Genomic DNA, 268,596 nt, shown 5'->3' with positions numbered 1-268,596 from the left:
GACATTCGTGGTGGTCCCGCCTTGGGACTGCTCCTGGCGTGGAGTGGGTAGAGGCCAGGAATGCTGCCCAGCGTGCCGCAGTGCCCAGGATGAGCCTCCCTAGATGTCCTCACCTCCAGGGATGCTGCCCAGCACGCCGCAGTGCCCAGGATGAGCCTCCCCAGATGTCCTCACCTCCAGGGATGCTGCCCAGCGTGCCGCAGTGCCCAGGATGAGCCTCCCCAGATGTCCTCACCGCAGTAGGCAGAGGTGGGAGGCAGATCCTGCACTCCCCCAGGTCACTGGTCACCTCCCAGCCCCGGCCTCTAACAGGATCCCAGGAGTCTCTGGCACACGGCTTGGGAACTGGCCAGGGAAATGCATCTGATCAGAGTCCCCTCTCCACACTGCAGACCCTGACCCGCCTGCTCCAGAATCCCAAATCGCACTGCAGCACACACGGCACCGCCATCCCCGGCCTAGCCTTTAGCAGTCATCACAAGCCGACGGCAGATGGCCAGAGCCATCTTAGAATCCTCTGGGCAGCCTCTTGCGTGGGTCCCTGGCCAGCTCCACCGCCGATCAGGACAGGCTGCTGGGAGCAGGGCTGAGTCCCGGCTGGACTCGGGAGGCACTTTTTCTTCTTTTGAGGCAGGCTGGAGTGCAGTGGCGTGATCGCAGCTCTCTACATCCTCAACACTACAAGGCACTTTTGAGCCCAGAGTGGTGTTTGAGACAGGCTGGGTTCTGTAGTCACAGCCCAGGTTGTGTGTGCGTGGTTGGGGCAGTCCAGCCAGTACTGGGCCTAACCCAGACCTCACACCAGCAATATGTGACAGTATTTACTTCCATTTGGCTGCTCGGGAAACTGAGGCCCACAAAAGTCCACGTTTTCGAGCCCAGAAAGTGGCAGAGCCAGTATTAGAAGCTGGGTTTCTCTACCTTGGAGAATGCCAATCCCAGACCACTACCCTTGTCCCTGCCTCAGTTTCCCCACCCTCTCCTGCAGAGGTCCCCCCAGCCCCAACATCCTGCTCCCTCCTCGTCGCGTGCCCTTTGCACCCTAAGGGAGATGGCTGTTATCTAACTGGCAAGGCATATGATTTGCCAGAGGCCTCCCAGGGCAGGGGGCACACAGGGCTCAGGCTAAGCTAAGGAGCCTGGGGGAGCAGGGCACCAGGGAGCTACGGAGGGCACGTGAGCCGGGGAGGGCCTCCGAGCTGGGTGTCAGGGAGATCCTGTAGGTAGACTGGAGGTGGGGGCCGGGGTAGGCTCTGCATACCCCCACCCCATCTGCCCCATGACTCCCAACCCTGGCCCCAGGTTCACCCGGTGTCCTGGAAGCTGCCCCGCCCCCACCCCAACTTCCTGACTTTAGCTGTGTCCAGAGCTAAGAATAGAAGCTCCCTGCCTGGTCCTTGCCGGAAACCGCAGCCACGGGGGGCACATCCTGAGCCTGGCCTCTGTTCCCACCATCTGCCCCCCCAGCCCCTCACAACTCCTCCCACCAGAGCCTCCTGTGCTCCCATTGAACTCGAGGTGCCTGTGGGGGGCGGGCCAAGACCAGGAGACCTCCAGCAACCAGCCCCAGATGACTGGGAAGCCCAGCGCTCATGTTCCAATCCCACACGTGGGCGCGGCATCGTTCCTCATTCATGCCTCAGTTTCCCCATCTCTAAAATTTAGAGTATCTTTACCCCCTGCCTTGCAGAGATGTGGTGAGACTTAAGCTAAATGCAAGTGTCATTCTCTGAACCCTGCCCAGGCTGTTTCCCCAAAGAGACATTGTCCTTGTTATCTCAGGGCCAGGGACGGAGGAAGTGGGGACGGGACAGCCTTCCTCCACCTCTCACTGCCCCCTCTTCTGGAACCCCAGCCCCACATCCTCCTCCCCCCGACATCTGCCCTCCTTGCAGTTAGTGTAGCAAGGGCCTCGTGCTCTCTTTTGCCTCCAAAGCTTTATATATGCATTTCCTGTCACTGCCATGTATCCCAGACCTGGAGAGCTCCTATTCATCCCACAAAACCCCACTTCCCATGCCCTCTCCTCACAAGATGGCTTCCTAGCTCACCTCTGGGCTTCCCTAGGCCCTGTCACTTCCTTTGGCCCAGCCCTGACTCCAGTCTGTGTCCAGTTCTTTCTCCAGTCTAGGGCATCCTGAAGGGCAGGCCTGGTTTCAGGTCTCACTTGGAGCTCATAATTGTCCCACTGTATAGGCTAGAACAAAGAGAGGCATTGGGGAGAGTAAGACTTGGAGATTCAGGTCGGCTTCACGGAAGAGCAGCCTTGGAGCCCGGGTTTTGCCAGATCCATAGGAGTTGGACAGGCTCCTTGCCAGGGAAGACAGAAGTTGTGTTAAATGGCTGGTGACTCAGTGGGATAGAGCTTCGGGAGGGAGACTGGGTGTGGCTGAAGGCCAGGAGGAGGAAGGATAGTGGGCGGGGTAGCCGGGGAAGGGGCTTCCGGACTGGGCTGACGAGAGGACCGGGCCAGGGTGGGAATCCCCCTCACTCAGCCTGGACTTGCAGCCCTCCCAGGCCCAGGGGACCGGGTGGGGTGGAGTCAGGGCCAGGCCAACTTGTCCGGTCCCTAACTCAAGGTCGTGTCTGGCTCTGGTGTGCAAATAAGGCCAAGGAGGCCAAAGGACCCCCCTCTGCAAAGAGATGGTCCCAGGCCCTGCGTCCCGCACCTTCTCAGTCATTCCTGTCCCGCTCCATCCCTCCTTCCCCAGCCTGAGCTGGGGGGTGGGCAGGAAAGAGTACCCATCCCCCACTGCAGCCGCCCGCTCCAGACCGTCACTCCTCTGGCTCCAAAGCCACCTCCCAGCCTCCTCCTCAAGAGACTCTCCCATGCAATGCCATCACCCCAGCCCTCCCGGCTCACCTGCTCTGGGACCACCTTTCTCAGTCTGGCTGTGGAGTCTGGTGCAACCCCCATTCCTCTGTCCTCCCACCCCACTCCTGGAAGGGGCCTCAAACATGTCCTGCATGTATTAAGCAGGGCATAACACTACCGTGTGCCGGGCTTCGGCGCACCCAGTGAATTTGGAGCCCTGGAGTCTGGGCGCCCCCGGGGTGCCAATCCGCCTGGACCTGCCCCGCCCCCTCCAGGCCTTGGGTGCTGCCCAGATGGTGAATAATGCGGGCCTGGCGGCGGGAGCGCCGGGAAGAGGCCTGGCAGGGAGCTGGGCGGCTGGAGGGGCTGAGACTCCCGAGGAGGGGCCCCTGCCACCCCCACCGCAGCCACTGCATCCCTGCTACCTGCAGCCTGGGAGTCCCAAGGGGGCCGCCTTTCCCAGCCGGGAAGTCCCGGTGTGCTGGGGGCACCCACTGACCCCAAGTCAGCCAGGCCTAGGCCCGAGGGGCGTGGCCAGCGCAGGGTGGGCGGGGCTGATGAGAGACAGCGAGAGACAGAGACAGGACGAAGAGAGACAGGACGGAGAGAGAGAGCCGCGGGCTGCCAGCGGCCCCTACCCGTCCCAGCTCGGCTTAGCCCCCGCGGACTCCTCCAGGCCGCGCCCCCGGGGCATCCTGTGCCGCCACGCCCTCCATCTGTGTCCCGCGGTGACCGGGCAGCGCCAGGGTCCTCTGCTGGGCCCGCCCCTGGCCACAGCCAGACTGACTCAGTTTCCCTGGGAGGCCCCACTGGATCCCGTCCTTCCCCTCCCTGTGCCTGCCCCGAGCCCGAGCCCCAGCCTCGGCGCCCGCACATCTGCCTGCCCAGCTCCAGACGGCCCCCGGACCCCCTGGCGCAGGATCTAGCCAGGTGGGAGCCCCGCAGATGAGGTCTCTGAAGGTGAGGTCGCCCTGCCGGCTCAGGGCGGGATGCACTGCTCTGGCTTGAGCCCGGGCTGCTGGGCTCATCTGGCGCTGGCCCTGCCCTGGTGTGGGTGTGTCCAAAAGCCCGCGGTGACAGCGGCCAGGTGCCAGGTGTCCCCTGTGTGGCCCGGGAGTGGCATGGGTGCCCTGAGGCCTGCACTGGGCACCCAGGCAGCTGGGTCTGGGTGTGGCCCAGGCTGATTCTGTTGGAGGCGCTCTCTGGTCTCTGTGGGGCCACATGGCTGTGAACGGGGGTCCCAGATTCAGGTGGCTGCAGCCGGGGAGGGGGCCCTGGCCCTGGATGTGGCAGGGATCGAGTGTGGTTGTGTGGCTGTGTGTGTGTGATTTTGTCTCTGGGAGTGAACCATGCCTGGCTCTGGTTGTGTGTGTGTGTCTGTGTGTGTGGTGGTTGTGTGTGTGTCTGTGTGTGGTGGTTGTGTGTCTGTGTCTGTGTGTGTGGTGGTTGTGTGTGTGTGTCTGTGTGTGTGGTGGTTGTGTGTCTGTGTGTGTGGTGGTTGTGTGTCTGTGTCTGTGTGTGTGGTGGTTGTGTGTGTGTGTGTCTGTGTGTGTGGTGGCTGTGTGTGTCTGTGTCTGTGTGTGTGGTGGTTGTGTGTCTGTGTCTGTGTGTGTGGTTGTGTGTGTGTGTGTGGTGGTTGTGTGTCTGTGTGTGTGGTGGTTGTGTGTGTGTGTGTGTGGTGGTTGTGTGTGTGTCTGTGTGTGTGGTGGTTGTGTGTGTGTCTGTGTGTGTGGTGGTTGTGTGTGTGTGTGTGGTGGTTGTGTGTCTGTGTGTGTGGTGGTTGTGTCTGTGTGTGTGGTGGTTGTGTGTGTGTGTGTGTGTGTGATCGTGTGTTTGTTTCTGCCGAGCGTCTGGGACTGTTAAACATTATGTGTTCATCTGTGCATCTTTCTGTGTGTGTGTGTTTGTGTGTATCTATGCACCTGCTGTGTTTCTGCCTGCGTGTCTATGTGTGTCTCTGTGTCTGTGTCTATTATGTTTCTGCCTGTGTGTGTCTGCCTGTGTGTGTCTGTGTGTCGTGTTTCTGTGTGTGTCTATCTCGGTGTGTCTGTGTGTCTGCCATGTTTCTGTGTGTATGTCTGTGCATGCCTGTGCATCTGCTGTGTGTCTGTCGCCTTTCTGTCTGTGTGTCTGTGTGTGTCTGTGTGTCTGTAGTGTTCCTGCCTGTGTGTGTCTGCCTGTGTGTGTCAGTGTGTCGTGTTTCTGTGTGTGTCTATCTCGGTGTGTCTGTGTGTCTGCCATGTTTCTGTGTGTATGTCTGTGCATGCCTGTGCATCTGCTGTGTGTCTGTCGCCTTTCTGTCTGTGTGTCTGTGTGTGTCTGTGTGTCTGTAGTGTTCCTGCCTGTGTGTGTCTGCCTGTGTGTGTCAGTGTGTCGTGTTTCTGTGTGTGTCTATCTCGGTGTGTCTGTGTGTCTGCCATGTTTCTGTGTGTATGTCTGTGCATGCCTGTGCATCTGCTGTGTGTCTGTCGCCTTTCTGTCTGTGTGTCTGTGTGTGTCTGTGTGTCTGTAGTGTTCCTGCCTGTGTGTGTCTGCCTGTGTGTGTCAGTGTGTCGTGTTTCTGTGTGTGTCTATCTCGGTGTGTCTGTGTGTCTGCCATGTTTCTGTGTGTATGTCTGTGCATGCCTGTGCATCTGCTGTGTTTCTGTCGCCTTTCTGCCTGTGTGTCTGTGTGTGTCTGTGTGTCTGTAGTGTTTCTGTGTGTGTCTGCCATGTTTCTGTGTGTGTGTCTATACATGTCTGTGCGTCTACCTGCTGTTTCCGTTTGTCACATTTCTGCCTGTGTCTGCTGTGTTTCTGCCTGTGTGTGTGTCTGGCTATGTGTGTGTGTCTCGAGAGTGCACACACGGCGGTGGCCTGAGGTGTATGTTGGTGGAATCACTGTAACTCGTGATCCACCGTTAACCACCAGCCACACCGCCTGGGTCCCGCCCCCTGGTCCCCTGCCGGCCCCTGTGTGAAGAAGGCTCCCTGTGTGCTCCCTGGGGGAGCCCCCACTAGAGAGATGGGGAAACCGAGGCTCACAGGGGCCACGTGACTCAGGGCCCAAACAAGGCTGGTGGGAGTCTGGCTGGCTGGGGGAGTCCCCGCCCTGCACCCTATGGGCTGGGGACTCTGTTGGTGTCACAAACAGGAAATGTTCCCGGAAATGGAGCTTTGCGGTGAGGGGAGGTGGGCCCATTAGGGTGTGGAATGTGTCTGCCTCCACATCCATGCAGGGGTCCGCGCCCATGAGCATTCGCGTCTGCAGCAGGCATGGGAGGATCTGGCCTGGTCCCTGAAGTTTCAGGCCTAAAAGAGCCCTGTGGGTCCAAGGTCCAAGGTCGACCGGGGTGACACGGAGCCTCAGGGCTCCCCCCTGGCTGCCCAGGCACCTCGCAGGGAGCTGAGCTGTGAGTACAGCCAGGAGCCCTGGAGAGGTGAGAGCCAGGGATGCCTGGGCTGAGCACCCGCAGGCATGGAGATCAGCATCTCACCCCCATGGCACACAGCGGGGAAAGCCAAGGCTCGGCAAGGTGGAGCCCCACCCTGGCAGTGGCAGATCGGGGACTACAGCCTCCAAGCCTGTCTGGGAGAGGCGGGATGGGCTCAGGCCATGACAGGCAGGCGGGGCGGGCAGGGTGGGATGCTGAAGACAGGGGACTTGTTGAGAAACAGATGGATGATGAGAGGCCGCGCTCCAGGGAGGAGGAGGAGAAGGAGGGACGGGGCATGAGGATGGAACATGGAGTGGAGGAGAGGCCTGCTGTTTGGGAACCGAGGATCACATTCCACTGGCAACCAGGCTTGGGGGAGCCAGGCCTTTTGCCCACGCCCAGCCCAGCGCCCAGGCCTCTGGAAACAGCGCCGGACAGAGCCCTCCAAGTCACATGACCCGCAAGCCGGGTCCCCTGTCAGGGGTGGCGTCGGATGAGGAGGAAGTCACTGTCCGCCTTCCAGAAAGAAGCCAGGAATTAAGACAGAGATTTCTGGAACCCGAGACCCAGGCAAATTCCCATCCAAGTTGCAGGACGTCAGCCTCCTGGGATTCTAGAATGGTGAGGCATTCTGCATCCCAGGACTGAAGGAAGCGTGTTAGAATTCCAGAGCCCTGGACCCACTAAGGGCAAACGTCTGCTCTCAGGCTGCAAAATTCTGGAAATATTCAGCATGATAAAGGGATCTGGGGTCCACACCTCTCCCCAGACACAGGGAACGACAGTATTTTTCCCAAGAGCCGCACGGTGCTGCTCTGCTCCCCCACTGGGTGGGGGCCCCCGCTACCCCTCCTGGCCAATGCAGGAGGGAAGGGAGGCCCTGCCTGGTCCCCCCACTGGCCTCCTTGCCTGGAGAACTTGAGACGGCTGCCATCACCTGAACCCAGGGTGGGGAGTGGAGGTGGCGGGGGGACTGGAAACAGCCAGCTGTGGCCAGAAGGACTCAGTTCCAGTTTCCAGGCTCCCCTGGGCCAAGGGCTCTGGGCCATGCACTTGCTCCCAGCCACGGGAGGTGTGAGGGAGTTCTGGGTGTGTGACCCCCAGTGAGTGGAGTGTGGTCGAGGAGACCCTGAGACCCAGGAGGGACTGGAAGTTGCTACAGGCAGAGGTCGGGGCAGTGGCCACAGGGACGGCCAAGTCCCAAGGAATGTTCAGAAACAGCACATACCAGCTCTCGAGGGAGGAACGCCCTGTCCCAGGGGAAATCCAAGTGCAGGAATCCAAATCCCAGGCGTCAAAGCAGCCCGGGGTGGAGGGCAATGATTGCCAGAGGCCGCGAGGAGCCCCCACCGCATCTGCTCTGCAGGCCTCAGTTTCTCCTCTGGAAGCCCCACCTCCCATCACAGCGGCAATGGCCTTCGCTGCCTGCCCAGGAAGGGAGCTCAATGCCGCTGTCGGGAGCTGGATAATTTTTGAGGCTGGATAAAGTGTAGCCAAGCCCAGCAGCCGGGCCAAAGAGCCACAAATGAGATGGGGAGTGAGGGCCACAGTCACCCATTTGACTGCCCTGGAACGCATTAGCTGCTGCAACCCCACAGCCCAGGCACTGCCTCAGGGCCAGCAAGCATTGAGTGCTAGGTGCTGCACGTGGATCAGTTCACTCCCGTCACCAGCCCCCACCCCCACTTTTTTTTTTTTTTTTTTTGAGACGGACTTTTGCTCTTGTTGCTCAACCTGGTTCAGTGGCACGATCTTGGCTCTGAGGCCCTGTTTCTGGCCCAAAAACATCACCTCCCCTCCTGGTGGTTCAAGCGATTCTCCTGCCTCAGCCTCCCGAGTAGCTGGGATTACAGACATGCGCCACCACGCCCGGCTAATTTTGGATTTTTAGTAGAGACGGGGTTTCTCCATGCTGGTCAGGCTGGTTTTGAACTCTTGACCTCAGGTGATCCTCCCGGCTCGGCTTCCCAAAGTGCTGGGGTTACAGGCGTCAGCCACATCAGTCCCATTTTATAGGAAGGGAAACTGAGGCTCACAGCAGAAACGTGCCAATTCCAAGGTCAATGAGAGGGCACACAGCGAAGCCAGGGTTCCAGTCTAGTCTGGCCAACTTTTAAGAAAATGCTAGGCCGGGCGCGGTGGCTCAAGCCTGTAATCCCAACACTTTGGGAGGCCGAGACGGGTGGATCACGAGGTCAGGAGATCGAGACCATCCTGGCTAACACAGTGAAACCCCGTCTCTACTAAAAAATACAAAAAAACTAGCCGGGCGAGGTGGCGGGCGCCTGTAGTCCCAGCTACTCGGGAGGCTGAGGCAGGAGAATGGCGTGAACCCGGGACGCGGAGTTTGCAGTGAGCTGAGATCCGACCACTGCACTCCAGCCTGGGTGATAGAGTGAGACTCCGTCTCAAAAAAAAAAAAAAGAAAAAAAAAAAGAAAATGCTAGGCCAGGCATGGTGGCTCACACCCGTAGTTTTAGCACTGTGGAGGCCAAGGCAGGAGCCCGGGAGGTCGAGGCTGCAGTGAACTAAGATTGTGCCACTGCTCTCCAGCCTGGGCCACAGAGCCAGTCTCCACCTCTGAAAAATAAAAAATAAATAAAACCTCACATCCACTCCAGCCAGGTGCTGTGACCTTAGACAAGTGACTTAATCTCTCTGTGCCTCAGTTTCACCATCTGCAAAATGAGGATCCTAATAGGACCTTTTAGTTTTGTTGTTGTTATTTATGTATTTATTTATTTTTGAGATGGAGTCTCACTCTTGTCGCCCAGGCTGGAGTGCAATGGTTTGATCTTGGCTCACTGCAACCTGTGCCTCCTGGGTTCAAGCGATTCTCCTGCCACAGCTTCCCGAGTAGCTGGGATTACAGGTGTGCACCACCACACCTGGCTAATTTTTGTGTTTTTTTTTTCTTTCTTTTTTTTTTTTTTTGAGGTGAAGTCTCACTCTGTCGCCCAGGCTGGAGTGCAGTGGTGCGATCTCAGCTCACTGCAAGCTCCACCTCCCGGGTTCACGCCATTCTCCTGCCTCAGCCTCCTGAGTAGCTGGGACTACAGGCGCCTGCCACCACGTCTGGCTATTTTTTTGTGTTTTTAGTAGAGACGGGGTTTCACTGTGTTAGCCAGGATGGTCTCGATCTCCTGACCTTGTGATCTGCCCGTCTCGGCCTCCCAAAGTGCTGGGATTACAGGCGTGAGCCACTGCGCCTGGCCAGAAGCCGGTTTTTGAACCATCTCATTTTATTTTTACTTCACTCGTCACACCTGGCCCCATTTTTTGTTTTTGGGTTTTTTTTTTAGCGTTGTTTTTGTTTCGAGACAGGGTCTCACTGTTGCCCAGGCTGGAGTGCAGTGGCGCAATTGTAGCTCACTGCAGCCTCGACATCTGGTGCTCAAGCAATCCTCCAACCTCAGCCTTCTGAGGAGCAGGGATTACAGGTGCATGCCACTACACCCAGATGTATTTTTTTAAGAGATAGGGTCTTGCTGTGTTGGCCAGGCTGGTCTCGAACTCCTGACCTCAAGTGATCTGCCCACTTTGACCTCCCAAAGTGCTGGGATAAGAGGCGTGAGCCGCCGCGCCCGGCTTGGCTCTGATGTTGCTGTGCAGTGTGGCTGAGCATTAGCCCCACACATGGTAACGGGTCCCCGCCTGCTGCTCTCTACCAGCCGTCCCTGGGGAACCTGCCATTCCGAAGAAGTTGTGTTTTTTGTTCCCAAAATAGAACTGGATTTCAGGGTTTATTTATTATAAAAGCAACACCATGAAAATGGAGAAAAAGGCCAGGCGCGGTGGCTTACGCCTGTAATCCCAGCACTTTGGGAGGCAGAGGCGGGAGGATCACTCGAGGTCAGGAGTTCAAGACCAGCCTGACCAACGCAGTGAAAACCCGTCTCTACTAAAAATACCAGCATTAGCCGGGCGTGGTGGCTCACGCCTGTAATCCCAGCACTCTGGGAGGCCAAGGCAGGAGGATCAGGAGGTCAGGAGATCGAGACCATCCTGGCTAACACGGTGAAACCCCGTCTCTACTAAAAATGCAAAAAATTAGCTGGACGCGGTGGCGGGTACCTGTAGTCCCTGCTACTCAGGGACTGAGGCTGAGGCAGGAGAATGGCGTGAACCCGGGAGGTGGAGCTTGCAGTGAGCCGAGATTGCACCACTGCACTCCAGCCTGGGCAACAGAGCAAGACTCCGTCTCAAAAAAAATAAAAAAGAGAAAGAAAAAAGAATATGGAGAAAAAGGAATCCAGACAATTCTAATGTGTGGGGACAAAAGACCCCCTGGTTCCCCCTAAAATATCAACGAGGTTGGAACACTCACACCTAACGTTCAAAACAAATTGTGACCCAAAGTTGACCTCAGAACCAGTGTGAGAACCAGAGACTCCTGACCAACTGCTGGTCCCACTCCCTCCCTCCCGACACTGGACAGGGTCTCACTCTGTCACCCAGGCTGGAGTGCAGCGGCACAATCATGGCTCACTGCAGCCTCTACCTCCCAGGCTCAAGCAATCCTCCCACCTCAGCCTCTCGAGTAGCTGGGACTACAGGCACATACCACCACGCCAGGCTAATTTTTGTATTATTTGTAGAGATGGAGTCCTGCTATGTTGCCCAGGCTGGTCTCGAACTCCTAGGCTCAAACGATCCTCCTGCCTTGGCTTCCCAAAGTGTTAGGGATACAGGCCAGAGCCACTGCACCTAGCCTGTGTCAGAATTTCTGTTTCACAATGGCTGAAATGTGTTCTGGTGTCTGCGGTCTGCCAAGGACTTGGATGGATAACCAATGGGGAAACTGAGGCAGGGAGAGTAGAAATCACTTACCTGGCCGGGTGTAGTGGCTCACGCCTGTAATCTCAGCACTTTGGGAGGCTGAGGCGGGCGGATCACGAGGTCAGGAGTTAGAGACCAGCCTGACCAACATGGTGAAACCACGTCTCTACTAAAAATACAAAAATTAGCCGGGCATGGTGGTGCATGCCTGTAATCCCAGCTACTCAGAGGCTGAGGCAGGAGAATTGCTTGAACCCAGAAGGCAGAAGGTGCAGTGAGCCGAGATCGTGTCATTGCACTCCAGCCTGGGCGACAGAGCAAGACCGTGTCTAGAAGAAGAAGAAGAAATCACTTACCTGAGGTCACATAATGAGCAGCAGGGCTAGACTTCCAATCTAGGGCTCCTCAGCCCATCTCTGGGACCCACACATACTTCCTGGTGTCCTCCAGGGATTCTGAAGCAGATGGCCGTGGTCTTTACCCTTGACAAGGCCAGAGGTAGTAATACTAGCAATGGTGGTACTCATCGTAGGAACAGTGAGAACACTCTCTGGGTGGAGATGGAGCTAAGTCGGGAAAGGCTTCCTCAAGGAAGAGATATTTGGGGCCAGGAGTTCAAGACCAGCCTGGGCAACATAGTGAGACCCTGTCTCTACAAAAAATAAAAATATTAATTCAGCCAAGCATGGTGGTGCAGCGCATATATAATCCCAACACTTTGGGAGGTCGAGGAGGGAGGATCACTTGAGCTCAGCAGTTTGAGACCAGCCTGGGCAATATAGGGAGACCCGCCCCACCGTTTCTCCCAAAAAAAATGAAAATAATAAATTAGCCAGGGATAGTGGTATGTGCCTATAGTCCCAGCTATCTGGGAGGCTGAGATGGGAGGATTACTTGGGTCCAGAAGGTTGAAGCTGCAGTGAGCCTTGATGGCACCACTGCACTCCAGCCTGGGTGACAGAGCAAGACTCTGTCTCAAAAAAAAAAAGAAAAGAAAAGAAAAAAGAAAGGCCGGGCGCAGTGGCTCATGCCTGTAATCCCAGCACTTTGGGAGGCTGAGGCGGGCGGATCACGAGGTCAGGAGATCAAGACCATCCTGGCAAACACGGTGAAACCCCGTCTCTACTGAAAATACAAAAAAAAAAAAAATTTAGCTGGGCATGGTGGCGGGCGCCTGTAGTCCCAGTTACTTGGGAGGCTGAGGCAGGAGAATGGTGTTAACCTGGGAGGCTGCAGAGCTTGCAGTGAGTGGAGATCACGCTACTGCACTCCAGCCTGGGCGACAGAGTGAGACTCCGTCTCAAAAAAAAAAAAAAGAAAGAAAAAAGAAAGAAAGAAAGAAAGAAAGAAAGAAACGGAGGGAGGGAGGGAGGGAAGGAGGGAGGGAGGAGGAAGGAAGGAAGGAAGGAAGGAAGGAAGGAAGGAAGGAAGGAAGGAAGGAAGGAAGGAAGGAAGGAAGGAAGGAAGGAAGGAGAGAGAGAGAGAGAGAGAGAGAGAGAGAGAGAGAGAGAGAGAGAGAAAACCAGGAGAGGATATTTGAGCTGGGGCATTGAAGGTTGTGTAGGAGTTCACCAGAGCTACTTACACTGAAATGCAGAATTAATCACAAGCAAATCTTCTCTTGCCTCCCAGGTGTGCCTGAACCAGTGCCAGCCTGCCCTGTCTGCAGCATCGGCCTGATGGGGTGGTGACTGATCCCGCAGGGCTCCGGAGCCATGTGGCCCAACGGCAGCTCCCTGGGGCCCTGTTTCCGGCCCACAAACATTACCCTGGAGGAGAGGCGGCTGATCGCCTCGCCCTGGTTCGCGGCCTCCTTTTGCGTGGTGGGCCTGGCCTCCAACCTGCTGGCCCTGAGCGTGCTGGCGGGCGCGCGGCAGGGGGGTTCACACACGCGCTCCTCCTTCCTCACCTTCCTCTGCGGCCTCGTCCTCACCGACTTCCTGGGGCTGCTGGTGACCGGTGCCATCGTGGTGTCCCAGCACGCCGCGCTCTTCGAGTGGCACGCCGTGGACCCCGGCTGCCGCCTCTGCCGCTTCATGGGCGTCGTCATGGTCTTCTTCGGCCTGTCCCCGCTGCTGCTGGGGGCCACCATGGCTTCGGAGCGTTTCCTAGGCATCACCCGGCCCTTCTCGCGCCCGGCGGTCACCTCGCAGCGCCGCGCCTGGGCCACCGTGGGGCTGGTGTGGGCGGCCGCGCTGGCGCTGGGCCTGCTGCCCCTGCTGGGCCTGGGTCGCTACACCGTGCAGTACCCGGGGTCCTGGTGCTTCCTGACGCTGGGCGCCGAGTCCGGGGACGTGGCCTTTGGGCTGCTCTTCTCCATGCTGGGCGGCCTCTCGGTGGGGCTGTCCTTCCTGCTGAACACGGTCAGCGTGGCCACCCTGTGCCACGTCTACCACGGGCAGGAGGCGGCCCAGCAGCGTCCCCGGGACTCCGAGGTGGAGATGATGGCTCAGCTCCTGGGGATCATGCTGGTGGCCAGCGTGTGTTGGTTGCCCCTGCTGGTGAGTGGGGGCTCTGTGGGGTCCTGCTACCCTCCTGACTGGACCTCTGGTCACCCAGCGTGGATTTAAATCCTGATGGTGACAGCCGGGCGCGGTGGCTCACGCCTGTAATCCCAGCACTCTGGGAGGCCGAGGTGGGCGGATCACGAGGTCAGGAGATCGAGACCATCCTGGCTAACACGGTGAAACCTCGTCTGTACTAATAATACAAAAAAATTAGCCGGGCGAGGTGGCGGGCGCCTGTAGTCACAGCTACTCGGGAGGCTGAGGCAGGAGAATAGCGTGAACCCGGGAGGCGGAGCTTGCAGTGAGCCGAGATCGAGCCACTGCACTCCAGCCTGGGGGACAGAGTGAGACCCTGTCTCAATATAATAGTAGTACTAATAATAGCAACAATTATATATATGCATACATAGTTTTCTTTCTTTTTTTTTTTTGAGATGGAGCCTTGCTCTGTTGTCCAGGCTGGAGTGCAGTGGCCGGATCTCAGCTCACTGTAACCTCCGCCGCCCGGGTTCAAGCGATCCTCCTGCCTCAGTTTCCTGAGGAGCTGGGATTACAGGCACCTGCCACCATGCCCAGCTAATATTTTGTATTTTTAGTAGAGATAGGGTTTCACCATGTTGGCCAGGGTGGCCAGGCTGGTCTCGAATGCCTGGCCTCAAGTGATCCACCTGTCTCACCCTCCGAAAGTGCTGGGATTACAGGCATGAGCCACTGAGCCCGGGCAAAATAATTTATATTATATTATATTAGAATGCACTACTATATTAAAAGCATTTCCTGGGCCGGGCGCAGTGGCTCACGCCTGTAATCCCAGCACTTTGGGAGGCCGAGGTGGGCAGATCACAAAGTCAGGAGTTCAAGACCAGCTTGGTCAACATAGTGAAACCCTGTCTCTACTAAAAATACAAAAAAATTAGCTGGGTGCCTGTAATCCCAGCTACTTGGGAGGCTGAGGCAGGAGAATCGCTTGAACCTGGGAGGCAGAGGTTGCAGTGAGCTGAGATCATACCACTGCACTCCAGCCTGGGCAACAGTAGGAGACCCTATCTCCAAATAAATCAAATAAATAAACAAATAAATAAAGAAATAAGTAAAATAATTTCCTAAGCACCTACTGTAGGCTGGATGTAGCAGCAACAGCAGCCAAGAAACAGCCAGAGCACACCCTCATAGGCTCATATCTCTCGTTGGGAGACGGACACTGGACCCGGGGGGTTATGGCATGGGCTGGGCAAAGCTGTGATGAGGAAGCGATGTCAGATCCCAGAAGAGGTGCCTGACCTGGCCTAGGGAAGTCACTGAAGGGCAAATGGGAGTGGGCCATTTTTATTATTTAAAAATTATATTGGCCGGGCGCGGTGGCTCAAGCCTGTAATCCCAGCACTTTGGGAGGCCGAGACGGGTGGATCGCGAGGTCAGGAGATCGAGACCATCCTGGCTAACACGGCGAAACTCCGTCTCTACTAAAAAATACAAAAAACTAGCCGGGCGAGTTGGCGGGTGCCTGTAGTCCCAGCTACTTGGGAGGCTGAGGCAGGAGAATGGCGTAAACCCGGGAGGCGGAGCTTGCAGTGAGCTGAGATCCGGCCACTGCACTCCAGCCTGGGCGACAGAGCGAGACTCCGTCTCAAAAAAAAAAAAAAAAAAAAAATTATATTTATTTATTTATTTTGAGACAGGATCTTGCTCGGTCACCCAGACTGGAGTGCAACCATGCCCGGGTAACTTTTTAATTGATTTTTACTTTTTGTAGACATGAGGTCTCACTATGTTCCCCAGGCTGGTCTTGAACTCCTGGGTTCGAATGATTCTCTCCTATTGGCCTCCCAGAGTGCTGAGATTACAGGCATGAGCCACTGTCTGGCTAACAGTGCTCTAATTTATGGACGCATGAGAAGGAGCTCAGAAAGGTTAGTCAACTCGCCTGAGGTCACCCAGCAATGCAGTAACAGAGTGGACACCGGCCAGGCGCGGTGGCTCACGCCTGTAATTCCAGCACTCTAGGAGGCTGAGGTGGGCAGATCACTTGAGGTCAGGAGTTCGAGACTAGCCTGGCCAACATGGCGAAACCCCCTCATTACTAAAAATACAAAAATTAGCCGGGTGTAGAGGCGGGCACCTGTAATCCCAGCTACTCAGGAGGCTGAGGGAGGAGAATCGCTTGAACCGGGGAGGCAGAGGTTGCAATGAGCTGAGATCGCACCACTGCACTCCAGCCTGGGCGACAGAACGAGACTGTGTCTCAAAAATAAAAATAAAAAACGGAGTGGACCCTGGATCTCAGGGGACCCGGGGCAGGGACCGGGGCCGGCGGGGCTGGAGGCAGGGCCCAGGCTGACCGCTGTCCCCTCTGCAGGTGTTCATCGCCCAGACAGTGCTGCGGGACCCGCCTGCCATGAGCCCCTCCGGGCAGCTGTCCCGCGCCACGGAGCAAGAGCTGCTCATCTACTTGCGTGTGGCCACGTGGAACCAGATCCTGGATCCCTGGGTGTACATCCTGTTCCGCCGCGCCGTGCTCCGGCGCCTCCAGCCTCGCCTCAGCACACGGTCCAGGTCGCTGTCCCTCCAGCCGCAGCTCACGCAGCGCTCCGGGCTGCAGTAGGAAGTGGACAGAGCACCCCTCCCGCGTGTTTCCGCGGAGCCCTGGGCCCCCTCGGACAGCCCATCTGCCTGTTCTGAGGATTCGGGAGCTGGGGTGCTGGAAGGACAGTGGGCGTCAGCAGCAAGGTTTTGGGGTTGACCCCAATCCAACCCGGGGACCCCCAACTTCTCCCTGATCCTTTTACCAAGACCTCTCCCTTCCTAGGCTCCCTTTTCCCATCCAGAGTTCCTAGCACTTCTCTGCACCCCTCCCAACCCCAGGAAGGGCGTGGGGACGTTGGAAAAGGGTCTTGCATAGCTTTTTTTTTTTTTGATGGAGTCTTGCTCTGTCCCCCAGGCTGCAGTGCAGTGGCACCATCTCAGCTCACTGCAACCTCTACCTCCCCGGTTCAAGCAATTCTCCTGCCTCAGCCTCCCTAGTAGCTGGGCCTATAGGCGCATGCCACCATGCCCAGCTAATTTTTGTATTTTTGGTAGAGACAGGTTTCACCATGTTGGGCAGCCTGGTCTTGAACTCCTGACCTCAGGTGATCCATCCGCCTCGGCCTCCCAGAGTGCTGGGATTATAAGCATGAACCACTGCACCTGCCTTTTTTTTTTTTTTTTTTTTTTTTTTTTTTGAGACGGAGTCTCACTCTGTGGCCCAGGCTGGAGTGCAGTGGCACGATCTCAACTCACTACAAGCTCCACCTCCTGGATTCAAGCGATTCTCGTGCCTCAGCCTCCTGAGCAGCTGGGACTACAGGCGTAAGCCACTGCGCCCAGTCTTCCATTGCTCTTTCACCCTGATTTGACCTACTTCTGGGGTACTGTTGCATCCTTTTGAACCACCAACAGAGAAGGTTCTGTCCAGAAAAGATTGAATGTGAACGGGGGCACCCCCTTTTTCTTGCCAAAATATATCTCTGCCTTTGGTTTTATTTTCCTTTGGGTCCAGAAGTTGTCAGTCTCTGGGGTTTTGTGCACTGGACCTGACCCGGGGCAGACAAGGGCAAGGCTGGGGAGGATGGGGAGGGAAGAGAGGATTCGGTTCCTCCCACACTTGTTTCTTGTTTCCTAATCACTTCATGGGTGGTACCGCCTAGAATTCTCCCAGCAGCCTGTAATGGGAAGGCTTCAGGTTAGCCCTGGGACCTACATTGAAACCACCTTTGAATCTGCATGTTATTAAAAGTAGGTATAAATGGGCCAGGTGTGATTGTTCATGCCTGTAATCCCAGCACTTTGAGAGGCTGAGGACGGTGGATCACCTGAAGTCAGGAGTTCGAGACCAGCCTGGCCAACATGGTGAACCCCTGTCTCTACTAAAAATACAAAAATGGCTGGGTGTGGTGGCTCATGCCTGTAGTCCTAGCACTTTGGGAGGCCGAGAGGGGCAGATCACCTGAGGTCGGGAGTTCGAGCCCAGCCTGACCAACATGGAGAAACCATACTCTATCAAAAATACAAAAAAAAAAAAAAAAAGAAAAAAAAATTAGCCAGGCGTGATGGCGCATGTCTGTAATCTCAGCTACTCGGGAGGCTGAGGCAAGAGAATCGCTTGAACCAAGGAGGTGGAGGTTGTGGTGACCTGAGATCACATCATTGCATTCCAGCCTGGGCAACAAGAGCAAAACTCCGTCTCTAAAGACAAACAAACAAACAAAAAATTAGCCAGGCATGGTGGCAGGTGCCTGTAATCCCAACTATGCAGGAGGCTGAGGCAGGAGAATTGGTTGAACCTGGGAGGCAGAGGTTGCCATGAGCTGAGATCGCGCTGCTGCACTCCAGCCTGGGCGACAGAGCGAGACTCTATTTCAGGAAAAAAAAAAAAAAAAGGACCAATGGCTGGGTCTTCGTGGATCACCTGTCCCATGCAGGCAGGTAAGCTCATCCCCATGTGGTGCTTAATGAAGTGCTTGGTACACAGTAGGTGCTCGAGAGGTTGCCGTAGTTTCAGCCAACCCCTCAGCCCCACATCTCGGCATTCCCCTGAACTCCCTGCAAAATGACACACCAGGCTGCAGAGATGGAAGGTGCCTTTATTCACCATGAGCCCTCAGGGTACATGCGGTGCAACCTGTCTCCTGCCCTCCTTTTCCCTCCAAGAACCTGGATCTGAGCCAGGGCGGGTGAAACCAAAGCCCCTGTTTTCACCACCCCCCTCCACCACCACCTGCTGGGGAAATAAGGTCACTTGCTGCTTCTGGGGGGCCCAGGCTGGCAGGGACAGGAGAGGGTGAGAACCACATGAGTCAGGGCTAGGTCACAGCCAAACTACGACCCCTCGCGGTAAGGGTGGGGCCCTGGCTCCTCCAGAGTTGGGGAAGGGGCAGGCGCCAGAGCTGGGGACTCAGACAGCTGGGAACTCAGGAGGCCTCTGGGGGCAGGACTAAGAGTGACAGATATGGTGCGTGGGGTGGATTTCTGGGGTCCCACCTGGGGCTTGGGAGAGACGGCTGGCTTCTGGGGGGTTGAGGAGACCTGTGGCTGAGGGGCCAGGTAGGAGACTGGGGATAAGCCTGGGATGGGGCCAAGGCTGGCCTGGGTGCCACGCACCTGCTCTTGGGGCTGAGGCAGAGGCTGGGGGTCTTTGCTAGGGGCTGGGGTGGGGTCTCTGCGGGGTGGGCCTGGGGGCTGAGGTTGGGTTGCGGCAGGGGCCTCAAGCTGGATTCTAGGGTCAAGGCCAGGGGTCTGTGGGGAGAGCCCATTTCTAGGGCTCAGCCAGATTCTTGAACTGATGTGAGTTCTGGAACTGGACTGGGTTCCAGAACTAAGGTGGGCTCCAGGGCTGGGCTGAATTCTTGAGCCAGTCTGGGTTTCAGAGCTGAGCCCAGTCTCGGAGCTGGACTGGGTTCTGGACTTTAAGGAGTCGGGCTGAATTCTTGAGCTGACCTGGGTTTCAGAGCTGAACTGAATCCCAGAGCTGATCTGGGTTCCAGAGCTGGGCTGAACCTCAGAGCTGAGCCCGGTCTCAGGACTGGACTGGGTTCTGGAGCTAAGATGCGCTCCAAGGCTGAGCTGAATTCTTGCACGGGCCTGGGTCCCAGAGCTGAGCTGGTTTCCAGAACCGGTCTGAGTTCTGGAGCTGGGATGGACTCCAATAATCAGCTGCGTTCCAAAACTAAGCTGACTTCCAGAGCTGGCTTGAATTCTTGAGCTTATCTGGGTCCCAGAGCTGGGCTGAGTGCCAAAGCTAGGCTGACTTCCAGAGTTGATCTGCTTCCCAAAGTCTAGTTGAATACCAGAGCTGTCTGGGGCTGTGGTCTGGAGCTGGTATCTAGAACCTGGAAGGGTTTTAGAGGCGAATTGAGTCCCAGAGGCTGGTCGAGCTCCTGGGCAGCGCTGGGTCCTGGAGCTGGGCCTGCTGTCAGAACTAGACAGGGCTGTGGAGCTTAACTCTGTTGCTGTGATGGCCTGGGTCCCAGGACTAGGTAGGACTCCAGAGCTTAGTTGGATTCTGGAACTTGGCTGGGTCTCAGCCACTGTCTGTGTTTTGGAGCTGGCTGGGATTTCAGAACCAGCCTGTGCTCCAGAACTGAGCAGAGTACTAGAGTTGAGTGCAGTGCCTGGCCTGGATTGAGCTTTGGAGCTTGGCCAGGCCTTGAAATTGGTCTGCATTCTAGAGCTGGCCTGCATTCTGTAGGGAGAGTGGGGCTTGGCACCAAGCTGTGTGCTGGAGCTGGGCCTTGCTTCCAAGATGGATGGGGTTCCAGAGCTGGTCTGAATCCTGGAGTTGGGCCTGGTTGTAGCACTAGGTGAGGTTCTAGAGCTGGGCTCAGTCTCAGAGCTGGAATCATCACTGGCACTGGACTGGGCTGCAGGATGGGGATGGGTACTTGGATGCAACTGGGCTTGGGATCTGGACTGGGCAGTTGTGTGGACCTGGGTTTCTGAGCTGGTCTGAGTTCTTGAATAGGATTTGGTTTGGGAGCTGTCTCTGAATCCTGAGCTGGCTGGGGTTCCAGAGCTGGGCTGCTTCATGAATCTCACATGGGTTCCAAAATTAACTGGGGTTCTGGAGCCAGACCGAGTGTCCAGGTGTGGCTGCATTGTGGAGCTGTCCAGAGTTCCAGAGTCAGCTCGAGTTTTCCAGCAGGGCTTGGTCTCCGAACTAGCCTGGATTCTGGAACTGGGATTGGTCTCCAAGCTGGTCTGGGTCTTAAAATTTGTCTGGGTTCCAGAGCTTGGCTTGTTGTCAGGGCTCAGTTGGATTCTAGAGATGAGCTTCATCTCAGAACTGGCCTGGGCTTCAGAGCAGGGCTTGGTCTCAGATCTCATCTGGGTTCTAGAGCTGGGCTTGGTCTCAGAGGTGGCCTGAGTTCTAGAACAGGGCTTGGTCTCAGTGCTGGGTTTGGTCTCAGAGCTTATCTGGGTTCTAGAGCTGGGCTTGGTCTCAGGGCTGGCCTGAGTTCTAGAGCTGGGCTTGGCCTCAGAGCTGACCTGAGTTCTAGAGCTGGGCTTGGCCTCAGAGGTGGCCTGAGTTCTAGAACAGGGCTTGTTCTCAATGCTGGGCTTGGTCTCAGAATTTATCTGGGTTCTAGAGCTGGGCTTGGTCTCAGAGCTCATCTGGTTTCTAGAACTGGGCTTGGTCTCAGAGCTGGCCTGGGCTCTAGAACAGGGCTTAGTCTCAATACTGGGCTTGGTCTCAGAGTTCATCTGAGTTCCAGAGCTGAGCTTAGTCTCAGAGCCCATCTGAGTTCTAGAGCTGGGCTTGGCCTCAGAGGTGGCCTGAGTTCTAGAACAGGGCTTGGTCTCTATGCTGGGCCTGGTCTCAGAGCTCATCTGGGTTCTAGGGTTGGGCTTGGTCTCAGAGCTGGCCTGAGTTCTAGAACAGGGCTTGGTCTCAATGCTGGGCTCAGTCTCAGAACCCATCTGGGTTCTAGAGCTGGGCTTGGTCTCAGAGCTGGCCTGAGTTCTAGAACAGGGCTTGGTCTCAATGCTGGGCTCATTCTCAGAGCCCATCTGGGTTCTAGAGCTGGGCATGGTCTCAGAGTCCATCTGGGTTCTAGAGCTGAGTTTGGCCTCAGGGTTGGCCTGGGCTCTAGAACAGAGCTTGGTCTCAATACTGGGCTTGGTCTCAGAGTTCATCTGAGTTCTAGAGCTGAGCTTAGTCTCGGAGCCCATCTGGGTTCTACAGCTGAGTTTAGCCTCAGAGGTGGCCTGAGTTCTAGAACAGGGCTTGGTCTCTATGCTGGGCTCGGTCTCAGAGCCCATCTGGGTTCTCAAGCTGGGCATGGTCTCAGAGCCCATCTGGGTTCTAGAGCTGGGCATGGTCTCAAAGCTCATCTGGGTTCTAGAGCTGGGCTTGGTCTCAGGGCTGGCCTGAGTTTTAGAACACAGCTTGTTCTCAATGCTGGGCTTGGTCTCAGAGCTGGCCTGGGCTCTAGCACAAAGCTTGGCCTCAGACCTGGGCTGGATTCTAGAGAAGGGCTGGGTTCTGGAGCTGGGCTGGGGCTCCAAATTGGATTGGGCTCTAGAGAGGAACTTGGCCTCCGATCTGGGCTGGGTTCTGGAGCAGGGCTGGGGCAGGGGGCGGGGCTCCAGGCTGGGGCTGTGCTGGGCTCCCCCAGGGCAGACTAGCCACAGGCCTCCCTGGCCTCGCTGATGGCGGCCCACACCTCCACCACAAACTCGTCGGGGAAGGCGAACTCGCCCAAGACGGAGTCTAAACGGCGCGCAAACTCCTGGACGCTCACTGTCTTCTTGGACGTCTCCACCATGGTGGACGCTGTGGGCCATGCCGGAGGGGTTGTCAGTGAGGGCACTCCCCACTCCAAACTTCCCGCTGGGACCCCTGCCTCCTCCCATAGGCTGCCCTCCCCCCAGGGCCCCCCAGCTTACCCTGGCCCCTTACCCAGCTCGGGGTCCCGAATGCCCATGTAGCTTTCCAGCAGGTCATCAACCTTCTGGGATGCCTCCTCCTCAAACTCACTGGGCTGAGGGCACAGGAGAAGGAAGTCAGGGGTGAAAAGCCTTGAAGCCCCCCAGCCCCTCCAGACCCCCACCCCTAAGGTTAGAGTGGACTGGACCCTCGCATGAGTCAGTAGTGCTGGTACCAACATCATTGCCCCACCTTTCAACGAGGACCCATTTTTCAGGCAGAGAAACCGAGGCTCCGAGAAGTTCTTGCCCAAGGCCACACTGACTCAGTGGCAGAACTGCAGGTGCAGAAGCCTGGGAAGAACCCCTCCCCTTCACTCACCGCTTCCTCCACTGTGGCAGCCCCCCCAGAACGAAGCCGCAGGGTCTCCCTCCCACTGGTCACTTTCGCCTCTACGGGGCATTTGCTGGATCGACTTCTCTGGCCAATCATATCTGGAGGGAACAGAGTGAGGGATGGCCATGGGTTCTGGGTGGAGCCACATCTTTGTAAGCCCTGGGAGGCCACCAGCCGAGCCTTTCTAGAATCTTCCTCCCCTTCAAAGACCTCCTTTGCGGTGAATCTCCAGAGACCCATTCGAGATTCCACACTTCCCGTCCCCAGCAAACTAAATGACAAGTCCAGAATGAAGCGTAATGGAGCAAGTTTAGAACTAACGTCCCAGTTCCACGCCTTCACTCTCCCTCTTCTAGGGACTGCTTGGGACCCTCCTTGTGGCAGGAGCCTCAATCTAGGTATGTTCTTGTCTAGGTTCCAGAACCCAGCTTAGTGTCAGGGCTGAGATGTAGAAACACTTAGTTTCAAAGCTGGCCTGGGCTCTAGAGCTGGGTTTAGTCTCAGACTAAGCTTGATTTTTTTTTCTTTCTTTTTTTTTTCTGAGATGAAGTCTTGCTCTGTCGCCCAGGCTGGAGTGCAATGGCACGATCTTGGTTCACTACAGTCTCCACCTCCCAGGTTCAAGCGATTCTTCTGCCTCAGCCTCCTGAATAGCTGGGACTACAGGCGCCTGCCACCACATCTGGCTAATTTTTGTATTTTTAGTAGAGACGGGGGTTTCACCATATTGGCCAGGCTGGTCTTGAACTCCTGACCTCGTGATCTGCCAGCCTCGGCCTCCCAAAGTGCTGGGGTTACAGGTGTGAGCCACCATGCCCAGCCAGGTTTTGTTTGTTTGTTTGTTTTGTTGTTGTTGTTGAGACTAAGTCTCGCTCTGTCACCCAGGCTAGAGTGCATTGGTGTGATCTTGGTTCACTGCAACCTCCGCCTCCCAGGTTCAAGTGATTCTCGCATCTCAGCCTCTGAGTAGCTGGGACTACAGGCACGCACCACCACATCCCACTAATTTTTTTGTATTTTTAGTAGAGATGGGGTTTCACCATGTTTGCCAGGCTGGTCTCAAACTCCTGACCTCAGCTGATTCACCTACCTCGGCCTCCCAAAGTGCTGGGATTACAGGTGTGAGCCACCACGCCCGGCCTAAACTCTATTTTTAGGCGTGGCTTTTGGAGTTCACAGCCACAGCAGGGCAGATTCTAGAACCCCATACAGCTCAGTCTCCCCGGGACCTCTCTCCATGTGTGCCAGGGCACTTCTAGAAGCTCTCGCTCTGTTCTATAGAACAATGCTATCCAAAGGGCCAACCCATGGCTAGATGAGGAGAATGTGCTAGTATGTAAATCAATACACTGCTTTCTTCATTGAGAAAGTTTAGTTATGGAAAAAAAATGGGCAGGGTGCAGTGGCTCACGCCTATAATTCCAGCACTTTGGGAGGCCAAGGCGGGCAGATCACCTGAGGTCGGGAGTTCGAGACCAGCCTGACCAACATGGAGAAATCCCATCTCTACTAAAAACACAAAATTAGCCAGGCGTGGTGGCACATGCCTGTAATCCCAGCTACTCGGGAGGCTGAGGCAGGAGAATCACTGGAACCTGGGAGGCAGAGGTTGCGGTGAGCTGAGATTGTGCTACTGCACTCCAGCCTGGACAAGAGTGAAACTCCATCTCAAAAAGAGAAAAAAATTAAAAATTAGCTGGCACGGCCAGGCGCGGTGGCTCACGCCTGTAATCCCAGCATTTTGGGAGGCCAAGATGGGTGGATCACCTGAGCTCAGGAGTTTGAGACCAGTCTGGCCAACATAATGAAACCCCGTCTCTACTAAAAATACAAAAATTATCCTGGCATGGTGGTACACGCCTGTAATCCCAGCTTCTCCTGAGGCTGAGGCAGGAGAACCTCTTGAACCTGGGAGGCAGAGGTTGCAGCGAGCTGAGATTGCACCCCTGCGCTCCTGCCTGGGTGACATATTGAGACTCTGCCTCAAAAAAAAAAAAAAAGGAAGAAAGAAAACTTTTCTCATATTCTCATTCTCTAGAATCCACCATGACCTCAAAGCACTACTTTAAAAGTTCCCAGGCTGAGCGCAGAGTGGTTCACGCCTATAATCCTAGCACTTTGGGAGGCCAAGGCGGGTGGATCACCTGAGGTCAGGAGTTCAAGACCAGACTGGTCAAGATGGTGAAACCCCGTCTCTACTAAAAATACAAAAATTAGCCAGGCGCAAAGGCGGGTGCCTGTAATCCCAGCTACTGGGGAGGCTGAGGCAGGAGAATCGCTTGAACTCGGGAGGCCGAGGTTGCAGTGAGCTGAGATTCAAAATCGTGCCATTGCACTCCAGCCAAGGCCACAGAGTGAGACTCTCTCTCAAAAAAAAAAAAAAAAAAAAAGCTCCCAGCCTGGCTACAAAGTGGTTCTGGAGGCCGCCTCCTCCCACTCCACTTTACCCAGTCTCTACCCCACCCCTCCCGCACAGACTGGTTCCATAACAATCTATTAATAGAAACTACCTACCAGTTTCTGTTACCCTGCCAGGAGCTCCTTGCCATGCAGCGGGTGCACCTAGAACCTTCCAGCCCGTGCCATCCCCAACCCTCCTCCACCCCAGGCATCCCTAGAACCCACTTTGGGAAGAGCTCCCGCCAGTCCGCCCGCCTTACCGAAGGCCCTCTTGGGCTGCACCAGGCGCAGGGTGAAGGGCTGGGACTTGGGCAGCTCCCGGAGCATCTTGGCCACCTCGTAGTGGCGGCAGCCCACAATGGAGTGGTCGTTGATGGCTTCGATGCTGTCACCCACGCACACTGCCTCGATCCGGTTGATGATACTGCCTTCCTTGATTCTCTGCAGGGATCCAGCGTCGCTGGCAGGGCAACCCCAGCCACCCGCCTCCAATCCCCAGAACCCACGTCGACCCGGAGTGAGGGGGCAGTTGCTGGACCCCAGGAAGTCACCCGCCCACCCCCTCCCGGGCACCTTGATGAAGGCGTAGCCGGCCCCGTTGTCCGTGATGGTCAGCCCCAGAGCGTCCTCTGTCTTAGTGACCTCCACCTCCTTGGTCTCGCCTCGCACGTGGGCAAAGATGAAATCCTCCAGGCCTATCTGGCCCCCTAGGAGCTTCTGCATGTCCACTTTGTGGCTGTTGAGGGTGCAGAATAAAATCTTCCCGGGGGAGAAGGAACGCAGAGGTAGCCAGGGCACGCATCCTCCCACGCAGCCGCCCTGTCTGCGCAGGCCCCTGCCCCCAGCGACCAGGATCCCAGCCCATGGGAAAGGGCAGGGCGTGGGGCCTCCCGAGAATGGAGAGAGGAGGGAGAAGGAGGCTTCCGGCAGGTGGAGACCCCTCTCCATACCCCCAGGACCTCCAGCCCCCAGACCTCCAGGTTTACTCTGCTGGCGCCCCCTAGGGGCTGCAGACCAAACGGACCCGGATTGGAAAAATGCCCAGGAACCCCGCAACCGCACCACGGCCTCAGACTTCCCACCTCCAAGGGGCCCATCTGGAACCCCAGACGCCAGCTACTCCCAGGAAGCACAGAGGAGCTTCCCCGAGGGCTGGGGTCCGCTCCAAGCGAGGTCTGCGCAGAGGATTTTCTGGAATATCTAGGGGTCCGCTAGACCTAAGACCTCCCCATCTTTTGCGCAGAGAGTGCAAAGGGGAACCCTGGAATGTGGCACCCCGTTCTCTGAGGGCTGCGTCTCTGAGATCCGGCGATTAGGCAGCCACCCCGACGTCTGGGATCCGGGGATCTGGGGTCTCCCGTCCAGCGTCCAAGCTCCCCACCCCTCACCACATCAGGCGGATGGTCTCGGGTGCGGGTGTCCGGGGTCCTTACCTCCGTGGGCGCGATCCCGAAGGCCTCGGCGATCTTGGCGTACAGCTCGCGGACGTTGGTGAAGCCCTCGATCTTGCCCGTGGGGCTCCCGTGCGCCAGCTGCGTGCGGAAGACGAGGCGCGGGCGGGCGCGGGGCGCAGCCGGGGGCTCCGAGGGCGCGGGCGGGGGCGCAGACGCGCGCGGGGCCTCGGCCCCCCGGGCCTCCCGGGCTGCTGCGCCCTCCATGGCGGGAGAAGTTCGGTCACCCACCCGGGCCCTCGCCGCCGCCGCCGCCGCCGCCGGATCCGCCGCTTCCTGAAGCCTCCCCTCCCCCGGCCCAGGGCGCGACAGCCGAGAAGCCTGGGTAAGGGGATCCGGGAACCCGAGCCGCCCGGGAAGGCGACACCGCGGGGTGCGCAGGGGTGGGTTGGGCCCCAGGTGTCCGGGCCCTGCCAGGGCCAGCTGCGCCCTCCCCGGAGATACCCGCAGTCCGGGGGTCCTGAGCTCAGGACCCTGGAAGAACAGGGACCACAAATAAGGACAGGGACAGGCCCGGAGCGGTGGCTTACGTCTGTAATCCCAGCCCTTTGGGAGGACAGGGACGGCTGAGGGTGCTGGGGCACTTACTCTCTGCTAGGCGAGGTCATTGTTTTATTTTATTTTATTTTTAATTTTATTATTATTATTATTATTATTATTTTTTTTTTTTTTTTTTTTTTGAGGCGGAGTCTCGCTCTGTCGCCTGGACTGGAGTGCAGTGGCCGGATCTCAGCTCACTGCAAGCTCCGCCTCCCGGGTTTACGCCATTCTCCTGCCTCAGCCTCCCGAGTAGCTGGAACTACAGGCACCCGCCACCTCGCCCGGCTAGTTTTTGTATTTTTTTTAGTAGAGACGGGGTTTCACCGTGTTAGCCAGGATGGTCTCGATCTCCTGACCTCGTGATCCGCCCGTCTCAGCCTCCCAAAGTGCTGGGATTACAGGCTTGAGCCACCGCACCCGGCCTTAATTTTATTATTATTATTTTTTGAGCCAGTGTCTCGCTCTGTCACCCAGTTTGGAGTTCAGTGGCACGATCTCAGCTCACTGCAACCTCTGCCCACCAGGTTCAAGCAATTCTAATGCCTCAGCCTCCCCAGTAGCTGGGATTACAGGCAGACACCACCACGCCCAGCTAATTTTTCTTTTTTGTATTTTTGATAGAGATGAGGTTTAACCATGTTGGCCCGGCTGGTCTTGAACTCCTGACCTCAGGTAATATGACTGCCTCGGCCTCCCAAAGTACTGGGATTACAGGCGTGAGCCACCGCGCCCAGCCTAGATGGGGTCTTTTGATCCTTGCAACAACCTCAGGAGGTGGGGAGGGAAGACTGTGCTGATACAGCCTGAGCCACATCCCACCCTTCCCCTGCTCACAGCCCTCCATAGCTCCCACCTCACTCAGGGTCAAAGCTGAAGTTCTCCTTGCAGCCCTCAAGGCCTGGCAAAATCTGTCCGTCTTCTCTTTGCCCTCCCCTCCTCCCTGTGTTCCCCCAGCTCACTTGGCTCCAGCCACACGGGCCTCCTCACTGTTCCTCCAATTGGCCAGGCATAGTCCTGCCCCAGGGACTTTGCAGGGGCTGTGTACTCTGCCCGGAGCACCTTTCCCCAACCTGTGTATAGTTCAGTCCTCACCTCCCTCAGGTCCTTACTCTAATGTAGCCCCCTGTCACTATCTCCTAGACTCCCTCCCTGACCTTTTCTCTCAAGCATTTATTTATTTATTTTTTAACAGAGTCTTGCTCTTGTCGCCCAGGCTGGAGTGCAGTGGCGCAATCTCAGCTCACTGCAACCTCCGCCTCCCAAGTTCAAATGATCCTCCTGCCTCAGTGTCCCTAGTAGCTGGGATTATAGGCGTGTGCCACCGTGCCTGGCTAATTTTTGTATTTTTAGTAGAGACCAAGTTTCACCATGTAGGCCTGGCTGGTCTTGAACTCCTGACCTCAGGAATCCACCCACCTTAGCCTCCGAAAGTGCTGGGATTACAGTCATGAGCCACCGTGCCCAGCCTTTTGTTTGTTTTCGGAGATGGAGTCTCGCTCTGTCGCCCAGGCTGGAGTGTGATGGTGCGATCTTGGCTCACTGCAAGCTCGACCTCCTGGGTTCAAGAGATTCTCCTGCCTCAGCTCCCCTGGTAGCTGGGATTATAGGCGCGCACCACCACGCCTGGCTAATTTTTGTATTTTTTAGTAGAGACAGGGTTTCCCCATGTTGGTTAGGCTTATCTCGAACTCCTGACCTCAGGTGATCCACACGCCTCGGCCTCCCAGAATGCTGGGATTACAGGCGTGAACCACTGTGCCCAGTCACATTTAATTTTTTTTAATTTAGAAACATGATTAATTTTTTGTACATTTGGGATCTCACTGTGTTGCCCAAGCTGGTCTCAAACTCAAGACCAGGAGGCTCAAGCCATCCTTCAGCCTTGGCTTCCCAAAGTGCTGGGATTACAGATGTGAGCCACTGTGCCCAGCCTCTCTCCAGCATTTAAAGCTACCATCTGACGTATCAGATATTTTATTTTATTTTAGTTTATTTTTTGAGACAGAGTCTCTCTCTCTCTTGCCCAGGCTGGAGTGCAGTGGCACAATCTTGGCTCACTGCAACCTCTGTCTCCCGGGTTCAAGTGATTCTCCTGCCTCAGACTCCCGATTAGCTGGGATTACAGGTGCCTGCCACCATGCCTACCTTTTTTTTTTTTTTTTTTTTTTTTTTTGGATTTTTAGTAGAGACGGGGTTTCACCGTGTTGGCCAGGATGGTCTCGAACTCCTGACCTCAAGGGATCCTCCCACCTCAGCCTCCTAAAGTGTTGGGATTACAGGCATGAGCCCCAGTGCCTGGCTGCTATTTTATTTAATCTGGTGTCTTGTTTGTCTCCAGGACTGGAGGAATGTCAGCTCCAGGAGGGTGGGAGCTGTTCCCTGCTCTGTCCCCATGCCCAGTGCCCAGGGCACAGTGCCTGGCATACAGCGGGTACTCAGTGATCTTTGGTGAGGAGTGAATGGATGTCCAGGTCACAGATGAAGGAGGAGACCCCAGGCACCAGGAGGCATTGGTAAAAATCCACTGGAATGCAATGCCGGAAACACCTATGTATCCATCAGATTCCTACCCAGGAATGTTGGCTCAATAAACAGCCATCCTGCCTGCAGTGGCGGGCCCTACAGAAGAGCCAGACACAGCCTCCACCCGGGAGGAGCCTCACGGACTGAACATGGGGAGAGGAAAGAAAGTAGCAGAAGGGTTTGGATGAGGTAAGAAAGTTTATGTAAGGCCTGGCGTGGTGACTCACGCCTGTAATCCAGCATTTTGGGAGGCTGAGGCAGGCGGATCGCTTGAGATCAGGAGTTCGAGACCAGCCTGGACAATATGGTGAAACCCCATCTGTACTTGGGAGGCTGAAGCAGAATTGCTTGAATCTGGGAGGCGGAGGTTGCAGTGAGCCGAGATTGCACCACTGCACTCCAGCCTGGGACAGACAGCACGACTCTGACTCAAAAAAAAAAAAAAAAAAAGAGCACGCGCGCGAGAGAGGGGGATTCACCTGCCTCAGCTCCCAAGTAACTGGAATTACAGGCATGTGCCACCATACCCACCTATTTTCGTATTTTTAGTAGAGACCAGGTTTCACTATGTTGGCCAGGCTGGTCTGGAACTCCCAGTCTCAAGTGATCTGCCTGCCTTGGCCTCCGAAAGTTCTGGAATTACAGGTGTGAGCCACTGTGCCCAGCCCACACAGCTTTTTGAATGTACCAAAACCTACTGAATTGTATGCTGAAATTTTTTTTTTTAAATGAAAAACTGATGCAAAATGGTATTTTCCAGACCTGCCTAGAAATGAGAAACTCTAAATTTGAGGTGGTGGTACCTGTGCCAGGAAAGGGTGAAACCGACGTGGGGAGTGAGGGGGGTTGGCAGTATCGGGTTGTGTGAGTCTCCCATGGCAGCCGTAACAAAGCACCACAAACTGGGTGGGGTGAGGTGGCTCTTGCCTGCGATCCCGGCATTTTGGGATCCACTTTGGGAGGATCACTTGAGCCCAGGAGTTTGAGACCAGCCTGAGGAACCAGGTGAGACCCCATCTCTACAAAAAATACAAAATTAGCTGGGTGTGGTGGCACGCACCTGTAGTCCCAGGTACTTGGGATGCTGAGGTGGGAAGATGGCTTGAACCCAGGAGGTGCAGGCTGCAGTGAGCTGTGATGGCATCTCTGCACTCCAGCCTGGGTGACAGACCAAGATCCTGTCTGAACCACAAAGAAACAGCTGGGCGCAGTAGCTTATGCCTGTAATCCTAGCACTTTGAGAGGCTGATTGCTTGAACCCAGTAGTTCAAGACCCCCATCTCACAAATACAAACAAATTGGCCGGGCACAGTGGCTCACGCCTGCAATTCCAGCACCTTGAGGGCCAAGGCGGGTGGATCACCTGAGGTCAGGAGTTTGAGATCAGCCTGGGCAACATGGTGAAACCCTGTCTCTACTCAAAATACAAAAATCAACTGGGCGTGATGGTGAGTGCCTGTAATCCCAGCTACTCAGGAGGCTGAGATGGGAGAATCGCTTGAACCTGGGAGGTGGAGGTTGCAGTAAGCTGAGATCAAGCCATTGCACTCCAGCCTGGGCTGTAATAGAGCGAGACTCCGTCTCAAAAAGAAAAAAAAAATTAGACAAGAGTGATGGCAGGCACTTGTGGTCCCAGCTACTCACGAGAACCAGGTGGGAGGATAGCCTGAGCCCAGGGAGGTGGACGCTGCAGTGAGCTATGATTGTGACACTGTACTCCAGCCTAGGCAATATAGTGGGACCCTGTCTCAAAGAAAAAAGCTGTCGGGGACGGTGGCTCACGCCTGTAATCCCAGCACTTTGGGAGGCTGGGGCAGGTGGATCACCTGAGGTCAGGAGTTCAAGGCCAACATGGTGAAACCACATCTCTACTAAAATACAAAAAATTAGCCAGACATGGTGGCGGGCGCCTGTAATCCCAGCTACTCAGGAGGCTGGGGCAGGAGAATTGCTTGAACCTGGGTGGTGGAGGTTGCAGTGAGCTGAGATCGTGCCGTTGCACTCCAGCCTGGGTGACATGAGCGAAACTCTGTCTGAAAAAAAAAAAAAGCAGCAGCAACAGCAGTGTGGGATGGGGGTGGGCACAATGGCTCACAGCTGTAATCCCAGCACTTTGGGAGGCTAAGGCAGGAGGACACTTGAACCAGGAGTTCAAGATCAGCCTGGGCAACATAGTGAGACCCCCCCTAAAAAATAAAAAATAAACAAAAACAAAGAACCACAAATGGGGGGACATAAAACAGCAGAAACTGATCCTCTCACAACTCCAGAGGCCAGAACTCCACAACGAAGGTCCTGGCAGGGCCCTCAGAGTCCCGGGGTAGAATCCTGGCTGGTGTCCACAGCTTCTGGCTGTGGGTGGCCTTCCTTGACGTTCCTTGGCTTCTAGATGTAAAACTCCAGTCTTGGCCTCTGTTGTCACTTGGCTGTCTCTTCTCTGTGTCTGTGTCCAAATTTTATCTTCTTATAAGGAGAGCGGTCATGTTGGACTTAGGACCCACGCTACTCCAGTAATGACTTCATCTTAACTAATTATATCTGCAGTGACCCTATTTCCAAATAAGGTCACATTCAGAGGTTCTGGGGTTCAGATTATTCTCCGAATTTTTTTTTTTTTTTTGAGACGGAGTCTCGCTCTGTCGCCCAGGCTGGAGTGCAGTGGCGCAATCTTGGCTCACTGTAAGCTCTGCCTCCCGGGTTCACCCCATTCTCCTGCCTCAGCCTCCCGAGTAGCTGGGACTACAGGCACCCGACACCACGCCCAGCTAATTTTTTGTATTTTTTTAAGTAGAGACAGGGTTTCACCTTGTTAGCCAGGATGGGTTTTCTCTGAATTTTTTAGGATGTCTTATGTATGCCATTAAATGCAGACGTCTCTGGAAAGGTTTGTCAATAAGCAACACACACATACGTACACAAAATAAACCAAACGCAGAACTCCCAGCAATCTGTATCTCCAAAAGAATGGAAAATGGTCATTCCAACAAAAGCATGTACAATGAATGTTCATAGCAGCATCACTCACAAGTAAATGGTAGAAACAGCCAAGTGTCCTTTGACAGATAGATGGGTCCATACAGCGGATTCATTCACACACTGGACCATGACAGCCACCAAAAGGAATGAGGCTCTGATACAGGCCACAGCGTGGATGACCTTTGAGGACAATCACACTCAGTGAGAGAAGCCAGATACAAAAGGATACATAGGCCGGGCACGGTGGCTCATACCTGTAATCCCAGCACTTTAGGAGGTCCAGGCAGGCAGATAACCTGAGGTCAGGAGTTCGAGACCAGCCTGGCTAACACGGTGAAACCCCATCTCTACTAAAAATACAGGTGTGGTGGCACACACCTGTAGTCCCAGCTACTCGGGAGGCTTGAGGCAGGAGAATCGCTTGAACCGGGGAGGCGGAGGTTGCAGTGAGCCGAGATCGCACCACTGCACTCCAGCCTGGGCGACAGAGTGAGACTCGTCTAAAAAAAAAGGTCACACTGTGTGTGGTCCCATATCCAGGACAGGTCAATCCACAGAGGCAGGAAGAGGATTTGTGGGTGCCAGGAGCTGGGGAGGGGATGAGAGTGACTGTTGATGAGGATGGGACTTCCTTTGGGGGTGATTAGAATGTGCTGACATTAGATAAAGGTGATGTTTGCACAAAATTGTGAATGTACTAAACGCCTGAATTGTGGATTTTAAAATGGCTAAAATGGCCAGGCACCGTGGCTCAAGCCTGTATCCCAGGGCTTTGGGAGGCTGAGGCAGGAGGACCGCTTGAGCCCAGGAATTCAAGGCTGCAGTGAGCTATGATTGGGCCACTGCACTCCAGTCTGGGTGACAGAGCAAGACCGTGTCTCTAATAAACAAACAAAATGGCTATAATGGTAAGGTTTATGTTGTGTATTTTACACAATAAACAAAACCGTGGCCCACCCAAAGTCAGTGTGCTACGAAGTGGACTTGAACCCCCGTGCGGACACAAGTTGAACGATGACCTGAGCAGCCATGACTGTCCCCTGTGCTTCAAGTCCCCCATGTGTGCTGAGGCCACAGTACACAACTTCAGGTGGGGAGGGATGGAGACGCCTGCCCTGCCACTGACTTGCTCTTCCAACCCGGGCAAGTCTGGGCTCTCCTCTCCCTATCTGAGAAACTCCGAGGCTCTGCTAGACGTAAGAAAGCAGGCCTGGTGCCCCCAGCAGGGGTGTCATGGGGGCCCAGGCTGCACCTTCTGAACCCTCCACATCACCCCAAACAACCTTACACACTCACAAGCTTAAAACACAAATTTTACTTGTTTTTATTTAAAATGTCCGGATCCAGCAGTGGGAAGGGACCACCCCCACCAGGGTCCCTTGGCCGGAGGAGGGCAGGATGGGCAAGGCCGGCCCCCACTCATCTGCGGTACAGGCATGCGGAGGACGTCCCCCCCCCCCCCCCCGTAAGTCCCCACAAGGTAGCTAGCTGCCTGTGTGGCCTACGGCACAGCCCCTCCATAGTGAGTAATTTGGGGGGTCCTGCTGTGTGCTAGGGTGGGTTTCGTCTGCCCTGCGTCCCGGGGGTGGCCGGGAGAGCCAGTGGAGAGCCAGTGGAGAGCCAGTGGGGAGCCAGTGGGGAGCCAGTGGGGAGCCAGTGGAGCGTGCGGCTGTCCTCCGAGGAGGGGCACCTGCGGTTGTGCGGTTCTTCTGGGTGTATTGCGCAGCGAGTGCTTTTTCTGGGTTCAGGGGGCTGGGGAGACTGAAAGCTAAAGGGATGCTGCAGAAATTTAATTTTAGGGGGGCTGGAGCCCCCAAGGTGCAAGATGGGACCAGGCCCCAAAGGGTGGACCCCCAGCCTCTCGTCCACGGGGTGGGGTGGGGCAGGGCTGCGCCCACAGCTTCTCGTCTGCATCGTGGGCCCGCCCACTCCTCACAGGTGCTCGCTGAAAGGAGAGAGAGGAGGGCCCGGAGGAGGCCGTCATCATCTCTGGCCCTCACCCCGGCCCTGGGGAACCCCAGAAGCCATGGCCCATCAGCTGCTCCAACAGATGCCAGGGTTGGGATACAGGGTGAACCCCTCTAACCCGGGCACTGGGATCCACCCTGAGAAGCGTTGGGGAAGTTCTGGTGCCCCCGAGTGGGTCCTGCCGGCTCAGGGGTCTGGCAGAACATCCCCGGCCATCTCAGCACTGGTGCATGGGGCGACCGCAGGTCGATCCCCCGGGGAGGTGGTCTCCTAGTAAGATCACGCTGTGGAGGCCCACCCGGCAGCCCCCGCGGACCTGGGGAACCCCAGGGCGGGCACACCTGGGCCCGGAACCCCGGCCCCGCCCCGCCCGGCCCGGCCCCGCCTCGCCCGGCCTCGCCTCGCCTCGCCTCGCCCCGCCTCGCCCGGCACACACCTGGCGACCTGGGCCAGGATTTCCTTGATGCGGACGATGAGCTTCTCGTGCTGCGCAGGGTCGCGCTCGATGGCTCCGTGCAGCCGGGCCATGTAGAAGTCCAGAGTGCCCAGCGTGGGCGTTTCGCCCGAGCCTGGGGGACAGGCGGGTGGGTCAGGCAAGGGTGCCGGGGAGTCGCGGGCGGGGGCTCCAGGGGTCGAGGGTGACTAAGGGCGGGTCGTGCGGGCGCTCGAAGCTCAGGACCGGGCCAGTGCAGGAGGGGCGCAGGGTGGGCTAAGGTCAGCCGGGCCTGGAGAATGGCAGGGACAGGGGCAGGGTGGGGAGGCAGGCGTCCAGGGTAGCTGAGGACAGTCACGGATGGAGGGAACGGGGTCGGGGAGGTGACACGGGGGGACTGGAGGGCTGGGGTAGCGTGGGACGGCACTGGGGGGGCGAGGGGGTGCTCAGTGGTCAGCGGGGCGTGGGGAAGGATGGGTGATGGGGGCGTGAGGAGGTGGGACGCGCGTGGCGAGCAGGGAGGCCGGGTCAGTGTTCAGGCTGGTCGGGGACTGGCGAGGGAGAGGGGCTAGCGAGGGTGGGGCCGGTAGGGAGCGGTGCCCGGAACCTCCGAGGTAGGGACACAAAGGGGCTGCGAGGGGATCAGGTGCTCGCGGGAGGCGGCGATTCAGCCGGGACAGGTCGGGAGAGGTCGTGGCAGGAGGCGCGGTCGGTGGGGGCGAGGCCGGGGACAGGGCCGAGTAATGGGGCGCAGCGGAGCTCGGGGGTGGTCTGGGAAGAACCAGACGGCGTAATGGGGTGGGGGTGCGGGGGTGGGGAAGGGGGCGGAGCTGGGGGGTGTGATGAGGGCGGGGCAATAGGCGGGGCCGGGTGACTGCCGCAGGGGGGACGGCGCGATGGGCGGGGCCGGGTGACCGTGGAAGGGGGGAGGCGGGCGGGGCTCGGTGACCGGGGCGGGACTGGGAGATGGGGGCGGGGCCCGCACCCGGCACCGGCAGCGAGGCGAAGCTGGCGGTGAGTGCCTGGCGCACGGCCTGGAGCTGCTGCTGCAGCGCCAGCGTCCTTCGCTCCTCCAGCGCCAGCTCCTGCTCCAGACGCTCGCGCGCGCTGCTCATGCTCTGCGTGTGCCTCTGCAGCACCGCGTTCTGCTCCTCGAAGGCCACGTTCATCTTCCGCAAACGCCGAAGCTCCGCCTCGCGCGCTGCGCCGGGCGTAGGGGGAGAAGGGTCAGAGCCTGCGCCTCCCCTCTCCCCCACCGCCGGGCTTTTGCCAGGGACGTGCCCCTTGCCCGGGCTTCCCTCACTGCGCCGTCTGCCTCCTGCTCCACATCAGCTGCTGGGGCGACGGCGAGCACCTGGGCGCTCATAGGAAACCTCCCGATCCGTCTCCTCCAGCCTTGGGGCCCCACTGGCCCACGCCCCGCTCCACTACCCACTTTCACGGAGTTCGCATCAGGACCGCAGTTAACGCTCACCTTTGTTTTGGTCCAAGAACTCTTCAGTGAAGATGGGAACATCGAAGGTGGAGAAGCCATCGCAGTCCCCACCCTAACAGGAAGGGACAAAGTGGTAATTTTGCTGGTGGTAGGGGCAGCCACGCTTTCTGGGTGTGTCCCAAGCCTAGGAGGGTCTCCTGGGGCACCCCGGGTGGGAGTGTTACCAACAGCGTCCCCACGGTGCAGTGGTGCCGCCCCTGCTTGCACACATCTGGGCGTGTGGCGATCGCTTACTCCCCGGAGCTCTGGCTCAGGGTTTTGGAAGCCTCCAGACCTTTCTCCCCCAGGTGCTTTGAGAGGAGGAAGGTCGCTTACCTTGTGTCCATTCAGGAGAGTGTTCATGAGCCCAGAGCCCGAGTCTTCTGGCGGGGTAGGGGAAGGGCAGAGTCAGCCTCCCAGCCTCCAGTGACCATGCCCTGCACCCTAGGTCAGTGCTGTTCAGCTGGCTCCAGCTCCCCACCTGAGTCCCCCGAGGCTCCAGCTCCACACCCGAGTCCCCTGCGTCTGGGCATCCCCCATCGCTGTAGCCAGTGAGCCCCCTTCATTCCTGTCTGGTTATGTATCTTTCCCCCTACCATCCCACGGGACTGTGCCCCATGGAGCCGAGGCCCTGCCTGGGCTGAGGTAGCACCCCACAGAGCAGAACCCCAATTGCTCGCACCGGCCCCTTTCACATTTTTTTTTTTTTTTTGAGACGGAGTCTTGCCCTGTCGCCCAGGCTAGAGAGTGCAGTCATCTTGGCTCACTGCAACCTCTGCCTCCCGGGTTCAAGCAATTCTCTGCCTTAGCCTCCGGAGTAGCTGGGATTACAGGCACCTGCCACCACACCCAGCTAATTTTTGTATTTTTAGTAGTGGGGAGAGGTTTCACCATGTTGGCCAGGCTGGTCTTGAACTCCTGACCTCAGGTGATCCACCCACCTCGGCCTCCCAAAGTGCTGGGATTACAGGCGTGAGCCACCGCGCCTGACCCCTCCCACCTTTCTTGATCTTCTTCTCCTGGATCTTCTCCGTGCACATCTTATAGGCTTCCGACTGCTGGTACGCCCGCAGCTCCTTCATGTACTGCTGCTTCTCTCTCTCGGCCTCGTCCAAGTACCGCTGGGGGACAGCACCAGAAGACCTGAGGCAGGGGCAGCCTCCAACGCCAGGACCCAGTCTTCATCACTTAGCTTTCACAGCACCCTCCCCTCTCCTGAACCTTCCATAGCTCCCTATTCCCTCCAGACAGACAGAACCGGCTCCTCAGCCTGTTGCTCAAGGACCTCCGAGCTCCCACATCACTTCCCATGCCCCGGGCTCATCCCCAACTCCGGCCCTGACAATCCACTCCTAGGCGCCAGAGTCATGGGCAGGCACCCAACCTCCAGGGTATGTGGATACCTGGACTCCCTCCTGCACCTGTTTTTCTCTTTGAAATTTTACTTACAGGGGTGCAAAGCGGTGGTGGCTTTTGTTACATTTCCGTGATGTTTTTGCAATTTTTAAACTAACAGTATATGAAAATCAGATTTCACAAAAAATCCAGGTCTTATCCTGACTTCTTAGACATATCTTTGTTGGTCACCCAGTTTTCAATCTGTCTTGCCTCTTGCTAGCCGCGCCCCCAAAAGCTGGTCATGGGCTGGCCACCGTGGCTAATGTCTGTAATATCAGTACTTTGGGAGACTGAGGTGGGCGGATCATTTGAGGTCAAGAGTTGGAGACCAGCCTGGCCAACATGGCGAAACTCCATTTCTACTAAAAATACAAAAGTTAGCAGGGCGTGGTGGCCGGCGCCTGTAATCCCAGCTACTTGGGAGGCTGAGACAGGAGAACTGCTTGAACCCGGGAGGCGGAGGTTGCAGTGAGCCAAGATCGCGACACTGCACTCCAGCCTAGGCAACAGAGCAAGACTCCATCTCACACACACACACACACACACACACAAAAGCTGGTCATGGGTGGGCATTTCACCAGGCAGAAGGAAAAGCCCTGCACGTGGAATCCTTTGGGGGTCGGGGCTACTGGTAGTAAGGGTGTCCGCAGGCCCTGCTCAGCGCCCCGCCCACCTGCTTCTCCGTTGGCTGCAGCTTGCTCCACTCGGCGCCCAGCATCTTGGTGATCTCGGGAAAGGGCAGATCCGGGTGGCGCGTGCGGATCTGCTCGCGCCGCTCGTTCAGGAAGCGCACGTAGCCCGTGACCGGTGCCTTGGGCCCATTCGGCAGAATCTTCTTCCGCTTCTTGCCCTTGGGCCAGCCGCGTTTCTTCACCGGCTGCAGAACCGGGCTGCATCGTTGGGAGGGGGGCCTGGCGTACTGGGGCGGGGCTCAGAGGGGCATGGGCGGGGCCTAAGCTGTATGGGCGGGGACGGGGCGGGGCCTAGCTGGGAGGAAGAACCCGGAAGAGATGGAGGTAGGGCCCACTCAGGAGTCAGGACACGGTGGTTTAGAGGGGTCCCTGGCCAGGGGTGAGGGGATCCCAGAGACTATGGGCCGAGGTTTGAGCACAGGGGTGGCGTTGACTTAGGTTGTGGGCGTGGCCTCCGCGTGGTGGGCGTGGCTTCTTGGAGAAAGGACCCACAGGACCATGGGGAGGGTGCCGTCCCCAAGGAGTGGAAGTGGGCGGGACCTTAGAGTAGGCAGAGCTGGCATTGCGTGGTGGGCGGGGCCTGGACTTAGGGAGGCAGAGGACCTGTCAGGGGCGTGGCAGCTCGCACGGGGCGGGGTCTCAGCTTCCGGAGGAAAATCTGGGCTGTGGGCGGAGCCACAAGCAATTCAAATCCAGCCTGGGGCGGGACTTCCAGGCTGGGGCCGCAGCCCGGGGCCTCCCCCAGCTCAGCGCAGGGACTCTCACCTCCTCCTCGTGGGACCCCTTCTCGCCGGCGCGTGGACCCTCGCCGCGCTCTTGCTTGACAGCCACCACGAAGCCCCCATGCTGGCCCGGAGCCTTGCCGCCCGCCGGCCTGGAGCCAAGGATACCGGGGTCAGCCCCGTCCCTAGAGCCTCCCCTCCCCCAAACGCCCACCCCAAGGCTTTTAGACCCCCGACGACGGGGCTGCTGCGAGAGTGCACGAGCCCGAGGAAGCAGGGTCTGATGGGGTCAGTATCCGGGTAAGGTGGGACAAGCGGGGCTCCTGGGAGGAGGCTGGAGGCCGAGGTGGGGGGTGTAGGATTGGGTGGAGGGAGAAGCCCCCTGACCCAGGTTGTGGGGTGTCAAGACCCCGGCCGGGGTGACTGGGGCGGGGGTTCAGGAGCTAGGGCTGCAGCCGGGAAGGTACCGAGGGCGTGGGGAGGGAATCGGTGCACTCACGCGGCGGCCGCGCCGGGCTGCTTGGGGCCGTGGGACATGGCTGCTCCGGGCCGGACCTGGAACACGGACGCGGGCGAAGTTGAGTAGCGCCTGGGCTGACCGATGGCGGACCGCGAACTGGGGTATCCCGTGATGGAGAGCCCCGGGATGCCGGGCCCGGGGCGCTGGGGGGGGCCGGATCCGGGGGCGGAGAAGTCCTCGAGGGCGGGCGCCCCAAGAATCCTTTGTTGGGCGATTGCCCCCCGGGAGGCCTGGGCCGGTTCTCCCCGGCCCAGGAAAGACCCCGGCCCGGCCCTGGGACTCCCGCACCCCCGCCCCCTCGCAAGGCCCGGAGTTCCGCGGCTGTTTTCACCTCCAAAGAAACTTTCCCGGACCTCTCGACTGCGCGACGCTCCAACCAACCGCCCGCAGCCCACCCCCGCCGACTGTCCCGCCCCTCCCCGCCCCCGGCATGCTAATGAGGCCTCGGCGAACGGTTCCATTGGGTGAGGCCTTCCCCCCGGGCGAGCCCATGCAGATACCGATCGGCGCGCCGGCCGGCGATTGGCTGGGGAGGCTGCTGAGCCGCGTGGGAGGTTGGTAAGGAAGGCGGCGGGCGGTGCGTCAAGTTCGGCTGCGCTCGGCCGCGCTCGGGACCAATCGGGAGCGCGTGGCGGACTTGCTGGGCGGAGCCTCTTAAAGGCCCAGTAGGCGAGGCGCGGACTCCTCCTCCCGCTCTGAGGGCGATACTCCCAGCAGCTGCCGGATCGCGCGACCGGCGGATCCGGGTCGGGCCCCGCCCCGGTTGCCATGGGGACGGAGGTGGGTTTGCTAGGGTTAAGATCCTGCGAGGCAGCCCCCAGCCCTAGGATAAGGTGGGACCTGTTCTTAACATCCTGCAAAACCTGTCGGAGACGTTTCCTATTTATTCAGTTTAGAGCCCCCGACATCCGGATCCGAGGGCTTCTGGCCACAGGGGCTGCTCTCCTGTGGGGTCTTGGCTTTCCCTCCTGTGCAATGGGGACATCGCACGATGTCCAGGGCGTAGAGGCTGGGATGCTACGAAGCTGAGAACGGGGTGTGGGTCAGGCAGGGGGTGGGGTTGGAAGCTGGGCTGGAAGTATTTGGGGAAAGATGGTGGTGAAGGGAGGTTACAAGGACCTCGTGGAGTTGGGTCACAATGCTCCACTCTGGGGGATCAGACCCAAGTTGGGGCTGCTCACTTTCTCTCTTTTTTTTTTTTTTTTTTTTTTTTTTTTTTCAGACAGAGTCTCGCTCCGTCGCCCAGGCTGGAGTGCAGTGGCTCAGTCTCGGCACACTGCAACCTCTGCCTCCCGGGTTCAAGCAGTTCTCTGCCTCAGCCTCCCGAGTAGCTGGGATTACACGCCTGCCACCATGCCTGGCTAATTTTTGTATTTTTAGTAGAGACAGGGCTTCACCATCTTGGACAGGCTGGTCTTAAACTCCTGACCTCGTGATCCACCTGCCTCGGCCTCCCAAAGTGCTGGGATTACAGGTGTGAGCCACCGCGCCCAGCCCCCTTCCTCTTCCTCAAGTCCACTCAAATGTCACCTGCTCAGCCAGGCCTTCTCCTATTTTTTTTTTTTTTTCCTCCATAAGTTGGTTTCCTCTCTGTGGCCTGCCTGTTTGGTTCACAGCAGTGCCCATGGTGGGTGTTCAATACACATTCATTGAATCGTTCAAATGTCTAGGAGGCAGATGCAGTCAGCTACTTTGGAAAACAGACTGGCATTTCCTCAAAGGGTTAAATAAATGTGGAATCACCATGCAATTCAGCAGTTCACTCCTAGGAATATACTCCAGACAACTGAAAACAGGTGTTCAAACAAAAGCGTGTACACAAGCACCCATAGCAGCGTGATTCATAATAGCCAAAAAGTGAAAGCAACTCAAATGTCCGCTAACAGTGCATGGATCGATGACGCGATATGTGCCTACAACAGAATATTATCGGCCATAGGCCAGGCGCGGTGGCTCACGCCAGTAATCCCAGCACTTTGGGAGGCAGGCGGATCACTTGAGGTCAGGAGTTTGAGACTAACCTGGCCAATATGGTGAAAACCCAGCTCTATTAAAAATACAACCTGGGTGGGGTGGCTCACGCCTGTAGTCCCAGCACTTTGGGAGGCCGAGGCAGGTGGATCACGAGGTCAGGAGATCAAGACCACAGTGAAACCCCGTCTCTACTAAAAATACAAAAAAGTAGCCAGGTGTGGTGGCGGGCGCCTGTAGTCCCAGCTCCTCGGGAGGCTGAGGCAGAAGAATGGCATGAACCAGGGGGGCAGAGCTTGCAGTGAGCCGAGATCACGCCACTGCACTCCAGCCTGGGCGACACAGCAAGACTCCATCTCAAAAAAAAAAAAAACCAAATAAATAAATAAATAATAAAAATAAAAATACAAAACCTAGCCAGGTATGGTGGTGTATGCCTGTAATCCCAACTACTTGAGAGGCTGAGGCAGGAGGATCCCTTGAACTGGGAAGCAGAGGTTGCAGTGAGCCAAGATTGCACCACTGCACTCCAGCCCGGGCAACAGAGCAAGATTCCGTCTCAAAAAAAAAAAAAAAAAGGAAAAGAATATTAGCAGCCATAAAAAAAAAAGTAGCAAGTCTCTGACACAGGTCACAGCATGGATGTACCTTGAAGACGTCACGCTCAGTGAGAGACACAAAAGACCACACAGTGTGTGATCAAATGTTCAGGACAGGCCCATCCACAGACACAGGAGGGGGACACATGGGTGACAGTGGGTAGGGAATGACTGCTGAGAGGGATGCGGTTTTCATTTGGGTGATGAAAGTGTTTTACAATTCTATTTCAGTGATGGCTGCATGACTCTGGAAATATACTACAAACAAGGGAATTGTATGCTCTAAATGGGTGCATTATACGTGAGTTAAGTCTCAATAAGCCCATTGTCCTAAGATGCAGCCCGGGGCTGAGGAAGGGGAGCTGGCCCTGGTATCTAGAGGGTTCCTCACGCCAGACCTGGCTCTGTTGCTTAATCAGCTGTCTGACCTCCCAGGCCTCCCCTGTGTCTCTCTGCTCACTTAAAAATAGCCCAGGTGAGGCCGGGCGTGAAGTCACCCCTCACGGCCATAGTCAATAACAACTTAATGGTACATTTGTTTTATTTTGTTTATTTATTTTATTTTATTTTATTTATTATTATTTTTTGAGATGGAGTCTTGCTGTGTTACCAGTGCGGTGACGCTATCTTGGCTCACTGCAAGCTGCACCTCCCAGGTTCATGCCATTCTTCTGCCTCAACCTCTGGAGTAGCTAGGACTACAGGTGCCCGCCAGCTCGCCCAGCTAATTTTTTCTTTTTTTTTTTTTGAGACGGAGTATTGCTCTGTCGCCCAGGCTGGAGTGCAGTGGCCAGATCTCGGCTCACTGCAAGCTCCGCCTCCCGGGTTCATGCCATTCTCCTGCCTCAGCCTCCCGAGTAGCTGGGACTACAGGCGCCCGCCACCTCGCCCGGCTAGTTTTTTTTTTTTTGTATTTTTTGGTAGAGACGGGGTTTCACCGTGTTAGCCAGGATGGTCTCGATCTCCTGACCTCGTGATCCGCCCGTCTCGGCCTCCCAAAGTTCTGGGATTACAGGCTTGAGCCTCTGCGCCCGGCCAATTTTTTCTATTTTTTAGTAGAGACGGGGTTTCGCCACATTAGCCAGGATGGTCTCGATATCCTGATCTCGTGATCCGCCCGCCTCGGCCTCCCAAAGTGCTGGGATTACAGGCATGAGGCACCGCGCGGCCTTTTTTTTTGTTTATTTTGAGATGGAGTCTTGCTCTGTTGCCAAGGCTGGAGTGCGGTGGCATGATGTTGGCTCACTGAAACCTCTGCCTCCCAGGTTCAATGATCCTCCTCCCTCGGCCTCCCAAGTAGCTGGGATTACAGGCATGAATCACCTTTCTATTAGGTTTTTTGTTTGTTTTTGTTTTTATTTTGACAGAGTCTCACTCTGTCATCTAGGCTGGAGTGTAGTGACACGATCTAGGCTCATTGCAACCCCCGCCTCCCAGGTTCAAGGGATTCTCCTGCCTCAGCCTCCCGAGTAGCTGGGATTACAGGCACCCGCCACCAAAACAGGCTAATTTTTTTGTATTTTTAGTGGAGACGGGGTTTCATCATGTTGGCCAGGCTGGTTTCCAACTCCCAACCTCAAGTGATCCACCCGCCTCAGCCTCCCAAGGTGCTGGGATTACAGGAATGAGTCATCGTGTCCAGCCTTCTATTAGTTTTTTTGAGATGGATTTTTTTTTTTGAGCCACCATGTCCGGCCTCTATTAGTTATTTTTAAATGTACAATTAAATTTGTCCAGGTGTAGTGGCTCACACCTGTAATCCCAGCACTTTGGGAGGCTGAGGCAGGAGGATGACTTTGAGGTCGGGAGTTCCAGACCAGCCTCGGCAACATAGCGAGATCCTATCTCTACAACTAATTTAAAAATTGGCTGGGCGTGGTGGCTGGTGCCTGTGGTCCCAGCTACTCAGGAGGCCAAGGTGGGAGGATCACTTGAGCCCAGGAGGTAGAGACTGCAGTGAGCTATGACTATGCCACTGCACTCCAGCCTGGGTGACAGAGTGAGACCCTGTCTCAAAAACAAAAAGACAAAAAAGAAGAAGAGTTTTCAGGTTGGTTTTGAAAGCAGTTTGGAGTTTCTTGGCGTCAACAAAAACACCTTGTTGCAGGAATATTTTCTAGAAAAGAAAGAAAGTAACTTAAGTCCAGACTGCATGGTATTCAGTCTAGTTCCTGCAAACTGTGCACGCCCATTCTGTCACAAGTGACATATAATTTATACTATTTGTGCCGGGCGCGGTGGCTCACACCTGTAATCCCAGCACTTTGGGAGGCTGAGGCAGACAGATCACTTGAGGTCAGGAGTTCAGGACCAGCCTGGTCAACATGGTGAAACCCCGTCTCCACTAAAAATACAAAAATTAGCTGGGTGTGGTGGCGGGTGCCTGTAGTCCCAGCTACTCAGTAGGCTGAGGCAGGAGGATGGCCTGAACCCGGGAGGTAGAGGTTGCAGTGAGCTGAGATCGCCCCACTGCACTGCAGCCTGGGCAACAGAGTGAGACTCCATCTCAAAAAATAATAGTAGGGTGGGTGCAGTGGCTCATGCCTGTAATCTCAGAACTTTGGGAGGCCAAGGCGGGCGGATCACGAGGTCAGGAGATCGAGACCATCCTGACTAACACGGTGAAACCCCGTCTCTACTAAAAATACAAAAAAATTAGCCGGGCGCGGTGGCGGGCGCCTGTAGTCCCAGCTACTCGGGAGGCTGAGGCGGGAGAATGGCGTGAACCCGGGAGGCGGAGCTTGCAGTGAGCTGAGATCCAGCCACTGCACTCCAGCCTGGGCAACAGAGCGAGACTCCGTCTCAAAAAGTAAATTAATAATAATAATAATAATGATAATAATAATAATTTATACTATTTGACATTACATCCTTCTTAACTCTTTGAAAAAGCCCATCTGGTTTGCCCCCAAGTTATAGATCTGTTTTTCTTAGGAACATAAAGTTCTCTCAATCCTAGCCCTTAGTGAACAGCAATCATAGCCGAAAGGCATATCATTTTATGTTTGTTTCTTGTTTTTGTTTGTTTGTTTTTTCAGACGGAGTTTCATTCTTGTCACCCAGGCTGGAGTGCAGTGGCACGATCTCGGCTCACTGCAACCTCTGCCTCCTGGGTTCAAGCAATTCTTCTGCCTCAGCCTCCCAAATAGCTGGGATTACAGGCATTCACCAGCACGTTTGGCTAAGTTTTTTTTTTTTTTTTTTTTTTTTTTTAGTAGAGACAGGGTTTCACTATGTTGGCCAGGCTGGTCTCGAACTCCTGACCTCAGGTGGCCTCCTGTCTCGGCCTCCCAAGGTACTAGATTACAGGTGTGAGCCACCATGCCTGGTCTTTTTGTTCGTTTTTTTGTCACTTATTACTATGATTTATTTGCCATTCTTTTTCTTTTTTTTTTTTTGAGATGGAGTCTTGCTCTGTCGCCCAGGCTGGAGTGCAATGGCGCTATCTCGACTCACTGCAAGCTCCGCCTCCTGGGTTCACGCCATTCTCCTGCCTCAGCCTCCCGTGTAGCGGGGACTGCAGGCGCCCGCCACTGCACCCGGCTAATTTTTTGTATTTTTAGTAGAAACGGGGTTTCACCATGTTAGCCAGGATGGTCTCGATCTCCTGACCTCGTGATCCACCCGTCTCGGCCTCCCAAAGTGCTGGGATTACAGGTGTGAGCCACTGCGCCCGGCCATTGTTTGTATTTTTAGTAGAGATGGGGTTTCGCCATGTTGGCCAGGCGGGTCTTGAACTCCTGACCTCAAATGATCCGCCCACCTTGGCCTCTCAAAGTGCTGAGATTACAGGCGTGAGCCACTGCACCCGGCCACATTTCTTTTTTAAAGTTTACCCGCACTGCATGGTGTATGGTGTAATACACATACATAATGTATGCATGTAATAATTACGACAAACTGAGGAGCTTAAACAAGAGAAATGTATTGTTTCACAGTTCTGGAGGCCAGAAGTCCGAGAGGAAGGCGTGGGTAGGGCGGGGTCCTTCTGAGGGCAGAGAGGAGAATCTGTCCCTGGCGTCTCCCAGTTCCTGGCATCGGCCAGCAATCCTGGGCGTTTCTTGTCTTGTAGGAGTGACACCCCGAGATCTGCCTGCATCTTCGAGTGGGGTTCTCCCTCTGTGCATGTCTACCCGAATTTCCTCTTTTGATAAGGACACCAGTCATCCTGGGCCAGGACCCACCCTCATGATATCATCTTAACTCATTACATCTGCAATGACCTTTTTCCAAATACGGTCACATTCTGAGGCCTTGGGGATTAGGACAGCAACCTGTGCATTCTGTGGGGACGTGATTCCACCCACGGCACATGCCTACACACGTACACGTGTGTGTATTCCTATTAAAGATGTGGGCCGGGTGCGGTGGCTCATGCCTGTAATCTCAGCACTGTGGGAGGCCGAGGTGGGTGAATCACTGGAGGTCAGGAATTCAACACCAGCCTGGCCAACATGGAGAAAGCCTGTCCCTACTAAAAACACAAAAATTAGCTGGATGTGGTGGTGCACGCCTGTAGTCCCAGCTACTCAGAAGGCTGAGGCAGGAGAATCACTTGAACCCAGAGGCGGAGGTTGCAGTGAGCTGCGGTCACACCACTGCACTGCAGCCTGGGTGACAGCGCAAGACTCCCTCTCAAAAAATATTAAATAAATAAATAAATAAAAATATAGGCTGGGTGTGGTAGCTCCCACTTGTAATCTCAGCGCTTTGGGAGGCCAAAGTGGGCAGGTCACCTGAGGTCAGGATTTCAAGAACAGCCTGGCCAACATGGCAAAACCCTGTCTGTACTAAAAATACAAAAATGAGCCACGCGTGGTGGTGCACACCTGTAGCTCCAGCTACTCGGGAAGCTGCGGCACAAGAATTGCTTGAACCCGGGAGGTAGAGGTTTCAGTGAGTCAAGACTGAGCCACTACACTCCAGCCTGGGCGACATGGCGAGACTTTGTCTCAAAAAAAATAAAATAAAGTGAGGACCTGGCCAAGTGCAGTGGCTCACACCTGTAATCCCCAGCACTGTGGGAGACTGAGGCAGGAGGATTGCTTGAACCCAGGAATTTGAGGCCAGCCTGGACAACATAGTGAGACCCTGTCTCTAAAAAAAAAAATAATAAAAGTAAACAAAAAAACGTGAGGTCCTTTTCCACTGTGTATGATACCAGTGCCTCCATGCTGTAAGCTTCAACTGCAGCCAGTTCTGTTTACTCAATAATATCTCTCAGATAAAGGGTCTTTGGTCTTTGTTTTTTTCTCACTGTATCACCCAGGCTGGAGTGTAGTCGTGGGATCTCAGCTCACTGCAACCTCGAACTGCTGGGCTCAAGCGATTCTCCTGCTTCAGCCTCTCGAGTGGTTGGGACCACAGGTGTGCACCGCCACACCTGGCTGATTATTTTAAGTTTAGTACGGATGGGGTCTTGCTTTGCTGCCCACCTCCCAGGCTAGAGTGCAGTGGTGCAGTCTCGGCTCACTACAGCCTCCACCGCCTGTGTTCAAGTGATTCATCTGCCTCAGCCTTCAGAGTAGCCAGGATTACAGGCACAACTCACCGTGCCACACTAATTTTTGTACTTTTAGTAGAGATGAGGTTTTGCCATGTTGGCCAGTCTGGTCTCAAACTCCTCGCCTCATGCAATCCTCCTGCCTCAGCCTCCCACAGTACTGGGATTACATGCCGCCATTAAATTTTTTTTCTTTTTTTTTTGAGATAGACTCTCGCTCTGTTGCCCAGGCTGGAGTGCAGTGGTGTGATCTCAGCTCACTACAAGCTCTGCCTCCCGGGTTCACACCATTCTCCTGCCTCAGCCTCCCGAGTAGCTGGGACTACAGGTGCCCACCACCACGCCTGGCTAATTTTTTGTATTTTTAGTAGAGACAGGGTTTCACCGTGTTAGCCAGGATGGTTTCGATCTCCTGACCTCGTGATCTGCCCGCCTCGGCCTCCCAAAGTGCTGGGATTACAGGCGTGAGCCACCGCGCCCCACCTTAAATTTTCAGTAGATATTAATCAACATGGATGGTTGGACTTTTCTGCACCACCCAGGGAGAGTCAGGGTGTGCTTGGTTCTCCCAGGCCATGGACAATCTCAAACCTCCTGGGGCTTTTTATAGAGGGAATTTAATACGGGGCATTGCTTAAACAGATGCTGGAGAGCTGAGAAGGCGATAGGGAAGCTGAAAAAGAGGGACAGGGGTCTCAGGCCTCTGAGGAGGGGGCACCCCACTGCTATTGAGGCTCAGGAACTCAAGGAAGCAATCTGAGCCCTAACTGTGGGACTTGGGCAATTTACTAAACCTCTGTGCCTCGGTTTCTCCATCTGTTAAGTGGGATAATTGCTGTGTCTACCTTTATGAGGTTGCTGGCTGGGATTGTCCAGGGAGAATCGAATACGTGTTACAGCAAACACTCTAGCTCAGTGGTTCTCATCCGGGGCCATTTCTGTCATGCCAGGGAATACCTAGCAATGTCTAGAGAGATTTTTCACTGTCGGACTCGGGGGGTTCTACTGGCATCTACGCGGTTGGTCCGGCACAGTGGCTCACGCCTGGAATCCCAGCACTTCAGGAGGCCGAGGCGGGTTGATCACCTGAGGTCAGGAGTTCGAAACCAGCCTGGCCAACATGGGGAAACCCCATCTCCACTAAAAGTACAAAAAACTTAGCCAGGTGTGGTGGCGGGCGCCTGTAATCCCAGCTACTCGGGAGGCTGAGGCAAAAGAATTGCTTAAACCCCGGAGGTGGAGGTTGCAGTGAGCTGAGATCGCACCAGTGTACTCCAGCCTGGGCGACAGAGCAACTCTCCGAGTCAAAACACAACAGCAACAACAAAAACCCCCAAGTTCCAGGCCCTGCTGTGCCAGAAGGTCACCACGCTTCATTATAGCTCCTCTCCGTTCTGCTGTCAGCACAAGGACTGACCAGCATCAATGTTAAAACATAAATCACAAGACTCACAGAACACGCTCCTTCTGGCAATGGGAAACCAGATACTCAACAGGACCCAAGGCCAGGCAGGGCCTGGCAAAGACTGAGTCACACAAAAACTCACTGAAGAGGCCAGGCACAGTGCCTGTCATCCCAGCGCTTTGGGAGCCCGAGGCAGGCAGATCATGAGGTCAGGAGTTCGAGAGCAGTCTGACCAACATGGAGAAACCCCTGTCTCTACTAAAAATACAAAAAATTAGCCGGGCGTGGTGGCTCATGCCTGTAATCCCAGCTACTTGGCAGGCTGAAGCAGGAGAATCACTTGAACTGGGAGGTAGACCTTGCAGTGAGCCGAGGTCTTGCCATTACACTCCAGACTGGGTGACGGACCCAGACTCCATCTCAAAAAAAAAAAAAAGTTAGTTGGGTGTGGTGGTGGCCACCTGTAATCACAGCTACTTGGGAAGCACAGGCAGGAGAATTGCCTGAACCTGGGGGGCAGATGTGGTAGTGACGGGAGATTGTACCACTGCACTCCAGCCTGGGCGACAGAGTGAGACCTTGTCTCAAAAAAAAAAAGAAAAAAAAAGGGTGGGGAGGGAAGGAAGGAAGGACAGATTCCTTTCTTTTCTTTCTTTCTTTCTTTCTTTCTTTCTTTCTTTCTTTCTTTCTTTCTTTCTTTCTTTCTTTCTTTCTTTCTTTCTTTCTTTTCTTTCCTTCTTTCCTTCTTTCCTTCTTTCCTTCTTTCTTTCCTTTCTTTCCTTTCTTTCCTTTCTTTCCTTTTCTTTTCTTTTCTTTTCTTTTCTTTTCTTTTCTTTTCTTTTTTTTGTTGAGATGGAGTCTTGCTCTGTCGCCCAGGCTGGAGTGCAGTGGCATGATCTCAGCTCACCGCAACCTCCACCTCCCAGGTTCAAGCGATTCTCCTGTCTCAGCCTCCTAAGTAGCTGGGATTACAGGTGCGCGCCAGCATGTCTAGCTAATTTTTCTATTTTTAGTAGAGACAGGGTTTCACCATGTTGGTCAGGCTGGTCTCCAACTCCTGACCTTGCGATCCACCTGCCATGGCCTCCCAAAGTGCTGGGATTACAGGCATAAACCACCGTGCCTGGCTGTCTCCCTCCCTCCCTCCCTCCCTTTGTTCCTTCCTTCCTTTTCTTCCTTCTTTTCTTTCCTTTTTTTTTTTTTTTTTTTTTTTTTTGAGACAGAGTCTCGCTCTTGTTGCCCAGGCTGGAGTGCAGTGGCGCGATCTCGGCTCACTGCAAGCTCTGCCTCCCGGGTTCACGCCATTCTCCTGCCTCAGCCTCCTGAGTAACTGGGACTACAGGCTCGTGTCACCACACCCAGCTAATTATTTGTATTTTTGTAGAATTGAGGTCTCACTATGTTGCCCAGGCTGGTCTCGAAGTCCTGACCTCGGGCGATCTGCCTGCTTCGGCCTCCTAAAGTGCTAGGATTACAGGGGTGAGCCACTGTGCTGGGCCTAAAATATATTTTTATTTATTTTTATCATTATTTTTGTAGAGATGGGGTTGCCCTATGTTGCCCAGTCTGGTCTTGAACTTCTGGGTCCAAGCCATCTGACCGCCCCAGCCTTCCTAAGTGCTGGGATTACAAGCGTGAGCCACCGCACCTGGCCAAGTTGTGTGGTTGAAACCCCCTGGTATTCTATTTGATTCGGTTACTCTCACCCCCATTTATGGAGAGGGCAACTGAGGTTTGCTGGCTTGTCAGGGACTGCCCGGATACGATCCTGGCTTTGCTCACCTGCTCCCCCGCCTCCACTGTGGCCACCCTCAGATCTAAGGGAGTTTCGGTGCAGCCTCAGGAACCCTTACTGCCCCCACCTCTGTCACCCCAGGCCTGGGTCACAGAAGATCAAGGAAGCCTCTGGTACTTAACGTTCTCCACGCCACCCGGAGGCTGGACTGCGGCCATCAGGACATCTGATCTCCGGCCAGGGGAGGGGGGACGCAGGCTTGGCGTCAGGGGGCTGCGGGTGAGGGGCTGGGGACATCAAACGCTGTGAGGATCTCTCACTCCTCTGTCCTACCCTGAGGGCCTGAGCTTTTATCATGCCTTCCTGACATCTCCAGACAGGGCCTTCTCTGATCTTTACCCCCACGTCCAAGGCCCCCGTCTTGTTGAGGCTTGTCATCTCCTGTGGCTTCCGCACGCACACAGCTGAGGCCTTGTTTGGAAGAAGCTGCTCATCTCCCACTGGACTTTTTAATCTTAGCCCCACCCTCCCTCTGACCCCTACCATGGCTCCCTCATGACCTCAGGGTAATGTCCCAACTCCTCACCCGCCACGTAACCACGCTTCTTGGTCTGACTCCTCCAGCCCTGTCCCTGATGAGGGGAACTGGGAGGGGTCATCCTTGTCTCCCCTCAAAACCAGGGGCTTCAGAATCTTTGGGGCTTCTCGGCACAAGGTCAGACCTAGTTCCTGCTCACCCTACAAAGTCAGGGCTAGGAAATAGTAGCTAGCTTCCAGGGACAAAATGGAGGCTGGGTGCCGAGGCTCAGGCCCATAATCCCAATACCGGGAGGCTGAGCTGGGAGGACCACTTGAAGCCAGGTGGTCGGGACCAGCCTAGGCAAAATGATGAGGCCTCATAGCTACAAAAAATTTAAAAATACTTTGAGTGAGGCCGGGCGCAGTGGCTCACGCCTATAATCCCAGCACTTTGGGAGGCCGAGGAGGGCGGATCCCGAGGTCAGGAGATCGAGACCATCCTGGCTAACATGGTGAAACCCTGTCTCTGCTAAAAATATAAAAAATTAGCTGGGCGTGGTGGCTCACACCTGTAATCCCAGCACTTTGAGAGGCCGAGGCGGGTGGATCATGAGGTCAGGAGTTCAAGACCAGCCTGGCCAAATGGTGAAACCCCGTCTCTACTAAAAATACAAAAAATTAGCTGGGCGCGGTGGCAGGCACCTATAATCCCAGCTACTCAGGAGGCTGAGGCAGGAGAGTCACTTGAACTTGGAGGGCGGAGGTTTCTGTGAGCCAAGATCATGCCACTGCACTCCAGCCTGGGCTACAGAGTGAGACTCCGTCTCAAAAAAAAAAAAAAAAAAAAAAAAAAAAAAAAAAAAAAAAAAAAATTAGCTGGGCATGGTGGCAGGCGCCTGTAGTCCCAGCTACTCAGGAGGCTGAGGCAGGAGAATGGTATGAACCTGGGAGGCAGAGCTTGCAGTGAGCTGAGATTGCGCCACTGCATTCCAGCCTGGGGGACAGAGCAAGACTCCGTCTCAAACAAACAAAAAAAAAATAAAAAAATAAAAATACTTTGGGTGGCCGGGCGCAGTGGCTCACGGCTCTAATCCCAGCACTTTGGGAGGCTGTGGCGGGTGGATCACTTAAGGTCAGGAGTTCGAAACCAGCCTGGCCAACATGGTGAAACCCCATCTCTACTAAAAATACAAAAATCATCTGGGGGTGGTGGCGGGCGCGCCTGTAATCCCAGCTACTCGGGAGGCTGACACAGAATTGCTTGAACCCAGGAGGCAGAGGTCGCAGTGAGCAGAGACTGCGCCACTGCACTCCAGCCTAGGTGACAAAGCAAGACTCTGTCTTAAAAAAACAAAAACAGGCCGGGCGCGGTGGCTCAAGCCTGTAATCCCAGCACTTTGGGAGGCCGAGACGGGCGGATCACGAGGTCAGGAGATCGAGACCATCCTGGCTAACACTGTGAAACCCTGTCTCTACTAAAAAAATACAAAAAACTAGCCGGGCGACGTGGCGGGCGCCTGTAGTCCCAGCTACTCGGGAGGCTGAGGCAGGAGAATGGCGTGAACCCAGGAGGCGGAGCTTGCAGTGAGCTGAGATCCGGCCACTGCACTCCAGCCCGGGCGACAGAGCAAGACTCCGTCTCAAAAAAAAAAAAAAAAAAAACCACAACCACAACAGCAAAATGACAAGGAGGCAGAGATGTGTTGGTGCTTTGACCACACCCTGCCTCCCCCATTGGATCTGGCCCAAAGGGAGACGGGATTGTGCCTGCTTCTTGACCTACAAAGGAGGCTGAAAAACCAGTGTCCAGTGAGGCACCTGTTCCTGCACTCAGGTGGCATTCCACAGCCAGTCCATAAACAACTCAAAGAGGTCACGTGGAGCTGAGTTCAAATCCCACATCTGCCTCTTGTTAGTCCCATGCCCACCCGCAGGACGCGTCTGTGTGAAACTCAGTTTCCTTATCTGTAAAAGGGGCATGAAGGGCCGGGCGTGGTGGCTTGCGCCTGTAATCCCAGCATTTTGGGAGGCTGAGGCGGGCAGCTCACCTGAGGTCAGGAGTTGCGAGACCAGCCTGGCCAACATGGTAAAACCCTGTCTCTACTAAAAATACAAAAATCAGCTGGGCATGGTGGCAGGCACCTGTAATCCCAGCTACTCAGGAGGCTGAGGCAGGAGAATCACTTGAACCCCGGAGGTGGATGTTGCAGTGTGCCGAGATCACGCCATTGTACTCCAGCCTGGGCAACAAAGTGAGATTCCATCCCAAAAACAAACAAGCAAACAAACAAAAAAAAAACAAAAACAAAAGGGGGATGTGCAGGAAGGCTGCACACCGTGCTTCACGTCTGTAATCCCATCTCTTTGGGACCAGTCAGGGCAACACAGCAAGACTTCTGTCTCTGAAAAAATTAGCCAGGTGTGCTGGCATGCACCTGTAGTCCCAGCTACTCACAAGGCTGAGGCAGGAGGATCGCTTGAGCCCAGGAGGCCGAGGCTACAGTGAGCTATGATCGCACCACTGGACTCCAGCCTGGGTGACAGCAAGACCCTGTCTCTAAAAATAAAAATTAATAATTAAGGCTGGGCGCGGTGACTCACGCCTGTAATCCCAGCATTTTGAGAGGCCGAAGCGGGCGGATCAGGAGATCAGGAGATCAGGAGATCAAGACCATCCTGGCTAACGCAGTGAAACCCTGTCTCTACTAAAAATACAAAAAAATTAGCCGTGCATGGTGGCGGGCGCTTGTAGTCTCAGCTACTCAGGAGGCTGAGGCAGGAGAATGGCGTCAACCCAGGAGGCGGAGCTTGCAGTGAGCCGAGATCGCGCCACTGCACTCCAGCCTGGGCGACAGAGCGAGACTCCGTCTCAAAAAAAAAAAAAAAATTAATAATAAAGTAAAATAATAGAGCATGAAGTGGTGTAAGATCTCCTAGGGATCTTGTGGGATGAAAGGAGATGAGGAATGGGAAAAACATTAGGCTAGTTTTTTATTTTTGTTTTGAGACTGAGTCTCACTGTGTCACCCAGGTGGGAGCACAGTGGTGCGATCATAGTTCACTGCAGCCTTGTTTTCCTGGGCTTCAGCGATCCTCCGACATCAGCCTCCAAGTAGCTACGACTACAGGCATGCACCACCACACCTGGCTATTTATTTATTTATTTATTTGAGACAGGGTCTTGTGCTGTCACCCAGGCTGGAGTGTAGTGGTATAATCTTGGCTCACTGCAACCTCCACCTCCTGGGTTCAAGCATCTCTCCTGTCTCAGCCTCCCGAGTAGCTGGGATTACAGGCACCCACCACTACTCTCTGCTAATCTAATTTTTTCTTTTCTTTTTTTTTCTTTGAGATTGAGTCTTGCTCTGTCCCCCAGGCTAGAGTACAGTGGCATGATCTCAGCTCACTGCAAACTCCACCTCCCGGGCTCAAGCAATTCTCCTGCCTCAGCCTCCCAAGTAGCTGGGCTTATCGGCCCCCACCACTGCGCCCAGCTAATTTTTGTATTTTTAGTAGAGATGGGGTTTCACCATCTTGGCCAGGCTGGTCTCGAACTCCTGACCTGGTGATCCACCCTCCTTGGCCTCCCAAAGTGCTGGGATTACAGGCTTGAGCCACCGCGCCCGGCCCAATTTTTGTATTTTTAGTAGAGATGGGGTCTCACTGTGTTGGCCGGGCTGGTCTCCAACTCCTTACTTCAAGTGATCCCCTCTCCTGGGCCTCCCAAAGTGCTGGGATTACAGGTGGGAGCCAGGGCCCCCAGTCCCTAGGCTAATATTTCAAAAATCATTTTTTCATTTTCCTCAGAGGGCTAAAGGGGAACGTGCCAGGAGGACTCTAAGGGGGAACATGCCACACAGAGAGGAAGGAATTGGGGTTCTTATCTCTCCTCATGCCTTTATCTCCCCGAGTCGTCTGCCTCTTATCTCTCCTCCTTCCTTTCTAGGTTCTGTCTCTTGACCTCCTTCTCTCACCCGTTTTCAGTCTGGTTTTCATAAAACAGAAAACAGTTTGTGACCTGCATCAGCGTGGGTGGCCGGGGCTGTGGACCCCTTGGCTGTTTGAGCCTTGGGTTTCGTTTGTTTGTTTGTTTGTTTTTGAGACGGAGTCTCACTCTGTCGCCCAGACTGGAGTGCAGTGGTATAATCTCGGCTCACTGCCAACTCCGCCTCCCGGGTTCATGCCATTCTCCCGCCTCAGCCTCCCGAGTAGCTGGGACTACAGGTGCCCGCCACCGCGCCCGGCTAATTTTTTTATTTTTAGTAGAGACAGGGTTTCACCGTGGTCTCGGTCTTCCGACCTCGTAATCCGCCCGCCTTGGCCTCCCAAAGTGCTGAGATTACAGGCATGAGCTACCGCGCCTGGCCTTGGTTTAGTTTTTGAGACGGAGCTTTGCTCTGTCGCCCAAGCTGGAGTGCAGCGGTGCAATCTCGGCTCACTGCAACCTCAGCCCTGTCTGGTTCAAGTGATTCTCCTGCCTCAGCCTCCCGAGTAACTGAGATTACAGGCACAGCCACCAGGCCCAGCTAATTTTGTATTTTTAGTAGAGATGGGTTTTCACCATGTTGGGCAGGCTGGTCTAAAACTCCTGGTCTCAAGTGATCTGCCCACCTCGGCCTCCTAAAATGTTGGGATTACAGGCTTGAGCCACCCTACCTGGCCTAATTTTTAAAATTTTTTGTAGAGATAGGGTCTTAGCACATTGCCCAGGCTGGTCTTGGACTCCTGGGATCAAGCAATCCTCTCAACTCGGCCTGCCAAAGTTCTGGGATTACAGGCATGAGCCACTGTGCCAGGTCAGTTATGTAACTCTTGTACCTGTTCTAGATCAGGGGAGACCCAGGCTCCAAGAGGTTAAAAGACTTGTCCCAGGCTGGGTGCAGGGGCTCAGGCTAATCCCAGCACTTTGGGAGGCCGAGGCGGGAGGATCACCTGAGGTCAGGAGTTTGAGACCAGCCTGGGCAACATGGTGACCCTGTCTCTATTAAAAATACAAAAATTAGCCGGGTGTGGTGGCGGACGCCTGTAATCCTAGCTACTCGGGAGGCTGAGGAAGGAGAATCTCTTGAACCCAGGAAGCAGAGGTTGCAGTGAGCTGAGATCGTGCCACTGCACTCCAGCCTGGGAGATAGAGTGAGACTGTCTCAAAAAAAAAAAAAACAAAAAACAAAAAACAAAACAAAAAAAAAAAAACCACAAGACTTGAGAATCAGTGGAACCAAGTATGGATCCAACGATTCCCCTTCCAGACTGCAAGGGCCTTTTGTTTTATTTTGTTTTATTTTGGAGTTGGGGTCTTGCTGTTGCCCAGGTTGGAGTACAGTGGTACAATCATACCTCACTCAGACTGCAAGGTCTAAAAATACTGCTGTAGGCCGGGCACGGTGGCTCATGACTGTAATCCCAACACTTTGGGAGGCCGAGGCGGGTGGGTCACTTGAGGTCAGGAGTTTGAGACCAGCCTGGCCAATATGGTGAAACCTCCATCTCTACTAAAAATACAAAAATTAGCCAGGCGTGGTGGTGGGTGCCTGTAGTCCCAGCTACTCGGGAGGCTGAGGTGGCAGAATCGCTTGAACTCGGGAGGCGGAGGCTGCAGTGAGCTGAGATCGCATCACAGCACTCCAACCTGGGTGACAGAGGGAGACTCCATCTCAAAAAGAAAAAGAGAAAGAGAAAGAGAGAGAGAGAAAGAAAAGAAAGGGAAGGAAGGACAGAAGGAAGGAAAAGAAAGAAAGAGAGAGAACAAAAAGAAAAGAAAACTGCTGGAGACCTGCCCGATGCAGAGGCTCATGTTTGTAATCCCAGAGCTTCTGGAGGCCAGGGTGGGAGGCTTGCTTGAGACCAGGAGTTTGAGGTCAGCCTAAGCATCATAGTGAGACCCCGTCTCTCCAAAATTAAAAATACAAAAATTAGCCACATGTGGTGACGCATGCCTGTAGTCCCAGCTACCCAGGAGGCTGAAACAGGAGAAAGATTACTTGAGCCCTGAAGATCAAGGCTGCAGTGAACCATGATCGCACCAATGCACTGCAGCCTGGACCACAGAGCAAGACCGTTTTTCTTTTTCTTTTTCTTTTTTTTTTTTTTTCTGAGACGGCGTTTCACTCTTGTTATCCAGGTTGGAGTGCAATGGCCTGGTCTTGGCTCACTGCAACATCCGCCTCCCGGGTCAAGCGATTCTCCTGCCTCAGCCTCCAAAGTAGCTGGGATTTCAGGCACCTGCTACCATGTACGGCTAATTTTTGAATTTGTATTTGTATTTGTATTTTATTTATTTATTTATTTAAGATGGAGTCTTGCTCAGTCGCATTTATTTATTTATTTATTTGAGATGGAGTCTTGCTCAGTCGCCCAGGCTGGAGTGGGGTGGCTTGACCTTGGCTCACTGTAAGCTCCGCCTCCCGGGTTCACGCCATTCTCCTGCCTCAGCCTCCCGAGTAGCTGGGACTACAGGCGCCCGCCACCGCGCCCGGCTAGTTTTTTGTATTTTTAGTAGAGACGGGGTTTCACCGTGTTAGCCAGGATGGTCTCGATCTCCTGACCTCGTGATCCGCCGTCCTCGGCCTCCCAAAGTGCTGGGATTACAGGCGTGAGCCACCGCGCCCGGCCTCAAAACTCTGTTTCTAAAATAAATAAAAAGAGGAAAGGAGAAAATGCCGCTGGAAGGAGTAGGGCCTGAGGTAGTGGGAACCGCCCGCACTCCTTGGAGGAACTTGAAACTCTCAGTCCGGTGACCCGTTCGAAGGAGGACGTTGGCTGGAGGGGGAGGGTCGCGCGCACAGGCCTCGGAGTCACGGGCGCCTGACTCACTGCGCGCTTCGGGCAACTCCGTTCCTCGCCTGTAAAATGGGAGTAAAATTTGCTCCACCACGTGGGGCTTTTGGCAGGCAACGCTCGTTAAAGGCCAGCTGGTACTATTATGTTGATTACCCCCATTATTACCGTTAGTAACCAATTAATTAGTGTTGTTGCGTCCTCTCCCGATCGCGTCTCTCTAGGTCGGGAAGTCAGCGGACCCCGAGGCCAGCTCGGGCTCAGACCTACCCCCGACCCCAAACCCAGAGCCCATCCCACCCGCTCCACCCCAGCCCGCAGTGGGCCGTCCAGCTCCGGGTGGACTGGGGTGGCGCGGGCCTGGAGGCAGGGTCTGGGTGGGAGCCGACGGTGCCCCCTGGTACATTTCCCTCCCCAGTCTATGGGGGTGCCGGCCACTGACGCGGAGCGGTCGGGGGTGGGGGGGGGGGGGTCTCCCTCATGCCCGGCGGGCGCTAGGACCGCAAGGGCGCCCAGCGTAGAGGCGGAACCAGCCCTGCGGCCACGCCCCTCTCCGCTCTCCTTGGCGATTGGCTGCGGTTCCCCGGGGCGCGGCTCCGATTGGCTCAGGCGCCGGAACCGCCCCGCCCCGCCCCGCCCCGCCCGGCGCAGTCTCCCGGCTCCTGGGCCCGGCAGCCGCAGAGTCGAGCGTGGGGCGGACGCGGCAGAGGCCGGTACGGGCGCGGCCGGAGGAGAGCGGGGCGCGAGGTGCGGAGTGCGCGGCGCGTGGTGGGCGTCCCCGGCGCCTCCCCCCACGGCACCCCAGAAGGCCTGGCCCCGGTACCCTCCGCGGAGCCCGGGGGTGGGGGGCGCGTGCCAGGCGCCGCTATGGGCCCGGGACCCCCAGCGGCCGGAGCGGCGCCATCCCCGCGGCCGCTGTCCCTGGTGGCGCGGCTGAGCTACGCCGTGGGCCACTTCCTCAACGACCTGTGCGCGTCCATGTGGTTCACCTACCTGCTGCTCTACCTGCACTCGGTGCGCGCCTACAGCTCCCGCGGCGCGGGGCTGCTGCTGCTGCTGGGCCAGGTGGCCGACGGGCTGTGCACACCCCTCGTGGGCTACGAGGCCGACCGCGCCGCCGGCTGCTGCCCCCGCTACGGCCCGCGCAAGGCCTGGCACCTGGTCGGTAAGCATCCCGGCCCCGCCACCTGTGGGGCAGCCCCTCCGAGACTCCGCGACCCGGGAGCCTCCTCCCTCTGACCCGCCACCCGCTGTCTGCCTGACCGGGATCGGAGTCTCCCCTCGGTCTGTCCCGTGGCCCGAGCCTCCCTGCACTGTCTGTCCACGGCCTTAACCTCCCCTGTCTGTCTGCCCTATGAGCTGAGTCTTCACCCCTCTGTCTGTCCCCTGGCCAGAACCTTCCCTACCTGTCTGGCTGTGCCCATGGCCTGAGCCTCCTCCATCAGTCCCACCACCCAGTCCCCTCTGTCTGCCTGCCTGGGGCCTAAGTCTTCCCTGTGTGTCTGCTCCATGAGCTGAGTCTTCACTCCTCTGTTCTGTGGCCTGAGCCTCCCGCCTCTGACTACCCAGTGGCCCTTCTGTGGTGTCACTCCTGAACCTCCCCTGCCTATCCCACCATCCAGCCGCCCCCGTCTATCTTTCTGCCCAATGGCCTGAGCCTCCCCCATCTGTCTGACTATGCAGTGCCTCCCCCATCTGTCCAGCTGTGCAGGGCCTCTCTATCTGCCTGAGCCGTCAGCCTCCCCTATCTGTCTGCTTAACTGCCCCGTATCCCCTGTCTGTCCCTTGGCCCAGCCTCCCCTGTCTGTCTGCCTCAGAGCTGCTGTCTGATCTGCAGGGCCCTCACCATCTGACTACATGACTTTCTAGTGTCAATGCCTTTGTCTGTCTGACCCCACCCACCCGCCCCCGGCCACCCTGAACCCTTTGGAGGGTTGATGGTGCCTCCTCACAGTCTGTCCAGCCTGAGCTCATCTATTAGGGTGACCCACCGGGACAGCTATCACTGAGGGACAGTCAGTCTGCCTAGTGCCTCCTCTCTCTGTTCTGCCAGGGCAACCTGGTGCGTGGGCGGTTTGAGGGTGCTGCCCTGGGAGTTGAGAGTTGGGAGCCGCCTGGGTGGGACTGGAGGGTCAGGGGTCTCTGCCCTGTTCTTGCATTGCCTCTATCTGTCCGGCCAGGGGGAGGGACCCCCTAGGTCTGGGGGAGGTGCCCTGATTAGAGAGGGCTGTTGGGAGGGCAGGAGGCCGGCATCATGGGCTGGGTCACCCTGCCCCGGTGCCCATCGATAAGACTGCAGGACTGCCTCCCAGCGGCCCTCCTCTCCCCGCCCGGACCCTGGGCCTGAAGATTAGCCTGCCTCCTTCCCTGCTCTTCTTGCCCTCACAGAAGTGCTGGCTGTGTCCTGGCATTTGGGACACACAGGGCATTTCAGGAGGCAGGGCCAGGAATTCCAGGCTGCAGGAGGGGCAGGCGGGTGCCTCCTCACCCTTGGAAACAATGACTGAGGTGGGTGGTTGGACCCAGGCTCTGGGTGTTGACATTTTTTGCAAGAGGCAGTGGATCTCCAGTGGTCTGAGGGCGCAGGCCCGGCAGGAGGCACAACTTGGGGACTGGATTTTCATGTTTCCTATGTCTGGGCTATTCCTGGGTCACCTGAGGCGGCGGCAGACAGGGAGGGGACCGGCTGTCCCTTCCCCTGAGCGGAGCCCAGGACTCCAAATTTCTCTTTGATCATAATAGTTGGATAAGCTCTTTGACAGATGCACAAGATAATTTCTGGGCAGGGCGGGCGCGGTGGCTCACTCCTGTCACCCCAGCACTTTGGGAGGCCTCCTCACCTGAAGTCAGGAGTTTGAGACCAACCTGGCCAACATGGCAAAACCCTGTCTCTACCAAAATACAAAAATTAGCTGGGTGTGGTGGCGCACGCCTGTAATCCCAGCTACTTTGGAGGCTGAGGCGGGAGAATCATTTGAACCTGGGAGGCAGAGGCTGTAGTTAGCGGAGATCGCGCCACTGCACTCCAGACACAGTGAGAGTCTGTCTAAAACAAAACAAAACAAACAACAACAACAAACCAAAACAAGAAAACAAACAGAAAAAGTAGCTGAAGGCTTTATGTTTTTCCAAAGCAGGCCTTTGGGAACGGGTGTTCCAATCGGACACCAAGGCCTCCAACGTCACCCCTCTTCCCCGCCTTGGGGAGGGGGCACCTGCCCCGGGAGCTGAGTCGGGGGCCACCTGGTTGGGCCTGGAGGGTCAGGAGGGTCTGTTGGGAGCAGAAAAGCCCAGGCAGCCGCTCTTGATGCCTGAGCAGGTGACTTGCGTGAAGGTCACCCTGACAATGGCACCCACTTCTGTATTTGACCCCCAAGTCTGGGGCTGGTGGCTAAGGACTCGCTTTGCCCCTTAACAAGTCCTGGGGGGCTCCCCCCCATCCTGAGAGGACCCTCAGACTCAGACGCAAACACTCCTGTGGGTGGGCAGATGGCACAAATGGGCTTCAGAAGGAAGGACATTAGCTTTGAGGTACTGAAGGATGGGTAGGAGCGTGTAGAGAGGCGCATTCCAAGTAGAAACAGCTGTGGAAAAGGTAGGACCAGTCCTCACTTTGAAGCTGCAGAAGCAGGAAGTGGTTCATAGTAGACAGAGCTTTTGCTGGTGCCACACATGAACTCTATCCCCACAGCAGCCTGTGGGGCAGGAACTGTCTTTTTTTTGTTGTTGTTGTTGAGACAGAGTCTCACTCCGTCGCTCAGGCTGGAGTGCAGTAGCGGGATCTCGGCTTACTGCAACCTCCACCTCCCGGGTTCAAATGATTCTTGTGCCTCAGTCTCCCAAGTAGCTGGGATTACAGGCATGTGCCACCAAAGCCACCTAATTTTTTTATTTTTAGTAGAGACAAGGTTCCGCCATATTGCCCAGGCTGGGCTTGAACTCCTAACCTCAAGTGATCTGCCTGTCTCAGCCTCCTAGAGTGCTGGGATTACAGGTGTGAGCCACCATGCCCCCATGGGCAGGAACTTTCACTACCTTTGTTTCTCTTTTTTTTTTTGAGATGGAGTCTTGATTTGTCACCCAGGCTGGAAGGCAGTGGCGCGATCTCAGCTCACTGCAACCTCTGCCTCCTGGGTTTAAGCGATTCTCCTGCCTCAGCCTCCCGAGTAGCTGGGACTACAGGCGACCGCCACCACACCCGGCTAATTTTTGTATTTTTAGTAGAGGCAGGGTTGGTTTTACCATGTTGGTCAGGGTGGTCTCGAACTCCTGACCTCAGGTGATCTATCCGGCGCGGCCTCCCAAAAGTGCTGGGATTATAGGCGTGAGCCACTGCACCCAGCCTCTTCTTTTCCTTTCTTTCTCTTTTTGTTTCATTTCTTTTCGTTGTTTTTTTTTTTTTTTTTTTTTTTCTTGACAAGGTCTCGCTCTGTCACCCAGACTGGAGTGCAGTGGCACGATCATGACTCACTGTAGCCTTGACCTCCTGGGTTCAAGCGATCCTCCCACCTCAGCTTCACAAAGTGCTGGGATTACAGGGATGGACCACCACTCCTGGCCACTATCCCTGCTTTCTGAAAACTGAGGCCTAGAGAGGCACAGTCACTTGCCCAAGTTCCCCCTGCCAGGCAGCCTGGCCCCAGCAATGGTTAACCCAGACTGGCCAGCAGGAACAGGGAGTCCAGCCAGGAAGGGACCTTCTCACCGGAGTCCACAGTTCGTGCTCTGCCCCCGGATGACCCCGCCAGGACCCCAGGAATCCGCGCAAACCTTCCCAGACCCTAGTTCCAGGGAAGCCAGCAAGAGAGGCTGGCTTTGGTTTCACTTCCCGATTCCAGTTCTCTGGGGGCTGGCCCAGCGTCTGGGGATGAGGTCATCATCTCTGGAGCCTGGAGGGAGGAAGGAGGTCCAGCCGCCAGGCTTGGTGGTGCAGAGGCCCTTCCAGGTGCCCCAGGCTGGGAGGAGAGGAGTACAGGGCTGCAGGGAAGGAGCCTGGCTCCGGTTCACTCTAGGGGCCTCAGTTTTCCCATCTGGAAAATGAGGATAATGACACCCACGTCTCCAGGCTGTGTCAGAGCCACTATTGTTTTTCACTGCTCAGAAGATAGGAAAGGAACAGCCTGTACGGTGCCTCACGCCTGTCATCCCAGCACTTTGGGAGGCAGAGGCAGGTGGATCACTCGAGGCCAGGAGTTCGAGTTCAGCCTGGCCAACGTGGTGAAACCCCGTCCTTACCACAAATACAAACATTAGCTGGATATGGTGGCAGGCGCCTGTAATCCCAGCTACATGGGAGGCTGAGGTGGGAGAATGACTTGAACCCGGGAGGTGGAGGCTGCAATAAGCTGAGATTGGGAGGCGGAGGCTGCAGTGAGCTGAGATCTGCACTCCAGCCTGGGCGACAGAGTGAGACTCTTGCCTCAATAAAAAAAAAAAAAAAAAAAAAAAAAAAGGCCAGGTGCAGTGGCTCACTCCTATAATCCCAGCACTTTGGGAGGCCGTGGTGGGTGGATCACCTGAGGTCAGGCGTTGGAGACCAGCCTGGCCAACATGGTGAAACCCTGTCTCTACTAAAAATACAAAAATTAGCTGGGCGTGGTGGCGGGTGCCTGTAATCCTAGCCACTCAGGAGGCTGAGGCAGGAGAATCACTTGAACCCAGAGGCAAAGGTTGCAGTGAGCCAAGATCTCGCCAGTGCACTCCAGCCTGGGTGACAGAGCAAGACTCTCTCTCTAAAAAAACGGAGATATTGAAGTCCCCGAGTTCCATGCTGGGTCTCCCCAGGCCCCTCAGAAGCTGCTGTCTGCAGAGGAAAGCCGGCAGGAAGCTGGCAGACAGACAGACAGAGAATTCCCTGGTGCGCTGAAGGGTGAAGTAGGAGCCGCAGGGGCCAGGAGAGAGGTGTCTGAGGAGGTGACATTCCTGTTGAGCCCAGAGGTGAAAAGCAGCTGGTCTTGCTAAGATGTGAGAGAAAGAGAGCTCCAGGCAGAGGCACGTCCATGCAAAGGCCCGGGGGCAGGACCGCCTGGGCTGTTGGAGGAACAGTGAGGAGACCGGCATGGCTGGAGCAGAGCAGAGAGAGAGGGGGGACAGAGGGCAGGGCAGGGCAGGCCACAGAGGGAACAGGGCAGGTCGAAAAGGGCCCCGTGGGCTGCAGGGAGGATCTTGTATTTGTTCCAGGGTATTTTAGGGGTTTTTTCTGAGGCCGTGAAGAGCCAGGGCTTGGCACAGCAGCTCTCGGGTTGGGGGCAGCTGCTATTTCCAGAATGTTGCTGGAGGCCTGGACGCCACAGCGTTATAGGGAGTGGTCACCTGAGGAGCTGACAGGGACAGTGGAGCTCCAGGAGGGCAGGGTCCAGCCCAGCCCCGCCCAGCCCTAACTGGGCCTCCTGCTCCCCGAGGCCCCATGGGAGGCTTGACAGTGGCCGAGGGGGAGGAGCCGGGGGAGGCTGTGGCTGTAACCGGGGCACCTGTGGGGGGCAGGTTTCCGGGGGACCCCCTGCGCCCGGGTTCTTCTAACTTACAGGCTGAACCCAGGTACCTGGTGTCAGATTCCCCTTTTGTCACCAGGGCCATAAACCTGGGGGACCCTGGCTGCAGACCCTCGCTCCTGCGGCCATAAGCCTGGGGGACCCCGGTTGCAGACCCTCGCTCCTGCGTGACTGTGCATGGGCGGGGCGTCTCCGTCTGCGCCTTGGTTTCCCTCTCTCCCTCCGTGTCCCCACCTTGGGAGCCCTGGCTGGTGCGGGACGGCCCCAGGACTGACCACCCCACCCGTCCACAGGCACTGTCTGCGTCCTGCTGTCCTTCCCCTTCATCTTCAGCCCCTGCCTGGGCTGTGGGGTGGCCACGCCTGAGTGGGCCGCCCTCCTCTACTATGGCCCGTTCATCGTGATCTTCCAGTTTGGCTGGGCCTCCACGCAGATCTCCCACCTCAGCCTCATCCCGGAGCTCGTCACCAACGACCATGAGAAGGTGGAGCTCACAGCACTCAGGTGGGAGCCTGGGCACCCTCCCCTGTGGGCAGGGTGGGCCCTGGCACGGCGTATCAGTCAGTGGGGCCATGTAACGAGTGGCCACAGACTCAGCAGCTCGAGACCAGGCAGTCTTTTATGTTTATTTTTTGGAGAGAGGGGTCTCACTCTGTTGCCCATGCTGGAGTGCAGTGGTGTGATCTCGGCTCACTGCAGTCTCCACCTCCTGGGCTCAAGTGATCCTCCTGCCTCAGCCTCCTGAGTGGCTAGGACTACAGGAGTATGCCACCACACCCAGCTGTTTTTCAAAGGTTTTGTAGAGATGGGGGGTCTCACTGTATTGCCCAGGCTGGTCTTGAACTCTTGGGCTCAAGCGATCCTCCTGCCTTGGCCTCCCAAACAGCTGGGATTACAGGCGTGAGCCACCACACTTGGCCATCACACATTTCTCCTGTCACAGTTTTTGGGGGTCAGGAGTCTCCATGGCTGAGCTGGGGGGAGAGGGGTGTTGTGCTTCAGGGTCTGTCGAGCCTGCATTCAAGGGGTTGCCCAGGGTTAGGGTCTTAGGGAAGGCTGGGGGGCGGTCCCTCCTCTGTGCTCACGTGGTGGTGGCGGAATTTGCCGTCTTGCACCTGCGCAGATCATGCTGGCCGGCTGCTGCTTCTGAGGCCAGCAGGGGGACTCTCTGATCCCAAGAAGTTCTAAGTCCTCTCTCCCAAAGGATGGCCTGATTTGGCCAGGCCCACCCACGGTAGTCTCCCTCGAGAGAATCTCGCTCTGTCAGCCAGGCTGGAGTGCAGTGGTACGATCTCAGCTAATTTCTTTTTTCTTTGTATTTTTAATAGACACGGAGTTTCCCCGTGGACCATGTTGGCCAGGCTGGTCTCAAACTCCTGACCTCAGGTGATCTGCCTGCCTTGGCCTCCCAAAGTGCTGGGATTACAGGCGTGAGCTACTGTGCCCGGCCTTTTTTTTTTGTTTTTTTGTTTGAGGTAAGAGTCTCACTCTGTCACCCAGGCTGGAGTGCAGTGGCGCGATCTCGGCTCACTGCAATCTCTGCCTCCCGGGTTCAAGCGATTCTCCTGCCTCAGCCTCCCAAATAGCTGGGACTTCAGGTGCCCGCCACCACACCCGGCTAATTTTTGTATTTTTAGTAGAGATGGGATTTCACCGTGTTGGCCAGGCTGGTCTCGAACTCCTGACCTCAGTGATCTGCCCGCCTCGGCCTCCCAAAGTGCTGGGATGACAGGCGTGAGCCACCGCGTCTGACCAATAATCTCCCTGTGGATGCGTCTGAGCTGACCAAGGTCCTTGGTTAGAACACATTCGCAAAGTCCCTTTCCCTCTGCCATAGAACGCCACTTAGCCCTGGCTACATCCTGGGAGTAACGTCCATGGCGGACTTATAGCTCCTGCTGCCACGAGGAGGGGATGGGACGGCAGGCCCCTCTGGGGCTGCCTTAGAATTCTTTCTGTGGGCCGGACGCGGTGGCTCACGCCTGTAATCCCAGCACTTTGGGAAGCCGAGGCAGGTGGATCTCGAGGTCAGGAGATCGAGACCATCCTGGCTAACATGGTGAAACCCCGTCTCTACGCAAAATACAAAAAATTAGCCGGGCGAGGTGGCGGGCACCTGTAGTCCCAGCTACTCGGGAGGCTGAGGCAGGAGAATGGCGGGAACCTGGGAGGTGGAGCTTGCAGTGAGCCGAGATATGGCCACTGCACTCCAGCCTGGGCTACAGAGCGAGACTCCGTCAAAAAAAAAAAAAAAGAAAAAGAATTCTTTGTTACACCTGGGTGCGGCGGGTGCCCGGCTTATCCACTCACTTGCTAGAGGCACAGGAAGAGGTTCTTCTGGTTATGAGGATGATGTATTGCGCACCTGCTGTGTGCCTGGCGTAGTTCTAGGCCCTTAACATGAATCTCAACTTCCTTAACCCTCCTTGTGAGGTGGGAGGTGGGAACTGTTCTCTCCCAAGTACTCCAGAGGAGGGCTCGGCCCCAGCTGGTGCCCAAAGCCAGGATCCACACAGCGCCTCTGTGTTGGGGGAGCTGGCTGTCTCCACGTCTGACCGTGCATCACCAGCTCCACCCACTCTGGCCTCCTCCCCACCCCCAGATCTGAGTTCCCCATTATGGCCATGAGACAGGTGCAGGCGCTAACGACACGGGTTGCCCAATGCCCAGGGCCCCTGAGGGCCCCAGCTGACCGGGGCCAGACCCCAGGCACTTCCTACGTGCCATCGCTTTGCCAGCTGACCTCCTGCTGTGCTCACGTGGCCTCTGAAGGTGACATGGTTCCCACTTTCAGAGAGAGATTGATTCGTGGTGGGATTCCGAGGCCCCCCTGGGGGGCTCCGTGCCTGGTCGGGCTGCGGGCAGGGGCCGGCCTGGATGCTTCTAGACCAGGGAGCCCTCACCCTGTAGCCGCCCAGCATCTGGGGAAGAAGAATTCTCGAATTTCGGCTTCTGAGTCTCAGACTTTTGGGTTTCAGCGTGGACTCTGCTTGGCCGAGTCACTGCACCCTGGTCCTAGGCACGAAGCGGGGAGTTGCGGGTCACAGCTGTCCTGCGTTAGATAATGTGCAGGCTGGGGAAACAGAGGCCAGCACGGGCTTCCTGGAGGCCGCAGTGTGACCGTGGCTAGAATCACCCATCAGTCAGGGGTTCCCCAGGCTGCTCTGACGGTGGGGCCACGCGGGGAGGAAGTGGCCTGGGGTCCTGGCGTCTCGTTGAGTCCCTGCCCGCCTGCCCGCCAGGTACGCGTTCACCGTGGTGGCCAACATCACCGTCTATGGCGCCGCCTGGCTCCTGCTGCACCTGCAGGGCTCGTCACGGGTGGAGCCCGCCCAGGACATCGACATCAGCGACCAGCTGGGGGGCCAGGACGTGCCTATGTTCCGGGTGAGCTGGAGCCCGGGTGGGTCGCCTGAAGTCCTCAAGCCAGGGATAGGGGCTGGGCCAGCCGCCACTGACCGCTTCCGCCGGGTCCCCAGAACCTGTCCCTGCTGGTGGTGGGTGTCGGCGCTGTGTTCTCACTGCTGTTCCACCTGGGCACCCGGGAGAGGCGCCGGCCGCACGTGGAGGAGCCGGGCGAGCACACCCCCCTGTTGGCCCCCGCCGTCACCCAGCCCCTGCTGCTCTGGAAGCACTGGCTCCGGGAGCCGGCTTTCTACCAGGTGCGTGCTGGGGACGGCGGGGCTGGCGTGGACCTCCTCTCCCACCCACCGGGCCTTTGCTGTGCGGGTCAGCTGCGTCCAGACACAGAGCATATGCGGCCGCTGGTGCAGCCCACATCCGGGGCAGACATCACTCATCAAGCACCGCTTCCTCTCCCCGGCCCACCCCACTGGGCAGTCACTACCAGTGGATCAAATGCCAGCTGCAGGGTGCGCCCACCCTGGCCCTGGTGCCCCCTGCTGGTGGCAGTGGAGAAGGCCCTCCTGATCCCTGGCAGTCCCTCTGTCTGTCTGCCCACAGGTGGGCATGCTGTACATGACCACCAGGCTCATCGTGAACCTGTCCCAGACCTACATGGCCATGTACCTCACCTACTCCCTCCACCTGCCCAAGGTGAGCGGGTTGGGGTGGGGACGCTGGGATGGGACGGCCCCAGCCTAGCGAGCCATGACTGACACGCCGTGCCTGGCTCTGCCCCCGCAGAAGTTCATCGCGACCATTCCCCTGGTGATGTACCTCAGCGGCTTTTTCTCCTCCTTCCTCATGAAGCCCATCAACAAGAGAATTGGGCGGAACGTAAGTGCACAGGGACCGGGGCGGCCAGGGCGGAGGACGGGGTGCCCTGCAGCCGAGATCCCACCCACTCCGGGTTCCAGCCTTGGATGCTTCCAGGCCTCCGAGTTCCCGCCTTGTAGAAGCCCTGGATCTAGGCCGGGCGCGATGGCTCATGCCTGTGATCCCAGCACTTTGGGAGGCCAAGGCGGGCGGATCATGAGGTCAGGAGATCGAGAGCATCCTGGCTAACATGGTGAAACCCCATCTCTACCGAAAATACAAAAAAATTAGCTGGGCGAGGTGGCGGGCGCCCGTAGTCCCAGCTACTCAGGAGGCTGAGGCAGGAGAATGGCGTGAACCCGGGAGGCGGAGCTTGCAGTGAGTTGAGATCTGGGCGACAGAGCGAGACTCTGTCGCCAACCTGGGCGACAGAGCGAGACTCCGTCTCAAAAGAAAAAAAAAAAAAAAGCAGCCCCAGATCTGGGAACGAGGAATTCTGGGACCCTGGCTTCTGCGTGTCTCAGGTTCATACTCTCGCACCTGCAGAGCTCTGGTGCTTTCTGTCCACCCTGTGCAGCTACTGAAGGCGTGAAATGTGGCCGTGGGGACTGAGCCGAGTCTGTCATTTGCTTTCGTTGTAACTGACCTGCCTTTAGGCAGAGTAGCCACGTGTCTGCAGCCGCTGCGGCGTGGACAGAAAGCACAGCTCCAGCATGGAGGGTCTGCCGAGCCTCAGACTTGTCCAGGGCCAGTGCCCAGGCTCCTGAGGGACCATCCAGCTCATGCCCCCTGGTTGCTGGGGTTGGAGGTAGGGGTGGCAGATCGAAGACCAGAGAGGGCCAGCACCAGGCTTGGGGCCACCCAGTGGTATGGGCCTGACCCCGGGGCTGTCCCTACAGATGACCTACTTCTCGGGCCTCCTGGTGATCCTGGCTTTTGCCGCCTGGGTGGCGCTGGCAGAGGGGCTGGGTGTGGCTGTATACGCAGCGGCTGTGCTGCTGGGTGCTGGCTGTGCCACCATCCTCGTCACCTCGCTGGCCATGACGGCTGACCTCATCGGTCCCCACACGGTAGGGCTGGTAGCCAGGCTGGGGCTGGGGAGGCCGGGGCCTAGATCTCGGGATGCACGCTGACCACCTTGCCTGTGTCTCCACAGAACAGCGGAGCGTTCGTGTACGGCTCCATGAGCTTCTCGGATAAGGTGGCCAATGGGCTGGCAGTCATGGCCATCCAGAGCCTGCACCCTTGCCCGTGAGTGCCACTGTTCCTTCATCCATTCTTTTGTTCAGTAAGAGGGTATTGGGCACCTGCTGTGTGCCCAGCAGTGTTCTGGGTCTGGGCATCCAGCTGTGGACCAAAGACACCCGCCCCAATGGGAGTCACAGACCGGGGAGACCTCTCATTTCTTCCACTGAGTACTTCATGTATTCATTCAACAAACGCTAGGTCTGTGTGTGCAGTGCTGAAAACACTGTACAGAAATATATCGGGGGTGAGTCCAGCTGGAAGGGAGCCCCGAGTTTGTGTAAACCAGACCCATAGAACTCAGGGTTCAGACACAGATGGTTCTAGACCACGGCATCACAGCATTCATGCTTGTAGAGCCTCAGGGCCTGGGGCAGAGCCAGCCGTGTGAATAGTCACAGGTGAACGTGTGGTCGGGACTGGCGTGGGTGGTGTGTAAAGGTGAACGCTCAGAGAAGCCTGGCCAGCCAGGGCAGGAAGCCAGGGAGGGCTTCTTGGAGGAGGTGACATGGACCTGACACCTGCAGGATGTCAGAGCGTTCCAGGCCAAAGCCCTGGGCAGGACCACAGCTGGCGTGTTGGAGGAACGGGGAGGAGGCCCGTGTGGCTGGAGCAGAGGGAGGAGGGAAGGGCAAGGAGGGGACGGGGCAGGTCGTGCAGGGCCTGGTGGGCCATGGGGAGGACTTGGGCTTTGACCCCGAGGACAGTGGGAGCCATGGAGATCTGTGGGCAGAGGAGGGACAGGCCCTGACCCAGGCGCTCAAAGACGTCCTGTGATGGCTGCTCCCGGGAGGACAGCTGGTGGGGGAGAGGGTGGAGCCTGGGACCAGGGCAGAGGGGACTGGGCGGGTGCAGGTGGGCCGTGCTGGAGCTGGACGTGGGGAGACAGGGACGGGGAGACGTGGTGGATTCGGGATGGATGCTGGAGGCAGGGCCGACAGGACTGGCCGAACTGCTGGGTGTGGGACAGGAGGGAGTTGCGGGGACCCCAGCTCCTGGCTCGGACAGGAAGGAGCCGCCCTCGGGTGGGAGGAGAGGAACAGGTTCAGCTTGGGTGGGGGGGGGGGGTCCCCGCGGTGCCTACTCAGCCCCCGCTTCCTCCCACAGCTCAGAGCTCTGCTGCAGGGCCTGCGTGAGCTTCTACCACTGGGCGATGGTGGCCGTGACGGGCGGCGTGGGCGTGGCCGCTGCCCTGTGTCTCTGCAGCCTCCTGCTGTGGCCCATCCGCCTGCGTCGCTGTGAGTCCCGGCGCACCCTTCCCTCCCCAGAGACTGACCACACCAGGGTGGGGGTGGGGGTGGGGCATGCGCTGCACTCCACCTTCCCTAATGCCATTTTCACCCCTCCCTTGCAGGGCACCCTGACGCCCGGCCCTGATTCCTCATGATCTCCTGCACCTGTGCAAGGGAACCGCGGGGATGCACGGGGACACCCCCTGGGGCCTCGAGGAGAAGCCCCCACTGCCCCTCGCTCTTCTCTGGACCCCCACTCTCCATCCTCGCCCAGCTCCCGGCGGTGGGGTCGGGTGAGGACAGCAGGGATGCCCGCCAGGACCTTGCGAATCCAGGGGCTTGCAGGGACTCCTGGGCTTTGAGGGTGCCCCATTCTCAACTCTAATCCAGCCCAGCCCTCTGGAGGATTTGGGGTGCCCCTCGGCAGAAGTAGGAATCCCAGAAGGATCTGGGGGAACAAACACCTCTGGCCTGGGGGTCTCCAGATGCTGCCAGGGCCCCCTCAGGACGGCTGGAACCTAGAGGAGGCCCCGTCACGGGGTGGTGGGCAGCAGGACTGCCCAGTAGGCTTGGTGGACTCTGCTGGCAGCAAATAAAGAGATGACGGCGGCCTGGCTCCTGCTGCCTGGGGGGGGCCCTGGGCAGGGGTAGCCTGGGCAGGGCATCGCAGTCCTGCCCTAGTTGTGGGCGGCCGGCGAGCCCAGCATCTGCCTCTGTCCCGAGCCTCTGGTCTCCTGGGACGAGCCTCGTGCCTCCTCATCTGGGTGCAGAAAGACAGTGGGTGCGTCGTGGCAGCATGCGTTTATCGGGGTGTGGGTGTGGAGGAAGGCAGGGGCCGCTGGCAGGTGGAGGGGCAGTATGGCTCCAGACCGCACTCCCGGTAGTTCTGGGTGGTGCCAGGCGGGCGCTGGGGCGCCGACAGGGAGGGCACGTAGTCTGATGCCCTCCACAGCGGCTCCACCCCGTACTGGTTCCTGTTGATCACTGTAGATGGGACCCGGGTCACCCTTTGCCCCCACCTCCTCGCCACTTGGCCAGCAAGGGGTTCCCAGACCTCCCTGGTGGTTTCACCCTGGCCTAGGTGGCCTCGTCCCCCAGGCTTCCCAGGGACCTGCCCCGCACTTGACCTCACCATATTCCTTGCCCCAGATCGGCCTGTCTTTCCACAGCGCGCTCCCCCACCGGGTGCTGGGGACCTGGTACTGGGCAGGGGTGATGGGGTCGTGCCAGGCGGTCTCCCGCAGGTGCTGGGTGTAGGCTGCAGTGGGGTGGGGGCTGGCGGTCATTTCTGTCCCCCTCCAGCAGGCCCGGTGCCCAGTGCGGGGAGGGCAGGCACTCACACGATGGCATGCTGTGCTCGCGGTGTTGGTAGCAGCCATGCCAGCAGTTGTAGGCCTTGTGGAAGGGGATGGCCGGGTCCAGCGGCAGGTTGTACCAGGCTTCCCGGGTGTCCGAGTTGGTCAGGCCTGTGTACCACAGCTGGCCAGCTGCGTCGCGTCCCATGGGTGTGTACTTCCAGCGTGAGGCCTGCCTGATGGCCAGTGGCCAGCGGGGACCCGCCAGGGACAGGTAGTCATCGCTGAGAGTGGGCAGGGGGCAGAGACTGAGCTCGTCTCTACAGCGAGTGCTCTGACCCGTTTGTGATGTCTGCCAGGGTGGAGGATGTAGAGGCCTGGCCCACGGCGTGGGGCCTTCCTCCCTCGCCACTTGGTGTCTGTCCTTCAGCCCTGGATCCCCCACCCCAGAGTGGGTGGCAGAGGAGAGAGGCTGACTCCCCCTCTCCCCACACGTCCCACCCCAGGCACCCAAGTCAGCATTAAACCTTTCTGTTCTGAGCTTTTCTTGGGAGAAGAGGGAGGGGAAGAGGACGAGGGCCCTGGCTACTCCTGGGTTCCTATAGTCCTTGTCCAGCCTGCAAGACCTGCAAGTCCCTTCCTTTGGGAAGCCCCTCCTGGCCTAGAGGTACACCAGGAAGAAGTGATCTGGGGCTGGCACTGAGCCATGGGCCAGGGAGGACTGGGGGACACACTAGGCCAGGTGTGTGGCTCACACCTGTAAACCCAGCACTTTGGGAGGCTGAGGCAGGTGGATCACTTGAGGTCAAGAGTTCAAGACCAGCCTGGCGAGCATGGCAAAACCCCATCTCTACTAAAAATACGAAAATTAGCCAGGCGTGGTTGGGGGTGCCTGCCATCCCAGCTACTCGGGAGGCTGAGGCAGGAGAATCACTTGAATCTGGGAAGTGGAGGTTGCAGTGAGCTGAGATCATGCTACTGCACTCCAGCCTGGCAACAGAGCGAGACTGTCTCAAACACAAAAAGAGAAAAGACTCAAAGATGTTTTATGCTTTGACCGTGCTCTTGGGAATATGTCCCAAGGAAGTCACCCCAGAGAACAAGGTTGTTGGCCCCAAGATAGTCTGGCAGGGCTCAACACGATCTCATCTGGGCCCTGCAGGGAAAGCCTGGTTCCAGGTCTCATGGCAGCAACTCGGCTTAAATCCTGACTAGACTCCCAGGTGCCCACAGAACATGGGAGCAGCCTGGCCAGTTACGGAGCCTGTTTGAGGGACACCACATGGACTCGGCTTTTCCACTAGAAAGGCAGTTTCAAGATCTGGGGAACCTTTCCCTTTTGAAATGAATTGCAAAACACGTGTAGCTTTTAAAACGCAATTAAAACAGCACAAAATTGGCCGGGCGCAGTGGCTCACGCCTGTAATCCCAGCACTTTGGGAGGCTGAAGCGGGTGGATCACCTGAGCCCAGGAGTTCGAGACCAGCTTGGCCAACATGGTGAAACCCCATCTCTACTAGAAATACAAAAATTAGCCAGGAGTGGTGATGGACACCTGTGGTCCCAGCTACTCGGGAAGCTGAGGCAGGAGAATCACTTGAACCTGGGAGGCGGAGGTTGCAGTGAGCCGAGATCGCACCACTGCACTCCAGCCTGGGTAAGAGAGAGAGACTCCGTCTCAAAACAGACAAAAAGTAATTAAAACAGCACAGAATAATATTTGATGAGAAATGAGCCCCCTCACCACTGCTGTTGGCCCTGTACCCGCCTGCCACTCACTACTTTCTGGTGTTTCCTTCCAGGACCAGGTGGTACGTACACCCACCTCCATTATTACACACTTCCGGGAGCCTGTCCACCGCATCTCCATTTTTTTTAAATAGAAATAGGGTCTCGCACCCAGCGCGGTGGCTCACGCCTGTAATCCCAGCACTGTGGGAGGCTGAGGCAGGCGGATCACAAGGTCAGGAGTTTGAGACCAGCCTGGCCAACATGGTGAAACCTCATCTCTACTAAAAATACAAAAATTAGCTGGGCATGGTGGCAGGTGCCTGTAATCCCAGCTACTCGGGAGGCTGAGGCAGGAGAATCGCTTGAACCCAGGAGGCAGAGGTTGCAGTGAGCTGAGATCATGCCACTGCACTCCAGCCTGGGCAACCGAGTGAGACCCTTTTTTTTTTTTTTTTTTTGAGACAGAGTCTTGCTCTGTCGCCTAGGCTGGAGTGCAGTGGCACGATTTCGGCTCACTGCAGCCTTGACCTCCTGGGTGCAAGCGATCCTCCCACCTCAGCCTCCCAAGTAGCTAGCATTACGGGCACATGCCACCATGCCTGGGTTTTTTTTTTTTTTTTTTCCAGATGGAATCTTGCTCTGTCACCCAGGCTGGAGTGCAAGTGGTGCGATCTTGGCTTACTACAACCTCCGCCTCCTGGGTTTGAGCGATTCTCTTGCCTCAGCCTCCTGAGTAGCTGGCATTGCAGACAGCTGCCACCACGCCCAGATTTTCTTTGGTATTTTTAGTAGAGACGGGGTTTCCCCATCTTGGCCAGGCTGATCTTAAACTCCTGAAGTTGTGATCCACCAACCTCGGCCTCCCAAAGTGCAAGGATTACAGCTGTGAGCCAGTGCGCCCAGCCTTTTTTTTTTTTTTTTTTTTTTTGGGATAGAGTTTCACTCTTGTCCAGGCTGGAGTGCAATGGTGCTATCTCGGCTCACTGCAACCTCTGCCACCCAGGTTCAAGCGATTCTCCTGCCTCAACCTCCTGAGTAGCTGGGATTACAGGCATGAGCCACCATGCCCAGCTAATTTTGTATTTTTAGTAGAGACAGGGTTTCACCATGATGGTCAGGCTGGTCTTGAACTCCTGACAGGTGATCCACCTGCCTCGGCCTCCAAAAATATTGGAATTACAGGCGAGTCACTGCACCTGGCAGCCTGGCTGATTTTTTAAATTTTTTTTATAGAGATGGGGTCTCACAGCTGGGCGCAGTGACTCACGCCTGTAATCCCAGCACTTTGGGAGGCCGAGGTGGGCAGATCATGAGGTCAGAAGATCAAGACCATCCTGGCCAACAATGGTGAAACCCCGTCTTTATTAAAAATACAAAAATTAGCCAGGCATGGTGGCACATGCCTATAATCCCAGCTACTTGGGAGGCTGAGGCAGGAGAAAGGCTTGAGGCAGGGAGTCAGAGGCTGCAGTGAGCCAAGAGTGCACCACTGGACTCCAGCCTGGCAACAAGAGCGAGACTCCGTACAAAAAAAAAAAAATACAAAACTGAGGCCGGGCACGGTGGCTCAAACCTGTAATCCCAGCACTTTGGGAGGCCAAGACGGGCGGATCACGAGGTCAGCAGATCGAGACCATCCTGGCTAACACAGTGAAACCCTGTCTCTACTAAAAAATACAAAAACCTAGCCGGGCACGGTGGCGGGCGCCTGTAGTCCCAGCTACTCGGGAGGCTGAGGCAGGAGAATGGCGTAAACCCGGGAGGCGGAGCTTGCAGTGAGCAGAGATCCGGCCACTGCACCCCAGCCTGGGCGACAGAGCAAGACTCCGTTTCAAAAAAAAAAAACACAAAATTGAGCTGGGCATGGTGGCACACACCTGTAGTCCCAGCTACTCAGGAGGCTTGAGACAGGAGAATCCTTGAACCTCGGAGACGGAGGTTGCAGTGAGCCAAGATTGTGCCACTGCACCCTAGCCTGGGCAACAGAGTGCGACTCTGTCTCAGAAAAATAAACAAACAAACAAAAAGCTGGGTCTCACTATGTTGCTCAGGCTGGTCTTGAACTCCTGGGCTCAAGTGATCCTCCTGTCTCAGCCTCCCAAAGTGCTGCAATTACAGTGGGCCACCATGCCCAGCCACCATCTTGGTTTAATTTCTTTCCTTGGAAATACAGCAAAGTACTTTCACTCTTCTTTTTCATGGCTGCATAGTATTCTGTAATTGTTTAAAGAATTGCTAATAGACACTGTATTGAGGTCACTTGCATACCTCCAAAATTGCATCTGCTCAGAGCCTCAGGACATGGCCTTGTTTGGAAATGGTTTTAGCAGGTGCAGCTAAGATGAGGTCACCCCGTGTTAGGATGGCCCCAAATCCAGTGCCTGACGCCCTTATAAGGAGAAGGAAACTTGGATGCAGACAGGAAGGCCGGGTGAAGACAGAAGCAGAGACTGGGGGCCAAGGAGTGCCTGGGGTTGCCCAGAGCCACCACGGGCTGTGAGAGGTGTGGGACAGACGCCCTCAGCCACAGAAGGGCCCAGGCCCGCACACGCCTGGATTTCAGAGGGTGGATATTTCTGCGGCCGAAGCTCCCAGTGCGTTTGCAGCCCTTGGAAATGGCTACAGACACATTTGTTCTCGGCCTGTCTCCAGGTCTATGGCCCCCACGGTGAGCGGCCACAGGCTGGAGGGGAACAGGAAGAGCTGGAGGGGACGTCACACACGTGAGCCTTTTAGGAATAATGAGTGACACATGCAAGACCCCAAACCAAACCCCATGTGACCTGACACCCAGGGAGGGAGGGGCTCACCTGTAGAGGGGTGCTGGGAAGCTGGCCTCGAGGGTCCCCGAGGGGACATAGGGCCGGGCAGCCTCTTGCCTCAGGGTTTGCATGTCTGCCTGGGTCCCTGGGGCTCCTGCCAGGAAGGCCTCCGAGGCTACTGTTGACAGCATAAAGGCCACCCAGTGTTCCGGCAACAGCGCTGACCGCTCCCTCCTCCCAGCAGCGGGGTGAGGTGGCCTCAAGGGAGGGGAGGGCTGGAGAGTCCTTCTGAGTATTTAACAACGGGGGGTGACACAGTCTGGGTGGGCAGGGCCAGGGCCACTGCCAGGTGGGGTCCGTGGCTGTGAGCCCCAGCTCTACACACCCCCCACCTGGGGCCTGGCCTCTCCATCTCCACACCTCCTTGAGGGGCTTCCGTCTTCCCCTTGCACCTTCGATCGCAGGAGGCGGTGCCCAGTCACAGGCACAGGCACCTGGCACCCCAGCTCCTCTCTCCTCACCCGCTCACACCCAGTCTATTTGTAAAATACACCCAGGATGAGACCCACACACGGGGCCTCACAGCAGCACAATTTGTGACAACCCGAGGCGGAGAACACCGAACACCCAGTGAGGGTGAGGGGACCAGCACAGCGTGGCCAGCCACGTGCTGGAATGAGATTCAGCCACCAGGAGGTGCGAAGCTCTGACCCAGGCCACAGTGTGGACGCACCTTGAGGCTGTCACGCTCAGAGACGCCAGACCCAGAAGGGCATGCTGTGGTCCCACTTCTGCGAATGTCCAGGACAGGCTGGTCCACAGAGGCAGGCAGAGGGTTCATGGGTGCTGGAATTGGGGAGGGGGACCTGGGGGTGACGAGGTGATGTAACGGGGACAGGACTGCCTTCTGGGTGATGAGAATGTTCTGGAATCAGAGGTGGTGGCTGCACGGCGTGGTGAAGGTACTGAACGCCACCTCACTGAAAGATGGTAGATTTTGTATTTTACCACAATAAAAAAAACAACAAAACCAAAACCCAACAAACATCCAGAAACCTCCTGCCTTGCCTCCTGGCTGGGCCTGGCCGCGGGTAGAATCCGGCTTGGGTGGGGGCAGAGCTTGCACCCTGGTCTCGGCTTCCCCTGCCCCTGCGTCGGGTCCCCACAGAGCCGACCCTGCCTTTCCCATCTGGACAGGCACCCAGGGGCCCCACTCCCTCGGGGTAAGTGCCAAAGTCCTCCCTGAGGCCCACAAGGCCCTGCCCTCCTCTCCTCACTCTGTTCCTCCTGCATGCCAGATGCCGTCCTGCCCCAGGGCATTTGCATGGCTGTGCTCTCTGCCTTTCACCCAGGTGTCCCTGCCTCCTCTAGCCCTGGCTGAAACGCTAGGCTTGCGGTGAGACCCTGATCCAAGGTCGCCCTTTCCCAGGGCCCCTTCCGCACCCTTGTGACGCCACCCCTTCACTTCCTCATAAGCTCCTCTGTCTCTGGGCTGTGCCCCCCAGGCCAGCTCCACATGGGCCAGGTCTGCTCGGTTTCATCATCTCCAATGCCCAGGAGGGGACCTGCCCTGGCTCCTTCACCGTCTTCTCAGGCACCGTACAAGAGTGAGCCTCAAAACCACCTGGGGCCTCCTGGCTGCCAGGCACCCCCTACAGCCTCCCCTGCAGCCCCTGGCCCCCAGGCCTCCTGGCTCCCCCAACCACTTCCCAGCCATTCTTCCTGTTCTCCTCCCAGACCCCGGGGAGGCACCAGCATCCCCTGGGCCAGGCTCCTGCCTCCTGCACCTCATTGCAGAACCTGCAGCAGCCTGAGTTTTTCAATTCCTTCCCTCTCACTGCACCAGCTACGTTCCAGGATCAACAGAAAAGTCACAAACCGCCCTGCGGGGCCCTTGGTCAGCCTCCCGCTCCATCCAGGCATCTCCCAGCCACTGCCAGGATTGCCCCAGGAAGTGATGGCCCCACTGGCCTTGGTCTGTCAGGTGGAGGTGACAGCAGAGGCACTTGCCCCAGCGCTGCTGAGCGGCCCCTGTGCCCCGCAAGGCCTGACGGACGCTCCCCTGGGGCCCCTCCACCCCTTCTCAGCTGTCCTGGGCCATGGGGAACTAAAGCCCCCATTTCCACACAAGCCCTGGCCCGTCATCATGGGCCCCTCCCACCACGGCCTTCACCCCACTTGCTCTGTCCCTCCTGGTCTGGCCAGCCCTGGGGGTGAGCTCAGCCCTGCAGCGCCCACCCTCCCTCCCTGATGGGGTCTGGCGAGCACCTCCTCCCGGGAACAGGGCCGTCGGGCTGGAGCGCAGGGACTCGCCTGGAGTCCAGTCCTTGGCCCCGCAGACTGTGGCCGGCGCCCCGGCAGACCAGGCCGGGAGGGGTCTCTGTGGCCTTCGAGGGCTGAGTTCCCCATCTGTGAAATGCAGGGCTGGGAAGCCCCTCAGAAGTTGCTTCTGCAGCTCCAGGACCAGATGGGGGCTCTAGAACAGGACCGTGTGACCCCACCCCAGCCGGGACCTAGAGCCAGCCAGCCCGGCCACACATGAATCCACGTGTTTAATGACAGCGTCACTGCATTACATGAGAAAGACGGCTGATCTGTCCTGAGAGGTCCCCCGCCCCCCTAGCATGGGCAGAACCAGCCCCAACACAAATCTCGCACCATCCCTCTGGCCCTGCGGCGGTTCCCGGTCCCAGGAGGAGCCTTGGAGGCCCACGTGGGCTGTGCCCTGAGCTGGCCAAGCCCTGAGGCCCACAGTGACAAGGCGGCTCTTTGGCAACTGCAGGGGCTGCTGTGGGCAAGGCGGGCACAGGCGAAGGCAGGGTTAGTTTTCCTATTTAAAAAACCTGAAACAGTAAGACCTTGACCACGGAAAATCCACATTGCCACGTGCACCGGCTCCCCCTGCGTGGGCGGGCGGCAAGGAGTCTGCATCTGCCCGGACAGAGGTGGGGAGACTCCAGCGAATGTGGAAGATCGACCCGCTTGAAATGACGGGGCTTTAAAACCAGGACCCCGTCCCCTAGGAGCAGTGGGTGGGTCCCGGCCCCTCCCCGTCTAGCCTCAAACATTTCCAGGACTGCTCAACAAAAACACAAAACAAATCCAAAGAAAAGTCACAAATACATATGTACACATGCACACCAACCCCACTGGGGACACCAGGCTATTGGGATGTGGGGAGTGGGGGTTCCCAAGCACAGCAGGGTGGCAGGCGGGACCCTCCAACTCCAGCCCGCCCCACCCTTTCCACGTCTCCACCAATGAAATGGGAAGGGGTGGGGGGGCAGGCAGTGCTCAGCTCAGGCCCCACTTCCCAGCCTTGCCTCCCTCCCCGCCTGCTGTGCGGCCTGGGAGCATGAGACAGAGGAACAGAGGAGCCCGGGAAGCTTCTGGAAGGACGGAGGGCGCCCACCTCCTGGACCCCTTGGGTCTCCTTGGCTTCCCCACGGCCGCTGGCGCTGGTGGACAGGACAGGCGAAGACACGGGCAGCCTGGGGGCGGGGGCCACACCGCCGCTGGCCTCCACAGGACCCAGCCACCCAGCAGGCACGGGGGATGCAAGTCTTGTGCGGGGAAGGGGGACGCTGGCCCGGTGAGGGCACGTGTTGAAGAATGCACGAAGACGTGGCATCTGTTGTGCTCCTCTCCAGCCAGGGCAGTGAGCAGGCCCGTGTTCAGTTCTCCTGGGGTGACGAGTCCAGAGCAGACGACCTCCTCCGGTGTGAGGGTGATGCTCGGCCAGGATGCACAGGCCTGTCTGAAGCCCACGGCCTGCCAGGTGATGGCCGTGACACAGATGCATCCAGAGACTGCTACTTCGAGCGGTGACAGCAGAGGTGGCTGCAAGGACACTGTGAAGCCCAGGCGGGGACTGTCTCCTGGATCCACAGGCCGGTTCCGCCAGTGGCCCTGAGCCAACTGCCCAGGCCTACACGTCTTGGTCTGGCCTTGGGTCTGGTCTTGCGTTTGACATGGTGGGACTGTAGCCGTGAACGGGCAGCCGGGGGTCTGAGGCCCCCAGCAATCAGCCCTGGTGTCTGGTGTCTGTTCCGTGCAGACGTGGGCAATTCCAGGAAGAGCAAGCGGCGCCGGTGGGCAGGTGATGAACAGATGGAGGCAGTGAGGGTCCCAGGGGGCGTCCATCGCTTTGAGTACAGACGGTCTGAGCCGGGACCGTCCAATGTGGTTCTTGCCCTTTAGGAAGGGAGACAGAGCCCCTGATGCTGAGGGTCCCCGAACACGTGCCCACCCCAGATACTGGTGGACATGGTTCACAATCAGGCATTTAATGAGACTCCAGGATCCTCCAGGCCCAGCTCCCCGCCCGCCCGGCCGCCTTCCTCGGGGGACAAGCGCTGGGAAGGCAGGGTCCATGCAAGCTGAGGAGCTGGGGTCCTCTGACGATGGCTGGCGTGGCGCACTCCTGCCCGGCAGGTTTACCGGATCCTGGTGAAGAGGTTGAGCACAGACACAGACTCCTGCAGACACATGGGGATGGGAGACGCGCTGAGCCGCAACCCCAGGGAAGAAGCTGCCTGGAGGGAACCTGAGGCTGTGGGGCTTAGTCCTGAGGGGCTGGGAGGTGCCGGTCCAGCCTCGGCCTGCCACACTGCCCCAGACACATGACCTGGAATTTGAGGTACGGGAAGCTCGGAGGTGGGGGGACCCAGGGGAGGGTACGCCAGAGGACACAGTGGGGACAGGGACGACCTTGGGACAAGCTGGGGCGGGGGCGAGTGGCGCTGATACCGACCCACTTTACCTTTGTCGAACGGGTTTTGCTAAAGACGTTCCAGAACCTCAGGGTCTCGTCTCCAGCACCAGTGACGATGGCCTCCCCATCAGGGGACATTGCCTGTGGACAGAAGGGAAGCACCCCATGTCACTGGGCCTCTAGGTGCCTCAGGACAGTGCTGGGGGACTGAAGGAGAGGGGAGCAAGGTGTGGGGTGGCTGGGACCCCCAACCCAGGTTGCATGGGCAGAGCCCAGACTCTGGGACCAGGAGGGAGGGGCAGGCCGGGGCCACCCCAGGCAGAAACCAAGGTTGGAGCCTTTTTGTTTTTTTTTTTAATTTTAAGACAGGGTCTGGCTCTGTCACCCAGGCTGGAGTGTGCAGTGGGGCAATCCTGGCTCACTGCAGCCTTGATCTCCTGGGCTCAGGTGATCCTCCCATCTCAGCCTCCTGAGTAGCTGGGACTACAGGTGCACACCACCACACCTGGCTCGTTTAAAAAAATGTTTTGTAGAGATGGGGTCTTGCTACATTGCCCAGGCTGGTCTTGAACTCCTGGGCTGAAGCGATCCTCCCACCCTGGCTTCCTGAAGTGGAGGGATTACAGGCGTGAGCCATCGCACCTGGCCAAGGTTGGAGCATTTTTGCAAAAACATAAAGGACACCCCCTTGCAAGGTGGGGCCATCCACTCTGAGTAGATGAGGGACTGTCAGATGTGGGGATGAAAGCACAGAACGTGTTTTTCAGGGAAGAAACAAAACCTTGGCCAGTGAGGGCACGTGGGGTCAAGGACGCCTCCTGGCCCCCTTCCAGTGACATGCACACAGTGACTGCGAGGATGGCCACGGGGTCATCTGAGTGGTCAGGTGTGAGGTATTTTTGGCTTTCCTCTTCACCCCTCTTTTTGGGGAAAATAAACAAATGAAGAGGCTGAGGTCCTCCAGGGGGACAGGGCCCACACCTGCAGGTCTGGGGAGTTCAGTAAAGCCCATTCCAACGCTGGCAATACAGCCAGCACCGGATGCCCCCACAGCCAGCCCTGGTGCTGGCTCCCGCGGGGTTTCACATCTGCACAGCATCCTCCCTAAGAACACAGGACAGGTGCTCTGGGGTGGCCACGGCAGTTTGTCCAGAATCCCGGGGCACCTTGAAGTGCCTGGCGTGCACTCACCAGGTACAGCACGCGGTAGGAGTGCCCGGTCAGCTTGGCCACCTGGGTCAGGGAGGGGTACTTCCAGACAAGGATCTGGTTCTGTGAGTAGCCGTGCGTGCTCACCTGGAGGGTGGAGGGACATGCGGTCGGTAGGGGAACGAGGCCAGGCGCCGTGCCTGCTGCCTCCTGTGTACCCGCCCGAGCCCACGTGAGAGCTCGGAGCCGCCAGCCAGCCCGGGAGAAGCAGGCGATGCGGGGATGTGGCTCGCCTCCTGAGTCCGTCTGGGAGGTGTGAAGGCCACAGGTGTACCCCTCCACCCACCGCCAAAGGCTGGAGCCCAACAAGGACCCACACAGGGCCCACAGCCCCTCTGCCCTGCCTGCAAGTCATCCCTGAGACTCTCCTGGTGATGCATGCCCGGAGAGGCTGAAGCAGGCCAGGGTGCTCCGCAGAGCCCACTTCGTCCTGGGCCTCCCCTCTCAGCAAAAGCAGTGTGGGAGCTCCCCGGCTCCTCCAGAGCTGCCAGGTGTGGTTGCGACGAGGGCCCAGAGGCTCCAAGTCTTGCCCCAGGTGAGGCCCTGATGGGACCCAGGGGCCTTGCCTCCCCCACCCCCGCCCCAATTCCCTGCCTCCCTGCCCAGCCTCCCTCGTCCATCTCCCTTCATTGCCTCTGACCCATCTCCCCACAGGCCGCTCTCAGATGGCAGGCGAGGGGCCGGCAGGACACACATCCTGGGCCTGGTGGGAGGCCGGGTCACCCATGCTCACCAGCTCGTTGGCATGCTTGGACCAGGCCAGATTGCACACTTGGGAGCCCGTGTCGATACACTGCAGCGGCTGTCCCGTCAGCGTGTTCCAGAAGCGGATGCAGCGGTCGGCTGTGCCGCCCCCCGAGGCCAGCAGCCCATGCTGATGCGGGGACCAGGCGATGGCCTTCACGGCCGCCAGGTGCTCCGTGTACTGCTGCACAGGGCTCAGGCTCGAGTGATTCCAGACCAGCAGCTGGGGGACAGGGGCTGTGAGGCCAGGGCTGTCCCAGCCCTGTGGTCCCATAGGCCGGTCCTCACAGGGGTGATAACCTGCCCTGGTACCCCACCCCCCACCCCTCCTGCTCCCTCAAGGACCCCTGGGGGCACATGCTCGTCACCCTGTGCCACAGGGCAGGACTGGCTAAGCAGGAAGGACAAGCCCAGGGCCCTGCTGATGGCTGTGGCGTGAGCCCTACGCCCGCCCCCAGCCCAGGCTTCGCCGTTCCTGCCAGCGTGAGGGGAGCGGCTCCTGGGGAAGGGGAAGTCCAGGCTCAGAGCAGGGGTACCTTGTTGTCGTTGCCCCCTGAGGCGAGGAGCTGGTGGTCTGTGGACCACTTGAGCCCGCACACCTCCTGCCGGTGGCCCTGCAGCCGCCGCTCTGACTGCAGGGGCGGGGTGCGGATGTCCCTCTGCAGGATCATGCGGTCGCGGCTCCCGGACGACAGCTGCTCAGCGTTCCAGGCCAGCGCCCCTGGAGGCCAGGCGGAAGTAGGGGTGAGCCTCTCCTGGCCTCGGGGAGCTGGGGCCTCGGGGAGCTCACCAGCCATGGGACCCGGGCACCTCACCGACGCGTGCCGTGTGGCCCTCCAACATGGACAGCTTCTTCCCTGCGGCCGCGTCCCAGATTTGCACAAAGCCCTTGTGTGTGCCCACCGCCACCAGGTTCCCCTAGGAGCGAAGGCACGGGCAGAGCACCAGCGTCAGGTCTGGCCCGGGGACGGTGCCCGGCTTGGACTTGGTCACGCCAGGCTCTCTCCTCACCGGGGTCTGGGATGGTTTCCCTAAACACTCCTGAATACGCGTCTCTTCAGAAGAAGCTCAAACCCCCTCAGCACATGCTGGGGTGGCGGGCACGCCACACGCACGCGACGCCTGGGTTTGTCCGAGTCCAGCCAAGACTCAGGGTATGTGGACCTTCCCACAGGGACGTTTCACACAGAGGGAAGGAGAAACTGCAGACACCGAGCTCCAGTTTCCACACATGCCCAGGAGCTGGGCAGCACGTGTGGCTGTCTGCAACTGACTTTGAGGCGCATGAAAATCCAAGTGGATGGAGGGAGGGTGAATGTACAGCTGGACACAGCGAGCAGTTACGAGCACTAGGGGCAGCCCTGGGCAGCTCTGGGCAGGGGGCACAGACCCTCCCCATGACGTGCTTCAAAGCTGCTGCTGCTGGGATGTTTTCATCGTAGTCTAAAATGGAACTAAAGCCCACTCAACCCTGAGTGGAAACTGGAGCTCCAGGGGAGTGAGTCCCAGGTGGGCAGGTCCCATGGAAGGAACCGGGTGTTGTTTCCCCACTGGTCCTGCCATCCTTTCTGGGGGCCTGGCGGTGCCTGCTCATCCCTGTTACTCCCTCCACCAGGACCACACCAAGGCCGGGGACAGTGGGGGACACAGACCTATGCTTGCACACAGGCGACCTCAGGCCACACACTAGCCCCTGTGGGTTTTCAAGGCTCCCAACATGGTCAAGGGCCCTATCAGATCTCCCAGGTGGGGGCCAAGCCCTCTGCACTCACCCGCTCAGACCAGCCCACGGAAGTCACTGAGTCCCCTTCCACCGAGAGGTCACAGAGCCGCGTCACCTGGAGGCAGAGGTCAGTGTGAGCTTCTTCACTGGTCTCAAAGTCCCAGTCTATCCATGTGTACATTCACCCCTCCACTGTCTCACCCACCCACTCTCCCGTCCTCTCTCCCGTCCACTCTCATCCACTCACCCATCCACTCCCTCAACCACTCCCACCCACTCTCCCGTCCACTCTCCCGTCCACTCTCCCACCCGCTCACCCACCCGCTCTCCCACCCACTCACCCATCCGCTCTCCCGTCCGCTCTCCCACCCGCTCACCCACCCGCTCTCCCGTCCACTCTCATCCACTCACCCATCTACTCCCTCAACCACTCCCATCCACTCTCCTGCCCACTCTCCCGTCCACTCACCTGTCCGCTCTCCCACCCAGTCAACCGTCCACTCTCCCACCCACTCCCCCATCCACTCACCCGTCCACTCTCCCACCCACTCTCCTGTCCGCTCTCCCGTCCACTCTCATCCACTCACCCATCCATTCCCTCAACCACTCCCACCCACTCACCCGTCCGCTCACCCGTCCGCTCACCCACCCACTCACCCGTCTGCTCTCCCACCCACTCACCCACCCGCTCTCCCACCCACTCTCCCACCCACTCTCCCGTCCACTCTCCCATTCACTCTCCCGTCCACTCTTATCCACTCACCCATCCACTCCCTCAACAACTCCCATCCACTCTCCCGTCCACTCTCATCCACTCACCCATCCACTCCCTCAACCACTCCCATCCACTCTCCCGTCCACTCTCCCGTCCACTCACCCATCCACTCTCCCACCCACTCTCCCGTCCACTCACCCATCCACTCTCCCGCCCACTCTCCCGTCCACTCACCCGTCCGCTCTCCCACCCACTCACCCGTCCACTCACCCGTCCACTCTCCCGTCCACTCTCCCATCCACTCTCCCGTTCACTCTCATCCACTCACCCATCCACTCCCTCAACCACTCCCATCCACTCTCCCGTCCACTCTCCCGTCCACTCACCCGTCCACTCACCCGTCCACTCTCCCACCCACTCTCCCGTCCACTCTCCCGCCCACTCACCCGTCCGCTCTCCCACCCACTCACCCGTCCACTCTTCCGTCTACTCACCCGTCTACTCTCCCACCCACTCTCCCACCCACTCTCCCGTCCACTCTCCCATCCACTCACCCGTCCGCTCTCCCACCCACTCACCCGTCCGCTCTCCCGCACACTCACCCACCCACTCATCCACCCTCTCTCCCGTCCACTCACCCGCCCGCTCACCCGCCCGCTCACCCGCCTGCTCACCCATCCACTCTCCCACCCGTCCACTCTCCCGTCCACTCATTCACTCTCTCATCACTCCAGGCCCGTGGGGTCTCTGGGTTGCTCACTACTGGGACTTGGCAGGCTCAAGCGGGATGTGGACAAAAGACACAGACGCAGGGGACACAGGCCTGCATGGGACGAGCGGATGATGGGAGGAAGCGCCAACCCTTGCTCTCCCAAAACGACTCGCCTGGCATCATCCCCGAAACTCCCCCCCAGCAGTGTCTGCTGCTGCCCTGCACCAGCAACCCAGGCTCCCTGTAGGGACCAGCAGGCCCGGTGCGTCCAGAGGCCACTCCAGGACAGTGACCACTCGGTGGTTATGGTGGCCCCTGGGCTCAGCCAGGCTGGGACACCTGTCGCTTCTCCTCTATGGAGCTGAACAGAGACTGTGGTTCCAGTGGGCACCCCATGCTGCTGCAGATGCCACTGCTGGCGGGGAGGGCCATGGCTGGGAGGGCTGGGGCTAGGAGGGCCATGGCAGGCGCCTGGCTCACACTGCTGCTCCCCGGGTCCCGGTGGGTACACTGAGGTCTGCTGGGAGCTGGGGAGACCCCGTGCACAGGCACAGCCCACGCGGCACCCACCTGGCTGGTGCAGGCGCTCCACAGGTACACGCAGGTCCCCAGCCCCACGCTGAGCACGTTGAGGGACGACCAGTCCACCAGGTTGAGGTAGAAGTCGTCCTGCAGCTCAGGCGCGTCCAGCACCTTGAAGGGGATCTTGGAGATCTTGCGGGTGGGTTTCCGTGGGGACCGGAGCAGCTTCTGGCTGCAGAGGCGGCCACGTGGTGTCCGTCAGCCACCGGACTCGGGTGACTTCTTGCAAACGCAAGTATCTCCTCCCTGCCAGGAGAAGTATCTCCTCCCCTGCCAGTCCCCGGAGCCCAGCCCGGCCCCTCCGACCACCACCACCACCACCACCACGTGATCCTAACCCGGGGACGGCCCCACAGCCCTTCACCCTCAGGTGTCTGGCTGCCCTGGGCCCCCTTCCACAGCTATGCTGGCTCTGCTGCTCACACCTCCTCCAGGCAGCCCTTCCTGACTACACTGCCCCGTCTGAGGCCAACACTGCCAGGCCATGGTGTGCCCTCGGTGAGGAGGTCTCTGGGCCGCTCTAGGCCTGGTGTACACTTCTATTACTGACTATGGCCTCATAGGGAGCTGGGCCCCCTCCACTCTAAGGACTCCGGGGGAGGACACATCACAGCTCCAGGCCACTATGCCCTGGGAAGCCCCCTTCAGCCTCGCCCACCAGGACCCACAGGGACACCCACCTCTTGTTGCTGACGGGAGACAAGGAGTAGGGAGACACGTCATTGCCATCATCGGGACTGGAGCGCTTGGTGCTGAGGGAATACTGCAGAGTGGGGGACGCGCCAGCTGAGCGGACGCCCAGGCCGTAGGACCCTCAGAGCTGGACCCCAGCAGCCCACACTCCTGGTACAGCTCATAGCCCTAAGGCAGGCGCTAAGACCCTGTGCAGAGCAGCTGTGAACAGGAAGGCGCCTTCCCGGCAGGGACTGTGGGCCCCCACCCCTTCCGCCCTCTCTCGAGGGAACCAAGCCAGGCTCTGTGTGATTCTGCCTTCGGGCTCCCAGATCATGTGGACAGAGTGCGGCCCTGCGGGAGCACCCAGTGCCGCCTCCTGCGGGCAGGACCCCACCGTCTCGGGTATTCGGGACCCCAGGTAGCATCGGTGTGGGGACAAAAAGCCCAAGAAGCTGAGCTTGGATTCCTCCTGCACCCACACTTCCCAGCTTACCTGCTGGGCCTCCAGCCTCAGATCCCAGAGGACCAGGGCCGCTGGCCTGGCTAAGGAGCAGGGTCAGGGTCCGAGGGTGGGAAGCCGGGCCATGGCCGGGCCCAAGAAAGAGGCTCGGGGAGGCAGAGCTGGTGCCCAGGAGGTGGGGGCTGGGGAGGCTGCCACTGGGAACCAGTTCCTGCGGGGGTGCCACAGGCTCACCGTGAACAGACCCTTCTTCTCAGGTGTGGAGGGCTGTAGCCTGCGATCCTCGGTCTGCGGGTCCTGCACCTTCTCGATGCCAGCACCCAGCAGCTCATTCTTGAGCAGGGCAGAGTAGGCCAGGCCATCTGTGGGCACCAAGCACAGTGAGGTGAGGTGGGGCAGGGCAGGGCAGGGCAGGGTGGGGGCCTACAGGGCGGATGGGCTGGGACCCTCACCTTTGCCGTTGTCTGAGGTGGCGTCCTTGGCTTTCCGGTTCTGACTGGGAGACTTCTCATTCTCCTGCAGGGAGGAGAGCAGAGAGGGAGGGGGTGAGGTGCCTGCTTGTTCCTGGCCTTAAAGCAAGGAGGCTAGGAGGGGCCCTGGGCCTCCCGGGGGGTCCCATCTCCTGCCCGGCCGGCCCCTCACGTTGATCCTGTGAAAGTTCACGCTCCAGTTCGCTCCGGCTCTAGAGGGGATGAAGCGGTCTCCGTGCTTGCTGGGCGAGGACACGGGGGAGCTGGCAGGCGTCAGGGTCCGCCGCATCTCCGTGACCTGAAGGGCATCAGTGGAGGGCCTGTTCTCAGCACTGAGAGCCCCCGCCGAGAGCGCCCCCAAGCTAGCCTCTCTCAGCCTCTGGCCACTGAGCAAAGAGGGCTCCGATCTTGAAAACCCAAGTGGAGCCACACAGTCACTCCTGGTCAGGGATTTATGTGCCAGAAGCCTCCGAGAGGTGCCAGGCCCACGGGCAGGCTTGGCCTCCCAACGCTGCCAGGCAGGAGGGTGGAGAGGGCAGGACCATGGGACGGGATGGAACGGCAGGAATGGGGGCCATGGCAGAGGGGACAGAGCCAGGGAGCACAAGACCCCGACTGCCCTCCCAGCGCTGCGCAGATGCCACGCATTCACTGTTTCTAAAAGATGCTGGCCTTGATGGCACAAGACATAGAACAGCTGTGCCCAGAACCACCTGGGAGTGTGGTCCCCTCATCCCCATTTCCTGCCACCCACAACACCCGTCTAACCCTCCAACCCCATCTGACTGCCCCCGCGCCACCCACAACACCCGTCTAACCCTCCAACCCCATCTGACTGCCCCGGCGCCACCCACAACACCCGCCTAACCCTCCAACCCCATCTGACTGCCCCCGCGCCACCCACAACACCCGCCTAACCCTCCAACCCCATCTGACTGCCCCGGCGCCACCCACAGCACCCGCCTAACCCTCCAACCCCATCTGACTGCCCCCGCGCCACCCACAGCACCCGCCTAACCCTCCAACCCCATCTGACTGCCCCCGCGCCACCCACAGCACCCGCCTAACCCTCCAACCCCATCTGACTGCCCCCGCGCCACCCACAGCACCCGCCTAACCCTCCAACCCCATCTGACTGCCCCCGGGCCACCCACAGCACCCGCCTAACCCTCCAACCCCATCTGACTGCCCCCGCGCCACCCACAGCACCCGCCTAACCCTCCAACCCCATCTGACTGCCCCCGCGCCACCCACAGCACCCGCCTAACCCTCCAACCCCATCTGACTGCTCCCCGCCACCCACAGCACCCGCCTAACCCTCCAACCCCATCTGACTGCTCCCCGCCACCCACAGCACCCGCCTAACCCTCCAACCCCATCTGACTGCCCCCGCGCCACCCACAACACCCGTCTAACCCTCCAACCCCATCTGACTGCCCCTGTACCGTCCTTTTTCTACGAGGGGTCTGTTATGAGCTGACCAGTGTCCCAAAGCGGATAGTGTGAAATCCTGAGCCCTGCTACCTGGGAATGGGACTCCGTGTGGACACGAGTTTCTTGCAGAGGTGATTACACTCAAGAGGAAATCATTAACATGGGCCTGATTTGAGGACAAGCGTCCTCAGAGAAAGAGGGAAACACGGACACAAAGACACAGGGAGACGGTTCCGGGACGGACGCAGAGGCCAGAGCGATGTGGACACAGCCACGGATAGCAGGAGCCCCCAGAAGCTGGGAGAGGCGGGAAGGGTCCTCCCCTGGAGCCTTGAGTGGGAAGTGTGGCCCTGCCCACACCATGACCCCCGACTCCCGCTCCCCAGGACTGGGAGAGGTTCTGCGAGTGCTGCGTAGGCCCCGTCTGCGGCCTCTCTGGTGGAGCCCCAGGAAACACAGGTTTGTGTAGGATAATGTTCCGTCTGCTGTCACATCTCCCTGCCCCCAGCCTGTGACGCTGTCATGGCCCTGACACTTTGGAGGGTTCCAGGGCTGTCTCTCCACAGCCTGGCACTCCGTCTGGGTCTGAAGGTGGTTCTGTGTCATAAAGTCCAGGCTGTGCTGGGTGACTGCAGGGCGGGCCGGGTGCGTGGGGAGCTCTCTCACACCGCAAATGCCCGCTCCTCACCCATCTCCCGTTCACACCCTGGCCTGGCTGCATCCGTGAGACTCGAAGTACACTGGGGTGGAGAGTGCTGGGTCCTCGCACTGCACCCCACCCTCCACGCACTGCTGGGCCCGCAGGCACACAGGGTGCTCAGGCTCCCGCTGTCCTCCCGGCAGCCCCGAGAGCGCTCCGGAGGTCGAGGGCCAGCACTAGGGCTGCTCGGCGCTGTGGTGCCCAGACCCTCTCTGTGCACAGATACCCCTGTATTCACGCCCCTCTCTCTGAAATCTCTGCGGTTGCAAAGACCCCTCTAATTCTACGTCACTTTTTTCTGCAGTGGTCCCGTCCCTTCACCAACAGGGACCCTGCCACACCACGCAGGATCCCGGATCCGCCTCGCGGACTCTGCCCTGTGGGGACCTCGCTGCACAGGGGCGAAGGCGGCTGTGGTAGGCTCCCGCAGGTCCTGGGACCCAGGCTTTGGGGTCTGAAGCTGAACTAAGCCTTGAAGGTGAGCCTGCCCCAGGCCCACCCAATGCCTGGGCACAGAGGGTGCCGGTGCTGAGGAAGCCGCAATGGGGCAGCCCCTCCCCAGAGGCCCATGCCCCTCAGACCCGTCTGTGCAGGTCAGCCCATGGGGGAGGGACTCGGGACGACGGCAACTTAGTCTTTGAGAATGATGGCTCAGGCGTCTGTCACGGGGAGGGGCTGGTGGCTGTCCAGACTAAGCCTCATGCTATTCTGATCCAGGCTTCGTGTTGTACAGACGGCCAATGGGAGTCTGGCCCCTCAGCCCCCGGCAGGAGTTGCGTGGGGAGGCAGGTGAGGGATGTGGCTGTCACACAGCAAGCGCCAGCCCCGAGTGCCAGCCCTGAGACCCTGTGTGGCCAGTGGAGTGCCCGGAGCGCAGGGCAAGGCAAACATAGCTGGGCTGGGGAGGAGGGATGGAGCACAAGGAAGGACAAAGCCAGGTCCCCCAAATCCCACAGGGTTCCAGATGCACCTGGGGCTAGGAGACAGGAACGGGTATCCCTAAAGGCTCTGCAGGCCACCCCAGCTCCACCACTCCAGGCCTTTAGCCTCCTCGTCCATCTAAGCCCTGCTGGGCTCTGACTACAGCCCTGGGGGTGGCAGCAACCCCGACAGCCCGGGAGGCGGAGGCCCCATGTGACCTGAGGGACTGGGACCTGAGTGGTTCGTGGGGCTCTAGCGACAGTGGGAGTGCCTCAGGCTGCTGGCCAGGGCAGAGACAGCTGGGGGAGGGGGAGCCACAGTGGTGGGCGGGGAAGGGGCACTCACGCGTGGCATCGTGTTCTCATTCTGGATGACGATCTGGCGGAGCAGGCGCCGCTCATAGTCCTGGTCCATGGTGAGGCAGGGCTCGGCCTGCAGCAAGGTTAGCCTGTGGTGGGAAGGGCAGGAGAAGTCAGTGGGCAGGGCCAGTCACCCGGGGATCTCGGGCTCACCTGCACCTCCAGGCCCTGGGAGCCAGAGTGACTGTGGGCTCCTCCTGGCTCCTCTGTGGGGACCTCCTGCCAGCCCCAGCCTCATTCTGCGTGAGGCTCCCCTAACCCTGGTCTTGGTTGCTGCCGACAGACCATCCCAGCCAGTACATCCCACACCCTGTCCTCCTGGCCGGGAAAGGGGCTTTCTGCCCTGGAGGCCCCGGTAGGGAGGCGGGGGCTGGGAAGAATCCTGGAGGTCCCAGCAAGGACTCTTCCCTGAGCGTGGGCAGCCTCCATGTCTCGAGGCGCCATGGGGACCCACGTGCGTGTACGTGTGCAAGGGGGTTCGACAAGCCACACCAGCCCTAAGGCAGTGTGCAAGAGCTGGCCATGCACAGACCCCGGGCCAGCCATGTGGGTCCAGGCCCAGGTAGACCAGGCCACGGCTCCGGGGACATCTGCCTCCTGTGGACAAGCCACATCCGCATTCAGCTACAACCAAGGTAACATCCAGGGGCCCATGCAGAGCCCACACGGGACCAGGCTCAGCCAAACCAGGAAGGCCCCTCTAAGAGGGCGGCGTTTATGTTGAGGTGTGAAAAGAAGTGGCAGTGAGGAGACTAGCAAAGGACGTTCCAGAGAGAGATGCACAGCCCGAGGCAGGAAGGGGGTTTGCACGAGAACAAAGTGAAGGTCCGTGTAGGCAATGGAGATAGAAGGTACCCTAGAAACAACGCTCTTTCCACCAGGGCCAGCAAACCACAGCCCGAGGCCATATGCAGGCTGCTGGTCTGTAAAAACAGTGGTTCTTTTTGTAGACAGGGTCTCCATCTGTTGCCCAGGCGGCACAATCACGGATCACTGCAGCCTCAACCTCCTGGGCTCAAGTGTGGTGGCACGCACCTGTGGTCCCAGCTACTTGGGAGGCTGAGGTGGGAGGATCGCCTGAGGCTGGGAATTTCAGACTGCAGTAAGCTATGATCATGCCACCGCACTCCAGCCTGGGTGACAGAGCAAGACTCTGTCTCAAAAAAAAAAAAAGAAAAAAAAAAAAGTGAAAAAATTTACCTAAAGTTTACCATCTTGACCACGTTTAAATGTGCAGTTCTGGCCGGGTGCGGTGGCTCACGTCTGTAATCCCAATAGTTCGGGAGGCCGAGGCGGGTGGATCACGAGGTCAGGAATTTGAGACCAGCCTGGCCAACGTTGTGAAACCCCGTCTCTACTAAAAATACAAAAATTAGCCGGGTGTGATGGCGCATGCCTTTAATCCCAGCTACTCGGGAGGCTGAGGCAGGAGGATCGCTTGAACCCGGGAGGAGGAGCTTGCAGTGAGCCGAGACTGTGCCACTGCACTCCTGCCTGCGTGACAGAGCAGGCCTCCATCTCAAAAAAACAAAAACAAAACAAAAAAAGGACAGTTCGATGGCGTTAATCACATACCCGTGGTTGTGCAGCCACCACCACCGTCATCCCTAGAACTTTCTCTTCTTCCCAAACTGAAACTCTGTCCCCATGGAACACTCACTCCCTGTCCCTCTCCCCAGTCCCTGGTGACTTCTTTGGCAAGTAAGTTCCTCAACCATTAAACACAGAGGCTCTGTCAGTGATGAAAGCTTGAAAGCTGTGTCCCATTCTGCTACTGACATTAAGTGATGATAAAGTTATGTCTAAGGAATAGAAACCCACAGTTACCATGGGACCCAGCACTTCCTAGATACATACCCAGGAGAACAGGGAAGGCACAGGAACTGGTACACAGATGCTCACAGACGCACAATTCGTTAACAGCCAAAATACGGCAAAATCCTACATACGCATCCACAGGTGAGGGACGAACCAGCGCGGCCCTCCACACGCCGGAACACAACCCAGCCATGAAAGGAGTAAGGCTCTGACCCAGGCCACAGCGTGGACACGCCCTGGGGATGTTGCACCCTGTGAGAGACACCAGACACACAAGACCTGGGAGGGCCCTGGAGGAGGCCAACTCACAGAGACCAGGAGGGCGGAGGCGACACCTGCCTTTTTAGGAAACAGACACCAGAGGCAGGCACTGGCTTGCGTCACCAGGTAGGGACAGACCCATGCGGGTTTGGTGCTGCTCCTGTCATCCTGAGCACCACTCTGTCCTGAAATACTGAGGCGGTGGGCCTGATTGCCACCTCCACAGCCCCAGGAGGCCTCTGACGAGCTCCTGGCCTGGGGCTGGAGATAGGATCAACCGCAGGGCTGTTTCTTCTGCAAGAGCCCGCAGGCAGCGCTGCCTGGGCCTGCAGTCACGGGACACATGGGGTCCCTGGCTCAGTCACATGGGGCCAGGCAGGCTCTGAGGGACAGGAGCGTGCAGCCCACAGCCCTGTGTTAGTGGGTTTTCATGGCTTATCTCATGTCCCCTCTGCAAGGCCTCATGGACGGGGTGCCAGCGCCCGCCGCCTGTGCAGATGAGGACAGGAAGGCAGAGTGCAGAGCAGCAATGCCCATGGCCACATAGAAGGCTCAGGGCTCCCTACGTGGCTCAGCCCAACGCACCGGGTGGTCCACGCGGCCAGAGCAGTGGCCAGTAGCTCTCCCACCTTCCAGCCTGGCCCCCCCCCCCACACCGGGGCCAGATCACGTCACCAGCCTCCTCCCCACCCCCTTCTCCCTCACCCAGACTGGCCTCTCCCAACCCACATTCCCCACCGGTTCTCCACAGGGCACAGCCGCCTCCCGCAGCCCCAAAGGCCCACGTGTCCCCACCACACCCAATCACTCCTGGGCCAGCACTGGCCATTCCAGGACGAGGAGAGGCCTAAGCATCTGTCCCCAGTGAAGACAGCCTCTGGGGGACAATTTCCCGAGCGTGGAGCCAGAGGGGCTATAGAGACCTGAGCCCCAGGAGAGCGGTGGGTGTGGGACCCCGGAACTGACTCACATATGAACAGGGAATCTGCGCAGATCCTGAGCCCCCGTGGGTGTGGGCCCCCCGGGACCGATTCGCAGATGAAGGGGGATCTACACAGATCCTCCAGCACTTACAGAAAGGAAACCGCGGAGCAGAGGCCACTTTCAAAGGCAGTACTGTGGCATGAAAACCCCACCCTGGGGCAGGGGCTCCTGGGGGGGGTCTCCATTGGAAGCGCAGTGCTACATACAGGCCGTGCAGAGGTGGTGCGTGCAGCCACAGAGGACTTGAGCTGCGGCCGGGGGAGGACAGCTGGAAACATCTGCTTCACAGGCAGCAGCGCCCAGACAGCAGCCTGTACCCCTTGGCACACCAAAAACCAGGCAGGACCTGAACACTGAGCTTCAGTGCGGGGGTGAGAGAGCCGCTGCTCAGACTCCAGGAATCCCAGAGCCAAGAGGCGAGGAACTTGTTCAAGTCTAGCAAATCCGAGGCCAGAGGGAGGCCAGCCCTCCGCCCTCCTCGGGTAGATCAGCCACCACCATCGGCTCCATGCAGGTCGCTCAGCACTGACGGCTTCACAGGCCCCATGCAGCCAGCAGGCAACTCACCGGCTGCCGCAGGGCAGAGATGATCTGGACTGCCCAGGGGTGTAGGGTCCTGACCCCAGGATCTGTGCTTAGGCCACCTTGCAGAGCAGCAGGGACTCTGCAGGTGCCACTGAATGTTTCAGAGGGTGGCAGGTGTGGATGGGGCTTCCCGAGACACTTACGCTCCCCACGGTCCTGGAGGCCCTCTCTCTGCCCCGCCCCGTGAAGGGTGCCCTGCCTTCTCTCTTTCCTCTCTGTGCCCCCACGGCCCCTGACTTCTGACAGCCCCATACTGTGTTGGATGTGGTGGGGAGGGTCATTCAGTGACCAACACACACGAACGGAGCCCTCCCAACAAGAGGGCCACAGACCCACCCAACCACTGGAGTGAGCTCCCTACGGGAGGGGCGGTGGGAGAAAATCCAGCTGGTGGAGCAGCGTTCTCGGCAGCGGCTGTGCTGTCAGGAAACCCAGGAAACGCTTTTTTAATGGAGATATGGTCTCCTGCTCTGTCGCCCAGGCTGGAGCGCAGTAGTTTGATCATAGCTCACTGCAGCCTCCACCTCCTAGGCTCCAGCTACCCTCCCCCCTCAGCCTCCTGAGTAGCTAGGACCAGAGACATGCACCACCACGCCTGCTAAAGAAAGCACATTTGTAAAAGTGGCCCCCAACAACCAGCTGTCAAAGGAAAAGGAAGACGGACAACAGCACCAGCAGACTCCAAACCCCAGCACAGGACAGTCTCCCCAAGACCTGGCATCTCGCAGAGGGACCCATGGGCGGGGGAGCGCGGGTACAAGTGGAACAGCTCCAGGACTGCATTCCATGCCAGCGCCGCCCCCGCTCCACATCTGGCTTCGGGGGTGAGGCCCAGCCCTTCCCTTGTCCTGGTGGGAACCGCTCTGGCTTCTGTACCTTCAGCACCCTTGGCCAGGCCTTCTCCAAGAATGGAAAAACTTCACAATGCAAATCTCGTTCATTAGAGAACTTAGCTGCCAGGCGCAGCAGGAGGATACCAGGAGTTCGCGATCAGCCAACATGGCAAGACCCCGTTTCTACAGAAAGTACAGACAGAGGCACTGTTGGGGGCTGAGGCGGGCAGATCACCTGAGCTCAGGAGTTCAAGACCAGCCTGGCCAACATGGTGAAACCTCATCTCTACTAAAAAATAAAAATTAGCTGGGCATGGTGGCACATGCTTGTAGTCCCAGCTACTCGGGAGGCTGAGGCAGGTGAATCGCTTGAACCTGGAAGGCTGAGGTTGCAGTGAGCAGAGATCGCACCACTGCACTCCAGCCTGGGCAACAGAGTGAGACTGTGTCTCAAAAAAAAAAAAAAAAAAAAAAAAAAAAAGCTAGCTGGGTGTGGTGGCACACATCTGTAGTCCCAGGACTCAGGAGGCTGATGTGGAGGCTACAGTGAGCCGAGATTGTGCCACTGCACTCCAGCCTGGGCAACAGTGCAAGACACTGTCTCAGGAAAAAAAAAAAAAAAAAAAGAACTTAAAGAGTTTAGTTACAAATCACAGCATTTCAGATGACCCTTTTTTGTTTATCTTGTTTCACAGAGACCTTAGCAATGCAATTCATTTCCAGAGACCTAAGTGTGAGTCCTTCAGGTAAACACTGCACAAACAGAAGCGCCTTGGAATTTTTATCTTTTTAAAATTTTTATTCATTTATTTTTTTGAGACAGTGTCTCACTCTTTTTGCCCAGGCTGGAGTGCAGTGGTGCAATCTTGGCACACCGCAACCTCTGCCTCCCGGGTTCAAGCAATTCTCCTGCCTCAGTTTCTCAAGTAGCTGGGATTACAGGCATGCGCCACCACACCCGGCTATTTTTTTATATTTGTAGTAGACAGGGAGTTTCACCATGTTTTCCAGGTTGGTCTCAAACTCCTGACCTCAGGTGATCCACCCGCCACATCCTCCCAAAGTGCTAGGATTACACTTTGTGAGCCACAGTGCCTGACCAGAATTTTTATTTTTGAGATCGGGTCTCACTCTGTTGCCCAGGCTGGAGAGCAGTGGTGCAATTATGGCTCACTGCAGCCTTTGCCTCCTAGGCTCACGTGATCCTCCCGCCTCAGCCTCTGGAGGAGCTGGGACCACAGGCGTACTCCACCAGACCCAGTCACTTTTTGTATTTTTTGTAGAGACGGAGCCTTCCCATGTTGCCCAGGCTGGTCCTGAACTTCTGGGCTCAAGCAATCTGCCCACCTCGGCCTCCCAGAGAGCTGGGGTTACAGGTGTGAGCCACCGCACCTGGCCAGCAATTTTCCAGAATGAGAGAATGTAAACAAATGTGACCAGCAGCAGCGGTGGTAACTGCGTGCACTGAGGCATGTGCTGGCAGAGTCTGGTTGAGATTGGCTAAATATCATCCCCCACTTTCCCGGAACACTGATGCTGCCCTGAAGTCAGCACTGAAAGCAAGTACACACGACGCCAGCTGTAGCTGCACACGGCCCCTGGCACACATCGCTGCCCAGCAGCACACGGCTGCACCTCACGAGCCCTCCTGGGCAACAGAGATGCTGTGAACCAATGGCCCAGATGTTGGCAGGCGGGCGGCAGCTGTCACAGTGTACTGGCCACACAACTCACTCATGCTGCCAAGGCTGGTGGGCAAAACCACAGGGCCCAGGCCTGCCCAGCAGCCTGAGACCCAGCTCCTGTCTGTCCCTGCAGTGAGGGCAGGGGCGCACACGGCGGGTGTGCAAACTGTCTTCCCACCTCCGACATCTAGAGGGTCCTGGGTCCCGGGCCTCGGGCCTCCCAGGGCACCTCACCTGGACACTTGCCCGGTGCTGCTAGTGGCACACAGCTCAGCTCTGGGACCCCCAGCGACCCCTCCAAGCCCCTCGCTCAGCCCGCTGCAGGAAGAACAAAATCCAGAAGCCATAAAAAACATGGCTGTGGAATTCAACACCGGGAAAATTGGGAGTCCGCAGGGCAGACACTCCATCAACACAGTTAAAAAAGAGATGACAAACTGGGGGAGGCATCGGCCACCCACAGGAGAGCCCAAAGCAGCAAAGGACACCAACAGACCACACTGGGGAAGGACCCGTCCTCCCTCGCAGTTGGGAGCTGCCAGTCCAGCCGAGGACACCACCCTCCCGCCTGTCAGACGGGGGAGGCTGCAGGCTGGGGGACTCGGCCAGACGGGGGAGGCTGCAGGCTGGGGGACTCGGCCAGACGGGGGAGGCTGCAGGCTGGGGACTCGGTCAGACGGGGGAGGCTGCAGGCTGGGGGACTCGGTCAGACGGGGGAGGCTGCAGGCTGGGGGACTCGGTCAGACGGGGGAGGCTGCAGGCTGGGGACTCGGTCAGACGGGGGAGGCTGCAGGCTGGGGACTCGGTCAGACGGGGGAGGCTGCAGGCTGGGGGACTCGGTCAGACGGGGGAGGCTGCAGGCTGGGGGACTCGGTCAGACGGGGGAGGCTGCAGGCTGGGGACTCGGTCAGACGGGGGAGGCTGCAGGCTGGGGGACTCGGTCAGACGGGGGAGGCTGCAGGCTGGGGGACTCGGTCAGACGGGGGAGGCTGCAGGCTGGGGGACTCGGTCAGACGGGGGAGGCTGCAGGCTGGGGACTCGGTCAGACGGGGGAGGCTGCAGGCTGGGGGACTCGGTCAGACGGGGGAGGCTGCAGGCTGGGGGACTCGGTCAGACGGGGGAGGCTGCAGGCTGGGGGACTCGGTCAGACGGGGGAGGCTGCAGGCTGGGGGACTCGGTCAGACGGGGGAGGCTGCAGGCTGGGGACTCGGCCTCGCCAGCCCAGGCGTGGGGAGAGACAGCCACACGCACTCATGGTTGGCAGAAGCCGAAAACTGCTACGGCTTCAAAGGGAGGCAATTTGGCAATTGCTTCCAAAATTTAAAACATGTACATTCTCTGTGGTGTGGTATTTCTACTTCTAAGAATTTATCCTTAGAAATTCTGCATGTGTGTGTGCAGAGATGGAGTCACTGCAGCAGCTTGTCATAGTGGAAGGCGCAAAAGGCCACCAGATGGGGTGGAAGAGGCTGCAAGACCCACTGCACAGAAAAACGGACCATGCAGAGCACACTGCTCCCAGAAGGTTCGAAAAGTGACGAGTCATGGGGTAGGTGGGGAGAGGAAGGAGAGGACGGGGACCAGGGAGGAAGGAAGCCTTATTTCTCCTGGCACCCCATTTTGTACTTCTTGAATTCTGTATCACATGAACTGTGAGCTATTCAAAAAAATAAACCAGCGGGCAGAGATGGGCCAGGCGGACTCCGGATGAGACCGGGTACCACCACGTTCTCACTCCTCTGCTGGACACTCAGAAGGTTTCACTGTAAAAGGTTAGAGGAGAGAGAAATCAGGATCTTAAGTTGCTATTAAGTAATTCCTGAGCACGGACAACGTGCGTGGCCGTGTGGAAAGGCTCAGACCGGATAGAGGGAGTTCAGCAGCAACCTGGACCCTCGCTGCCAATCAGCAGTGAATCGGTGAATGACACGTGTTCTGCCAGGCCCTGCAGAGGTTCTCATCCCTGGCCCAGGGGTGCCTGTGTGGCAGACACCTCCAACTTGGTTGCCCTGGTCTGGGTGGTGGACCCGGGCCCTGGGCCACCGGGCTTCCTGCTGCCCCATCCCCTTGGCAGGGCACTGCCCTGTGGGTCCTACAAACCCACTGGGCCAACTCATAGGAAAGGTCCACCTTTCACCCCCTGGGCCCCAGAATGAAGAGCCAGGAGGCCCCCCTGCTGCCACTGCCCCGGGCAAGCCTTCTGTCTCCAAGCTTCTTCCTGTTCCCCTGGGAAATGGGCATGACCCAGTCACCTGACAACACAGTGACAGGGCCCCTGTACAGAGGGAGACGCCCTGGGATAAATGTGGGAAAAAATGGAGTCGGCCCCTGCTCACACCAGACACTAGAATAAGCCTCCGATGGGGCAGACAGCACAAACCAGGGGGACCCCCAGCTCCTGAGATTCACCTTCTCTCTCCCTCCCACTTAGGGTGTGGATTTCAATGTGTACAGCCTCCTGGGACCTCAGCAGGGCAGAGGATCATGGGATGCAGAGTCTCTTGGGGGTCCGTGGAATCCCATAACCCAGGGGGTCTTAACCAGGGTGATTCTGCCCCCAGGGTATCGATATATGGTGATGTCTGGGGATATCTGCCGCTGGCATGACGGGGGGTGCCCCTGGCGTGGAGTGGGTGGAGGCCAGGGACACTGCTCAACACCCTGTAGTGCCCAGGATGGTCGCACCCCAGAGAACGATCCGGACCCCATGTCCACAGGGTGCAGGGGCAGAGACCCTGCTCTAGGGCAAGACCAGGGAAGTGACTTGAATGAGTGAGACCTGGAGAGTGTAGCCAGGAACCCCCAGCCCCACCCCCGCTGCACCAGTGAGGAGACGAGGAAAGGGAGCCGACAGGGCACTGTTTGTGGGGGCCAATGACGTGGCACGATTTGTCTCCAGGCTCGACTCTGCGGTGTCCCTGAGTGGGGACGCAAAGCATGACGGGCTGTGTGTCGTGTAGACAGGGCCTGGGAACACCACTGGTGCAAGCCCCAGGTCTCACCCGGTGCCGAGTCTTCCTCAGGACACAGCTCTCCGCTCCTGGAGGCTCAGCCCAGCTCCTGCTCCTGCAAGGCTTTGCTCGGCTGGAAAAATGGGTCCCCACCATTGTCATATTTTTTTTTCAGGCTCTTTAATGGATAAAAGGAATTGAAACATCCCAAGGACGGATCTTTGATGACTCATGTGTTGAGGCTGACTATGGTCTGGACAGGCCACCTATGATGAACACCAGGGCGCCCCCCACCCCGGCCCCGTGGACCACTGGGCAGGACCTCCCTGGGTAAGGGTAACTCCAGCCTGCAGGTGGGTGGCACTTGCTACCCACAGGGGACATGCAGCAGGTAAGGGAGGAGGGAACACCGACCAGAGCCTCATGGGTGCCGCCACGTCCCGTGTGGGTTCCTAGCCCAGGGGCAGAGCATCGGAACACACACGGGGCTAGGACAGAGGCGAACCTTGCCCGTGCCCACCGGCTGGCACAGCTGCAAGCACTCAGTATGCCTGACTGAATGTCCTTAGGACAGCAGGTGGGCAGGTGCCACCACATCTCGGGGACAGCGACAGCACCCTCTGCTCAAGGTCCCTGTGCAGTTGGTGACAGTAGAGCTGGGATGTGAACCCAGCCAGTCTGGGCCTGGCTCTGTGCCCACTCCCTGACCCTTGCCCCAGGAGGCAAAGTGTCCCAGACTCAGCACTCGGCCCGGCCCTGCCCACGGGGAAGCTGCAAGGCACTGCTTCCTGCTGGAGTCTCCACAGAGGGGTTCTGGCAGGAGAACTAAGGTCTGACTCAGGATCACTGGATGGCGGTGACAGAGCCGGGGGGCGGGCCGGCTCACAGCCCCTCGCAGGTCCCAACCCCTGCAAAGTTGCAAAATGCTCCTGCCTGAGAGGTCCCAGGTGCCCCCAGACCACCTGTGAGGCCCTGGCCCAGCTGCCTCTCAGGTAGCCCTCTCCTCGTGTGAAAGACAAGGGACTGTGCTGGGCGCCTGCGCGTGACGTCCAGCCATCCTCTGCAGGGTGGGGAGAAGCACCAGATGAGAAAGACCCCCCAAAGAAAAATGGGGGGTGGCCCAGCTATCCGTTCTCCGCTCTCACCGGATCTGGGAGTTTCTGGGGGGCTTTGCCTCCTGCCCTGCACCCAGGAGTCTCCTTCATGAAACACGGCTTCACAAGCATCACCTCATCCCACTGATCTCATTCCCAGCCGCTCCTCAGAAGAGGGCTCCAGACGGCTCTCTCGGGTCCCATTTGGATGCCCTCGGTGTCATGATGCAATTAAGGGGGCAGCCGTGCCAGCCACATAGATGGCCTTGTCAGAGCACGTGAGCCCCCCACCAGCACCACACATCCCAGCACACGAGGCCCTCGGCCCTGCAGCTCCAGGGGCCCAAGGCAGGCGAAGCACCCAGACACCCTTATCGCCAGCCCTCCCTGGGCCCTCCCACGAAAGTAAACCAAGTCCCATGAAAAGGTTCTAGCAGGGTCCATCAGAAAGAGTGTGGGCTTTCGACGGCACCAGACCAGGCTTTGAGTCCCTATTTCAACCCTTCCTGGCCACGAAGCTTTGGGCAGCTTCACCTCTTGGGAGGTCAGTCTCCTCAACAGTTAAGCAGGGATAGCGCTGTGCACCCAGGAAGCTGCGAACTCAGGCACGAGGTCTACGTGGTGGCAGGCATCCAGCCTGATCCAGAGAAGGTGCTTAGCGAGAGCTGGCTGGGCCCAGGACTCCCAGCTGCACACAGGGCCCCGGAGGAGCTCAGTGGATGCTGGCTGGGCCCGGGACTCATGGCAGGTGCACGAAGGTCCCCAGACTGCTCCCTGCTCCTTCATCCTTGGGCGTGGGGGTGCCTTGGCAGCCAGGATACTGCCCCAGCGACCTCCTGGCCACAGACCACAACACTTATCTCCTCCCATGCTGCCCTCGTCAGTCCCAGAGAAGAGGAAGAACATCAGAGAAATGGGGCTCCTGGGGCAGGTGGCCGTGGTTGCAGGGGTGGACTGACACAGGGGAGAGGTGGACTCTGGACCAGAACCAGAGCCAGGGCCTAGCGGAGAGACCGCTGAGGCACAAGAGATCTCTGCAGGGAGCAACCCCCACCCACAGAAGAACAAGCTGAGCTGGCGGCCTCTGACCTCTACATATGCAAAGATACAGCCAGGAGGTGCCAGGGAAAAAGGGTGGGGCCCAGACCCTCGGCGAGGGACAGTGCGCCTTCCAGGGTGCCCGTGTGAGCCACGGCAAGGCCAGTTACTGCTGGGGGCCAGTGCCTGGGCCCCGGGACCATAACCCGCGCGCGTCGTTCATTTACTCACGTCGCCAGCTGCCAGCCGCCTCCCCACCAACCAGCCACGCGCCATGTGGGTTCTAGGTGCTGACCCAGGCGCTGCAAAGCAGAGCCGAGCTGCTGTCCCCCCGGGTGTGCAGTCTATTTTTCTTGTTTTTAAAATACAGAGACGAGGGTCAGGGTCTCCCTATATTGCCCAGGCTGATTTCGAACTCCTGGGCTCATTAAGCAATCCTCCTGCTGAGGCCTCCCAAGTGCTGAGATTCCAGGTGTGAGCCTCTGCACCTGGCTGGCAGGCAGTCTAGAGTGAACAGCAGTCTAGAGTGGATGAGAAGCATCCCCAGGGTCTTCTCAGCCAGCAGCCCTCACCCTCTTCCCTGTGTGGGGGCAGCTGCCACATCCGGCCTACTCCAGTGAGAACTGCTCTCCACACTTCCAAATGGTGCCTGCCGATAAAAGACCCGAGGTCTCTCATCTCCAGCCTCCTGGTACCACTGAGTACCCATAGCCCTGTCTGACTTGGTGACACCTTCAGACCTAAAAGACACCCAGGTCTGCAGCAGCACAGAAGACTGCAGTGCCCCATGTGAGGAGGAAGGCAGCGTGGCACCAAGCCTGCGGCCTCTCAGGATCGGATGGAGCCCCATCAGGTTCCCGAGGCCTGTACATCTCTGCATCTCTGTTGTGTCATGCAGCTCCCACCCACAGCTCCCAGGTGAGGTGACGCGGCAGCAGGAAAAACCCAGTCCAGGGAGTTCAGGGCAGGGGTCCCAACCTCAGCACTGCGGATATCTGGGCTGGATCGCTGTCCATGGTGGGGAGTCCTGGGCTATGTGGGGCACTGAGCAGCATCCCTGGCCTACACCCACTCCATGCCAGGAGCGCCCCCCAGTTGTGACAATGCACAGAGGTCCCAAGATGTTGCCCAGTGTCCAGTGGGGGCAGAGTCACCCAGGTGGGGAATGCATGGATGAGGGGGATCCTTAGGTGGAGGAGTTGCTCCCTAGGGCAAACAGATCAGCACTGGCCTCCCACACTCCTCAGCCCTCTGTTGAAAGCAGACAGATGCCCGCTGCCCACCCTCTCTCTGCTCCCATCATCCTTCCACCACTGACCCAGCGGCCTGCAAGCCTGGTGGGGATGAGAATACAGAGGTTCCCAGGCCAAATCTGATCTGGGAGAGAGGAAGACTTACAACAGAAGGGAGCGTGTGCAACACGGCACAGGAATCTGAACGGCCTGCCACTCTCCAGAACCCAGCAGTGAGGCCGCGCATGCTGGCTCTGCCGGTAATCCCAGAGCTTTGGGAGGCTGGGGCAGGAGGATCACTTGAGCCCAGGAATTCAAGACCAGCCTGAGCAACATGGTAAAACCCCGTCTCTACAAAAAATACAAACATTAGCCAGGTATGGTGGCGCACCTGGAGTCCCTGCTACTCTGGAGACTGAGGTGGATGGATCACCTGAGCCTGGAAGGTCGAGGCTGCAGTGAGTTGTGACTGCACCAATGCACACCAGCCTGGGCAACAAAGCGAGACTCTATCTCAAAAGAAAAAAATCAGAACTGTGCAGCAATTTGGGAAGGCTGGGGTGGAAGGGACATGCTGGGGGCAGGAGGACAAGGTGGAAAGGTTGGACGGCAGGTCTCTTGAGCTGGGCTCATGGGGGTGACACCATCAGACACGATCGGCCGGCGAGAGGAGGCACCAGCGCCTCAGTCACAGAGCAACAAGGACGGTCGCCACACAACCACCAGCGCCTGCCTCTTTGTGGCAGCTCGACTCACAACAGGCAGATACTGGAAACTGCACCAGTGTTCACTGAATAAGGAGACGCACAAAACCCGGTGCCTCCACACCACAGAACATGACTCAGCCATGAAAAAGAGCAGGGCTCTGACTCAGGCCACAGCCTAGACACCTTGAGGACCTCACGCTCAGTGAGAGAAGCCAGACACAAAAGGCCACACAATGTGGGATCCCATTTCTATGAAATGTCCGGGACAGGCCCAGCCACAGAGGCAGGGGAGACAGGTGGTGGCGGCGGATGGGGTCAAGGCCGGTTCCTTCCTGGGGTGATGAGAATGCTCTGGGATTGGACAGAGGGGATGGCGGCCCGAGCCTGTGAACATATAAAAACCAGGGAACTGCATGCTCTAAAGCAGTGAATCATGTGGCAGGAGAAGTGTATCCGAATAAAGCTGCTACGAGCAAAAATTAAATAAAGAAAGTAAGAAGGGCCAGTGAAGAAGCCTGAAGGAAAAACCAGACGGAGTAGGAAGCTGAGAGAGCGGGGGCATTCACTGTTGGGGTGGCGTGTCATTCGTGGTCAGTGGTGGCTGCGTGACTGAATGAGGCGCGGCCAGGCAGGCTGCCTGTGCGCCCCTCATCCCGTCCATGAATGAGGACACTGAGGCAGAGGAAGGCAGTCACCTGCCAAGGCACACAGGGACCTGGGGCCGCTGGGGACATGAACGTCCCTGGACGAGAACCTAAGTGGCCCAGGAAGGGGCTCTGGCTCTGTGCTGAGTCCAGTGGCTGGGGAGAATAGTGACATGTGGGCAAGGCAGTGACAGGTGGAGTTGACGAGCAGGTCACTGGTGACCATAGGGATGTGTCGGGGGCAGAAGAGAGATGAGGTCAAACATTCCCTTTCCTGCTGGCAGGTGCCCGGGTCCCTGTGGCACCACCAGCAGGGGATCCGCTGCTGGCAAGCACCTGGCCCAGGGCACTGCACAGGCCGGGGGGCAAAGCGGGCACCAGGCAGGCGCACTCGCTGCCCTCATGGGGCTCACAGTCCAGACACTGGGGACAGGCTGCTTTCTGTACTGGGGCCGTCCTGGGCACAGTGGAGCACTGAGCAGCACCCGTGGCTCAAACACAGCCAAGTGTCCCCTGGGGACAGAGTCGTGCGGTGGAGAGCTTTGCTCCAGGAGAAAGGAGTGACAGGGCTGGGATCAGTGAATGATAGGGCTGGGACCGGTGAGTTCCTAGAAGACCAAGCCCCTAGATCTTCACCTCTGCCAGGAGTCCCCGGGAGCAGCCCTTCACACACAGACTTTCCAACCTCTCCCCTCCAAGTGACACCAAACAAAAGGTCCTCAGAACCAATTCCAAACCCAGAAGTTCTCAGTCTACAAAACCCCCTCACCAGAAGTCCCATTAAACAGTAGGTGGTTTGAAAATCAACATAAGGCCGAGTGCGGTGGCTCACGCCTGTAATCATAGCACTTTGGGAGGCCGAAGTGGGAAGATCACCTGAGGTCAGGAGTTCGAGACCAGCCTGGCCAACATGGTGAAATCCTGTCTCTACTAAAAATATAAAAACTAGCCGGGCATGGTGGCGCACACCTGTAATCCCAGTACTCGGGAGGCTGAGGCAGGAGAATCACTTGAACCCGGGAGGCAGAGGTTGCAGTGAGCTGAGATCACGCCACTGCACTCCAACCTAGAGTGAAACTCTGTCTCAAAGAAAAAAGAAAAAAATAATAAAAGAAAATCAATGTAGCCCCACCTTGAAACCAATCAGGCTTGTTTGTTTCTAGGAACTCCTCCTTCAAACCCCAAACCCCCACCTCCACCCCCACCACTGCCTGCAGCCAGGGCACAGGTTCTGAAATTTGACCTGGGAAGCAGTCACAGGGGCAAATTGGCGGGCACCACCTTGCCAAGATACCCCTCCCCAGTAAAGTACCAGGCTTGACTTTGAGCAAATGTCTGCACCCTTAGCAAAACTCTCTGCAACCCAACTCCGCTCGCTGCGCAAGGCGCCGGGCAGCAGCCAGTGGCCAGCACACCTGCCTCCACTTGGGATTCCGAAGCACAGGGCACCTGACACAGAAGGAGGCCCACGTGGAATTCCGCATGACAGACGGCCCCAGATACATCCACTCCAGGGACCAAACCCAGGCGATGTCATCAGCTCTATCCCCACCTCCATGCCCAGAGAGCCCACCTGGCCTTCACTTCAAAGGCCCCACAGGCTGCCCTCACGTCCCGGGTGTGTGTTCTGGGTGGATGATTTTCCCTTAGGTAAATCACCCTCCTTCAAAGCATAGAGGTTGGGGTGGGGGCCTCACCACGGAGAGGCATGAGGTCATCGCCCAGTAGACTGGGGCAGGGCGGTGGAAGCTGAACGAGAGAGGCTCCCTGAACCAGAGGATGAGTTTGGGGTGGAGAAAACCGGGGAAAAAACAAAAACAGGTTTAGACTGAACATCTACACATTGCGGGGGTGTCTCAGGCCATGGGGTGGGGACAGGTCCGGAAGTTGGAAGGGGGGTAGGGGGTGTCACGGGTTTGAGGAGGAGTAAAATGGCTCTGAATAGGGGACACACTCCATATTCTAGGGATCTGAGATGGCCAGGCTTGAGTTTGGAAGAAGACACGGTGCAGGACGGAGGTTCAGTTTGGAGGAGGGAGGACTTGTGCATGGATAGCTCGTCTGAGGCTTTGGTGGGAGAGCTGGATTTGGGGGGAATGGGGGCTGGCAGAGGGCACGCTGGGAGGGTGAGGGAGCAGAAATCAGAGAGAAGAGGTGAGACGGGGACATCCATGCACTCAACCCGTACCTGCGGGGACTGGTGGACACAACAGTGACCCCAGACACGGGTTTCCGGGTGTCCCGGGCTGGGACTGCATTTTACTGGGGCGAGGGGCTGGTTGGGGCCTGGGCGAGTCATGGCACACAACAGGCTCAGTGACGGGGGGCGGCTTCATGTGGGCAGGACCCAAGCTGGGAGGGTCTGAACTGGGAAGTCCCGGGGATGACAGGCCAGGGAGAAATCACCCGGGTTAGGAGGCGGGGTCTGCTGTTCTAGGGGTGCGCAGTGGGGTCCCCTGGTTGGGGGCCCAGAGTTCAGCCTATTTTAAAAAGAATGGTGGACGCTGACTGCGGCTGTGGGGAGGTCACGACATGCAGGTGGCTCGGAGTGGGGGTCACGGCAGGCCCCGACGTGGAGGGACGCTGGGATTCGGGTGTTAACTCGGGAGACGGGGATGCTGAGGTCACCCGGGCCTAGTTCGGCCTGGGAGGCGGCATTCGAGGGGACTGGGGGCTCCTGGAGGGGCCTGAGCTGGGGTGGGGGTCGCAGCCCGCCCCGCCGTCTCGGTTTTGGGGGGTCGCAGTCGAGCTCCGCCGCTTAGGGCCCGGGGGGCGGGTCCCCGACCCCGGTCGCCTCACCTGGCTCGCTCCCGTCGCTCGCTGGCTCCCGCCGACCCCGCCTCTCCCGGCACCGCACAGCGCCCGCCTCCGGCCCCCGCAGCTCCCGCAGGCCCGGCCGCAGCCGCCGCTGACGGGATCCCGGGCTCCGCGGTCCCTAATATGGCGGCCGTAGCTCCTCCGCTGCCTCCCGGCTCCCTCCCTCCGCCGCGCGCGCCCGGCCGGCCGCGCGCACCCCCGCAACCCGGCCACTCCCCCACGCCGGCGCGCGGCGAATCGCGGCCACGCCCCCCGCCTGCCCCACACCTCGCCAGGCTCTGCCCAATCCGAGTGGCTGCGCCTGCGCGCGTTGGGCATCTCGGGAGGACGTGACGTCTCCCGCGATTCGAATCAATACAGGAAGCGCGGCTCCACGCGTTGCCCAGGGCAACCACGACCGGAAGAGGACCGGCGGGGTGCTAGACGTTGCAGAAATGGCTCTTGTAGGTGGAGGGTGTGGTTCCCATTGAGGAGAGTCGCGGAATAGGGCGCCCCAGGGCGGACCCTTCCTAGGGTAGATCGAAGCCAGGCACACCACAGTGCGGCATTGACGTTGCGCCTACCTAGCGCAGATAGGACCCAACACCAGGTGCATGTGCCGAACGTAGAAACGTCACAGCTGAGAGTCATTCATTCATTCAACAAGCATGCATTGCGCTCCTACTAAGTGCTGCTCCTCCAGGCCCCAGTGAGACAGCAGGAAACAAAACAGGTTTTTAGGCCGGGTGCGGTAGCTCAGGCCTGTAATCCCAGCACTTTGGGAGGCCGAGGCGGGTGGATCACCTGAGGTACGGAGTTCAAGACCAGCCGGGCCAACACTGTGAAACCCCGTCTCTACTAAAAATAGAAAAATTAGCCGGGCGTGGTGGCGCATGCCTGTAATCCCAGCTACTCGGGAGGTTGAGGCAGGAGAATCCCTTGAACCCAGGAGGTGGAGGTTGCAGTGAGCCGAGATTGCACCACTGCACTCCAGCCAGGGCGACAGAGCAAGACTATGTCTTAAAAAAAAAAAAAAAAACAGGTTTTAAAAAAAATTCTGGGCCGGGCGCGGTGGCTCACGCCTGTAATCACAGCACTTTGGGAGGCGGAGGCAGGTGGATCACCTGAGATCAGGAGTTCGAGACCAGCCTGGCCAACATAGTGAAACCCTGTCTCTACTAAAAATACAAAAAATTATCCGAGCATTGTGGCAGGTGCCTGTAATTCCAGCTACTCAGGAGTCTGAGGCAGGAGAATTGGTTGAACCAGGGAGGCAGAGGTTTCAGTGAGCTGAGATCACGCCATTGTACTCCAGCCTGGGCAATAGGGCAAGACTCCGTCTCAAAAAAAAAAAAAAAAAAAGGTTAAACATAGAATTTCCACATGACATAGCAGTAACACTCCTAGGTATCTACCTAAGAGAAATAAACATGTAACGTCCATGCAAAAACTCACACGCCCATGTGCATAGCAGCTTTATTCTTAACAGCCACAAAGTACACACAACCCAAATGTGCATCAACAGATGAATGGAAAATGCTCCATTCATACAATGACACGGTATTTTGCAATATGAGGCAATGAGGCTCTGACACAGGCTACAACTTGGATGAACCTCGAAAGCATTGTGCCCAGTGAAACAAGCCAGACACAACACAGTGAGTGACTCCATTGATATGAAATGTCCAGATAAGCAAATTCATAGAGACAGGAAGTGGATTAGTGGTTGCCAGGGGCTGGAAGAGGGGGATCAGGAGTGACTGGAATGAACTTTATTTTGGGGGGTTGATGGATATGTTCTAAAATTGATGTGATGGCCGTGCACCGTGGCTCACACCTGTATTCCCAGCACTTTGGGAGGCCAAGGTGGGCAGATCACTTGAGGTCAGGAGTTCGAGATCAGCCTGGCCAATCTGGTGAAACCCCGTCTCTACTAAAAATACAAAAATGAGTGGCCGGGCGCGGTGGCTCAAGCCTGTAATCCCAGCACTTTGGGAGGCCGAGACGGGCGGATCATGAGGTCAGGAGATCGAGACCATCCTGGCTAATACGGTGAAACCCCGTTTCTACTAAAAAAATACAAAAAACTAGCCGGGCGACGAGGCGGGCGCCTGTAGTCCCAGCTACTCGGGAGGCTGAGGCAGGAGAATGGCGTGAACCCCGGAGGCGGAGCTTGCAGTGAGCTGAGAGCTGGCCACTGCACTCCAGCCTGGGCGGCAGAGCAAGACTCCGTCTCAAAAAAAAATAAAAAAATAAATAAATAAAAATAAAAATAAAAATACAAAAATGAGCCAGGTGTGGTGGTGCACACCTGTAGTCCCAGCTACTCGGGAGGCTGAGGCAGGGGAATCACTTGAACCCGGGAAGTGGAGGTTGCAGTGAGCCCAGATCATGCCACCACACTCCAGTCTGGGCGTCACAGCAAGACTCCGTCTCAGGAAAAAAAAAAATTGACGTGATGATGGCTGCCTGACTCTGAATATACTAAACACCACTCAATTATCACATTACACGGATGAATTGTACAGTATGTAAACTATATCTCAATACAGCTGTTATTTAAAAAGTTCTTGCCAGGCACAGTGGCTCGTGCCTATAATCCCAGTGCTTTGGGAAGCCGAGACGGGTGGATCATGAAGTCAAGAGATCGAGACCATCCTGGTCAACATGGTGAAACCCCGTCTCTACTAAAAATACAAAAATTAGCTGGGCGTGGTGGCGTGCACCTGTAATCCCAGCTCCTCGGGAGGCTGAGGCAGGAGAATCACTTGAACCTGGGAGACGGAGGTTGAAGTGAGCTGAGATTGCACCACTGCACTCCAGCCTGACAACAGAGCAAGACTCGGTCTCAAAAAAAAAAAAAAAAAAAAAAAAAATCCCCTTTGTTTGGAGCTGAGTTAAGGAGAAAAGAGAACAGGGAATAGGAGGAGGCAAGAGGTTAACGGTTTCAGATGCAGTGCTCGGGGATGGTCTTATTGCAAAGATGATGTTTTAATAAAGATCTGAAAGAGGAGCCGGGCGCGGTGGCTCACGGCTGTAATCCCGGCACTTTGGGAGGCCGAGGTGGGCCGATCACTTGAGGTCAGGCCTTCAAGACCAGCCTGGTCAACGTGGTGAAACCTCATCTCTACTAAAAATACAAAAATTAGCCAAGCGTGGCAGCAGGCCCCTGTATTCCCAGCTACTCAGGAGGCTGAGGGAGGAGAATCATTGGAACCTGGGAGGTGGAGGTTACGGTGAGCTGAGATCGTGCCACTGCACTCCAGCCTGGGCAACACAGCAAGACTCTGTCTCAAAAGAATAAAGATAAAATAAAAGAGAGGAGAGGGAGATTCTGACCCAGAAACACAGAGACAGACACACAGGGGTCAAGGCCAGGTGATGACAGTGGCAGAGATTGGAGTGACGAAGCCACAAGCCAAGCAACACCAAGGATTGGCGGCCACCCCCAGAAGCTGGAAGAGGCAGGAAGGATCCTCCCCTGGGGCCTCCAGAGAGGGCACAGCTCTGCAGACACCTGGATTCCAGACTTCTGGCTCACAGGAACTCGCTCAATCCCAGAGGACGCACAGAACAGAAAGCACAGGCTTGGTTCTTCCTTGCTATTAGTTTCTCGCAGGTCTGCAGTGGCCAGATGCCAAGTTCTCTGACTTACACAGGCCTTGCTTTTGGCTGAGGCTTTGATATCTGTGTCCTGCACCCCGGGATTATCTCCTCCCGGGGAGCATCCTTGGGGCCAGTCACACCTGGCACCCCGCCCTTGTAGCCTTCCTGAGTCAGCACAGCTCCTGGTCCACGGGAAGTCCTCCGTAAACAGCCCGAGCCACAAACATGTTGAGATGACGTCCTCGCAAGGCGGCTGAGGGCTGCAGTGATACCTGTTATCTGCAGTCAGCTTTACAACACGTAGGAAGGCAATGCAATAATTAAAAAAAAAAAAAAAAAAGGCCGGGCGCGGTGGCTCAAGCCTGTAATCCCAGCACTTTGGGAGGCCGAGACGGGCGGATCACGAGGTCAGGAGATCGAGAGCATCCTGGCTAACACGGGTGAATCCCCGTCTCTACTAAAAAAATACAACAAATTAGCCGGGCGTGGTGGTGGGCGCCTGTAGTCCCAGCTACTAGGGAGGCTGAGGCAGGAGAATAGCATGAACCCAGGAGTCAGAGCTCGCAGTGAACCGAGATCACGCCATTGCACTCCAGCCTGGGTGACAGAGCAAGACTCCGTCTCAACAAAAAAAAAAAAAGGGAGTGTCAACTCTATGAGGGCAGACACTGTGTCTGTTTTGTCCTGTGTTCTCGGTGCCCAGGACACTGTCCAGCACACAGTAGTTGCTCAATAAATATTTGTGAAAGTTGTCTTAACCTAGAAGTTGGCCTTCCAAAGGGATTTCTTTGCTATGCACAGCATTTTATGTTTTTTCATTAATTTTTATTTAATTTTTTTTTTTGAGATGGAGTCTCGCTCTGTTGCCCAAGCTGGGGTGAAGTGGTGTGATCTTGGCTCACTGCAACTTCTGCCTCCTGGGTTCAAGCGATGCTCCTGCCTCAGTCTTGATGCTGCTGCCTCAGACTCCTGAGTAGCTGGAATTACAGGCGTCTGCCACCACGCCCAGCTAATTTTAGTATTTTTAGTAGAGATAGGATTTCACCATGTTGGCCAGGCTGGTCTCGAACTCCTGACCACAGGTGATCCACCTGCCTTGGCCTTCCAAAGTGCTGGAATTACAGGCGTGAGCTACTGTGCCCAGCGATATTTTTTTATTAATTGCTCACTTTTTTTTTTTTTTGAGACAGAGTCTTGCTCTGTCACCCAGGCTGGAATGCAGTGGTGTGTGTGATTACAGCTCACTGGATCCTTGACCTCCTGGACTCAAGCTATCAAGCCTCCTGAGCAGCTGGGCCTGCAGGCATAAGCCACCACACCCAGTTGATTTTTTTTTTTTTTGTTTTGAGACAGAGTCTTGCTCTATTGCCCAGGCTGGAGTGCAGTGACAGGATCTCAACTCACTATAACCTCTGTCTCCCAGGCTCAAGAGATTCTCCTGCCTCAGCCGCCCAAGTAGCTGGGATTACAGGCTGAGCCACTGCACCCAGCCAAATTAAAAAAAATTGTTTTTCTGTTGAGACGGGGACTTACTACATTGCCCAGGCTGGTCTTGGAATCTTGAGCTCAAGCAATCATCCTCTCACCCCACAGCCTCCCAAAGTGCCAGGATTACGGGTACGAGCCACCACTCCTGGCAATCGCCCACATTTAAAAAATGAGAGATTGCAAGCGGGGCACGGTAGCTCACGCCTGTAATCCCAGCACTTTGGGAGGCCAAGGCAGGTGGATCACCTGAGGTCAGGAGTTCAAGACCAGCCTGGCCAACATGGTGAAACCCCATCTCTACTAAAAATACAAAAAGTTAGCTGTGTGTGGTGGCAGGTGCCTGTAGTCTCAGTTACTCGGGAGGGTGAAGCAGGAGAATCGCTTGAACCTGGAAGGCAGAGGTTGCAGCTAGCCGTGATCGTGCCACTACACTCCATCCTGGGTGACAAAGTGAGACTCTGTCTCCAAAAAGAAAAAAAAGAAAAGAAAGAGAAAAAATTAGGCGAGGTGGCATGCATCTGTATCCCAGCTACTAGGGCAGCTGAGGTGGGAGAATCGCTTGACTTTGAGGCTGCAATGAGCATTGAGTATACCACTGCATTCCGCCTGGGTGACAGAGACTCTGTCTCTAAAAAATAAATAATTTAAAAAAACTTTAAAAAGAAAGAAAAGATCAAAAGCATAAATACCTAAAAAAGCTCCCGCTTTTCTTGTCTAGACAGCATTCTGGTGACACCAGTGGGGGCTTGGACCCCGATCCTCACGGGAGCAGTAAAGATGAGTAAGCTGATTGGATTCTGACTCTGTTTAAGAGGGAGAGTCTACAGGACCGTGGATGGATAGGATGATGAGGTGAGATGGGGTTCATCTCTCCAGAGGCTCCTCTCAACACCTTGTACTCATCCTTAGGATCATTTTTCTAAATTCCCACATCCAATGCATCTACAAATCCTGTTTGTTTCTTCTTCAGAATTAATCTGGCACCTGCATATTTCTGTTCTCTCTGCTTCTTTATTTATTTTTTGAGATGGAGTTTTGCTCTTGTTGCCCAGGCTGGAGTGCAATGGCACAATCTCGGCTCACCGCAACCTCTGCCTCCTGGGTTCCAGCGATTCTCCTGCCTCAGCCTCCCAAGTAGCTGGGATTACAGGCATGCCCCAACACACCTGGCTAATTTTGTATTTTTAGTAGAGACGGGGTTTCTCCATGTTGGTCAGGCTGGTCTCAAACCCACGATCTCAGGTGATCGGCCTGCCTCTGCCTCTCAAAGTGCTGGGATTACAGGCGTGAGCCACCACACCCATCCTTGTTCTCTCTGCTTCTAACCTTGCTCTTCCGTTGTCTGTTTCCTTTTTTTTTTTTGAGATGGAGTTTCACTCTTGTCACCCAGGCTGGAGTGGAATGGTGTGTGATCTTGGCTCACCGCAACCTCTGCCCCCAGTGTTCAAGCGATTCTCTGGCCTCAGCCTCCTGAGTAGCTGGGATTACAGGCGCGCACCACCACACCCAGCTAATTTTTCTATTTTTAGTAGAGACGGGGATTTCACCATGTTAGCCAGGCTGGTCTCAAACTTCTGACCTCTGGTGATCCATCCAGCTCGGCCTCCCAAAGTGTTGGGATTACCGGTGTGAGCCACCGCACCCGGCCTCTTTCAGGTCTTTCTTCAAACGTCACCACCTCACATTCTGGCCACCCTTCCTGAAACTGCTCCCCCTATACATACACCGCCCTTGGCTACCGAATTTTTTTTCTCGTTAGCCTTTTCCACTATCTAATAGGTATTGCGTTTACTTATCCTGTTATTTTCTGTCTCCGTAACAACACTGTGAGGCATACGAGGGTAAGGGCTGCAGGCTGTCTTGTCCTTAAGGTCCATGTACTATTTATTACATACGTGAATGAATGAACGACTACATTTCTTCGTTTTTTTATTCCTCATCTACTTAGGGTTCGAGCTCCCTGAGCCCATTGGCCACGCCTCTGGAGTCTGACCACGCCTAGAAACACTGCGCATGCTCCGTCGGTAGCCAGCCCAGGCTCGGCGCTGAATCGGCAGAAACCATTCTCACTTCTCGTACCGCAGTGGGGGGGTTGGTGATAATTTTTTCCCGTGAAAGGGCATACGTTGCCCGTCACGTTCCCCGAGGAATGCACTAGGAATACTGTTCCTGTCCTTGCATGAGCTATGGCACCAGCACCGACTCGGGCTTCCGGGCCTCTCTCCTGCACGGGAGCCTCTCGCTAGGTCTCCCCCGGGGCTGCGTTGGTGCCGTCCGGCACGGTCACGTGGGGGAGAAAATGGCGGCCCCCATACCGCACTGCGAGCGTCGCGGCAGGTGAAGTGGTGGTGGCGGAGGCGTCCGCGGGAACTGGCCGGGCCGACGGGCCCTGAGTCTCCAGAGCTCGGTGAGGCGTCCCAGAGGCGGCGATCACGGTGCGGGGCCCGGGTCTGGCGGACGGTGGCACCGGGAGCGCCTCGTTAGGGAATCCGTTCTCAGGGATTCGCTGGCTGTGGATAGGGCGGGTTAAGGGGTCTCGAGTCCCGGCAATCTCTTTTCTCTGGGATTTTTTACATGAAAGAGTGCCTGCCTCACGTCCTGAGGCTCCTATGTCGTACGGCAGGGTCTCGATGGTCCCCAGTGCCCTGCCAGCTCGCACAGGCCTGGCCTCTGTGGTTTCTGATGACCCCTCCTTAAAGGTGTCACTCTCCAGTGATGGTCACCTGTGCTTAGGTGGCCACACCGCCCTCGTCAGGCCCAGGCAACCTTGCTGACGCCACTGTTAACCAGCGAGGGCTGCCGGCATGCCATAGCCTGCCTGTCCTGAGATGAAGCGTCCTCCAGGTTCTCAGCCGATCTGGAGGAAAGAGAGGGGTCCCTTCTCCCCTCCTTGGCTGTGTTCTTTCATCCTAAGTCATTCAACAAAGCGTTGGTGGTTTAGAGCCCGACTCTGGAGCCAGACTTCCTAGATTCCTAACTCTTCAGGCTGCTCCCAAGCAAGTTCCCAAGCACAGTCCCAAACTGTGCCTCAGTTTCCTCACCTGTAAAATGGGGACAATCTTAGTAACTACCTCATAGGGTAGTGATGTGGATTGAATGAATTAATGAATGTAAAGAGCATGGAGTGCCTGGCGCATAGCAAATGCTACGTGAGTGTCAGTGGCTATTGTCACGGTTATCGTTTTTATTTATTTATTTTGAGACAGGGTCTTGCTCTGTCACTCAGGCTGGAGCGCAATGGCACGATCTCGGCTCACTGCAACATCTGCCTCTCGGGAGTTCAGGCGATTCTCCTACCTCAGCCTCCCGAGTAGCTGGGATTACAGGCACCCACCACCATGCTCAGCTAATTTTTGTATTTAGTAGAGATGGGGTTTCACCATGTTGGTCAGCTGGTCTCGAACTCCTAAACTCAGATGATCTGTCCACCTCGGCTTCCCAAAGTGCTGGGATTACAGGCGGAGCCACCGCGCCCAGCCGGTTATTGTTTTTATTGAGTCCTACTGCGTGCTAGTCATTGCACTAAGTGCTGGGAATACAACAGTGACTAAGATAGACTCAGTCCCAGCCTTCAGAGTTCTATTCTGATGAGGGATAAGATCAACCACAAGCAACTAAACCAATAATTTCCAATATGATATCTAGGAGTCTTCGGTGCCATGGAGAAAAATAAAGACAAACAAGCGAAAAGAGATGAAAGAGAACATTGTCCATTGTGATCAGGGAAGGCTTCCATGAGGAAGTGACATTTGAAACCCAGGAACGTGAGAGGAGCATGGGTGTTCCTGGACCAAACTGAGGGTCGGGCTGCTATTTCTCATGGTCCAATAACGAGATGCAGATTAACTGGGGAGGAAGAGAGTTTTTATTTCTGTAACCAGTTACAGGGAGAAGGCCTGGAAAATATCGCCAGACCAACTCAAAATGACAAAGTTTTCCAGAGCTTATATACCCTCTAAGCTATACATCTACATGTAAGTGTGCATTCATTTAAAGACATAAGTGACTAACTTAATCTATCAGATCTGAATCCTGAAGACCTTCCTTTGGAACCTCAGTAAATTTACTTAATCTGAATGGGTCCAGATGCTGGGGTAATCACCCTTAACTTGTCTCCTGCTAAATCATGGAGGTTTGGGGAGTTCTTCAGACACCCAGTAAAACTTGTTTAATCCTAAACAGGTCCTGTTAAGAATTCCTTCATTATTGGCTGGGAGCGGTGGCTCAAGCCTGTAATTGCAGCACTTTGGGAGGCCGAGATGGGCAGATCCCCTGAGGTCAGAAGTTCGAGACCAGCCTGACCAACATGGAGAAACCCCATCTTTACTAAAAATATAAAGCCATGAATATTGGGTGGGGATTGCTAGGGATATTTTGGGGGTCATCTGTCCCTCTGGCTGCTGTGTGGAGAGCAGACAGTGGAGGTCATTTCTGATAGGCCCATAGGTGAGAGGCAGTGCAGAGACTGAGGCCCAGAGAGAGAAAGCAACTTATGGAACGCTGCACAGCTAGTAGGGGGGTTGGAGCTGAGCTTTCAGCCCAGATGCTCAGGTTGGTCAGTGGGTAGGAAGTTGCCTCGCCCAGATCCTAGGAACAAGCCAACGAGCTGGTGAAGGGGGCTTCTAACCTGAGCTCTCACTTTTCTGCCATAGGTTCTCACACCCCCGCCTCCCGAGGTTTAGCCTGAGCAGGGTTGTGGAAGGCCGGGGCCCATTGACAGTACGATGGTGACGGAGCAGGAGGTGGATGCCATCGGGCAGACGCTGGTGGACCCCAAGCAGCCCCTGCAGGCCCGCTTCCGGGCGCTGTTCACGCTGCGCGGGCTCGGCGGCCCAGGCGCCATTGCCTGGATCAGCCAGGCCTTCGCTGACGATTCCGCCCTGCTCAAGCATGAGCTGGCCTACTGCCTGGGCCAGATGCAGGATGCCCGCGCCATCCCCGTGCTGGTGGACGTGCTGCAAGACACCCGTCAGGAGCCCATGGTGCGCCATGAGGCAGGTGAGCACCTGTCTGTGTCCCGGGCACCTGCTCCCTCCTGCCTGACCTCTTCATGACCCCATGTGTCCCTGTTCTCACTCAGGTGATAAATATCAGGGTGGTCAACTGCCCCATAAGGCACCAGATAGTAAATATCTGCAGCTCTGCAGCCAGACAGCGATTCAGTGAAGCCAGCGTAGGTCGTCTGTCACCAAATGGCTAAAGTTGTGTGCCCAGACAATCCCAATTGGGTGGGGGGCAGGGGCGGTGGCTCAGGCCTGTAATTTTAGCACTTTGGGAGGCCCAGGAAGGTTTGAACTCAGGAGTTCAAGACCATCCTGGGCAACATGGCAAAACCCTGTCTCTAGAAAAAATACAAAAATTAGCCAGGCACGGTGGCATGTACCTGTAGTCCCAGCTACTTGGGAGGCTGAGGAGGGAGAATCGCTTGAGCCCGGGTAGTCAAGGTTGCAGTGAGCCGTGATCGCGCCACTGCATTCCAGCCTGGGCAACAGAGTGAGATCCTGTCTGTAAAAAAACAAAAAACAAACTTCATTTGTAAATGCTGAGATTTGAATTTCATATAAATTCCACCCATCAGGAAGTACTATCCCTTTGATTTTTTGTTTTAAACCATTTATTTGTTTTGAGTCAGAGTCTCGCCTGTCACCCAGGCTGGGGTACTGTGGTGCCGTCTTGGCTTACTGCAACCTCTGCCTCTCGGATTCAAGTGATTCTCCTGCCTTAGCCTCCCAAGTAGCTAGCATTACAGGTGTGTGCCACCACGCCTGGGTGATTTTTGTGTTTTTAGTAGAGATGGGTTTTGTCATGTTGGCCAGGCTGGCCTTAAGTGATCCACCTGCCTCGGCCTCCCAAAGTGCTGGGATTACAGGCGTGAGCCACCACGCCCAGCCTTAAACCCTTAAAAGTGTTTTAAAAACCAGTTTTTGCTCATATAAAAACAGGCGACAAGCCATAGATCCCCACTCCTAATGTATGTTAGATTTACTCCACTCATTGGACATACCTTTTTGAGCACCTACTGTATGCCAGGCTCTGTCACGTATGTGAGAGACAAAACAGTGACAAGACAGATACAAGCCGGGCATTGTGGCTCACGCCTATGGTCCCGGCTACTCAAGAGGCTGAGGCAGAAGGATTACTTGAGCCAGGGAGGTTGAGGCTGTAGTGGGCCAGGATCGCACCACTGCACTCCAGCCTGGGCAACAGAGCAAGACCCTGTCTCAAAAAAAAAAAGACTGTTCAGGTCAGGTGCGGTGGCTCATGCCTATAATCCCAGCAATTTGGGAGGCTGAGGTGGGTGGATCACCTGAGGTCAGGAGTTCAAGACTAGCCTGGACAACATGGTGAAACTCCGTCTCAACTAAAAACACAAAGAAGTTAGCGGGGCGTGGTGGCGGGCACCTGTAATCCCAGCTACTTCGGGAGGCTGAGGCAGGAGAATCGCTTGAACCCGGCAAGCGGAGTTTGCCGTGAGTGGAGATCACGCCATTGTACTCCAGCCTGGGCCACAAGGGCAAAGCTCTGTCTAAAAAAAAAAAAAAAAAAAAAAAAAAAAGGCTGTTGTAGCAAGGGACCTAGACGGCAAAGGACGCCAGTGAGTCAGGTAGTTGGTGCGTCTGTGTCACTGGGATTGTGTTTCTGTAACCAGTGAGTTCATTTGCAACCAGCGCGTGGGAGGTGCCTGACACAGAGCGTGTTGGCGCACATGGGACTGACTCTTCCCGGCAGAGGGAGCCTGCCAGGCAGGTGCACAAATGCAAACTGCAACCTTCAGGAAAGGCAAAAGCCACCAGCTCAGCTGCCTCACAGGCAGGGCCCTTGAACTCGATTCTGAAAAAAATCAAACGAACATCTGCACCCAGGGCTCTGCAGGGAGCCGCCGCCAGCCTAGCTCCGACCTGGGCTTGCTACCCCTGCGCTTGCGCCTGCACCCGAACCCACCCAAGTGCAGCCCCAGTGGCCCCAAAGTGGAGTCTCCAGCCGGCAGGCCTGGCCTGTTTGGGGCTTTTTTTTTTTTTTTTTTTTTTTGAGACAGGGTCTCACTGTGTCACCCGTGCTGGAGTACAGTGGTGTGATCATAGCTCACTGCAACCCTGACCTCCTGGGTTCTTGGAACTGCTTGTCAGTTGTGATCCCGAGTTGCAGGGACGTACTTGTCTCCCTGTCTCATGGTGCGGGCCGGGATCCGGTCCTTTTTGCTCTGAGCGGCAGCCAGGGGCGGTTCCAGGCAATGCCTGGCTCTGGAGAGGGGATGCTGATTGGTCCAGCGGGAAGACTGTACCCACTGCTGCTCCAATCAGCCATGGCCAGAGGCGGGGCTTCCCCCACAGGGGCAGAGCCATGGGAGGGGGGTGTCCCCTGGTCGCACAGGTAGCCGGGCATTTTCCACACATCCATCCCACCAACGTGAACTCTCTGGCTGCTGCTTCTCAGGGGAGGCCCTGGGGGCCATCGGGGACCCGGAGGTTCTGGAGCTCCTGAAGCAATATTCCTCGGACCCCGTCATCGAGGTAACCAGGCCCCCGCTTGTCTCCCTGCCAGTCTCGGGTCCCTGGGAAGCCCTACCCAGCCCTGCCCCAGCCCTGGCCTGGAGCAGCCTCAAACCCTCCCCATCTCTGGTTGCCAGGGCGACCATTTGGCTAAGGATGCCCCAGGGATGAGGGAGGCGAGGGCAACAACGCAGGACAGACACTTGCTGAGCCCCATTTGGCAAAACGGCAACAACCAGCTTTGCTCACCCGCTTCCATCCTGGGCCTTGAGCCCCTGAGCTGGCCTGACCCCCTTTCTCTTAACCCCCACGTCCAGTCCCTCTGCCAAGACCCCTCTGAACCCACCCAGTGCCCTCTACCTCTGATACCTTGCCCTGGCCCACCAGACCTCTTCAGGGGTCCCCGGCTTCCTTCCAACATTTCTTCTTGTTTTTTAAAATAACAGCTTTATTGCCAGGTGCTATGGCTCACGCCTGTAATCCCAGCACTTTGGGAGGCCAAGGCGGGTGGATTACCTGAGGTCAGGACTTCGAGATCAGCTTGGCCAACATGGTGAAACCCCGTCTCTACTAGAAATACAAAACTTAGCTGGGTGTGGTGGTGTGCGCCTGTAATCTCAGCTACTCAGAGGCTGAGGCAGGAGAATCACATGAACCTGGGAGGCGGAGGTGGCAGTGAGCTGAGATTGCACCACTGTACTCTAGTCTGGGTGACAGAGTGAGACTGTCTCAAAAAAAAAAAAAGTATTAGCTTTATTGAGATGTTCACACACCTCCCATTCACCTTTCCATAGTGTGCCCTTTAGTGGTTTTACATACGTTCAGACTCGTGCAGCTATCACCACTGTCTAATTCCAGAATGTTCTCATCACCCCAAAAGTAAACCCATTGCCCCCCATCAGCAGTCACTCCACATCCCCTGCCCCGGCCCCTGCACCCGGCAACCATGCATTCCCTTCCTATCTCTGGATGGGCCTGTCTTGGATATTTCATAGAAATGGGATTGCACACCGTGTGGCCTTCTGTGTCTGGCTTTTCTCACTGAGCATGACGTCCTCAAGGTGCATCCATGCTGTGGCCTATGTCAGAGCCTCCTTTTCCTTTCTTTTTTTTTTTGAGATGGAGTCTCACTCTGTCGCCCAGGCTGGAGTGCAGGGACGTGATCTCGGCTCACTGCAAGCTCCACTTCCTGGGTTCAAGCGATTCTCCTGCCTCAGCCTCCCCAGTAGCTGGGATTACAGGCGCCTGCCACTGCGCCCGGCTAATTTTTGAATTTTTCTTTTTAGTAGAGATGGGGTTTCACCATCTTGGCCAGGCTGGTCTTGAACTCCTGACCTCATGATCCACCCGCCTTGGCCTCCCAAAGTGCTGGGATTACAGGAATGAGCCACTGCACCCAGCCTTTTTTTTTTTTTTGAGACTGGAGTCTTATTCTGTCACCCAGGCTGGAGTGCAGTGGCCGGATCTCAGCTCACTGCAAGCTCCGCCTCCTGGGTTTATGCCATTCTCCTGCCTCAGCCTCCTGCCCCCCCGTGTAGCTGGGACTACAGGCGCCCACCACCTCGCCCGGCTAGTTTTTTGTATTTTTTTAGTAGAGACGGGGTTTCACCGTGTTAGCCAGGATGGTCTCAATCTCCTGACCTCGTGATCCGCCCGTCTCGGCCTCCCAAAGTAGTGGGATTACAGGCTTGAGCCACCGCGCCCCCCTTTTTTTTTTTTTTTGAGACGGAGTCTCGCTCTGTCGCCCAGGCTGGAGTGCAGTGGCCAGATCTCAGCTCACTGCAAGCTCCGCCTCCCGGGTTCACGCCATTCTCCTGCCTCAGCCTCCCGAGTAGCTGGGACTACAGGCGCCGCCACCTTGCCCGGCTAGTTTTTTTTTTGTATTTTTATTAGAGACGGGGTTTCACTGTGTTAGCCAGGATGGTCTTGATCTCCTGACCTCGTGATCCACCCATCTCGGCCTCCCAAAGTGCTGGGATTACAGGCTTGAGCCACCGCGCCCGGCATTTTGAGACAGAGTCTCGCTGCAATGCCCAGGCTGGAGTGCAATGGTGGCACAATCTCGGCTCACTGCAACCTCCGCTTCCTGGGTTTAAGCGATTCTCCTGCCTCAGCCTCCCCAGTAGCTAGGATTATAGGCACCCGCCACCATGCCTGGCTAATTTTTGTGTTTTCGGTGATCTGCCCACCTTGGCCTCCCAAAGTGTTGGGATTACAGGCGTGAGCCACAGCACCTAGCCTATTCTTTTATGTTCAGGTGGATCACCTGAGGTCAGGAGTTCGAGACTAGCCTGGCCAAAATAGAGAAACCCCATCTCTACTAAAAATAAAAAAATTAGCCTGGCGAGGTGGTGGGCACCTGTAGTCCCAGCTACTTGGGAGGCTGAGGCAGGAGAATCGCTTGAACCTGGGAGGGAGAGGTTGCAGTGAGCCAAGATCGCACCACTGCACTCCAGCCTGGGCAACAGAGCGGGCATAATCTTCTTTATAGTAATACCCATTATAATCGGAGGCTTTGGGAATTGGTTAGTGCCCCTAATAATTGGTGCTCCTGACATGGCATTCCCCCGCATAAATAACATAAACTTTGACTCCTTCCCCCCTCTTTCCTGCTATTACTTGCATCCGCCATAGTAGAGGCCGGCACCCAGGACACCTTATCTCTATAAAGAAAAAAAATAATGAAACAAATTTTTATTTTATTAGTTTTTTCTTTATAGAGGCGAGGTCCCACTCTGTCACCCGGGCTGGTCTGGAACTCCTGGGCTCAAGCGATCCTCCTGCCTTGGTCTCCCTAACTGCTGGGATTATGGGCATGAGCCACCACCTCCGGCCCCATCGTTCCTTTCTGTGGCTGAGTCACGTTCCGTGGTGTAGACGGCTCATGCCGTGTCAGTCCACTCACTGTGGCTGATGCTTGGGTTATCTCTGCTTTTTAGCCATTATGAGTCATTCCACCACGGACATGCGTGTGCACGTGTTTGTGTGGACATGCGTGTTCCTTTCTCCCCTGCCACTTCTCGTCCACATCCCACCCTGACCCTCAGTCTTTCCTCCTCCGGGGCAGCAGCGGGTACGTGTGACACTCAATTCTGCTGTTCTGTTCCATGCTTAAAGCTCTCACCGTGTGTCATCACCTTTAGAACAAAATCCCAAGCCCTCGCCATGGCCCGCAGGCCTTACCTAGTCAGGCTGGGCCCGGCGTGTCCCCTTGTACCTCATCCCTCCCGCAGGGTCCTGCCTCAGGGCCTTTGCACTTGCTTCCCCATCCTCGGGTCTCCACCTGACTCCCTCCCTAAGCTGGTTTAGGTCTCTGCACCCACATCACTTCCCTGAGGCCCTCCCCAGCCCTCCAGCTGTCCCCATCACTCACAAGTCAGCCACCCCTGCTGGCTTACTTCCTGCCTGGAAGGATCGGTTAGTTACCCTGCCAGTGGCTCTCTCCCCTGCTAAGCTGCCATCCCGGGGGGATGGGGAAGGGCCCCCGTGGCCCCCCAGGACCAACTGCTGTCTGTCTGCCTACTCCCTCCCCGCAGGTGGCCGAGACCTGCCAGCTGGCTGTGCGCAGGCTGGAGTGGCTGCAGCAGCACGGCAGGGAGCCGACGGCAGGACCCTACCTCTCCGTGGACCCTGCCCCGCCGGCTGAGGAGCGTGACGTGGGGCGCCTGCGGGAGGCGCTGCTGGACGAGTCCCGGCCGCTCTTCGAGCGATACCGCGCCATGTTCGCCCTGCGCAACGCGGGAGGCGAGGAGGCAGCCCTGGCGCTGGCCGAGGGTGAGGAGGGGCTCCTGGGGTGGGGTCCTGGGCAGTGCCTCGCTGTGAGGTTCACTGATGGCATCTGTGCAGTGGGGCCGCCGCCTGCCCCAGGGAACGGCATACCGGGCCTGGCCCCAAGCATTTCCCATGGGGCCTGTTAAGAACCCGGGCGAGCGTCCCTGGGTCCCCACAGCTCCCAGCTCTTCCCGCCCCCATAGCTGCAGTCAGTTCCCCTGGACAGCCCTAATCACGGGCTGGGGGCAGGGGTGTCCTCAAGAGAGAGCACTCCAGGTTGGGCATGGTAGCTCACGCCTGTCGTCCCAGCACTTTGGGAGGCCGAGGTGGGAAGATTGCCAGGACTTTGGGACCTGCCTGGGCAACCATGTCTTTTATTTATTTTATTTTATTTTATTTTATTTTATTTTATTTTATATTTTATTTTATTTTATATTTTATTTTATTTTATTTTATTTTATTTATTTTATTTTATTTTATTTTATTTTATTTTATTTTATTTTATTTATTTATTTTATTTTATTTTATTTTATTTTATTTTTGAGACGGAGTCTCGCTCTGTCACCCAGGCTGGAGTGCTGTGGCTGGATCTCAGCTCACTGCAAGCTCCGCCTCCCGGGTTCACGCCATTCTCCTGTCTCAGCCTCCCGAGTAGCTGGGACTACAGGCGCCCGCCACCTCGCCCGGCTAGTTTTTTGTAGTTTTTAGTAGAGACGGGGTTTCACCGTGTTAGCCAGGATGGTCTCGATCTCCTGACCTCGTGATCCGCCCGTCTCGGCCTCCCAAAGTGCTGGGATTACAGGCTTGAGCCACCGCGCCCGGCCTAAGACCCCATGTCTTAAGAAAAGACAGAGCTCCCCTTCCCACCTCTCCTGACCCCAGCGAGTGCCCCCTCCCCTGCAGGCCTGCACTGTGGGAGCGCCCTCTTCCGCCATGAGGTCGGCTACGTCCTGGGACAGCTGCAGCATGAGGCGGCGGTGCCCCAGTTGGCAGCTGCCTTGGCCCGGTGCGCCGAGAACCCCATGGTGCGGCACGAGTGCGCGGAGGCCCTGGGCGCCATCGCCCGGCCCGCCTGCCTGGCTGCGCTGCAGGCTCACGCGGACGACCCAGAGCGCGTGGTGCGTGAGAGCTGCGAGGTGGCTCTGGACATGTATGAGCACGAGACCGGGCGAGCCTTCCAGTACGCGGACGGCCTGGAGCAGCTACACGGGGGGCCCCCTCCTGGGGCCCCGCCCTCACCTGGGGCTCCCTGAGGACTCTTGAGGGCCGCTTCTCCCCCGCAGGGCTTTGGCGTCTAAACTGGGTGTGTGTGTGAATCGGTGTCATCGCTTGTGTCTTGCTGGGTGCACAGTTGCTGTCCTTCTTCTCTGGGACCGAGGAGCTGCCTTTGTGCTGTGACTCCGAGTCCACTGGCAGCTCCCCGGGGCCTAGTGCAGGGCTGTAGCGTGGAAGTTTCCAGGTTCAGGGGTGGGACTCTGCGGGAGGCTCTGGGATGCCCGGCTCAGGACAGGGGAGGATTGCCAGGGAAGCCAGGGGCAGAGCTGGGACTCTTGGAGGAGGCTGGCATTATGGCGGCTTCAGCTTCACTAGGAATGAAGCCCAGGGTCTGGGGGCCTCTGATTCCCCCACCCCCAGGCCTGGGCAGGGATGGGGTGGTGGTTCCTGAGTGGGTCAGGTAGGGCACAGGGGCCAGGGAGGGTCAAGCAGACCCCACAGTGCTGCTGCCCAGATGGAATATTAAATTATTTTTGCCGAACATTGACTCCTGAGTGTGTTGGGTGAGGGGAGCGTGGGAGGGAGAGGTGGGGGCTTTCAGGAAACGTTGCCCGAGAGTGTGTGCCCAGCCAACTCCCTCCAAGGGGGCTCTGGGGAAACCGCCCTCCAGCCTCGCCCTTCCCGGACCCCCATCTTCTCCCAACTCCTCCGTGTGTGGCCAGGGACAGCCCACTTACCTCTCTGTAAAATGGGCAAAGCCGTAGAATCACAGGTGCACAGCTCCTGGTCTGCAGCCAGAGAAGCCAAAACCAGAAGACAGGCGGCAAAACGGATGGGAACCGACTGTCCACTGAGCAGTGTTCTCCGCTGCAGCGCTCGATCCTGCCCGCGGGGTGTCGGTTTCGCTTGTCATGGGGTGGGGGGTGGGGGTGTGCAGCTGGTATCTAGTCAGAGAGTCGGGGGAGGCCAGGGATGCTGGAAGACACCCTTCAGCACTCAGTCTCCACAACAGAGAATGATCCGGCCCCAAATGAGTGCAGAGGTTGAGACACCTGCCTGAAAGTCACATGTTTGATTATAGGTTTTTAATTTAATTTAATTTTATTTTATTTTATTTTATTTTTTTTTTTGAGGCGAAGTCTCGCTCTGTCGCCCGGACTGGAGTGCAGTGGCCGGATCTCAGCTCACTGCAAGCTCCGCCTCCCGGGTTTGCGCCATTCTCCCGCCTCAGCCTCCCGAGTAGCTGGGACTACAGGCGCCCGCCACCTCGCCCGGCTAGTTTTTTTTTGTATTTTTAGTAGAGACGGGGTTTCACTGTGTTAGTCAGGATGGTCTCGATCTCCTGACCTCGTGATCCGCCCGTCTCGGCCTCCCAAAGTGCTGGGATTACAGGCTTGAGCCACCGCACCCGGCCTTTAATTTTATTTTATTATTATTTTTGTTGAGATGGGATTTCACTCTTGTTACCCAGGCTGGAGTGCAATGGCGCAATCTCAGCTCATTGCAACCTCCACCTGCCAGGCTTAAGCATTTCTCCTGCCTCAGCCTAACAAGTAACTGAGATTATAGGCGGGCACCATCACGCCCAGTTCAATTTTTTTTGTTTGTATTTTATTTTATTTTATTTTTTTTTCTGAGACAGAGTCTCGCTCTGTCACCAGGCTGGAGTGCAGTGGCGCTATCTCGGCTCACTGCAAGCTCCGCCTCCCGGGTTCACCCCATTCTCCTGCCTCAGCCTCCTGAGTAGCTGGGACTACCGGCGCACACTGCCACGCCCGGCTAATTTTTTGTATTTTTAGTTTCATCATGTTAGCCAGGATGGTCTCGATCTCCTGACCTCATGATCTGCCCGCCTCAGCCTCCCAAAGTGCTGGGATTACAGGTGTGAGCCACCACACCTGCCCTGTTTGTATTTTTACTAGAGACGGGGTTTCACCATGTTGGTCAGATTGGTCTCAAATTCCTGACTTCAGGTGATCCACCCGCCTCGGCCTCCCAAAGTTCTGGGATTACAGGAGTGAGCCACCACGCCCAGCCTTTTTTTTTTCCCTCCCCTGGAGATGGAGTCTTGCTCTGTCGCCCAGGCTGGAGTGCATTGGCGCGATCTCAGCTCTCTGCAACCTCTGCCTCCCAGGTTCAAGCAACTCTCTTGCCTTAGCCTCCCAAGTAGCTGGGATTACATGTGCCACCATGCATGCCCGGCTAATTTTTGTATTCTTAGTAGAGATGAGGTTTCACCATGTTGGCCAGGCTGGTCTGGAACTCTTGACCTTGTGATCCACCCACCTTGGCCTCCCAAAGTGCTGGAATTACAGGCGTGAGCCACTGCGCTTGGCCTTTTTTTTTTTTTTTTTTTTTTTTTTGAGACGGAGTCTCGCTCTGTTGCCCAGGCTGGAGTGCAGTGGCGCAATCTCGGCTCACTGCAAGCTCCATCTCCCGGGTTCCCGCCATTCTCCTGCCTCAGCCTCCCGAGTAGCTGGGACTACAGGCGCCCGCCACCACGCCCGGCTAGTTTTTTGTATTTTTAGTAGAGACGGGGTTTCACCGTGTTAGCCAGGATGGTCTCAATCTCCTGACCTCGTGATCCGCCCGTCTCGGCCTCCCAAAGTGCTGGGATTACAGGCTTGAGCCACCGCGCCCGGCCTTTTTTTTTTTTTTTTTTTAATGGAGAGGGTCTCGCTCTGCCTCCCAGGCTGTAGTGCAGTGGTGGATCACTGCAGCTCACTGTAGCCTCGACCTTCTGGGCTCAAACGATCCTCCTATCTTGGCCTCCCAAGCAGTTGGGACCTCAGGTTTGCCCTACTATGCCTGACTAATTTTTGTATTTTTTGTAGGGACGGGGTCTCAGTATGTTTTTGTTTTTTTTTTTTTTTTTTTTTTTTTTTTTTAATTTTTTTTTTTTTTTGAGGCAGAGTTTTGCTCTGTTTCCCAGGCTGGAGTGCAGTGGCTTGATCTAAGTTCACTGCAACTTCTGCCTCCCAGGCTCAAGTGATCCTCCCACTTCAGCCTCCTGAGCAGCCAGCATCCATTCTACTGTGGTTCCGTGAGGTTCTCTCTCTTGCCATCTGTCCTCTCTGTCACTTTCTTATTGGCCTCTAACCTCCCTCATCCTCACTCAGCTGATGACCTTGCTTTCGGCTTCGGTGAGAAAATCAAACAGACCTTCCGTGCACCCCCACCAACAGCTGTGCCCACCTGCCTGCCCCCGTGCCGGGCATGCTGCCTCCCCTCTTGCCCGCTAATGCTGGCTGGTGAACTGTTGGTTCTGCTAGCCAAGACTTACTTAAGATCCTTATGGCTGTACAACAAATTCCTCCAAACTTAGCAACTTCAAACAGCTGGACTTGGGTCGAATCGTGTCCCCCCAAAAGACTTGCCCAGGTGGTAACCCCTGGTATCCATGAATGTGACCTGATTTGGAATTAGAGTCTTTGCAGATTAGTTCTTAAAGATCTCAGCATGAAATCATCTTGTATTTAGAGTAGACCCTAAATCCAATATCAGTGTCCTTATAGAGACAGAGAAGTAGACCTGAGCGCGGTGGCACATGCCTATAGTCCCAGCTACTCTAGAGGCCAAGGCAGGATCTCTTATGCCCAGGAGTTCCAGATCAGCATGGGCACCATAGTGAGACCCCCATCTCTTAAAAAAACAACAACAGCAACAACAACAAAGACAAGGCCAGATGCAGCAGTGGCTCACACCTATAATCCCAGCACTTTGGGAGGCCAAGGCAGGTGGATCACCTGAGGTCAGGAGTTCGAGACCAGCCTGGCCAACATGGTAAAACCCCATCTCTACTAAAAATACAAAAATTAGCTGGGCTTGGCTGTGCACGCCTCTAATCCCAACTACTCAGGAGGCCGAGGCAGGAGAATCACTTGAACCCAAGAGGCAGAGGTTGCAGTGAGCCGAAATTGCGCACCATTGCACTCCAGCCTGGGCAACAAGAGCAAGACTCCATCTTAAAAAAAAAAAAGACAAGAAAACCCCCAGAAATAGAGGAAAGAAGACAGATACCTTTGCTGTGGGTCAGGAGTCTGGGATCAGCTTCTCTGGATGTTTCTGGCTTTGCGTGTTTCATGAGGTTGCAGTCAAGCTGTCGGCCAGGGCTGCCTCATCTGAAGGCTCTACTGGGACCGAAGGAGCCACTTCCAAAGTAGTGCCTTCCCACGTGACGTTGGCCTTCTGAGCTACCTCTTTTGCTCACCAACTCCTGGTCCTTCTCATCAACTCACAGCCGTCACTTCAGCCATTCCCCCTTTTCCTCTCCTGCCTCGTTGGTTTCTTCTCTTTACCCATCAGCACAGACCAGCTGTGATTTTTTAAAACAAGAAAAAGCTGGGCACAGTGGCTCACACCTGTAATCCCGGCATTTTGTGAGGCTGATCTACCTCACTTGAGGTAGATCACTTGAGGTCAGGAGTTAGAGACCAGCCTGTCCAACATGGTGAAATCCTGTCTCTGCTAAAAATACATTAGCTGGGCATGGTGGCACACGCTTGTAGTCACAGCTACCTGGAAGGCTGAGGCATGAGAATTGCTTAAACCTGGGAAGTGGAGTTTGCAGTGAGCTGAGATTGCCCCACTGCACTCCAGCCTGGGCAACAGGGAGACTGAGACTTAAAACAACAACAACAACAAAAACAAAACCCTGGAAAGTAGACCCAGCTACTTGGGAGGCTGAGGCAGGAGAACTGCTTGAAGCTGGGAGGTGGAGGTTGCAGTGAGCAGAGATCATACCACTGCACTCCAGCCGGGGTGACACCACCAGACTCTGTCTCAAAAGCAAACAAACAAGGCCGGGCGCGGTGGCTCAAGCCTGTAATCCCAGCACTTTGGGAGGCTGAGATGGGCGGATCACGAGGTCAGGAGATCGAGACCATCCTGGCTAACACGGTGAAACCCCGTCTCTACTAAAAAATACAAAAAACTAGCTGGGCGAGGTGGCGGGTGCCTGTAGTCCCAGCTACGCGGAGGGCTGAGGCAGGAGAATGGCATAAACCCGGGAGGCGGAGCTTGCAGTGAGCTGAGATCTGGCCACTTTACTCCAGCCTGGGTGACGGAGCAAGACTCCATCTCAAAAAAAAAAAAAAAAAAAAAAAAGCAAACAAACAAAACTCAAATATAATAAAAAGCTGCCCCCTTTTTTGTAGAGACAAGATCTAGCTCTGTCACCCAGGCTGGAGTACAGTGGCACAATCTTAGCTCACTGCAGCCTCCAACTCCTGGGCTTAAGCCATCTTCCTGCCTCAGCCTCCCAAGTCCCTGGGACTACAGACATGAGCCACTGTGCCTGGCAAGGGTCACACTTTTTTTGTTTTGTTTTGTTTTTGAGATGGAGTCTCACTCTATCACTCAGGCTGGAGTGCAGTGGCGCGATCTCTGTTCACTGCAACCTCCGCCTCCCGGGTTCAAGCAATTCTCCTGCCTCAGCCTCCCGAGTAGCTGGGATTATAAGCGCATGCCACCACGCTTGGCTAATTTTTGTATTTTTAGTAGAGATGGGGTTTCACCATGTTGGTCAGGCTGGTCTTGAACTCCTGACCTCATGATCGGCTTTCCTCGGCCTCCCAAAGTGCTGGGATTACAGATGTGAGCCACTGCGCCCGGGAATGCTCACACAGTTCTACACATTGTTGCATCTCCTCCTCTCAAAACCCCAGGAAACTTTACCCACCCCATTGTAGAGAGAAGCCAGGGAACCCCGGAGAACCAAGGTCATGCTGTGATGGGCAGAGCTGGGATTTGAACCCAGGTCTTCCTCACCACCACCTCATACTGCCTTGTCCTGGCTCCCTGGACCCTGGCTGCTTGGAATTCCTTGTGTTTCTCCCCAGGTTTCTCCTCTGCAGTGTTCCTAACTCAGAAAATGGCGACACCATCATCGCAGGCATTTAGTCTAAAAACACAGGTTTGGTTAATGAAAAGTCTATCCCAAGGCTGGGTGCGGTGGCACATGCCTATAATCCCAGCACTTTGTGAGGCTGAGGCAGGAGGATCACTTGAGCCCAGGAGTTAAAAGACAGCCTGGGCAACAGAGTGAGACCCTGTTTCTATAAAAAATACAGAAAATTAGGTAGGTGTGGCGGCACAGACCTGTAGTCCCAGCTACTCGGGAGGCTGAGGTAGGAGGATCGCTTGAGCATGGGCAGTCAAGGCTGCAGTGAGCCAAGATCCCACCACTGCACTCCAGCCTGGGTGACAGAGCAAGGCCCTGTCTCAAAAAAAAAAAAAAAAAAAAAAGGCCGGGCGCGGTGGCTCAAGCCTGTAATCCCAGCACTTTGGGAGGCCGAGACGGGCGGATCACGAGGTCAGGAGATCGAGACCATCCTGGCTAACACGGTGAAACCCCGTCTCTACTAAAAACTACAAAAAACTAGCCGGGCGAGGTGGCGGCACCTGTAGTCCCAGCTATCCGGGAGGCTGAGGCAGGAGAATGGCATGAACCCGGGAGGTGGAGCTTGCAGTGAGCTGAGATCCAGCCACAGCACTCCAGCCTGGGTGACAGAGCGAGACTCCGTCTCAAAAAAAAAAAAAAAAAAAAAAGGTCCATTTCAAATCTGCCCACTCTCCTTCCACTAGGACGAGCTCAGTCCCCTCCTGGCTTCCCCTCTGGCCCCCACAGCCTGTTTCCCCCAAAGAAACCACCAGGGGGCACCAGTGAGCACCTGTGTCAGGACCCGTACCTCCTCTGCCCACAGCCCTCCATGGCTCTCACCTCCCCCAGGGTCTAGGCCCAAGTCTTCCTCACAGTCTACACGGCCCTGCAGGACCTGCGCTGACAGCTCCCCATCCTCCCCCCCCACCCCCCACTCCTTCAGCTCGCTCTGCTGCAGCCACACTGGCCTCCTCACTGTTCCTCCAACATGCCAGGCACAGTCCTGCCCCAGGGCCTTTGCAGGGGCTGTGCCCTCTGCTTGGAACTCTCTTTCCTCTGGTTCTCCCATGGCTGGTTCCCTTTTTCCTCCAGGCCTTTGCTCAAATGTCACCTCCTCAGTGATGCCTTGGCAGCCCTATTTTTTTTTTTTTTTTTTTTTTTTTTGAGATAGTCTCACTCTGTCACCCAGGCTGGAGTGCAGTGGTGCAATCACAGCTCACTGCAGCCTCGAACTCCTGGGCTCAAGCAATCTTCCCGCCTCAGCCTCCTAAGTAGCTAGGACTACAGGCACGCACCACGCCTGGCTAGTTTTTAAAGTTTTTGTAGAGATGTGGTCTTGCTATGTTGTCCAGGGTGGTTTTGAACTCCTGGTTCAAGCGATCCTCTTGCCTCAGCCTCCCAAAGTGTTGGGACGACAGGCATGAGCCACGGCACCCAGCCACACCTCCCTTTCTCACCTAATATGTCATTTACTCTAAGGTTACATTTCTTTCTTAGCATCCATCTCCTTCCCTGGAATGTCAGGTTTTGGCCTTTTTTTTTTTCTTCTTTTTTTTCTTTTTTTTTTTTGATACGGAGTTTCGCTGTGTTGCCCAGGCTGGAATGCAGTGGGATGATCTCGGCTCACTGCAACCTCCACCTCCCAGGTTCAAGCTATTCTCCTGCCTCAGCCTCCTGAGTAGCTGGGACTACAGGCGCCCGCCACCACATCCAGCTAGTTTTTGTATTTTTAGTAGAGATGGGGTTTCACCATGTTGGCTGGGCTGGTCTCGAACTCCTGTCTCAAGTGATCTGCCCACCTCAGCCTCCCAAAGTGCTGGGATTATAGGCATGAACCACCGCGCCCGGCCTAGTCTTTCTTACCCATAGCTGTGTTCCAGCACCTAAGAGAGTGCCCAGCCTTAGTCACTGCTCAATACATATTCGATGAATGAATGAACAGCCAGGCACAGTGGTGAGGACTTGTAGTTCCTGCTACTAGGGAGACTGAGGCGGGAGGATCCCTTGAGCCCGGGAGGTTGAGGGTGCAGTGAGCTATCATTGGGTCACTGCACTCCAGCACTCAGGGCGACAGAGCAAGACCCTGTCTCAAAAATAACAATAAAATTAGCCAGGTGTGGTGGCGGTCACCTGTAATCCCAGCTACTCTGGAGGCTGAGGTGGGAGGATCACTTGTATCCAGGAGGCAGAGGTTGCAGCGAGCTGAGATCTCGCCTTTGCACTCTAGCCTGAGCGACAAGAGTGAAATTGTCTCAAAAAAAGTTAAATAAGGCCGGGCGCGGTGGCTCAAGCCTGTAATCCCAGCACTTTGGGAGGCCGAGACGGGCGGATCACGAGGTCAGGAGATCGAGACCATCCTGGCTAACACGGTGAAACCCCGTCTCTACTAAAAAATACAAAAAAAACTAGCCGGGCGAGGTGGCGGGCGCCTGTAGTCCCAGCTACTCAGGAGGCTGAGGCAGGAGAATGGCTTAAACCCGGGAGGCGGAGCTTGCAGTGAGCTGAGATTTGGCCACTGCACCCCAGCCTGGGCGACAGAGCAAGACTCCGTCTCAGAAAAAAAAAAAAAAAAAATTAAATAAAATGATAAGACTTAAAAAGACGAATGAATGAAGAGAGTGAGCCAGCCGTGAGGAAATCTGGGGAGGAAGCGCCAGTGCGGAGGCCCCGAGATGGGGACGGCTAGGCAGAGTCCTGGCTGGAGCTGAGCAGGTAGGTTGCCGGTGGGCGGAAGTGATTTGCAATGTGATTAACCCCAGGCAGATGGTGGCCACGGGGCAGCCGCCCAATCCTCTTAGCGCAAAGCCCCTTAATACTTCCGCTGCGTGGGTCACCTCCGGGCCTCCCCTGTGCCGGGCGGACACCATGCCGGGGCTGGCGGCCCAGGGGGAGGCCGAGGGCTGGAGCCCGTCCCCGCCGCTGTACGAGGAGTACCGGCCGCCGCCCCTGGACACCATCCGCCTGCCCAGGTACGTGCTGTACCTGCTCCTGGCTGCACTGGTGGTGGTGGCCGTCGCCTATGCCATTGTCGGGCACCTCATCAAAGACCTCGCCCATGACCTGGCCGGTGAGCTGCCCCCACCGAAACCTAGCCTGGGCTGCTGCTGGACCACCCTGGGTGGGTGGTCAGGGGATCCAAGGGCTTCTCCTAGCTGGGGAGGGGACAGAGGAGGGTGGCCGGGGCCGGGGAGTTGCCTCACGAGCCCCCTTGCTGCAGACTGGGTGTTTGGTCCGAAGCCAGACCAGGAGGCCGCACCCCGGGAGCTGCGCCCCAGCCTGACCGGAGAGGACTTGGAGGGGCTGGACCTGCAGCTGGCCCTGGCCTGGCAGGGCGAGGAGGACGCCGGCGGGGGCGGCGGGGGAGCCCCCTCTGAACTCCTGCCTCCCCCGGAGCCTCGCCGCCCTTCCATTGCCTTCAAGGATCCCCCATCCGGAAGCTCCTTCTGGAAGCTGATGTGAACGTGAATCCTGAATCCGGGTTCTGGACGCTTTGGCGGTCGCGTAGACAGAACTTGTGCGCACCGGGGCCCTTTCTGCAAATCCTGAGCTCCCTGGTCGCAGCGGACGGCTTTCTCCTTCCCAGCCGGCAGGTTCCGGGGGTCGGACGCTGGCTACTTTCACACTCTCAGAGCCTGCTCGGCTCAGCCTCGGCCAAGCTATCAGCAAACTGTGAACTAGAAGCACTAGGGCGATTTAAAACATGGTAATAGTGTGGGCCAACCTTACCTAGCGCTTAGTGCCTATCTGCTGCTGTGCAGAGCAGGCTTTTTCTATGCAGTATCTCATTTAGTCCTCCAAGGTAGAACTGATCGCCCCCATTTAACAGATGGGGGAAACCGAGGCACGCAGTGGTGAAATGGCTTTGCCGAGGTCTCAGAGCACGGAGTGCTTTTCTCAGAAAAAGCCCAGGCAACTGACTGACTTTGGAGGGCAGGATCTCCTAGGCGGGTCCCGCCCCCACCCCCTCTGCTGGGCTCCCCTACCTCCAAATCTTCTCCAGCTCCCACCTTGGCTGCTGGGTGGGCTTGTCTCTGAGGGGTGGTCCTGACTTCCTAACCAGATCAAGAGCTCTCAGACAGCAGCAAGGCCTCCTTCCCTTTCAAGCCCTGCACAAGATGGGATACACAGTAAGAGTTTAATAGATGCCTGCCTGGCTGGTTCAAGCAGACCTGTGGCCGTCCTCGGGCTGGGATGTGTGAACCCTGCCTGCTGAGTGGCCTGTCTGCTCAACGGTCATCCACAGACCTCTGGAAGACAGGAAGTGGCAGCAACTCAGCAGGCGCTCATAAACACACGTGCGATGACGCTGGGCCTTCCTACCACTCACCTGGGCCGTGGCTGCTCCTGTGTCAGCTGGGGTGGGGTCACCCTTCCCCTGGGCAGGGCCTGCTATCTAATCAGCAGAGGGACCAAAGTTGAGGACAGGACAGCCTGGATCCTGAGTCATCAGCCCTTCGGGGCATCCCCCCTTGAGAGCTTCCAGGTTTGCAGGTGGACCACGGGCATGTGGCCTCTGCACACCTTTCCTGTCCCCGTGTGCTCCCACGGCTGCCTGTGGGTCCCCAGGGGCCAAGAACCTGGGCGAGGCAGGATAAGCTGGGGGCAAGGCAGACCCCGCTTCAAATCCCAGGTCAGACCTGCTGCGTGACCTTGACTTTCCTGGGCTCTGCACGATGAGACTGGCACCATTTCGCGGGGTGTTAAGAAAGGAAATGCAATCTGTGAAACTGCCGAGCACGGAGCCTTGTGTGTACTCTGAGAACACGAAAGCCGACTCTCAAATTAATTTTGTTTTTAGAGACAAGGTCTTGTTCTGTTGCCCAGGCTGGAGTGCAGTGGTGCAGTGGTAGCTCGCTGCAGCCTCGAACTCCTGGGCTCAAGCGATCCTCTCACCTCAGTCTCTTTGAGTAGCTGGGACTACAGGTACAGGCCACCACGCTCAGCTAAGTTTTATATTTTTTGTTTTAGAGACGGTAGGAGGTTGGTCTGGAACTCCTGGCCTCAAGCGATTCTCCCACCTTGGCCACCCAGAGTGCTGGAATTACAGACGTGAGACACCATACCCGGCCTTGGTGACTCTTTCTATTTCTTTTGCGACAAGGTTTTCCTCTGTCACCCAAGCTGGAGTGCAGTGGTGCAACCATAACTGGCTGCAGCCTCGAACTCCTGGGCTCAAGTGATCCTCCCACTTCAGCACACCCTAGTAGCTGGGACTGCAGGCGCCCGCCTCGCCTGGCTGATTTTTCTATTTTTGTAGAGATAGGGCTTCACTAAGTTGCCCAAGCTGGGCTCAAGGATCCGCCCGCCTTGGCCTCTCAATGTGGTGGGATTACAGGCGGGAGGCACCGGGCGGGCACACCCTTTTAAAGATATTCTAGTTGTATTTGTCAGTTCCCCCTGTGCACAGAGTGGCAGGGGCCTGGGCCGGGACGGGAGGTCGCAGTCATCTCAGTTCCGCCCCTGCAGCAGGGATCGCGAGGGGGTGGCGCTGAGGCTGATGGTCCCCAGGGCAGGGTGCAGGGAGGAGGGACTCCCTCAGTTAATTGTTACACAGGTCCAGAGTCTGGCCTCCCGAAAGGAGAGCGATGGGGCAGGAGCTGGCAGGGGAGGGCAGGATGCCCAACCAGATGGTGCCAGGGGCGGGCCCCGTTCCCAGGTGTCAGGCATCCCCCGCCCCGGGACCGCCTGTGCCTTATCACGGGGAGGCAGGGCCTCACCCACACCAAACCTGTGGACGCCGACCCGGGACCGCCGCTGGCTGGCTGCTGGCTCGCTCGACCGTCATGGAGACCCTGGGGGTCCTTCTGGTGCTGGAGTTTCTGCTCCTCTCCCCGGCGGAGGCCCAGCAGGGTAGGTGCAGAGGGGCGGGAGGGGGCGTCGTGGGATGTGGGAGCTGGTCAGGTGATCACCATCTCCCAACTTTCCATGGCAAGAAAGAGGAGAGGGGGCAAGAAGAAGAGGAAGGGTGGCTTGGGGGCCCTCCTCAAACCCCGCAGTCCCGCCCACCCTCCCCCTCGCTGGGCTCTGCCCTCCTTTGTAAGGGCCACCCCACTGCCCCCTTGAGCCTCTCCCTTCTCCAGCCCTTCTGAGCACACCTGGCTGAGCCCCGCTTGAGCTCGGCCCCACTCTCAGCTCCCGCCTCCTGCACAAGCCCCTCCCCATCTAAGCCCCCTCCTCCTTTGTAAGCCCCTCCTTCTCACTCCTCCGCCTTTATAAACCCCTCCCCGAGTCCCTCCTCCTCTGCAAGCCCCTCCCCTCTGAGCGCCTCCTCCTTTATAAGCCCCTCCCCAGAGCCGCTGCCTCCTCTCTAAGCCCCTCCCACTCGGAGCCTCCTAGTTCACAAGCCCCTCCCCATCTGAGTCCCCTCCTCCTTTGTAAGCCCCTCCTCACTCCTCCTCCCTTATAAACCCCTTCCTGAGCCCCTCCTCTGTTGTAAGCCCCTCCCTTGTGAGCTCCTCCTCCCTTATAAGCCCCTCCCTCTCAGCCTCTGCCTCCTTTAATACGCCCCTCCCATGAGCTCCTCTGCTGTAAGCCCAACCCCCCAGACTCTTCTTTATAAGCCCCTCCCCATCTGAGACCCTGTTCTTCACAAGCCCCTACCCATCTGAGCCTCCTGCTCCTTCATAAGCCCCTCCTCTGAGCTCCTCCTCCTTTGTAAACCCCACCCCTGAGCCCCTCCTTTGTCATAAGCCCCTCCCCTCTGAGCTCCTCCTTTAGAAGCCCCTCCCCCCGAGCCTCCTCCTGCATTATAAGCCCCGCCCCTTCGGAGCCCTCCTGATTTGTAAACTCAGTCCCCTCTGAGCCCCACTTCTTTATGAGCCCCTCCCCTCTCTGGGCCCCCAGGCTCCCTCCCACTCTGGTAAGGTACCCTCTCCCTCCTTCAACCCCGCCGACCCCCCTACGCCATCCCGGTCTCTGAAGCTCCGTCCCTTTCCAATACCCGCTCTGTCGGAGCACCCCCAGTGCCCTTCTCTCTCTCCTTGCTAGGGTGGTGGGGGAATGGGGGTCTTCTGCCCTGTCCTTCCTCTGAGTCGAACTTCCCCAACTTCCTGCAGCCACGGAGCGTCGCCTGAAGCCGTGGCTCGTGGGCCTGGCTGCAGTAGTCGGCTTCCTGTTCATCCTCTATGTGGTGTTGCTGGCAAACCGCCTCTGGTGCTCCAAGGCCAGGTGGGCGCCCGCCCCACCCCGCTGCCCCCACAGCCCTGCCCAAAGCGCTGCCCCCGCCCCCAGCTTCCCAACCCTCTCTGGTCCCCCCATCACCAGCCTCTATGTCCAAAGGTCTCCCATTGCCCTGCTGCTCCTCCAACCCCTACTCTCAGACCCCAGACTCCGGGCCTGCACCCTCGCCTCTCTCCCCAAGATAACCAGCCCGGCAGCCCAGCCCTTCCTTGCGTCCTGGGATTCGTGAGCCCCGGCTGGGAGGTTGGGACAGAGGCTGAGGCTGTCACACCGCTTCCTTCCCTTTACCGCCCCCCCCCCCATCCTTCCCTTTATCTCTGCAGGGCTGAGGACGAGGAGACCACGTTAAGAATGGAGTTCAACCCATACCAGGACGAGAGGTACTACGCATGCGGGCGGGTGTCAGGGGTCTGTGTGAGCCCCTCCTCGGGGTGAGGGAACAGGTGTGCACTGATGACCTCACTGTCCTGAATCCTTCAAGCACATTACTGCCCTGGGACCTTCACCTTTCCTGTATCTTCTGGCAGCTCCTCCTCCTCTTCCAGTTCCCACTCAGGGGTTCCGGCCTGGCCACCTTCCTTCTTGACGCTATCCCCAGCCCCATGTCTCATTCACGTTTATCACCAGCAGAACGGTCTTAGTCGTTCACTAATTTTTTTTTTTTTTTTTTTGAGGCGGAGTCTCGCTTTGTCGCCCGGACTGGAGTGCAGTGGCCGGATCTCAGCTCACTGCAAGCTCCGCCTCCCGGGTTTACGCCGTTCTCCTGCCTCAGCCTCCCGAGTAGCTGGGACTACAGGCGCCCGCCACCTCGCCCGGCTAGTTTTTGTATTTTTAGTAGAGACGGGGTTTCACCATGTTAGCCAGGATGGTCTCGACCTCCTGACCTCGTGATCCGCCCGTCTCGGCCTCCCAAAGTGCTGGGATTACAGGCTTGAGCCACCGCGCCCGGCCAGTCGTTCACTAATTTTGAGACATTATGTGGTGCCTTCCAGTTGTGTAGGCAACTTAGCTTTGGTCCTGGCTGTGTCCTCATACCCAGCATTGGGCCTGGAACACAGGAAGTGCTTAATAAATACCTGTTGAAGAAGACTGTGGTGTAGGATTGTGTAGGTGTCTGTACAAGGCCTAGGTATGGGTGACCCACCTGGACTCAGTGTCTCCTATGACTCTGACTGCCCACAAAGGGCTCAGGGAGGCAGACATCCATCATCCATCCACCCATCACCCACCCATCCACCCACTCATCCATTCACCTACTCACCCATTCACCCACTCAGCCATTCACCCACTCAGCCATCCACCCACTCAGCCATTCACCTACTCACCCATTCACCCACTCAGCCATTCACCCATCCATCCATCCATCCATCCATCCATCCATCCATCCATCCATCCATCATCCACTCATCACCTATCTGTTCACTCACCCACCTGCCGCCCACTAATCCATTCACCCACCACTTCACCCACCACTTATCCATCCACTCACCCATCCATTCATCACCCCCCATCCATTCATCACCCATCCATCCATCACCTACCCATCCACCCACCCACCATCCATCCACCCATCACCCACTCATCCACCCACTCATCCATTCACCTACTCACCCATTCACCCACTCAGCCATTCACCCATCCATCCATCCATCCATCCATCATCCACTCATCACCCAACTGTTCACTCACCCACCTGCCACCCACTAATCCATTTACCCACCACTTATCCATCCACTCACCCATCCATTCATCACCCCCATCCATTCATCACCCATCCATCCATCACCTACCCATCCACCCACCCACCATCCATCCACCCATCATCCGTCATTCATCCATCCATCCATCCATCCATCACCCATCTATTCACTCACCCACCCCCTCACCCATCCATTCACCAACCCATCCACTCACTCACCCATCCACCCACCCGCTCATCTGTTCACACACCCATCCATCTACCCACCCATCTATCCGTCACCCATCCATTCACCATCCATCCACCCACCCATCTATTCATCCATCCATCAATCCATCATCCATTCACCCACCCACCCATCCACCCATCCATCCATCCATCCATTCATCACCCATCTGTTCACTCACTCATCCACCCATCCATTTATCCATCCATCCATCCATCCATCCATCCATCCATCCATCCATCCAGGGCTGGGGGTGACCTTCCGCTGGGAGGTGACCAGCCTGGCTGGGAGAGTCTCAGCTGAGTCCACGACGTGCCTGAGGGAGAGGACCTGAGTGGTGGCTTTGTCTAAAACCTGGTTCAGCCCCAGTAAAATCTGATTCCTAGTCCCAGGATGTACTGGGGGATCTGGATCCCACCTGTACACCTGTACCTGTAGCTTCCTTTCTGCCTTGTTCATTCCTCCATCCATCCACCCAACCATCCACCGGTACATCCATCTATCTGTTTGCCCGTGCAGTCCTCACCCTCCAACCACCCATCCATCAGTCCACCTACCCATTAGCCCATTGATCTGTCCACTCACTGACACACCCACCCACCCACCTATGCATCCATCAAACTATGCAGTCTTCACTCTCCAACTGCCCATCCATCAGTCTACCTATCCATTAGCTCATTGATCCATCCCCCCACGTACAGTATCATTCATCCTCCATCTACCTATCCATTGATAAGTCATTCTCTTCCTCCAATTCATCCTCTCATCTACTTATTAATCTGTCCCTCCCTCCATGCAACCATCAATTCACCTAACTGCTTATCTACTCATCCATCCATCTACCTATACATTAGTTCATTGATCTATACATCCATCTATACTCCCATCCACCCATTCTCCATTCTCCATCCCTCCATCATTCTCTTTCCTGCAATGTATCCATCTATCTTCCAATTCATTTATTCAACCTCCATGCAGCAATCCATTCACGTAACTACTTACCTATTCATCCATCCACCCACTCATCCACCCATTCATCCACCAACCCATTCATTCATCCATCCACCCACCCATCATCCATCCATCCACCATCCATCCATCATCCACCCATCATCCGCCCACCCACACACCCACTCATCTATTCACTCACCCACTCAGTCACCCATCTGTTCACCCACCCATTCATTAATTCATCCACCCACTCATCCATCCATTCATCTACCCATTCACCCATCCACCCACACATTCACCCATCCACACACCCACCCATCCATTCACCCACCATCCATCCATCACCTATCCATCTATCATCCATCCACCCACTCAACTATCCACTCACCCATCCAGCCACCCACCCATTCATCTGTCTACTCATCCATTTATCATCCACCTATCCACCCACCCACCCATCCATCCATCCTTCCAACCGCTCACCCAGTTAGCAATCCACCCATTCATCCACTCATTCGTACACCCATTGATCATCCATCCGTTCATACACCCATTGTTCATCCATTCACCCACCCACTATCCACCCACCCATCCACTCATCTACCCATCTATTCCCCAACTTCTTTACCCTCCTACCCATCTATCCATCCATTCATGGAGAAATTGAGTCTTAGTTGCAATGATGAATATGCAGTGTGAACCTCCATATCATCTGCCCAGCCATTGCCCCCAGCCTCAAAAGCAGCCTCCTTCCCCAGGGGTAAACTGAGTCCCAAGAGGCAACAGGGGCCCTTTGGCTTAAGTCCATCCATCCATCCATCCCTCCCTCCCTCCATGGAGCAATTGAGTCGTAAGTGCTGTCTTTGTGAAATAGAAATTGTGAGGCTGCGTAGTTACGGTTATTTTGAAGATTCACTGAGATATCGCTTGTAAAACACTCATCACATGGGCTGGTTCAAGTGAGTGGCCATTAAATAGGAGTGTCTCTGTTTCTTATTATGGTTTGGGGCCTTTGTATCCCTACAGTGAAGACAAGAGAGAGAAGAAAGTGGCCAAGGAGAAAGAAGAGAAGAGGAAGAAGGAGAAAAAGGCAGGGAAGGAAGGAGAGAGCAACTTGGGACTGGAGCTGGAGGAAAAAGAGCCCAGATACCATGAGATAGCAAAGAACACAGCCATATGAAGATTCCTGGCTGCCTCTTCCAGGCAGTCCCCCAGAGATGCCTCTTCTGCCCCCTACAAGCAATGCCCTGGATTTGAATCCAGTGAAATGACTTCATCTGGGATTCAGAATACAGTGTTCTCAAGTGAGGAAGGCTTGGAACCCACCCCACCTCCCTCAATGGGGGCTCTCTGGGCAAACATGGTTTTCATGCACCCGTCTTCCTGAGCTTGGTCCCTGCCTGGTGATTCTTATTCTACTTGTTGAGAGCATCCCTGGTTGAGGAGACACCCACAATCCTCCACCATCTCATGGCTCCACCTGCTTCTACCCACTGCCTGATTTCTTTTCTTTCTGCCTGATGTCTACTGGCCAGAACTTCCCCTCTCCCATGCACCCACTCCCAGCTGAGGGTTGCTTCCCGATGGCCTGCATTAAAGCATTCATAAGAGCCCTTTCGAAGGGCTCCTGTCATCTCTTGGGACTCAGTTTACCTCTGGGAAAGGAGGCTGCTTTTGGGGCTGGGGATGATGGCTGGCCGGATGATAAGGAGGCTCAGGCTGTGCAGGTGCCCAGATGCCCTGGGCAGATTAAACACTCCCCCGGCAATCTGGTTTTTTGCTGTTCTGAGCCCTGGACTTTGAGCCCTGAGCGCTGTCTCCACGGAAATCTTTTCTCCTTCCCCCACTCCACCATGTTTTGGGGCACGTGACTTTGTTCCTGGGAGCTGTATCTTGGAGGGTGGGGGTGCCCCAGGGCCCTGCAATATCTTGGAAAGGGACTAGTACTTCCTTTTCCCAGTTTCTATTCTCCCGTTTCCCCTCACCTTCTCCAGGCCCTGGACCTTGCCCCGAACAATGACCATTTCTCTCTCTCTTTTTTTTTGAGATGGAGTGATCTGTCGCCCAGGCTCTGTCGCCCAGGCTGGAGTGCAAGGGTGTGATCTTGGCTTACTGCAACCTCCGCCTCCCAGGTTCAAGCAATTCTCCATCCTCAGTCTGGCCACAATGACCATTTCTTAATGAGGACCTTTTTCTTTTCCTTTCTTTTTTTTTTTTTTTTTTTGAGACGGAGTCTGGCTCTGTCGCCCAGGCTGGAGTGCAGTGGTGCAATCTCGGCTCACTGCAAGCTCTGCCTCTCGAGTTTACGCCATTCTCCTGCCTCAGCCTCCTGAGTAGCTGGGACTACAGGTGCCCGCCACCTCTCCTGGCTAGTTTTTTGTGTTTTTAGTAGAGACGGGGTTTCACCGTGTTAGCCAGGATGGTCTCCATCTCTTGACCTCATGATCCGCCCATCTCGGCCTCCCAAAGTGCTGGGATGACAGGGGCCCACCACCACTCCCGGCTGTTTTTTTGGTATTTTTTTAGCAGAGATGGAGTTTCACCGTGTTAGCCAGGATGGTGGTTATTATTATTATTATTATTATTTTTTGAGACGGAGTCTCGCTCTGTCGCCCAAACTGGAGTGCAGTGGCCGGATCTCAGCTCACTGCAAGCTCCGCCTTTCGGGTTCACACCATTCTCCTGCCTCAGCCTCCCGAGTAGCTGGGACTACAGGTGCTCGCCACATCGTCTGGCTAGTTTTTTGTATTTTTTAGTAGAGACGGGGTTTCACCGGGTTAGCCAGGATGGTCTCGATCTCCTGACCTCATGATCCACCCGTCTCAGCCTCCCAAAGTGCTGGGATTACAGGCTTGAGCCACCGCGCCTGGCCAATGGTTATTATTTTTTGCGACAAGGTCTCACTCTGTTTTCCAGGCTGGAGTGCAGGGGTCAGGACTTCTCCACTAGGGGGCATTTGGAAATTAAAAAAATATATAAAATATTTTGTAGAGACAGGGTCTTGCTCTCTTGTCTAGGCTGGAGTGCAGTGGTTCCATCATAGCTCATTGCAGCCTTGACCTCCCGGGCTCAAGCAATCCTGCTGCCTCAGCCTCCTGAGTAGCTGGGACCGCAGGCGCGCATCACCACACTCAGCTAATTTTTTTTTTTTTTTTTTTTTTTTTTTGAGGCAGGGTCTCCCTCTGTTGCCCAGGCTGGAATGCAGTGGCACGATCTTGGCTCACAGCAACCTCCAACTCCCGGGTTCAAGCAACCGTCATGCCTCAGCCTCCTGAGTAGCTGGGATTACAGGCGCCCGCCACCATACCTGACTAACTTACATGTTTTCAGTAGAGAGGCAGTTTCGCCGTCTTGCCCAGGCTGGGCTCAAACTCCCAGGCTCAAACAATCCATCCTCCTCGGCCTCCCAGAGTGCTGGGATTACAGTCGTGAGCCCCTGTGCCCAGCTAATTTTATTTTTTGATAGAGCTAGAGTCTCGCTATGTTGCCCAGGCTGGTCTCGAACTCCTGGCCTCAAGCCATTCTCGCATCTCGGGTCTCCCAAATTGCTGGGATTGCAGGCATGAGCCACTGCACCCGGCTGCATTTGGAATCTTTTTGCGGGGGCATTTTGGGTTGTCACAAGCCTGCCCCCGTTTTACGGTGGGGAATCGGGGTGATCAACCCAGCAGCCTGCAGTGCTGGGATGGCCCCCACCTCCCTGCCAGAAATCTCATCACTCAGAAGCCAAAGGCTGGACATGACCGAGGTTTTCCGTAAGATCCAAGGGGAGGCTAGGTTTCCACCCCTCTGAATTTCCACCCCAGCCCCGGCTGACCCCCTGACCTCGGCTCAACCGCTGCTCTACAAGAAGCCTCCTCTGACCTGGCTGGAGCCCCCCTTTCGCTGCAGAGAGGAGCAGGGATGGGGGAGGTGGGTGGGGTTCCCGGTCTGCCCACAAGGGGGCGCCAAAACCTCGCTGCTGAGGGTGGTGGGGGCCACCGAAGTTAGGCGGGGGACGTGGGAAGGGGCCTGGGACCCCCCCATCCTCGGTGTCCTCGGTGCCTGTCACCAGGAAGGCGTGGGGCCGTGTATCTGTGTGCCTGCTGCCCTGTTAATGCACCTTACCTCGCTTCTTTGTGCCTCAGTTTCCCCATTTGCAAAAAAGGATCATCCTTGCCTTGTGGTCTTGTGGGTAAGATGGAAGCAGCCCATGGGGCAAAGAGCTTTTCTGGCTCAACCTGGGGTTTTGGAGTGGGGGATAGAATGGAGGGCCCCGTCTCAGCTCCCCAAGAAATAGTCTCTCACACTCTTTGTTTTTTTGAGACAGGGTCTTGCTCTGTCGCCCAGGCTGGAGTGCAGTGGCGCGATCTTGGCTCACTGGAGCCTCTACCTACCAGGCTCGAGGGATTTTCCCACCTCCCCTCCCAAGTAGCTGGGACTACAGGAATGCACTCCCATGCCTGGCTAATTTTTTTTTTTTTTTTTGAGTTAGGGTCTTGCTCCATTGCCCATGCTGGAGTGCAGTGGTGCAATCTCCACCTCCCAGGTTCAAGCAATTCTCCTGCTTCAGCTTCCTGAGTAGCTGGGATTACAGGGGTGAACCGCCACACCCGGCTAATTTTTGTATTTTTAGTAGAGACAGGGTTTCACCATGTTGTCCAGGCTGGTCTCAAACTCCTGACCTCAAGTGATCTGCCCGCCTCTCAAAGTGCTGAGATTGCAGGCATGAGCTACCTACCACACCTGTCCCCTCTCACATTTTTTTTTTTTTTTCTTTTTGAATCTCACTCTGTTCCCTAGGCTGGAGTGCGGTGGTGAGATATTGGCTCACTGCAGCCTCTGCCTCCTGGGCTCAAGCGATTCTTGTGCCTCTGCCTCCCGAGTAGCTGGGATTACAGGCACATGCCACCACACCTCGCTAATTTTTGTATTTTTAGTAGAGATGGGGTTTCACCAAGTTGCCAGGCTGTTCTCGAACTCCTGGCCTCAAGGGATCCGTATGCCTTGGCCTCCCAAAGTACTGGGACTGCAGGCGTGAGCCACCGCACCCAGCCCCTCTCACACTCCTGATTCTCCCAGGCCCCAGCCTCCCTCCCCTTCTGACCTCAGTGTGGGAGGGGCCCCTGGGCTGGAGGGGACAGAGCTGGACACGGTCATGCCCCTGAGTGGTCAGGGCTGGGTCAGGAGGGATCGGGGACAGAAGCTCTGCTGGGGCAGGTGGGGAAGGCTTCCTGGAGGAGGGCGTGTTGGAACCATGTTGGGGCCCATCCTTCTGCCCCCAGCCCTCCATGGCTCCTACCTCCTTCAGAGGAAAAGTAAAGTTTTCCCTGTGGCCCACAAGGCCCTGCATGACCTGTCCTGTCCCCCCACCCGCCAACCTCCAGTCGTCCCTCCATCCCTCTCCTCACTCTGCTCCAGCTACACGGGCCTCCTCACTGTTCCTCCAATGAAGCAGGCATGGTCCCGCCTTGGGGCCTTTGCAGGGGCTGTGACTTCTGCCAGAATTTGAGGACGCTCCTTCTCTCCCTCCCTCCGGGCCTCTGTCTAGATGGGACCACTCCCCACCCTTCCTCTGCTCATTGGCCTACTCATCACTTACCTCCTCTGACATCTTTTACTTCTGTTTTATTGATTGATTGATTGATTGATTGGAGACAGGGTCTTGCTCTGTTGCACTCCAGGCTGGACAGCAGTGGTGCAATCACAGCTTACTGCAGCGTCAACCTCCAGGGATCAAACAATCCTCCTACCTCAGCCTCCTGAGACTACAGGTGTGTCGTCACGCCCAGCTAACTTTTTAAGTTTATTTGCAGAGAGGGGGTCTCACTATGTTGCCCAGGCTGGTCCTGAACTCCTTGACTCAAGCAATCCTCCTGCCTCGGCCTCCCAAATCGCTGGGATTACAGGTGTGAGTCGCTGCACCCGGCCACTTCTATTTGTTCTTTCCTGTTCTTCCTGACCTGGAGGAAGCTGTAGATTCCAAGAGGAGAGCTGATTTTCAGTGTTTTGTTCGCTGCTGGGTCTCAGTGCTTGCACCCAGGAAGTCTTTGCTCCATGACTGGGAATTTGCCAGGTGGCAAGAGAAGGCATTTTGTGCATTTATTGAGCACTGACTGTATGCTAGGCTTGGATGACTCCAAGGCGTAAGGGAGGGGGCGGAATCCCCTGTGCCTGGCATGCAGTGGGTGCCCCATAGATGCCTCATGGAATTCACTGATAGCTCTGAGACTGCTGCGGAGGGAACCAGGCTGGAGAAAGCTGGGAAGACTTCCTGGCGGAGGAGGACACCCATGTGAAAAGGTCTGCACAGATGGGGAGGCAGGAATGAACAAAGGCCCAGGGTATGTGAAACAGCCCATCCTACAAAGGCGAAGAGGTTAGAGCCACCAGGGGCGTTGCTGGGACAGGTCTGGCCTCAGAAGCTCGTTCAAAGCCACCATCTAAAGTGGGTCTCCCCCACTCCCGGGCACTGTGGAGATGGGTGCTGGATCACTCTCTGGGGTGGGGCTGCGGGCACTGCAGGGTGCTGAGCGGCGTCCCTGGCCTCCACCCACTCCATGCCAGGAGCACGCCCCAGTCATGACAACCACAGATGTCTCAGACATCACCCAGTGTCCTCTGGGGGGCAGGATCGCCCTTGGGTGAGACTCCCGGGGTTAGTGGATTTCATGGACCCCTCAATAGACTGCGTTCCATGATCCTCCACCCTGCTGAGGTCCTAGGAGGCTGCACACATTGGAATCCACACCCTGAGGGGGGAGGGGGCGAGGAGGAGAATCCCAGGAGCTGGGGGTCTCCCTGGTCTCTGTCATCCACCCCATTGGGAGCTTACCCTGGTGTTTACTGTGAGCAGGGAGCAAATCTGATTTTTTTTTTCTCCTCCAAATAATCAAAGCAAGTCTCTCCCCGCCAGGCACTGTGGACGTCTTGTGTGGATGAATCTTGGTCCTGGGCACTGCAGAATGCTGAGCAGTGTCTCTGGCCTCCACCCACTCCATGCCTTGAGCATCCCCCAGTCATGGCAACCACAAATGTCCCCAGACATTGTCTAATGCCCCCGGGGGACACTTGATCTGAAGCTTTCAGAATCCCAGACTGCCCATCCACAGGGTTCGGGGTCCCCCCACCAGCTCCCTGCAGCCTCTGCCTCTCACTTTTCCAAAGGACACACAGCAACCCACACGGGACACGGAAAAGAGGACCCGGGACAGCCAGAAAGAGTCGAAGCATAGCTTGTTTAATTTTTATACATTTTTTTCTTTTTTCTTTTTTTTTGTCTTTTATTGAATCTTTTATGGAATCCCCCTTTTTTCATTTTTTTTTTTTTTTTTTTTTTTTTGCATAGGGAACAAATAAACAAAATAATGACAGCCAGAGTCACTTTCTGTAAATGGTACTTAGGTAGGCGCGTCCGCAAAAACCAAAAGGGCTGCGTAATATACAAGGTTATGATTGGAGTATGATGTGAGGGGTGGGGCGGGGTGGGGAGAGCCGGCGGGTCTGCCCAGGTGTCCCCTTGTCCCCCTCCTGCCCTCGCCGTCGGGAGGAGGAGTAGCAGGAGGTGGGGAGGGTGGGGGACCCAGCCGGAACCTTCTCCGGATTGGGTTCATGAGCATTTTTGTGGGTGTGTACGTGTGTGTTATCCGGTGTGCGGTAAGCAGAAAGCTAGAAGGAGAGTAAACTATCCTGGTAATATCAGTAAAATACAAAATGGAAACAACAACAAAAAAAATCTCCAAGGGAAAAGGAAAGGAAAAGCAACACCACCCAAAGAGTAAGGAGGGGAAAAAAAGAAAACAAAACAAAACAAAAACCCAAAGAAAAATGTTTTGTTCCTCCCTCCTTCCTGCTGCCCCCCAACCCCCCACTGTATGCCCTGCCCCATCCTGTCCCCCCGGAGCCTTTGCTTGTTCTTTCTCTGTGTGGGGATGCTCGGGGCCAGGTGGGTAGGAAGCTGGGGGCACAGGCTGGGACTCCTAGACTTGAGGGGGCTTTGGTTTTGGGGGGGCCTGGCTGGGACTCAGGATGAGAGGATGGGGTGTGGGTGCAGTCGAGGGGCCAGGGCAGCCCATGTCCCCTTTTCAGAGGGCTTTCTTCCAGCCAGGAGGTGTGCGTGAGCGGCTGGGAGGTGGTGGCTTGGGGGTGCATGACTTCCTTCCTCTCTGGGGCCCTTATTCCTGTTGGATCCCCTTCCTCCTTCCTGTCTCAGGTGTGAGCAAAGCCTTGGGGAGGGGGCTGCCACGGACTGTGGGGGGCGGCAGGAGAATCCCAAAGCTACACCAGTAGACATGTGAGGCACTGCTGGGGAAAAGTCTGTTTTGGTATCACTGGCAACAAGTCCTGCTGGTGGTGCTTTGGGTCCGCCTCCTCCCCTCGCCCTGTGGGGAGATCAAGGGTGGTGGACTGACCCCACACTCTGTACCACTGAGTGATGGATGGGCAGTGGTGTCAGTTTGGAGGTGAGATTCTCAGGAAGTGTCTGATAGGGCAGAAACGGGGAAAGATGGGAGGATGCAGAGGAAGCTGGATTGACAGACTGTCCCAGCGCCCTCCAAAGAGAAAGTAAAATCCGGGGTCTCAGAGAGAGAATCCAGACCAAGATAAAAGGTAGCCACTGTATACTCTGTATTATGAGAAACACATTCCAAAATTATATATATGTATAGTATAGCCCTACACTGGAGGTCGAAGTACCATCGGGGAGGTCAGGGTGTAGAGGGGGCCTGCTTGCTGTCTCTTCTGGAGGGCTGGACAGTTGCTCCCGGCTCCAGGACCTGTCTTGCAAGGGACAGTGGGGTACAGCCAAGTCTGTCTGTGCCTGGGGCACGGAAGGTGGAATGGCCTGCTGCCTGGGGACCTGCAGGGGGACCCAGGTCTGGCCCCTAAGCGGATCTCCCAACAAAGTCCCCTTTGGCATCCCTTTGGGATCTGATTGTCTAGCCCAGGGTGGGGCTCTGGGGTCAGAACCTGGGTTCCAGACCTGGGCATGAAGGACTCCAGACCCCTTCTCCCCAGACAAATAGGGCTGGGTCTTCCTACTCCTCCATGCCCCATCTCCACCCGGGTCGGTGTCAGGTGCCCCCATGGAATGGGGACAATTTGCATATATTTGGGAGGCCTCCCTATTCTTTCCCACAGAATGGGCAGACCCCAGAGTGGGACTGGGGGGACCTGGCGTGGGTGTGGTGTCCACAGCAGGGATGGGTGATCCAGGCTTTGGGACAAGGTCTGAGAAGATGTCCGTTTCATACATGTAAAAAGAAAAGCAAACCCCAAACCAACTCTCTCTTCCACCCAGGGATGACAGCACCCCCTTTTGTGAACCCACACTGCAGAGGTGTGCATGGAATCCTGGTTCCTGGTGTTTTTGTCTTATTCTGTCTGCAGCAAGGTGCCTGGGAATTTTGCCCTACCAGGACCCTATATCTTTTCCAAGAAATGGGGGGAGGCGGGGAGAACTAAACCAGCCACAACATGCTGCCCGGCACGGGCTTCTGCCTGCTGTACTCGGCCAAGGTGCCAAGTGAGCCCAGGAGGCAAGCTCGGGGGGAGAAAGGTGGCACCCAGCCCAGGACTCAGGGCCCCCAGATGTGGGCTGCGCAGGGGCTTGATGGTCCCGACAGTCATGGTGCCACCCATTCCCTTTGCCACCGGTTGCTCCCAGTTCCCTGGCAAGACAGATTTGCTCAGGAGGGGGGCAGGAAAAAAAAAAAAAGCCAGAAATCAGCTACATGGATGCTGTGCACAGCCAGCCTACGCTCTCTGGCCAATGGATAGTACTTAAGGGCAAAGTCGTGGCCAGCTGTGGTGGTCTGGGCTCTCCCTCTGTGTCACCTGGGGAGACTGCTGAGGTGACTTTTTGGAAGAAAACATGGGATGAGTGATGGTGGCTGTGGAGACCACCCGAAACCCCAGGGTGGGGGGGCCATGGTGAATGAACGGGACCATCTGCGTGGGTCCCTACACGAGACGCTTGGAGGGCCCGGGAGGGGCCGGAGGTGGTTAGGGCTGCAGGAATGGCCTAAGGTTGGAGAATCCCAGCCCTGGGTCCTCCCTGCCTGGCTGCCCCACTAACCATCTGGCTATTGTCTTATCTTTGGTCAAGTAAAAAGCAAAGGAAGCTGGAGTTAAAAACAAAAAGAAAAGAGAAAGAAAGAACAAGAGAAAATAAAAGCAAGGACAAGACAACAGCATGGTCAGCCACCGGAGCGCGGCCTGCGACCTGGCGCTACCTGGCTGTCCCTGCGCCCTGCCGGACCCTCGGCTGGGCCTCCAATGGCTGAGTCAGGCCCGTGGGTAGACACACAGACAGACGGACGGACAGATATTGCATATATCAGGTTTTGTGTGTTTGTTTCATACCGGATACCCTTCATTTCACAGCTGGAAGACAGAGACAGGGGATGGGGGACAAAGGAGAGGGTGGGAGAGAATGCCACCCGGGGTGGTGTCTGGATAGGGGAAAAGAGGTCCTTTGGCAAGAAGGGTGGGGGTGCACAGGGCAGGGGAGAGGGGGTGCCTCTGAGGTGGGTGTGAACAGCATTTGACCCTGAGCCAGGGGTATGCCAGCCTGCATGAAAAGTGGGGAGCGGGGAGTCTGGCTGCAAGTGGGGTAGCCACCCCATGGTTGGGGGGACAGCCTGCAGTGGGTCAGTGAATGGTGTCTGGGGGCCGGCCTGTGGCCCAGGGACCAATTAGAGAGAAGAGCCCTTTCCCGGGGCCAAGGTGGGCCCTAGAGGTCTGTCCTCTGGGCAGGGGTTCAGAAATGACCCCTCTGGGTACCCGAGAGCAGGGTTGGGGGTGGTAGAGGCTGAGCACCAGGGGGCACCCCTGAATACAGCAGGAGGGGAGACAGGACCAAGGACAGCCAGGGACTGGGTAGACCTGGGGGCAACTGTTTTCAGTGGCTTGATTTTTAGCGTGGTTTTTCTTCTTCTTTTTTTTTTTTTAGATTCTCACTTTCTTATTTTTTAATTTTTTTTTTACAAATAGAAATACATCCCTTTTCAATTTTTATTTTTTATTTCATGTCACTGTTTTGTCTTTTTTTTTTTTTTAAACTACACGAGCAGAACATGCAGCTATGTGTGTGCGCTGATATTGTTCAAAGGTAATACTTATTCTCGGAAGGCAAGGCACATCTTGTGGTAGAAAATTTCGTGCAAATTAGGAAACATGGAATTTTTTTAAGGTTTTTTTTTGTATCTTTTTTTTTTTTTTAAAGAGGAAGTGGGGGGCAGGGGGGGCGAGGGGGAGGGAGATAGAGCCAGGTATAATCTGCCATGCATGTGTGTCAGCGCCGCCAGCTGACCTCGGGAGCCAGGTCGCAGGAGTCCTTGACTAAGCACCATGCAAAGTTAGGTAAAGAGTTGGTTCTGGTCACGCCCTGACCCTCGGGAGCCCGGCTGGCCCCCCTCCCCAACGCCACGACCCCCACCCTGGCTGAGAAGCTTCCGGATGCCCCAATGGCACAACCCTACCACCCTCCCCCGCCGCCCTCCTGGAGAGCGGCCCACACTTTGGTCCCCAAGGGCCACCGGGGGGCGGGGCCCTGAGGACAGACAGACGGACGGACGGACCAAGGGTCTGAGGCCAGAGGATGGCGAACCTCTCTTGGGGGTGATGGGGAAGGGTCCTGGGTCTTTCTCTTCAGGAGCGAGCGGGGTCGCCAAGCTCCTGGGGCTAGTTTGGGAGGAGAGTCTGGATTTCCGGGGCAAGGGGGTGAGGCTAGGAGCAGGTGAGACCCGGAGACCTGCCCTGGCTTTGGCCTGGGTGCGGGGAGGGGGCCGTGGTGGGGGGAGATTCTCCCTAGGCATGGAGGTCAGTTGGGGCTGGGCTGGGTGAGCCGGGGAGGGGTCCTTGTGTTTGAGCTCGGTGGCCCTAAAACACCTAACACCCCCTCCCGGGCCTCCCCTAAAGATGGCGATCCTGGGGTGGGGGTGGAGGTGTGGATGGGGCCAGGGAGCCGGGGTGGCGGGCACCTGGCGTCCCCAGCTTAGTGTTTTTGGAGCGGCTCAACGGAAAAACGCTTAGCAGATGGGAGGCCCCCTACACGGCCGCGAGGGAGCCCCGAGGTGCGACGCCGAACCCCCCCAGAACCCTCCCCGTCCCGAGCGGGGACCGCTGGCGTCGGCCTCCTCTCTCCTCCGGGGGCCCAGCCGTTATGCACGTCCCCCGGCTGGGCCCCACTTGGGGGGGCGATGAAAGTGCAAACGGCAGTCCCCCTTCGCTGGGAGGCACCAGGGAGGGGGGTCGCTCCAGAATGTAAGGCACTGGCAGCGGAGGCGTGGGGGGCGCACCGGCTTCCCCAGAGCCCATCCCCGCGCCCCGGCAGGGCAGGATGCTTGGGAGGTGACGCCCAGCTCTGCCCCTTGGGCCACGGAGGGGCCCCATCTCTCTAGCTCTGGGGGGGCACGGCGATGAGGGGTGACTGGAGGGGCTGGTGGAGGGGCTGGAGGGGAGGGGGAGGAGGCCCGTGGCCATTCCGTGTCCCAGCTGGACAAAGGGGGGGGCGGGTGGTGGGAATCAGGCACTTAAACCACTCGCTCTCACCTCCCACCGCCAGGGGCTGATGGGGGGCTCCAGACGGGCACCCCCAACTCGGGGAGCTCTGGATGTCCCGGCTCCCCCATCCGCTTCTTCGGAAAGTGCATTTCTTACAGTGTGTGCAACGTGGGTCCCTCCCTTTGGGGGTGTGAGCCGGGCGAGGTGGGGTGCGGGGGGGCCTCCTATGCCGGGGGTGGGGGGGAGAGTGGGGGGGCCGGGATCAATTGCATAGAGACTTCTCCTCCCAAACGGGCGGGCGCGAGGGCTGGAAGAGTCCCCAGCGAGACAGCGAGTCGGCCGGCGCTTTGGGAGGGGCGTGTGGGGAGGCCCCGCAGCAGGCAGGGCCCCCTCGAGGGCCAGCAGGTGCCTGGGCCTCGCTCCCTCCCCTGGCCAGGGCTAGCAAGCGCCACGCACCCCCGTGACATCACCACGCGCCTGCCCCACCCTGCCCGCCTCCAAGGTCTCTGCTGCCCGGCCGGGGTCCGCTGCGTCTCCCTTTCCCCCCAGTGGCTGCGTCCTCGGTGGGGAGGGTGGGGGCCGGTCCGTGTCCGGCAGAGGCGCGGGGGCCCGGGGAGAGGTGGCTTTGCTGGGTGTCGCGCCTGTCGGCCCTGGGCACAGGCTCCAGGCTGTGCTCACCTGGTCTCCGGACAGAGCCAGGGCCTCCGGGGCGCGGGCGGGTGGCAGGCGTCTGTCCTTCCCGAGCAGCAGGCGGAGAGATGAATAATTTAGGAAGACGCCCTTGTCCCGGGTCTCCCGTGGGGTGGCGGGGCCTGACCCTCCAGTCCTGTGGCCTTGGCGTCCCGAGAGTTGCAAACGTTGCGTCTTTACCTTTTGTCTTCTTGCTTGGGTGGGTGATTTTTTCTTCTTCTTTTTCCTTTGTTTTTTCTTTTCCTCCTGCGTGTGTGCGTCTGTGTGTTTTGTCTTTCCGGCCGGGCTGGGAGTCGGCGGGGGTGTTCTTGTTCACTCTAATTTTCCACCGAAAACGTAGGCCGGGGGCCAGCTGTGCTGCCCCCTGGGATTCCCGGGACGATGGAGAAGGGGCGAGGGAAGAAGACCTTTGCTATCCCAGATACCAGGACTGAGTGGCCCAGTGGCGACAGAGAGAGGGGAAGAGGGGGAGAGAGAGAGAAAAAAAAAAGGAGAGAAGTCGAGGGGTCAGACTCTGTTGCAGACATGTTTTACCTCTTCCCACGCTCACCCCCTACCTCCTGCAACCCTGTGACCTCAGTTTCCCCATCCCAGGCTCTAACAACCTGCTGGGTGACCCAGGGCAAGTAACTTTGTCTCTGAGGAAGGCTGCCAGACACAGTACAGGATGCCCAGTGAAACCGGAGTTCTGGTTAGCACAGAATTCTTTTAGTATAAGTCTAGCCCATGCAACATTGGGGATATACTTATACTTAAAAAAAAAAGATCTGTTTATCTGGAATTGTATTTTATATTTTATTATTTTATTTATTTATTATTTATTTTTTGAGATGGAGTTTCACTCTTGTTGCCCAGGCTGGAGTGCAATGGAATGATATTGGGTTACCACAACCTCAGCCTCCTGGATTCAAGCATTTCTCCTGCCCCAGTCTCCCGAGTTGCTGGGATTACAGGCATCCACCACCACGCCTGGATAATTTTTGTATTTTTAGTAGAGATGGCGTTTCACCATGTTGGCCAGATTGGTCTCAAACTCCTGACCTCAAGTGGTCCACCCACCTTGGCCTCCCAAAGTGCTGGAATTACTGGTGTGAGCCAGCGCTCCCAGCCTGGAACTCATGTTATTGATTGATTGATTCATTCATTGAGACAGAGTCTTGCTCTCTTGCCAGGCTGGAGTGCAGTAGCATGATCTCGGCTCACTGCAACCTCCGCCTCCCAGGTTCAAGCAATTCTCCTGCCTCAGCCTCCCGAGTAGCTGGGATTACAGGCGTGTGCCACCACACTCAGCTGATCTTTGTATTTTTAGTAGAGACGGGGTTTCACCATGTTGGCCAGGATGGTCTCACTCTCTTGACCTCGTGATCCGCCCACCTTGGCCTCCCAAAGCGCTGGGATTACAGGCGTGAGCCACCGCGCCTGGCCTTTATTTTATATTTTAAAAATCATTTTCTTTTTTATTTATCTTTATTTATTTATGAGACAGAGTCTTGCTCTGTTGCCCAGGCTAGAGTGCAGGTGTGATCTTGGCTCTCTATAACCTCTGCCTCCTGGGTTCAAGTGATCCCTGTAACTTAGTCTCCAGAGTAGCTGGGATTATAGGCATGCCCCACCACACCCAGCTCATTTTTGTATTCTTAGTAGAGACTGAGTTTCTCCATGTTGGCCGGGCTGGTCTTAAACTCCTGGCCTCAAGTGATCCACCATCTTGGCCTCCCAAAGTGCTGGGATTACAGGCGGGAGCCACTGTGGCCAATTTATTATCTTATTTCATTTTGAGACAGGGTCTTGCTCTGTTGCCCAGGCTGGAGTGTAGTGGTGCCATCATAGCTCACTGCAACCTCCACCTCCTGGGCTCAAGTGATCCTCCCACCTTAGCCTCCCAAGTAGCTGGGACCACAGGTACGTACCACCACACCTGTTTTTTTTTTTTTTTTTTTTGTAGAGATGGGGTTTCACCATGTAGACCAGGCTGGTCTTGAACTCCTGCCTCCTAAAGTGATAGGATTACAGACATGAGCCACCACACCAGCTGCCTTGTTTACTTCATAAAGAGTTTTTTTTGTTGTTGATTTTTTGAGACGGAGTCTTACTCTGGTCACCAGGCTGGAGTGCAGTGGCGCGATCCTGGCTCACTGCAACCTCTGCCTCCCGTGTTCAAGTGATTCTCTTGCCTCAGCCTCCCGAGTAGCTGGGATTACAGTCATGCGCCATCACACCTGGCTAATTTTTGTATTTTTGGTAGAGACAGGGTTTCTCCATGTTGGCCAGGCTGGTCTCAAACTCCTGACCTCAGGTGATTCGTCTGCCTTGCCCACTCAAAGTGCTGGGATTACAGGCATGAGCCAGTGCGCACGGCCTTGAGAATGTTTTTAAAAAGTAAACAAGGCTGGGCGCGGTGGCTTAATCCCAGCACTTTGGGAGGCCGAGACGGGCGGATCACGAGGTCAGGAGATCGAGACCATCCTGGCTAACACGGTGAAACCCCGTCTCCACTAAAAAATACAAAAAACTAGCTGGGCGAGGTGGTGGGCACCTGTAGTCCCAGCTACTCGGGAGGCTGAGGCAGGAGAATGGCATGAACCCGGGAGGCGGAGCTTGCAGTGAGCTGAGATCCGGCCACAGCACTCCAGCCTGGGCGGCAGAGCGAGACTCCGTCTCAAAAAAAAAAAAAAAAAAAGTAAACAAGAGGCTGGGTGTGGTGGCTCACACCTGTAATCCCAGCACTTTGGGAGGCCAAGGTGGGCGGATCACCTGAGGTCAGGGGTTCGAGACCAGCCTGGCCAACATGGTGAAACCCTATCTCTACTAAAAAATACAAAAATTAGCCAGGCGTGGTGGCAAGTGCCTGTAATCCCAGCTACTTGGGAGGCTGAGGCAGGAGAATCGGGGGTGGAGGTTGTGGTGAGCCGAGATCACGCCACTGCCCTCCAGCCTGGGCAGCATAAGACAGTCTCAAAACAAACAAACAAACAAACAAAAACACGAAAGAAAACGAAAAAATTTCTCCCCTTTAATGATGACCCCAGCCCCCCCATGAAGGAGGGAGTAGGTCTCCCTCCACTGCTCTGTTTTGCGGGAAGAAAGTGAGGCCCGGAGAAGTCAAGGAACTTGCCCGAGGTCACCAGCATGGAAGTGGCAGAGTGGGAGCTTGAACTCAGGCCTGTCTGACTCTGGCTCTTATTTCTGCTCCTGCCCAGGGCCAGCCCCCTCGCCTGCCTCTCGGGACCCCTCTGAGCACTGTCCTGGGAGTTCAGGGCCCATCCTGTCACAGGACCCCCGGATGGCCCCCCTCACCCCACAGAAGTTCACTAAGCATAGGGGAGCTGAGGATGGCTCTCAACCTACCAGAGGTGGGAGACCGAGGCTCAGGGAGGGGAGGTCTGCATGGGGCTGTACCCAGGGTCATGTAATTTGGGGACAGCTCTGGCCTCAGTCTCTGCAGAGAAGCCGCTGTCCAGACCCCTGTGCTGGAAATGCAGACTCCAACCCCGATGGAGCATCCAGTGTGGACTGTGACGGGAGGGCTGTGCCTCTGGACCGGGGGGACCCTTCACTCCCCCATTGAGGTTAGAGGCGGGGCTGCCCCCCACCCCTGTGGCAAATCATTCAACAGAGCCCCTCCAACCAGGCAGCCGCTGGGCCAGCCCATCGAACTGGCGCCACCATGGTTCCCAGCGCCCCACCTCCAGCCAAGTTCAAGTTCATCTTGGCCATTACCTCATGTCTGGTTTCTGTTGGCAACCGACAGACTCTGGGCGTGACCCTCCCGTGGTGGACCAGCCTCCCCTCAGCCCTTCCTCCCCCTCCTCCCTCCCCTCCCCTTCCTGCCTGGCTCTGGCCCCAGCAATGGTGGCGGGGGAGGTACCCTCAACTCCATATCCTCCCACTCAGCTGAGGGGAGACCGAGGCAGCGGGTGTGAAGGGTGAGGTCCGGGCTCTGGTCTGGTATCCTGCTGGCCTGGCTGCAGCCGTCTGTGTGGCTCCGGGCATGTGGCTCAACGCCTGCCTCGCCCCCCACCCTCGGTTTACCCACCTGCTTATGTGTGCCCCCGTGCAGGAGAAATGCAGGGGCGTGGAGGGCATCACAGAGGGGAGGGGCCGGGGCATCAGAGCCACTCAGCCTCACGGTGGGGGGATTAATGGGGAAGGACATAGGGGGATGGGTGGGTAACTGACCAGGGCGAGATCAATTAGCATTGATCACGGGAGGGATATTGATCGGGGGAGAGTCTGTGGACTGGGGGGTGTCGGGAGCCGGAGAGGCAGAAGGGAAAGGGCGCCCACCCAGGCTTCAGGGGAGGAGGGGGCAGAGGGAAGCGAATCCCTGCCAGGAATAGAGGAGGCGGAGGCAGAAGTGCTGACTGGCCAGAATCGGAAATGGGAGGCCTCTGAGCTCAGGGTCCTTTGAGCGGGAGCGGGGAGAGGGGAGAGCGGGCTCTCACTGCTTCTTCCCTCCCTCTCTCCGGGGCCTGCAGGGAGGCAGTGGTGCCCGGCCTCACCCCGGGTGCTCTTAGTCCAGTCAGGGCAGCAGCAATGGGGTCCTCCCCAGACCTGCCCTCCCCAGACACCCACTTTGGGGACCTCACTTTCCCCCCAACCCATGCTCCCCTGAGAGCCTCTTGACAATGTGTCACTTTCCCCTCTGTGCCCCATAAAGTTCTGACTCCCAGGCCTGGTGGGTGGCCACTCCCTCCCTCTGAACCCTTCTATGGCTCCCCACTACCCCAGAGCAAAGCCCAGCCCAGGTCATCCGTCTGGCGCCTGCCATCGGAGGTCTCTCACATTCCAGCCATTTCCCACATTCCCCCCGCAACAACATTGCCTATGCTGAGCCCCCTGCCAGTGCCCCCCCATGCCCCATTCCGCCAGCCCTGGTCCCATTCCTTCTGGGTCCCCAGAGGGGTCCAGCCAGTCAAGAGAGGGATGCTAAGAAAGATGCTGCCCTTGCCTGCCTCAGTTTCCCTCCCCTCCCAGGCTCGAGCGGGGTGGGGCTGGAGCCAGTGCAGTCTGAGAAGGGTCCCGGGCCCTGGCAGGACGGCCCGGTCAGAGTTTGGTCCAACGCAGAGGCTGGGGAAGGGTTAATGAGCTGGGCCGCCTCCCGCCGCAGCTTTTATTAGCTTTGGGTTCTGAACCACTTAAGACATTCCCAGCCTCCTGCACGGGCAGGGAGAGATGCGGGGTGGGGGTGGCAGAGGTAACCCCGCCGGGCTCCATCAGCACCGGGCGGGGGAGAGGGTGGTCGGTCATAGGTGGCCCAAATCCCAAAGCGAGGAGTCCTGGACGTCTGCTCGCAGGGGGACCTGACCAAGTCACTGCCCTCACCGGGGCTCTGTGGGTGCAAGACAGGGTGCTTAATGTTTAGGGGGGGTGGGGAAGTCTGAACCTATCTGTGCCCTTTCTATCCCCCAGTGCCCTTCAAAGGCTCCTGGCGTGGGTGCCCAAGGTCAGAGGAGGAGACAGAGGTTCCGAGCCAGCGCTGGGCTGGAGCCCTAGATCCTGACCCAGGATTCCCTACACCCAGGGCACGCGGGTCTCCTCTGGACTCAGAAGCAGCCTCAATCCCTGCTTCCTCTCTGGCTGGTTTTGTGGAGCCTGGGAAGAGGGAGGGGCCGCCTACAGGCGTCCTGGGCGCCCAGCACAGGGAGGGGGGGGGAATGTCATGTCCCTTCCCCCATCCCATCCGCTCAGCCAGGACAGCCCCGCAGGGTCCAGGGGAGAGGCCCCCTGCCCTTTGCCTGTGCGCTCTGCTTCAGGAAACCTCCCGCAGTCCTGGAAGATTTGAACACGGCCCCTGGGGACCCCACACATCTCCACACTCTGCAGTTCTTTGGCTGCTGGGTAGCCCAGAGCTCGTTTCTCTCCGCGTCTGGACCTCCCAGGCCTGCGGCAGCCGCCCCTACATCCTCCAACCCTCTCTCCAACACAAACCGGGGAGACAGCAGAGGCTCAAAGGTTCAGCTGCTCACCCATAACCTGCAGACGCGCTCACACACTCCTGGCCTGCACAGAGCCTCTTAACGGGGGTGGGGGGTGAGGGACACCTGGGCGTGGGGCTAAGGCTGCCCTCCCATGCCCCCACTCCCTAGACAGCTATGCATCCTCAGGCGATTCAGTTCCCCTCTCTGAACCTCTTCTATCCACCACCTGCCTGCCTGCCCGCCTGCTTTCTGGGGGTGGTAGGACCCCGGCCATGCTCACTCAGCTGCAGCCGCCTGAACATGAATGTCAGCATGGACACGAACGCCGGCCCCTGCCCCACCTTGTCTGTTCTACTGACGAAGCCCCTCCACCCTCAGCCCTCACACTGGCTTTGATGTGGGCTGGAGCCTGGGGTGGGGGCTCGGATGCTGTCCTGGGAGGCCCCACGCCCTGCCATGGGCTGCCTCGGTTTCCCCGGCTGGTCCCTCTAGGCCTCGGTGTGGATGGGGGATGGAGGCTGGGGGCGGGGGGGGGGGGTGATGCGCTGTGTGACCCTGGGCAGATCCCCGTGTCTCTCTGGGCCTTAGTTTTCCCATCTGTGCAATGGGAAGCAAACGGTAACGACACTGGTCCCATAGCTCTCCCATGATGGTCTCCAGGAGACGCCCCTGGGGACCCCACAGGCTGAGTCTGGGGCCATACCCCATCCCCCCAGGACCAAGGTGGAGGGAAATTTGGCCTCAGGGAGAGGCCAGGCTGGGGCTCGAGGCCCGGGTGGGGTGTGGGAGGCTGGTGCCCCTGTGCCGGGGGTGTGGCGTGGGACCCAGCAGGCCCTCCTCGCCCTGAGCCCCCCGGGCCGGCCCCACTGCCCTGCCCCTCCCGCCCCCCCAGCCGGCCTCTCGGCCCCTACCTGTGCCTGATAAATGCCCGCAGGATCCCTTGGTCCTAATCCCACAAAGGAACGGTTTGCAGGGGACGTGTCGGGCGGAGAGTAGGCTGCAGGGAGGAGAGAGACCGAGAGCCCATTAGCGAGGGGTTGCGGGAGCCGGGGCAGCCCTGGCCCCAGAGACGGTGGCCACCGCCAGGCGTCACACAGCCGGGCCTCCGCACCCGGTGCCTGGGGCCTCCGAGCCTGCCGCCCACCCTCGGCTGAACCGAGCCCCCCTGAAAGGCCCGAGGTCCTTGGGAGGCGGGGATCCTGACTCAAGGGGCCCGGGGGTCACGGCTGAGATCGCCCAGGTGGGCGGGGTGTCTGCTGAGAAGGAAGGCAGGATGGCTCCGTAATTCACAAAACCGCCCGTGAATTATTCAGGGTGTGCAGTGCCCGCCCGGTCCTGCCACTGAGGGCTGCCTCCGCACAGGGTGCATGAATTATTGAGGGCGTTTTATTTATTAATCTTCCTCCCAGAGAGGGCAGAGGGAGGGCTGGGTGTGTGCATACATACAGATGTGCATATTTATATTTCAGTCTCAGCGATTATATTCTGTCGGCATGTGAGTAACTCACGGCCTGGTGCTACAGTGGGGATGGGGGCCTCAGACAGGCCGGGACCCAGGTAGGGGGAGAAGAAGCTGCAACAGGTGGGGTCCCCAAGTTGTCCTGGCTGGGGCTTAGGGGAGCTGGAGGCAGCGAGGCTTAGGGGGAGAAGTAGGAGTAGATTTGCAGTTAACAGCCCCAGTGCAGAGAAAGGGGGGTGGAATCCATGCCTATCCTGCATTTATTAAGTGTCTACTGTATGCCAGGCACTGGGCATAATCCCATTGAGCCCTGAGTGGATACTACACAGTATCCTGCATCCATTAAGTGTCTACTGTATACCAGGCTCTGGGCACAATCCCACCGAACCCTGAGTGGATCCTATGCAGGATCGTGCATTTATTAAGTGTCTATTGTATACCAGGCTCTGGGCATAATCCCACCAAGCCCTGAGTGGGTCCTACACGGTATCCTGCATCTATTAAGTGTCTACTGTATACCAGGCTCTGGGCACAATCTCACCGAACCCTGAGTGGATCCTATGCAGGATCCTGCATTTATTAAGTGTCTATTGTATACCAGGCTCTGGGCATGATCCCACGGAGCCCTGAGTGGATCCTATGCAGTCAACGCTCCCATTTCACAGATGAGCAGACAGGGACAGCTGGCAAGAATGACCACAGCTGCCTGACACTACGCAGCGTCAGGCACCACGAGGAACGTGGAACGTCCTCCCTGTCTCCCTGACCCACGTCACCGGCTTGTTCCCCACTGCCCTGTGAATTGGGCACCAAGGCGAACCCATTTTGCAGCTGAGAAAACTGAGGCTCAGAGAGGGGAAGACACCTGCCTGAGGTCACACAGGGAGAGAGCCGCAGAGGCGGGATTCCAGCCCAGGGTGGATTTGGGGCTGATCTCCTCCAGCCAGTGCTCAGAAGAAGCCGGTTTTTATGGGCAGGCAGCCCGGGTTCTGGCAGGCAGTGGGGCCGGGGGGAGGAACGCCGGGGCAGGGGGAAGAGGAGCTGAGGGCGCATAGAAGGAACCACAGCCACCAACTGCTTGGATGGGGTGGGGTGGGGGGTCTCATTTGGAGAGTGAGGGACAGAGATGCTCAAAAAGGGGGGTGAGGGGCAGATGGAGTCCGAGGGGAGAGGTCTCTGGGTTCCAAGCCTGCATAGGGGTCACAGGACAGTCTGGGGATAGAGCCACTGCGGACGAACGGGGTGGACCTCAGGACGAGGATGCCAGGACCGAGGGGCCATCCAGCGGCCACCCAGAACCACATCCAGAGAGCGGAAAAGTCTAGAAGGTGCAGTGGCCAGCAACCCAGGGACTTCTGGGTCAGGTGGACAGGCAAAGAGGGTCCCATCTAAAGGTGTGGTCCAGTCCAGATCACCCAAAGGAACTGCGCCTGGTGTAGCTCCTTTCTCCCCAAGAAGCCGGAACTCTGGAAATGTTTATGTAAAACGTCCTGATTTTAAAATGGTAACAACCGTTCTCCTTTTCCACAAAAGACCAGTCTGGGGGTGGAGTCTGGCCCTCGGGCCACCACTGTGAGATCCATGTCCACTGTCAGCTGCTTGACACACCAGGGAGTGTTTTTGATGGCCCATGGCGGGCACCGGGGTCCCCCAGGCGACTCGGCGAAGGGGACAGACCCTGGACTCTCACCCTGGCCCGTGGCTTGGTCCGGTCAGCCCCTAAGGCTGCCTCAGCCCTACACGGACCCAACCATGCGGCCCCTGGGCTGTTTTCCAGAGACCCACCAAACTCGCCAGGCCCCGCAGGGTCGGGCCTGACCTCTGACCTGGCAGTGGGGCTGGGGAGGGGACAGGTCCCCCTGCAGACATCCGCCCCACCAGGGCACCACTTCCCGCGTGCTTACAAGGCGAGGTCGGCGACGTGGCTCCTCCCTCGGAGGTGGTGGCGGGTTTGGTGGCAGGGGGGAGCGCCAGCCGTGGCAGCCCCGGGGGCGGAGGTGCCAGCATCTGAGCAGAAAGGCAGTGGCTGGGCATTTTGAGCTGACCACTTCCATTTAACTGGGGGAACAGAGAGACACGTGGTTAAGGGGTGGGCTCCCCCTCTACCTCGGGCTGCTGGCGCCGGCCGCCCCCGGCTCTGTGCACGGCCCTGGGCGGGATGGCAGGTTGGGGGAGCCAGAGCGTGGGTGTGACCATGGCGGGTTTGGTGGGTCTGAGGACGGCCGGAGGAGGAGGGGCCTGGGGATGCCCGCTTACTGGTGTCATTCAAAGCCCGGCACTGCTGGGGCCACGCTCACTGCGTCTCCTTTGTAAATCCCCTGCACGCCAACTCGCCTGAGTTCCTTCCAAACAGTGCCACCACCTCCTAACAACAGGGTGTCTGCGTTTCTCCTAATTCATCACGAGCATGCCATCATCCACCATCACCCACGGCCCGGCCCGTGGTTCCAAAGTCCGAAAAGCTCTGAACACCCAAAGCTTCCTATGGAGTCTGGCAAATGCTGTCTCGCTTGAACTGAGTTTGGTGGGTTTTTTGCAATCAATTTCTTCCTACCCCCCGCCCCAAATCTTTTTTCCTTTTTGAGACAGGGTCTCGCTCTGTCACCCAGGCTGGGGTGCAGTGGCACAATCAGAGCTCACTGCAGCCTCGACTTCCCAGGTTCAAGCGATCCTCCCACCTCAGCCTCCTGAGTAGCTGGGACTACAGGCACCCACCACCATGCCTGGCTAATTTTGAAGTATTTTTTTTTTTTGTAGAAACAGGGTCACGCTATGCTGCCCAGACTGGTCTTGAACTCTGGGCTTATGCAATCCTCCCACCTTGGCCTCCTAAAGCGCTGGGATCACAGGCCTAAGCCGCCATGCCCAGTCCCTCCCTGCCTTGTGTTAACACGAGTAGCACTCACGCAGTTGCTGGGACCTATGGGTGCTACCCAGACCCCACAGGGTGCGACGTGACGTGTCTGAAACCCTGGCATCCAAAAGCATCTCAATTCTGACCCAATCCAGCTGCTTCCCAGCACGACAGAGGAGGGGACTTCAGAGCCGAGTCCCCAAGACCCTTCAAAGCAGAAGTTGTGCCTTCGTGTGAGCACGTGGCCCCCGGGAGGTCACCTGGAGCTGCCAGGAGAGGCCCGAATGCGCCCCGCCCGACTCACCGGTCCAGGTTGCTGGCTGGCTGGGTCGCAGGCCAGCGAGACAAGATCTTTGAGCGGGTCCTGGGGGTTGAGATGAGGTGGGTAGCGGATGGCCGTGTGGGGGAAGTAGGTGGAGGCCGTCTGGGGAAGGATGGACGTCGTAGGGAAATGCAGAGCGGAGGACGGGTGGGGGCTCCGGGCGATCCCTGCGGAGACAGTGGGAAGCAGGGGTTACTTGGGGGCTCCAGCCAGTCTGCTCTGTGACCGTGTGACTGTGTGTCTGTGGCTGTGATTCCTGCTGCATCTCAGTGCGTTTAATAACAATCAGAAAACCCCCCAGCCGCACTGACCACATTTACACCCAAATTCCCTGACTCCCATGGCAACCCCAATGGGGCTGTGATATTATCCTGTGTTTTAATTTAATCTTTTAGTTTTGTAGATGTTGGGGTCTTGCTATGTTGCCCAGGCTCAAGCAATCCTCCCTCCTCGGCCTCCCAAAGTGCGGGGATTACAGGTGTAAGCCACCAAGCCCGGGTTATTTTTTTCTTTTTTTTTTGAGACAGTCTTGCTCTGTCACCCAGGCTGGAGTGCAGTGGTATGACCTCAGCTCCCTGCAACCTCCACCTCCTGGGTTTAAGCAATTATGCCTCAGTCTCCCCAGTAGCTGGGATTACAGGTGCACACCACCACGCCCGGCTAACTTTTGTACTTTTAGTAGAGATGGCGTTTCACTGTGTTGGCCAGGCTGGTCTCGAACTCCCGACCTCTGGTGATCTGCCCACTTCGGCCTCCCAAAGTGCTGGGATTACAGGTGTGAGCCACCGCGCCCGGCCCCATCTTTTTTTTTTTTTAAACAGAGGATGACAGGGTGGCCTTCAGGGTATGTGTCACCTGCCTGAGGCCACACGGTATCAGGTGGCAGTTCAGGAATTTGAACCCAGACCATCTGGCCCCATGGTCTATACTATAAACCTGAGGTTGGTAGGCTCTTTCTGCAAATGCCTGAATAGTGATTTTTTTTCCTTTTTTTAAAGAGATAGAATCTCGCTTTGTCACCCAGGCTGGAGTGCAGACGCATGATCATGGCTCACTGCAGCCTCGGCCTCCTGACCTCAGGTGATCCTCCTGCCTCAGCCTCCCGAGTAGCAGGGACATGTGCCACCACGCCTGGCTAATTTTTTGTATTTTCAGTAGAGATGAGGTTTCATCATGTTGCTCAAGCTGGTCTCACAACTCCTGGACTCAAGCAATCCACCCGCCTCAGCCTCCCAAAGTGCTGGGATTACAGGCGTGAGCCACCGTGCCCGGCCTCATTCCAGCCCATAAACCCCGTCTCCATCAGCCATCACTCCTCACCCCCTCCCCCAGCCCCAGCACCCACACATCCCCTTCCTGCCTCTGTGGCTGGGTCTGTCCTGGACATTTCATAGAAATGGGATCACATGCTGTGTGGCTTTTTGTGTCTGGCTTCTCTCACTGAGCGTGACGTCCTCAAGGTGGCCTGTGTCAGAGCCTCGTGCCTTTTCATGGCTGAGTCATATTCTATTGTGATGCCTGCCTTTTCCTCTTTCTAAACACTTCAGTGATTTTTAGTATTTTCACTATTTATAGCAGTCACTCCCCCGTCTCCCTAGCCTCTGCCCAGATAGTAAATATTTTTGGCTTTTGGCCACGTGGTCTCTGCTGTAATTACTCAGCTCTGCCAAGGCAGGGTGGAGGCTGCCACGGGACATATACAAAGATGTGGTCGTGGCTGTGTGCCCTAAAACTTTATTCATAAGAACAGGCAGCCGGGGGGCTGGTGTTTGCTGACCCCTGGGCCAAATGACCACTTTGATTTGGGCCTGCCTCTCTGTGTGCATGACTGCGTCAAGAACTAAATATTTTACGACTAGAACGTGGGATAGTAAGCAGCATCTGACGCTTCCTACAATTGACCCTGCTTAATCCCAATGGCAACCATGGGAGGTGATTTTTTGTTTGTTTTGTTTTGTTTTTTTGAGATGAGAGTCTTGCTCTGTTGCCCAGGCTGGAGTTCAGTGGCATGATCTTGGCTCACTGCAGCCTCTGTCTCTCAGGTTCAAGAAATTCTTGTGCCTCAGCCTCCTGAATAGCTGGGATCACAGGCGTGCACCACCACACCAAGCTAATTTTTGTATTTTAGTAGAGACAGGGTTTCACTGTGTTAGGCAGGATGGTCTCGATCTCCTGACCACTTGATCCACCGGCCTAGGTCTCCCAAAGTGCTGGGATTACAGGCGTGAGCCACCGCGCCTGGCCTTTTTTTTTTTTCTTTTGAGACAGGGTCTTGCTCTGTTGCCCAGGCTGGAGAGCAATGGGGTGAACTCGGCTCGCTGCAACCTCTGCCTCCTGGGTTCAGATGATTCTCCTGCCTCAGCCTCCCAAGTAGCTGGGACTACAGGTGCGTGCCACTGTGCCTGGCTAATTTTTGTATTTTTGGTAGAGACGGGGTTTCACCACGTTGGACAGGCTGGTCTCGAACCCCTGACGTCGTGGTCCACCTGCCTCGGCCTCCCAAAGTGCTGGGATGACAGGTGTGAGCCACTGCGCTGGGCCTCATTGGCAGCTTCTGATCCTGCCTGTCCATCAGTGTCTGGGGTTGGAATGCGGGGATTAGATTGAGACAGGGGGTGAGGGGAATGAGGTGAAGGGTAAGCCCTGGTTTGCAGCCTCTTCTTATACAAAGGGGGAAACTGAGGCCCAAAGAGACTGAGTCCAATCTCTCAGCTGGGCTGGGACAAGGCCCCGGGTGCTGTCCACTATGGCACCTCTGTGGTTTTTTTGCCCACCTAGAAGGCTACAGCAATATGACTCATGGTCAGACATCCAGTGGGACTTCTCTGGCTGTGAGAGGCCTGAGCGCAGGGCCCGCTGCCCCTCCCCGCCAGGGGCCCGTGGCGCTCACCACTGTGCACGGCGATGACAGGCCGGTGGTGCTGGGTGAAGCTGGAGAGGCGGGGAGAGTCCTGGGGGGACGGGCTGTTGAATGGTGACTTATCCATCTCTGTCTTCTTCACCGGGGACGAGATGCCTGTGGAGGGGATGGGACGAGAGAGTCACAGGCAGGTCACACCCCAGGAGCCCTGGACCTTCCCCAAAGCCAGCCTCCGAAGGGATAGGAAGCCTCATCACCCTGCCTTCTCTTCCCCCAGAATCCTGAAGGGGAGAGGCTGTGAGCCCATTACACGGAGGAGTAAATGGAGGCTCAGAGCAGAGAAGGGGCTGGCCAAGGCAGCACGGCTGGGGGATGGAGAGCTGGGTACCAGCATGTGCCCCTGGGCCTCGCTCCCGGCTGTTGCCTACTCTCCTTCCAGAGAAATGGGAAGGCTCAGGACTGCCCCATCACCTAGAAGTCACCCGAGCCCTAGAGAAGGCGCAGGGAGGGCAGAGACAGTCAGATCCGAAGCCCAGTTAGACCCTGACTGGCTGAGTGCGCACAGACAAGCCCCAGCTCAGCTCTGCCTTCCCTCGTCCACGCGGGACGAAGGAATGGAGCCTTCCCGGAGCTGAAGTGAGGTGCATCCACCCTCTGCAGTGCCTTGCTGGCATCACTCTGCAGACAGGGGCCTTACTACCTCCCGGGCTGCCTGGGACAGAAGCCGCGACAGCCCCCAGCTCAGCAGCTCAGCCCCTCATACCTTCCTCAGTGAATCAACAAATGAAGAAACAGATGGAGGCCAGGCATGGGGGCTCACGCTTGTAATCCCAGTGCTTTGGGAGGCTGAGGTGGGTGGATCACTTGAGGCCAGGAGTTCAAGATCAGCCTGGCCAACATGGTGAAACCCCGTCTCCACTAAAAATACAAAAATTAGGTGGGTGTGGTGGCGGGCGCCTGTAATCCCAGCTACTTGGGAGGCTGAGGCAGGAGAATTGCTTGAACCTGGGAGGCGGAGGTTGCAGTGAGTCGAGATCACGCCACTACACTCCAGCCAGGGCTACAGAGCGAGACTCCGTCTCAAACACAGAAAAACAGATGGATAGCCGGGCGCGGTGGCTCACGTCTATAATCCCAGCACTTTGGGAGGCTGAGGTGGGCGGATCACGAGGTCAGGAGTTTGAAACCACCCTGGCCAACATGGTGAAACCCCGTCTCCACTAAAAATACAAAAATTAGCCGGGTGTGATGGTGGGCACCTGTAATCCCAGCTACGCGGGAGGCTGAGGCAGGAGAATCGCTTGAACCCAGGAGGCAGAGGCTGCAATGGGCCGAGATTGCGCCATTGCACTCCAGCCCAGGCAACAAGAACGAAACTGCGAAACTCTGTCTCAAAAACAAACAAGCAAACAAACAAACAAACCAAAAACTGATGGATGGACTCAGGTAGGCTCACCCACTAAACGTTGGCTTCCCTCCCGCTCCAGGCACCCCCCTGGAAAGCCCCTGGGTGTGGGGGAAGCAGGTGGTCCATGGTTCAAACCCCAGCTGGCCATGTGGCTGTGCGACCTGGAGTGAGCCGCCACATCCACCCCTTTTCATAAAATGGGGGATTCTGTAAAGCTCTGGAATTTCCATCAGGAGCAGTGTGGGAGTGGCAGCTGTGAGGACTGCACCAGGGGTGCCTGTGTGGGTGAAGCCCACGGCCGTCCCGGATCCCTGGGCATCAGGGCATTCTCTGAGGATGCCTTCAGCCCGGCTTTCCGAGGGAACGTCAGCCACCCAGCTCGAAAAATGTTAGTTACTGCAGGAGCCACTGCTGCTGCTATTTGGGGTGAGTGGGGAGATGTCAGGGTGCCCCTTGACACTTGCACCCTGTCTTTAAAATGAAGTGGGAACACAGAGCCCCAAAGAGGGCCATTTTGGGTATTTCCAGGAGGCTGGGGTGGAGTCCCGGCTCTGGAGTGGAAATGCCTGGCCTTCCGGGGCAGTGTCTTTTTTTTTTTTTTTTTTTTTGAGTTAGAGTCTTGCTCTGTCACCCTGTCTGGAGTGCAATGGCGTGATCTCAGATCACTGCAAGCTCCGCCTCCCAGGTTCAAGCAATTCTCCTGCCTCAGCCTCCTGAGTAGCTGGGATTACAGGCGCCCGCCACCACGGCCGGGTCATTTTCGTATTTTTAGTAGAGACGGGGTTTCACCATGTTGGCTAGGCTGGTCTCCAACTCCTGGCTTCAGGTGATCCGCCCACCTTGGCCTCCCAAAGTGCTGGGATTACAGGCATGAGCCACTGCGTCCGGCCAATTTATTTGTCACTCAGGCTGGAGTGCAGGGGCACGATCACGGCTCACCGCAGCCTCAACCTCCTGGGCTTAAGTGATCCTCCCACCTCAGCCTCCCAGGTAGGTGGGACCACAGCCATGCACCATCATGTCCAGGAAATATTTTATTTAGAGACGAGGGCTTGCTATGTTGCCCAGGCTGGTCTCAAACTCCTGGCCTCAAGCGATCCCCTTGCCTTGGTCTCTCAAAGTGCTGGGGTTACAGGCGTGAGCTGGGATTACAAAGTGCTGGGGTTACAGGCGTGAGCTGGGATTACAAAGTGCTGGGGTTACAGGCGTGAGCTGGGATTACAAAGTGCTGGGGTTACAGGCTTGAGCTGGGATTACAAAGTGCTGGGGTTACAGGCGTGAGCTGGGATTACAAAGTGCTGGGGTTACAGGCGTGAGCTGGGATTACAAAGTGCTGGGGTTACAGGCGTGAGCTGGGATTACAAAGTGCTGGGGTTACAGGCGTGAGCCACCGTGCCCGGCCCCAGGGGAGCTTTTTCAAGTGAGGGCTAAGGATCACATATGCCTGAAAAATGCAGTGTCCTGGGCCCTACCCTATCCCTGGAAATGGAATCTCAGGGAGGCATGCCCTGGAGAGCCACATTTTTAGAAAGGATTTTTACATTTCTTTGAAGGTAAAACATATCTACTGAGACCATCCAAACAGGATGATGAGTTTAGCTTCCCTTCGACCTGGCCCTTGGAGTTCCTTACCTCCAGGGGGTCTCAGGTGGGCACTGCGGCCGGATCGCTTTCTGGGGTGGGGCTCTCCTAGGCACTGCAGGGTGCTGAGCAGTGTCCCTGGCCACCACCCACTTCATGCCAGGAGCACCCCCTAGTTGTAACAACCACAGATGTCCCCAGACATCACCAAAAGTACCCTGGGGAAGAATCACCTGTGGGTGAGACCCTCTGGGTTAGTGGATCCCATGGACCCTCCATGAGACTGTGTCCCATGATCCTCTGCCCTGCTGAGGTCCCAGGAGGCTGCACACATTGAAATCCACACGGAGTGAGGAGGGAGAGAGGAGGTGCATCCCAGGAGCTGGGGTCCCCCTGGTTTCTACCGTCTGCCCTGTCAGGAGCTTCTCCTGGTGTCTGGTGTGAGCAGTGACATAACTCAATATTTTCCAAATAATTCGCACAGGATTTCTCAGTCTCGACACTGCTGATGCGGGCCAGATCGGTCTCTGTGGAGGGCTGTCCTGGGCACTGCAGGGTGCTGAGCAGCATCCTTGGCCTTCACCCACTCCAGGCCAGGAGCACCCCTCGGTGGTGACAACCATGGATGTCCCCAAATGTGACGTGGTGTCTCTGGGTGATGCCCTGATTAGAAATGGTGAGGGTGTCACCGTGTTTTGGGTCTCCTGCTGATGGTTCCATAGGTACCTCCAGGCATCTGTGTGGCACAGCCCCTCCCCAGCCCTGTCCCCACCTCCTCTGTCCTCCCAGCATCGCTGTATCCTTTCCCGAATGGGGTTACCACTCAGGGAACTTCTGTCCTCTCTGATGGCTGCAGCCCGGAGGGAGCCCAGATCCAGGACCCAGCCAGGGGGGGACACGCAGCTCTTCATCTGCTTTTGTGGTTATGGAACCAGCTGTCCCATGGTCCTGCACACATCATGCTGTGAGGAGTGAAGGTGTCGCCGGCACATATCCCAGAAGCAGGTCAGCAGTTCGCGGGGACCCGGGAACACCTGGCTCTGGAGGAGACTGGCACCCAGGACACCCACACGGGGGGCAGGAAGGATGACGCCTCCACTCATGCCCAGTCTGTGAACACTCATGGGGGAACACTCCGGAGGCCCTGGGCATGGAGGCTGAGCCATCCAGAGAGGCCCCACTGCCCACTGGGAGGCCATGAAGTCTGTGACGAAGCTGGGCCCCAGCAGCCAGGCCCAGGCTTTTCCAGGGCAGGAGGATGTGGCAGGAATGAGAGTGGCCTGGAGGCAGGGAGGCCGGGCTGGTCCTGTCGGCACGTACGTGTGCATGTCTGTGTACGTGTGTGTACGCATGTAAGCGTTTGTGCACGTGTGCATGCCTGCACATGCATGTTCATGTCTATGCGTGCATGCCTGTGTGTGCACATATGTTTGCATGCGTGCATGTCTGCGCATGTCTATGCATGTGAATGCGCACACGCGTGTGCATGTGTGCTGCACACACATGTATACCTGCACCTGCATGTTCACGTCTATGTATGTGTGCATGCATGCACACACATGTACACGTGTGCAAGCATGCACACATACATGTGTGTGCATGCCTTGCACAGGTGTGTGCATATATGGATGAGCATGCACGTGTGTGCAAGCGTGTGTGTATGAGTGTGTGTAGGGGCTGGCAGCTCCCTGCAGGCGCAGGGCCACGGCGGGAATGAGGTTAGGGTTGTCAGACGCTCACTTAGGAGGATTTCCTAGAACAGCTTGTCCTGGATGGAAATAGTCTGGCTCAGACTCCACCCCCCGCCGCCACATCCCTGCAGACACCGCTAGAGCTTCCTGAGATGGGGCCAGCGGGAGCCAGGGCAGGGCAGGAAGGAGGGGGGAGCCCAGCCCAGGCACTGCGAGAAAGAATAACCCAGCATGCTCCCGGCAGGCTCTGCAGACACTGACTCTGCACCCTGCTTCCAACCATCCTCCGTCTGTTCAGCAGGCATGCCTGGGATCCCAGTGGGACCTCCCTGTTCAGCCAGCGGGCCTGTGCGTCTCCCACCCATCTCAGTGGCCATTTTTCCTCTCAGGGAACACATCCGTATGCCCCTCCCCACATCCTGCATGCCCCGTCTGAGCATATTGACTGTAGGGAGCATGCAGGCCCGCAGGCTCCCCCATCAGAGTTTCTTCATGTCTGTTTAACACACATGCCCATCTGACCTCCTCTCTGTATTTAACGAAAGGCCTTCATCACCCCTGTCGGGGCAGCCATCTGTTTGCTCAACAAACAAGCCCATCTCCCACTGAAATGCCTGCTCCCCAAGGGAGCCAAGGTACACTCTTGCTGGGTCTCTAGGGTCTGGGGTCAGGAGGGGGCCCTACACAGGGCGCGTGGAGTGGACAGAGGCACCGACGCAGGTCATGAATCTGCTGAGGACAGCGGTGACCACTGGGCATTGACAGTGCACCAAGGCCTCCTCTAGGCTCTGTGGACATTTGGGACCGGATCGTTCTCTGGGGTGGGGCCACCCTGGGCACTGCAGGGTGCTGAGTGGTGTCCCTGGCCTCCCAGGTGTCCCTGGACCCATACTCCATGCTAGGACCACCCTGCAGTCGTGACAACCACAAATGTCCTCAGATGTCACCCAGTGTCCCCTGGGGGCAGGATCACCCCTAGGTAAACCCCCCGGCTTAGAGGATTCCATGGATCCCCAAGAGACTCTGCGTCCCATGATCCTCAGCCCTGTTGAGGTCACAGGAGGCTGCACATATTGAAATCCACACCCTGAGTGGGAGGGAGAGAGGAGGTGAGTCCCAGGAGCTGGGGGTCCCCTGGTTTACACCGTCTGCCCCACTGAGAGTTTATTCTGGTGTGAGCGGGGGGCAGATTTTTTTTTTTTTTTTTTAAGACAGGGTCTCGCTCTGTTGCCCAGGCTGGAGTGCAGTGGGGCAACCATAGCTCACTGCAGCTTTGATCTCCTGGGCTCAAGAGATCCTCCCAACCTCAGCCTCTCCAGTAGCTGGGACCACAGGCACACACCACCACGTGCAGCTCATTTGGTATTTTTTTTGTAGAGACAGGGTTTCCCTGTGTTCTCAAACTCTTGGGCTCAAGTGATCCTCCAGCCTTGGCTTCCCAAAGTGCTAGGATTACAGGCATGAGCCACCGCACCCAGCCTCAGTTTTTTTTCCACATTAATTAACACAGGTTTCTCAGCCTCAGCACTGTAGACATTGGGGCTGGCTCGTTCTCTGGGGAGGGGCTGTCCTGGGCACTGCAGGGTGCTGAGCAGTGTCCCTGGCCTCCACCCACTCCACGTCAAGAGCACCCCCTGTTGTGACAACCACAGATGTCCCTAGACACCGGCCAGTGTCCCTGGGGGTGAGGCAGCACTGCCCTGGGTGAGGACCTTTTGTGAAGGCACTAGCCTCCTCTCATAATGTGGTCCTCACAGCTGCCCTGCGCAGAGCTTACAGGAGCTGCACCCATTTCACAGATGTGGAGGCTGAGGCCTGATGGGAGAAGTCACTCACCTAAAGCAATAGAACCAAGCGCGGGTGGAGGTGGAGTTGGAACCCAACTCTGTCCCTCCCCAGGCCACGCTTCAAAAGGGATGGGCAGGCCGGGCTCGGTGGCTCACGCCTGTCATCCCAGCACTGTGGGAGGCCGAGGCGGGAGGATCACTTGAGGTCAGAAGTTCGAGACCAGCCTGACCAACATGGTGAAACTCCATCTCCACTGAAAATACACAAATTAGCTGGGCGTGGTGGTGGGTGCCTGTAGTCCCAGTCCCAGCTATTTGCAAGGCTGAGGCAGCAGAATCACTTGAATCTGGAAGGCAGAGGTTGCAGTGAGCCGAGATCATGCCACTGCACTCCGGCCTGGGCAACACAGCGAGATTCTGACTCAAAAAAAAAAAAAAAAAAGGGATGGGGGAAGCCCGGGGTGACAGAGGAGAGGCATGGATGGGGGCTGCCTGCCCTGCCCTGTGTAGTAACTGCCTGTGGATGGGGCCTGTGTCGCCTTCAAGTGGGGGCTACACCAGCAGCAAAAACAAAGCACCGGGGGGCTGCTCGAAGATGCCTTCCCTCCACCCCACACAGCCGGGTAAGCAGGGAGGCCTCAGGGGGAGGCGGCCAGGAGAAAGGGCACTCCTGGCCCAGGCCCCAAGCGGGCAAAGCCTAGAGGCTGGTATGTGGGGCCTGGAGGCGTGCTGTGGGGGTCTTGCCTGGCATGGAGCTGGCAGGATCCACCCCAGGCCTCTGTGAGCCTCAGGGTGGGGGCCTGGCTGAGCACTGCCCGGAGAAAAGGCCCCAACGCTGCCAGAGGAAGGGAGAACTGCTCTAATCAGCTTAACCCCCTTAATGAGCGGCTAATTGGGGACTGTCTAGACAGGAAGCTGGAAAGGCCGGGGAGGAGGAGGAGGAGGGGGAGGAAGCACAGGAGGAGGAGGAACATCCCAGGGTAGTGGCCAGGGGCCAAGGGTACCTTCGGGAGAGACCCTGCCTGCCTGGGTTCCTGTTTTGTGTCCTCCCTCTGCAGAAGCACCCAGCTTGGGACAACCTCGCAGGCTGCAACAATAAGCCTGAACCTTCCACGCCCCTGGCCCCTCTGGTCCTTCCCTTGGGCCCCCTGGCCCTTGCCTCAGTCCAGCAACGAGGTTACAGCTGGGAACCTCAGGAACTCCACTCCAGCCCAGGGGCCAGGCCTGTTCTGAGGCATCCTCCTTGGGACTTCAGAGGCTGCGGAATGTTTATCGACGCGGGCCACAGCGATGGGGAGAGGCCCAGGAAGCACTGGGCATAAGCTCAGGACTCTCTGCCCCTTTCTTGCTGTGGGACCTTTGGGCCTCAGTTTCCCCACTTGTCAACTGATGGCCGGGGCAGCCCTGATCTCAGTGTTGCCGGGGAGGGGAAATAACCCATCTTAGGACATCGCAGATGTCCCATAAAACAAAGAGAGCGAGGTGCCCTTAGTGGGGGCGCTGGGAACGGCCACGTGGTTCTGTGTCCCTGTGCACCTGCTTGCTGCTGGGGTGACCTGGAGCGGGTGACGTCACCTCTCTGAGCCTCGGGGTTTCCCTCTGCAAAATGAGGAGCCTGCCAGTCACCTCCGCAGGGCTGTCTGGGACTAAAATGTTGGGAAGGGACATAGAGCCAGCTGGGTGTGGTGGCTCACACCTGCCATCCCAACACTTTGGGAAGCAGAGGCAGGAGGATCGCTTGAGCCCAGGAGTTTAAGACTAGTCTGGGCAACACAGGGAACCCTGCCTCTACAAAAAAAATGCAAAAAATAGCCAGGTGTGTTGGTGAGTGCCTGTAGTCCCAGCTACTTGGGAGGCTTGGAAGGAGGATGGCTTGAGCCCAGAGGGCGGTGATTGCACCACTGCACTCCATCCTGAGCGACACAGCAAGTCGCTATTTGGGGAAAAAAAAAAAAAAAAAGGCCGGGTGCAGTGGCTCACGCCTGTAATCCCAGCACTTTGGGAGACGAGACCGAGGCGGGTGGATCACCTGAGGTCAGGAGTTCCAGACCAGCCTGGCCGACATGGTGAAAACCCGCCTCTGCTAAAAATACAAAAATTAGGCCAGGCGCGGTGGCTCAAGCCTGTAATCCCAGCACTTTGGGAGGCCGAGACGGGCGGATCACGAAGTCAGGAGATCGAGACCATCCTGGCTAACACAGTGAAACCCCGTCTCTACTAAAAAATACAAAAAAACTAGCCGGGCGAGGTGGCGGGCGCCTGTAGTCCCAGCTACTCGGGAGGCTGAGGCAGGAGAATGGCGTGAACCCGGGAGGCAGAGCTTGCAGTGAGCTGAGATCTGGCCACTGCACTCCAGCCTGGGCGACAGAGCGAGACTCCGTCTCAGAAAAAAAAAAAAAAAAAAAAGTACAAAAATTAGCCAGTTGTGGTGGCGGGCGCCTGTAATCCCAGCTACTGGGGAGGCTGAGGCAGGAGAATCGCTTGAACCTGGGAGGCAGAGGTTGCAGTGAGTCAAGATTGTGCCACTGCACTCCAGCCTGGGCGACAGGGAGAGACCCTGTCTCAAAAAAAAAAAGAAAAGAAAAGAAAAAATAAAAAGTGGCCCAGACCAGGGGTCACGCACCTTCTCCCTGCTCCGTTTAGGCCCTTTGCATATGCCACAGGCCATCTATAGGAGAGATTCTGCCCTCAAAAGACGTTTGGCCAGGTCTGGGGACATTTACGGTTGTCACCACTGGGGGGTGTTCCTGACACGGAGTGGGTGGAGGCCATGAACCCTGCACAGCACCCAACAAGTGCCCAAGACGGCCCCACCCCAGAGGATGATCTGGCCCCAAACATCCACAGTGCAACTCTGGAAACCACGATCCTCCCTTCTGGGAATGCCCTCCCATCATTTTCCCTGCGGATAAATCCACTTAAATCATCCCGGGTGTAGCTCAGCCACGAATTAATAATAAACCCAGCTCTCACACCCCAAGTGCGTGCTTTACGTCCAGCCCTGGGCCACGGGTGTTAAAATTCTTCCAGTGTTTGGCCGGGCGCAGTGATTCATGCCTGTAATCCCAGCACTTTGGGAGGCTGAGGCGGACGGATCACAAGGTCAGGAGATCGACACCATCCTGGCTAACATGGTGAAACCCCGTCTCTACTAAAAATACAAAAAATTAGCCGGGCGTGGTGGTGGGCACCTGTAGTCCCAGCTACTTGGGAGGCTGAGGCAGGAGAATGGCGTAAACCCAAGAGGCAGAGGTTGTGGTGAGCCAAGATCGCACCACTGCACTCCAGCCTGGGCGACAGAGTGAGATTCTGTCTCAAAAAAAAAAAAAAAAAAAAAAAAAAAATTCTTCCAGTGTTTTCTCTTCACTGGGATATCGAGCCAGAGTTTTCTGAGATGGAGTTTCGCTCTTGTGGCCCAGGCTGGAGTGCAGTGGCGCGATCTCGACTCACTGCACCCTCTGCCTCCCAGGTTCAAGCAATTCTCCTGCCTCAGCCTCCCGAGTAGCTGGGATTATAGGAGGGCCAGCACACAGGAGGGCTTTACACTGAGGATGAAACCCTCAAGAGGGAGTGAGTTTGCCATCCCCTGAGGTAATCAAGTGGAAGCTGCAGGAGCACAGACCTCCTCTGACATTCCCTGCTAGCTCTCTGATTCCTGATCACACAGCAGAAGCTGGTGGAGGCTTCCTCTCTGTCCTCTCCTGTTGCTACCCTGTCTTTCCCCAGTGGAAGGGGTTGCCGGCGAGCAGCCAGGCAGAAAAGTCCGACGGAGCTCCAGAGACTCCAACTTTAATTTCCTCTCTCTTGAAATGTTTTCTTTTTGAGTTTTCTCAGTTGAAAGCTAGATTCTTTATTTTCCACCTTTCTCCTCTCCTAATAAATAGACTTAAAGCTATGAGTTTTCCTCTCAGGGATGCTTTGGCTCATCACAGAGGTGGTCTTTCACTTTAATTGGTGTGCAGTTTACATTCCAACAGTCTCATCAATTCCAGAGTTAATGAGAAGTGATGGCTGGGCATGGTGTGTCTCACGCCTGTAATCCTAGCACCTTGGGAGGCTGAGACAGGCAGATCACTTGAGGTCGGCGGATCACTTGAGGTCAGGAGTTCAAGATCAGCCTGGCCAACGTAGTGAAACTCCATCTCTACTAAAAATACAAAAATTAGCTGGTTGTGGTCGTGCGCGCCTGTAGTCCCAGCTACTCGGGAGGCTGAGTCAGAAGAATCACTTGAACCCAGGAGGTGGAGCCAGGATCGCACCATTGCACTCTAGCCTGGGTGACAAGAGTGATATTCTAGCTCAACAACAACAACAAAAAAACCAGAAGTGACTTTTTTTTTTTTTTTTTTTGAGACATAGTCTCGCTCTGTTGCCCAGGCTGGCGTGCACTGGTGCGATCTCTCAAAACAAGCAAGACTCCGTCTCAAAACAAAAACAACAAACAAACAAACAAAAGAACCTCATAAATACTGAGGCAGGTCCCCTGAGAGATGGAGACCCTCTAGGGATGTTCCCACACTGTGGGAAGGAGGGGTCTTTGCACCTGAAATGTCACAACCAGATGCGTCTGAGAGTACCAGAAAGAGACAGGAATGTTATAAAGACGTGGACAACAACGACCTCCCGTTTCCTGGGTATGTCGCATGGGCCAGAAGGTTGCTTCACACATGTCCTACCCCTTCCTCCTCCTGTAGTTCCTAAAGAACAATTACTCACATCACCCCCATTGTGGAGATGAAGAAACTGAGGCTTAGAGAAGTTAAATGATGTGCCCCAGGATTACATAGCACACAGAGCCAGATACAGGCAGGGCTGGGATGTGAACCCAGGTCTCTCCAATGCCTGAGTCTGACCTCTTAGTCCTAATGTTATAGTGCTTCTAACAATCCTACAGGTGGCCAGGTGCAGTGGCTCACCCCTGTCATCCCAGCACTTTGGGAGGCCGAGGTGGGTGGATCACCTGAGGTCAGGAGTTTGAGACCAGCCTGGCCAACATGGTGAAACACTGTCTCTACTAAAAATATAAAGATTAGCTGGGCATGGTGGTGCATGCCCATAATCCCAGCGACTTGGGAGGCTGAGGCAGAAAAATTGCTTGAACCCAGGAGGCAGAGGTTGCAGTGAGCTGAGATCTCGCCACTGCACTCCAGCCTGGGTGACAGAGCAAGACTCCATCTCAAAAAAAAAAAAAAAAAAAAAAAAAAGAAGGGCCCAGCATGGTGACTCACACCTGGAATCCCAGCACTTTGGGAGGAAGAGGCAGGAGGATCACTTGAACTCAGGAGTTCAAGACCAGCTTAGGCAACACAGTGAGACCTCATCTCTACCAAAAAATTTAAAAAAATTAACGGGGCATGGTGGTATACACCTGTAGTCCCAGATAGTTGGGAAGCTGAGGCAGGAGGATCACATGAGCCTGGGAGGTCGAGGCTGCAGTGAGCTGTGACTGACTGTACCACTGCACTCCAGCTGAGTGACAGGGGAAGACCCTGTCTCAAAAATGAAAATAAAGTAGGCCCCATGGGTACAGGGAGGAGAGAGAGGAAGAAGGGAGACAAAACAAATCTGGCTGGATGCAATGGCTCATGCCTATAATCCCAGAACTTCAGGAGGCTGGGGCGGGAGAATCACCTGAGCCCAGGAGTTTGAGACCAGCCTGGGCGACAGAGTGAGACTCCATCTCTTAAAAAAAAAAAAAGAAAGAAAGAAAAAAATTAGCCAGGCATGGTGACATTTACCTGTAGTCCCAGCTACTCAGGAGACGAAGGTGGGAGGATCGCTTAAGCCTGGGAAGTTGAGGCTGCAGTGAGCCATGATCGTGCTACCATACTCCAGCCTGGCTAGAGTGAGACTGTCTCAAAAATAAAGTCACAAATTTCCACATTTATCAGGTGCCTATGTGTTATGTGCCAGGCCTGTTTTGTGGACATGAGCTGCATTAATTCACTTAATTCCCATGACAACCCCAGGCAAGCCGTACTGCAGGTATTAACACACCCATTTTACAGATGAGGAAACCCAGTCCCTAAGTGGACAGGGCGAGGGAGGCTCAGAAACCTGGAGTCACTAGGAAGCTGCGAGGGCTGAGCTACAGACCCCCGTAGGTGGACTACGGACCCCACGCATGTATCCACTGGGCTGCCTCCGGGGCCCTTGAGGGTAAGGTACTGCACAGAGCAATGCTTGCACAATTTAGGGGCACAAAGTCGGCTGAGAATCTGAGGATGGATGCCAGGGACACCCTCTTCAGCGTAACACAAGCCCACAGGCCATTTTGCACAGTTTCCTGAAAGTCACAGGTGCCGGCTGGCCAGAGAGCAGAACCTTAGACTGAAAGCGATTCTTTAGATGAGAACTGCAGTGGAGATGGGGACCCCAAATAAGGGAAATCTTTAGAGAAAGCGCTTGGAGAGACAGGAAATACACATAATCCCAAGGAGATGGTGTTCAATGGAAGAAAGACCATGTGAAGCTGCTGACCCTAAAGAACAGGAACCCTATAAGAACGACACCCCAGGCCGGGCACGGTGCCTCAGGCCTGGAATCCCAGCACTCTGGGAGGCCTAGGTGGGCGGATCACCTGAGGTCAGGAGTTCAAGACCAGCCTGGCCCACCGGCTGAAACCCCGTCTCTACTAAAAATACAAAAATTAGCCGGGTGTGATGGCACACGCGCCTGTAATCCCTGCTACTCAGGAGGAGGCTGAGGCAGGAGAATCGCTTGAACCTGGGAAGCAGAGATTGCAGTGAGCCGAGGTTGTGCCACCGCACTCCAGTCTGGGCAACACACTGAGACTCTGTCTCAAAAAAAAAAAAAAAAAAAAAGGAGGCTGGGAGCGGTGGCTCACGCCTGTAATCCCGGCACTCTGGAGGCCGAGGCGGGTGAATTACCTGAGGTCGGGAGTTCGAGAACAGCCTGACCAACATGGAGAAACCCCATCTCCACTAAAAATACAAAAAATTAGCCGGGCGTGGTGGTGCGTGCCTGTAATCCCAGTTACTTGGGAGGCTGAGGTAGGAGAATCGCTTGAACCTGGGAGGCAGAGGTTGCAGTGAGCAGAGATCGCGCCACCGCACTCCAGCCTGGGGGACAGGAGCGAAACAAGAAAGAAAAGAAAGAAAAAAAGAAAGAGAGAGAGAGAGAAAAGGAAGGGAGGGGAGGGGAGGGGAGGGTAAAAGAACAGAAAAGAAAAGAAAAAAAAAAAAGGGGGCCGGGCGCGGTGGCTCAAGCCTGTAATCCCAGCACTTTGGGAGGCCGAGACGGGCGGATCACAAGGTCAGGAGATCGAGACCATCCTGGCTAACACGGTGAAACCCCGTCTCTACTAAAAAATACAAAAAATTAGCCGGGCGAGGTGGCGGCGCCTGTAGTCCCAGCTACTCCGGAGGCTGAGGCAGGAGAATGGCGTAAACCCGGGAGGCGGAGCTTGCAGTGAGCTGAGATCCGGCCACTGCACTCCAGCCTGGGTGACAGAGCGAGACTCCGTCTCAAAAAAAAAAAAAAAAAAAAAAGAAAAGAAAAGAAAAAGAAAGAAAGAAAGAAAGACACTCCAGAGAGGACCCTTCTGAAGACAGAAAAGCAAGAGGATAAAATCTTCCTGGAAAAGGACGCCATGAGAATGGAGACCCTACAGAAAAGAGACGAGTCTCCTACAGAACCACACGGAGAAAGATCCCATGGAGATGCGAACCTGGTTTAAAAAAAAAAAGTAACTTCAAGAAGGACCCCAATGAGAAGGGATCCAGCATCTCAGGATCTTCTAGCGGGGAAGAGGACAAACAGGGTCCCTGCAGACGAGGGATTCTATGACAGATCCCAGGAGGAGATGCCCTGTTGATCAGAGTAACTACTAGTCCATCCTGTAGCTCGGGGACCCCATAGCGATGTGGCTTTCACGGATGGAGGGCAGGAAAATCAGACAGGGGACAGTCTCTGCCCTCCCCAGCTTCAGCAGAACCAAAGAGATCCGAGAACGCGAGCCCGGACCGCACTTCCAGCCACGCGCAGCTCGACGCGACTACCATTCCCAGGAGGCTCCGCGGCTCCAGGCTGGCTTCCTGCCCCGCGGCGCCCGCGCAGTGGCTGCCGGAAGACGTAGTTCCCACCGCGGTAACCCCGACCGGAAGGCCGGCTCCGCCCCCGCCACCAGCCCTACCTCCTTCCATGTCCTCCGTCCAGTTGCGGCTGCTACTCGTGGGCGAGCTGGGCGAAGTGTAGTAATCGCCGCCGGGGCTCGTGTCCACGTCTTCCTCCATCGAGCCGGATTTGTGCCGCTTGCTCCTTATGGGCGAGGGAGGGGGAGAGGCTGGTTACCAGGGAGACGCGGGGGCGGGGGGCGCGGCCGCGGGCTTTGCTACTTCCGGTCCTTAAGTGGGCAGGGCGAGGGAGGTAGTCCCGCGAGACATCGCGGGAGCCGCGGGCGTTCAGCCCGTTCGCAATGAACGCCTGTTCCAACCCGTCCATTGCTTGGATGGGACACCCAGGCCAGAGGCAGGGAGCGTCTCAGCAGAGGTCGGACACCAAGCTAGCATGGTGGAGACCAAAACCCAGGCAGCCTGGCTAATCCCCTGACCACCTGTAGTTCTCAGAACTGCCTGTTAGGGGTATGATCCCATTTTATGGATGGGGAAACTGAGGCACAATGTGACCCGCTCGAGGTCACACAGCATATCTCAGCAAGAACCTGTGTCTGCATTCTCTCGGGGTGGGGGGGTCCTAAGGTCTGGCTGAGCCAGCAGGATTTGAAGCTGGGGGAGCCCACGGTGGGCTGTCAGGGCTAGAGGAAGAGGCACGTGGGGCTGGCTGGGTTTTGAAGGATGAATAGGAGTTTCTCAGGCCAGGTGAATTGTGAAAAGAGGTATTCCAGGGGGAGGAATGAGTCAGCTCGGACCAGAGGGGATGGGCTGATGAATGGGGCTGTGAAATGCCCAGAGGTGGGGACCTGGGTACTTACCCACTGGAGGAGGTGCTGGGCAGCGTTCTTCTCAGGCCAGTGCTGGCTGGGTTCAGGTCGTATGCCAGGTGCCCCTGCAGCTCCCCCAGGGAGAAGTTGGGTCCTGTTCCGGTCACCACGGGTGCTGCAGAGGGTGAGAGAGGAGAGTGAGGCAGGAAGCAGTGCCCTGTGCTGCGGTTTGCTTTAGAGGCAGGGAAAGCCATTGGGTGCAGTCCAAAGGGGGACCCCCTTCCCATAATGGCCCAGTTCCTAGGGTGGCTGAAACCAGTTTTATTCTATGGATCAGAGGACCAAGGTCATGGGGAGAGGCCAAGAGCACACGGTGAGGCAGAGGCATAGCCGGAGCTCAAGGCCAGGCTCTGTGGATCTGGACAGGGAGAGTGTCAGTCAGGACTAAAGGAGGACAGCGCCCAGGACTTGCTGGGGTGGGATTCAGACAGTGTGGGATGGAATGCTCTGGGTCCCCAGCAGGTCAGCAGGGAAAGCAAGGGGACAGGAGGAGTGGGGGGGGGGGTCCTCTGGGGTCTCCTGGGACAGGACAGTGGAGGCCCCAGGGAGGAGGAGGGATGCTGTGGCAGAAGGTTCCTTAGTTACCATCCAGCATTTGGATTCTGTTTCCTGGGGAGGTGGGAGGGAGCCCTGACCTTGGGCTCTGGGAAGGGCCTGGCCCCCTCCCTTTCTAGGAACCTTGGCTTGGTAACACAGTGGGTGTCTGGAAAGGACAAGGAGTAGGGTGAGGGGGTGGGCTCCATCCTCCCTGCGGCCCCCCTCCCCTCTCCAGGACCCAGCTCTGGGCTGACGGGAACACTCACTCCGGGACACTTGGATAAGCTCAGTGACGCTGAACACGCCAGAGGTGACAAAGCTCTCCTGGAAGTCGGTCGTGTCTGGAACAGGAAGACAGTGGGGTCAGTGGGCTGAGCCGGGCCTATTTCCCTTCTCCACACTCCAGGGCTGCCTGGACTCCTGGGGCTGGCCCGAGCCTGGGTGTTCACCCTGTCTATCTCCTGCAGTGGGGGAATGACAGCTCCAGTCCGATGGGGAAGGCCCCATGGGGGGGCCCTTGTCCCGCGTGGGCCTTCACACAGCCTTCATCCGGGACCCCCACGCTGTGGAACACTGCCTTCAAGTGGACAGCAGGCCGGGCGCGGTGGCTCACGCCTGGAATCCCAGCACCGTGGGAGGCCGAGGCAGGAGGATCGCTTGAGCTCAGGAGTTCAAGACCAGCCTGGGGAACACAGTGAGACCCCATCTCTACAAAAAGTGTTAAAATTGGCCGGGCACGGTGGCTCAAGCCTGTAATCCCAGCACTTTGGGAGGCCGAGACGGGTGGATCATGAGGTCAGGAGATCAAGACCATCCTGGCTAACACGGTGAAACCCCATCTCTACTAAAAAATACAAAAAACTAGCCAGGCGAGATGACGGCACCTGTAGTCCCAGCTACTCCGGAGGCTGAGGCAGGAGAATGGCGTGAACCCAGGAGGCGGAGCTTGCAGTGAGCTGAGATCCGGCCACTGCACTCCAGCCTGGGTGACAGCGAGACTCCGTCTCAAAAAAAAAAAAAAGTGTTAAAATTAGCCAGGTGTTGTGGTGCGTGCCTATAGTCCCAGATGCTCAGGAGGCTGAGGCAGGAGGATCACTTGAGCCTGGGAGGTGGAGGCCACAATGAACCATTGTTGTGCCACTGCACTCCAGCCTGGGAAACAGAGCGACACCCCATCTTAAAAAACGAGTGGAGGTAGCTGGGCGAGGTGGCGGGCGCCTGTAGTCCCAGCTACTCGGGAGGCTGAGGCAGGAGAATGGCTTAAACCCGGGAGGCGGAGCTTGCAGTGAGCTGAGATCCGGTCACTGCACTCCAGCCTGGGCGACAGAGCGAGACTCCGTCTCAAAAAAAAAAAAAAAAAACAAAAACAAGTGGAGGCCGGGCATGGTGGCTCATGCCTATAATCCCAGCACTTTGGGAGGCTGAGGCAGGCGGATCATGAGATCAGGAGATTGAGACCACAGTGAAACCCTGTCTCTATTAAAAATACAAAAAATTAGCTGGGTGTGGTGGCGGGCACCTATAGTCCCAGCTACTCAGGAGGCTGAGGCAGAACGGTGTAAACCCGGGAGGCGGAGCTTGCAGTGAGCTGAGATCCGGCCACTGCACTCCAAAATGAGTGGAGAGCGGAGACCTGGGCTCCCATCGGCTCCATCACCCGCCTCGGTGTATGATCTGGGGCAGGTCACTTTCCCTCTCTCAGCCTCCATGTTTTCCTAATCGCAGAAGTGGAAACCATCAGTCCCACCGTTGGGGTTGTCCTGAGGTCTGCATCCAACTGCCTGGGAGGGGCGACTGGCTTGCTTTGCACACTGTCACCCTTCGAGATACTCTGGCTTCTTGTTGTTCTCCCCTCCAGACTGGGAGGTCCGTGTGGGCAGGGATTTCTGTCTGCCCCAACCCTGCAGTGTCCTTCATACCTAGACCAGAGCTTGGCACCCAGCAATGGGTCAGTTAAAATGGGGAGCTGAATGGGGGTCCACAAGCCGCAGTTAAACTCCCCACCCCGTGTCCCCAGCACCGCTCCTACCTAATGTCAAAGGAAGGGAGATCGTCCTCTCTTAACTGGAGTGGTTTGGACCCATTTCACAGATTTGGAAATCGAAGTTGTCCCCGAGAGGTCGGGAGCCTTGGCCAACCTCAGATAGCTTGGGGACAGCCCTGTCCTGCCTTCGGACGCCCTTGTAGGAGGGATTCATGGACTCAACAGGTGTTTACTAAGCATCCACAGTGTCTGGTTCTGAGCTGGGCCCCGACACAGCAGGAGATAATACAGGCAAAAGCAGTCGCCCCCGTGAGACTCAAAGTCCAGTGCGAGCGACAGACAGCAGCCAAGATTAATAGGTCAGCAAAAGTCCACGAGTGTTCCTAGCAGCACTCTTCACAGCTCAAACTGGAAAGCCACCCAAATACCCCTTCAAAAGATGAAGAGAGAAACTCAGCGTGGTCTATCCATACACTGGAATAGGACTCAGCTGTGAAAAGGATGCTGGGTGTGGTGGCTCATGCCTGTAATCCCAGCACTTTGGGAAGCTGAGGTGGGCGGATCTCGTGAGCTCACGGGTTTGAGATCAGCCTGGGCGACATGGCGAAACCTTGTGTCTACAAAAAATAGGAAAATTAGCTGGGTATGGTGGCGTGTGCCTGTAGTTCCAGCACTTTGGGAAGCTGAGGTGGGTGGATCACTTGAGCCCCGGAGTTTGAGAACAGCCTGGGCAACATGGCGAAACCCCATCCCTACAAAAAGTACAAAAATTAGCCGGGCATGGTGGTGCATACCTGTAGTCCCAGCTACTTGGGAGACCGAGGTGGGAGGATTGCTTGAGCCTTGGAGATCGAGGCTGCAGTGAGCTATGATTTCACCACTGCACTCCAGCCTGGGTGACAGAGCAAGACTCTGTCTCAAAAAAAAAAAAAAAAGGAAAAAGAATGAGGACCTGGGCTGGGTGCAGTAGTGGTAGCTCACGCCTGTAATCCCAGCACTTTGGGAGGCGGAGGCGGGTGGATCACCTGGGCTCAGGAGTTCAAGACCAGCCTGGCCAACATGGTGAAACCCCATCTCTACTAAAAATACAAAAATTAGCCGGGCGTGGTGGCGGGCGCCTGTAGTCCCAGCTACAGGCCGAGATCACGCCGTTGCACTCCAACCTGGGCATGAGAATGAGACTTTGTCTCAAAAAGGGTAAATAAAAATAAAAGAACGAGGCTCTGACACAGGGTACAACATGGATGCACCTTGAGGACATCATTCAATGAGGGACGCCAGATACAAAAGGCCACACAGCGTGTGATGCTATGTCTTTTTTTTTTTTTTTGAGATGGAGTCTCACTCTGTCGCCCAGGCTGGAGTGCAGTGGCGCAATCTCGGCTCAATGCAACCTCTGCCTCCCAGGTTCAAGCGATTCTCCTGCCTCAGCCTCCCAAATAGCTGGGATTACAGGTACCTGCCACCACACCTGGCTAATTTTTGTATTTTTAGTAGAGTCAGGATTTCACCATCTTGGTCCAGCTGGTCTCAAACTCCTGACCTCATGATCCACCCGCCTTGGCCTCCCAAAGTGTTGGGATTACAGGTGTGAGCCATTTCTCTGAAATATCCAGGACAGGCCAAGCCACAGAGACAGGAAGGGGATACGTGGGCACCAGGGCTGGGAGAGGAGATGGGGAGTGGTGGCTGATGGGGACGGGGTTTCTTTTAGGGGGGATGAAATGTTCTGGAATTAGGCTGGGCTCAGCGGTTCACATCTTTAATTCCAGCACTTTGGAAGGCTGAGGTGAGAGAATCACTTGAGATCAAGAGTTCAAGACCAGCCTGGCCAACGTGGTGAAACTCTGTCTCTACTAAAAATACAAAAATTAGCTGGGTGTGGTGGCATGTGCCTATGATCCCAGCTACTCGGGAGGCTGAGGCATGAGAATTGCTTGAACCAGGAAGGTGGAGGTTGCAGTGTGCTGAGATTGCGCCACTGCACTCCAGCCTGGGGGGAAAAAGAAATGTTCTGGAATTAGATAGAGGTGAATGTACTTAGTGCACTTTGACTTGGACACTTAAAAATGGTTAAAATGATACATTGTACATTATGTACATTTTACTACAAATTAAAAGTTCATTAAGTCAAATGCGAGGTGCATCAGCCTGTGGTAAGGCAGGCGGCCGGTGGGGAACCAGCTAGGGTGGGGAGGGAGGCTACTTTACACCCAGGGCTCAGAGAAAGCCTGGCCGAGATGGTAGCATTTTACAAAGACCTCAAGATGAGACTGGATAAGAGGAAGGAACTTGTTAAAATCTGCAAAGCTCCGAGAACAGCGCCTGGCAACCGCCCCGTGACTGTTGGCTTCTCTGATGCGGATGATGTTTCATCGCCTCCCTGAGGGCCACGATGTTCCCGGCACTGGGAACAGCCCGTGCAAAGGCCCCCGGGTTGAAACGCACTTGGCAAGTTGCAGGCCAGCAGGGTTGGAACGGAAAGAGCCAGGGAGTCTGGTCCGTTTGTAGGTGGGACAGGCTCTTGGCCTTTGGGTGGCGGTGGGAGCAGTTCCTCTCCCGCCCCCCAGGGGGCAGCACGGGCTGCAGGGAGCTCATGGCTGTGTCCAATTCTGCAGACCCAAACCCCCGCCAGTCCCCCTGGTACAATCTTTCCTTTCTTTTTTAGAGACAGAGTTTTGCTCTGTTGCCCAGGCTGGAGTGCAGTGGTGCAATCATAGCTCACTGCAGCCTCAAACTCCTGGGCTCAAGCGATGCTTCTACCTCAGCCTCCCAAGTAGCTGGGACTACAGGCAGCGCACCACCATGCTGGGCTAAATTTTGCATTATTATTATTACGTTTTGTAGAGATAGGGTCTTGCTGTGTTACCCAGGCTGGTCTCAAACTCCTGGGCTCAAGTGATCCTCCTGCCTCAGCCTCCCAAGTAGCTGGGATTACAGGCATGTACCTCCATGCTTGGCTAATTTTTTTTTTTTTTTTTTTGGTAGAGATAGGGTCTTGCTATACTACCCAGGCTAGTCTTGAACTCCTGGGCTCAAGCGATCTTCCCGCTTCGACTTCCCAAAGTGCTGGGATTGCAGGCTTGAGCCATCACACCCGGCCCCCTGTTACAGTCATTTGCTGAGTGAAGACAGTGAACCCCGCCGCGTGCTGGGAGGTTCAGGGCCACACATTCTGAGGAGGACAGAGCGGTGGCCCCCAAGTGTCCAGAAGAAGTGGCCAGAGCTGTTTCCTGCTGACCCAGCTGGCCAGCTGGTGTCAGCACGCCCCCTCCGCCTCCCCCCACCGGGGTTTCCTGTTTGTGCAGCGCCTGCTATGCTCCATCTCTGGGGGACTCCCTGGCGAGCTGGGAGGACGTGATTTCCTCTACCAGACGCCCAAGCTCCCCAGGGGACCAGGTCAAGCGCCGTTGCCCCCCACCTCCCTCCAACATCTGGCTTGGAGAAAGGCGTCTGGGGATCACAGGAGGCCGAGGAGGACCCGGGTCACAGACAGAGGAGTCACCAGGGGCCAGTGAGGAGTGGCCTCAGGCCTGTGAACCTCCGGGAACCTTTCAGCCTCCCTGTGCACGCCTGTTCCGGTCCTTCCAAGAAGGACGCCTCACCCACTCGCTTTCTCTTCCTTCCTTCTTTTCCTTTCTTTCCTTTTTTTTTTTTTTTTTTTTTTTGAGACAGAGTCTCACTCTGTCCCCCGGGCTGGAATGCAGTGGCGTGATCTAGGCTCTGCAACCTCCGCCTCCCGGGTTCAAGCGATGGTTTCGCCAAGCTTGAACCATTCTAGCTTTCGCCATGTTCAATGCTGGTCTTGAACTCCTGACCTCAGGTCATCCGCCCAACTCGGCCTCCCAAAGTGCTGGGATTACAGGTGTGAGCCACCGCACCCTGGTCCCTTCCTGCTTTTTCTTTTTTTTTTTTTTTGAGACGGAGTCTTTACTCTTATTGCCCAGACTGGAGTGCAATGGCGCAATCTCAGCTCACTGGGTTCAAGCAATTATCCTGCCTCAGCCTCCTGGGTAGCTGGCATTACAGGCATGTGCCTCCACGCCTGGTTAATTTTTGTATATTTAGTAGAGACGTGGTTTCTCCATGTTGATCAGGCTGGTCTCAAACTCCTGACCTCAGGTGATCCACCCGCCTCGGCCTCCCAGAGTGCTAGGATTACAGGCGTGAGCCCCCACACCCTGCCCTTTTTTTTTTTTTTTTTTTTGAAACAGAGTCTTGTTGTGTCACCCAGGCTGCACAATCTTGGCTCACCACAACCTCTGCCTCCTGGGTTCAAGCGATTCTCCTGCCTCAGCCTCCCGAGTAGCTGGGATTATAGGTGTGCACCTGCCATGCCCGGCTAATTTTTGTATTTTTAGTAGAGACATGGTTTCGCCATGTTGGTCAGGCTGGTCTTGAACTCCTGACCTCAGGTGATCTGCCTGCCTCGGCCTCCCAAAGTGCTGGGATTACAGGTGTGAGCCACCGCACCCAGCCCCTTCCTTCTTTTTCATCTCTCCTCTTTCCTGTCCTCACACATCCTCTCTTATCTCTTTTTCTCTCTGCTTCATCCCTCTCCTTCCTTTCTTTCTACAAATATTTATTGAGCACCCACTCTGCACCAGGCCCCATTCTAAGCCCTGAGGGCACAACAGAGATCTAGACAGACAAAGCCTCTCTGCCCTTGAGGAGGTGATGTTCCACTGGGGAGATGAGCAAACACCCATACAGTCACTAAGCAACTCAGCAAATCCATAGGCAATCACTAACTTCCTCTGAAGGAGAGAAAACAGAGGGCTGAGATTGAGGGTGGCCAGAAGCTGCGTGAGGTGAAGGAGCTCAGGGTAGACCTCTCTGAGAAGGGGGCATTTGAGCTGAGACCAGGGGAGATCTGGAGAGAGCAAGTGAGCAGTTAGTTAGCTGTTTAGACAGAGGGAACGGAATGTGCAACGGCCGTGAGGCAGAACTGGGCCTGGTGCACTGGAGGAACAGCGAGGAGGTCTGTGTGGCTGGGAGTGGGCAAGGGGGAGAAAGGGAGGAGGGGAGGACAGGGCGGGGTGGGGACAGGCTGTGTAGGGCCCTGTGGGTCACAGGGAGGACCTGGGCTTTTACCTCAAGAGAGGTGGGAGCCGTGGAGGGCTGTGGAGGGCTGTGGGCAGAAGAGGGACGGACCCTGACTTGGGGGCTCACAGGCGTCCTCTGGCCATAGTGAGAAAGACAACCGGTGGGGGACAAGGGCAGGAGCTGGGGGCGAGGATGGAAGTGACTGCTCTGGTCTAGGTGAGCTAAAAGTACCCACTTCCTATCCCTACAACATAGAATTACACTGTCCTACCCATCTATGAAGACATCCCATGAGGGCTGGTGTGGCGGCTCACACCTGTGATCCCAGCGCTTTGGGAAGCCAAGGCAGGAGGATCACTTGAGCTCAGAAGTTTGAGACCAGTCTGAGCAACATAGTGAGACTTTGTCTCTACAAAAACAAAAAAATGTTAAAAAATCAGGCGCGGTGGCTCACGCCTGTAATCCCAGCACTTTGGGAGGCCCAGGCAGGTGGATCACGAGGTCAGGAGTTTGAGACCAGCCAGGCCAACATGGTGAAATCCCATCTCTACTAAAAATACAAAAATTAGCCAGCCGTGGTGATGGGGCACCTGTAGTCCCAGCTACTCGGGAGGCTGAGGCAGAAGAATGGTGTGAACCCAGGAGGCAGAGTTTGCAGTGAGCTGAGATCGCACCACTGCACTCCAGCCTGGGCAACAGAGCGAGACTCCATCTCAAAAAAAAAAAAAAAAAAAAAAATAGCCAGGCACAGTGGCGCACACCTGTAGTCCCAGCTACTTGAGCTGAGATGGGAGGATTGCTTGAGCTCAGCTGGTCCAGGCTGCAGTGAGCTAGGATGGTGTCACTGCACTCCAGCCTAGGCAGCAGAGTGAGACTGTTTCTAAGACAAACAGGCCGGGCGCGGTGGCTCACGCCTATAATCCCAGCACTTTGGGAGGCTGAGGTAGGTGGATCACCTGAGATCAGGAGTTCAAGACCAACCTGGCGAACATGGAGAAACCCCGTCTCTACTAAAAATACAAAAATTAGCTGGGCGTGGTGGCACGTACCTGTAATCCCAGCTACTTGGGAGACTGAGGCAGGTGAATCACTTGAACTCGGGAGGCGGAGGTTGCAGTGAGCTGAGATCGCACCACTGCACTCTAGCCTGGGTGACAGAGTGAGACTCCCTCTCAAATAAATGAATGAAAACAAAACAAAACAAACAAAAACCCCCAAACATCCCATGGGACTATAGAACCCTCCGGGGTCTCCCATGGGCTGAGCACCTCAGAGCCCAGAAGCTGGGAGCTCAAGAGTCGTGGGTTCCAACCCAGCTCCCTGGTCGCCTCTGGGCAGGCCCCTTAACCTCTCTGAGCCTCAGTCTGCTCCTCTGTAAAATGAGTGGTGCCAAGCAAATGATTCCTAAATAAAAGACAAGGACAGGGCTGTGCCGTCCACCCTTCACCGCCACGATGCCCCCAGACTCACCCAGCGTGATGGGCTTGCTGTCCTCCTGGTCAGAGCCCATCCCCGCCCGGGGACTGCCGCTCTGCTCTGCATCTGCAAAGAGAGGGAAGAAACATTGGTGACGTCACAGAGACCCCACCCCAGGAGCAGATGAGGTGTTGATGCCGGTGCTCCAGTCCTGGGCTGGGCCAGTGCTGTGGAGAGAGTGGCCCTGAAACACGCCCAGGCCCTGGGGTCTCTGCTTGGGCCCTTCCCTTGGCTGCTGCCCTAGAGGGTCACGGACATCTGGCCAGGCACCCTGCAGACACCAGCCGGGCCCCTGTGAGCGCCAGGGTACCTGTATGCTGGGGTGAGCCCTCTGCTTCTGCAGGGGTGGCTCAGTCATGGGTAAGAACTTAGACATCTGGAGTCTTAACAGACCGACGTTCAAATCCCCGCTCTGCTGCTTTCTTGCTGTGTGACCCTGAGCAAGTCACTTGCCCTCTCTGAGCCTCATCTGTAAAATGAAGTTCAGGCCAGGCGTGGTGGCTCACGCCTGTATTCCCAGCACTTTGGGAGGCCAAGGGAGCCGGATCACCCGAGGTCGGGGTCAGGAGTTTGAGACTAAACTATCCAACATGGTGAAACCCCATCTCTACTAAAAGCGCAAAAACTAGCCAGGTGTGGTGGCACAGACCTGTAATCCCAGCTACTCGGGAGGCTGAGGCAGAAGAATCACTTTAACCTCAGAGGCGGAGGTTGCAGTGAGCCAAGATTGCACCACTGCACTCCAGGCTCGGCGACTGGAGTTGGAGGCCAGCCTGGGTAACATAGCAAGACCCCATCTCAGAAAATAAAATTAAACAAACAAACAAACAAAAAACAAAATGGCCAGGCACAGTGGCTCACACCTGTAATCCCAGCACTTTGGGAGGGCAAGGCAGGAAAATCACTTGAGGTCAGGAGTTCGAGACCAGCCTGGACAACATGGCGAAACCCCGTCTCTACTAAAAATACAAAAATTAGCCGGGCGTGGAGCACGGTCCTGTAATCCCAGCTACTGCGGAGGCTGAGTCAGGAGAATCACTTGAACCCGGGAAGCAGAGGTTGCAGCAAGTGGAGATCATGCCGCTGCACTCCAGTCTGGATGACAAGAGCAAGGTTCCATCTCAAAATAAATAAATAAATAAAATAAAATGAGGTTCAGTCATTCAGCTCCGCCTCAGCCCTATGCGGGAGGTCTATCACTGTGCCCGTTTTACAGACGGGGAAACTGAGGACCAGAGAGGTGAGTCCTGGAGACGTCAGGTCCCTTAGCCTCAGCCTCTTGCCCCTGTAGTCCCAGGGACCCGACTGTTAGTCCTGGGTTGCCATTCAGAGACCCCGGAGAGAAGAGGCTGAGGGGTGGTCTCTGTGATGGCGACGCCCCCACCGCCCGCCCGGCTTGGGTGTCCCTCTGCCCCGGCGCCTGCCCCTCCATCTTATCTAAAAATAATCAGGTTCCTTGGCAGACGCGCAGGCAGACAGACGCTGAGCTCAGCGTTATCAGCTCTGGCAGCCTGGATGCAGGACGAGTCACATCCGCCCCCTCTGGAGCCCTGACCCCTCCACGGAGGGCTGAAGCTGGGGGGCAGGTGGACAAGCCCAGCCAGGCAGACCCCCTTCCCCAGCCCCACTCATGCATCGCCCAGGTCAAAGACAAAGGTGGCAGGAACCAACATCGAAGGCTGCAGGAAGTGACATGCTCCTCCGGCCCACCAGCCAGACCCCAAGGCCAGGATGCAATTGCTGTGTGACCTCAGGCAAGTTGCCTAACTGGCCTGAGCCTGTTTCTCATCTTCCACATGGCACAAACATTGCCCAGGCCTTATCAGAGCTGGGAGGTAGTGAGGAGAGCACAATCCTGAGGCACTTGAGGGCATTTGGAGACTTCAATCACGAAAGAATCCGCCCTGTTATTACTTTCTTCTATTTCTTTTATTTTTTGATATTTTTTTTGAGACAGGGTCTCACTCTGTCTGCCAGGCTGGAGTGCAGTGGTGCGATCGCAGCTCGCTGTAACCTCTGCCTCCCTGGTTCAAGTGATTTTCCTGCCTCAGCCTCCAGAGTAGCTGGGATTACAGGCATTTGCCATCACGCCCGGCTAATGTTTGTATTTTCAGTAGACACGGGGTTTCACCATGTTGGTCAGGCTGGTCTTGAACTCCTGACCTCAAGTGATCCACCTGCCTTGGCCTCCCAAAGTGCTGGGATTACAAGCGTGAGCCACCGTGCCTGGCTGTATCCATTTCATAGACAAGGAAAGCTACGGGTCAGAACTATGAGCAGTGTTCTCCCTCCCAGGCCCCGCGATGGGCTTTTTCACCAGGGTTATTTTATCCAGTTTTGTGCTGGGATCAGACACCTGAGCCCAATACTGTCTCTGAGAGCCCCCCGGGGTCTCTGTGTTCCTGAGCAGGTCACTTTCCTTTCAAGGCCTGAGTTTCCTCATCCACAAAATGAGATGATGATTAAGCCAGGGGTAGTGGCACAGTGGCTCACGCCTGTAATCTCTGCACTTTGGGAGGCCAAAGCAGGAGGATCACTTGAGGCCAGGAGTTCGAGACCAGCCAGGGCAACACAGTGAGACCCCGTTTTTACAAAACACACACACACACACAAAATAGGCCAGGCACGGTGGCTCACTCCTGTAATCTCAGCACTTTGGGAGGCCGAGGCGGGCAGTTCACTTGAGGTCAGGAGTTCAAGAACAGCCTGACCGACATGGTGAAACCCTGTCTCTACTAAAAATACAAAATTAGCTGGGCATAGTGGCGCATGCCTGTAATCCCAGTTACTTGGGAGGCTGAGGCAGGAGAATTGCTTGAACCTGGGAGGTGGAGGTTGCGGTGAGCTGAGATCGTGTCATTACTGCACTCCTAGTCTGGGCGACAAGAGCAAAACTCCATCTCATAAAAAAAGAAAAAGAAAAAAATTAGCTGGACATGGTGGCAGATGCCTGTAGTCCCAGCTACTCAGGAGGATCACTTGAGCCTGGGAGGTCGACGGTGCAGTGAGCTGTGATCATGCCACTGCACTCCAGCCTGAGTGACAGAGCAAGACCTTGTTTTAAAAAAATAAATCGGCTGGGGGGGGGGTGGCTCACGCCTGTAATCCCAGCACTTTGGGAGGCTGAAGCGGGCGGATCACGAGGTCAGGAGATCGAGACCATCCTGGCTAAAACGGTAAAACCCCGTCTCTACTAAAAATACAAACAATTAGCTGGGCGTGGTGGCGGGCGCCTGTAGTCCCAGCTACTCAGGAGGCTGAGGCAGGAGAATGGCGTGAACCCGGGAGGCGGAGCTTGCAGTGAGCCTGAGATCGTGCCACTGCACTCCAGCCTGGGTGACAGAGCGAGACTCTGTCTCAAAAATAAATAGATAAATAAATGAATGAAAGAAAATACATGGAGACCACTCTCAGGGTTGCCGTGGGAATGGTCAAAGCGATGATATTTCCTGGTGCACGGAGCCTCCGGAGTTAGCCTGGCACTGTGCTAACGGCTTTGCACACACTGTGTGTCCAGCACCCACTGATTGCCACGACCAAAGGTGCCATAAACAGCACAGGAGCAAGGCCCGGTGCCTCAGTTTCCTCATCAGGAAACAGAGGAGCAGATGAGAGAAGCCCTTCCTCCAGCGAGGCTGCCCTAGCCGTGGCCAACTGGGCCAGACAGCAGCCGAGGGGAGTGTGCCCAGCTCGGCCCCGAGCCCTGCAGCCGATCCCAGGCTGGGGCAGCCAGCGGCCCCTCGGAGCTGGCCAGTTCCGTTTGGACTGCCTCAAGGCTGGGCACCGGTGGCCATGATGTTGGGAAGGGCCCAGCCCGGGCAGCCGGCCGTCTGGGCTCCAGGCTGTGGGCACAGGACCCTCTTCTGGAACCAGAGCCCACATGGACTCAGCAGGTTGCAGTGTCCAGCTGGCGTCCGGATGTTTCCCTGGGAAGCGAGAATGTTTCTTGGGCACCTACTAAGTGCCAGGCCCCCATGGTGGCTCCCAGCATGAGCTTCCAATTTGGGCAGCCAGGGAGTGGGGTCTCAGATGCATCCATGCCTCACTCTCCTCATCTGTGAAATGGACACAGCTATAGCACCCTCTCTTGGAAGCTATTTATGAGGGACAAGATGGTAATGAATGAAACATTGGCCAGGTGCAGTGGCTCACGCCTGTATTCCCAGCACTATGAGAGGCCCACGTAGGTGGATCAAGAGGTCAGGAGTTCGAGACCATCCTGACCAACGTGGTGAAACCTCACCTCTACTAAAAATAAAAAAATTAGTTGTGGCCGGGTGCGGTGGCTCACACCTGTAATTCCAGCACTTTGGGAGGCTGAGTTGGGTGGATCATGAGGTCAGGAGGTCGAGACCATCCTGGCTAACACAATGAAACCCCGTCTCTACTAAAAATACAAAAAAATTAGCTGGGCGTGGTGGCGGACGCCTGTAGTCCCAGTTGCTGGGGAGGCTGAGGCAGGAGAATGGTGTGAACCCGGGAGGTAGAGCTTGCAGTGAGCCGAGACTGCGCCAGCTGCACTCCAGCCTGGGTGACAGAGTGAGACTCGGTCTTCAAAAAAAAAAAATAGTTGGGTGTGGTGGTGCATGCCTATAGTCCCAGCTACTCAGGAGGCTTAGGCAGGAGAATCACTTGAACTCAGGAGGTGGAGGTTGCAGTGAGCCGAGATCAGGACCAACTGCACTCTAGTTTGGGTGACAGAGTGAGACGCCATCTCAAAAAAAAAAAAAGGAAAAAAAAAGGTGATAAATGATTTATTATTATTATTATTATTATTTTTTTTTTTGAGACGGAGTCTCGCTCTGTCGCCCAGGCTAGAGTGCAGTGGCTGGATCTCAGCTCACTGCAAGCTCCGCCTCCCGGGTTTACGCCATTCTCCTGCCTCAGCCTCCCGAGTAGCTGGGAGTACAGGCGCCCGCCACCTCGCCCGGCTAGTGTTTTGTATTTTTTTTTAGTAGAGACGGGGTTTCACCGTGTTAGCCAGGCTGGTCTTGATCTCCTGACCTTGTGATCCGCCCGTCTCGGCCTCCCAAAGTGCTGGGATTACAGGCGTGAGCCACCGCGCCCGGCCGATAAATGAATTATTAATAAAACTCCCAGAACCATGGCTTGCCATAGTCAGCGCTTCACCAGGCAGAGGGTGGCTTCACTACTATAGCTATTTGATTAATATCACTGTTGTTACTGTCTTCCATGGTGTTATTTTTATCTTTTTTTTTTTTTTTTTTTTTGAGATGGAATCTCGCTCTTGTTCTCCCGTTGCCCAGGCTGGAGCTGCAGTGGTACGATCCAGCTCACTGCAAGCTCCGCCTTCCAGGTTCAAGCAATTCTCCTGCCTCAGCCTCCCGAGTAGCTGGGATAACACGCACCCGCCACCACACCCACACGCCCAGCTAATTTTTGTTGTATTTTTATTTTTTATTTATTTATTTTATTATTTTTTATTTTTTTTTTGAGACGGAGTCTCGCTGTGTCGCCCAGGCTGGAGTGCAGTGGCCGGATCTCAGCTCACTGCAAGCTCCGGCTCCCGGGTTCCCGCCATTCTCCTGCCTCAGCCTCCAAGTAGCTGGGACTACAGGCGCCCGCCACCTCGCCCGGCTAGTTTTTTGTATTTTTTAGTAGAGACGGGGTTTCACCGTGTTAGCCAGGATGGTCTCGATCTCCTGACCTCGTGATCCGCCCGTCTCGGCCTCCCAAAGTGCTGGGATTACAGGCTTGAGCCACCGCGCCCGGCCTGTTGTATTTTTAGTAGAGATGGGATTTCACCATGTTAGCCAGGATGATCTCTTTTTCTTCTTTGTTTTTGAGACAGGATCTTGCTCTGTCACGCAGGCTGGAGTGCAGTGGCACAATCACAGCTAACTGCGGTTTTAAACTGCTGAGATCCAGCCATCCTTCTATCTGAGGTTCCTGAGTAGCTGGGCCCCCAGGTGCACGCCACCACATCTGGCTAATTTTTGTATTATTTGTAGATACAGGTTTTTGCAATGTTGCCCTGGCTGGTCTGGGATTCCTGGGCTCAAGCGATCCACCGGCTTTGGTCTCTCAGAGTGCTGGGATTACAGGTGTGAGCTACCACGTCCCACCTCTTTTCTTGCCTTATTGGTCTGGCAGAACTTCCAGTACAATGTTCAATAGAAATGGTGAGAGTGGTGTCCTTATCTTGTTCCCGATCTCAGGAGAAAACATCCAGTCTCTCACCACTAAGTACAGGGTTAGCTGTGGGGTTTTGTAGCTCCCTTTCTTGGGTTAAGGAAGTTTTCTTCTTTTCCTACAGTCCTAGGAATTTATGTGTTTTTAAATTTAATTTTTTTTGGAGGGGGGACGGAGTCTTGCTCTGTTGCCCAGGCTGGAGTGCAATGGCACGATCTCAGCTCACTGCAGCCTCTGCCTCCTGGGTTCAAGGGATTCTCCTGCCTCAGCCTCCTAAGTAGCTGGGATGACAGGCACACACCACCACACCCGGCTAATTTTTTGTATTTTTAGTAGAGATGGGGTTTCACCAAGTTGGCCAGGCTGGTCTTGAACTTCTGACCTCAAGTGATCCACATGCCTCAGCCTCCTAAAGTACCAGGATTACAGGTGTAAGCCACTGTCCCCGGCCTAATTTTGTTTGTTTTTGAGACAGGGTCTTGCTCTGTCACCCAGGCTGCAGTGCAGTGGCACAATCACCGCTCATTGCAGCCTGGACCTCCTCGGCTCAAGCAGTCCCCCCGCCTCAGCCTGTCGAGTAATTGGAACCATGGGTGAGCACCACCATGCCTGGGCAAAATTAGTGTAGTTTTAAAATAATATGCTATAAATATATGCCATCACATTTTAATTTTTAATTTAATTTCTTACTGTGGTAAAATATACATAATATTTACCATTCCATCTTTTTTTTTTTTTTTTTTGAAACAGAGTCTTGCTCTGTCACCCAGGCTGGAGTGCAGTGGCGCGATCTCCGCTCACTGCAAACTCCGCCTCCCGGGTTCACGCCATTCTCCTGCCTCAGCCTCCCGAGTAGCTGGGACTACAGGCGCCCACCACCACACCTGGCTAATTTTTTGTATTTTTAGTAGAGATGGGGTTTCACCGTGTTAGCCAGGATGATCTTCGATCTCCTGACCTCATGATCCACCCGCCTTGGCCTCCCAAAGTGCTGGGATTACAGGTGTGAGCCACTGCACCCGGCCTACCATTCCATCTTTACACACACAGCTTAGTGGCATTAAATGCATTCCAACAGCTATGCTGCCATCACCACCATCCTCTCCAGAACTTTCTCATCTTCCCGAACTGAAACTCTGTCCCCATGAAACACTCACTCCCCGTCCCCTCCCCAGCCCCGACATCCCCACCCCCCAACCTCCTTTCTGTCTCTACGAATCTGATGACTCTAGGGACCTCCTAGGAGTGGAACCACACAGGATTTGGTCTTCCATGTCCAGCATTTCTCAACTGAGCTTAATGGCCTTAAGGTTCACCCGCGTGGCAGCCTGGTCAGAATCTCCTTCCTTTTTATTTGGCTGTCTCACTTTATGTATATATGCATTTATTTATTTAGATGGAATCTCGCTCTGTTGCCCAGGCTAGAGTGCAGTGGGACGATCTCGGCTCACTGCAACCTCTGCCTCTCGGGTTCAACCAAATCTCCTGCCTCACCATCTTGAGTAGCTGGGACTACAGGCTCCCACCATCACACCTGGCTAATTTTTGTATTTGTAGTAGAGACAGGATTTTGCCATGTTGGCCAGGCTGGTCTTGAATTCCCGACCTCAAGTGATCCTCCTGCCTTGGCCTCCCAAAGTGCTGGGACTACAGGCGTAAGCCACTGCGCCCAGCCGGCCGTCTCATTTTAAATCATCTCTAAAACCTGGGAATATTTCCCAACCACCTGCTGACCGTTCTTCCATCACTTGGCTCCTGAAAACTCCCCATGTTCTAGTGCCCTTGGTATGAGCGTCACAGCCACATATGACTTTTTACATTTAAGTCAGCTACACTGAAATAAAATTAGGCGGGGCGTGGTGGCACATGCCTGTAATCCCAGTGCTTTGAAAGGCCGAGGCAGGAGGATCACTTGAGCCCAGGAGTTCCAGACCAGCCTGGGCACCATGGCGAGACCCCATCTCTACAAAAAATACAAAAGTTAGCTGGGTGTAGCGGCATGCCTGTAGCTCCAGCCACTCGGGGAGCTGAGGTGGGAGGATTGCTTAAGCCTGGGAGGTGGAGGTTGCAGTGAGCTATGATGGAGCCACCGCATTCCAGCTTGGGTGACAGAGCAAGACTATGTCTCAAAAAAAAAAAAAAAAAAAAGAAAGAAAGAAAATTAAATTTTAAGTTGCTCAGTTGCACAAATCACATTTCAAGCACCAAAGAGCCACATGTGGCTGGTGGTGACCAAGTTGGACAGCACAGAATATTTTGCCATGAGGAAGGAACATTCTAGCGCACTGTGTTGCCCTGGCTGCTTCCATGAAAAGAAAAGAGGGGCCGGGCGTGGTGGCTCATGCCTGTAATCCCAGCACTTTGGGAGGCCGAGGCGGGCGGATCACGAGGTCAGGAGATCGAGACCATCCTGGCTAACACGGTGAAACCCCATCTCTGCGAAAAATACAAAAAATTAGCCGGGCGTGGTGGCGGGCGCCTGTAGTCTCAGCTACTGGGGAGGCTGAGGCAGGAGAATGGCGTGAACCCGGGAGGCGGAGTTTGCAGTGAGCCGAGATCGCACCACTGCACCCCAGCCTGAGCGACTGAGCAAGACTCCATCTCAAAAAACAAAACAAAAACAAAAAAGAAAAGAAAAGAAAAAAAGAGGCACAGATAATTCCTCCTCCTCCTCCACCTACTTAGTAAACACCCAGCCTTAAAATGGACCTTCTTTCGGTCTGAGCAGATGTGCATAAGTGCATAATGTCTCAGGCTGGCTAACTTCCAAGGCCCCAAGATTCCCCAGACCCCAGCGGGCAGCTTCCATCTGCTGAGTTTTTACTGTGCTGAAATAGCACTTCCTGGCCCCATCTGATTAAATCTGCTCAATTTGTGAGGTGGGTCAACCCAGGCCCAGTGCACAGAGCGTATTTCCCAAAGCTGGTGTCAGATTCAAAGGAAAGTTGTCTGCCTAGCTCAGAAGTTCTGTTGTTGTTTTGTTTTGAGATGGGGGTCTCACTATGTTGCCCAGGCTGGTCTCTCAAGTGACCCTCCTGCCTAGGCCTCCAAAAGCACTGGGATTACAGGTGTGAGCTGCCATGTCTGGCCAGAATTTTGTGTTTTTAAAAAAATGCAGGCTGGGCACGGTGGCTCACACCTGTAATTCCAGAACTTTGGGAGGCCGAAGTGAGTGAATCACCTGAGGTCGGGAGTTCGAGAGCAGCCTGACCAACATGGAGTAACCCCGTCTCTACTAAAAATACAAAATTAGCCGGGCGTGGTGGCACATGCCTGTAAATCCAGCTACTTGGGAGGCTGAGGCAGGAAAATCGCTTGAACCCAGGAGGCGGAGGTTGTGGTGAGCCGAGATCGAACCACTGCACTCCAGCCTGGGCAACAAGAGTGAAACTCCATCTCAATAATAACAATAATAATAATAATAATAATAATAATGTACAGACATATATAGTTACAGTATAGAAGATAACATATATAGTATATTTGTATCTTATATATACATATTTAATGCCATAAGCATATTTTATATACCTATATGGCATATTTTACATATCTACATGCCATACAGGTACATTTTATATACCTATCTATATGGCAAATAGGTATACTTTATATACCTATATATAATATATTATATATAATATATATTTAATGGCGTATGTACATTATATATAGAGAGGTATATAAAATGTACCTATGCCATTAAAATTTCACAGGGGAGTGATTAGGGAAAAAAATATTTAAAAGGGCTCTTTAGGGGAAGGAAATTATGGTCTTGATTTTTTTTTTTTTTTTTTTTTTGAGACAGGGCCTCACTCTGTGGCCCAGGGTGGAGCACAGTGGCATCATCACAGCTCACTGCAGGCTCGACCTCCTGGGCCCAAGCGATTCTCTTGCCTTCGCTTCCCAAGTAGCTGGGACTACAGGCTTGTGGCACTACATCCACCTAATTTTTTAAAAACATTTTTTTGTAGAGATGAGGCCTCACTATGTTGCCCAGGCTGAACTCAAATTCCAAGGCTGAAGCGATCCTCCTGCCTCAGACACCCAAAGGACTGGGATTACAGGCGTGAGCCACCTTGCCTGGCCAGGGAAGGCAATAATGGGGGAGGAAAAAAGGGTTCTGAAACACTGTAGTGGAAAAGACCCTTCCACCCAACCCTATACCTGCACCAGGTATACAGTAGGCGCTCAATAAATGCACAGGCCTGAACAACTTCTCCCAGAGCCTCCATCAAAGATTGCCGTCTAGGGAGAGCATTTGCTAGAAGACAGTAGGGTTTCCTCGGCTCCAAACCCCTGTAATGAGGAGGCTTAAATACAAGTTTGCAGGGGCCAGGGGGGGCTGCAGGGGTATAGGCTGGGAGGGAAGCAGATCTGGGTTCCCATCCTCCTCTGCTGCCCCTTTTTGCTGTGTGGTCTCAGACAAACCCCTGCCCATCTCTGGGCTTCAGAGGTCAATGGGTGAAATGGGGCATGGGGTGGGGGGAGTAGAGGCAGACCCGATCTGTGTAGAAGAAAACAGGATTGAGTCGAGAAAGAACCAAGCACTCGGTGGGGCGCGGTGGCTCACACCTGTAATCCCAGCACTTTGGGAGGCCGAGGCAGGCGGATCACTTGAGGTCAGGAGTTCAAAACCAGGCTGGACAATAGGGTGAAACCCCGTCTCTCCAAAAATACCAAAAAAAAATTTAGCTGGGTGTGCTGCCGTGCGCCCATAGTCCCAGCTACTCGGGAGGCTGAGGCAGGAGAATTGTTTGAACCTGGGAGCTGGAGGCTGCAGTGAGCCAAGATCACACCACTGCACTCCAGCCTAAAGAACCAAGCACTTGGCGGGGCGTAGTGGCTCACACCTGTAATCCCAGCACTTTGGGAGGCAGAGGCGGGTGGATCACATGAGGTCAGGAGTTCCAGACCAGCCTGGCCAACATGGAGAAACCCCGTCTCTACTAAAAATACAAAAATTAGCCGGGTGTGGTGGCGGGCACCTGTAGTCCCAGCTACTTGGGAGGTTGAGGCAGGAGAATCACTTGAACCCAGGAGACGGAGGTTACAGTGAGCTGAGATCGCGCCAATGCCCTCCAGCCTCGCACTCCACAGAGCGAGACTCTGTCTCAAAAAACACAAAAACAAAAAACACAAAAAACAAAAAACCAAGCACTTTAGCTCCCCAGCATCAGAGTTGGGGTTGGCAGCATTTTAGATTCTTGGTGCAGGGTTTTGGAATCAGTCTGTGGGTACTGACATTAGATGGGCAAACTAGGCCGGGCGCGGTGGCTCACGCCTGTAATCCCAGCACTTTGAGAGGCCGAGACGGGCGGATCACGAGGTCAGGAGATCGAGACCATCCTGGCTAATACGGTGAAACCCCCGTCTCTACTAAAAAATACAAAAAACTAGCCGGGCGTGGTGGAGGGCGCCTGTAGTCCCAGCTACTTGGGAGGCTGAGGCAGGAGAATGGTGTAAACCCGGGAGGCGGAGCTTGCAGTGAGCTGAGATCCGGCCACTGCACTCCCGCCCGGGCGACAGAGCGAGACTCCGTTTCAAAAAAAAAAAAAAAAAGATGGGTAAACTAGAAGATTTTTATTTATTTATTTTATTTTATTTATTTAAATTTTCTGTTTGAAACGCAGCCTCGCTCCATCTCCTAGACTGGAGTGCAGTGGCGCGATCTCGGCTCACTGCAACCTCTGCCTCCCGGGTTCAAGTGATTCTCCTCCCTCAGCCTCCCGAGTAGCTGGGACTACAGGTGCCCGCTACCACACCTGGCTAATTTTTGTATTTTTAGTAGAGACAGGGTATTGCCATGTTGGTCAGGCTCATCTCAAACTCCTGACCTTGTGGTCCGCCCGCCTCGGTCTCCCAAAGTGCTGGGATTACAAGCGTGAGCCATGGCGCCCGGCCTGTCTTTTCCATTTTTAAAGGGTTGTAAACAAAAGAAAAAAGATGCAACAGAGACCATGTGTGACCTGCCTAAAAGCCTAAAATGTTTACAGTGTCACTGGCCGTTTACTAAAAGAGTTGGCTGGGCTTCCGGCTGTGTGGCCTTGGGCGAGTACTTCCACATCTCTGAGGCTGGATTTCTTCATCTGTACATTGGAGCTGCACTATATTGCCATTAGTTCTTTCCTTTGATCACTCAGCAAACGGATTGCAGAGAGCCACCCGGATGCCAGACGCCCGGTGACAGAGACGCACAAGAATCCCTCCCCTTGAGGCACTGATATTCTAATGGGAACACGACAGGAAATGAACAAGTCAGCAAATAAATCAAGAGGGTCATTTCAGATCGTCGAAGTGCTAGGGAGGTTGGGAGGCAGAGGCGGGAGGATCACCTGAGGCCGGGAGTTTGAGACCAGCCTGGAAAACATAGCGAAACCCTGTCTCTACTAAAACTACAAAAATTAGCCAGGCGTGGTGGCGCGTGCCTGTAACCCCAGCTACTCCGAAGGCTGAGATGGGAGAATTGCTTGAACCTGGGGGATGGTTTCAGTGAGCCGAGATCGTGCCATTGTACTCCAGCCTGGGCGACAGAACAAGACTCCGTCTCAAACAACAACAAATTAATGCACAGTGAGTAATTCCTTTGACTAGGTTGGGCTGCAAATGTTGCCTCCATTGCCTCACAAATCTTCGTTAACTCCTCTGCAGCAGACACGTCCCTATATGGGGACGGTAATCGCCAGCTGGGGAAACTGAGGCACAAAGCGAGACAGCAATGGCGTCAAATTCACAGAACAACAGCTGGTGGGTCTAGAACCAATGAGCGGGCACCCTGGGGTCTCACAGTTGAACCCTCGCCATAATTTTGATTCTGTGACACCTCGCGAATCCTTTTAGGAGGGGTCTCGGTTCCCCTCACTCCAGGACTCCTCCTTGTTGGCGGTTTGGGATGATTCCCGGTGTTTGAATCCCATTCTCTGGCCGGTTAGATAAAGCCCCAAGGCCAGGCGCGGTGGCTCACGCCTGTAATCCCAGCACTTTGGGAGGCCGAGGTGAGTGGATCACCTGAGGTCGGGAGTTCAAGACCAGCCTGGCTAACACGGTGAAACCCCATGTCTACTAAAAATACAAAAATTAGCCGGGCGTGGTGGCGCACGCCTGTAATCCCAGCTACTCGGAAGCCTGAGGTAGGAGAATCATTTGAACCTGGAAGGTGGAGATTGCAGTGAGCCCCAGGCTGGGACCTTCCGGCCCCTGTGCCCACTGTCAAAGGTCTCTTCTGCCATCCATGTGGCTAACTGTGATACTGGAGACAGCTGGGACAGAACAAATCCTTCAAAGCTTCCTCCTCTGTGCTTTATTCCAGCAGAACCCCGGCCCCTCCTGCTCAGCTACTGCCCAGGTCAGAGAAATTTCAGAGCACCCCGACCTGGGGCCACTGAGGTGTGAGTCGGGGTGTGGACTGAGAGAATAGCACTGATAATAATTACAACAACACCTGCATGTACAGATGGTTTAACGAGCTGCAGATGTCAGGCTGCTCCCTAGGTCTTGTTTAATGCCTTATAACCATCCTTGGCTGGGGCCGACAATCTCCAGGATGCCCAGAGAGGGTAAGAAAATTACCCAACATCACACAGAGAGGGACGTGGAGGCACCAACCCAGTTTTGTCTGCACCTCTCTTTAAAACATCTGAATGGGCTGGACACAGTGGCTCACACCTGTAATCCCTGCATTTTGAGATGCCGAGGTGGGAGGATCGCTTGGCATCAGGAATTCAGCCTGGGCAACATAAAGAGACACCCTCTCTACCAAAAATAAAAATAAAAATAAAATTAGCTGGGCATGGTGGCACGTGCCTATAGTTGCAGCTACTTGGGAGGCTGAGGTGGGGAATCACTTGAACCCAGGAGTCTGCAGTGAGCTGAGATCACACCACTGCACTCCAGCCTGGGCAACAGAGCAAGACCTTGTCTCTACAAAAATGTAAAAATTAGCCCGGCGTGGTGGCCTGTGCCTGCAGTCCCAGCTACTCTGGGGGCTGAGGAGGGTAGATTGTCTGACCCCAGGAACTTGAGGCTGCAGTGAGCTATGATCGCACCACTGCATTCCAGCCTGGGTGACAGACTGAGACCCTGTCTTAAGAAAACAAAAACAGGCCGGGTGTAGTGGCTCACGCCTGTAATCCCAGCACTTTGGGAGGCCAAGGCGGGCGGATCACGAGGTCAGGAGATCGAGACCATCCTGGCTAATATGGTGAAACCCCGTCTACCAAAAACACAAAAAATTAGCCGGGCGTGGTGGCGGGCGCCTGTAGTCCCAGCTCCTCGGCAGGAGAATGGAGTGAACCCGGGAGGCGGAGGTTGCAGTGAGTTGAGATTGCACCACTGCACTCCAGCCTGGGTGACAGATAGAGACTCCATCTCAAAGAAAAAAAAAGAAAACAAAAACAAAACATACAAATGAACATCTTTTCAAATTTTATACGATGTCGACTGCAAGCTTTCAAATGTTTGCGGTTTGTGTGTGTTTTCTCCTGGCCTGGTAGACACTCTTTCCAATTTGTTGCTTTCTGCAGTTGAGCTCAGTCCAGACGTTCAATTTGGCACCTGGTGCTGGTCAATATACATTCATGATTGCACAAGCAAACAGACACCGGAGAAACTACAGCCAGGCAAGGACCTGGTGAATAAAGTTCATGCTTCTCACAGCCGGGCTGGGGGTTTCCTCTGGGTGTGCCGCCAGATGTGAGCAGACTTTACCCAAACCTGGGGTTCGCAGGTCAAAAAGGTTCAGCATCGCGGAGGAGTTTTCAGGACAACGTAGGACTTTTCAGAACCTTTAAAATGCACTGGAGGGGCTGGGCACGGTGGCTCAAGCCTATAATCCCAGCACTTTGGGAGGCCGAGACGGGCGGATCACGAGGTCAGGAGATCGAGACCATCCTGGCTAATACGGTGAAACCCCGTCTCTACCAAAAAAAAATACAAAAAACTAGCCGAGCAAGGTGGTGGGCGCCTGTAGTCCCAGCTACTCGGGAGGCTGAGGCAGGAGAATGGCGTAAACCCGGGAGGCGGAGCTTGCAGTGAGCCGAGATCCGGCCACTGCACTCCAGCCTGGGCGACAGAGCGAGACTCCGTCTCAAAAAAAAAAAAAAAAAAAAAAAAAATGCACCTGGAGGGCCAGGAGTGGTGGCTCACGCCTGTAATCCCCAGAGGTCAAGGAGGCAGATCACTGGAGGTCAGGAGTTCGAGACCAGCCTAACCAACATGGTGAAACCTGATCTCTACTAAAAATACAAAAATTAGCCGAGCATGGTGGTGGGTGTCTGTGGTCTCAGCTACTCAGGAGGCTGAGGCAGGAGAATCGCTTGAACCTGGGAGACGGAGGTTGCAGTGAGCCAAGATCGCACCACTGCACTCCAGCCTGGGCAACAGAGCAAGACTCTGTCTCAAATAACAATAATAATAATAAATAAAAAATAATAATAATAAAGCACTGGAGGGCTGGGCGTGGTGGCGCACAACTGTAATTCCTGCACTTTGGGAGGTCAAGGCGGGAGGATTACTTGAGCTCAGGAGTTCGAGACAAGCCTGGGCAACACAGGAGACCCCATCTTTACTTAAAAAAAAAAAGTTAGCTGGGTGTGGTGGTGCACACCTGTAGTCTCAGCTACTCAAGAGGCTGAGGCAGGAGGATTGCTTGAGCCCAGGAGGTCGAGGCTGCAGTGGGTGAGCTATGATTGTGCCACTGCACCCCAGCCCGGGCAGCAGAGCAAGACCTTATCTCAAAAAAAAAAAAAAAAAGCACTGGGTTTTTAAAGAAGAGGTGGCAAGTCTCAGACTTGTCTGATTTCAAGGTATCTCATGGAAACGAGGGCTGCACCCTGAAACCTGAGTTCGATGGAGCCCAGCCCCAGCACAAATCTGGCCATGTGGCCCTGGACCAGTCACCTCCTCTGCCAGAGCCTTGGTTTTCCCCATCTATAAAGCGGGCATTTCCAATCGCTGCCTTACTTTACAGTTCTGTGGCTACGCTCAGAGGAGCTTGCGGAGGGGAATGGGATAGCTATAGGTTTTGTGTTAAAGTCTGTTTTGATGATAGCATTTTGCCAAGCTCCAGGAGTTAAATGACCATTGCCCCCCCTCTGCCCGTAGCCCTCCATGGCTCCCACCTTCTTTGCGGGGAAAATCCCGTCTTCTCCCCATGGCCCACAAGGCACTGCGTGGCCCGATCGGTCCCCTCCCTGCCCTCCCCTCCTTCCTCTCTCCCCTTCCTCACTCTGCTCCAGTCACGAGGGCCTCCTCACTGTTCCTCCAACACACCAGGCATGGTCCTGCCTCAGGGCCTTTGCCCAGGCTGTGCCTCTGCTTGGAACACTATTCCCTCAGCTATCTACATGGCTCATCCTCTCCCTTCATTCAGGACTTTCCTCAAATATCTCCTCAGAGAGACACAAACGGCTCTTTCAGCACCATTTAGCATGGATAACCACACACATGCTAGTGTAAGAGAGGCCCTGCTTCTGGAAAGCAAATTGTATTTCTTTTTTTACTTTTTACTTTTTATTTATTTATTTATTTATTTATTTATTTATTTATTTATTTATTTATTTATTTTGAGACACAGTCTCACTCTCTTGCCCAGGATGGAGTCCAGTGATGTGATCTTGGCTCACTGCAACCTCTGACTACCAGGTTCAAGCGATTCTCCTGACTCAGCCTCCCAAGTAGTGGAGATTACAGGTGCCCGCCACACCTGGCTAACTTTGGTATTTTCAGGAGATGAGATTTTGCCAGGTTGCCCAGCCTGGTCTCAAACTCCTGAGCTCAAAGTGATCCACCTGCCTCGGCCTCCCTAAGTGCTGGGATTACAGGCATGAGCCACACTGCCTGGCTGTCTTCTTTTAAAAAAAAAAAAAAAAAAAAAAAAAAAAAAACAGAGATGCAGCCAGGCGCGGTGGCTCACGCCTGTAATCCCAGCACTTTGGGAGGCCGAGGCAGGTAGATCACAAGGTCAGGAGATTGAGACCATCCTGGCTAACACGGTGAAACCCCATCTCTACTAAAAATACAAAAAATTAGCCAGATGTGATGGTGGTCGCCTGTAGTCCTAGCTACTCGGGAGGCTGACGCAGGAGAATGGAGTGAACCCGGGAGGCGGAGCTTACAGTGAACCGAGATCGCACCACTGCACTCCAGCCTGGGCGACAGAGTGAGACTCCATCTCAAAAAAATAAAAATAAAAATAAAAAATTAGAGATGCAATCTTGCTATGTTGCCCAGGCTGGTCTCAAACTCCTGGGCTCAAGCAATCCTCCCACCTCTGCCTCCCAAATTGGAGGAACCACAGGTGTGAGCCACCGCACCCAGCCAGCAAACTGTATTTGGAATGACACCCTCATTTGGCCGAGAGCCAGTTCTCTTGACTTCCCAGTCCATGGGGTGTCAAGGACAGCCAGGAATGTCACTGCACCCTGTAGCCTTTGCTCAAGCAAACACACGAGGCACAACAACAGCCATGCACGCTGGATGGCACTGACCGTGCGGACAAACTGTTCTCTCCTGTCCGTGGCCACGAGCCCAATTTCGGTCCGTCCTAGCTCATGACAAAGGCATCGCCGTGGGCTCCGGCCCCACCCTTCCCGCCCGGGAGCACCCACCCGCTTTGCGAGGGACAACTCCCTGCGTCCGGTGGCTGAAGCTTCCGCCGTTGGTGACTAGGAGGTCAACGCACACCCGGCACTCACAAAGCAGGTGTTTACGACCACCTACTACTCGCCAGACCTTGGGGGGATGGCAGAGAAGCAAGTGAGGAGGGAGAAGGGCAGAACCAGCACACAGAGGAAGCCTCAGATCATTTCACACGGTTCTAGGTGCTACGGCGGCGATGAGGCCAGCCCAAGGGGGAATGGCTTTGGGGACGGCGTTGGAGGGAGGACTCAGGCAGAACCTCTCCGAGGATGTGATGGTGGCTGTCCAGCAGAAGGAGCCCAGCAGTGTGGAGAGCTGGGGTGAAATTGTTCCAGGCAGATTCGGTGACAAGGGCAAGGTCCACAGGGCAGAATGAAGATGGACGTGGGAGGGGCAGCGACAGACCCCAGGCTGCAGCGTGGTAGGCAAAGGAAAGAGGAAGGGATGGCGAGGGGAACGGGACCACTCAGGGCCATGTGCATTGCAGTGGGAAGCCTGGGTTTTATCCTACAGCCTGACGACGAGTGATGTGGCCTATGATACAATCCATTTTAGACTTTCAAAAGTCTCTGGGCCGGGCACAGTGGTTCACGCCTGGAATCCCAGCACTTTGGGAGGCTGAGATGGGAGGATCGCCTGAGGCAAGGAGTTCGAGACCAGCCTGGACCACAGAGCAAGACCCCCATCTCTACAAAATATTTTTTAAAATTAGCCGGGTGTCAGCCAGGCACAGTGGCTCACGCCTGTAATCCCAGCACTTTGGGAGGCCGAGGCAGGTGGATCGCAGGGTCAGTAGTTTGAGACCAGCCTGGTCAACATGGTGAAACCCCGTCTCTACTAAAAATACAAAAATTAGCCGGGTGTGGTGGTGTGCACCTATAGTCCCAGCTACTTGGGAGGCTGAGGCAGAACTGCTTGAACCCGGGAAGTGGAGGTTGCAGTGAGCCGGGATGATGCAACACAGCGAGATTCCGTATCAAAAAATATATATATACATATATATACAAACATATATATACACACACATATATATATATAAGCCGGGTGTTGTGGTGTGTACTGCACCTGTGGTCCCAGATACTCAGGAGGCTGAGGTGGGAGGATTGCTTGAGCCTGGGAGTTTGAGGCTGCAATGAGCTACAATACATAGTGCCACTGTACTGCAGCCTGGGTGAAAAAGTGAAACCGTGTCTCAAGAAAAAAAAAAAAAATTGTGTGATGTGTGTCTTACCGCAGTTAAAGCAATTTTTAAAGTAATTTCTGGCTGCTGAGTGACTTCTGGACTCTCGGGTGTTGCGAATCTTGGCTTGAACACAACACCCTGGCCCAGCAGGGTGGCCCGGCATTGCACAGAGTGGCCATATTGAATTGATCTTTTGGCTGTAGAAAGGACAGGACTTGCTGAAACCATAATCACACTTATTTTAAAACCTGGCGGGTTGTCAGAAGGCCTAGGATGTCCACTTGGGCCCCAGCAGGGCATCTGCTGGACCTCACAGAGCCCAGGTTTCCAGCATCGGCCGCCACCGTGAGTTCGCCTGGTTGATTTTCCAATGTTAGCCAGCTTCCAAATTTTGCTGGCTCTGCCGCCTGCCACGTCCGCCTCCTAACCTCAGCCAGCTAAAGAGAGAACCAAAGCCAGGGCCTGGAATTCCCAGCTACTGGGTGTCACCGGCCATTTTTAAACATTACCCGGTGAAGGTTCAACTTTCTGTGTCCTGGAAGGCAATGGAATATACACGTGACCTGGGCCTGAGTCCCCTGAGCTCCGGCTATGCCGTCTTCCCTGCCCCTCTCCCGCTCAGGAAACCTCCAGCCATACTTCGCAGCCCAGCTCTGACGTCTCCTTCTCTGGAACACCCTCCCCAGCCCTTTCTCCAAACCTTTGTTCTAGTCCCCAGCACCCTGGACTGTGTCTGGGTCTACAGATATGTAAAAGTTCGGCCGGGCACAGTGGCTCACCTCTGTAATGCCAGCACTTTGGGAGGCCAAGGCGGGCAGATCACTTGAGGTCAGGAGTTCGAGCTCAGCCTGACCAACATGGTGAAACCTCATCTCTGCTAAAAACACAAAAATTAGCCGGGCGTGGTGGCGCACGCCTGTCATCCCAGATACTCAGGAGGCTGAAGCAGAAGAATTGCTTGAACCCAGGAGGCAGAGGGTTCAAGGTGGTGGGCCGAGATTGTGCCACTGCACTACAGCCTGGGCGACAGAGGGAGACTCCGTCTCAAAAACAAAACAAACAAAAAACAATAACAAAACCAAACAAATATGTAAAAGTCCAAGTTCTCCCCATCTCCCCACAGTGCTCAAGGCCCTGCACAGCCTGCCTCTGCCCCCTCTCTCCTCTCCCCTCATCCCTCTCTCCCCCTCGCTCACTCTGCTGCAGCCACACAGGCCTTCTTGCTGTTCCACCAATGCACCAGGCATGGTCCTGCCTCAGGGCCTTTGCACAGGCTGTGAGCACTGCCTGGAACACCATCCCTGCAAATGCCTGCCTGGCTCACTCTTCCGCTTTATTGAGACTTCTGTTCAAATGTGGTTTATCGTCCACAGCTCCTGGCACAGAATCTGCGCTTGAAGTGAGGGAAGTTTGAGTTTTCGCCTTCTCATGTCCCTCCTGAGAAATGTGACCACAGGGTTCCCGTGGGCGTCCAGTTACATTGCAACCTGCTTTGCGTTTCCCGAGCCTCTGCCCCCATCCTGTGCCAGCATCTGTGCAAACCCCAGTCTCAGGAGAAAACTGTGATGCCTTCATCCAACGCACATCTTGAGCACCTACTGTGTACCAGGCCCTGTCCCAGGTACTGGGGACAGAGCAGTGAAAAACACACAGACATTGGCTGGATGCAGTGGCTCATGCCTGTAATCCCAACACTTTGGGAGGCCAAGGCAAGAGGATCACTTGAGGCCAGGAGTTCCAGACCAGCCTGAGCAACATAGCGAGACCCTATTTCTACAAAAAAAAATAGGCAGGGCACGGTGGCTCACGCCTGTAATCCCAGCACTTTGGGAGGCCAAGGTGGGTGGATCACCTGAGGTCAGGAGTTCAAGACCAGCTTGGGCAACATAGTGAGACCCCATCTCTACAAAAAATACAAAAAAATAGGCCAGGCACGGTGGCTCACACCTGTAATCCCAGCACTTTGGGAGGCTGAGGCAGGCGGATCACTTGAGGTCAGGAGTTCGAGAGCAACCTGGGCGACATGGCAAAACCCTGTCCCTACTAAAAACACAAAAAATTAGCAGGGCATCGTGGCGGGTGTCTGTAATCCCAGCTATTTGGGAGGCTGAGGCAGGAGAATTGCTTGAACCCGGGAGGCGGGGGTTTCAGTGAGCCAAGATCGTGCCATTGCACTCCAGCCTGGGCAACAGAGTGAGACTCTGTCTCAAACAAACAAAAAACCCAAAAACTAGCTGGGCATGGTGGTGCATGCCTGTGGTCCCGGCTACTCAGGAGGCTGAAGTGAGAGGACTGCTTGAGCCCAGGAGGTCGAGGCTACAGTAAGCCATCATCGAGTCACTGCACTCCAGCCTGGGTGACAGAGCAGGACTCTGTTTTAAAAAAAAAAAAAAAAAAAAAAAAAAAAAAAGAAGAAGAAGAAGAGAAGAAGAAAGAAAGAAAGAAAAAGGGTCCGGGTGCAGTGGCTCAAGCCTATAATCCCAGCACTTTGGGAGGCTGAGGCAGGTGGATCACCTGAGGTCAGGAGTTCGAGACCAGCCTGGCCAACACAGTGAAACCCCATCTCTACTAAAAATAAAAAAATTAGCTGGGCATGGTGGCGCACGCCTGTAATCCCAGTTACTCAAGAGGCTGAGACAGGAAAATCACTTGAATCCAGGAGGCGGAGGTTGCAGTGAGTCGAGATCACGCCATTGCACTCCAGCCTGGGCAACAACAGTGAAACTCTGCCTCAAAAATAAATTAATTAATTAAATAAAATAAAAATAGAAAGGAATTCCAATACAGACCCTGAGCCTCCAGAGAGAACTTCCTCCTCCCCAAGGTGCTCAAAGAAGAGAAGCAACTGTCAGGTTTGTCAGTGCTGTGTGACCTCACTAAAAGCACTCTCCCTCTCTGAGCCTCCACATCCTGGCAGTACAGATGACCTAAAACCCCTGCCCAGCCCTTGTCCGGAGCCTGTCTGGATAAATCAAAGGAAGAGAAAACACAAGCCTGGAGATGTTCTCCACACTCCGCGCCCACCCCAGGGACAGGGAGGAAAATCTGGATGAGACCTGGGGGGCCCCGAGGGGCAGAGAGGCGTGGACGGGGTGACCTCCGGGATGCCGGCCTCCACCCCGGGCCTCCCCGTCCTCGTCCTTCCTGCATTCCTCAAGTCTGGCCCATACTTTCCATCTCCCTCTCCCCTGCCGCCGGGCCGCCTGGGCCCGAGCCAACCTGCTTCGGAATCACTTTCAAAGAAAAGTTTCTTTTTTCTTTCCACCCGGCCCCCGCCAGCTCCATGGCCTGGCTCCGGGCCCTCGTGGGCGCTAGTGGACGCCTCGGTGTCCTGCGGGTCAGGTCAGCGGCCACCACCGCCCCCGGACCGTCCCCAGCATCGGGCTGCTGGGACTGGAGGCCCAGTGCTGGCCTCACCCTCCCCCAGGTCTCAGGGCCGCCTTTGGGGACCCCTGGGGACCCCGGTGTCACTCTTTGAGGGTGTCCGGCCTGGGCAGTGGGTCCGGAGGCCCCTGGAGGCCGCAGGGCCCTGCTCAGAGGCCTGAGGGCCGGGCCTCGCCCCGCGCTGGGGACGCTCTGGGAGGCCACGCCGCCCATGACATCATCCCTCTGGCGGCCATTTTCTCGCCTCTCCCTTCCCCTGTTCCAGATGTTTCTCCGGCCTTGGCGGCCATTTTGTGGGTCTGGGCGGCGCGGGCTGGCACCGGCCTCAGGCACCCGGCCCTGCCCTCCTGGGTGGGGTTGAGGGGGGGACACCAGGAGAAGGTGACGAGGGAGCCTCGGGGGCACCCCTGGACCCTGGGCCGCCTCCCCCAGCCCCTCTGCAGCCTCTCAGGGGTTAAACACGTGGTACCAACAGCAGGGCGGCCTTGCCAAGCGCCCACCCGCGCACGGCCACCCAGGGCTCCCCGCGCCTCCGCGCCCCCTCCCCATTAAACGCCACTCGGCACCAGCCAAACTCCAGGGATGTGAGGAGCAAGGTTAAAAATACCCGCACGCACTCCCTCACCCCCACCCCTCCCGGTCCCGCCAATGTCAAATGTGTCAACGCCACCCGGGGTGGGGGGAGTGGACTGAAAATAACTCGCTGTTTACATTTGGAGCAAATTCTTGGCTTCTCCAGCAGCCGAGCCGAGGCCTCCCCGTGCACCCCCCCCAACATCTTCCTGGCAGGCCTGGCTCGGCGGCTGTGTGGGGGGGAGAAGGGCAGGCCTGGGGGGGGAGCCCCGGGAGCCACATGTACCCACGGGCTGAGCGCACACGCACGCGTCCCCAAGGAGAGGCTCCGGAAGGGTTGGGGGGAGACGGGCAGGCAGGGGGTTGGGGGGTGGAGGGGGAGCCCCGGGAGCCACATGTGCCCACGGGCTGAGCGCACACACGGGCGTCCCCATGGAGAGGCTCCGGAAGGGATCAGTGGCCACACGAGGCAGGCAGGGCCAGGCGGAAGCGCCCGAGGACACTCTGCCAATGTCGGGCACCGGGTGGGGGCAGCTGGGCGCGGCGGGGGGTGGCGGGAGGAGGCGGAGGCCCCTCCTGGCTTCCCCTTCCTTCTGATATTTCTTGGGCCGCGTCTCCAACTGGGCAGCCTCTGGGGAGTCTGGAGGACGGGAGGCAAGGCTGGCGGCCCAGCCAAAGGAGGCAGGAGGAAGCCACGGGAGCCCGGGCAGGCGCCGAGGGGAGGGCTCTCAGCAATCCTGAGGCCTGCCCGGTGCTGTGTGGCTTCAGGCAAGCCCTGCCCCTCTCTGGGCCTCCAAGAACAAAACGAAATACTAAACGCCCTGGCTTTGGCGTGGGTCAGGAGAATGGGCTCCATGCCAGTCTTGCTTGGGGAGGAAGAGATACAGACACATCTCTACTCTGCTGTGCCTCAGTTTCCCTTGCTGCAAAAAGTAGATGTCGAGTTGTAAACACATCAGATTGTGGAGTGCCCTGCTTTACAGAGGGGGAAACGGAAGATCCAAGAGGGGAAGGGGCTTGCCCTGGGTCTCATGGCCACGCAGTGGACAACAGAACTTGGAACCCAGAGGTTTAAGTGTTGCCTTGAACGTGGGAGGGGGCTGGAAACCAGAGGGCACGAACCTGAAAAGGAGTGGAAGGAAACTTTTCTCCTTCCCAAGCTTTCATGTGGCCTCTCTCCCCACAGCCTAGTACACAGGTGGTGCTTGATAAATGCTTGTACACAGCTGGCACTCAATGAAAGCTTGCAGTCAAATGAGTGTGATTACTCCAGCAGAGCCTGGGCTATGGTAGGTACCCAATATGAACTTGTTGCATGAATATTTGGGATTCTCCTGATAGGATCTGGTGTACAGCAGGTGCAAAATAAATGCTTGTCAGGGAAAGGAACCTGAGGAACCTTAAGAGATTTGGGGGAGTATTCAAAGTGAAGTACTAGGACCACAGGCCCAGTACAACCTGTCCTGTCCCCTTTCTTCCCTCCCCTCTTCCCTCTCTCCCCCTCACTCACTCTGCTGTAGCCACAGGGGCCTCCTCGCTGTCCCTCCAATGCACCCGGCCCAGTCCTGCCTCAGGGCCTTTGTACATTCTGTTCCCGCTGTCTAAACAGCTAACTGCTTGCTCTCTCTCTGGATCTCTCCTGGTCTCAGCTCAAATGCTCCCTTCTCAGAGAGGTCTACCCGGAGCTCCTTCACCTCAAGCAGCCTCTGGCCACCCTCAATCTCAGTCTTCTTTTTTCTTTTCTTTTTTTTTTTTTTTTGAGACGGCGTCTTGCTCTGTTGCCCAGGCTGGAGTGCAGTGGCGCGATCTCAGCTCACTACAAGCTCCGCCTCCTGGGTTTATGCCATTCTCCTGCCTCAGCCTCCCAAGTAGCTGGGACTACAGGTGCCCGCCACCTCGCCCGGCTAGTTTTTTGTATTTTTTAGTAGAGATGGGGTTTCACCGTGTTAGCCAGGATGGTCTCGATCTTCTGACCTTGTGATCCGCCCGTCTCGGCCTCTCAAAGTGCTGGGATTACAGGCTTGAGCCACCGCGCCTGGCCAGTTCAGTCTTCTGTTTTCTTTCCTTCAGAGGAAGTTAGTGATTGCCTATGGATTTGCTGAGTTGCTTAGTGACTGCACGGGTGTTTGCTTATCTCCCCAGTGGAACGTCACCTCTTCAAGGGCAGAGGCTTTGTCTGTCTAGATCTCTGTTGTGCCCTCAGTGGCTAGAATAAGGCCTGATACAGACTAGGTGCTCAATAAACATTTGTAGACAGAAAGTTGAGAGGGAGGGATGAAGCAGAGAGAAAAAGAGAGACAGAGAGATGGTACATGGGAGAGTGGAAGGAGGAGACATGAAAAGGAAGGAACGTCTGGGCGCAGTGGCTCCAGCCTGTAATCCCAGCACTGTGGGAGGCTGAGGCCGGGCGGATCACCTGAGGTCAGGCATTCGAGACTTGCCTGGTTGTCAACATGACGAAGCCCCATCTCTACTAAAAATACAAAAATTAGCTGGCTATGGTGGCACACACCTGTAGTCCCAGCTACTAGGGAGGCTGAGGCAGGAGAATTGCTTGAACCCTGGAGGCAGAGGTTGCAGTGAGCTGAGATCGTGCCACTGCACTTCAGCCTGGGTGACTTTGTCTCAAAAAAAGAAAAAAAAAAAAGAAATAAGAAAGAAAATAAATGAGAATAGGCTGGGCGCGGTGGTTCACACCTGTAATCCTAAAACTTTGGGTGGTCGAGGCGGTTGGATCACTTGAGTTCAGGAGTTTCAGACCAGCCTGGCCAACATGGCGAAACCCTGTCTCTACTAAAAGTACAAAAATTAGCTGGGTGAGGTGGTGCACACCTGTAGTCCGAGCTACTCAGGAGGCTGAGGCAGGAGAATCACTGAAACCCATGAGGCAGAGGGTATAGTGAGCTGAGATCGCGCCACTGCACTCCAGCCTGGGCGACAGAGCAAGACTGTCTAAAAAAAGGAAAAAAAAAATAATGAGAATAACCCTGCCATGTGGGTGGTGTACCTGGGTTGGGGCTGGGACCCTGGCAGGAGCCCAGAGCCCCGTCCCTTCTCTGCATGTGCCCAGGCAGGTGCGGCTTGCAGGCAGGAGATGGGGCAAGGAGAGCAAGAGCCAGACTCAGATAAGGTATAAACGACCCAGGTGAGCAACTGAATCCTCACACCGCTGGAGCTGATCTGGGTTCTGCCCCCTCCTCTGCTTCTGCCCCTGCTACTGCCTGCTTGCACCAGGGCGGTCCACTCTGCTCTGGTCCCCAGCTCTGTCCTCCCTGCAGCAGCCAGAGGGCGCCTGTGAGCACCTGAGTCAAGGCCGGTCCCTCCTCTGCCCCATTGCCCTCTATGACTCCCACTTGCTTTGCTGTCAAAGCCCAAGTCCTTCCTACTGCCCATCAGGCCTTGCACAAACTGCCCTGTACCCTCCCTGACTTCCCGTCCTCCTTCTCTCCTTCTCCTCACTCTGCTGCAGCCACACAGGCCTCCTCACTGTTCCTCCAAAGTGCCAGGTGTGTACTGCCGCAGGGCCTTTGCACAGGCTATGCCCTCTGCCTGGAATGCCTTCCCCCAGTTCTTCATATAACTGGTCCCTCCTCACCCCTCAGGTCTCAGTTCAAATGGCAGGTCCTCAGACAGCCTTTCAGGGACCTCCCCAGCACAGCCCATTCCTCTCTTTTCCTCTGACCTTTATTTTTTTGATAGTCCTTATCACTAAACTGACATTTATTTCTTTTTATTCTTTTTTTTTTTTTTTTTTTGAGACAGAGTCTCGCTCTGTGGCCCTGGATGGAGTGCAATGGCACAATCTCGGCTCACTGCAACCTCCACCTTCCGGATTCAAGTGATTCTCCTGCCTCAGCCCCTGCCAGTAGCTGGGATTACAGGTCCATACCGCCACGCCTGGCTAATTTTTTATATTTTTAATAGGAACGGGATTTCACCATGTTGGCCAGGCTAGTCTCAAATTCCTGATCTCAGGTGATTGGCCCGCCTTGGCCTCCCACAGTGCTGGGATTACATGCGTGAGCCACCGCGCCCGGCCTAAACTGACATTTATTTCTTGTTCTTTGCCCATCACCTCAACCAAACTGTGAGTTCCACCAAGGCGGAATTTTTTTTGTTTTTGTTTTTGAGACAGAGTCTCGCTCTGTTGCCCAGACTGGAGTGCAGTGGCGTGATCTTAGCTCACTGCAAGCTCCGCCTCCCGGGTTCACGCCATTCTCCTGCCTCAGCCTCCCAAGCATCTGGCACTACAGGCGCCCACCACCACGCCCAGCTAATTTTTTGTATTTTTTAGTAGAGACGGGGTTTCATCGTGTTAGGATGGTCTCGATCTCCTGACCTCGTGATCCACCTGCCTCGGCCTCCCAAAGTGCTGGGATTACAGGCATGAGCCACCGAGCCCGGCCTTTTTTTTTGAGACAGAGTCTCACTCTGTCGCCCAGGCTGGAGTGCAGTGGCGTGATCTCGGCTCACTGCAAGCTCTGCCTCCCAGGTTCACGCCATTCTCCTGCCTCAGCCTCGGCACCTGTCACCACGCCTGGCTAATTTTTTGTATTTTTAGGAGAGACAGGGTTTCACCGTGTTAGCCAGCATGGCCTCAATCTCCTGACCTCGTGATCCGCCCGTCTCGGCCTCCCAAAGTGCTGAGATGACAGGCATGAGCCACCGCGCCTGGCCAGGGCCGAATTTTTATCTGTCCTGTTCACTGCAGTATCCCAGCACTTGGAGCAGTGCCTGGCATACAGTAGGAGCTTACTAAATATTTATTGGCTGCAAAATGGTTCCACTGGATGAGTGCTGACAGCGTCTGTGCTCCATGCTGTCCTAAACTCTATGTTTTTAAAAATTTTTGAGACAGGGATTTGCCCAGGCGGGTCTCAAACTCCTGGGCTCAAGCAATCCTCCCACCTCAGCCTCCCAAAGGGCTGGGATTAGAGGTGTGAGTCACTGTGTCCAGCCTATTTTTATTTTTATTTACTTATTTATTTTTTGAGATGGAGTCTTGCTCTGTCACCCAGGCTCGAGTGCAGTGGCACGATCTCGGCTCACTGCAATCTCCGCCTCCCAGGTTTAAGTGATTCTCCTGCCTCAGCCTCCCCAGTAGCTGGATTACAGGCTCCCACCACGTGCCCAGCTAATTTTTGTATTTTTATTTTTATTTTTTTTATTTTTTTTTATTTTTTATTTTTATTTTTTTTTTTTTTTTTGAGGCGGAGTCTCGCTCTGTCGCCCGGACTGGAGTGCAGTGGCCGGATCTCAGCTCACTGCAAGCTCCGCCTCCCGGGTTCACGCCATTCTCCTGCCTCAGCCTCCCGAGTAGCTGGGACTACAGGCGCCCGCCACCTCGCCCGGCTAGTTTTTGTATTTTTAGTAGAGACGGGGTTTCACTGTGTTAGCCAGGATGGTCTCGATCTCCTGACCTCGTGATCCACCCGTCTCGGCCTCCCAAAGTGCTGGGATTACAGGCTTGAGCCACCGCGCCCGGCCGTATTTTTAGTAGAGACGGAGTTTCCCCTTGTTGGCCAGGCTGGTCTGGAACTCTTGACCTCAAGTGATCCACCTGCCTCGGCCTCCCAAAGTGCTGGGATTACAGGCATGAGCCACCATGCCTGGCCTATTTTTATTTTTTGAGACAAGGTCTTGCTGTGTCACCCAGGCTGGAGTGCAGTGGCCCAATCACAGCTCACTGCAGCCTCAACCTCCCAGACTTGAGCAATCCTCCTGCCCTGGCCTCTTGAGTGGCTGGGGCTACAGGCACACATCACCACACCTGGCTAAGTTTTACTTTTTGTAGAGATGGGGGGGTCTCACTATGTTGCCTAGGCTGGTCTTGAACTCCTGGCCTCAAGCGATCCTCCCGTCTCAGCCACTCAAAGCGCTGGGATTACAGGTGTGAGCCACCATGCCTGGCGGGCGTGTAAATTCTTAATGTGTCTTATCAACTCTCCCTCAGCAACTCCACGGAGCAGGTGCTATTTTATAGATGGGGAAACTGAGGCCCAGAGAGGGGACGCCACCTGCCTGAGGCCACACAGTAAACAGGCAGCAGGGCCAGGACCTTCCAGGACCCCATCCCTTCCTGCACTGCCCCACTGTGCAGAAGGGGAGGCTGAGGCTCAGAGAGAGGGACTTAACCAAGTGGCACCCAGAGCCAGCGTCACGGCCCAAGCCCTCTGCCCAAGGGCTGGGTGTGATCCCCCGCTCAGCTGAACCCCCGCCCTGGGGAAAGAATATAGTAATGATAAACAACATCCACAAAGATAATCATAATGACATTAATGGCGGCCTTACTGAGAGCGGAGTCCACAGCTCGCCCATGAATTCGCACCAGTGCCCGTGGAGGGAGCCGCGGGGGACGCCGGTCCCTTTAAGAGCCTCCCCCTCCCCAGCTGGGCGCTGGCCCGGCCTCCCCTTATGTAAGCGGGCCGGCTGCCCTTGCATAAACTGGTTACATAAGGCAGTGAGGCACAGGCTTGTCCGTCCGGCAGCAACCTGTCCCGGGCTGTCTGTGGGGCCGGCCCGGAGCATGGGAGCGCCGCAGCCACCAGGAGCGGTCACAGGGTGCAGCCCGGGTCCGAGGGCCTCTGGGTTGGCTCCTGTCTAGGGGATGCCTGCGATTCCCACAGACAACACAACCCCCTCCCAGGCAGAAGGTGATGGTTTCCAGTGTGTGAAGGGATGGGGCTGTTCCCATTGCTCTGAAGGTGAAACTGAGGCCCAGAGAGGGCAGGGGAGCAGCCTGAGGCTGCACAGCCCCGAGCAGAAGCAGGAGGCGATGACACCAGAGTGAGATCCAGGCTGGGTGGCCTTCCCCTCTCAGCTCACTGCAACCTCTGCAGTGAAGCTTCCTCAGCAAGGCCTGGTATGCAGCTGGTGCTCAATAAGTGCACCAGTGGAGGTGACACTCAGCAGTGTTTCAGGCCCTTCTCTCTAATACCTTCTAATTCCATGAACTGACTAAATCCTTGCGTAGTTCTCTGTGAAGCTAAGACAGCCATCGCCTCATTCTACATTTGGGGAAACTGAGGCATGGAGCAAAGTGAAGAAGGAATTGCCAAGTCTGCACAGCGGATGAATGCTGGGCTGAAACAGCAGGTGCTCTATCAAGGCACGGTGGGCACAGGAAGAGTGTCAACTGTGTGCAGAATCCCGGATAATATGCCATCTGCCCAGCAGCCCACAGGGGTGGCTCCAAGGAGCCCCCTGATCCAGATAGGGAAACTGAGGCACAGAGAGACGAAGAGATTTATCCAAGGTCAAACCCAAACCCCATCACGTCTCCTTCTCCAGACAGGCCCCCCACCAAGCCATGAGGGTGTCTAGGTACAGAGCTCCCCACCCCCGTCAGACACATGCGTGGTCCACCTTTGGGAGCTGGTGGGATTTGGGAGTGGACGCAGCCTTCCCTGCCCGCATTCTTTCTGGGCACTGGCCCTTTAAGGCAGCCACGCTGCCTGGGCATGTCCCAGGGTGACCCCGAGGGGCGGGTGTGGCCAGGAACAAGAAACCCATTCAGCTGCCTGTTGCCTCCACCTCCGGGCAGCCCACTGGGTGGGATGGGGGGCTGGGAGGAGACTGGAAAGGTCGGGAGAGACAGTGGGTGGGGTGGGAATAGACAGGGACTGAGACAAAGCAGCTTGGGGAGAATCAGAGGTAGAGAGAGAGAGACAGAGACAGAGGCATAGAGATACCGACCTCAGATGCAGCTCACACCTCCCTGATTCCCCAGGTCCAGGGGTTTGAGGCCCGCCCAGCCCCCAGCCCAGCTACAGCCCCGAAGCTGCTCCTTGAGCCAGCTGAACCTGCGGCCTGCTCACGGGCACCAAAGCCCTGTAGGCCCAAAGGCAGGATCCAGAATGCTCCAGGGCAGTCCCTGCCATACCCCAAACAGCTCCTTTATCTGGTGCCCACTGCGGGCCCTGGGATTTCCCAGACTTGGATTTAAATCCCGACTCTACTCCTTAGCTATGTGACCTTGGGCCAGTGACTTTGCCTCTCTGGGCCTCAGTTTCCCCATCTGTTAAATGCCGTTAATGATCACTCCAACCTCAGTGGGTCATTGTGAGACGGTGAAGCAGCTTCCAACACTGTAGTTTCCTGAGGGCTCAGATGAGCCAGGCACTTGGTAAGCCCTCAATATGCCTGCAATCCCCCCGCAGTGTACCCCAAACACACACGCAAACACCCCTGCCTCCCACTAGATGCCACAACCGATCATGACAGCCACTGCTTTTTTTTTTTTTTTTGACTCTGTGACCAGGCTGGAGTGCAATGACATGATCTCGGCTCACTGCAACCTCCGCTCTCGAGTTCAAGCAGTTCTCCTGCCTCAGCCTCCCGAGTAGCTGGGACTACAAGTGTGTGCCACCACCACCCAACTAATTTTTGTATGGTTAGTAGAGACAGGGTTTCGCCATGTTGGCCAGGCTGGTCTTTTTTTCTTTAAAGTGGAGTCTCGCTCTGTCACCCAAGCTGGAGTGCAGTGACCGGATCTCGGCTCACTGCAAGCTCCGCCTCCTGGGTTTACGCCATTCTCCTGCCTCAGCCTCCTGAGTAGCTGGGACTACAGGCGCCCGCCACCTCGCCTGGTTAGTTTTTTTTTTTTTTTTTTTTGTATTTTTTTAGTAGAGATGGGGTTTCACCATGTTAGCCAGGATGGTCTCAATCTCCTGACCTTGTGATCCGCCCGTCTCGGCCTCCCAAAGTGCTGGGATGACAGGCTTGAGCCACCAACCAGGCTGGTCTCGATCTCCTGATCTCAGGTGATCCGCCGACCTTGGCCTCCACAAGTACTGGGATTCCAGGCATGAGCCACTGCACTCAGCCCCAGCCACTGCCTTTAAACAAAGCTCGCAAGCTCTGGGCTACGAGCAGCCATGGCATCCCTGTGGGAAGTTCTCACGTAGCTCTGCCCACCGGAAGGGATGCCTGGTGGTAGACGGGCTGGGATCCAGACCCAGTGAGGGTGTGCCTGAGGCCCCATAACAACCTTTTGGGAACACACAGCCAGGCTTCCCGTGCCTGGCATCCAAAGCACAACAGACAGTAACTGGGGGTCACTACCAGTCCCCACAACTGCTCCCCTTGCGCCCAAATACTTCCTGCCACAGTGGAGTCCTGCTCCAGCCCCAGCCAATATGGAAGAAACCTCAAAGAACCTGAAATCCCAGCATGGGCCACATAGTGAGACCTCCTATCTATGAAAAATAAAAATCAGGCCGGGCGCAGTGGCTCACACCTGTCATCCCAGCACTTTGGGAGGCTGAGGCAGGCAGGTCACCTGAGGTCAGGAGTTCCAGACCAGCCTGGTTAACATAGAGAAACCCCGTCTCTACTAAAAATACAAAAATTAGCCAGGGTGTGGTGGCGAGTGCCTGTAAACCCAGCTACTCCGGAGGCTGAGGCAGGAGAATCGCTTGAACCTGGGAGGTGGAGGTTGCAGTGAGCCGAGATTGCGCCACTGCACTCCATCCAGCCTGGGCAACAGAGTGAGACTCCATCTCATTAAATAAATAATTAAATAAATAAATTAATTAATTAATTAAATAAAATAAAAAATCAGCCAGGCATAGTGGTGCACACCTGTACTACCAGCTACCTGGGAGGCTAAAGCAGGAGGATCACTTGAGCCTGGGAGATTGAGGCTGCAGTGAGCTATGATTCCACCACTGCACTCCAGCCTGGGCAACATAGTGAGACCTTATCTCTACTGAAAAAAAAAAAAAGAAAAAAAAATTCCACTGTGGTGGTGTGCGCCTGTAATCCCAGTGACTTGGGAGGCTAAGGTGGGAGGATCGCTCGAACCTGGAAGTTGAAGGCTGCAGTGAGCTGTGATCGCACTGCTGCACTCCAGCCTGGGCAAAAGAGTTAAGAGTCTCACTCTGTTGCCCAGGCTGGAGTACAGTGGTGTGATCTTGGCTGACTGCAGCCTCTACCTCCTGGGTTCAAGTGATTCTCCTGCCTCAGCCTCCCCAGGAGCTGGGATTACAGGCGCCCACCACCACACCAGGCTGATTTTTGTATTTTTAGTAGAGATGGGGTTTTATCATGTTGGACAGGCTGGTCTCAAACTCCTGACCTCAAGAGATCTGCCTGCCTCGGCCTCCCAAAGTGCTGGGATGACAGGCGTGAGCCACCGCGCCTGGCCTCCTTGGATTTTCAAGCAACCAGTTTGGAAGGTTTAGAACCTGCCCTCACATTTTCAAGAACCCAACTTGGGAGATTGGAGATCTGCTTCCAAATTCTCTAGAACAGCAGCCTCCAACCTTTTTTGGCCCCAGGAACCGATTCCATGGAAGACAATTTTTTTCCAGGGACGGGGTGAGTGGGGAGATGGTTCTGGGATGAATCTGCCTCACCTCAGATCATCAGACATTAGTCAGATTCACATAAGGAGCACACAACCTAGATCCCTCCTACGTGCAGTTCACAATGGGGTTCACGCTCCTATGACATCTAAAGCTGCCCGCTGATCTGATGGGAAGCAGAGCCCAGGTGAGAATGGTCGCTTGCCAGAAGCTCAGCTCCTGCTGTGTGGCCGGGTTCCTCACAGGCCTGGTACCCGTCTGTGGCCTGGAGGTCGAGAACCCCTGCTCTAGAACTCAGATGTCTTAGCACAGCCTGCCTAATACAACAGCCACTGGCCACATGTGCCATCCAGTGCTTGAAATGTGGTCTGTCCAAATTTCAGACTTCGTGTAGGGGGAAAAAAAAGAGAAGACCATAAAATACCTCGGTAACTTTGTTTTGAGTTGAAGTCTTGCTCTGTCACCCAGGCTGGAGTGCAGTGGCGCAATCACAGCTCACTGGAGCCTCCAATTCCTGGGCAAGCGATCCTCCCACCTCAGCCTCCTGAGTAGCTGGGACCGCAGGTTCACGCCACCACGCCTGGCTAATTTTTAAATTTTTTTGTAGAGACAAGGTCTTAACTATGTTGGCCAGGCTGGTCTCGAACTCCTGACCTCAAGCAATCCTCCCACCTCAGCCTCCCAAAGTGCTGGGATTCCAGGCGTGAGCTACTATGCCTGGTCAATAATTTTTCCTATTGTTTACGGATTGTGATGGTAATATTCCGGATGCCCTACGTTAAATAAAATAATGTTAAAATTAAACATTTTAATGTTACTACTCGGGAGGCTGAGGCCGGAGAATTGCTTATACCCAGGAGGTGGAGGTTGCAGTGAGCCGAGATTGCACCACTGCACTCCAGCCTGGGTGACAGAGCGAGACTCTGTCTCAAGAAAAAAAAAAATTAACGTTATTTAAAATAATGTTAAAAAATAATGTTAAAATGAATTTTCCCAGTATATTTAAATTTACATGCTTAAGTGTGAGGACCAGAAAAATGTTAAATTATATGTGTGGTTGCAATTCTTTTTTTTTTTTTTTGAGACAGAGTCTCACTCTGTTGCCCAGGCTGGAGTGTAGTGGCGCGATCTCGGCTCACTGCAACCTCTGCCTCCTTGGTTTAAGCGATTCTTCTGTCTCAGCCTCCGGCGAGTAGCTGGGATTACAGGTGTGTGCCACCACACCCGGCTCATTTTTGTATTTTTAGTAGAGACTGGGTTTCATTATGTTGGCCAGGCTGGGCTCGAAATCCTGACCTCAAGTGATCCGCCCCCCTTGGTCTCCCAAAGTGCTGGGATTACAGGTGTGAACCACTGCGCCTGGCCAACATTCTATTTCTCCTGGACCCCTGGGTCTGGAACTCACCTAGAAGTATTCTAGAATCGCCTGTGTGGTCAGGACCCCAGTGGAAGAAATTCTAGAACTCAGGCCTTGGGGATTTCAGGACTCATGCCCTGGAGAATCTGGAAACCACTTCAGCATCAGGATTCTCACGCCTCCCTCCCCTCAGAACCTGCTTCTCCCTCCCCTCCGGCAGATCCTCTGCCTTAAGACACTGGGGTCCCTCCTTGCTGTCCCTACCACCCCTCCAGGTGGCCTTGGAACAGCCAAGTGGACCTAAAGATGGGACTTAGGCTGGGTGCGGTGGCTCACACCTGTAACCCCAGCACTTTGGGAGGCTGAGTCGGGTGGATCACGAGGTCAGGAGTTCAAGACCAGCCTGGCCAACATGGTGAAACTCCATCTCTACCAAAAATACAAAAATTAGCCGGGCGTGGTGGCGGGCACCTGTAATCCCAGCTACTTGGGAGGCTGAGGTGGGAGAATCGCTTGAACTGAGGAGGCGGAGGTTGTAGCAAGCCGAGATCACACCACTATGCTCCAGCCTGGGCAACGGGGCAAAACTCTGTCTCCAAAAAAATAAAAAATAAAAATAAAGATGGGACTTAGAAGGGATAAGAGCCAAGACCCTTCCTGGGCAACCCTGGGCAATGCCTTGCCCCTCTCTGGGCCTCAGTTTCCCCATCTGGACAAGACATCCGGTGTCCCCAAATGCCCCCTGCTTCACCCCTCACCAACCCTGACCACCTGTGACTTCCTGCCCACACCCAGCTGGAGGGAGGGGGCTGGCCTGGCAGCTGGCTGGAGGGGGCCATGGGCACAGAGCTGTCCCTAGCTGCCCTCAGCCTCCCCTTGGCTTCCCGGGCATGGGGCCAGGGTGACAACTGCAGCCCAGTCACAACGGGGGGTATCACAGGTGCAACGAGGCGCCTCCCCCTCCCACTGGCTCTGGGAGGGCTGGGCCCCACCCGGGTGAATGAGGGCCCCTCAGGGGCTATCTCGGGAGTCTCCACACAAATGCATTCATGCAGAAACCAGCATTCTGCTGGGTAAGGGCATGTGCGGGGTGGTGGAAGGACCTACTCCTCAAAGAGCCCACCAGTTCCCAGCACTCATCACGTGCAAAGGGTTAGTTTTTTCATAGATATTATCTCATTTAGGCCGGGCACGGTGGCTCACGCCTGTAATCCCAGCATTTTGGGAGGCCAAGGCAGGTAGATCACCTGAGGTCAGGAGTTCGAGACCTAACTGGCCAACATGGTAAAACCCTGTCTCTAATAAAAATACAAAAATTAGCCAGGCGTAGGCCGGGCACGGTGGCTCACACCTGTAATCCCAGCACTTTGGGAGGCCAACACAGGTGGACTACGAGGTCAGGAGTTCGAGACCAGCCTGGCCAACATACTGAAAACCAGTCTCTACTAAAAATACAAAAATTAGCCAGGCGTAGTGGTGGGCACCTGTAGTACCAGTTACTTGGGAGGCTGAGGCAGGAGAATCGCTTGAACCCGGGAGGCGGAGGTTGTGGTGAGCTGAGATTGCGCCACTGCACTCCAGCCTGGGCAACAGAGTGAGACTCGGTTTCAAAAAAAAAAAAAAAGTTACATATGTTACAATGTAATAATTAGCAACATGTCATATATAATCATGCAACAATACAAAAAAATAGTGTCTGCAGTGACAGCACAGTAGTTATTATTGTCATTATCATGACCATCATCACTGTGGTTCTCGTCCAGCTCTGCCCTGCAGCTGTGTAACCCTGGGTGAGTTTCTTGCCAACTCTGTGCTTTACTGCCTCATCTGTGAATTGAGCATAGGGGGTGCCTAGCAATTTAAATGAGATAATATCTCTCTCTCTCTTTTTTTTTTTTGAGATGGAGTCTTGGTCTGTCCCCCAGGCTGACATGCAGTGGCATGATCTCGGCTCACTGCAACCTCCACCTCCCGAGTTCAAATGATTCTCCTGCCTCAGCCTCCCGAGTAGCTGGGATTACAAGCTTGCGTCACCACTCCCGGCTAATTTTGGTATTTTTAGTAGAGCCACTGCAGCTGGCCATATATATAACATTATTACTTGTTATTGTCATTATTCACAACTAGAGCTACATTTTTAGATTGTGGTAAAATCTAGATAACGTCAATTTACCATTTTTTTGTGGGGACTGGTTCTGGTTTTGAGACAAGGTCTTGCTCTCTGGCCCAGGCTGGAATGCAGTGGCATGATCATAGCTCCCTGCAGCCTCAAACTCCTGGGCTCAAGCGATCCTCCTGCCTCAACCTCCTGAGTAGATGGGACCACAAGTGTATGCAACCACGCCTCGATAATTTTTACATTTTTTGTAGAGATGAGGTCTCGCTGTGTTGCCCAGGCTGGTCTCGAACTCCTGGCCTTAAGCAATCCTCCTGCCTCTCTTTTAACCATTTCTAAGTTCAGCGGCATTAACCCTGCATTAAGTGTATTCACAGGGTTGTACAACCATTACTACCATCCTCTCCAGAACCTTCTCATCTTCCCAAACTGAAACTCTGTCCCCGTGAAACATTCTGTCTCCTCAGCCCCCTCCCCAGCCCCTGGCATCCCCCATCCTACTTTCTGTCTCTGTGAATCTGGTAACTCCAGGGACCTCCTAGGAGTGGAACCACACAGGATTTATCCTTCTGTGTCTGGCTTATTTAATTGAGTGTGACATCGTCAAGGTGCATCCACATTATAGCCCATGTCGGGATTCCCTCCCTTTTCCAGGCAACAAATCACTTTTGAGTGCTAACTGTATACCTGGCCCTGTCCGCACGCTTTTCATGCACTAACTGGATCCTATGCCACCCTATTAGGTGGGCAGCATTATTATCATCCCCATTTGATGGGGGAGGAAACTGAGGCCTGCGGCTAACGCCGCTTGGCAAACATCACGCAGTTCCTGAGCGGAGGGGTGTGAGCCTGGGCCTCCCAACTGGAGAATGTGCCCCTCATTCTCCCTGACACTCTGCTCAGCTCCCTGGCCAGTCCTGGTGGGCTCTCGTCTGCTGTGGGAGCTGGACCCCACCTGCCCACCCCTCTTTACCACTGACGTGTGCCCCGCGGACTCCTGCCATCGCTATAAATATACCATCAGCTGGTGTCTGCGACTCACACCCGGCAGCCACCTTCTCTGCAAAGACAGACGGCTGGCACACCTGGCTGTCCGGCCCTGTGGGGATACCAGGCTGCTGCTGCCAGGAACCCCTCTGCTGTCCAGACACCTGGAGAGGGTGACAGCTTCTGGCAACAACCACTCCTGGGTCACCGGTGCCCCCACTGGCTCACTGGGGTGGGAAAAGGAGGCCTAGGGTTTCGCGGCAGCACCAGGGCCTCCCTCCTTCCCTCCTGGGGTTGGGGAGAGGATCCAGGGAGGAAATGAGCATTTATTGAGTGCCTTCTATATGCTTCTCAGAGACCACTGACTCCAATCCTTTTTTTTTTTTTTGAGACAGAGTCTGTCTCTGTCGCCCAGGCTGGAGTGCAGTGGCGGGATCTCGGCTCACTGCAAACTCCACCTCCCAGGTTCACGCCATTCTCCTGCCTCAGCCTCCTGAGTAGCTGGGACTACAGGTGCCCGCCACTGCGCCCGGCTAATTTTTTTGTATTTTTAGTAGAGACGGGGTTTCACCGTGTTAGCCAGGATGGTCTCGATCTCCTGACCTTGTGATCCGCCCACCTCAGCCTCCCAAAGTGCTGGGATTACAGCCGTGAGCCACCACGCCGGCCCACTGACTCCAATCCTTAATGCACTGGGCACAGCTCTGATTCTCTCCATTCTACAGAGGCTCAAAGAGGAGAAATGTGCCCCACGCCGCCTGGAGCACACGAAAACACAAATTCTGTCCACTGTACAAATAAACAGGCACCGTCACCCACGCTCATGGCCTCTCTGTCTCCCCAGCGCGGCAACCCACGGCCGGGATGAAGATCAATAAAAGCGGAAGAGGCCGGGAGGCTTTCTGTGAGGACCCGGCTTGCTCCTGTCCGTGGCCCACAAGGCTGCCCATTCCTACCCTCCACTCCCCTCAACTCCAGGCCAGAGAGGGCAGGATTTTTCTCAAAGCCACACAGCAAGCCAGGGCGGCACTGTGGCTAACCCAGGCACCTCACTCCCAGGTTGAGACCCTTTTCTCCTGTCATCAAGCTCAGGGTGAGTTTCATGGACACCCTGGCCCCGGGCTTGGTCCCCTTCCATAGGGTTCACCTCATTCACTCATTCATTCCTTCATTCATTCCTTCCTTCACTCATTCATTCCTTCACTCCCTGAGTGTGCACGGACTGTACTGTATGATCCAGATGACTCAGAGGCTGTGGCTTCCACGAGATAACCTCAAAGGGCACTTTCAGTTTGTTTTTGAAAACAGGTTTAAGGGGTTTCAATCCCCCCCCTCCGTTTTTTGAGACAGGGTCTCACTCTGTCACCCAGGCTGGAGCGCAGTGGCGTGATCCCAGCTCACTGCAACTTCCGCCTCCCAGGTTCAAGCGACTCTCCTGCCTCAGCCTCCTGTGTAGCTGGGATTACATGTGTGAACCACCACAACTGGCCTCAATTACCCCTTAAAAAAAAAAACACACAGTTTTTAGAGATGAGGTCTTGCTTTGTCACCCAGGCTGGAGTGCAGTGATGGGATCACAGCTCACTGCAACCTCCAACTCCTGGGCTCAAGCCATCCTCCCTTCTCAGCCTCCCGAGTAGCTGGGACTACAGGTATACACCACCACACCTGGTTCATTTTTTAAAAAGTTGTAGGCCGGGTGCGGTGGCTCAAGCCTGTAATCCCAGCACTTTGGGAGGCCGAGACGGGTGGATCACGAGGTCAGGAGATCGAGACCATCCTGGCGAACAAGGTGAAACCCTGTCTCTACTAAAAAATACAAAAAAAAAAACTAGCCGGGAGAGGTGGCGGGTGCCTGTAGTCCCAGCTACTCGGGAGGCTGAGCCAGGAGAATGGCGTGAACCTGGGAGGCGGAGCTTGCAGTGAGCTGAGATCCGGCCACTGCACTCCAGCCTGGGCGACAGAGCGAGACTCCGTCTCAAAAAAAAAAAAAAAAAAAAGTTGTGTGTTGGGGGCGTCTCGCTGTGTTGCCCAGGCTGGTCTCAAACTCCTGGCCTCAAGTGATCCTCCTGCCTCAGCCTCCCAAAGTGCTGGGATTACAGGTGTGAGCTGCCTCGCCTGGCCTCGATCCCTTTTACACAGGGGTTCTGGATACTCAATCCGGCTCTGCCCCGAGGAGCTGTGTGACCTTGACCATCTCTGGGTCTCTGCTTCCTCCACTAGAACACGACAGAAGGTCAAAGTCCCTTCCTCCTTGGATGGGGGAGAGAATTAAACCAGTTAGGGTGACAGTGGCTTTGGAGCCTGGCACACAGAGGGAACTCCATGTATGTTTGCCACCATCATCATCCCTGTTAGGGTCCTTGCTCCCCAGTTCCACCCAGGAAGTGATGGGGATGTCCCCTTCCTACGTTTCTCCTGCCACCCTCTCCAGGGCACCCAGGGCAGCCTCTCTGGCATGCTGTGAGCTTCCCAGGCCGGGCTCTGCCCACTGCGCCATTCCAGGCGCTGGACTGCAGGAGCTTGGCACGATGCAAGGCGGGAATGGGAGGCTGGCCCATGGCGGCGTCAGCAGATGGGCACCATCTGGGCTGGCGGCTTGGGGCGGGCTGGCAGCTGCTGGGGCGGGCGGGCCTGGCAGCCCCTCCTCCACCCAGCCCTGGCATGGTGCCCGCCCGCGCCTCAGGTTTCTTGGGCTGCCAGAGGGGGCGGGGAGGCCTGGCTGGGTTTAGTCCCTGGGTAGGCAGGCGGCTTCCCTCTCTGGGCCCTGGTTCCTGCAGCCTCCTTCACCAGCACGTGGCAGGTCAGAGAGCACCCGGGTCACCCTCTCCCGCCCCACCCCCGGCTGGTCACCCTCACCGGGAGGCCACAGAGCAGCCCTCGCCACTCACTACCCCCTGAACATCCAGCCAGCTCCACATGCTGTTCCTGGGCTCCAGGCCTTCGTACTGGCTACAACCCATCCAGTGCCCCCTCCCTCCAGCCTCTCCAGGCTCCCCCACCCCCTTCAAGCCTCACCTCAAAGATGCCTCCTCAGAGAAGCCCTCCCCATCCAGAGTGGCCCCCAGCCCCTCTCCACGCCCCTCCCTGCTTTGTTTTCCTGCTGCTCCCTGACACCCTCTTCTTATTAATTTTAATTTTTATTTTTTGAGACAGAGTCTCACTCTGTCACTCAGGCTGGAGTGCGGTATCGCGATCTCGGCTCACTGCAACCTCCCGGGTTCCAGCAATTCTCCTGCCTCAGCCTCCCGAGTAGCTGGGATTACAGATGCCCACCACCACGCCTGGCTAATTTTTGTATTTTTTGTAGAGATGGGGTTTCACCATGTTGGCCAGGCTGGCCTCGAACTCCTGACCTCAGGTGATCCACCCACCTCAGCCTCCCAAAGTGCTGGAACGACAGGAGAGAGCCACTTCGCCTGACCCCCTCTCTCGCTTGTGACACTGCAAGTGGTGGCTGCTTTCAGCCCTGTGGCAGGTGCCCCTCCACCAACATCCACACTGCATACCCCAAGAGGCCAACCAAGGCCCTATGCCCATGCCTCCCTCCGCATCTATCCCAGGGCCTCAGCTGCCCAGCAGGGCTGATGAAAGCCAGACGCTGCACTCTGGCTGGGCCAGGACACTCCACAGCCAAGGGGACTCTCGGTTCGGAAAAGGAAGCTGGTGGCCAATCCTCCTGCTGTCAAGGTGACAACCGCCCGGATCAGCGTGGAGGCCTTGAGGCCAGCCACAGCCTGGGGACCCTATGTAAGACCTCAGCCTGTGGGATCCTCACACAACCGTGCCAGAAGGTGACCACATCATGCCAGCAGACTGCCCCCTCACGCACCACAATTTCTGCTCATCCTCTTCCGACATTAACAGAGGATGAGGCTGGTGTCAAGGACAGGGCAGAGGTAGACGCTGCTTGAGTCCAAATCCCACCTGGCCCACTCTCGGCTGTGTGACCTCAGCAGGTCAGATCCCTCCTCTGAGCCTCTTTTTCCTCCTCTGTAAAATGCATACAGCAGGCCGGGCATGGTGGCTCACGCCTGTCATCCCAGCACTTTGGGAGACCGAGGCGGGCAGATCACTTGAGGCCAGGAGTTCGAGAGCAGCCTGGCCAACATGGTAAAACCTAGTCTCTACTAAAACCACAAAAACTGACCAGGTGTGGTGGCACTTGCCTGTAATCCCAGCTACTCGGAAGGCAGAGGCACAAGAATCGCTTGAACCCAGGAAGCAGCAGTTGCAGTGAGCCAAGATCATGCCACTGCACTCCAGCCTGGGCGACAGAGTGAAACCCCATCTGAAAAAAAAAAAAAAAAAAAAAAAAAAGCATACAGCAATGATCCCTGCCTCACAGGGTAGCTGTGAGAATGGGAAAGAATTTCTAGCCAGGCTGGTGGCTAATTTTTTATATTTTTGGTAGGGATGGGGTTTTGCCATGTTGGCCAGGCTGGTCTCGAGCTCCTGAGCTCAGGAGAGTCACCTGCCATGGCCTCCCAAAGTGCTGGGATTATAGGCGTGAGCCACCACACCCAGCCAGAGTTGGGGTTTTCCATATGGGAAAGACATTCTATGTTCAGGGAACAGCATAAGGAAAGGCCTGGCAGTGGGAGATTATAATCAGAATGAGGAGGATGGGCCAGGCGCAGGGGGTCACGCCTGTAATCCCAGTACTTTGGGAGGCCGAGGCAGGAGGATCACTTGAGCCCAGGAGTTCGAGATCAGCCTGGCCAACATGACGAAACCCTATCTCTGCAAAAACTAAAAAAGACCAGTTGTGGTGGCTCACGCCTGTAATCCCAGCACTTTGGGAGGCCGAGGTGGGTGGGTCACCTGAGGTTAGGAGCTGGAGACCAGCCTGGCCAACATGGCAAAACCCCATCTGTACTAAAAATACAAAAATTAGCCGGACGTGGTGGTGGGCATGTGTAGTCCCAGCTACTCGGGAGGCTGAGGCGGGAGAATTGCTTAAACCTGGGAGGTGGAGCTTGCAGTGAGCCGAGATCATGCCACTGCACTCCAGCCTGGGCGACAGAGCAAGAGTCCATCTCAAAACAAAAACAAAAACAAATAAACAAACCAATCCCGAAGAGGATAATGTTAGTAACGATAACCATGGAGGGCCCTAGCCCCAGGCCTAATGCCTGGTCTTCACGGTGCCTCCTGGTGGTTTACTGAACCCTCACCCTAGGCACGTGACATTCCCACAAGGCAACCATTTTTGAGCCCCCCAGTTTATAGACAAGAAAATGAAGCACAGAGAGGGTGAGTGACTGGCCCCAGATCACCCAGCCAGTGGGCAGCTGAGCTGGGGTTGGAGTCCAGGCCCAGCTCTCACCCCCATGAGGAGCTGGAGCACTCGCAGTGGGCAGATGGTATGACTGGGGGCGGGTTGTGGCCTGCTGGGGCCAATTTGGGGGGTGTGTGGCCTGCTGGGGCCAACTGAAGCAGGGATTCCTTTGGGGATGAAGGGGGCAGGCTGGGGGCGAGGGAGGGTGCAGCCCTCACTCAAAGAGGCCAACCTGACCCGGGGCACAGGCCTGCCTGCTGAGCGGAGGCGGGAGGGGCCGGGTGGGGGTGGGGAGGTGCCCAGAGGTTGTGCTGACTGCAGCAGAAAGCTCGCTTCAAAATTTTATCAGCTCAGCGTGGAGGAGGTGGGGGTGGGGCCGGGCAAGGAAGATGTGTGGTGGCAGAGAGGTCTGGCTGCGTGGCGATGAGCACCCCCGCCCCCACGGTGGCCCCTGCCTCCTGCCCCCAACAGGCAGTCGCCCAGCCCACCTCTCTGCCCCCCACCGTCCCCAATGCCCCTCACAGCCAGCCCCAGTAGGTTTGTTGCTCATTGGTGGGGGTGGGGGAGGAGAAAGATGCTAAAGTCAAGGTCAAAGAATCAAGATCAAGACTGGGTAACTGCCGGGCGCGGTGGCTCACGCCTGTAATCCCAGCACTTTGGGAGGCTGAGGCCAGTGGATCATTTGAGGTCAGGAGTTCAAGACCAGCCTGGCCAACATGGTGAAACGCTGTCTCTACTAAAAATACAAAAATTAGCCAGGCATGGTGGTGGGCGCCTGTAATCTCAGCTACTGGGGAGGCTGAGGCAGGAGAATCGCTTGAACCCGAGAGGTGGAGGTTGCAGCGAGCCGAGATCGCATCACTGCACTCCAGCCTGGGCAACAGGGTGAAACTCCATCTCCCCCCCAAAAAAAAAGACTGGGTAACTGGTGTGGTGCAGTGGCTCTTGCCTGCTATAATCCTAACACTTTGGGAGGCCAAGGCGGGAGGATGGCTTGAGCCCAGGAGTTTGAGGCCAGCCTGGGCAATATAGCAAGACTCCATCTCTCAAAAAATATAAAAAATTAGCTGGGCATGGTGGTGTGCACCTGTAGTCCCAGCTACTTGGGAGGATGAGGCAGGAGGATCGCTTGAGCCTGGGAGGTTGAGGCTACAGTGAGTCGAGATGACACCACTGCACTCCAGCCTGGGGGACAGAGCGAGACCCTGTCTCCAGAAAAAATAAAAAATAAAAAATAAAAATAAAAAAAAACACTGGGTAACTCTGCCCTGCTCTCCTTCCACACACCATAGAGCCTGGGAGCCCATGACCCCGTCTCACTCTTGCACCAGCTCTAGAAGGTGGCATGGCGGTTACTCCCATTGCACCAAGGAGGAAACTGAGGCACAGAAAAGGGTTGTGTCTATACAGCTGGGGAAAAGAAGGGCTTTGTCTGGAGCACAGGCAGTCTGGTCCCAGAGGTCCCCTTGTTCCGGCAAATGCCCCTCCCTCTCAGGCTGTGCAATTGCCTCTTTCTATAGAGTGCTGCCTGGGCTGGGGTTGGGCTGGTGACCTGCATGGGTCTGCGTCTGGCGTGCACCCATCCCACATGCTCTGGCAGCCCCTGGGTATGTGAGTGTTCACGCATGCTCCAGACACAGCCTGGGTGGGCATGGCAGGGGTGCTGTGCACCCACTCAGGTCTTGGGGTGCAGCTGACACCCTGCACGTGGCTACACGCATGATCTTCTGGAACCTCCCATAGCCCCATCCAGCTACGGACTCTGATCATCTCCACCATTTGGCAGGCGGGAGAAACTGAAGTCCAAGCAGGCCACACAGCCAAGAAGCTACAGGACCAACCCTGCTCTTAGCACCGGGACCAGAGGCACAGGCATCAGGCCTCCCATCTCCACGCTCCTGCCAGGCCCCCTGGGGCATCCCCTTGTTCACTACAGCCTGGCTATCCTGCAGAGCTGAGCTCAGCTGTGCCTCCTCCTCTGGGAAGCCGCCTTGGATTTCCTCACCCCCGCAAAGCTTGCTGGTCTCAACATCAGGCATTTGACCACCGGCAAACAGCCCGCTGGCAGGGCCTGCCTCATCAGGCCTCTCTGCTGGCGTGGTCTGAGAGTTGATCAACCAACAAACATTCACAGGAAGCAGTGCCTGGACTCTCCCGGCTCTCCCTGGAGGGCTGGCATGGCCTGTCCCGCTCCTCTCCTCATCCCTGCTTCCAGCAAGGCCGTCAGTTGCACCCAAGACCCTCCAGGACATTCTCACCCCCAAGACCTCAAGGGCCTTCCTGCTTCCTCCCTCAGACGTAAGGGTGAGACCCTGCCTCTACCACTGGAGCACCATAGCCCACCTGCCTCCTCCGTCAAAAAAACCTCCTTGTACCCTCTCACTTGAGACCTCTGCTAGGCCTGCCTCTCCCATCTGACCTCCACATACCATCAGCAGTTACCTGGGCCCTGCATGCACTGGCCTCCTCCCTCAGACACTCCTTGCACCGTGTCACCCCCGTCAGATGCTCTCCCAGGCCTGTCTCTCCCCTTGGACCACCACATCACATCTACACGCACCAGCCTCCTCGCTCAGACCCTCCTTGCACCATGTTACTCCCATCAGATTCTCTCCTAGGCCCGCTTCCCTGCTTGGACCACCACATCATAGCCATATGCACCAGCCTCCTCCTACAGACTCTCCTTGCACCATGTCATCCCCCTCAGACGCTCTCCCAGGCCCGCTGCCCCACCTGGACCACCAGATCACATCTATATGCACCGGCCTCCTCTGTCCGACTCTCCTTGTGCCATATCACCTACTTTAGATACTCTCCTAGACTCGCCTCCCCTCTCAGACCACATCACACCGATACCCACCCGCCTCCTCCCTCAGACCCTCCTGGCCCCGTGTCACCCCCATCAGACCCTCTCCAAGGCCCACGTCCCCTCTCAGACCACCACATCACATCGACAGGCACTGGCCTCCTCCCTCAGACCCTCCTCACGCCGCGTCACTGCCATCAGACCCCCTCCCCGCTGGCCGCCCCGCTCAGGCCGCTGCACCTCACCTCGCTCACGCACGAAGTAGGCCAGGTAGAGGTCCAGCTCCTTGACGGCCACGCCGATGTGGTGCGGCTGCACGCACAGGACCGGGTGGCCACACTGCGCGGCCTTGACCAGGCGCTCGCCGTCGGTGCTCTCCAGCGGGATGCCCTTGAACAGGATGACCATGACCAGGTCCAGCCGCCACACCTTGTCCGCCTGCCGGAGACAGTCGATGCGCCGCATCTTGCCCTTCTGGTCGGGGTTGGAGAGCACGCAGCCCGGCGCCTTCTTGCCGGTGATGCTCAGCACGAAGTCCTCGCGGCACTCGGGCCGGATGTCCTTGCGCAGCTTGGCCAGCAGCCGCGACGCCCACTTCTGCTTGACCTCGGGCTTCTCGCCCAGCAGCTCGTCCTTGACCGCGCGCTCCTCGTCCTTCGACATCCGCTTCTCGTGCTTCTTGAAGTACTTGCGCTTCCGCGCCTGCAGGTTGAACCAGGTGTAGGCGAAGGCGCGGACGTGAGGCAGCAGGGCCTCGATGAACGGGTGGAACTCATCCTGCAGGCCGGAGAGGCGAGAGGTCAGGGGTGCCAGGGACGCGGAGGGCGGACCCACTGCCCAGCCCCAAAGCCTGAGGTCGGAGGGGCCCTGGACAGACCCGCAGAGTGGGAGGGGCTGGGCAGAAGTGGGCAGGGGGTTGCTGCAGACCAGTGCACGCCACCGGGGGCACACAGAAGGCCAGGAGGACCCAGGAGAAGCTTATCAGGGACCTGCGAGAACCCATCGCCCAGATGAGCAAACTGAGACTTAGACTACGTGAGAGGCACAAATCAAGGCGGAAGTTTGTGGAGGACCATCTTTTTTATTTTTATTTTTTTATTTTTGAGACAGAGTATTGCTCTTATCACCAAGGCTAGAGTGCAGTGGCACAATCTCGGCTCACTGCAACCTCCACCTCCTGGGTTCAAGCAATTCTCCTGCCTCAGCCTCCCGAGTAGCTGGGATGACAGGTGCCCACCACCACACTCAGCTAATTTTTGTATTTTTAGGAGAGATGGGGTTTCACCACGTTGACCAGGATGGTCACGATCTCCTGACCTCACGATCCGCCCACCTTGGCTCTCAGCCTCCCAAAGTGCTGGGATTACAGGTGTGAGCCACCCTGCCCAACCACGGAGGACCTATCTTGAACCCCAGTACACAGACAGAGCAAGCTAAGGGGGCCAAGTGGAAGCTCATGGAGGGCCCATTGTACAGACGGGTAAAACTGAGGTTGGGAGAACAAAGATGTCGTGGACCTATTCTCCGCCTATTGCAACTAGGCTTGGGCTGGGTGTAATGGCTCACACTTGTAATCCCAGCGCTTGAGGAGGCCGAGGAGGGAGGATTGCTTGAGTCCAGGAGTTTGAGACCCAGTCTGAGCCATATGGTGAAACCCCATTTCTACAAAACAAACAAACAAAACAAAACAAAACAAAACAAAAAACAAAAATTAGCCAGGCGTGGTGGTTTGCACCTGTAGTCCCAACTCGTCAGGAGGCTGAGGTGGGAGGATCATTTGAGCCCAGGAGTTTAATGCTTCAGTGAGCTGTGATGGTGCCACTGCACCCCAGCCTGGGCGACAGAGTGAGACACTGTCAAAAAAAAAAAAAAAAAAAAGGCTGGGTGCAGTGGCTCACACCTGTAATCCCAGCACTTTGGGAAGCCGAGGCTGGTGGATCACCTGAGGTTAGGAGCTTAAGACCAGCCTGGCCAACGTGGCAAAACTCCATCCCTACTAAAAATACAAAAAAATGTAGCCAGGCATAGTGGAGCACACCTGTAATCCCAGCTACTCAGGAGGCTGAGACAGGAGAATTGCTTGAACCCAGGAGGCAGAGGTTGCAGTGGGCCAAGATCATGCCACTGCACTCCAGTTTGGGTGCCAAGAGTGAAACTGTCTCAAAAAAAAAAAAAAAAAAAAAAGAACTAGGGTAGGTGGTCAAGCATGGTGGCTCACACCTGTAATCCCAGCACTTTGGGAGGCCACAGTGGGTGGACTGCTTGAGCCCAGGAGTTCAAGACCAGCCTGGATGACACAGTGAGGCCTCATTTCTACAAAATCAAAACTTAGTTGGGCATGGTGATGCACACCTGTAGTCCCAGCTACTTGGAAGACTGAGGTGGGAGAATCGATTGAGCCCAGGAGGTCAAGGCTGCAGTAAGCCAAGATTACACCATTGCACTCCAGTGGTGACAAAGTGAGACCCCTGACTCAAAAAAAAAAAAAAAAAAAAAAGAAAAAAAAAAGAGGCCGGGCACGGTGGCTCATGCCGGTAATCCCAGCACTTTGGGAAGCTGAGGTGGGCGGATCACTTGAGGTCAAGAGTTTGAGACCAGCTTGGCCAACATAGTAAAATCTCATCTCTACTAAAAATACAAAAAATTAGCCGGGTATGGTGGCTCATGCCTGTAATCCCAGCTACTCAGGAGGCTGAGGCAGGAGAATCGCTTGAACCCAGGAGGCAGAGGTTGCAGTGAGCCGAGATCGCGCCACTACATTCCAGCCTGGGTGACAGAGTGAGACTCTGTCTCAAAAAAAAAAAAAAAAAATTCCTAGCACTTTGGGAGACCGAGGGAGGCAGATCACAAAGTCAGGAGTTCAAGACCAGCCTGGCCAACATGGTAAAACTCTGTCTCTACTAAAAATACAAAAATTAGCCAGGCATGGTGGTGCCATGCCTGTAATCCCAGTTGCTTGGGAGGCTGAGGCAGGAGAATTGCTTCAACCTGGGAGGCGGAGGTTGCAGTGAACCGAGATGATCATGCCACTGTACTCCAGCCTGGGTGACAGAGCAAGACTCCGTCTTGGGAGAACAAAACATGAATACAAAAGTTTATTCCTATAGAGCAGATGTACAGACAGGCCTGGCTGAGGTCCACAGGCAGACACAAGGCCCGCCTGGAGGTCAGGGCCTGATGGAAGGGTGGGGGATTTCTGCATCAAAAGATACGAGATTAAAGGGTACCAGGATTAATCAGAGGGAGGAGAGATCCCAGGTGGAGTCCTCTCCCTCCTTTCCCCTTTCCACGAACCCACTGTGCTGATACAGAAACAGAGACCAGAGAAGCAGAGACTCTGTCACGAAGGTTCAGAGCTGGGAGAGGGGCCACCCCGTTCCCTGCAGACCCATTCTGGAGACAGAAAGTCTGAGGGCTGGGGAGACTGCTGAGACCAGGCCAGAGCTGGGACTTCAACCTACTCCCAAATCATGATGAATCGGTGTCTGAGGGCAGCCACAAAATCCATGCTACAGATGAGGAAATTGAGGCCTTGAGGGGGAACCTGGCCATGGGGGGGCAGAGGTGGACTGGAACCTGCACTCATCTGACTTCCCCACGAAAATAACGGCAGCCTCTTGGAGAGCAATGTGGGGCAGTGGGAGGCCCCCGGCTCCCTGTCTGGGTGTGGGGAGACCCTTCCCATTCTTCCCATTTTCCAGCAAGGGAAATTGAGTCTGCATGGCATTTGGGATCTCTGCTGGACACGGTGGCTAATGCCTTTAATCCCAGAACTTTGGAAGGCAGAGGCGGGCGGATCACTTGAGTCTAGTTCAATCCCAGTCTGGGCAACATGGCAAAAAACCATCTCTTTTTTCTTTTTTTTTGAGATGGAGTTTCACTCTTGTCACCCAGGCTGGAGTGCAGTGGCACAATTGCGGCTCACTGCAACCTCCGCCCCCCGGGTTCAAATGATTCTCCTGCCTCAGCCTCCCAAGTAGCTGGGACTACAGGCACGCACCATTATGCCCAGCTAATTTTTGTATTTTTAGTAGAGATGGGGTTTTGCCATGCTGGCCAGGCTGGTCTTGAACTCCTGACCTCAGGTGATCCACCTGCCTCAGCCTCCCAAAGTGCTGGGATTACAGGTGTGAGTCATTGTGCCCAGCAGGCAAAACCCTATCTTTACAAAAATTACAAAAATTAACTGGGCATAATTTTTGTGGTGCGTGCCTGTAGTCCCAGCTACTTGGGAGGCCAAGGTGGATAGATCACTTGAGCCCAAGAGTTTCAGACCAGCCTGGGCAACATGTCAAAACCCCGTCTCTACTGAAAATTACAAAAATAATTAGCTGGGCGTAATTGCTGCTGTGCACGTCTGTAATCCCAGCTACTTAGGAGGCTGAGGTGGGAGGATCACTTGAGCCTCAGAGGTTGAGGCTGCAGTGAGCTGTGATTGTGCCACTGCACTCCAGCCTAGGGGTAGAGTAAGACCCTGTCTCTAAAAAATAAAAAATAAAATAAATGTAAAACATCTGGGACCTGGTTTCTCAGCCTCAAGGTGGAATAAATTCAGGGAGAAAGAAGTGAAAGAAGCAAAACTGACTTGCCCTCTCCCTGCCTTGACCAGGCTGGGCTGGGCATTTCGGACAGGGGTGATCCCTTCCTAGCACAGAAACCTAGCTCCTCCCACTAGCTCTCAAAGGGCTACATTGTTATTAATGCTGTGATTATTGTTGTCATTACAATTTACATTGCTATTGGGATTTTGTTTGTTTGTTTGTTTTTTTGAGACGGGAGTCTCACTGTCACCCGGGCTGGAGTGCCGTGGCACGATCTCAGCTCACTGCAAACTCCACCTCCAGGGTTCATGACATTCTGCCTCAGCCTCCCGAACAGCTGGGACTACAGGCACCCGCCACCACGCCCAACTAATTTTTTGTATTTTTTTTTTTTTTTTTAGCAAAGGCAGGGGTTCACTGCGTTAGCCAGGATGGTCTCGATCTCCTGACCTTGTGATCCGCCCGCCTCAGCCTCCCAAAAAGTGCTGGGGCTATTGTGATTTTTATTACTTTTTAAAAATTTTTTTAAGAGATGGGCATCTCAGCCTGGTGTAAGAGATGGGCATCTCATGCCTGTAATCCCAGCCCTGTGGGAGGCTGAGGCGTGTGGATCATCTGAGGTCCGGAGTTTGAGATCAGCCTGGCCAACATGTTGAAACCCCATCTCTCCTAAAAATACAAAAAATTAGCCAGGCGTGGTGGCGGGCACCTGTAATCCCAGCTTCTCAGGAGGCTGAGGCAGGAGAATCACTTGAACCTGGGAGGCGGAGGTTGCCGTGAGCCAAGGTCACGCCACTGCACTCCAGCCTGGAAGACAAGAGCGAGACTCCATCTCAAAACAAAACAAAAAAAGATGGGAGTCTCACTGGAGTGCAGTGGCGCAATCTTAGGTCACTTGGGCCCTGAACTCCCAGGCTCAAGCAATTCTCCCACATCAGCTTCCCAAGTAGCTGAGACTATAGGTGCAAACCAGTATGCCTGGCTAATTTTTATTTTTATTTTTGCAGAGATGGGGTCTCACTCACTATGTTGCCCTGGCTGGTCTCAAACTCCTGGGCTCAAGTGATCCTCCCACCTCGGCCTCCCAAGGCACTGGGGTATTTTCTTTCTTTTTTTTTTCTGTTTTGAGACAATGTCTCACTCTGTTGCCCAGGCTGGAAGGTGGTGGCATGATCTCAGCTCACTGCAACCTCCACCTCCTGGGTTCAGGCGATTCTCGTATCTCAGTCTCCCGAGTAACTGGGATTCCAGGTGCGCCACCATGCCCAGCTAATTTTTGTACTTTTACTAGAGATGGGGGTCTTGCTATGTTACCCAGGCTGGTCTCAAATTCCTGGGCTCAAGCGATCCTCCCACCTCAGCCCCTCCAAGACACTGGAGTGTTTTCATTACTACAGACACGATTGCTGTGATCATTTGATTGCAGACAATCTTCCAGGAAGCAGGGAACAGCCTGAGGCCCCGCTGCGCGTTCTGTGGCATGGAAACTAAGGCTCAGAGATGGGTGGAGACCTGGCTGAGGTCCCACAGGGTCTCAGGGCCGGTGTGAGGATAAGAACCAGGGCCCTGACCCCCTGGAAGGCCATGGGTCCCTTTCTCAGAACAGCCTGTTCTCTGTGAGGCTGGGGTCTCAGGAAGTCAGGGAGATGTTCACCCTGCACTCCCACTGTGTGCGCCAGCGGATGTGGCTGGACTCGGTCCCATTTCCAGGCCAGGATGGGCAGAGCAGCCGCTGCCAGATCACCCTCCCTGCTCTGTGCTCCACATCCCCTTGGGCCACCTCCGGCCATGGGGTGCTTCGGGGGAGGGGCGGGACATCAGATTTCACCTATTACTGAAGCTCTGAAAATAGCCTCCCACCCAGCAAGACCAGAGTCAGCTTGTACCAGCGAAGTTCCCCCACCCAAGTGTCCCCCGAAGCGTGAGTCACCGTAACAGCTGCAGCAGGGACCGGACCTCAGGGCCCTTTTCCGCTGCCCCCGCTTCCCCAGCCAACCTGCTAAGGCAAAGGGGAGATGGAGGGGGCCCGGCCCAGGCCCTGTCCAACCTCGTCCCTGCCCCTGCCTGCATAAGACCCAGAGATGCAGAGCGGTTTGTACAGGGTCACACAGCCGGTCAGCAGAGCCAGGACCAGAGCCCAGATGGTCTGGCCAGGGAAGCCGGGCGGTGGGGGCGGTGTGTGGGGTGACAGTGGGACGCGGCGGAGAGGATCCATGGAGGCGCAGGACCTGCCCGTGGAGGGGATGCCAGGAGGGCAGGAGGCCCGGACAATGGTGTCCAGCTGGGGCCGTGGCTGCCACCCAAGCTCTGGCGCTTACTGGGGCTTGGTGATAAGAGGTTGCTGGAAGGGACAGGGGAGGCGTCCGCCAGGGGGGCAGTGATCACTGCCCCCCCAACTCCTTCTCTCCCCAACCTCTGTCTCTCTGAGTTCTTCCCACTTCCGAGCCCCCCTCCTGCGAATTCCTTTTCTCATTCTGGCCCCTCCTAGATCTGAGTTCCCTTCCTCCTCCCTAACTGCCCCTCCCCTCTCTATGTTCCTCCCCCTCTCCGTGCCCTTTCCGGGGACAGGTGCCAGGGAGGCGGGCAGGGGTGGGGGCCCACGTCAGTGGTGACCCCGGCTAGTTACAGAGGCAGGAAGACAAACAGCTTGTAACTGGGTCATGGACCTGCTGCCCCATCCTTCCTTGTCCTCCCCAGGGGATCAGAGCAGGTGAGAGGCAGGGCCCTGTTGGCCGGTTGTCACTCTGTTTGTGCCACGTGACCTGCAATAACCAGGGCTTCTTCCCCAGGGACCTCCCACTGCCCTCAGAGGCCCAAACCAGCAAAAGAGATAACCAAGGCAAGCTAGATGCTGAAAATCCTCCCAAACTCCTACACATCCCTCAACACCCTATCTCCAGTGTCCCCTCCTTCAAGCAGCCTTTCCTTCTCAACCCAGGGTTTCCCAGATCTAGCCAGGACCATCCAGCTCTATCACCTCCCCATCTCCAATCCTGAGGCCCACGGTTGAGGCACCCACTGTCAGAGAAGGTGGCTGGGTGACAGTAATGTCTGTTTTCATTTTCTGAATGGCTAGGGAACAGATCACCTCAGATAGGCCTCAGTCTCTCATTCTGTACAATGGGCAGAAAGGGATATTGCAGCCCGCTGGAGAAAGGGGAGCTCGTTCCTTGCCCTGGTGACCTGGTTCCTTGCAAGGTGATGGGGAGAAGGGGAACAAGGCCAGGTCTTTCCTGGAAACCCCAGCTTAGTCCACTGGGACTTCCTGGCCAAAGAGAGCAGCAGCAGCTGGGAGGGAGACATCTGGATCCAAGCCCTTGGTGAACGACCATGCCATCCACTGGGCGATGCCCCTCACTCACCTCCCTGTGCTCCTCCCACTCTGAAAGTCCAGGCCAGCAAACCAGGACATGAAACTCCAATTTCCAAACCAAAAGTTTCCAGGTGAAAGTGACGCAACAATCCTTCATGAGAATCTGCTCATTACCTACTTAGCACTTATCCCAAATTCCTATGCATCCTTCAAAGCCCTAGTTCTAATGCCCTCTTCTCCAGGTCAGATGACTCGTCCATGGTCACACAGACCATCCCAGGCCCATCTGGCAGCAGCATCAGGCTCTAACCTTGGGCTGTTCCTTCCCCCAGCTCAGAGAATCACGGCCTGTGGACATGTGAGCAGCTCCCAGAGAGGCCGTTCAACTATCTCAACAAACATTTAGCGAGTGCCTGCTGCATGCCCGCCCCAGGCATGGTGCTGAGGACTTGGCAGGGACCTGGGCTCGGCCCTCACCTGGATCCAGATCTGAGGCAGGGACGGATGGTTAAAAGCAGCAAAATATGTAATAAAACGTCAAATTGGGCAAAGTGCTCTGAAGAAATTTAAAACAGTTTGAGGGACCAGAGAATCTCTGGGGTGGGGGGTGATTTTTAGCTTGGGGTGGTCCAGGAAGGTCTCTTGCAGGAGCAGACACCTGAACAAAGTCTTGAGAGACGGCACTCCAGGCCAGGAAATTTTCTGAGGGAGAAGTGGGTTGTGCAAAGGCCCTGCGGCAGGACCACCCCTGGTGTGTCAGAGGAACAGCGAGGAGGCCCATGTGGCTGGAGCAGAATGAGCAAGGGGGAAGGAGAGAGGAGGGGAGAGTTGGGGAGGGGACAAGGACAGGCTGGGCAGGGCCTTGTGGGCCACAGTGAGGAATCTGGGTAAACTGAGTCCACAGGGTTCAAACTCCCTGCCAAGGTAATGAGTCAGCAAAATGAACCCTGGGTCCCCTACTTCCCTCTGTGCGTTGATGTTCTGGGAGGACAATGAGGGCTGAGCCACAGGGCCCAGGAGGTGGGGGAGAGAGGCAGGGAGCAAGGCTGTGCCTCTTAGAGGCTGAGCATTTGATGAGCTAGCATTTGATGAGCTATCAAGTCTACCATGAAATGGGGGCTGGGCGCGGTGGCTCATGTCTGTCATCCCAGCACTTTGGGAGGCCGAGGCGGGCAGATCACCTGACGTCAGGAGTTGGAGACCAGCCTGGCCAACATGGTGAAACCCCTGTCTCTACTAAAAACACCAAAAATAGCCGGGCACGGTGGCGCACACCTGTAATCCCAGCTACCTGGGAGGCTGAGGTGGGAGAATCGCATGAACCCGGGAGGTGGAGGTTGCAGTGAGCCCAGATGATGCTACTGCACTCCAGCCTGGGCGACAGAGCAAGACTCCATTAAAAAAAAAGCCTACTATGAAGTGGGGACTATCATTGCGCCCACTGCCTGGAGGAGGAGACTGAGGCATGAAATCCTCCAGACGTCGGGAAGGAACTGAGCTGGGACCGGTCCTTGGGCCTCCTGACACCCCACCCCACTCCTGGGCCCTGACACCCCACCCCACTCCTGGGCCCCTTGAGCAAACAGTCTGGGGCCAGAGTGTCCAGTGACACCTGGTCTGCACCGTGCACACTCTGCAAGTCCCACGTGGTTCCCTTCCCCTTGTTTGTTGCACGCCACATCCTCAAGGAGTCCTGGTCACCTCGTTTCCTGCCTGCCCCCGACCCGGCCTAGACTGTTGGTCCCACGAGGGCATAGCTTTGATCTGTTAGCATCTCCAGCATCCAGACCACTGAAGCAATGCTCCCATCCTCTGCCTCTGGGATCGCCCCCCCCAGTCCATGCACCCCCATGTGTAAAGAAGGCTGATACCCATGCAGGGCTGGTCATACTCAGGGAGACCCTGGACAGGGCTGGGCAGGGAGAAAAGACTAACAGAGGCCGGGCTTGTGGTGAAACCCCATCTCTACTAAAAACACCAAAATTAGCCGGGCGCGGTGGCTCACGCCTGTAATCCCAGCACTTTGGGAGGCCTAGGCAGGTGGATCATCTGAGGTCAGGAGTTTGAGACCAGACTGGCCAACATGGTGAAACCCCGTCTCTACCAAAAATACAAAAGTTAGTCGGGCGTGGTGGCCCGTACCTGTAATCCCAGCTACTTGGGAGGCTGAGGTAGGAGAATCACGTGAGCCCAGGAGGCGGAGGTTGCAGTGAGCTGAGATCACACCACTGCACTCCAGCCTGGAGACAGTGCAAGATTCCGAGAGAGAGAGGGGCAAAGGGAGAGAAGGAAGGAAGGAAGGAAAGAGGGAGGGAGGAAGGGAGGAAGGAAGGAGGAAAAAGAAAGAAAAAAGAAAGACTAACAGAAATGCCACAGTAGAGAAGGGTCCAAGCCTGTGCCTTTCCAAGTCACCGTTGTCCTTGTCACCCAACCCAAAGCCCGGCTTACGCTGCGCAAATACACACAGAGGGAAGGGAGGGAAATTGGAAAATGCCTCTGGGGTGTTTAATGCAATTACTAGTTTAGCAACAACCACAGGCACAGCAATGCTTATTTGGCACCTACTGTGTACCAGGCGTTGAACTAAGGTGATGTCTCTGAGGAAAGTGGCATTATGTTTCTTATTTTATGTTGGCAGAGAAACGGGAGGCTGGGGAAGACCAAAGTCCCGCCTCTCAACCAAAAGCATTCATTCCTTCATTCATTCATTCATGAAACAGGTATTTATTGGGCACCGACTGAGTACCAAGCCCTGCACCGTGGACCTCAGAAATGTTCTGCCTCCCCGGAGGTTGCAGTGAGCCAAGATCGCGCCGCTGCACTCCAGCCTGGGCAACAGAGCGAGACTCTATCTCAAAAAGAAAAAAAAAACAGACGAAAAGAACTGCGTTGCCTCCCTGAATCTGCAGCAGTCCTGAGGAAGTGGGGCTTTCTGCTGACTTCATTTCAGGGCGAGAAACAGTCTGGGGTCGGGCGGGGGGTGGGGGCAGGTCACCCACCCAGAGTCAGGAAAGAGGAGAATTAGTTTAGCAACAATCACAAGCACAGCAACACTTATTTGGCACCACTCTATAGCAGTTATTTGGCACCTACTCTATACCAGGTACTATATTGGGTTTGGAGGCTCCTGAGCAAGATTTTCAGGCAGATCTGAGGGGCACTCTAGATCTGTGTTGGTGACCCCCGTTAGGGCAGATCCGAGGCAGGCAGAGCTGTGTCCTCGTCCATGTGGGTGTCAGGGAGTGTGCACGCGTGTGCGCCCAGCGTGTGGTCATGGATATGTCCTGGTCAGGACACGGGTGCCTGCACACTAAGTGTTGCAAGGCAGACGGGCACCCAGGTGAGGTGGGTGTGGACACAGGCAGGAGAGTTGGGGGCGGGCCGTGGCCAGGGGCAGGAGGCCCAGGCAGCGCTTCCCATCCATTTGGTGTGAGACAGGGAGGGAGGCCAGCTCAGAGAGAGAGAAAGAGGAAGAGGAACAGAGAGAGAAGGAGGGAGGGAGGGAGAAAGAGAGAGACAGAGAGAAGAAAGAGAGAGGGAGAGAGGGGAGAGGGGGAGAGACACAGCGAGGAAGAGGGAAAGATGGAAAGGGAGAGAGAAGGAGAGAGGGAGATAGAAGTGGGGAGAGAGGAGGAGAGAGAGAAGGAGAGAACGAGATCAGGGAGAGAGAGAGAGAGAGGGAATGCTGACTCTGCCAGAATCCCAGCTTTGGTGATTTACAGGGCGCTTGGCCCTGGCACGCAGAGGCACCTCCGTCGCAGAGAGGGGAGGGGGAGAAACAGAGAGAGACACACAGAGAAATCGAGACAGGGAGAGACACCGGGAGAGAGGTGCCGCCTTGTAGAGAGTAAATCAGAGGGCACCAGGCCCCAGGTCGGGGGCACACAGGGAGACAGCGCCCACCTGCCCAAGCCGCCAGATGGAAAATGGCCTGAACCTCAGCTCTGCCAGCTCTGCTGTGCCGCTTTAGGCAGGCCCTGGCCCTCTCTGACTCTTAGCCCCTCTGCCAGCCCTGAGGGGCTGCAGGCTCCCTGCTCCTGGTAGGCACCCCCCAAGCTCCCTCTAAGAACCCATACTCGGCCTGGGTCCTGCTGCCTCCCCCACCCTCTCCTATCCCTGGGGCCCAGGAGATCCTTAAGGAAGATCTAGAAAATCCAACAAAGGTCGGGGGTCTGGGGTGGGAGGACAGCCCCTCCCAGCCTCAGTTTCCCCACTGGAGAAATGGCAGCAAAGCATGTTCTACTCTGAGAGGGCATGGGACGAGGGAATGAAGGAAAGAATGAATGAATGAGGCAGGGACCGGGTGGCGGGGTGGAGGTGGCCCGGGGAATCCTCCGCGCTGCAGCCAAGAGGGACTTGGCCCCAAACCCGGAATAACGTGGCGGTGGCGCCGACGGGAGGGAGGCAGGGAGGGAGGCCCACAGCAGACACGGGGAGGCCGGCCTTCCCGCCGGCAGGATTTATGGGAGCCACGGGCTCCACACAGTTCCTCTTAAGAGTAAAAGTGAAAAAGAGCTTGAGTCACCGCCGAGCCTGGCCCGGGGCTCCCAGAATGCCCCAGGGCCGCCAGCACCCGCTCCCCCCTCAGCGGGCAGGGCCTGGGTGGCACAGAGCGGGCTGGCACCGAGGCACCCCCCCACCCTCCACCAGCGTCGGCTCCCGAGAAGGATCCGGGTCGGATCAGCTAAAAGGGAGCTATTTTCGGTTGGGCTCAGGTTGTAAAATTAGCTGGGAAAAGTGGGGAGAGGGAGGCCCAGAGACAGAGAGAGACAGAGAGATAGGAGTAAGGAGAGACACGCAGAGACAGGGAGAGAGGGGGCAAGGGGAGACACGCAGAGACAGAGAGAGGGGAAAGGGATGGAGAGACAGAGATGAAGAGACAGACAGACATATGGGAGAGACACAGAGACAGAGAGGAAGGGGGCAGAGAGACAGAGACAGAGAAACAGAGACAGAGACACATCGGAGAGACATACAAAGAGGGCAAAGGCAGGGAGAGACAGAGAGACAGAGACACATCAGAGATACATGCAGAGGCAAAGAGAGGAGAAAGGGATGGTGAGATAGACATGAAGAGATAGAGACAGAGGGAGAGACTGAGACATCAGAGACAGAGGATGAGAAAGAGAGACAGAAAGAGACCAATAGTGACTGGGAGTGAAACAGAGGCGGGGAGAAACACAGATGGAGAGAAGGGAGAAACAGAGACACAGAGAGAGTGTCAGAGCGAGACAGAGAGAAAGAAAGATAGAGATATAGACAGACAAAAATAGACCAAGATGAGAGAAACGGAGGGGATATGATTTGGGAAACTGAGTCAGGCAGCCAGGACTTGGGTGGGAGGGTCCTGCATGGGACACTCAGGGTCCTTCTGAGTCCCTCAGCCCGCCCCGCTGGCTACCCCAGACCAGACTGGGCCTTGGGGGAGCAGTGGGGATTACATTCAGGCTGAAGAGAAACCCGAAAGGGGGTCCCCAGCTCCACTCTGGGGCTGGGGTGGAGGGAGGGGCAGAGAGGAGAATCACAGGAGAGGAGGGAGCCCCCTGCACTTGGGACTCGCTGTCCCCACCCTGGCCTAGGAGTTCTCTGCCTCTGTCTCTCTGCCCCTCTCTGTCTTCTCATCTCTGTCTCTTACACGCAGCAACCCTGGATAGCTTTTGTTTTTAGCTTTTAGCCTCTCCGTTTTTCGGTTTCCACAGACAGCCCTCCTGGCTGGTCCTTGCCCTGTTCCTGGAGAAACTGAGGCCGAGTTAGCAATTCTCTGAAGCAACGCCTGGACTGGGGTTCTCACTACCCCCAACCCCAGCAACCAGGATGGCTCCCAACCAGCCCTGATGGGGGAATTCCAGGGTGTACAGGCAGCCTTCCAACCTCCCCAGCCTGGAACAGCCTCCCCTCCGCTCAGCCCTCCCAAATGGCTCCTTCCAGCTGGCGAGGACAAAGCAGGGACACCTCGGTCTCCCCATAAGCCCAGAGACTTCAAAGCCTGCCCAAGGTCACACAGCGTGCCCACTCAACCCTGGTTGTTCTTGGAGAGCTTCAAAGAGATGCCGTCTTCGGGAACCCCTCCCCAAAGCTGCTCAGAAAGGGAAACTGAGGCTGGGAGAGGGACAGGGACTTACCCAAGGTCACTCAGGGGATCATAGGTAGGACAGGCCTCAGACCCCCTCAGCACCAGCCCCCACATTCCCTGTCGGCTGCAGGGGGCCGGAGAGAAACACCCTAACAATAGGAGCCATGCCTGGCGTGGGGGGTCCCTCACTGCACCATGCCCTGGGGCGGAAGCCGGGCACTCACAGACTCCCCACACAGTGCTCCTTAAGACTGGCCTGGCCCTCGCTGGAATCGCACCCCCCACATGCCCAGACTTGACAGTTTGCCCGCCATACCGCCCCTCTCTCCAGAACCAGCCTTAGCCGCACATCACTTCAGGGGAAACTGAGGCCAGAACCTCTCCAGCCTAAAGACACACTGCATAAGGAGGAAAGCAGCGATCTAGAAAACGGAACCTGCAGACCTCGGGGTCCCCGGGGAGTCTGGGGCTGGAAGGAGTTGGGGGGGCCGCCCCCTCCCCATACACCCCCTCAGCCATTGCACAAGGCTGGGCCCCGGGGCAGCCTGGGAGTGCGGCCAGGGGTGAGAGGCTACGGAGGGGGAGGGGGCAGGGGCAGGTGCCGGGCTGGCGAGGGCGTCCGCAGCGCTGCAGTGCCCAGGCCAGACCCGGAGCGCCGGGCCTCCCGCTCCTCCCAGCGGCGGCTACAGAATCCAGGATCGATGCAGCGAAAATACCGGGATGGTGCTGGCGGGGGGTTGCAAAGCGGGGGACCGAGCCGGGCCGCCAGAGCACCCTTCCCCCTCCTGGGCCTCCAACTTCTCGTGCCCCCTCCCCCTCCACGCACACGTGGGCCAATAACGGGGGAAAGGCGGCCCAGGGCCAGGGCGGCCGTACAACCTTGGTGGGGGGACATAGGGGAGACACATGAGAGGTCCCCTTCTCTCCAGCTGGGGAGACCCAGGGTCCAATCATGACCCCCTAGATTCCTCTCAGAGGCAGGCGGGGGGCTTCCCGCAGAGCCCTTGCTGGAGGGGGACCAGCCCCCACTCCGACCTTTCCAAGTGTCAGGGGGGAGTACGTCGGAGTAGGGGGAGTGCAAATCGGCAGACCAAGCCCCCACATCCGGGAGAGGTCCCGAGAGTCGAGGGTGGGGAGGCTGGGCGAGAGTCCCGCGTAGGGGGTTCAGGGTAGGTAGGGGTGTGTGGGGGGGGGTCCCTCAGCCTGACCCATCCCCCCACCGGACCCCAGCCCTTGGCGCCGGGGGCATCCCGGGCAGGGATGGCGGGAGGGACGCGCGCCTTTTTCGTCCCGCCTCCTCCGGCTTCAAAACTCCGGGGCTGGGATGTGGGGGGCGCGCGGGGCCCAGGGCGCGGGGGGCGCGGGCGGGGGCCGGGCGAGGACCGTACCTGGGTGAGGCAGAGCGGGGACGAATACATCCCGGGCGCGGCGGGAGGCGCAGGGCCGGCCGGAGCGGGCGCGCTGAAGTTACTGAGTCATTTTTCCAAACCACCCCCCCGCCCCCCCTCCCGCGGCCGGCGCGCTCTCCTCGCCGCCTCCTCCCTCGGTCTCCCTCCTCCTCCCTCCCGCTCTCCCTCTCTCGCGCCGCCCGCCTCGCTCGCTGTCCCTCTCTCCCTCTGTCTCTCTCGGCGTCTCTCTCTTCCTCTCTCCCCCGTCTCTGTCTCTCTCTCTCCACCCTCTGACACCCTCCCCCTCCCTCCTCCATTTCTCTCCCCTCCCACCCCCCATTCATCTCCCCTCCCACCCCGAACCTCCCACTTCTCAACACCCAACTTTCAAAGAAACGAGGGAAAAAAGGGCGCGAGCGAGAAAGGAGAGACTCCCCCGACGTCTCAGGACCCCCCACTCCCGTATTTACGCAGTGCCCCGGGGCACTAGACCGGACCCCGGGACTGCAGGGCGACCCCCACTCGGATCACGCGGAGAGGGGGTACTGGGCTGTTTCTGGACATTGAGGGGCCAGAGGTGGATTTTTAAGGCCCCCCCTCCCCACCCCCCCATCACCCCCGAGCTGGCCGGGAAGTTGGAGGAACGAGCCAGGGGGGAGGGAAGGAATGAAGAAGTGACGTGCGCAGAGGCCGGCCAGCGCGCCTCTTTCCCCTTAAAGATGTACGACTCTGGGTGCACGGTGAGCTGCTGGTCCCACAGCACCCTCGCTCCCTTCTCCCCTCAGGGCCAGGCAGGGACTGCGGTTCCCAGCTAGAGGGGCTTCTGTGCAGCCGTCCTCTCCTTGGCGAGAAGGGTCCAGGCTAACACAGGAGGCTCCAGAATTTGCTCTCTTCAGCACCCAAGGGGCAGGGACGGGGTGGCCTCGCCTGCGTGTCTCTCCAGCACCCCAGGAGGACGGAGCCCAGGCGGATTCTCCAGCTGGCCAGATAAACCCTTGCAGCCTCCCCCTGGGTATCCAATAATTTCCACCTGCCTCAGGGGTGTGCCCTTTTCACAGATCTCAAGACTGAGGTATGGCGAGGGGGCTTGGAGCTAGGCCATCTGGCCCCGGAGCCCACATTCTGTTCTCCTTCTAGAATAACAGGGCAGAGACCTGGCCTGCCTCGGTCTGAGCCCCTAGGGCATCTGATGACAGGGCCCCAACCCTCCCCCGGTTCACTCCCTGGATCCTCCCAGGCTTGTTCAGAGGTTACTGTGTCTCTCATTCCCACCCCAAGCGTTCTCTCCCCTATAAAGTGGCTTACAGGTGCCCATCCTGTAGGACTGCTGGGGATAAGGACAATGACCTTAGCAGAGCCTTGACCTTCAGTCAAATGTCCACTAAAGACATTCTTAGAAAGCTTGGCCATTTCGTCTCATCTCTCCAAGCTTCCCAAGGACAAATGATACCCTCTCACCAAGCTGGGGCAGGTGCCCCAGGACCAGGGGCACAGAAGATACCAGAACCCATTATCCTCAGGTGTTGCAGGAGAGGAAACTGAGGCCCAGAGAACGGAAGCCACTTGCCCAGGGCCCGACAGGTAGACTAGGAGGCAGCAGAATTCCTGGAGCATAGGTTCCCTGCCCCCCCCCCCCCCACAGACTTCTCTCTGCGTGAGGGTGACATTATTTAAACAGTGCTTAGCACATCACGAACACTCCATAAATTTTGTGTGTGTGTGTGTGTGTGTGTGTGTGTGTGTGTGTGTGTGTTTTAAACCCACCGTGCAGCTGTGGGGAGCATTTGAATTAAATGGTGAGAAGTGTATCTGGAAATCCACATTACCAATATAACGTGAAGCAGTATTTTATTAAAACACGCTAGGGACACGTATAGGGTGAAATCTAAAATTCACAGACATTTAAAAGTTGCGATTGACTTCAGACAATCCTCCTAGACTTCCAGACCCTGTGCCTTCCACCCTCCCTCCCCTGCACAGCCCACCCTGCCTGCCACCTTCATTCAGCAGCTTAGAATCCTTTGGAAGGTGACGTTTAGAGACCACAGACTGCCCCTCTAGGAACCTCGGTTTCCTCATCTGTAAAATGGCTATGGCAACAGGACGCATCTCGGAAGGTGGGGAAGGTTGGAGTCTTTAGATAGCCTGTGGGAAGGGTGTGTTAACACTATTAGCGGTGGCTGCAGGGAGCAGCTTCTGCAAGTATATGAACAGCAGCCTATATCCCAGTTTGAGTGGGAAGGGACCCCCCCGCAGCACACACAGTTGGTTCCCTAAATCCACGCAGCAGGCCAATGCAGCTCAGGCTCCATACTTGGGTCTATGTCTCCTCCAGCCAGCAGCTTCATCTCTCTGCACCTCGGCTTTCCCCTCTGTGAAATGGGGCGACGGCAGCTCCTAACTCTCTGGGTTGTAGGCGAGTCAGCAAATACCTGCCCCTGGTTACAGCAGGGAACCGTACATCGTAGTTTCTTTAAAAAGGCAGTTGGTGGATTTAGACCTGTGTGTGGAGGTCCTGGAAGATGGGTGCACGATTTAGCTCCTGGCACTTTCCAGCACAATCTGGCTCATTTTTTTTTTTTTTTTTTTAAAGCACTCTCTCTACAGTTATTTCACTCTTCGGCATCTCTGCAACTGTCCCAGATACAGAAGCACAGAAGAGTTGACTGCCACCTATAAAACCACCTATAACACTAATGCCTACAGTTTGGAAGCCGCCATGCGGTCCATCTGTGGGGCACCAGTTTAGTAATCCTGGCACAGGCCAGGACACTATGCAGCTGAGTAAAACCAGTGGCTCCCAACTGGTGATGTCTCCAAGAGACAAGCGGGGGGACAGGAAGCTGTAGACCGGGCTCTCCCCCTTGGCACTGTGACACTGGGGCTGGATCGCTCTCTGGGTTGGGGCGATCCAGGGCATTGCAGGGTGCTGAGCAGTGTCCATGGCCTCAACCCACTCCATGCCAGGAGCACCCCCCAGTCGTGACAACCACAAATGTCCTTAGACATAGCTAAGTGTCCCCTGGGGACAGAATCACCCCTGGCTAAGACCCCACTGCTGTAGACCCAGCAAGGAAACTCAAGATCTCATTTAGGGTTTTAAAGAGTACACATGTATTTATAAAAATATATACAGTGTCCATATATATATACACACACACACACACACATACGTATATATATCCTTTGGCCGAGTGTAGTGGCTCATGCCTGTAATCCCAACACCTTGAAAGGCCGAGGCAGGCAGATCACTTGAGGTCAGGAGTTCGAAACCAGCCTGGCCAACATGGCAAAACCCTGTCTCTACTAAAAATACAAAAATTAGCCGGGCATGGTGGAGGGTGCCTGTAATGTCAGCCACACAGGAGGCTGAGACTGAAGAGTCGCTTGAACCCAGGAGGCAGAGGTTGCAGTGAGCTGGGATCGTGCCATTGCACTCCAGCCTGGACAAGAGAGTGAGACTCCGTCTCAAAACACACACACACACACACACACACACACACACACACACACCCACACGTATCTCCTTTATGGAAATACATAAGTATTTCCACAAGTACATCCTTTATGGAAATATACACATATGCACATGTATCCTCTATAAGAATGTATTATTTCTCACACCTGCAAATGCTCCAACTATAGATGGCAACATTCTGGAGAGGGGTTCCACCCAGAAATGGGGGTGATCAGAAAGACTGGATTTTTTTCCTCTGGATACAGTTGTATCATCTTCATATGATCACTAATGGCTTCAGTAATTAAAGGAAAACTTTTAAAAAGTTGAATGCAATTCATAGAGCAGCTCAGGCAGGGTAGACAGGAACCCCAGCCCCCCATGGTCACCCCACAGCCACCACACCCAGAGAATAAAGGACATAAATCTTGCAGGCAAATGATTATACAGCAGTGCAGTGTGCACTCAGCCTCCCCCTGCCCCGCACCTGCTCAGCAAGGGGCCCACAATGTCAGCTCCCCATGAACCTTGCAAGTGTCCCATATGGTCCCATTTTACAGATGAGAAACTGAGGCTGTAGAAAGGGATGTTAAGGTCAAGTGAGTTAAAAGTCAGATAGGCCATTGAGGCTGGTACAGATAAAGACACATACCACACAGAGTCACACACACCACACACTACAACCCACAGAGACACACAGACACACACTGTGCAGACTCAGTTGCAGACACAGACTCCACACGACACACACCTACACACAAAGACACAAACACACACACACAGATTCACACAAAAACAGACCCATACATACATGATCACAGCCTTCCCCACACCTGACCTCAAATACCTCCTCAAAGAGGGGCGAGCAGAGACACACAAACACACAGGCCCACATGGCACACACAGTCACAAACACACCCTCCCAACTGCCCAAAGGACGCTCCTTTACAAGCACAACACAGGGACACGGCTGCCCCCACACAAGGGCAGACACAACCACAAACACGTGGGCACTTGTCCACAATCACACACACACTCCGCACAGACCACACACTCTTACAAGCACACACACACCCACAAGTGGAACCCTCCTGGTATTCCCACACAGGCACACACAGAGTCACATACGCACCATCACAATGACACACAGCACGCCACCTCCCTGCTTCTCCCACACCAGCTCTTCCCCGGGGCTGGGCTCTTGGCCCTGCAGAAGTACGGTGGGGACAGGGAAGGGCAGGAGGGCGACATGTGGTTGTCCTCCCCTCCCCCCCGCAAGTGCGGTGTTTGTGTCTGTGAGTGCGTCTGCCTGTGTGTGTCCGTGCACGCCTGTGTGTGTGACATCTGTCTCTAGACAGGCCTGTGTGTCTACATGAGTCTCTGTGTGGTTGTGTGTGCATAGTCATACAGACACAGGCACCGTGAGGGAGTGTCGTGGGTGTGTGTGTGTGTAATTATGACTGCATGCACGTGTGTCCCACTGTGCACAGGACAGAAAATGGGGACAGAGGTGCATGCCGCATGCTGAAGGCCAGGGCGTCCCACTGTCCCATCCGGGAGTGCGGAGGGAGAGTGCTGAGTCTGAGGCTGGGAGTGGGTGTGGGGGATGGTGACAACCCAAGTGTGACCTTGAGTGTTGTGGGGGGAGGTCTCCGTGTCATTGTGGGATGAGTTTTCTCTCCTTCTTGAAACCCCAAACAGCCCCCCATGATGGGACGTCAAGAAGAAAACGAGAGACACCAGCCTGGCCTTGGGGTTTTTATATTTAGAAAATTATATCAAACACACTGGGGGCGGGGTGGGGGTGGGGAGCGGCGGGGATTCCCCTGGAGGTGAGAAAACAGCTCTCTGTGCCCACAGCCTCTGGTCCACTGGGGGCAAGTGCTGGAGGCGGCACTGCGGGACTGCGGGACCAGTCCCGGCGTCCCTGGGCTCTCCCCAGCATAGGATAAAAGGGGTCTCTTTAGCCACCTACCGGGCCGTCCTAACCCCTGTTCTGCTGTAACCACCCACCCCTCGGGACTTCCACGGCCGCGCAGGGAGGGGGGAACCCCCGCCGCCCCGCCCCCCTTGGGGCAGGTCCCCGCGCAAGCGCAACCCCTGGCGAGCGACGTCTGCGCGCCGAGTGATCGCGTCCCGGCGCCACCTCGCGCCCGAACCTCCAGCCAGGACCCCCTAGGTCAAGCGGATGGGGGACCCCGAAGGCTGGGGGAAGTGGAGGGGACTTCGGGGGGAGGTAAAGGGACACAGTTTTGAAAAGGTAGAGGGAGCGCTCTTCCCCCGCCGCTCAGGCAGTCCCCAGTTATAGGATAAAAGGAACTGGGGGAGGCGCGGCCAGGAGTGGAAGGCAGAGCCTTCCCTGGGGGGACACTCAGCGCCAGTCACTCGCACACAGCGAGCGGCACCCAACTGTCCCCTGGAACGCGGCCACTCGACAGTTCTCCACTCCCTGGCGACCCCCCTCAACCGCCACACACCCACACGGGGACACCCCACGGTCACCCAGGGACACGCGGCCCCGCGGACACGCAGCCCAGCCATAGTTTCACGACACCGCCCCGCAGGGACGCGCGCACAGTCGCCCAGTTATCCAAAGACACAAGAGTGTCCCGCAGCCTCACAATGCGGGCGGCGCTCACAACAACACACGCCAGCACGTGGATGTGCAGACACACGCGGACACAGAAAGCGGCGGAACCGACGCGCCAGGACCCGCGGCCCCACGGCAGGTACGCGACCACCGAGTCGCGCGCACCCCGGACGCTCCTCCAGGCGCCAGTGCCGGCCCGTTAAGGAGCGCAGGGGCTCCCACGCACCCCTAAAGGTGCGCACGACACAGACGCCAGTCGACCGGACACCGGAACCCCAAGTGCAGCCACCGCTGCTCCCGGGCCTGGGGCGCGCCTGGCCGAGACCCGGGGGTCCCTCCCAGCTGGGGACCCCGCGCGCGCAGCGGCCGGGCCGGGGTCTGCCGAGGGGCGGGGCGGGGGCGGTGCGAGAGCAGGAGGGGCGGCTGCTTCTGCGCGGCGCCGAGCGCGGCCGCCCGCCCGGCTCCAAGTTCAAGGCGCCCGGCGGCGGCCGCGGCGCGCTCTCCGCCCCTCTCCGCAGCGGCCATTTTCCGCTAGCTGGCGCGCCGCGCTCGCCCGGGCCGGGGCACCCCGCGGGGGCCGCCGCGACCCCCGCCCCCCGCGCCGCCCCGCCGTGCGCCCCTTCCTTGGCCTGGGCTCCCCCATGGACTGCGCGCTCGGGGGTCTTGCGCCCAGAGCCGCGCCCTCCCGCCTGGGGTCTGGCCCGGGGAGGGGGCGGGGGCCCGGCCTGGGGTTGCGGGGGCCTTCTCCGGGGAGCCCCGCCCTCCCCGCCAACTCCGCCGCGCCCGCTAGGGGCCCCCCACTTGGGGTCTCTCGCGGCGCCCCGCGCGCCAGCTCCGCCCCCAGCCGGGGTCGGGGGGGATCGTGGGTAGGGGTCCCGTGGCGACGGGCTACTGGGGATCCCCGCCTTGAGCCCCTCCTCCGGGTGGCCCCCGTCCCCTGTCCCCCCAGACCTCGCAACTTTCGCCCGGAGCCCACGCACCACCCCGAAAAGTCCCCGGGCGAAAACGAAAGTGGGTGCGGCGACGTACCATGGCGCTGCTGCGAGGAGGCGAGGCCGGCGCCGAAGCGAGCGCGCTCGGTCCCCGGCGAGGGGGGGCCGCAGGCGGCGGGAGGAGGCGGCGAGGGAGGGCGCGCGGGGGAGGGAGCGAGCGCGCCAGGGAGGGGGCGCGCCGCGCCCGCCCCCCCGGCCCGCAGGACCCTCCCCTCGGCCCGCCCTCCCCCCGGTCCCGCGCGCCGCCCGCGCCTCAGGCTGCTCCGCGCCGCGGCTCGGGCTGTAGCGGCTCTGGCTGCGGCTCCATCCCCGGCCCGGCCCGCGCGAGGGGAGGCCCGGGGAACGGCGGCGGCGGCGGCGGTTGCAGGTCGAGGGGCCCCGGCCGGGCTCGCTGCGGAGCGAGCGGATCCACCTTCGCCGCTGCGCGCGCGCACACACACGCGCACACACACTCGCGCGCAGGCGACTCGGGGACACCGGCGGGCCGGGCCTCCTCGACTCAGCCACGGACACATACACACCACACACGGACACGCGCAGAGATCCCCACGCGCGGCGCCTACAGCGTGTGACGGACACACCGCCCGTGGGTGTCCGTCGGGCACACGGGGACCCACGCTTGAAGCCGGGGAGGCATCTGGGACACACACCTTCTGCAGGAGGCCAACACGGACGCACACTCGCAGCCTGTGGGGCTGCCACCCCGAGATCACACCGGCGCACAGTCCCAGAAAGACACCCAGACCTCAGAGGGACCCACGCGCCACCTCCAGGACCCCTCCCCCAGCCGCCCTGGCCGGTGACTGCAGGTGTTCGGGGGACACGCGGCTACACACACGCACAGCAGGGAAACGGGACAGACGGGGACACAGACAGAGACTCCGACACCGAGGGCGACAGACCTGGGGGCGGGGGTCCCCTGGGGGTCCCGCAGGGGCTCCAGGCGGGGGGCGGCAGGGGAGTGCTTGCAGCGGCCCCCGTAGGAAGTGGGGGCAGCGGGCGCCCCCTCCCCCGATCAGGATTAATGGCGAGGCCTCCGCAGCGGGGGAGGGGCCGGGCCGAGGTGGGTCAGCGCCCCCGCCCCTGCCGCGCGAGTCGCTGCGGGTTGGGACCGCCTGCCGCAGCGCCCCCCCAAGCGCTCTCCCGCAGTCCCCCTCCTCTGACAGCCGCAGAGTAGGCACCGCCCCCTCCCCCCCACCGGCTCTGCGTCTGGCAGCTGGGGGAGGTTGCAGGGGGTGACTGGTGAAAGGGGTTCTGCTGTGGTCCTTCTGTCTGTCTTTCCTCAGTTCCCCCCCACACACACACTGAGGATCCAGGATTTCAGGGACCCCTTTGGGAGAGTGGTTCCCTACTCCCCCAGGGAGGACGCCCAGGGTGAGGGTGGGAGCAGGCGGCACCCCAGGAGGAGGACCAGGCCCCGGAGCGCCCCTCCGGAGCCATGGCTGAGTCTGGGGGTTCTGGAAGTTGAGTCTGGCACTCTGGGAGCTGAGCAGTTCTAGGCGACGGTGATGCCAGCAGCTCTGCCCACATGGTAGGTGCTCAGTAAGTGTTGTCTACGGAAGGATGTCTCAGCCAGCCCCGAGGCATTTACCCTGTGCCCTCATCTTCAGACGTTGAGGCTTTCCCATTTCATTTCTGCAGTCTTCACCCCATAGTTCAGAAGGAACCAATGAGGCCCAGAGAGGGGTCAACCTGGGGTCAACCAGCAGGGACCCTAATGCTTTATCCAGGGGTGTGGCAGGTACCAAGGTTCTGCAGGCCCCCATCCCTCCCGCAAACCTGAGGCAGGACCGGCAAGGGAAGGGTTAGTGGGTTAGAGACCCTCCCTCCTCCCTCCTGCTCCCGCCCGTCTCTAATCGGCCTCTACTAATCCTCAGCTTGAATTCTCACCCCCTCCCCTGCCTGGGGGAATTAGGTACCTGTGGGTGAGGAGAGGAGAGGAGGGATGGGTTGATAGCAGCCAGGAAGTAAAGAGGGGCGTAGAGACAGTGGAGCACTGACGCAGCGCCTCTCACCTATCATTTTCCCTACGAAATCACCCCTGCACCCCTGCCCGGCATTGCGTGAAGTGCTTGACATGAACCTACTCACTTACCCCTCACCACAGCCCTCTGAAGTGGGTGCTATTACCATCAAGCCCATTTTATAGATGAGGAAACTGAATCTCAGAGAGGTTTAGACACTTGCCTGAGGTCACCAAGCTGAGAAGTGGTGATGGTCAGGAGCATCTAATTTTAGCATCTTTTGTGATCTCAATGGGCTTAGAATTCCCAGATTATCAAGTCCTGGTTCCTTTTTACTTCACACTTCTTCCCTCAATCTGTCTATTTCCTCTCACATTTTATAACAAGCAGAGAGAAGAAACCAGCCTGCGCTTTCAACACTTTGCTGGAAATTCCCCTAGGCTACATATCCAAGTGCACTGCTTGCAAATTCTGCTTTCTGCATAACCATAGGCTACATCACAGCTAAATTTCTGCCCCCCCACATGAAGGGACCCCCTTTTTTCCATAGGAGTCAACACGATGTTCTATTCTAGAACGTTCCCCAGGGACAGCGTGATTAGCAAACATATTGAAAAGGTTCAGCCTTACAGAGACCAAAGAAAGGTGGAAAAACAATAAGAATTGACCATGTTTTGGCACTCCTCAAAGTCACCAGTGCTGGTGAGGATGTGTTGAAACAAGCATTTTCATAATTGCTTGAATGGGTGTATGAATTGTAAAAGCAGTTTGGCTTGTGTGGCACAGGCCTAAGACAGGCTTAGATTTTACTGTCTAAATTTTGGGAGCTTATTCTAAACTTAAGAAAACACATATATGGGCCACGCTCAGTGGCTCACCTGTAATCCCCATGCTTTGGAAGGCAGAGGTGGGAGGGTCACTTGAGGCTAGGAGTTTGAGACCAGCCTGGGCAACATAGTGAGGACTCATCTCTACAAAACATTTTAAAAATTAGCTAGGCATGGTGGCACACACCTGTAGTCCCAGTTACGTGGAGACTGAGGTGGGTGGATTGCTTGAGTCTTGGGATTGAGGCTGCAGTGAGTTGTGATCACGCCACTGCACTCCAGCCTGGGCACCAGAGTGAGATCCTGTCTCAAAAAACCAACGGGCTGGGTGTGGTGGCTCATGCCTGTAATCACAGCACTTTGGGAGGCCGAGGTGGGTGGATCACTTGAGGTCAGGAGTTTGAGACCAGCCTGGCCAACATGGCTAAACCCCTTCACTATGAAAAATATAAAAATTAGGCAGGTGTGGTGGCAGGTGCCTGTAGTCCCAGCTACTCGGGAGGTTGAGGCAGGAGAATCGCTTGAATCCAGGAGGCAGAGCTTGCAGTGAGCTGAGAGCACAACACTGCACTCCAGCCTGGGTAACAGAGTGAGACTCTTTCTCAAAATAAAGAAATGAACTAGATAAAAATCCCAGCAAACCCAAAACCAACCAAACAAATAAGAACAAAAAACAAAAAAGAAAAGGTATGTATGCCCCTAAAAATGTTTGTTGCCATATACTCATGAAAATTGGTATAAAAATACCTTGTCTGTTGGTCGGGCACGGTGGCTCACGCCTGTAATCCCAGCACTTTGGGAGGCCGAGGCAGGCAGATCACAAGGTCAGGAGATTGAGACCATCCTGGCTAACACGGTGAAACCCCGTCCCTACAAAAACTACAAAAAAATTAACTGGGCGAGGTGGCGGGCGCCTGTAGTCCCAGCTACTCTGGAGGCTGAGGCAGGGAGAATGGCGTGAACCCGGGAGGCAGAACTTGCAGTGAGCCGAGATCATGCCACTGCACTCCAGCCTGGGCGACAGAGCAAAACTCTGTCTCCAGAAAAAAAAAAAAAAAAAAAAAAAAAAAAAAAAAAAAAAAAAAAAACCTTGTTTGTCATTATCACCTATAGATCTTTTCAGACATTTTTTCCTCATCACCCCACATGAAAATTTAGTAACATAGATATCCTGTATATTTGCTTATATACTATATGTATATCTCTGTTTTGCTGTGTTTAGTATATTAAAAGAGTAAGATTTTTTCACACCCCCCCGCCAAGAACCAATTTTGCCTTTGTTAAGAATGCATGCCATATGGCCGGGCGCGGTGGCTCAAGCCTGTAATCCCAGCACTTTGGGAGGCCGAGACGGGTGGATCACGAGGTCAGGAGATCGAGACCATCCTGGCTAACATGGTGAAACCCTGTCTCTACTAAAAAATACAAAAAAAAAAACAAAAAAACAAAAAAAAAAACTAGCCGGGTGAGGTGGTGGGTGCCTGTAGTCCTAGCTACTTGGGAGGCTGAGGCAGGAGAATGGCGTGAACCCGGGAGGCAGAGCTTGCAGTGAGCTGAGATCACACCACTGCACTCCAGCCCGGGCAACAGAGTGAGACTCCATCTCAAAAAAAAAAAAAAAAAAAAAAAAAAAAAAAAGAATGCATGCCATAAAGAAAAGGAAAACCTTCCGATGGAATCTCATACAGTCTTTTAAAAAGAATCAAGTTCCTTACTTAGAAGGGTGAGGCAGGAGGATCATTTGAGGCCAGGAGTTCGAAACCAGCCTGGGCAACATAGTGAGACCCCCCCCCCCATCACTTAAAAAAAAAGAATGAAGTTCCAATAAGAAAAAGACAATCACTCAAAAGAAAAATGTGCAGGCTGGGCACGGTGGCTTATGCCTGCAATCCCAGCACTTTGGGAGGCTGAGGCAGGCGGATCACGAGGTCAGGACATCAAGACCATCCTGGCTAACACAGTGAAACCCCGTCTCTACTAAAAAATACAAAAAATTAGCCGGGTGTGGTGGCGGGTGCCTGTAGTCCCAGCTACTCAGGAGGCTGAGGCAGGAGAATGGCGTGAACCCGGGAGGTAGAGCTTGCAGTGAGCAGAGATTGCACCACTGCACTCCAGCCTGGGCGACAGAGCGAGACTCCGCCTCAAAAAAAAAAAAAAAAAAAAAAGTGCAAAGCCTGAGAAGGCATTTTACAAAAGAGGAAACACAAGCATCTGACAAATACATGAAGAGATGTCCAACGTTGTTAGGAATCCAGGACATGTATGATAAAGTCACAGGCCCCATTTTACTCCCATTTCACTGCCCCCTAGTATAAAATGTCCAACAATACCGAGTGTTAGAAGCCACGGGTACACAAAGCTCTTCCACACTGCAGTCTCTCTGCAAAACAGACTGACATTAGCCACAACACTGAACATACATGTGCCAAATAACATAGCCTTTGCTCTTCTAGATAAATATCCACAGGAAACATGACCCAGGATATTCATGACTGTGCTATGCAAAAGGCAAAAACGGCTGGGCACAGTGGCTCCTGCCTATACTACTAGCACTCTGGGAGGATGAGGCAGGCAGATAACTTGAGGTCAGGAGTTCGAAACCAGGCTGGCCAACCTGGCAAAACCCTGTCTCTATTAAAAGTACAAAAAAAAATTAGCCGGCATGGTGGCAGGTGCCTGTAATCCCAGCTACTTGGGAGGCTGAGGCTGGAGAATCTCTTAAACCTGGCAGGTAGAGATTGCAGTGAACCGAGATTGTGCCACTGCGCTCCCCCCTGGGCAACAGAGTGAGTCTCTGTCTTAAATAAATAAATAACCTAATTCAGAGGCCTGTAGTCCCACCTATTCAGGAGGCCGAGGCAGGAGGATCACCTGAGCGCAGGAGTTCCAGGCTATAGTGTGCTATGATCATGGCTATGAATACTGCTGCACTCTAGCCTAGGCAAAAACAATGTAATTTTCAAAAATCTCGTGTATGTATTATATATTATATGTACATATATAATTATTATTATTATTACTTTTTGAGATAGGGTCTTATTCTGTCTCCCAAGCTGGAGTGCAGGGGCATGATCATGGCTCACTGCAGCCTCCAACTCCTGGGCTCAAGCGATCCTCCCACCTCAGCCTCCTGAGCGGCTGGGACTACAGGCATGCACCACCATACCCAGCTAATATTTGTATTTTTAGTAGAGATGGTGTTTCACCATGTTGCCCAGGCTGGTCTCAAACTCCTGGGCTCAAGTAACTCACCCATCTCGGCCTCTCAGAGTGCTGGGATGACAGGTGTGAGCCACCGCGCCCAGCAAGAATTTTTGTTCCCCTTTGACAGAGTGATTTGGCTCCTGGGTCTCCACTGTAGGGAAGGAGACAGGCGTCTCAGGGCATTGACAGGAGCTGTCCAGCCCGAGTTCATATCCTGGGCAAGTCACCTCAACCTACAGAACCTCTGTTTTCCTATCTGCAAAATGGGGAGTTTATGGGAGTTGGAGAGAGCATGAAATAAGTTGATATTTGCAAAGTGCCCACAGACAGGACTTAACACATAGTGAATGACGTAAAAGTGATTGTTACATAAAAGCAAATCTAGCTTAAAATGTGAGGCTGTCCCTGTAGCTCCATCTTAGCAACTGGGAACAGCTTAAGTGTCCAGCAGTAGGGGACTGTGGAGGACATTTCACGAGATGGCACAGTGAGGCTTCCAGAAATTGTCAGTGGTCTGGGAGACATAATGATGATGGGATGTTTATAGGGGACAACATAGGATATAATTTTTGTATGAACCATATATAATTTTTTTACCTTTGTGCATTTCTTTTTTGACACAGGGTCTTGCTCTGTCACCCAGACTGGAGTGCAGTGGGTGCATTAATAGTTCACTACAGCGTTGTCTTCCTGGGCTCAAGGGATCCTCCTACCTCAGCCTCCTGACCAGCTGGGGCTACAGGAGTGCACCACCACACCTGGCTAATTTTTAAAAAATTTTTTGTAGAGATGGGATCTGCTCTGTGGCCCAAGGTGATCTTGAACTCCAGGGCTCAAATGATCCTCTTGCTTTGGCTTCCCAAAGTGTTGGGTTTACAGGCATGAGCCACCTCGCCCAACCTGAAACACAATTTTTCTTTTTCGAGATGGAGTCTCGCTCTGTCGCCCAG

The 268,596-nt window shown here is 56.2% G+C and overlaps 10 protein-coding genes, 1 long non-coding RNA gene and 1 pseudogene across 23 annotated transcripts; 5 read left to right on the top strand and 7 right to left on the bottom strand.

Moving 5' to 3' along the window:
* Positions 1-3,379: 3,379 nt before the first annotated feature.
* On the top strand, positions 3,380-17,307 carry TBXA2R (thromboxane A2 receptor). 3 transcript variants are annotated; one of them, XM_030937022.1, is made up of 3 exons: positions 3,380-3,775; positions 12,643-13,511; positions 15,874-17,307. In XM_030937022.1, the coding sequence occupies exons 2-3, from the start codon at positions 12,726-12,728 to the stop codon at positions 16,117-16,119; spliced, it is 1,032 nt and encodes a 343-aa protein (XP_030792882.1). In that variant the 5' UTR covers positions 3,380-3,775; positions 12,643-12,725; the 3' UTR covers positions 16,120-17,307. The 3 variants fall into 3 exon arrangements, with proteins under 3 accessions (XP_030792882.1, XP_030792884.1, XP_030792883.1); XM_030937024.1 differs by having other exon boundaries at positions 3,380-3,745; positions 15,874-16,527; XM_030937023.1 differs by lacking the exon at positions 3,380-3,775 and adding an exon at positions 5,487-6,852 and having other exon boundaries at positions 15,874-16,527.
* An 812-nt stretch (positions 17,308-18,119) lies between these two features.
* On the bottom strand, positions 18,120-26,460 carry GIPC3 (GIPC PDZ domain containing family member 3). 2 transcript variants are annotated; one of them, XM_030936636.1, is made up of 6 exons: positions 26,151-26,446; positions 25,291-25,476; positions 24,978-25,158; positions 22,303-22,415; positions 21,942-22,036; positions 18,120-21,828 (listed from the first exon to the last, which is right to left on the bottom strand). In XM_030936636.1, exons 1-6 carry the CDS (start codon positions 26,373-26,375, stop codon positions 18,375-18,377), a joined length of 4,254 nt encoding a protein of 1,417 aa, XP_030792496.1. In that variant the 5' UTR covers positions 26,376-26,446; the 3' UTR covers positions 18,120-18,374. The 2 variants fall into 2 exon arrangements, with proteins under 2 accessions (XP_030792496.1, XP_030792497.1); XM_030936637.1 differs by having other exon boundaries at positions 21,431-21,828; positions 21,955-22,036; positions 26,151-26,460.
* Positions 26,461-33,854: 7,394 nt separating this feature from the next.
* Positions 33,855-39,821, bottom strand: HMG20B (high mobility group 20B). Its single transcript, XM_030935217.1, has 10 exons — positions 39,746-39,821; positions 39,394-39,449; positions 38,938-39,046; positions 38,154-38,357; positions 37,083-37,203; positions 36,419-36,465; positions 36,083-36,155; positions 35,594-35,809; positions 34,612-34,744; positions 33,855-34,152 (listed from the first exon to the last, which is right to left on the bottom strand). Exons 2-10 carry the CDS (start codon positions 39,429-39,431, stop codon positions 34,140-34,142), a joined length of 954 nt encoding a protein of 317 aa, XP_030791077.1. The 5' UTR covers positions 39,432-39,449; positions 39,746-39,821; the 3' UTR covers positions 33,855-34,139.
* Positions 39,822-58,601: 18,780 nt separating this feature from the next.
* Positions 58,602-71,718, top strand: MFSD12 (major facilitator superfamily domain containing 12). Of its 3 annotated transcripts, XM_010367286.2 has the most exons (10): positions 58,602-59,088; positions 64,708-64,918; positions 67,657-67,801; positions 67,894-68,076; positions 68,378-68,470; positions 68,561-68,653; positions 69,532-69,702; positions 69,789-69,883; positions 70,985-71,115; positions 71,232-71,718. In XM_010367286.2, the coding sequence occupies exons 1-10, from the start codon at positions 58,791-58,793 to the stop codon at positions 71,252-71,254; spliced, it is 1,443 nt and encodes a 480-aa protein (XP_010365588.1). In that variant the 5' UTR covers positions 58,602-58,790; the 3' UTR covers positions 71,255-71,718. The 3 variants fall into 3 exon arrangements, with proteins under 3 accessions (XP_010365588.1, XP_010365590.1, XP_010365589.1); XM_010367288.2 differs by lacking the exon at positions 67,894-68,076; XM_010367287.2 differs by lacking the exon at positions 69,532-69,702.
* Positions 71,719-71,854: 136 nt separating this feature from the next.
* Positions 71,855-79,219, bottom strand: C8H19orf71 (chromosome 8 C19orf71 homolog). Of its 2 annotated transcripts, XM_030935216.1 has the most exons (5): positions 77,631-79,219; positions 76,946-77,075; positions 72,450-72,688; positions 72,242-72,367; positions 71,855-72,093 (listed from the first exon to the last, which is right to left on the bottom strand). In XM_030935216.1, exons 2-5 carry the CDS (start codon positions 77,026-77,028, stop codon positions 71,912-71,914), a joined length of 630 nt encoding a protein of 209 aa, XP_030791076.1. In that variant the 5' UTR covers positions 77,029-77,075; positions 77,631-79,219; the 3' UTR covers positions 71,855-71,911. The 2 variants fall into 2 exon arrangements, with proteins under 2 accessions (XP_030791076.1, XP_010365592.2); XM_010367290.2 differs by having other exon boundaries at positions 76,946-79,219.
* Positions 79,220-79,436: 217 nt separating this feature from the next.
* On the bottom strand, positions 79,437-81,318 carry LOC115899050. Its single transcript, XM_030935215.1, has one exon. It carries the CDS (start codon positions 81,269-81,271, stop codon positions 80,192-80,194), a length of 1,080 nt encoding a protein of 359 aa, XP_030791075.1. The 5' UTR covers positions 81,272-81,318; the 3' UTR covers positions 79,437-80,191.
* On the bottom strand, positions 79,437-109,158 carry FZR1 (fizzy and cell division cycle 20 related 1). Of its 2 annotated transcripts, none has more exons than XM_030935211.1 (14): positions 108,947-109,158; positions 92,302-92,404; positions 89,074-89,199; positions 88,884-88,947; positions 88,666-88,793; positions 87,977-88,059; positions 87,285-87,468; positions 85,337-85,402; positions 84,380-84,482; positions 84,101-84,285; positions 83,554-83,787; positions 82,803-82,907; positions 81,651-81,752; positions 79,437-81,375 (listed from the first exon to the last, which is right to left on the bottom strand). In XM_030935211.1, the coding sequence occupies exons 2-14, from the start codon at positions 92,368-92,370 to the stop codon at positions 81,334-81,336; spliced, it is 1,491 nt and encodes a 496-aa protein (XP_030791071.1). In that variant the 5' UTR covers positions 92,371-92,404; positions 108,947-109,158; the 3' UTR covers positions 79,437-81,333. The 2 variants fall into 2 exon arrangements, with proteins under 2 accessions (XP_030791071.1, XP_030791073.1); XM_030935213.1 differs by having other exon boundaries at positions 81,660-81,752.
* Positions 90,312-97,069, top strand: LOC115899051. Its single transcript, XR_004058653.1, has 4 exons — positions 90,312-90,794; positions 91,340-91,513; positions 94,275-94,520; positions 95,146-97,069. It is a non-coding gene; the product is annotated as an uncharacterized LOC115899051 (long non-coding RNA).
* Positions 109,159-116,217: 7,059 nt separating the features above from the next.
* Positions 116,218-127,054, top strand: DOHH (deoxyhypusine hydroxylase). Of its 2 annotated transcripts, none has more exons than XM_010367293.2 (5): positions 116,218-116,444; positions 118,690-119,035; positions 121,472-121,548; positions 125,064-125,301; positions 126,202-127,054. In XM_010367293.2, exons 2-5 carry the CDS (start codon positions 118,762-118,764, stop codon positions 126,549-126,551), a joined length of 939 nt encoding a protein of 312 aa, XP_010365595.1. In that variant the 5' UTR covers positions 116,218-116,444; positions 118,690-118,761; the 3' UTR covers positions 126,552-127,054. The 2 variants fall into 2 exon arrangements, with proteins under 2 accessions (XP_010365595.1, XP_010365596.1); XM_010367294.2 differs by having other exon boundaries at positions 116,324-116,472.
* Positions 127,055-138,099: 11,045 nt separating this feature from the next.
* On the top strand, positions 138,100-144,066 carry SMIM24 (small integral membrane protein 24). Its single transcript, XM_010367295.2, has 4 exons — positions 138,100-138,244; positions 139,450-139,561; positions 139,897-139,953; positions 143,476-144,066. The coding sequence occupies exons 1-4, from the start codon at positions 138,178-138,180 to the stop codon at positions 143,627-143,629; spliced, it is 390 nt and encodes a 129-aa protein (XP_010365597.2). The 5' UTR covers positions 138,100-138,177; the 3' UTR covers positions 143,630-144,066.
* Positions 144,067-149,647: 5,581 nt separating this feature from the next.
* LOC115899108 lies at positions 149,648-154,944 on the bottom strand (annotated as a pseudogene). Its single transcript, XR_004058755.1, has one exon. The product of XR_004058755.1 is annotated as an exonuclease GOR-like (transcript).
* On the bottom strand, positions 149,648-262,045 carry NFIC (nuclear factor I C). 4 transcript variants are annotated; one of them, XM_030935794.1, is made up of 11 exons: positions 261,689-262,045; positions 239,543-240,074; positions 193,508-193,579; positions 185,274-185,348; positions 184,462-184,585; positions 183,664-183,788; positions 169,072-169,197; positions 166,164-166,348; positions 164,910-165,063; positions 162,458-162,543; positions 149,648-156,055 (listed from the first exon to the last, which is right to left on the bottom strand). In XM_030935794.1, exons 1-11 carry the CDS (start codon positions 261,689-261,691, stop codon positions 156,038-156,040), a joined length of 1,500 nt encoding a protein of 499 aa, XP_030791654.1. In that variant the 5' UTR covers positions 261,692-262,045; the 3' UTR covers positions 149,648-156,037. The 4 variants fall into 4 exon arrangements, with proteins under 4 accessions (XP_030791654.1, XP_010365598.1, XP_010365599.1 ...); XM_010367296.2 differs by lacking the exon at positions 261,689-262,045 and adding an exon at positions 254,613-254,779; XM_010367297.2 differs by lacking the exons at positions 164,910-165,063; positions 261,689-262,045 and adding an exon at positions 254,613-254,776.
* Positions 262,046-268,596: the final 6,551 nt, after the last annotated feature.

Source organism: Rhinopithecus roxellana, chromosome 8 (assembly GCF_007565055.1).
Source record: "Rhinopithecus roxellana isolate Shanxi Qingling chromosome 8, ASM756505v1, whole genome shotgun sequence".
NCBI lineage: Eukaryota > Metazoa > Chordata > Mammalia > Primates > Cercopithecidae > Rhinopithecus > Rhinopithecus roxellana.
This window is presented reverse-complemented; position numbering and strand designations above follow the sequence as displayed.

Excerpts from the sequence above, each read along its gene's own strand:
- TBXA2R (XM_030937022.1), top strand. The coding sequence starts at position 12,726 with ATGTGGCCCAACGGCAGCTCCCTGGGGCCCTGTTTCCGGCCCACAAAC. Across the intron at positions 13,512-15,873 it reads TGTGTTGGTTGCCCCTGCTG|GTGTTCATCGCCCAGACAGT; the intron begins GTGAGTGGGGGC and ends TCCCCTCTGCAG.
- GIPC3 (XM_030936636.1), bottom strand. The coding sequence starts at position 26,375 with ATGGAGGGCGCAGCAGCCCGGGAGGCCCGGGGGGCCGAGGCCCCGCGC. Across the intron at positions 22,037-22,302 it reads CTGCCACAGTGGAGGAAGCG|CCCAGTGAGTTTGAGGAGGA; the intron begins GTGAGTGAAGGG and ends CTGTGCCCTCAG. Across the intron at positions 21,829-21,941 it reads GAGCTGGGTAAGGGGCCAGG|CGTCCACCATGGTGGAGACG; the intron begins GTAAGCTGGGGG and ends CATGGCCCACAG.
- HMG20B (XM_030935217.1), bottom strand. The coding sequence starts at position 39,431 with ATGTCCCACGGCCCCAAGCAGCCCGGCGCGGCCGCCGC. Across the intron at positions 37,204-38,153 it reads TGCAGCCAACGGAGAAGCAG|CGGTACTTGGACGAGGCCGA; the intron begins GTGGGCGGGGCG and ends GCTGTCCCCCAG. Across the intron at positions 35,810-36,082 it reads GTTCTTGGACCAAAACAAAG|CGCGCGAGGCGGAGCTTCGG; the intron begins GTGAGCGTTAAC and ends CGCCCGGCGCAG.
- MFSD12 (XM_010367286.2), top strand. The coding sequence starts at position 58,791 with ATGGGCCCGGGACCCCCAGCGGCCGGAGCGGCGCCATCCCCGCGGCCG. Across the intron at positions 59,089-64,707 it reads CAAGGCCTGGCACCTGGTCG|GCACTGTCTGCGTCCTGCTG; the intron begins GTAAGCATCCCG and ends ACCCGTCCACAG. Across the intron at positions 64,919-67,656 it reads GTGGAGCTCACAGCACTCAG|GTACGCGTTCACCGTGGTGG; the intron begins GTGGGAGCCTGG and ends CCTGCCCGCCAG.
- C8H19orf71 (XM_010367290.2), bottom strand. The coding sequence starts at position 77,088 with ATGCTGTCAACAGTAGCCTCGGAGGCCTTCCTGGCAGGAGCCCCAGGG. Across the intron at positions 72,689-76,945 it reads TTCCCAGCACCCCTCTACAG|CGATGACTACCTGTCCCTGG; the intron begins GTGAGCCCCTCC and ends GCCCACTCTCAG. Across the intron at positions 72,368-72,449 it reads CGAGCACAGCATGCCATCGT|CCTACACCCAGCACCTGCGG; the intron begins GTGAGTGCCTGC and ends ACCCCACTGCAG.
- LOC115899050 (XM_030935215.1), bottom strand. The coding sequence starts at position 81,271 with ATGGACCCTGCCTTCCCAGCGCTTGTCCCCCGAGGAAGGCGGCCGGGC.
- FZR1 (XM_030935211.1), bottom strand. The coding sequence starts at position 92,370 with ATGGACCAGGACTATGAGCGGCGCCTGCTCCGCCAGATCGTCATCCAG. Across the intron at positions 87,469-87,976 it reads TCTCCCGTCAGCAACAAGAG|CCAGAAGCTGCTCCGGTCCC; the intron begins GTGGGTGTCCCT and ends CCGCCTCTGCAG. Across the intron at positions 82,908-83,553 it reads CCAAGCATGCCAACGAGCTG|GTGAGCACGCACGGCTACTC; the intron begins GTGAGCATGGGT and ends TCCACCCTCCAG.
- DOHH (XM_010367293.2), top strand. The coding sequence starts at position 118,762 with ATGGTGACGGAGCAGGAGGTGGATGCCATCGGGCAGACGCTGGTGGAC. Across the intron at positions 119,036-121,471 it reads CATGGTGCGCCATGAGGCAG|GGGAGGCCCTGGGGGCCATC; the intron begins GTGAGCACCTGT and ends GCTGCTTCTCAG. Across the intron at positions 121,549-125,063 it reads CCTCGGACCCCGTCATCGAG|GTGGCCGAGACCTGCCAGCT; the intron begins GTAACCAGGCCC and ends CCCTCCCCGCAG.
- SMIM24 (XM_010367295.2), top strand. The coding sequence starts at position 138,178 with ATGGAGACCCTGGGGGTCCTTCTGGTGCTGGAGTTTCTGCTCCTCTCC. Across the intron at positions 138,245-139,449 it reads CCCGGCGGAGGCCCAGCAGG|CCACGGAGCGTCGCCTGAAG; the intron begins GTAGGTGCAGAG and ends AACTTCCTGCAG. Across the intron at positions 139,954-143,475 it reads AACCCATACCAGGACGAGAG|TGAAGACAAGAGAGAGAAGA; the intron begins GTACTACGCATG and ends GTATCCCTACAG.
- NFIC (XM_010367296.2), bottom strand. The coding sequence starts at position 254,642 with ATGTATTCGTCCCCGCTCTGCCTCACCCAG. Across the intron at positions 185,349-193,507 it reads CAGCAAGCCCATCACGCTGG|ACACGACCGACTTCCAGGAG; the intron begins GTGAGTCTGGGG and ends TTCCTGTTCCAG. Across the intron at positions 165,064-166,163 it reads CCAGCCAGCAACCTGGACCG|TTAAATGGAAGTGGTCAGCT; the intron begins GTGAGTCGGGCG and ends CTGTTCCCCCAG.